Source organism: Microtus oregoni, unplaced genomic scaffold (assembly GCF_018167655.1).
Source record: "Microtus oregoni isolate MIOR12 unplaced genomic scaffold, Mior012 000003F_ref0000135, whole genome shotgun sequence".
NCBI classification, from domain to species: domain Eukaryota; kingdom Metazoa; phylum Chordata; class Mammalia; order Rodentia; family Cricetidae; genus Microtus; species Microtus oregoni.
In genome coordinates, this window is record NW_024543062.1 from 48,379,724 (window position 1) to 48,635,916 (window position 256,193).

The 256,193-nt window shown below is 46.1% G+C and overlaps 1 protein-coding gene and 1 non-coding gene across 40 annotated transcripts; one reads left to right on the forward strand and one right to left on the reverse strand.

Annotated features, from left to right (window-relative positions):
* The first annotated feature begins 21,019 nt into the window (after positions 1-21,019).
* Clasp1 (cytoplasmic linker associated protein 1) lies at positions 21,020-242,815 on the forward strand. 39 transcript variants are annotated; one of them, XM_041648577.1, is made up of 43 exons: positions 21,020-21,110; positions 54,030-54,508; positions 107,119-107,197; positions 107,687-107,790; positions 108,983-109,074; positions 111,082-111,157; positions 117,096-117,193; positions 126,115-126,182; positions 146,145-146,294; positions 148,239-148,312; positions 150,335-150,427; positions 151,880-152,025; positions 152,836-152,971; positions 153,989-154,059; positions 154,486-154,545; positions 156,001-156,078; positions 157,059-157,226; positions 157,755-157,804; positions 158,449-158,619; positions 160,335-160,382; positions 166,562-166,669; positions 168,125-168,151; positions 170,168-170,335; positions 176,178-176,285; positions 180,456-180,518; positions 183,716-183,819; positions 186,196-186,219; positions 187,605-187,849; positions 189,689-189,752; positions 191,787-191,789; positions 192,113-192,276; positions 195,877-195,955; positions 196,874-197,017; positions 204,012-204,155; positions 205,017-205,123; positions 209,119-209,235; positions 215,833-215,983; positions 218,038-218,281; positions 220,536-220,726; positions 222,523-222,651; positions 234,401-234,607; positions 236,284-236,400; positions 240,124-242,814. In XM_041648577.1, the coding sequence occupies exons 2-43, from the start codon at positions 54,314-54,316 to the stop codon at positions 240,208-240,210; spliced, it is 4,752 nt and encodes a 1,583-aa protein (XP_041504511.1). In that variant the 5' UTR covers positions 21,020-21,110; positions 54,030-54,313; the 3' UTR covers positions 240,211-242,814. The 39 variants fall into 39 exon arrangements, with proteins under 39 accessions (XP_041504511.1, XP_041504517.1, XP_041504513.1 ...); XM_041648583.1 differs by having other exon boundaries at positions 158,485-158,619; XM_041648579.1 differs by lacking the exon at positions 160,335-160,382 and adding an exon at positions 160,849-160,872 and having other exon boundaries at positions 240,124-242,813.
* LOC121446636 lies at positions 106,422-106,546 on the reverse strand. The gene has a single exon (XR_005974076.1). It is a non-coding gene; the product is annotated as a U4atac minor spliceosomal RNA (small nuclear RNA).
* Positions 242,816-256,193: the final 13,378 nt, after the last annotated feature.

Genomic DNA, 256,193 nt, shown 5'->3' on the forward strand with positions numbered 1-256,193 from the left:
GTGGAACTCACAGAGCAGCTAAAACTTCCATCCTCAGGGCTGTGGTTTGTTGTTCAGTAGATGCAGATCCAGCTCAGACACTGGAAGAGGAATGTGAGGCTCATCCCAGGAGCCTTCAGACCAACTGCTGTGGTTTCCAGCTGTCCTCACTCCAACTGTTCAAAGTGACGATGTAAGATAGCACACACCAAGTATTGCTAACTAGGGCAACTTACCTGAACCTGTCCAGGACTTCTGTAGGGCTTGGTCTTGTAGACATGGCTGACCCCGGGCTCTAGTCTCACCAAAGGAAAGCGTGAAACGCTACCTGCTTCTTTCCTCATTGTACTGACAGTCTGGCTAAAAACTAACCAAGCACTGATGTATGAGTGTATTTGTAGATTTCTCAACTCTGTCCCTCTCTCTCTACCCTTAAGCCAGCAGCATATTGTTTCAATTATGGTCTCTCTGTAGTAAGGGTTTTTATCTGTTTTGGTGCCTGAGATGGAACCCCAAGCACATACTCTACTGCTGGACTGCAGGAAGCTTGATTTAGTCTTGAAATTAGCAACTGAATCTTCTAACTTCGTTCTTACTTTTATGATTGCCATGATTTTCTTGGTGCTTTGCATTCCCATATTAATTTCTGAACAGTTTTCTTTTCTTTTTTCTTTCTTTCTTTCTTTTTTTTTTGAGACAGGGTTTTAAAGCCTATCCTGGAACTAGCTCTTGTAGACCAGACTGGCCTCGAACTCACAGAGATCCCCCTGCCTCTGCCTCTCAAGTGCTGGGATTAAAGGCATGTGCCACCACCGCCCAGCTTGAAACAGTTTTCTAATTTTATCCAAGAAGCTGGCTGGGATTTTAATGGGGATTGCTTTGACTTGTAGATAAATTCAGAGATCTTTATGACATTAAATGTGCCAGGCAACAAACGCATGATATTTTTTCATTAAGTTTTGTATTTCCTTCTTTCAGCAGTGTTTACTTCACATCTTTCTTTCTTTCTTTCTTTTTTTTTTTTTGAGACAGGGTTTCTCTGTAGCTTTGGGGCCTGTCCTGGAACTCGCTCTTGTAGACCAGGATGGCCTCGAACTAACAGAGATCCCCCTGCCTCTGCCTCCAGAGCACTGGAATTAAAGGCGTGTGTCTCCACTGCTCTGCTTTAAACATGTTCTTAAGTGTTAGTTGCTTAGATTCTATTACAAAAGAAATGTAGAGGCAGAGGAATTGGCTCAGCGAGTAAAGCGCTTGCTGCGCAGGCATGGGGACCCAAGTTTGAATCCCCAGCTCCTATGGGAGCATGCAGCTGTAGTCCCAGAGCTGGGGGAGGGGATCAGAGACAGATATTAGGGACTCACTGGCTAGTCTAGTCAAAAGGACAAGCTCCAAGTTCACTGAGAGACCCTGTCTCAAAAAATAAAATGAAGACGAAGGGATAGCTAATGTAGATTTCTGGCCTCCACATGAGCACATGCGTCACCTGCACGTACACACGTATACACAACACACACAGTACAGGAGATATTCCTATATGTCCAATTTCCTGAAAGAGAACACCACAAAGATCCAAGGTAGTTTAGAGAGTGAGCTGTTAGACTGAGTCCTGAGACCATCAGAAGACAGCCTGAAGTCTCTGGTGCTAGTTTTCAGTCTCTCACTAGCCAGGAGTAAAGACCACAGTGAATCTCTGAGCTGCTCTGGCCTTTCGCCTCCTCATAGCAAAATCAGTATGGGAGACTGCCTCAGTCGGGGTTTCTACGGCTGTGATGAAACACCACGATCAAAGGCAACTCCAGGAGGAAAGGGTTTGTTTCATCTTACATTCTAGGTAACAGTTCATCTCTGAGTGAGGTCAGGGCAGCAACCTGGAGGCAGGAACTGATACAGAGGTCATGGAGGAGTGCTGCTCACTGGCTTGCTCTCATGACTGGCTTGGCTTGGTTTCTTAAAGAACCCCGGACCACCAGCCCAGGGATGACACCACCTACAGTGAGCTGGATCCTCCTCTATCAATCAAGAAAATGCACCTCAGGTTTGCTCATAGGCCAGTCTGGGGGGGGGGGCATTTTTCACAGCTGAGGTTCCCTTTTCCAAAATGACTCTAGCTGTGTCAAACTGACATAAACTAGACAACATGGGGACTAAGTATCGTGCGCTTGTTTTCTACATGTAACTGATTTTAGCAGAATTTGACATTCTGTCAAAGAGTCCTTTTGTCCCTTTACCTGTGATTCCTATCAAACTGGTTGGACAGACAGACTGGCGATCTGTGTTTAGGATGCTAGGTTTTTCATACACTGAGGGAGATGTGCAAAGAGATTAATGAGCGCACTGACATCAGGTGGAAGTCCTGGCTGAGCATGTGGGTGTAGACTAATGCTATCTTTGTCGCTTCTATTAGTAGTTGTCTGTTGGTTATATAGTAAAGATTCTGTAATACAAAATTTTGTTTAGGGGAGGGGCTGAAGAGGCCCCACTCCTCCCTGAAAAGGTATAGGTAGTTCCTGGAGGGAAAAGAGACATTTTCTCCAGTGGTGTAGCCACTGGTAAGGTGTCACAGACTCATACACCCAAACACAGACCCCACAGTAGAGGCACTTCACTAGTTCAGAAAGAGGATGTGAACCAGCAGGAGGGGGATGGAGAGATGGCTCAGAGGTAAAGAGCTCTGGCTGCTCTTCCAGAGGTCCTGAGTTCAATTCCCAACAACCACATGGTGGCTTACGACCATCTGTAAGGAGATCGGTACCCTCTTCTGACCTGCAGACAGTCATACAGGCAGAACATTGTATACATAATAAATAAATCTTAAAAAAAAGAAACTGCAGGAGTGGGTGGAAAAAAAGGGTAATGGAAGATGAATATGAACAAAGAACATTTCATGAATAAATGAAAGTGTCATAACGAAACGTATTAGATTGTATAGTTAAATATAACTAAGATATGCTAATAAAAACTTGAGAATGTATTTCTACTTTTCTCTTTTTTTGATTTTTTTTTTTGAGACATAGTTTCTCTATGTAGCTTTGGAACTGGTCCTGGAACTAGCTCTGTAGACCAGGCTGGCCTCGAATTCACAGAAATCCATCCAACCTCCCAAGTGTTGGGGTTAAAGGTGTGTGCCACCACTGCCTTACTCTACTTTTCTCTTGGTTAGCACTAGAAGAATCTAATTTGTTTGCTGAGACTTGGAAAATATTTTTGTTTAAATTGAGATGTGTTATTGATGGACAAGGAAGAGCCCATTGATGCTAAATGCTCTGTCCTCCAGAATCAGGCTGTGGCCTCAACAACTAACTCTCTTCCGCTCCCTGGGACAGAGCGCCAAGTAGCTGCGCTGTGCTGTGGTTTCCCATCTCTTCTTCGAAGCTGCTGGAGAAATTTACAGTCTTACTACCAGGTTCCATGCATACAAGGCCAGACTAAGTCACCTGACAAAAGGCTTTCTGCCAATCTCCTCAAATTTATAAAAGTCAAATATTCCCCTTGGGGATTTCCTCAGAAGGCCCTCCATTTCCTGGTGTCCCCATCATGTTGCATAGTAGCAATGTTTCTTCATCTTTTATTTAAGCGCGCTCTCTCTCTCTGTCTCTCTCTCTCTGTCTCTCTCTCTCTCTTGTTGTTTTTAAAGACATGGTTTCTCCATGTAATAGCCCTAGCTGTCCTGGAACTAGTTCTGTAAACCAGGTTGGCCTCAAACTCACAGAGATCCGCCTGCCTCTGCCTCCCAAGTGCTGGGATTAAAGGTGTATGCCACCACATCCCAGCTAAGCTGTCTCTCTTAGTAAATGTATCCCTGGGTTTTAAAGAAAAGCCCCCCTTCCCAAGGGCCCGGTATGTTGCTTCTAGTGTGATATATGCCTCTTCATAATGCTGGCCCATCTCAAGGCCCATCATGGCCCCAATGACCACTAGGGTCAGCCTCTTAATAAAGTTTATTTTGAAAGGTAATGGTTGGCTTCCGTTCTGTCCATCTGCTTTCATAATTTGTTACAGTAGTAACATCTCACTTTTGGAAATTACAAATATAAAGTGATAAGTTCATCAGGATCAGAGATGTCAAACCTGCCCGTTTCAGGAGAGGGCTACTACCTGCTCACCTCAGAAACTGCATGTCGGAAGCCACCGGATTCAGTTTAATTCACATGGTGTTTGAATCCAAGAAACGAGGCAGGCAGTGTGGGAAGGTTAAATGTTGCAGTTAACAGTAGTGGGAGTGCCAATCGTGTGTAAGTTGGAGTAACAATGCTGTGTGATATAGCAGTGGTTCTCAGCCCCCCGAAAGCTGAGACCCTTTAATACAGTCCCTCATGTTGGTGACCCCCAACTGTAAAATTGCTTCCATTGCTACTTCATAACTGTAATTTTGCTACTGTTATGCATTGTAGTGTAAATACCTGTGTTTTCCGATGGTCTTAGGTGACCCTTCTAAAAGGATCATTTGATGCCCAAAGGGGCTGTGACCCACAGGCAAACCCAAGAGAATCTCATGGTTGATGGAGCACCTGTGCGGAAGGTAGGGTTTCTGGGAAGGCAGAGTGCATCTTCTCATTAGGAGGTGATCACTCTTCCCATCTCTTCCACGTACCGTTTCAGCTGCAGGCTGGCAGAGGGAAGGACTCCTGCTTGATATAATTAATGTGGCAGGAACTAAGAGAGAAGTACAGTGTGTAAGCATGGAAGTAGCAATAATCTCCACGCACCATGACCCCAGGCTTACAGCAGAGCGTTGGAGCTATCTCTTTTTATTATTTATTATTTTTAGTTATGTGCATGTGTGGGTGTCTATGTCAATGCATGCAGTTGCCAAAGGAGGCCAGAAGAGGGCGGTGGATTCCTTGGAACTGAAGTTTCAGGCGGTTGTGAGCTGCCTGATGTGGTTCTGGGAACTGAACTCTTGTCCTGTCCAAGAACGGTTTGTGCGGCTGACTGCCAAGCCAGGCCTGCGAGCCTGAGCCCTGAAGTTATTTTATCCTTAACACTTTGAACAAATCCAGAGAGTAAACTGTCCCCTTCAGTAATGGTTGGTCTGGACTGTCCACTCAATGCAAGGTTAGAGTCACACAGGGAGGGAGTCTTGGTAGGCATGTCTGTGGGATGCCGTCTCGACTGCATTCATAGAAATGGGAAGACCTGCCGGGCAGTGGTGGCGCATGCCTTTAATCCCAGCACTTGGGAGGCAGAGGCAGGCGGATCTCTGTGAGTTCGAGACCAGCCTGGTCTACAGAGCTAGTTCCAGGACAGGTTCCAAAGCCACAGAAGAGAAACCCTGTCTCGAAAAAACAAACAAAAAAAAAAAAAGGGAAGACCTGCCATTTGCAGGTGGCATCATTCCATGAACTTGGGTTCTAGGCTAACAAAATGAAGAAAGTAAGCTGAGCACAGGTAAGCACACATTCATCTTCTCTCTGCTCCTAACTGTCCACGTCATTGGTCGCTTCCATTTCCTGCCTTGATTTTCCCACAGTGACAGACTGGAACCTGGCATTAGAAGCTAATGAACCCTTTCTCCCTTTAGTTGCTTTTGCTACTGTATTTTTTTTAATATTTATTTATTATGTATACAATATTCTGTCTGTATGCCTGAAGGCCAGAAGAGGGCACCAGACCTCTTTACAGATGGTTGTGAGCCACCATGTGGTTGCTGGGAATTGAACTCAGGACCTTTGGAAGAGCAGGCAATGCTCTTAACCACTGAGCCATCTCTCCAGCCCCCTTGCTACTGTATTTTATCACAGCCACAGAAAACAAAACAAGGACACCCTCCATTTCCTCTGTTTGGTCTAGAATAATCAGTCCCAGGGCCTTGTGCATGCTAGGCAAAGGCATGAGGACCGAGCGCCATCCTTGTTCTGCCGCTGTTATCAGAGCAGGAATCACTTCATTTCCCTCACTTTGCTGTATGTGAGTGGCCCTGAGATATGTGTGTGTGGTGGGTCATGCGCCAGAGCATGCTGTTGTTTTGTTTTGTTTTGTTTGTTTGTTTGTTTGTTTTTGAGACAGGGTTTCTCTGTGTAACGGCCCTGTCTGGCTGTCTTGGAACTAGCTCTTGTAGACCAGGCTGACCTCGAACTCACAGAGATCCGCCTGTCTCTGCCTCGCAGTGCTGGGTTTAAAGGCGTGCACCACCACCGCCCGGCCAAAACATACTGTTTTGAGAGACACTGTTTTTACAACTCTAAGTGACGGTGTTAAAATGGGAAGAATAAGGGTACTAGGAATGTAGTAGAATAAATATCCTTCTGCCTTTCTTTCCCTCCCTCTGTTCCTCGTTCCATCCCTTCATTCCTCCCTCTTTCCCTTTCTTCCTTTGTTTCTTGCTTGCTTGCTGGAGACAGAGTCTCACTCTAGTCCTGACTGGCCTGGGACTTGCTACAGAGAGATTCACCTTCTCAGCCTCTTAAGTGCTAGGATCACAGGTGTGCTCTATCATGCCCAGCAAAATAGCATTTTTCATATAAGACTTGATCTAAATCATTTTAGTTTACATCATATTATAATGGGGAACTTGCAGAGATTTTTTTTTCTTCCCCCCCCCCCTTTGGTTTTTCAAGACACGATCTCTGTATATATCCCTGACTGTCCTGGAACTTCTCTGTAGACTAGGCTGGCCTTGAACTCACAGAAATCGCCTGCCTCTGGCTCCCAGTTGTTGGGATTAAAAGTGTGTGCCACCACTATCTGGCTAGTTTTTTCTTTTTGCCTTTTGTTGCTGTGTTCATTAATTTTGTACGTGTGCATGAGCACAGACTTGGCAGTGCGCGTGCTTGGCAGCATGCACACGCACGCAGATACTTGTGATCATGTCTATACACCTTTGGAGGTCAAAGGAAAATGTGCATGTGGGTCTCAGGGACAGAACTCCCAGGATCGGGCTTGGCAGCACTGAGCCGTCTCTCCAGCCCCCTGTTGTTCAACTTTTTACATTTAATATTTCTGTATGTGTCCATGCACATTTGTGTGTGTGCACCAGGGTGAATGCACACCAGGGCGCAAATACGAAGGTAGGAGGGCAGCTCTGTAGGACCATTTCTCTCCACTGTTTTGTACGCTTTGGAGCTCAAACTCAGGTAGTCAGGTTTGCACTGAGCCATTCTGCCAGCCCCGTTTTGTTTGTTTAAGGACATTGCCTTCTTGCTTTCTCGGCTTTTCTCTGAGACACACTTGCTAACGGCTCCTTTTGGTGTTTGTATTACATCCTCACACATGTCTCCCACTGCAGTACCTGCACAGTCTAGAAACTTGGTTTATTTCTTTCCCCCCCACTAAACACTTCCTCTAGATATAAGCCCTTTGAGCCGGGCGGTGATGGCATATGCCTTTAATACTAGCAGTTCGGAGGTAGAGGTAGGCAAATGTCGGTGAGTTCGAGGCCAACCTGGGCTACAGAACTAGTTCCAGGACAGCCAGGGCTACACGGAGAAACCCTGTCTTGAAAAACCAAAAAGAAAAAAGAAAAAAAAAAGTCTTTTGAGTTGTGCACAGCTTAAATTTTGGTAAAGGGGAAGTAGGTAATGCATAAATGGAAATACATGTTCCTTCATTTGGTTTTGAACACCTCAAATGGTTCTCTGCATTTGCAAGGTCAGGTGTGGTTTGGATGGGGTTTGTTCCCCAAAGATCTGAGTTCTGGTAGGTTGTTCTCCAATTGTCATTGCTAAGGTGGTGGGACCTTCAAGAGGCAGGGCTTAGTGGGAGGTGGCTAGGTAAGGGGAAATCTGCTCTCATTTGGGTCCCACCATGACTCCATGGGATGGAGCTGAGGGAGCACCCACCAGAGACTGAACGGATGGGACCACCTGGTCTTGAGTTTCCAGCTTTCTGTACTGTGAACTAAATGAATCTTTCTTCCTTTCTCCCATCCTTCTGTCTGTTGTGGTTTGGTTAAGAATGGCCCCCATAGACTCAAATGTTCAAATGCTTAGTGAGGGGTGTTAGAGAGGTGTGGCATTCTTAGAGAAAGTGTGTCACTGGGAGTGGGCTTTGGGGTTTCAGAAGCTCAAGCCAGGCCCGGTGTCTCTCTCTTCCTGCTGCCTGCAGGTCTGGTTGTAGAACTCTCGGCTACTCTGCAGAGCCATGTCTGTCGGAGTGCTACCATGCTGACAATGGACTAAACTTCTGAACTGTAAAGAACCCCAACTAAATGTGTTTCTTTTCTGAGAGTTTCTGTGGTCATGGTGTCTCTTCACACAATAGAACGTTGACTAAGATAAGATTCTCTCTCTCTCTCTCTCTCTCTCTCTCTCCCTCTCTCCCTTTCCCCCTCCCTTTCTCTTTCTATTTTGAGAAAGGGAAATATTTCACATATCCTAGGCTAGCGTCAAACTCACTGTGTAGCTGAAGACTTTAAACTCCTGCTTCTGCTTCTACTTCAAGAGTGCTGATATACGCCAGTACCTCTTACATCCAACTGATGCTGTACTCTGATCAACCCAGGACTTCCATCTGAGCTACATCCTTCACTTCAACCCCCACCCTTTTAAAAAAATAAATATCTACCCTCAGGTGTTTTATTATAGTAAACTGTCAAGGACCAGTGTTACCTGGGAGACATCACTGATAGCAATTCATTAGGGTTTCACCTGCATGTATGTCTGTATGAGGGAGTTGGATCCCGTGGAACTGGCATCACAGACACTTGTAAGCTGCCATGTGGGTGGTGGAAATTTATCCTGGGTCTTCTGGAAGAGCAGCCAGTGCTCTTAACCCCTGAGCCATTTCTCCATCCCCAAAAGAATTCTTATTAAGTGACTTTTTTTACTAAGATATGGGTTTTGTAATACTGGCTTCACTAGTTGTGACAGTGTAAAAAGTAGGTGAACTGGCCTTGGTGTAGTGTCTAGTCCAAATGGGGCACACTCAGTGCGCTGACATTGATGGGGGCATTTTCAAGTCTGCCAGCTCTCAGGTGTTTACTCAAGTGTTTAATGGTCTGCTGGTTGAGGAAGAGGCACCTTACTGGCTTCTTCAGCAGGTGGTACTTGCTGGGTAAGTTAAGTCCTAGAGTCATGGCTCTCCAGGGTGTGGTTACGAATGTGACTTAGCAAACTGGTTTGCAATCTCCCGTTTCATCGTTGGCAGTGCCGTGCCCCACTTCTGCTGCCAAAGACACTTTCTGTCCTGCAAGTGATGGCACAGACATTAGAAGTACATCTGTGCTGCTCTTGCAGAATTTCAATTTCTCTGAATTTTCATTGAGTCTCTAATCTAGATTATAAAGGAGAGTATGGTAAGGCTAGATAATTAGTTGTTAGTAGCTATTACTGAAGTATTCGGGCTAACCTAGTCTGGAAAAAACTGCCTCAAGGAGTCATAGGAGAAAAAGGGACATTTCTACTTACTGACCCCCTGTTAGGGTGTGGTAAAAAAAATACCAGCTGGGCGGTGGTGGCACACACCTTTAATCCCAGCACTTGGGAGGCAAACTCACTCTGTGAGTTTGAGGCTAGCCTGGTCTATGAAGCAAGTTCCCAGGACTACAAAGACTGTTACACAGTGAAACTCTGTCTTGGGAGAAGAAAAAACAATAAATAAAACAACTGGAAACATATATTTATATAATGTAACATAATGTTCAAAGCAGCAGTGTGTCCACAAAGCTCAGATGGATAAATAATCTGATGTTTTGGATCAATGAAGAGACAAACAATATGTGACATATTTACACACAGTGTTTAACTGTCAATAAAAATTAATAAATCTCTGTAGGCCAATTCCAGAGATAGAAAAGCTGACTAATGGTTTCTGAGAAGGAACAGGTTAGGAAAAATAGGGAGTGATAATAGATACAGAAATTTTTTACATTTAAATCTAGATACTACTCTTAAATAAGCTTACAATGGTGTCTTTGACAGCTTGACAGAATATAGAATTACCTGGGAAGAGGTTCTCAAGGAGGGAGTATCCAGATGCCTTTGGCTTTTGGGCATGTCTGTTGGGGATTGCTTCAGTGGTGTTAGAGCAGGAAGACATGCCCATGGTGTGTACCATTCTCTGTGTTCAGGTACTGCGATTGTTTGAATGAGAGAATGGCCACTATAAGCTCATATGTTTGAATACTGGTCCCCAGTTGGTGGAACTATTTGGGAAGGATTAGGGAGGTGTGGCTTCATAGGAGGAGGTTTGTCACTGGGGACAGAGGCTTTGAGGCTTCAAAACACTTATGCTGGCTGGGTAGTAGTGGTGCAGGCCTTTAATCCTAGCACTCAGGAGGCAGAGGCAGGCAGATCTCTGAGTTCGAGGCCAGCCTGTTTTAGTTTTCCTCTCTGTCTTGTAGTTGAGTCTCAAGATGTGAGCTCTCAGCTACTCTTACAGCAGCATGCTCTCCTGCCTGTTGCCATGCTGTCTGCCACGATGGTCATGGATTCTAACTCTGGAACTGTGAACCTCAAATAAATACTCCCGTTTATAAATTGCCTTGGTCTCAGCATAGCAATAGAAAAGTAACTAAGACAGGTTTAGAACTCTGTAACTATAGAGGGGAATCAGGTCATTTCTCTCCACTCTGGACCGTGGTGTGATGTGACTCTTTTAAGTTCCTGTCAACATCTCTGCCTTGGTGGACTATAGCTTAGAATTATTAAAGTTGTTTTGTATCAGGATGATTTATCCCAGCAACAGAAATGAATCTAGGATAAGGTTTACTATTGTTTGTTTGTTTGAGAGGGTCTCAGGTAGTCTAGGCTGGTCTTGAACTCACTGTGTAGCTGAGGACTGACCAGAACTTTTGCATGTTGTTTAAGGGACTCTATTGCTTTCATAAAGTCAATTTTTCCACTTCTTCTGTGTTAGGGTGTTCAAGTTCTTCTGTTGTAAGATCATTGGGTTCTGGTGTTTTCATGTTGTTTTTCAGATTGTTGGGTGAATTCTTGCCTTGGCGCCTGCCCATCTCCTCCTATCGATGCTATCTAATGGGTCTTTTAAAACAGGAACAGGTTTCCCTGCTGGCCAGGGGCCCCGCTTACAAAATGCCCTCGCTCTGTTTCCTGGCTCTCACCACTCAGAAGGGTCTTCAGGACCAGGACCAGGCTCCCCGTTCACCAGGGACCTCGCCAACAAAAGGCCTACCCCTCTGCAGGCCAGCCACCAAAACAGAGAAACTCCTGCTGCCCTCTGCCCCGAGCTCCCGACCCAGCACCCAAACAGGCTAAACTGGGTGATCCCGCGGCCCCGCGGAAGGGAGGGGGAGTGAAGGAGGCCCCTGGGTGCAAGCTGGGATGTGCCAGGGAGAGAGAGGTCGCAGCAGAGGAGGAGCAGCCCCAGTAGAGGGTACCAGCCCTCGCAGGCTAACGGGGGGGGGGGGGGGGTCAAAGGGGTTGGGAATGCCCCCCCCCCCACTCTGCCGCGGGCCAAGAACAGTCTCCCCACTCAGGAGGGTCTTCAGGGACAGGACCAGGCTCCCCATTCGCCCATGGACCTTGCCAATAAAAGGCCTACCACTCTGCAGGCCAGGCCTGACCAGAACTTTTGATCCAGCTGCCTTCAAGAATGTACCACTGCACCTGACAAAAAAAACCTTGATTTTTTAAAGCAGTTTTATTGAGCTATACACTCCCCTTTCTTCCTCCTTTCTAGCAGTTTTGTGCAAGAGTTATGAAAATTTCTCACATGTTCCTTGTTCTCACTGCAATCTCCCAGTTGAGTGACATATCATTACAACTTAGATAGATAGATAGATAGATAGATACCTACATAGATACTGTCATTACCGTGCACTACATAGGAGAGATTCCTCTGGGGAAGGGGTGATAGAAATGTTTTTAAAGACACATGATGACGGCTTCCCAAGTCTTTGACTGTGCACTCCTGAATCAGAAACTTCAAGTGGGTTAACAGGATGTGACAGGAATTACGTCTCAGGAAATCTGGCAGCAGAAAAACTTGATGAGACTATTAGGAACCTTTGACGATGGGCAGGATCCAGTTGATCCCTGTGTAGGATCCAGTTGATCCCTGTGCTGATTATTAGTCTTTTTGTCAACTTGACACAAACCTAGACATGGCTGGGAAGAGGGAGTCTTAATTGAGACAATGCTTCTGTAAGATTGGCCTGAAGGCAGATCTTTGGGGGCATTTTCTAAATTGATGGTTGATAGGGGAGGGCAGTGCCACCCCTGGGCAGGTTGTCCTGGGTGCTGTAAGAAAGCAAGCTGAGTAAGTCATGAGGAGCTAGCCAGTCAGCAGCACCCCTTCATGGTCTCTGCTTTGATTTATACCCTCTATGCGTTCCTCCTCCGACTTCCTTAGGTGATGGACTCTGATGGGAACTATAAGCCGAAACAACCCCTTTCTTCCTCAACTTGCTTTTAGTCACGATTTTTTTAAAATTATTTGCTTTTAATTTTATATACATTGGTGTTTTGCCTGCATGTATGTCTGTGTGACGGTGTTAGGTCCCCTGGAACTGGAGTTACAGACAGCTATAAGCTGCCATGTAGTTGCTGGAGAAAAGAGAAGCCATTGCTCTTAACTGCTGAACCATCTCTCCAGCCCAGGTCAGGATGTTTTATCACAGCAATCGAAACTCTAAGACAGTAAAGGAATATGGATGTGACACAGCCGACTGTGTGTTTTGGGAGGATTATATGAGGACTTTAGAACAGTGGTGTGTCCTGGTGACTATTGTGATGACACCATGGCCAAGGCAACTCTCTTTTTATCCATTTCATTTTTTAATGTGTATTTGTGTTTTACATGCATGTATACCTATGTAAGGATGTCAAATTCTGGAACTGGAGTCACAGACAGCTGTGAATTGCCATATGGGTGCTGGGAATTGAAGCTGGGTCCTTTGGAAGAGTGGCCAGTGCTCTTAATCACTGAGCTATCTCTCCAGCCCTAAGGCAACTTTTGTTTTGTTTTGTTTTTTCAAGACAGGGTTTCTCTGTGTAGCTTGGTAGCCTGTCCTGGATCTTGCTTTGTAGACTAGCCTGGCCTTGAACTCACAGAGATCTACCTGCCTCCCGAGTGCTGGGATCAAAGGTGTGCGCCACTACCGCCTGGCTCCCAAGGCAACTCTAGAAGAAGGCATTCAGTTGGGACTGGCTTACTGTTTCAGAGGTTTAGTCCATTATCACCATGGCAGGGAGCATGGCAGCAGGCATGGTAGGCATGGGGCTGAAGTAGTTGTTGAGGGCTACATCCTGACCAATAGGCAGAGTGAGACAGACTGGGCCTGACCTGGGCTTTTGAAACATCAAAGGACACCTCCTGTGATACACCTCCTCCAGGAAGGCCACATCTCCTGTGACTAAGCATTCAAATATATGAGCCTATGGGGACCACTCTTTTTGGAGGGGGAGGAGGTGGTGGTTTTGAGACAGAATTTCTCTGTGTAGCCTTAGCTATCCTTGACCTCATTCCATAGACCAGGCCAGCCTTGAACTCAGAGATCCACCTGCCTCTGCCTCCCGAGTGCTGGAATTAAAGGGGTGCACATCACCATCAGAATGGTAGGGACCATTCTTACTCAGACCACCACAGATGGACTAGGAAAGCCACTGGGTGCTTGGGGCTTAATGAACTGTTGTGAGAACTTAGATTATAATGTGGAGAGCAGTACAGATGATGGAGGCCTGGATTTTGAAGCTTCAGAGGACAGCAAAGACTCTACTCGGGTCTTTGTGTGATATTTTTCATTAATGATCTGTAGTGTTTAGTCTGCAGGAACTACAGATTCAGCTGTGTGCTTAAGAAGAGACCAGCATCATTAAAGACCATAAATCTGGGAGATTTTTTTTTTCTCAGAGTCAGCTCATAGAAACTGTAGTCCAAGAAGGGACCAAGATTACATCTAATACTGGTAGTCAAATTTGGCAATCTATGAGTCACCTAGGTGGTACTTGTTTTGAAAGCATGAAAGGATCATGAAGAGCAGCCAAAGCTTGGTACTGTGTGACAAGGTTGGAGTCCCTGAAGAGAGGCCAGGAGAAGCCACTGGTGAAGGTGCAGACTCTGTTGCCGTTGAAGCCCCAGAGTTGAAGGGGATCATTGAGAAAAGTTGAGGCTTGCCACCATGTGGCAGGATTAGAGTCCCTGAAGAGAGCCCAGGAGAGGCTATTGGTGAAGGTGCATCCCAGTTATAGCAGAGACTCTAGCATTTAGAAGATGCCAGTAGCATGGGTCAACCACCAAGAACAGCAGCAGCTATGGAGTAGAGCTGCCATGAGTAGATCCTGCCTTGATTTCCTTCAGTGATGGACAGCAATGCTGAAGTGTAAGCCAAACAAACCCTTTCCTCCCCAACTTGCTTTTTGGTTGTGGTGTTTCCTCGTAGCAATAGAAACCCTAACTAAGACAAATTGGTAGCACATAGGGCGGTGTTGCTGTGGCAGATCTGACCATGTTTTTGGGAGGACTGTGGAAGGACGTAACTAGAAGAGCCATTGAGTGTTAAGAGCCCTGTGGCATGTTCTGTGGGAACTTGGAGGATAAGAATGTTGAGGGCAGTGTAGAGGATAGAGGCCTGGCTTGTGAAATTTCAGAGGGAAGTTTAAAGTTTAAAGACTATCAGGGCCATTTGCTATTTTGATTTAAGATCCTGTGGTTCTGGTTAGCTGGGGCTGAAGAATCAGCTGTGATTAACAAGATACCAGAACTACAGAAGTGAAACCTCTGTATTATGGGACAAGTGATGCTGGCTGGCTGGAGCTAAGAAATTAGCAGTGATTAAGAAGAAACTGACTTAACCGAGGTGAAATCTGCCAAGTGTTTCCTGAGAGCACAGAGAAGCTATGTTCCATAGACGGCCAAGGTTGTACCTGGTGCTGGCAGCTGGATGACATGAAGGGGTCATGGAGAGCAGCTGAGGCTTGACCCTGTGAGAGGCCAGGAAAGGTCATTGGTGAAGGTGCAGCCTCAGTGGCAGTCGAAGGACCAGGACTGACAGGTTCATGGAAAGAAGTTGAGGCTTCATACCATGAAGACAGCCGATGAGAGGCTATTGGTGAAAGTACAGCCCAGTTGCAGCAAGGGACCTCACATTTTGGAGATGCCAGTACCTTGGGATAACCACCAAGAAGTGGAGCCAGCTGGAGCCTAGAAGACAAGTTGTGTTTACTGCAGTGGGCAGAGCTGGAAAAGCGACCCAAGCCATATACAGGAATCCAGAAGATTGTGAGTGAATCTCAGATAATGGGACATTGGATTATTTATACTGTTGGCATTTGGTTTTGCTTGGTTCAGATGGTGCCCATTCCCTCTTGAAGAAGATATTTAATTTTGATTTTTAAAGGAGCCCACAGATGAAAAGACTTGAACATTTTTTTCCAAATTTTTCTTTAAAGTTTATTCAGTACAATACAATCTTCCAGTCTATCATGTCCTTGACTAAAGCCACCTCTAAACTGGAGCTCAGTTGCTGAGCCAGCCTCAGATTTGTTGTCAGCCCAATCCTTCTGTAGGTGGAGAGGGGCACAGCACTCCTTCTATAGGTGGGCAGGGGGCACAGTGCTCCTTCTGTAGGTGGAGAGGGGCACAGCGCTCCTTCTATAGGTGGACAGGTGGCACAGTGCTCCTGTAGGTGGGCAGGGGGCACAGCACTCCTTCTATAGGTGGGCAGGAGGCACAGCGCTCCTATAGGTGGGCAGGGGGCACAGCACTTTTTCTATAGGTGGACAGGGGGCACAGCGCTCCTGTAGGTGGGCAGGGGGCACAGCTCTCCTGTAGGTAGGCAGGGGGCACAGCGCTTCTCCTGTAGGTGGGCAGGGGGCGCAGAGCTCCTGTAGGTGGGCAGGGGGCACAGTGCTCCTTCTGTAGGTGGGCAGGGGGCACAGCACTCCTTCTATAGGTGGACAGGGGGCGCAGCGCTCCTGTAGGTGGGCAGGGGGCACAGCTCTCCTGTAGGTAGGCAGGGGGCACAGCACTCCTGCTGTAGGTGGGCAGGGGGCACAGCGCTCCTCCTGTAGGTGGGCAGGGGGCACAGCGCTCCTTCTGTAGGTGGGCAGGGGGCACAGTGCTCCTTCTGTGTTTCTGTCTGCCTCCCTGCTTGTGAATCTTGTAGGTCACTCATCCTCTGAACCTTTGGGCTAGGGCCTGCCAGTTTTAGGATGGCTGTGGCTCAGGGTGGCAGGCATGCTCTCAAGAGATAGCTGGAGGTAATTTCAGAGATACTGGATGTCCTTGTAAGGTACAAGTAGAAATGTCTCCAGGGAAACTGCTCCTTCACAAAGCCTTGAGACTTCAGAGACCGATGGCCTTCATTACATGAAAGGTGGGCACATTCTTGTCAGCCAGCTCAGGGTATTTGGACACGTAGACATTTTCTCTTGGCAACCATCACTCCTTTCTTAAAAAGGAGTTCGTAATCTGATCCTTAAGGATCAACATCACGGCAGCTGCAGGGTCCGAGACGGAGGCTGGAAGGGAATACTTGAATTTTTAAGAGTTTGTATATTTTAAAGAGATTGAAATTTTAAAGACTGAATTTGTAAAGACTGTGGGACTTAAAAGATTATGATTTTCATGTGAGGTCGTGGGGATGAATGACAAAGAAAGGTGTGTGGCTTAATAGAGATGTTTGTGTGTCAGGTTGGCAAGGGTCAGTTGTCCTGGCTGGTCTTGTGTGTCATCTTGACACAAGCTAGAGTCATCAGAGGAAGGAGCCTCAGTTGAGAAATGCCTCAGTGAGATCCAGCTGTAAGGCATTTTCTCACTTATTGATCAATGGGGGAGGGTCCGGCCCATGGTAGGTGGTGCGACCCCTGGACTGGTGGTCCTGAGTTTTATAAGAAAGCAGGTTGAGCAAGCCATGGGAAGCAAGCCAGTAAGCAGCTCCCTTTCATGGCCTCTCCATCAGTTTCTACCTTTGGGATCCTGCCATTTGAGTTCCTGTTCTGACTTCCTTCAGTGGTGAACAGCAAGGTTGAAGAGTAAGCCAAACAAACCCTTTCCTCCCTAACTTGCTTTTTGATCATGGCGTTTCATTGCAGCAATAGAAACCCTAACTATGACACTGTCTTAGTACATCTTGGTTTCTGTGTGTGTGTCCTGGAACCAATGCCTGAGGATGTGAGGGAAGACTGTAGATATCTGTGTATGTTTACGTGTATATGCATGTTCACATAGCACATGTGCTCATGTGTGTACGTCCAGATCAGACTCTGTTGGATGTTTTTTTTTTTTGACCACATTCTGTACTTAGGCATGGTCTCTGGAGAACCTAGAGGTCACTAATTAGGGTAATCCCTTCCCAAGAATGCCATCTCCACCTCTGAAGTGCTAAGACTCTAAGTAGGCTGGCATGCCAACCTGGCATTTACTTTGGTCCTTAGCACTTTATCCACTGAGTCGTGTCTCTAGCTTTGGAATTAATTTTTAAGATATGATATTATTAAGGGAGGTCACTATTTTTCTTTTCTTTCTTTTGTTTTTGAGACCAAGCCTAACTGTGTATTCCTAGCTGGCCTGGAACTCACCTTGCTATGTACACCAGGCTGGTCCAGAATTCAGAGATCTTGGAACTGAAGGCCTACACACCTGACAGAGGTTCTTTCTTATTGGAAATTCATCTTCTCAGTGGGGTCCCCATGATGTATTTAACACGACTTTTTTCCCATCCCTGGGCACCCCTACTTCTGCTTCACTGCTTCACCTTCACCACGAATACATATCCTTCCTGTCACATCATCGAATCTACTCGTCTCCTTACTGTTTCCTCGGTGGCATCGCGAGTGTGCCCTCAGTGACTGTTTGACACTTTGTATGCAGAAGTTTCAGGGTGAGTGCTACTTATAATGCACTCACATTCTCTCTCCTGGATTTGCTGATATTAGTTCATTGGCGTTTAGGCCAGGATTCCGGAGGAAGATGAGGTAGGCTGAATAGACACGCTGTCCACTCACTGAGTATAGCACCCATCTTTCCAAGGACCAAAGCAGAGTGGGAACCCTGAGGCTCTTGATTTTCTCACCTACTAAGTAGCCTCAAAGTACTCTGGAGTACAGATGAAAGATGCAGTGCTGAGGAGTTAATTTCTCTATGATGTAAAAAGATAGGGTTTTTACCTAACAGAAGTTAAGAAACCGTATTTCTGCCTGACACCTGGTATTTGTTAAAGGCAAGACCTGAAATCAAGTCCAGGTTTGTTCTAGGGATTTGGCAGATGCAACTTTGCTGTACTGAGTCTTTATGCACACCAGTACTAAGAAGTAAGGGGGCTGGAGAGATGGCGAAGCTTCAGGGCACACACTGCTGCAGCACAGGACCCGAGTTCTGTTCCCAGCACTCACATCCATCAGCTCACAATCATCTCTAGGGATCCAAAAATTTATTCTGACTTTTACAGGCACCTGAATACTCAGCCTAGACACACATACACACTAAAAAACAAAACAAACAAAATGAGACAGGCAGTGGTGCTGCACACCTTTCATCCCAGCACTCGGGAGGCAGAGGCAGGCAGATCTGAGTTTGAAGCCAGCCTGGTCTACAGAGTGAGTTCCAGGACAGCCAGGGCTACAGAGAAAACCTCTTAAGAAAAAAACAAAACAAATAAAAAATCCAAACAACACCCCCCAATCCCGCGAACCAATCAACTAAACAAACAAACAAAAAATCCCCCAAACAAGACAGTTTTTGGTGTCAGTTTTGACTTCTCCTGGGTAATGTGATGAGCATTGCAGAGCATGCCCAAGCCCTCAGTTTGATGGCCAGCACAGGCTCTCCACCATGCAAGACACCCACCACTCATGCGTTTTCTCTCAACATCCTTGCCCTCAGCTGTGACCTGTCAGTACCAAGTGCCCAGTTCTTTCCTAACCGCTAGTGGAACACAGGGCTGTCAGGCCTTCTCTCGGTCTATCTGTAACACGACCTTGCTTAGCTCACCAGAAAATGAGGTGTCTCAGATTTATTGATGAACTCAATGACATGGATAATTTACAGAAAGCACAATCCCTGGTATTGGTACAGGCTTCCATAAATTCTTTGTATGATATATATTTAGTTTCCTGACTTGTGGGCGAGTCACTTTCTATCAAGTCCTTGAGGCTGGAGTCTAGCTCACTCTCAGAGCACTTGCTCACTCTGAGAGCACTTGCTCAACACTCTGAGAGTGTTGGCCTGTTTGTCCCTAGCATTGTAAACAGTGCAACACCCCCTTCCACTGTCTAATCATCTCCAGTTAAGGTACGGGTAACAATATGAATCACGTGTGAATTTCTTCACTTGGTTTCCAGTTTTCCTATTAAAAGTGACTTAAAACCAACGTTTGTTTATTTAATATGTGTCGAGTTTATGGGCCATAGTGCCCGTGTGGAAGTGAGGGGATAACCTGCAGGGGTGGGCTCTCCTCTTCACTATGGAGTGGTAACCAGGCTTGTAAAAAACAAGCCTTTACTCAGAGTCATCTCCCTCCTGGGCCCCTAAAAGCTGGATCCAAAAGAGAGCTCCACATTCATCTTCACAACATTGCGTACGACTGCAAATGATGAAGTAGCCCAGGTGGTAAAGACACACTGGCGAATCCTACAGCTTTAAAGAAGGCACTCTGGCACGTGCTGCAACACGCACTGACGAATCTAGGGCTTATCAGGCTGTGGGAAATGACCCAGTCACAAAAAGACCAAGACGAAGTGAAGCCACTTTCAAAGGGCTCAGTCTTCAAATTCATAGAAAGTAGAATGGCTGTTACAGAGCCGGAGGTAAAAACTTGGGGGATTAAGATTTAACCGGCGCAGGCTTGTTTTGCATGACAAAAAGAAAGGTAGAGGGAGGCTGGCCACACCGTGGTTAATTTTGTTAACAAGAAAACATTCAGAACATTCCCTTTCGTTGTACTTATTAAACTTAGGGTTTCCCTTTTCTTTCCCTCTCCCGAAGAATGCTCTTCGCACATTGTTCTCCCAACACATCACTCACTTCCGCTTGACCCGGCGGTGTTTCTTTTCTAGAATGGTCTTCACGATCCCCGCACTATCAATAAACTTGCTTGAATTTGCATCTTAAAGACGCTTCTATATCCGATCACGAGTCCCATTCAGCATAGGAATGAATCCCACTCTTCCGAACCAATCCTCTAGTCTTTCTGCACTACAGAGTCTCACTTGGCTTATTGTTTTAGCTCGTCTTTCAAACCTAACTCCCAAGTCCCGAGTACCAGTCTGCATTATCGCACATCTCCCAATACATACACATTCCCGCTCAGAAGACTCCCCGTAAACACCCAATCGCGATGGAGGAAGACAATCGACACTTTAAAGGTGATTTAAACCAGTGTGCAACTTCAACACAAAAGCTTTCAAAGCCAAATTGTTGGGGAGCACACCGGCGTAAGGCGGCAAAACCGGGCGTCCGTAGGCTCCTTGAAGGCAGCGCTGTAGTTTGCAAAGCCTGAACACTTCACAGACATTTTTGAGGGCCACGCGGGAGGGCAAGGCAACACTGACTGTAGTGAACTTGGGAAAGAAACAGACACGAGCTCTCTGGAGTCGCCGAAGCCTTCAATTCGCGGCTCGGTTTGCAAAAGCGCGAAGAAGGGTTTAAAAGCTGTGCTTCCGGTAGCGGCACTTGCCCGCATGCTCAGAAAAGCGAACCGAAGGGCACTGCCAGCTACGGGAAGTCGTGGGGGACAATTTCCTTCACCGAAATCGTCCGATGAATAGCGGGCACCCATAACCCAGAAGTGAAAGACTGTTCGCTTCACTATCAGACACCCCGACGATCAAAGGAAGTTCCGGCTGGAAGACTTGTCCACGCTCTCCTGACTCCTCTCTAGCTCTTTTATCTCACAGCCTTCTCCAAGTCTCGCTTGAGTTTTGCTTCCACTACTCGGAGGGCCTAAATATTCCTTGGTCACCTTTTCCATTAAAGCACCTATGGCTACGGGTCGCCATTAGAGTCAATCAACATCCTCCTAGCGAGGAAAGGGAGCCTGGAGCGGCCAGTGCGCCGGGCGTTACCATAGAGAGGAAGCCACCTCTCTGGGCTGAGTTTGCAGTCTCTATGGTTCAGCTGAGCTGGTGGCGGTAAGGGGAAACACAGTAAGGCCGCACTGCGCAGGCGCAGTCGGCTTCTCACTTTTTTTTTTTTTTTTTTTTTAATCCCCGCACCAAGCGCTTAACCTCATTGGGGTGGAGGAGAAGGCGGCGGCTGTCCGGTCCGCAGCCCCAACAGTTGTGAATAATAGAGCTGTAAGTACCGGGTTAAAGACGAAGAATGTTCAGACTGGAGTCCACTCGAGGGCCCTGCTCCCTTTCCGGGCGGCGGCGGGCGCAGGGTCCGGGTGGGGACGGTGTCCGGCGCTGTCAGTCGCTCTGGGGTGTACTTTTGGGGGAGGGGGCGGCCCTGGGATGGGATCGGGGTGAGAACCCAGGATGCGTGACTGCTAGGGCCAATCCTGATCGCAGGCTGCTTTGCAGAGGGGAGGTGGGGCGGCTGTGGGGTCAAGCCTGGCTTTGTGTGCCTGTCTCTTTCAGACCCCACCCCGGGGCCCCTTCTTGACCCGGAGTCTCCCCTGGCCGTCTTGGGAGACGCCAAAGCAGTCCGGGGTCTCTTTGAAAAGAACCCACATTGCACAGAGCGGGAAGGGGCTCCAGGAGAAGAAACCCCACTCCAACTAGTCATCGGCGAGTGATGGGTGTGGAGAAAGATTCATAGAGAAGAAGGGGTTGTCGGGGAGGCAGGCCGGGCGGCCGGGACTCCCAGCCCGGGCCAGACAAAAGCGGAGCAGCCGGGGCCCAGCGGGATGCAAAAGGTCCCCTTGGTCCCCAGGAGGGCCCCGCTGCGAGGGTCTTGGCTAAGCTGGAAAGAGCGGACAAGTGCTGAGTTAAGGCTGTTCAGCCTCCTCAACTTGCCTTTGTTGTTCTTTGGTTGGTATTGGCAGAGCCGCTCTGACGAAGATGAGTGTGTGATCTTGCATGTTAGTCTGGTTGGGTACAATGGAGCAGATTGAATTTTGCTTTCCATTTAATGAGCTGTTTGGATGAGTGTGGGGTTTTCCAAAGTCAAACTCATTATAAAAATATCTATAGATTTTAAAATTAGTTGTGTTTATTTCTTGAAAGAATGGAGCCTTAAAGCTTGTTGTGTCGCATCGAGTGGATTTCTGTTAGGGGATTCGTTCATGAGACACTGACCTAATGGTGGAACCTGTGAGTTCTTTAAACCTGATACTTTAATTTGTGATGTGGCGCCGAGTGCTTTGGATGCTCTAGTCCTCTGGGAGTCAGTGATGCGGGAGAGTCAAGAGTGATGCAGTTGCCTGCTACCCCGCACCTTGCACCAGATTCAGGTGCCACTGGCTAGTGTCAATTCTAGCCTTAGAAATTATTATTATTTTTATTGTTATTCATGAAATTTATGGAACTCTTGGTTTGAGGGATCCGAAACAGAGGGGTCTGGTTACTCATTCACGGAGTAGGAGGGAGAATAGCAACATTGATGCAGAGACATAGAGATAGGGAAAATAACACAGCGCCCAGAGAACTGAATATTATTTGTCTTTTTTTACTTGCTAAGAAAGATTTAAGTTTTAATGAGCTATTTGTTCATTCATCTTTGTAAAGTTGGCTAATTGCAGCCTTGTTGCAGGACTCAAATTTCAGTTTCTGTAAGTCATTGTTTATTACGGGTAACATGTAACTGCTAGTTTCTATTGTCAGCTTGACCCAACCTCCTCTCCCAGGAATTTCCCAGATCAGATTGACCTGTGGCCATGTCTATAAGAGATTGTCTTGATTGGTGGTTGATGTGGGAGTGCCTAGGCCACTGTGGGTGGCATTGTTCCTAGGCAGGTAGGTCTGGGCTGTATAAGAAAGCTAGCTGAAGTAGTCTGCTTTCTCTTTTCTCCTGCTTCTTCATCTGAAGCCATGAAACTCTCTGTCTTGCTTTGAGGACTCCTTGTGCTTTGTGTGCCAATTTATGCTAATGAAAATTTGTTTGTAGACTTCTGGCAAGATGCTACCCCAGTTTTATGAGTTGTAGGTAGGGACAGGCTTCTTTGAATTTAGTCAGATTGATTCCTGACTTTTTTGAATTTATTTGCTCTCTTACCTCTTATGAACTCGGGACACGTTTCTTACACGGAGTGCTCTCACCTCTCACTCCCCCCCCCCCCAGTAGAGAATCATAGAAATGCATGTAAATGGAAGAGCCAGCATCATTTCAAGTGCAGACTTTGGGGATCTAACTATGATGTTAATTTGGAATATTTGCCACTTTATTGGACTTTTTTCTTCTGGCTTAAGTGGAGGAATGAAGCTGTAAATTTGGGTGATTAAGGCAGCCTTGATACCAGCTGCCTCAGGATGGCACACCCCTCAAAAGTTGGATGCATGCCTATAGATAATAGTTTTTACTCTCTCAAAGTTTTAAAATGAGTTTTCTCTTCTGTATATACTTATTAACTTTTGGGGTTATGATTTTAAAAAGCCTTTTCAAACTTTAAAACTGTAGTGAAGACTTTTTTTTTACATAAAAGTTTTTTAAATATTAAGAAAAGAAAAGAAGAAGAAAGCCAGCTGAGCAGGTCAGAGAGTAGGCTAGTAGGCAGCGATTGTCATGGGTCCTGCTGGGAGTTCCTGCTCAAGTTCCTGCCTTGACTTCCATAATGGATTGTGACCTAAACGTGCAAGCCAAATGTACCCTTTTCTCCCCTAAGTTGCTTTCGTTGGTATGTTTGTCACAACAGAAGGCAAACCAGAACTATAACTGGTTTAAATCTTTAAAGTTTTAATTATTTAGCTTCCTTATTGACAGTGCTGGGAATTGACCCCAGGGTTTTGTGTGTACTAGACAAGTTCTCTGTTAATGAGCTACGTCCCAGCCTTGAAGCTTTTAATTTTTTACATGTATTGTTTATTTGTATATGTTTGTAAGCATCTGTATATGTGAGTGTGCATGTGCCGTACACAGCAGGCATGTGGCAGTTAAAGGACAATTTGTAGGAATAGGTTTTATTCCACTATGTAGGACCCTCTACTCACAGAGGCTTCTCACTGCCTCTAGCATTTCTTTTTGTATTGATAGCAAGAAAAAATCTACAGCATGAGTTTACTTGCTCCAGTAACAACTGCGGTAGACGCTGAAGTATAGCACAGACAATGGACCTGGCTTTTTATAGAGCAGGATTCAGATCCTTAAAATAGTTTGTGTGGATGGTGAGGAAGGATCGGTCAGAAGGATTAGGATTGTCTATCATTCCAATGTGTTTCATTTTGTTTGGTTTTGGATTTTGATTTTTTTCCCCCAGTGTTCTGTTACTTTTATTTTCTTGAGCAGCTCAATGTCTTGGTTTAGAAATTTGGGTAGATAATTTATGTACTTGATTGTCTTTATTCTTAGTAATCTACTTTAAATCAGTTTCTATTACATTGATCTATTGGCATATATTTATTAGTGTGTGTATGTGTGCCAGGTACATGATATGATTGAGGACAATTTTCTTTCTTTCTTTTTCTGTTTTTTTTCTTTTCTTTCTTTCTTTTTTTTTTTTTTGTTGTTTTTTGAGACAGGATTTGGCTGACCTAGAACTTGCTTTGTAGACCAGGCTGTCCTCGAACTCACAGAGTTCGCCTCCCTCTGCCTCCCAAGTGTTGCGATTAAAGGCGTGTGCCACACTATGACTGGCTCAGAGGACAGTTTTTGAGTGTCAGATCTATCCTTCCTCCCTGTGTGTTCTAGAGACTGAATTTAGGCTTGGTGTCAAGTGCCTTTACCCACTGAGCCTTTTAAGCCATTTCAAAACCAATTTTTAAATAAACAGTACTTTTAATTGTGCAGTACGATTGTAAATATAGCCATCTAAGGGTTAATATTAGTCCCAGAGTTGAGTTTCAATAGCTGTTAGTTTTGATAAGTGCCAATCTGGTTTCCAAACTAAATGGCAGTGGTAAATGGTAGATAATAGTAAAACACGTTTTAAAATCAGAACCAACTAGAGATGTTCTTGAAGGTAAGAGAAAGGTCAAATTTATTTAAAACAAAAACTACAGAGAGAAGAAATCACAGGTGATACATCTCTTGATTTGTAAAATGTAGTTGTCAAGAATGAGCCATGCTTTCTTTGCTTGGTGCCTGGCAGAGCATCGCCCATAAGGCGTGCGTACCTATGAGAGAGAGATTAACTGGTGAATGAAGCACTAGTGTTCGCTGATAGTTTCTGACTGGCTCCTCCCTTCCCAGGGCTTTACTGGTTTCTTTGCTGCCGCACCTGGTGATACTTGTCCCTAGATTTGTGCTGTGTCTTATCCCACCACCCCGGGTCCCAACAGTACTGAGATGGTGGTATTACTGACACAACGCCTTGTTGCCTTCCACTCTCTTCCTGCTGGAAGTCTCTTCAGTCCTTGCTGTTTCTGGTTTTATTCCTCAACTTCTCCGTCACACTGCTTTCCTCCTAGACATTTACTCTTCTTTAGATCCTTGGATATAGGGAGTTTGAGAACGTTCTGTGATGGCGGCTAGTGTGACCCGTGGGACTTGTCTTCTAGTGGGAGTTGTTGATTGTGTGAAAGAATAAGGAAGTGTGTTGTGCAGAGGACCTGGGTTCGATTTCTAGCCCAATATGGTGGCTTACAGCGGTTTGTTACACGAGTTTCAGGGCTGCTTCTTCTGTCTTCTGGTCTCCAAGGGCACCAGGGACTCCTGTGGTGCATAGACATATATAGGCAAATACACTCAAACATAATAAAGTAAATAAGTCCCTCCTCCCACTGCCCTAGCTTGGTAATAGGATTGGAGCTACGGAAGAGCTCCTAAAGGCTCACCTGACCTCTGCAGCATTCTGCTCTCCAGCCTCAAACTGCAGGCGAACCTCTTTGTTTCAGGACAGGCTTTGTTGACTGCATCAAATCTGGCCTCTGCTTTTACTTGATGACATTAGTTATCCCTCAAAGCAGAATGGTTTAAGTCTGTTTTTTCCCACCACCAGCTCTCTTCATATTCCCACGGGCAGACAGCAGGCTTTCCTTGGATTTAGATTAGGTTTTCCTGTTCAACTCTTTCATGAGTTGGGTACCAGCTCCCCAGAGGTCCAGTTACAGAGACCTATAAGCATGCGAGGGGCTCACAGTCTGGGAGGGGAGACGGTGGCCTGAGTCGGTGCTACATATATTAGGTGTCTGCAGACATGTTTGTGTCTTTGTCCCCTCCTAGTTTATCACTTGGTGTTCAGCATCAGACCCGTAGCCGCTTGCTCTTTACACATGAGTTCTGACACGGCACTACATCCCAACATTCCTCCTGGTTTAATGGAAGCTCACTGTGCTTTTAAAAAATATATTGTAAATTTATTTCTAGATAATTTCATATATGTTCACCATGCTTTTTAAAGGCAGCTTTTGTTTTGTTTGTTTTGCGTGTTGGCATGGATACGTTTACAGGAGCCTGTGGAGGCCACAGGTCAGCACCGGCTACCTTTTCAATACTCTCCACCTTATATTTTGAGACAGTTTCTGCTGGCCCCAGAGCTTGCTGATTTACATAGACTGGTTGGCCAGCATACCCCAGGGTTCTTCCTGCCTCCACCTCCCCAGGGTTAGATTATACCTGCTGCCTTCCTACTACTTTTCCTCCTCCTCCACCTCTTCTTTTTCTGTGGGCTTTTAGAGGGTGGAACTCAGGTTCTCATACCTGTGTAGATAGAGCCATTGCTCCAGCCCACTCTGGTTTTTTTGTTTTTGTTTTTGTTTTTTTTTTTTGGCTTTTTGAGACTGGGTTTCTCTGTGTAGCCTTGGCTGTCCTAGTACTCACTCTGTAGACCAGGCTGGCCTCAAACTCAGAGATCCTCCTGCCTCTGCCTCCCAAGTGCTGGGATTAAAGGTGTGCACCACCACTGCCCGCTATCCCTCTCTGTTTTTAAAGTGTGCTTTATTTTATTAATTTTTTAAGCATTACCTTTTTTTCCTTTTCTCTTTCCTTTTTTTTTTTTTGTGTGTGTTAGGTCAGAGGACAACTTGTGGGAATTGGTTCTCTCTTTCTACCATATGGATCAAAGCTAGGTAGTTAGACTTGGTGGCAAGTGCCCTTCTAAGTTGAGATATCTTGTCGGCCCTTAGGGCATCTTTAAATGCACTCCATCTTTCATAGGACTTTATCAGAATGCACAGCTGTTTCCTCAAGTTTGAAAACCACAGCAACAAATTTCAAACTCTGCTGTGCATTCTGGCTCTGTTTTGGGCTAGTAGTTCTTTTGTATTTTGGAGTCTTTTTCTATTAAAAAAACAATGGGGGTGCAGTGGGTTGGGGTGGGGAGGATCAGTATGTATATGGTTGTTGTAAGGATGAAATGTAAGGATGAAATGAGATCATACATGTAGAGTAGGAAGGCTGACCGATCCACATGGCAGGAAGAAGATCATACTAGAGGTGCCAAAGTGGTAAGGAGTTCACCATGCTCATTTGGGGAGCCTGTTGAATTATGATTGGCCAGGCTCCACTTTCTCTTGTCTATCCAGAGCTTTGGTCAGCTCTGTATCAATGGGACCTGGGCAGCCACTGTCCACTATCCCCTGATGATTCGGGCATGCCTTGCAGGTTGAAAGCTCTGCACTTTGTTAATGCTGCTAGTAATGACATAAAAAAGTTAAAATGTAAACACTTACCCAAGCAATAGCTGAGTAAAACAAGAAGACCTGACTCCTGCTGACATGGTGAGGTGTGGCCCCCACTCTCAAGCTCCCCTGGAGACCTGTGTTGGTGTGTTTGCAAGAAAATGGTGCCCAAAGGGAGTGGCACGATTAGGAGGTGTAGTCTTGCTGGAGGACGCATGTCCCTGAAGCTGCCCCTTGAGGTCTCTTAAGGCTTCACTCAGTGTGACAGTCAGTGGACTTCTTGGTGCCTGCAAGATGTATGGTCCTCATCTATTTGTCCAGCACCCATGCCCTCCCACATGTTCCCGTGCTTCCCGCCATGATGGTAGATAGTGGATGTAACCTCTGAAATGTAAGCGAGCACCACAGTTGAATGTTTCCTTTATGAGAGTTGCCCTTCTTGTGGAGTCTTGGCACAGCAGTAACCCTAAGGTCATGGCTCTGGAATGGGGTGGGTAAGTGCCTGTAGAGACCAGAAGGCAATCTGAACGTCTGCAGGAGCTGTCTACGTGAGTTTTTGAAACAGGCTTTCTTACTGGTGTGGGACTCGCTGATTTGGCTAGACTGGCTGGCCAGCAAGCTCCAGGACCTGCCTATCTCTGCCTCCTGAGTTGTTGGGGTTACAAATGGGAACCATCATGCCCAGCTTTCTTCATGTGGGCTCTAGGATTCAATTCAGAATCTCATGCATACAGGCCAAGCATTTTACTGGTTAAGCTGTCTTCTTAGACTGCAGACTCTTTAAAAACACATTTTTTTTTTACACCTGTTTATTTATTGTGTGTGTGTGCCTCATTTACACACATGCCGTGGTCAGGAGACAACCTGCGGGAGTCAGTTCTCCCCACCATGTGGCTTCTGAGGCTGAGCTCTGGTCATAGTATTGATAGCAGGTGCTTTTTTTACCCACTGACCCGTCTCATCAGCTCCCATCTCCCTCCTCCCCGCCCTCTTAATTAGTTTGCACTGCATCCTTCTAAATGCTTTGCCACCTTTTGTAGAGATATAAATGGATGACTTCATCATGGCAACAGCCAGCTTTTAAAAATGAAAGTGATTTTGAAAGCATTTTAATCCCTTTTGCTCCTTTCTAAGCTCCGAGGAGCAGACAGGGAGAGAGTGTGGCCATGCTGGCACTTTGCAGATGAGACACTGGGGTCCAGTGTCAGAAGTCCAGTTCTCAGAAGTAGGAGGCACAGGGCCTCATGTTGCCTGTCCTTCTGTTCTCTTCTCATAGGCATACTTTTGTTAATTTTATTGAAGTTGTGACTCATGGGACTTTCTGATCCTTTGGCTATGTGAGTGGCTGCCATACTGGATTTTCTCTTTTCCTTTAGTGCATATATACTTGCCTTAAAAACAAAACAAAAAACAAAAAAAATTGCTGGGCAGTGGTGGCGCACACCTTTAATCCCAGCACTTGGGAGGCAGAGGCAGGCAGATCTCTATGAGTTCAAGGTAGCCTGGTTTATAGAGTGAGTTCCAGGACAGGACAGGGCTACGAAGAGAAATCCTGTCTCAAAAAACAAAAAAATTTAGTTGGGTGTGATGGTGCACGCCTTTAATCCCAGCACTTGGGGGGCAGAGGCAGGTGGATCTCTGTGAGTTGGAGGACAGCCTGGTCTACAGCGTGAGTTCCAGGGCAGCCTGGACTACAGCGTGAGTTCCAGGGCAGCCTGGACTACAGCGTGAGTTCCAGGGCAGCCTGGACTACAGCGTGAGTTCCAGGGCAGCCTGGACTACAGCGTGAGTTCCAGGGCAGCCTGGTCTACAGCGCGAGTTCCAGGACAGCCTGGTCTACAGCGTGAGTTCCAGGACAGCCCGGTCTATAGTGTGAGTTCCCGGACAGCCTGGTCTACAGCGTGAGTTCCAGGGCAGCCTGGTCTACAGCGTGAGTTCCAGGGCAGCCTGGTCTACAGCGTGAGTTCCAGGGCAGCCTGGTCTACAGCGTGAGTTCCAGGGCAGCCTGGTCTACAGCGTGAGTTCCCGGACAGCCTGGTCTACAGCGTGAGTTCCAGGACAGCCTGGTCTACAGCGTGAGTTCCAGGACAGCCTGGTCTACAGCGTGAGTTCCAGGGCAGCCAGGCTCCAGTGCGACACAGAGAAACCCTGTCTCCAGAAACCAAAAACAAGCCATCAAAAAATGAAACGAAACAAAAATGTGAATTCAGCCAGTTGTTGGGATGTTATCATTTATAATCCCAAACCCAGGAGGCTTCGGCTAGCCTGGATATATGGGACATTTTAATCTCAATCCTCATCCCCCCCCCCAAAAAAAAAGCAATACAAAGTAAATTTAAAGTTTTATACTCACATCTATTTATGTCTAGGATGTATCTTTCAGGTGAAAAAAGGTCTAGAACTCGGGTCTTGACCACTTGTTACTGTGGCCTGTTTGGATATCTGTCTTTGATCAGGATAGCTGAAGTCAGTGTTTACACTTCCTGCCTGTATCTGTAATTTGTTCAAGTAAGCTTCCAGGTAGAATCTACTGAATCAATTGACAGCGGCATTGCTGTAATGTAGCAACAGTACATACAGATGAGATTAGAAGGGGTGAACCACACTTAACAGTCTTGAGTTCAGGACCTTAGGATGCTCAGCAAACACTCTTCCTTGCCCTACTCAGCCCTACACACTATTTCTTTTTTCATTTTTGAGTCAGAGTCTTTTATATCCCAGGTAGGCTTTGAAACCACAATGTAGTGGATGATGGCTTTGTACTCTTGAATGTTCTGCTTCCACCTCGCGTGCATGTGCGTTCTTGGCAAACCCTCTACCAACTGCGCATGTGTGTGCTTTCTTGGCAAATTCTCTACCAACTGCGCATGTGTGTGCGTTCTTGGCAAGCTCTCTGCCAACCGCACCTCCTTCCAAACCCCTGTCAAGTTTTCTTTGCTTTAAAAAAAAAGATATTTACTTTCTTTTAAAGAGAGAGAGAGAGAGAGAGAGAGAGAGAGAGAGAGAGAGAGTTTGCTCACTCACACACATGCATGCGACGTGTACATTTGTAGGTGTGCGTGCCACATGGTGCAGGTGTAGAAGTCAGAGGACCACTTGGAGGCATCAGTTCCTTTCTCCCACCATGTGGGCCCTGGGATGGAGCTCAACCACAGCCTTGTCAGCAGGTGTGCCCACATCTGCTGAACCGCCTCACTGGTATACATAAATAACCGTCCTGCTGTTATTTCTTAAGGCACCACCTTTGAGATTGCCCTCCTAGCGATACTAAATTATCCATAGTAAATTATTAAGGCTGGATGATCTTTGTGACTGCAATATATATTCTTTTAACTCTTAATTGGTAAACAAAGATTCGTTAGAGAAGATTTTTTTAATTGTTTTCTATACATGTTTGTGTGTATAGATGTGTGTGTGTGTGTATGTACCAAGGTGTACATGTGCAGGCCAGAAGATAACGTATGGTGATTGATTCTCTCCTTCCACCTCATGGATCTTGGGTGTCAAATTAACTCAAGTTAGTGAACCATCTCAGAGGTTTTCTTGTTGCCAATAGTATTTCCAAAGGATGGGAAGAGCCTATTGCTCTTGCCTTGGGAGAGAGATCAGTGTCTGTCCACATTAGAATGTGATCACAACATTTCTTTTTTATTTATTTATTTATTTATTTATTTATTTATTTATTATGTATACAATATTCTGTCTGTGTGTATATCTGCAGGCCAGAAGAGGTCACCAGACCTCACTACAGATGGTTGTGAGCCACCATGTGGTTGCCGGGAATTGAACTCAGGACCTTTGGAAGAGCAGGCAATGCTCTTAACCACTGAGCCATCTCTCCAGCCCCCTGATCACAACATTTCTGTGCACTACCTTCAAGTATTTCTTTAAATAGTGTGCACTGGCGTCCAGCTTAAAATATTTACTAGTCAGAATGGTTGTGGGCGGAGCCGAGGGTTCTGTTTTTTCAAACACATTCCCCAAGTGAATCCGAGGCCACTAACGTTTGAGAGCAGCCCCTGGGGACTACCTTCCGGGTAATTTCACAGATTGTGTCTTTCCTGTGAGTCCAGGCTGAGTCTGTTATGAACGGGTTCTCAGACGTGCTACACAGAGGCCTGTTGTGTCTCGAGAATGAAGTGTGTAGCAGACCTTTTCCAGTGGAGAGTGGCTGGGCTCGCTCTCGGGACAATAAGGCAGTCTTTGCAAGAGAGCTGAACTTCATTCAGCAGCTCCTTCTCGGAAGTGTCCTTGTGGTGCTGGAGCTGTTTCATTTAAGTTTTTGCTTAGCTTGGTTTTGAGACAGTGAGTGTCTCATGTAGCTGGGCTGTCTTTACCGTGGGTTCTGGAGCAGTGAGGATTGAACCCTGGGCCTCTTGTCTGTACGAGGTTGGCTCTTTACGAACTGAGCCACATCCCCAGCTCAAACTCCGTCAGTAGGTGGTCAAGGACTACCTTGAATTAACCTGCCTCTGCCCTCACGAGTGCTGGGATTAGGTGTGTCACCAGCTGGGATTTATTCAGTGTTGGGATCAAATCCAAGGCCTTGTACACACATTCTGACCCAAGCCTTTTCCTTGGGCAGTACACCCATGTATCATATTGTCACAGTTCATAGCTGTTGAAGATTAAATGCTCACCCTTTACCAAGCACTGGTCCAAGTCTTGCAGATAGACTTGTATTATACTAATTTTTATGGCACCATTTAAAAGACAGTGCTGTCCCTTATTTCCCTTGAGACAGGGTTTCTCTATATGGCCCTGGCTGACCTCGAACTCATTGAGATCTGCCTGCCTCTGTCATCTGAGTGCTCGAATAAAAAGTGAGCCACCACACCCTGCTGATTTCCTTTTATACTGAATGACAGGAAGCTGAGGTTTACAGCAGTTGAATAACCCATCGCCACAGCTGCAGAAAAGCCGTCCTTGGGGTTAGGTGCTTCATCCTCCCTTCTCCTGCGTCCGTCCGTCTCTGTCCCTCTATGCCTTCCCCTTCCCACTTCACCCAGTTCTCTCTCTTTTTTAGTCTCTGTTCACAGCTGGGTGTGTATCTGGGAGGAGCCACTGGGTGGGATGAGGTGTTCAGCCCTTTGGGGGATTTGCAGAAGAGTTCCAGCGAGGTTCTGCCACTTCCCATCTCACCGGCACTGCGAGCCTCCAGTTTCCACACAGCCTGGCCCGTGCTGTTTTCTGTTGTTAGAAAACTCTTGGTGGTTTCTGTTTATAGTGTGTGTCAAGTGTCAGCTCATCGTGTTTTGATTTGAATTTCCCTAATGACCAAGGTGCAGGGAACCTTTCCGTGTGTTTACATCTGAATACCCTTGTAGGAATGTCTGTTCATATCTTTTGCCCATTTTAAAGTAGGATTGTCTTTGTGTTGAATTTTAGAAGTTTCTTAAATTTAAAAAAAAAGTGATTTATTTGTTTCTTTGGTGTGGCCGGGTGCACACACATGCACGTACATGCTCTGGCACATATGTGGAGGTTAGAGGATAACTTCCGCGAGTTGGTTCTCTCCATCATGTGTGTTCTGGGTACTGAGCTCGGAAGTCAGGCTTGGTGGAAGTGTCTTCCCCACTGAGCCATCTCACTCTCTCCACAAGTTTCTTTCTTTCTTTCATTAATTATTTTTTTCATTATTTATTTTTTTGGCATTGTCAAGATTAATATGATAAATAATAAATTTTGGTTTCAGAAGTTTCCTGTGTGTTTAGAATGTAAGTTTCTTATATATATGATCTACAAATATTTTCTTCTACTCTGTATGTCCTTTTTAAAAATATAGATTGATAGCCAGGCAGTGGTGGTGCACACCTTTAATCTCAGCACTTGGGAGGCAGAGGCAGGTGGATCTCTGTGAGTTTGAGACCAGCCTGGTCTACAGAGCAAGTTCCTGGACATGTTCCAAAGCTACAGAGAAACCCTGTCTCGGAAAACAAACAAACAAACAAATCTATCTATCTATCTAGATTGATTTATTTTTATTTTTTGTCTTTTGCCTGTATATTTGTTTGTGCCCCACTTGTGTGTGTGCCTGGTGCCCACGGAGGTCAGGAGAGGGTGTTGGATCCCCTGGAGTTACAGGCAGTTGTAAACTGCCATGTGGATGCTGGGAACTGAACTCAGGTGTTAAATCAGTGCTCTTAACCACCAGGCCATCTCACCAGTCCCTAGGTTGTCTTTCTTTTCTCTTTCTCTTTCTCCTTCCTTCCTTCCTTCCTTCCTTCCTTTCTTTTTTTCTCCCCCAAGATAGGGCTTTTCTATATACCTGCCCTGGCTGTGCTGGAACTTGCAGAGATCCACCTGGAATTAGAGGCCACCACTGCCACCAGTTGTCTTTCTTCATGATGCTCTTCAGCACAGAGCTTTCAAATTTTGTTGTTGTTAATTACTGTCATGTAAAGAATTCGTTACCAGATTTTCAGGATAATAGAGACCTACCCATGTTTTCTTCTAAGATTTTAAAATTTCAGATCCCTCCCTCCCTCCCTCCCACACTCCCTCCTTCCCTTGTTTCTTCTTTCCTCCTTCTCTCCCATTACCCCAAAATCTGAGCTCTTGTTCTCAGGTCCTTTGAGTTATATTTGTACATGGTGTGATACAGGAGATCCGTGATGATTCTGCTACACATGGATAACCAGCCAATGAACCATGGTTTGTGGAGCACTAACTAATTTGAACTTTAATGTTCTTGTTCTCTCTCTCTTTTTCTCTCTCTCTCTAGCATTAACTAATTTGAACTTTAATGTTCTTGTCCTCCCTCCCTCCCTCCCTCCCTCCCTCTCTCCCTCCCTCCCTCTCTCTTTCTCTCTGTGTGTGTCTCTCCATAGCATTTGCATTTTGCTTTGGGTTTTTATTTCGGTGCCTCCTTACTTTCCCTCCTTCTTATTTTCTTTCCTTAAGAAAGGATACATGTAGGGCAAGAGTGCTTGCCTAGCATGTGTGAAACCCTGCTTCTATACCAGGCACCTCATAAAACTGGACCTTGTAGTAATCTCAGCAGGAGGCAGAAGAATCAGAAGTTCAAGTTCATCCTCGGCTACATAGTAAGTCTGAGACCAGCTGGAGTACATGAAACATTTTGTCAAAGAAAAAGTGAATTCCTCAATGCTTTTCTTGTTATGCTGCTAACCCCTTGTATAAAGTTCAGCAAATATGTGGGCTTTTTTCTTCTACTTAAAATGTGTGTTACTTCACAAGATTTATTAGTTTATTTACATTTTTGAGACAGGGTCTCTCGCATAGTTCTGCCAGTCCTGGAACTCACTACGTAGACCAGGCCTTGAACTCCCAGAGAATCCACCTGCCGCTCTGCCTCCTGAGTGCTGGGATAAACGCCTGGCAACTATGCAAGTTTTATTATTTTATTTTATATTCTTCTACTTTCAGCTCTGGATTGAACCCAGGGCCTTAAGCATGCGCCCTACTATTGAGCTAGGTCTCCAGTTGTCATTAACTTTTGAATGGTTGTATACCCAAAATAGGAACCTTAGTGTGTAGGACATGCTACATTCCTTGCTTCCCTGGCTTCCTTTTGCCTTGTGTCTTATGCCTAATCTGATACTTCCACTCAGAGAGACAGTCTAATACCATGTAGTGTTGTTCTTAAACTTTATTGGTTTAATTTGAAGCCAAACAGCTCTTAATGAATACATTCATAGTTGCAAGCCCTCCCCCCCAAAGATTATTGATTAGTATGTTAAGAAGTTCTTCAAGATTTTTACCTGCTCCTATTAAGTCAAACATTTCTAAATGTGGGGATCAATGACAGGTCTTAGGGATTTGTTCTTACTATTGGGTAAACATGTTAGATGACATGCTTTGGGGTTATTTTTATTCATGACCGAAAAAAGTTGCTGTGTAAGATTTGGGTGTGTAGTAATTACTTTCCTTGTTGCTGTGACAAAATACCTGACAGGAAAGAGCCTAAGGAGGAAGGGTGCCTGCATCTCAGCCCACAGCCCACCGTGACGGGTTGAGGCACATCCATAATTGCGAAGCAGGAAAAAGCCCCTGCTTAGTTGCTTTTTTACCCACCCCCCTTTGTCCAAGACTGGGTTTCTCTTTGTTGCCTTGACTATCCAGGCTGGCCTCCTGCCTCTGCCTCCCAAGTGCTAGGATTAAAGGTGTGTATCACCACCACCAGGCTTTACCTCTCATTTTTAATTAGAATTTTTATTGTGTTGCGGACAGGGTTAGCAGAATACATGTGACACAGCAGCAGCACACGTGTGTCACAGCTTACTGTGGGGCAGACCTCCTTCTCCCGTGTGGCTCCTAGCAATGGAGGCATCTCCCCAGACCGCTTTCTCCTTTTTAACCCAGCTAGACCCATGCAGTGGTGTGGACCACATTCAGGGTCGGTCTTCCCACATCAGTTAACCAAATGTAGACAGTCCCTCACAGGTGTTCCTGAGATTTTTCTCCTAGGTGATTCTAGGTCCTATCAAATTGATAATCAGTATTAATGCTCACAGGGCGATTGATATACAGTAGGCATGGTGGTTTATATCTGTAATCTCAGCAGGCAGAAGCAGAGGAGTTTGAGTTGAGGGTCAGCCTGGCTACATGATGAGACTCTAGGTCAAACATGAAAACAAACAAGAAATTCCAGTGATTGAATTTTGAGTTTGATTTATTTTAAGGTTAATTTGCATTTGATTTTTCATGTTTTTCTACCCTAAACCTTTTTCCTTTTTGATAAATGTTTAACTTCAATTTTTTTTTCAATTTTTACAATAAAGTGTGTGTTTTCTGAGCAAAATGGACTAAATAACATTAGCAGATTGTTTTGTCTGGAAATTCCAGAGCTCAGCTCGGGAAGATGTGTCTGCTCTCCCATCCAGGCCTGTCTCCGTTTTCCATCACTGCACAGTGCTCAGGAGTGTCCAGTGTTACTCGTCCTGGTGACAGGACCTCCCTTGGGAGTCCTTTTCAAGCTTACCATCCAGCTGTGGTGCAGGCCCCTAACCTGCAGCCTGGCGTTGGTGTTGGTTTCCTAGTATGTTTTATTCCAGGTAGGTTCTTAGCATATGGTTAGGTAAACACCTTTATTATCTGTTTTTGTGCCTTGGAGCCTTATTAGCAGTGGAGCAAAGACATCAAATCATTTCATCCTTTGTTTCCTACTTCTGAGCCCTGTGCCAGAGAACAGAGCAAATGCAGCATATCTGCTATGCTTTCGAGGGAACTGTCACTCAGCAAAGTGATTCATCCTCTGGACTGGGGGCTTCGTCTGCACAGTGCTGAGTTAGATCTCCAGGATTCTCTCTCACACATGCAAAAGTACAAAAAGCTGGGTATGATAGCCTGAATCTGCAATCCTGCTGAGAAGTGAAGATAAGCAGATTCCCAGAGCTTGTTGGCCAGCCAGTCCAGCCTAACTGGGAGTTTGAAGCCAGTAAGAGATCCTACCTCAAAGATAGATAGATAGATAGATGGATAGATAGATGATAGGTAGATAGATGGATAGATAGATAGATGATAGGTTGATTGATAGATTGATAGGTTGGTAAGTAGATAGATATGTAGGTAGATGAGTTGATGAGAAAGCTTAGTGGGTGAAGGCACTTGCCATGGATTCTGATGACTTCAGTGCAGTTCCTGGGTGGGAGAAGAGAAATGCCTCCCAAAAGTTGTCTTTGACCTCCAGAGGCACTCTGTGGCACGTATACTTGCAACCATATACACAATAAGTGAGTACCTCAGGGATGATAATCCACATACATGCATAAATGTGCACATGTACATGTAACACCACCCATGAGCTTGAACTTCTTAGTATCTTTAGTGGAATTGCTGCTTTATGCACGGAGTAGCAGGCACACTGCCTTCCTTATCACCCGTGTCTTCTTAGGGAGAAATTGGGCTGGCTTTATCTGGTTGAATCTGTAGCTCTAGCTACACCTTCATGTGTACATCCTTTGTTCAAAGATTGATCCAAGAAGTAGTGAGGTTTTATTTTCCTGTTTGCTTTCTGCTTATTCCAGTACACCACAGGCATGAGTTCCCACTGGAGGAGGACAGCCCTCTAAGAGAAATATGCTTCTCGGTGTGTGCGCTCTCTGTGTGTGCGCTCTAGGTGTGTGCGCTCTCGGTGTGTGCTCTCTCCGTGTGTGTGCTCTCTCGGTGTGTGTGCTCTCTCGGTGTGTGTGCTCTCTCGGTGTGTGTGCTCTCTGTGTGTGCGCTCTCTCGGTGTGCGTGCTCTCTCTGTGTGCGTGCTCTCTCGGTGTGTGTGCTCTCTCCGTGTGTGTGCTCTCGGTGTGCGCTCTCTCCGTGTGTGTGCTCTCTCCATGTGTGTGCTCTCTCGGTGTGTGTGCTCTCTCGGTGTGTGTGCTCTAGGTGTGTGCGCTTTAGGTGTACGCTCTCGGTGTGTGCGCTCTCGGTGTGTGTGCTCTCTCCGTGTGTGTGCTCTCTCTGTGTGTGCGCTCTCAGTGTGCGCTCTCTCAGTGTGTGCGCTCTCTGTGTGTGCGCTCTCTCGGTGTGCGCTCTCTCGGTGTGCGCTCTCTCGGTGTGTGTGCTCTCGGTGTGTGCGCTCTCTGTGTGTGCGCTCTCTGTGTGTGCTCTCTGTGTGTGCGCTCTCTCAGTGTGTGCGCTCTCTGTGTGTGCGCTCTCGGTGTGTGTGCTCTCTCGGTGTGTGCTCTCTCAGTGTGTGTGCTCTCGGTGTGTGTGCTCTCGGTGTGTGCGCTCTCTCGGTGTGTGTGCTCTAGGTGTGTGCGCTTTAGGTGTACGCTCTCGGTGTGTGCGCTCTCGGTGTGTGTGCTCTCTCCGTGTGTGTGCTCTCTCTGTGTGTGCGCTCTCAGTGTGCGCTCTCTCAGTGTGTGCGCTCTCTGTGTGTGCGCTCTCTCGGTGTGCGCTCTCTCGGTGTGCGCTCTCTCGGTGTGTGTGCTCTCGGTGTGTGCGCTCTCTGTGTGTGCGCTCTCTGTGTGTGCTCTCTGTGTGTGCGCTCTCTCAGTGTGTGCGCTCTCTGTGTGTGCGCTCTCGGTGTGTGTGCTCTCTCGGTGTGTGCTCTCTCAGTGTGTGTGCTCTCGGTGTGTGTGCTCTCGGTGTGTGCGCTCTGTGTGTGTGTGCTCTCGGTGTGTGCGCTCTTGGTGTGTGCTCTCTCGGTGTGTGTGCTCTCTGTGTGTGCGCTCTAGGTGTGTGCTCTCTCCGTGTGTGCTCTCTCTGTGTGTGTGTGCTCTCGGTGTGTGCGCTCTTGGTGTGTGTGTGTGTGTGTGTGTGTGTGTATCTGTGCTGCTTGAGTTACTGATGTTGATGGGCATGCCGAGCAAGTGGTTCATGGCCTAGACCCGTGTTTCTAAGTGGAAAAAGCTTTCCATTTGGTTATTTTTTTCAGAGCTGGGAGTAGATTTCCAAGCTCGCCAAAGTTTGGATATAGCAATGATGTTTTGCTGAATTGTATAATAATGATTGTATAGAAGAACCAGGGAAGAATGACTTGAGAATCTGACTGGAATTACTTGGCTAGACATCTTTTGAGACAGGTTTGGGCTAGAATGGATGCAGATACGGTGTGTTAATGAGAACTGAGCCCCCAAACAGCTTTTAATGAGAGCTGCTGCCATTAAGACTTCCAGGCCAGGCCAGGGCCGTGGTGGTGCACACCTTTAATCCCAGCACTTGGGAGGCAGAGGCAGGTGAATCCCTGTGAGTTTGAGGCCAGCCTGGTCTACAAGAGCTAGTTCCAGGACAGCTAGGACTGTTACACAGGGAAACCCATTCTCGAAAAACGAAAAAAAAAAAAAAGAAGACTTCCAGGCCAGTCTGAGACCCTGGCTCAAAACACTGCCACCACTGTTATCGTGAGTGATTAGATTGCTGAGGTCAATTCAACAGCCAGTCCTGATTCTCCAGGGTAGAGTGAAAGGCTTTCAGCCTTCTGAGGGCAGACAGGCTGCCGAGCTGGTGGATTCTGTGAGTTGGAGGGCTACTGTGGGAGACTAGAGAGGAAAGTACTTGGTCGCGGTTCAAATGTGTCTCCATTTAACCTCCAAATTCACATTGATGGCATTTGGGAGCGGAGCCTTTGGGGGTCATCAGAATTTGATGGAGCTAAGATGGTGGGGTTCCCCAGTGGCGTTGATGGCTTTCTTGAAGAGAAAGAGACACAAGCTAGAGTGTTTGTTCTGATGCTCTCTCTCACACTCTCTGGCAAGAAAGCCTTCCCCACAGACCAGTGCCGTGCTCTTCTTGGTTCAGAGGCTCCAGAACTATGAGCTCAGCAAATAGACTGTTTGCTGTAAATTATCCAGCCTGAGGTATTTTGTTTTAGCAACAGAAAACAAACTAAGACAAGCTCCTAATCTGGGGCTGAGGGAAGAGTGATCTGTGTGTGTCTGTTTCTGTCCACCTATCTTCTTTCTATCTGTCTCTCCTTCACCTTTCTGTTGTGACCTGGGAGGGTGTGAGGTCCAGACCCAGGTGCACACTCTCCTGTTGGGAGCCCAGGGCCCGCTTGTTACCTTCCATCCATGGAGAGCTTTGTTGACTGGGGGCTTGTGACTACAAAATCTGTCTGACCCCAGGTGATTATGGATGCCGTGTTCTGATTTTATAGGTGGCTGCAGATACAAGGGTCCAAAAGAATGAAATCTTCACAAAATTAAGACTTCTATTTCCAGATTTTTTTTTTTTTTCGAGACAGGGTTTCTCTGTAGCTTTGGTTCCTGTCCTGGAACTAGCTCTTGTAGACCAGGCTGTCCTCGAACTCACAGAGATCCGCCTGCCTTTGCCTCCTGAGTGCTGGGATTAAAGGCGTACGTCACCACCGCCGGGCCAATTTTCCAGATCTTTACTTGAATCAGAGAATTGGTTTTGGAATTTTGGGGTGGAATGCGACATGCCCTTTCGGAAAGCTATTGCTGCTGTGGTTGCCTGTGGGTAGTGATGGAGTTGTGTATTTTTTATTGTAGTTACAAGCCTATTACATATGCTGACTGTTCACTTCAAAGCAAATTCTTAGTAGATATACTTGTGCTCTTCTTATTATGTGAGTATACTTAATGATGCTATTTTATTTATTTACTCTGTGTGTGTGTGTGTGCTTGCATGCCATGACACATATGTGAAGGTCAGAGGACAACTTTAGGGAGTCAGTTCTCTCCCTCTATGTATTGGTCCCAGGAATTGAACCCAGTGTCAGGCTGTGCGGTAAGTACTTTCCCCACTGGTTCTGTTCTTCCTAGCTCCTAAGCGAATTCAGTCTCTAAGTTTGTAAATGAGACTCTCATGCTTGCTTCAGTTATCTGGATGTCAAGAGTGCTGCTTACATGGCTGAAAGTTTTCTATTATAAAACATTCTCTTAGGACTGGAGAGATGGCTCAGTGGTTAAGAGCACTGACTACTCTTCCAGAGGACCCAGGTTCAATTCCCAGCACCCACACAGCATCTCACAATTGTCTGTAACTACACTCCCAAGGGATCCCTCACGCAGACACGAATGTGGATAAAACTAGTGCACATAAAATAGAATAAAAATCTTTAAAAAATAATAAAACCCCATTCTCCTGTTTTGCTGCGTGTGCATATATGGTGCAGGCATGTGTTCATACAGGTATGACTGTGATATATGTATGTATGTGAATCTAGGCGCATGTGCGCATGTGTGAAGGCCGGATGGTGAATTCAGAAGTCTTTCTCAATTGTGCTTCACCTCACATATGTGTAGACAGTCTCGCACTGAGTTAGGAGCTCCCCTCTTCTGCTAAGCAGGCTGTCCCCGCCTTCCCAGAGCTGGATTGTAAGCACATGTCCCTGCTCCAGCTTTTTCCATGGGTGCTTGAGGCTCAAACTCGGGTCGTTATGCTAGCACAGTTAGCACTTTACCTACTGAGCCCTCTCCCCAGACCTGTGCATTGAAAAAATAGATAATATGCACATGATTTAAAGTTAATTTCCTCTCTGCCGTCTCATCTTCCCCAGAGACACCATTGTTTAATTATATATGTGGAACACATAAGCACACACTCCTCTTTTGTGCAGAAGGTCGTTGTCTGTTAGAAACTACTGCCTTGTGCTTCTCTAAAGCTTGTGTTTTAGAAATTGTCCTGTAGTTCATTGAGGACTTCATCTTTATTATTTAATGAATGTCTAAATAGCATGCTGTTGTCAGGTACTGTGTTTACTTATGCACTCAATTGTTGAGCTTTTTTTGTTTTTGACACAGAGTTTTTTTTTTTTAAACCTAGCTAATTTTTTGGGGTCAATGTTTTATTTATTTTTAACCATGTTTGCTGTTTGTCATTCTTAAACATGTGTGTGCGGTTTGCATGCTAGTGTACATGTGTGTTCATGTGCATGGGCACATGAGCAGGTACGTGTTTGCGCATGTGCATATGGAGGCCATAAACTGAAACCGGGTGCTTTCTTCTGTCACTTTTCTCTTTATGCACTGAGACAAGACCTCTGACCTAACTAGACCTTGCCAAGTTGCCTAGTATAGCTAGCCAGGTTGCTCTGGCAACCCTCTCTACTTTCTGAACAGCGGGGTTCTCAGTGCGCTTCTACACTCTTCTAGAACTTACATAAGTGGTGGAGATTTGAACTCAGATCCTGCTGAGTTTCACCACCCAGCCATTGTGTGTGTGTGTGTGTGTGTGTGTGTGCTTTCCCCTGAGAATTTGTACTTAGTTCTAAATTTCAATTTTCTCAATAAATTTCTATATAGCCAGTGGCCACTATATATCCAGTGACTTTTAAAGTATGCTTTTCACAGCCTTATCCTTACGTATACTTCTGTTTTTCTTCTGTTATGGAGATATTTTTGGTCAGCATTTTGTCTGTTTTGCTGTCTTTCCAGAAAGCATTGACATTCTTCTGTTGGACACTTAGGTTGGGTGAGAGAGGATGATGGCATAGGACCCACGTCAGAGAATGTGAAGGACTGCAAGGTTGAAAGAGTCTACTTAAAATGCTCTGCGATTCTGGCAGAACTGTGGAGTAAAAGTGAGGAAAGAGACTTGTAGAGTCTAAACTTTCTGTCCCCTGGTCTGAATGACTCATCTTCCTCCATTTTCTTCATATTTTCTCCAACTGGCAGAGCCACCTCCATTTATACTTTAGCCCCATCAAAGGCTGTGCCAGGTTGGATCACTGAATATATTAGGGGACTATATTGTTCTGTTGTTTAGTTTGGATGTCTGAATTAAGTCACATGAGAGAAAATGTAGAGGCTATCTAGTTCTTTCCTTAGGCAAAAATTTTCTTTTTCTTTTTTTTCAGTTTTTTAAATTGATATTTATTGAGCTCTACATTTTTCTCTGCTTCTCTCTCTGTCTTGTCCTTCCCCCCTTCAGCCCTTCCCCAAGGTCCCCATGCTCCCAATTTACCCAGGAGATCTTGTCTTTTTCTACTTTCTACTTCCCATGTAGATTAGATCTATGTTAGTCTCTCTTAGTGTCCTCATTGCTGTCTAAATTCTCTGGGATTGTGGTTTGTAGGCTGACTTTCTTTGCTTTATGTTTAAAAACCACCTCTAAGTGAGTACATGTGATAATTGTCTTTCTATGTGGATTACCTCACTCAAAATGATGTTTTCTAGCTCCATCCTTTTTCCTGCAAAATTCAAAATTCTGTTATTCTTTTCTGCTGTGTAGTACTCCACTGTGTAAATGCACCACATTTTCCTTATCCATTCTTCGGTTAAGGAGCATTTAGGTTTTTCAAGGTTCTGGCTATGACAAACAAAGCTGCTATGAACATAGTTGAGCACATATCCTTGAGGTAGATGGAGCATTCTTTGGATATATACCCAAAAGTGGTATTACTGCGTCTTGAGGAAGGTTGTTTCCTAATTTTCTGAAAAATCGCCACACTGACATCCAAAGTGGTTGTACCAGCTTGCATTCCCACCAGCAATGCAGAAGTGTTTCCTTTACCCCACAACCGCTCCAGCATAAGTTGTCATCAGTGTTTTTGATCTTGGCTATTCTTACAGGTGTAAGATGGAATCTCAGAGTTGTTTTGATTTGCATTTCTCTGATGACTAAGGATGTTGGACATTTCTTTAAGTGTCTTCAGCCATTTTAGATTCCTCTTGTTGAGAGTTCTCTGTTTAGGTCTGTACTCCATTTATTTTTATTGGCTTAGACATAGGGTTTTTTTGTGTAACAGCCCTGGCTATGCTGGAACTAGCTCTTGTAGACCAGGCTGGCCTCAAAATCACAGAGATCTGCCTGCCTCTGCCTCCTAAGTGCTGGAATTAAAGGCATGTGCCACCAATACCCGGCTATTCTTTTTTTTGTTTTTTTTAAAAATATTTATTTATTTATTATGGATACAATATTCTGTTTGCATATATGCCTACAGGCTAGAAGAGGGCACCAGACCCCATTACAGATGGTTGTGAGCCACCATGTGGTTGCTGGGAATCGAACTCAGGTCCTTTGGAAGAGCATGCAATGCTCTTAATCGCTGAGCCATCTCTCCAGCCCCCAATACCCGGCTATTCTAATATGCATTTTAAGTAATGCTACAGAGAAGAATTCGGTATTATTTTATATAAGTAAATACATTTCCAGAAGTTAGTTTTTCTCATTATTATTTTTTAGGTTTTTTTGAGACAGGGTCCTGGAACTCATGTATGTAGACCAGGCTGGTTCAGACTCACAGGAATCCATCCACCTGACTCTGCCTCCTAAGTGCTGGGATTAAAAGTGCTATCATACCAAGAGATTGATGTTGACAGTTTTTAAATACATTTTTTTTTGTCCTTTGAGCACTTCATATATGAATACAATGAATTTTGATCCATTCCCCTCTTTCCTCTCCAGGTCTTCTCTATCTCCTCAATGTTGATATATTCTTTTAAAAAATTATTATTTTTACATTATGTGTGTGTGTTTGTGAGCTTGTGTGCGTGTTAGTGCAAGTACCAGTGGAGGCCAGAAAAGAGCATTTGATCCCCTGGAGCAGGAGTTATAGATGGTTGTGAGATACCTGAGGCGGTGCTGGGAACTCAGCGTGGTCCTCTATAAGAGCAGCGTGTGCTCTGACCACTGCGCTGTCTCTCCAGCCTCACTGCTGTTCACTTGGCTTCCGAGTCTCCGAGCCTGTCTCTTTTGTCAGTATGCGTGGTAATGACACTCACATGGGTAGGGTTAGACAGGAAGACATTTATTCAGTCTTAAGCTTCCTTAAGATTAATTTATTCATTCATTAGGCTCCCAACTCAGGGAGTTACTACTTTAGATTTTCTTGTTTGCTTGGTTGTCAGTGCCGAGGATCAAACCCAGGACCTCACACATGCTGGGCACGTGGTCTGCTATGGAGTTACACACCACACCCCAAATCTGTAATGCTTAATTCATCAGTTTTGAGGCAGGGTCTGGCTATGTAGCTTTGGCTGACCTGCAGTTTGATGTGGATTCTAGGCTGGTCTTGAACTCGGAGAGAAACGTTTGCCTCTGCCTCTGGAGTGCTGTGATTAAAAGCATGTGCTACTGTGCCTGGTGGCCATGCTTTTTTTAAACTGTTGAGCTGGAAGTCAGCTTGAAAGCTGTGCTGCTCTACCTGTTTTCTGTAGCACAGGAGAGCCCCTCATGCGCTCATGCCCAGCCCTCTACACCTTCTGTCTTCACACTAATGCTCAGACCATAATAGGCTCCCTTTGTCAACTGGTGCAGCCTGTCTCCCCGGGGACGTTTGGGACTCTGTGTCAGCTGTTGCACTGTCAAACGACATATCCAGTGCTCTCCTCTTAGTCACCCAGGTGTGGGTATTTTCCAGTTCAGATACATCTGGGAGAACCTCTCGAGCTGGATGGATGTATCTTTTTTGCAGTTTGGCAAAAAAGTTTGAGTAGATTTTGCTGTAAGAAATGAACTAGTGATGTGGTGTTAGGAACTGAATATCTTATCTTTAGAGGGAATGTGTATACATTACGAAGATCTTAATAAAGTAATTGTGTGTGCTCTTTTACATATATGCCTCTGTGTATAGAATTATATAATTATAAAACGTAGGAAATAGGATGAAAACTTTAAGATTTAGATAATTGCTATGGCCTCTGTCACCCCCGAATTGGTCTAGATGGGTTTAAACTCTAAAGTATTAAAGCGACAGATATCTGTAGAATGCTCCAGTTAGTAACAGCAGGTCAAGGACATCTGAGCCTTCTATAGGATGGACCATATGTTAGATCATAAAACAAGCCTCAATACATTTAGAAGGGATGGAAGTCATGCAAAGAGGTCTTTGACCACAGTGGAATGAAATTAAATATCAATAGGATGGAATTTGGGAAATTGGCAAATATGTTCGATTTAAAGTTTGCGCTCTGCAACCATCCACCGCTGACAGAGGCTGATGGTGCTGTTTCCACTCCATGAATGACTTTCCCCACTGCATTATGTCCTCAGACGGCTGAGATGCCCGCTCTTCTATATGCTTACGACGGTCAGAGAAAACCTTGTTATCCACCTGTTCTGGTGTAAGTGTTTATTAAATCACAGCAATACTCCATGCAAAAGCCCAGCCCAAACCTAAACATGTCCCAAATTAGATAATCTGGACAGGGACAGTGCTCAGGGAAATGAATGCCAGTCAGTGTTTGGGGGAGAAGAAGCTTATTTCTTCAGTGTTGCAGCCGCTTGCAAGTGGACTAAGCCCCAGCAGTAACTCCCGCCTATGCTCATGCAAGCAACTGTGATCAAACTCAGGGGGCTGCCAAACCCAAACCCGAAACACCAGCAAAACAAAAGAGAAGAAAGTAGGAGGGGCCTGGATGTGGTATGGCACACCTTTAATCCCAGCCCTCTGGAGGCGGAGGCACGTGAATCTCTGACTTTGAGGCCAGCTTTGTCTATAGAGTGAGTCCCAGGACAGCTAAGGCTACACAGAGAAACCCTAACTCGAAAAACCAAATAAATAAGTAAGTAAGTAAATAAAAATAAATAACGAAAGGCATGGGGAGATTTGTTGGGAAGAAGGGACTTCAGCAGGAGTGGTAGGAGAAGGGTAGGGGTCAAACAACTGGCATGTTCTATATATATACACATACACCACACACACATATAATATGTATATATACAAATACATGCATATAAAGGAATAAAGAAATAAATTTAAAAAGGATCCCCAATAATAAACTAATAGCAGTATTCTCAACAATCAATAAATGAAGGTTTTTGTGTACTTAGCACCATTTTTACCTTTTGATAAATTTTTTAAAATTTTTATTTATGTATAGGTGTGTGTGTGTGTGTGTGTGTGTGTGTGTGCGCGCGCGCGCGCATGCCTGTGGGGGCCAGAAGAGACTATAAACCTCCATGTGGGTGTTGGAATCGGAGCTCTGGTTCTCTGGAAGAGCAGTAAACGGCCGTCACCTCTGAGCCCTGTCTCTAGCTAAGGATTCCTCAGTGACGCCCACGTCTGCACACACTATTCTGTCAGTCTACCCGCCTCATGCATTCCCTTCTCTTCTCCTTTCCCTGTTGATTCCTTTAGGTTAGCGTGCTGACTACCGCGTCCATCTGTTTCCTCCTGCACAGGTGTGTGACTGTTTTGTCTGTGTGTTTGCATGTGTGTACAGTTAGGAATGTGGCGGCCGCAGGCTGAAGTCAGGTATCTTTCTTGATTACTCCTTTTTTATTTATTGAGGCATACAAGCATGCATCCTTACTGGCATTTAGTACTTTTAATATTAACTCTAAGATAGAATCTTAATGTAGCTTTAATTTGCATTTTCCTGATAGCTAAAGATGTGAGCATCTTTTCTCGTGTATTCATTGGTTGCCTGTACTCCATAGTTCATTTATTGATTGGGCCATTTATTCTTTTATTAATGTTTTTAAGTTCTTAATGTACTATAGCTATTAATCATCATTACCTTCTCCTTCTCTTCTTCCTCCTGCTCCTCCTTATTTTTTCTTTTTGGTTTTGTGAGATAGGGTCTCACTGTGTATATCTGGCCTTCCTGGTACTTGCTCTGTAGACCAGGCTGGCCTCAAACTCACAGAGATCCCCCTGCCTTTACTTTCCAAAGCTGGGATTAGAGGCGCACACCACCGCTGGCTGTTGATCTTCCGTCAGATGTGTGGGTGGCCAAGCGTTTCTCCTTTAGTGTAGTCTTTGTAGTTTCCTTTGCTGTGCAGAACTGTTAAAATCTGATGCAGTTCCATTTGTCAGATTTTTCTTTTAGTTCCTGATTTACTAAGAGTCTGCCTATGCAGGACATCTTTGCTTCTGTTCATATCGTGAACTGTTTTTCTCTGTATTTTCTGTTAGTAGTTTTAACAGTCTAGGTCTTCAATCAGCCAACCAACAAAACAAAGCAACCCTCCCACAAACCTGAAAAACTCAAGATATTAGGAATAAAGATCTACTTCCTTGATGTGATGCACATCCATGAAAACCCACAGTTAGCATCTTCAGTGAGGACAGACTGAATGCTGTCCTAAGGCATGGAGTAAAACAGATGTTTACTGTGACCACATCTACTTCATCCTGTACAGATAGCCAGGAGAGAAAAAGGAGGGCAAGATTGCATTTTGGAAAGGAGGAAATGTAAAAACTGGTTTTGCAGATGACGTGATTGTGTAGGTAGGCTATCCTGAGCAATGCATTTGAAGGTGCTGGAACTAAAGAAGGACACAAGGCAGGCTTCAGGGTCACGGTCAGTACACAAGGTCAGCTCCTGTCTGCGGCCAAGAGAATGTGAAGTGAAACCCAGAGAGCAATTCCTGTGAAGTAATAAACCGAAGAAAAGAAAAAAAAACTAGGAATAAACAAGAGAAGTGTGACATTTACTCTTGGAATTATAAAATACCATCTAGAGAACTAAAGATTCTGCGTTTCTGGATTTGCAGACTTGATCTTGTTATGGTGGGACTCCCAAGTTCTCCAAGTCTAACACACTCCTGTTGAGATCTCAGATGCCTGTGATTACAAGTAACAAGTTAATTTTCAAATTCACATTGAAATACAGAGGCCTCGAAAGAGTCTTCATAAAGAATATAGTTAAGACTTAGCTTGCTACAAAGCTACAGTAATTGAAACCATGTCCTGTAGGCTGAAGGGTGGATATATGTATATAATCAGTGGAATAGAAGGAGAGTCCAGAAATAAATGCTAACACTTATGGCCCATTGGTTTTTGGTTTTTGTTTTGTTTTTGTTTTTACAAAAAGACAGGTTTTCTCTTTGGTAATAGCCCTGGCTGTCCTGGAACTTGCCTTGTAGACCAGGCTGACTTTGAACTCATAGAGATCCATCTGCCTCTGCCTCCCAAGTGCTGGGATTAAAGATGTGTGTGCACTCCCTCCCTGTTTTTTGTTTTTGTTTTTCTTTTAAACAAGGCTGTAAGAAGGACAGTTTAGTGGAGGAAAAGAACAGTCTTTTCAATAAGTAGTGGTGAGACAAATAGGTGTCCTTATGAGAAAGGAAGTATTTGGGTCCCTGCTGTACATAAATTAGAGAAGGAGGCAGGAGGATTAAAAGTTCAAGGTCACCCATGGCTGAATAGCCAGTTTGAGGCCAGCCTGGAAATTATGAGCCCCTGTCTCCAGTGAATGAACACATAAATATGATTCAATACAAGGGACTGCAATGCAGTAGGACTTGGTGAACTGCTAAAGGGTAAAGAGAGTGGCGACGTTGTGCAGTTTGTGAGTATCAGACACACTGCGGAATTTAGGACAAGTTGGTGACAGGCGGTTTTCCTGTTATCTGAAAGCCCCGTGTAGAAGTTGCTGAGGTCTGGTGATCTGGTTCTCCCCGGTGTGAGACTGAAGCTGTAGACGGAGCTCTGTGTAATAGGCGACTGAAGTCAAGGGTTGGTAAACTGGGTAGGTGATCCATTCTCTCGAGGAGCCAGTGTGTGAGCACACCCTGTCTGCCATGCTCCTTGTCACCCTAACAAGCTGGTTCTCTGCCAGGCTCTCATCTCCATGGACCCCTAAGTTGTTATTACCCTCTCCTATCCAGGGTTAAGTGCCTTCATTTTGTAACAAATTGTTGTGCTGATGTTGACATTAATCCCTTTGTATATATTTAAATGTCTTTTAAAAGAAGAAGAAAAATCAGCCTTGTTTAAAAAAGTCTTTGTTTTCAGTTGATAGTTCATTTTGGAAAAATAAGGCTGACATAAATAAACAGGGTTTCATTTGAGATTTTTTTCTGTTTAAAAAATATGAAAAGTATGGAAATATGAAGCTAGTAAGATGGTCTAGGGGGTAAAGATGCTTGCCTCCTAGCCTGCTGATCTGTTTGGACCCCAGACCCCACATGCTGGAAAGAGAGTCCCTGCAAGTTGTCCCCTGCTCTCCACATACATGCCATGGTGTGTGCACACACTCTAAGTGAAATGTTAAAGATAATACGGTAAGTAGTAAGATAACCATTCATAGAAAAGAAAGCATTCATGGTTTTAGTAATTAGACTATACTTTGATAGTTTATCTTTCTATACTTTTTGAAATAACAGGCTTTATTATATAACATAATTTAATTCCATGTATTGTGTCATTTAAATTTTTATTACCATGCTTTTCTCATTTATTTTCTTTTTACTTTCTTAAACATTTAAAAAAAATTTTGTATTTGAGGATTTTAGTCTTGCTTTGTGTCTGTGCACCACATGCATGCAGTGCCCTTGCAAACCAGAAGAGGGTGTCAGATCCCCTGGAGTTGGAGTTACAGACAGTTGTGAACTGCCTTGTGGGTCCTGGGAGCTGAACCCTGGTCCTCTGTAAAAGTGACAACAGCAGCCGGACAGTGATTGGTGCACACCTTTAATCTAGCACTCAGGAGGCAGAGGCAGGCGGATTTCTGTGAGTTCGAGGCCAGCCAGCCAGGTCTACAAGAGCTAGTTTCCAGGACAGGCTCCAAAGCTACAGTGAGAAACCCTGTCTCCCCCCCCCCCCCCCCGAGAGAGAGAGAGAGAGACAGAGACAGAGATAGAGACAGAGAGACAGAGAGAACTGTTTCTAACTGCTGAACTATCTGTTCAGCCCCTCATTCTTTTTTAAAAACATAAACTTTGCAGCCCTGTTCTGTGAGTTAGAACCCTCCCCTTCGTAATGGACAGTTTGTAGCAGGAGGAGAAGCAGAGGGGATAGTGTTGCAAGCCTCACCTCCATCATGGCAGCTGTCTGAGCACATGCCTCTTTGTGTCTTTGAGAGAGTTCTGAGGAGTAGAAAAGAGAAGTGATCCTTTTTAAACATTTTAATTTTTGTGGTGATGGGAACTGACCTGGGGTCCTCTGTAAGAGCACTGAACACTCTGTCTGCCCAGCTTCTCTGCAGCTCCTAGACAACTGCTAACCGTGTCTGTCCCCGATGGAGGCAGTGAGGGCCTGCTGAAGATGGGCGATTTAGGGGACATCTACAAGCTGCTGGTAGTGAGTGGCCAATAGAAGGGAGAGAGCATTCATCCTGGGGCAGGTGACTGGAAGGTTGAAGTCATCCCCATGGGTGTTGAAGCCAGGAGGAAAGCAGAAGACGGAGGGACGGAGCGCTCTGGAGTATGGGTGTGATGGCCAAGGAAAGCTGGAGTGGGGTGGGTGGCCCCGAGTCTGACTGAGGTGAGCTGCTCCATCTTTGGCCCTCAGCTGAAGTGTTGCTAGGTCCCCGAGTGTTTTGTCTTCTTCCTATGCTACCCATAGCTGTCTGCCTGTCTCTTCCTTGTTCTAGGCAGCAAGAGCCCTGGAGTCACCCGGCTGGGCTTCAGCAGCCAGTGTAGTTCAGAACCTGTCTTCCCATGGGCCTGCGTGGTGTTCATTGAGTAGTGTGTGTGGGGGGGGATTTACAACCCGGGGGCCATGGGTGGGAGCAGAGAGAAGGAGGAAGAGCAGAGACTCCTCTGCATGCTAAGCTCTGACTGCTACAAAACTGCAGGAGGAGATGCTGTCGAATGGATGCGTGCTGCTTTCGGCTCAGTGCGAGTGACTTCTCCCGCGTCTAGTTTTCCAGGGTTGGCTGCTTAATAATATGCCTGTCTTCCATGCATGCCTTGAGACATTTTCAGGTGGTTTTTATTTTTAATTAAATTATAGTTACACAATTCTCCCCCTTCCCTTTTCTCCTTCCAACCCTTTCCAAGTCCCCTCTGATATATATATATATACACATATATATATGTATATGTATATATTTATATATGTATATATATGTATGTATGTATGTATAGTGTGTGTGTGTGTTCATGGATATGTGTGTCTGTGGGAGTGTGTGCAGGCACAGCACATGTGTAGGTCAGAGGGCCACCTCAGGTACCTTTTGTTAGAATCTCTAGTTGGACTTAGGCCACAAACACCATCTGGTGTCCCCTCTGGGTGGAAGGCTGTGCTGTTAGCAGTACCATCTCTTCACATGAACTCTGGTGGTCTCAGGTTCTACATTGCAGGTTCCTGGCTTTGCTTTTAAAGGAAGAAAAGGTTGATCTTGGCACGGTTTCTGGGCATGTCAGACCATCTTGGCAGGGAAGGCGTGGTGGTTAGAGTTAGTAGTTCTGGCCATAGCCCTACATTTTGCTATATCAGAAAGCAGATAGGGCTGGCAACTTAATGTATTTACTGGCGTTTCTGAGAACATTGCTTCCTTGAGAGCTTCCTGAGAGCTTATGCACTGACTAGTGTTGCTGAGTCCATGGCCTGCATGCTGTAGCCGATGTTGAACAGTGAATGCTTGCTTCTTTCTGGAACCATGTGGAATGTTTTTATTTTTACACTCTATATTTTAAAAGTATATTATAAGGGTAGTTATGCATGCTGTGGCACACCTGTGGAGTCAGATGTCGGGGTCTGGTAGCAGCCCGGACCATAAATTAAGTCTCTAGACCAGACCCCAACATAAACTATCTCTGGACCAGCGTGGAGGCACGGAAATAAAGACACAACTCACATGGCTTTATCGGGAGGGAGATTCTCAGTGGTCATGAAGTCCTGAGTTCACATCCTGGAGAATTTCTCCTTGTTTAGTCTCCAAACAGTCTTTTTCCTAAAACTTAAATCAGGGGGAGGGGGAAGCACATTAGCATTCTGTCTCCGAGGTAGCCAGGTTGATGGCTTTTTGTCACTTCTGCCTCTGCCTATTTGCTCTGTGTGCTAGCTGTCAGGCAGGTTTGCATCAGCATCTCTATCAGGCATCCTCCAAATTACAAAGAAAGGAGCAACAACATCCTGACCCTCTGTTAGGGCAGTGACAGCCTGTCTGCAGGGCTACGTGACCACCTCAGTTGGGGCCTCTGGCTTCAGAGCCTGGCTGCCACACCATATAGAAATATGGGCCTTCAATCAGAGGACAACTTTGTGGAGTCGTTTTCTCCTGTCTTTAGTTGTTTGCCAGGGATTGAATTCAGGTCACCAGGTTTGTGTGGTATCTTTACCCGCTGAGCCATCTTTTTGGCCCTCATTTTAAATTACATTGTGTGTGTGTGTTATACACACCTGTGTGTTCGCGCCTTTGTTTGCACGCAGAGACCAATGGAGGTGGTTAGATGTCTTCCTCAATCACTGTCTTTCTTACTCCTTTGAGATGGAGCCTCTCCCTGAACTTGGAGCTCACGTGTTTTGGCTGGACTGCTTGCTAACAAACTTTATCCATCCTCCATGTCTGCCCTCTTCAGTGCTGGGGTTATAGGTGCATGTGAGACCCATTTCCTGCTTGTTACGTGGGTGCTGGTATCTGAACTCATATCATCATGCTCATGAAGCAAGCACTGTTACCCCCGAGTCATCTTCCAGCTCTGAGATGCTGCATCTTAAGAAAGCTGGGTTTCCTGTGTGTCTTCCTAATTTAGAATGAAAGGAACTAATTAATAGTTGGAGAGCAGTTGAATAAGAAACATATTACTCTACCGGCTATAATTAACTAGTTAACTCTTAAATCTGTCTAGCGAAAAACCATTTTATGAGAGTAAAGTGGGTCGGCTCAGTGGTAGAACCCTTGCGCAGGGTTCCTGTGTTCAAGCCTCAGCACTGCAAAAACTCCAAACTCAGTTTTAGTACTTTTCCTTTTTTATGCATTTACAGTGCCCGAACATGATTTTGAGAACTCATTTTATAACAAATAGTAGTCCCTAGTGGAGCTGCTCTCAAGAGAGAATACTGTGTCAACAGCCTATCTCCTTCCCTTTGCGTTTCTTCTCCTTTGCTCGGAAAGGAGGCTGCCCCCTTGCGAAACTGCACAGCGGGAAGGACAGTGTAGGTGCTACCTTTGCCTTTGGCTAATGTGACCAAGCTTGTTTTAAGGGTGTTTAGAGGAGCCTGTGCCCTTCTAAGACTGAGTTTATTGAGAGAGAGGTGATAGGACAGTGCCTACCATGACTCTCAGCGTGGTGCGAGGGTTTTGGTGGAAGCAGAAGATTGCTTTCCTAACTTGTGCGTTTACAGGCTAGGGAACTTTGAAAAATGCCAGCTTACCAAGCACATAGCTCTCTGGTTCGATCCTTTGGGCTTTGCCATTCTGCTAATAAAAATAATACTCATGTTTTTCTGATCCGTTCACCAAGTGTTCGTGCTTCCCACCCTGCGTGTGATCAGGAGTGTCTTTGTCTTTGATGAAATGCTTCCTGACAGTGCGTGTTCTGCCCGCCCGTGATTTGTTCTCCTCTCTTCCTTTGCAGAATGGACTGCTGAACTATGAAGGATTTCAGACCTAGTCGTGGGTCATCACTCCGCCGCTCTCGCCTTTATCGCCTACTAGTTATTTAAATTGAACTTTTAATATCCGACCAGCTGCTCTTCAGACACACATGGTGCATTGCTGCCATTCCCCGGATTGCATCTTTGAAACACACGCTCTTAGTAGCCTTCAGCGAACAAAGAGGCCACCTCCCGGTACAGCTACCGGGAGGGAGTCATCCTGACCGCCCCCCAGCCTTGGCCGGATCTGGATTTGAATCCTACCATGGAGCCTCGAATGGAGTCCTGCCTGGCCCAGGTGCTGCAGAAGGATGTGGGGAAACGGCTGCAGGTTGGCCAGGAGCTCATAGACTATTTCTCGGACAAGCAGAAGTCTGCTGACCTTGAGCATGACCAGACCATGTTAGATAAGCTTGTGGACGGACTCGCTACCTCTTGGGTGAACTCTAGCAATTACAAGGTAAGCCGTGCTCTTGGAGGTGCTCTTGAAGGTGGTAAGGCTGTCTTGGCAGATCGAAACTGGTCTGGGGAAAAAAATCATTAGGGAAGTATTAGCAGCCTAATCCCTCGACTTCAAACACAATATGCATGCAAATTATGGGAAGAGTGGGGGACACTTTTGTGTGGGGACGTTTAAAAGCATTTGCAGTCTTGACATTGGAGGTTTGGACACCTTGGTGACTGGTCTTCACTGTTGTCTCTGGGGTCAGAACGTAGAACATTTTACTTTCAAATTACTATTGAAATCTACATGGTACCTGGCCAAAACCAGTTTCGGTTGTCAAGGAGTGACTTTAACCCTTGGGTAATGGCTAGAGGATGATAGATAGCTTTTGGACTTGGTACCTGACCAGAAACAGTTTCAGTTGTCTTCGGTTGTCAAGGAGTGACTTTGACTCACGGGTAATGGCTAGAGGATAGCTTTTGGTTTTGAAGATTAGGGCTCTTCATGTGCAGTAGGTGAAGGGTGTCTGTAGGGAGGTCTGTGCACAGCCCATTTAAGTTGTGAACATGGACCATTTGCCATTCAAGGTTGAGCTTCATGAATGCAAACTACAGGGCGCTGGAAGCCCTGAAGAGGTGTTCTTCACCTGCCCCTCTTCACCTGCCTCCTCTTCACCTGCCCCCTCTTCACCTGCCCTTCTTCACCTGCCCCCTCTTCACCTGCCCCCTCTTCACCTGCCCCTCTTCACCTGCCCCTCTTCACCTGCCCCCTCTTCACCTGCCCCCTCTTCACCTGCCCCCTCTTCACCTGCCCCCTCTTCACCTGCCCCCTCTTCACCCGCCCCTCTTCACCCGCCCCTCTTCACCCACCCCCTCTTCACCCGGCCCCTCTTCACCCGGCCCCTCTTCACCTGCCCCCTCTTCACCTGCCCCCTCTTCACCTGCCCCCTCTTCACCTGCCCCTCTTCACCTGCCCCTCTTCACCTGCCCCCTCTTCACCTGCCCCCTCTTCACCTGCCCCCTCTTCACCCGGCCCCTCTTCACCCGGCCCCTCTTCACCCGGCCCCTCTTCACCTGCCCCCTCTTCACCTGCCCCCTCTTCACCTGCCCCCTCTTCACCTGCTCCTCTTCACCTGCCCCCTCTTCACCCGCCCCCTCTTCACCTGCCCCTCTTCACCCGCCCCCTCTTCACCCGCCCCCTCTTCACCCGCCCCCTCTTCACCCGCCCCCTCTTCACCCGCCCCCTCTTCACCTGCCCCCTCTTCACCTGCTCCTCTTCACCTGCCCCCTCTTCACCCGCCCCCTCTTCACCTGCCCCTCTTCACCTGCCCCCTCTTCACCTGCCCCCTCTTCACCTGCCCCCTCTTCACCTGCTCCTCTTCACCTGCCCCCTCTTCACCCACCCCCTCCTGTATCTTCGGCTCATCCCTCCCAGGGTGTGGCGTCTCTGGGTCAGGTTTGAGTGGCCGGAAGGGTAGGAAGCTTGTGCGGCTGCCGGCAGTGGGCAGTGCGGCAGACTTGGTCAGGTGGCCACAGACACTGGCTCCCTTGTGCCCCTCCTTACTGACTCAGGTGCCTGAGGCTGATTTGGACTTAGGAGCTGGTGCTTACAGGGTTCCTTTTGGTCCCCATTCCACACACATTTAAGCCCCAGTCTTAAGCAAGAGCGGTGAACTCTTATTGTTAAGACATTACCTCATATGTAACAGTCCTTCACCACTGGGTATACCTGTGGGTCCCCCATCCTTGAAACTGAGCTGAAATCCTGTCTCGGTCTATTTACTTGGCAGAAGTTAATGAGTATTGTCTCGTATGCAGGCTACCCGGCGCTCTATGGTGAGAGCATTGGCCCTGAGAGGTCAGGTAGAGTCCGCTTGTGCTTGTCAGGGTTGACCGCTTATGTGTTTGAGCCATGGCTCCGCTACTCTTGTGTGCATGGTAAGAAGCATTTGGCAGAGACGCTAGCGTGTAGGAAATTTAGCAAGACTAGTAGTAGCTGAGGTAATATGGGGGGTTGGGGGAGGAGTGCTTTCCGAGCTTGTGACAGACCTTGTGCATGTTCCTGGCCAGTCGGCCTTACTTCTTCCCATCCCTCCCTGTGGAGCCACTGGGCAGTGAGTGACACTGGGCAGTGAGGGCCCCTGGGCAGTGAGGGCCCCTGGGCAGTGAGTGACACTGGGCAGTGAGGGCCCCTGGGCAGTGAGGGCTGGCCGCTGGGCAGTGAGGGCCCCTGGGCAGTGAGGGCTGGCCGCTGGGCAGTGAGGGCCCCTGGACAGTGAGGGCCCCTGGACAGTGAGGGCCCCTGGACAGTGAGGGCCCCTGGGCAGTGAGGGCCCCTGGGCAGTGAGGGCCCCTGGACAGTGAGTGACCCTGGGCAGTGAGGGCCCCTCGGCAGTGAGAGCCCCTGGGCAGTGAGAGCCCCTGGGCAGTGAGGGCCCCTGGGCAGTGAGTGACCCTGGGCAGTGAGTGACCCTGGGCAGTGAGGGCCCCTGGGCAGTGAGTGACCCTGGGCAGTGAGGGCCCCTGGTCAGTGAGGGCTGGCCGCTGGGCAGTGAGAGCCCCTGGGCAGTGAGGGCCCCTGGGCAGTGAGGGCCCCTGGGCAGTGAGTGACCCTGGGCAGTGAGGGCCCCTGGGCAGTGAGTGACCCTGGGCAGTGAGGGCCCCTGGTCAGTGAGGGCTGGCCGCTGGGCAGTGAGAGCCCCTGGGCAGTGAGGGCCGCTGGGCAGTGCCTTTTTTGCCTGTCCAGGATCACTTCCCACCTCCTGCTTAACTGCTGGTCTCAGCAAAGGTGCTCTTCTCTCTCCTAAGGGAAGTCTGTGTTCACAGGAAGGAGGGCGGGTACTTGAGTCTGACTGTACCAGGAAGAGGAGATTGCGGCTAGGATATTACGATGTTAATTAGCAACCTGTGGGGCCTGTTTCACTGGCCTGTAATGTCTCTGAGTCTCAGGTTTCCCATTTATAATGTCAGGATAATCAGATTATTTACTAATCTTAAAAGATTTATTTATATTTATTTTATTTGTATGAGTGTTTGCCTGCATGTTAGCTTGTGCACCACATGTGTGCAGTGTCCACGGAAGCGAGAAGAGGCCATCTCCCTGAGCTGAACTGGAGTTACAGACGGTTGAGAGCCACCACGTGGGTACTGGGAACCAAACTTAGCTTCTCCGCAAGAGCAGTTGATGCCTTTAACCACTAGGCCCTCTCTCCTCTTCTCGCTTCTGTGGACACTGCACACATGTGGTGCACAAGCTAACATGCAGGCAAACACTCATACAAATAAAATAAATATAAATAAATCTTTTAAGATTAGTAAATAATAACAATCCTTAAAAGATTGTTTTGTATCCATGCATGCTTGTGTGTATGTGAATGTGTGTATGCCTTGGTGTGTGGTGTAGGTTGGAGAACCTCAGGTGTTGTGTTTTGCTGAATTGTTCTATTTCCAATAAAAACTCAAGAGGCAGTTATTGGGGTGAAAAGCCTTAGAGATCAAAGAAGCAGAGAAGAGAAGTCACCAGCTGACCTTCCCTTTCTTATTGGTTACCCAGCCAGCACCTCTTCCCATCAAAAGTCCCAGAATCCCAAGTCCCTCCCCTCTCCTTCCTGATGGACCTCCCTATCTATTCCTGGCTTCTATGGCTAATTCCAGTCAGCGAGTTGGTGGCTCTGCCCCATCCCAAGTTAGCTCTATTAACATGGTCTTGGAGAGTCACGGCGTAGCACTCAAGTGTTGATCTGAGGCAGGGTCTCTTATTGTTCACCACTGCTGTGTGTGCTCACGACTGTTGTGTGTGCCAGGCTGCAGAGCCATACACTTCTGGGAAGCTTCTGATCCCTCCTCCCCTCGCCCCACAGGAGCGCTCAGATTATGTGCACTCCCAAGGCCAGCTTTTACAGGGTTCTGTGAATCTGAACTCAGGTCCTTGTGCAAGTGCGGCAGGCACTTTACCTCCTGAGCCTTTCCCCAGACAGATAATAAAGTTTTTATGAGCACCGAATGAGGGAGTCTCGGTAATTTCCTGCCGCTGCATGCTAAGCTCCTTAGTGGTGGCTCTTGCCTTGTCTAGGAGTGGCTGGTCAAAACAGGCGATTGCATCACTGTTCAGGTGCAGCATGCCCATGCATGGAAACACATGGGATTCTGGGCAAGACAGATGTACGCAGCACCACTTCCTGGAGAGCCTTGAAGTTTCAGTCCTTTTTCAGTCACAGGAGGGAAGATTTAAGATGTTTTAACTAACACTCTGAGGAGTAATTCTTTTATCTTTGCTCCCCCAGCTCTCTCTCCTTCCCCTCCCCTTTCTTCTCCTGTCCATTTTCTTCCCTCTTCTCTTTTTGGTACAGGGTCTTCTATGTAGCCCAGGCTGGCCAGAAGTTGGGTGATCTCGAGCTCATGTTTCTCCTGTCTCCAGTTCCCAAGTCCTGGGAAGACAGCACATGTGTGCCACCGTGCCTGCTAGGGAGGAAACCAGCAAAGGCAGGCTGTTGGGAAGTTAAGTGACAAAGATTGGGACTTGTGACCAGGTTCACTAACCCATTTGTCGTGCAGATGAACTGAGTGCCATGTCACTTGGGAACCCTCAGCTCTGACATCTGCTGCTTTATTACAGAGGGTTGTGTATGCAGGCTTGTTCTGTGGACGGAGCACCCCCTCCTTTGGAAGTGTTGAGGTTCTGGCTCTGCCAGTTCTCTAACTGCAGAAACAGCCCCATTCCCAACTGAAGCCCAGAGCCTGGATCTGGTAGGGGCTCAGCAAATGCTAGATACAGGGGTGGACTTAGCATATAGATTGCTCCTCAGGTGTGATTGCTGGCTTTGGTGAAATCTGGACACTAACCTTTTAGGCTTTGCCTCCTTTATCTCTCCTAATCTTAGTCAAGAATTCTGAGAATCTGAAGTACATTTCATTAGACTTTAATTTTAAAATCGTAGGACTAGAGGAGACTAGCTTTCCAAACAGAACTCTGAAGCTGTACTTCTAGACTCTTCTACGTTAAGGACTAAAGAGATGGCAGTAGGAGAAGGTGATGTAATTTTGGCCTTGAAAGCAACAGTACTTGTGTTATTTCTTTTTCTTTTGTGTGTGGAGGGTTGTGTGTAGAGGCCAAAGGCCAGTCATAGGTGTTATTTGTCAGGAGCTACTTTTTTTTTCTTCTTGTGAGGTAGGACTTCTCACCTGGCGTGAAACTTTCCTGGCATCTAGGCTGGCTGTGGCTATTGAGCTCCTCAGAATTGAGATTATGTGGGTACTGGGGATTGAACTCGGGTCTTCGTGCATGTATGGCTAGTCTTCCTGACTAAGAGTTCTCCCAGTCCTTATTTTCCTAACAGGAAAGGTAAAGGAATGCCATGGAGACAGGTGCCACTGTGCAGTTCACACACATTTAGAAAGGGGGGCTTAAGTTAAGGACTTTTCTCTATTACATGTGGGCATGTCGGTGGGAAATGCTTTGATCAATGGTTGATGTAGGGGTCCAGTCCACTGTGGATGATCCCACCCCTGGCAGGCAGTTCCTGGTTATTTAAGACGGCAGGCTGAGCAGACCAGGGAGAGCAAGCCAGTAACCTACATTCCTCCATGGCTGCTGCTCCTGTTCCTGCCTCCAGGCTGCTGCTTTGATGTCCCTCATCAATGAACCGTGATCTGGAAGTGTAAATAAGCCCAGTATACCCTTTGCTTCCCAGATTGCTTTTGGTTAGTGCTCTTTTGTTTAAGATATATTTTTATTATGTGTAGGTGATTATAGTGCAGATATTCAAGGATCCCCTGGAGCTGGAGTTACAGGCATGCGAGCCACCTGATGTGGGAACAGAACTGGGATCCTCTGGGGGAGCAGGAAATGCTCTTAACTCTCCAGTCCCTTTTGGTCAGTGCTTTATCACAGTATCAGGAAAGCATCTTAACTTGATACATGAGGTAATTCCTGCTGGTGGTTATGGGCATGACTCTTAAGTATGGGTCCAGCTTCCATAAGATCCTAAAGGCCTGACAGATGGGTATTTTTAGGCATTGGGAACACATGGTTATCTAGCAAATATTCGGGTAATCTGGATCACAAACACAACTAAAGACAGTACGTGAGTGAACAGGCTTGGACATGTCCCAGCAAAACTTGATTCACAGAAACTTTGGCCTTGCGATCAGTAACGTTGCCCGCCTTGATCTGACTCAGATGGCCTCTTTTTCTTCAGCATGGCGCCGTTAATGATCCATCAGGTGGATAGTGGGGATCCTCATTTGCATGTAATTTGGGAATGGGGGCATTAGTTTAGATTAGAGCAGTTTACTTTTAGTATTTTATTTCAGGATTAAAAATTGCCTAGAACAGCGTTGCCTGTTATAGCTCTCTCCTTCAGACTCATTGATGCCAATTTGAATCGTTAGTTTGTCACTGCTAGCTACAGTGAACTGACTGTGGGCTTCCTTGACTGGTTGAAGGCATCTTGAGGAGGCTGGAGAGCTCAGTCAGTAGAGTGCCTCCCTGTGAAGCATAGAGTCCAATTTGGATCCCCAGCTCCCCCTGGATGCAGTGGCACAGGGTTGTCACCCAGTGCATGGGCTGAGGGGAGCAGAGACCAGTTAGCCTTGCTAAATCCATGAGCTCCAGGGTTAGTGAGACACTGTCTCAAAGAAGGTGGGAAGCAATAGAGGAGGGAGAACCAGTGTTGACCTCTGCCCTCTCTGCATGTAGATGTATACACCTATGTAAACACATAACACACACACACTGATAGCAAGTCATTTAAAAATAACTCTTTATTTTGTGTTTAAGTGTCTTGTCTTCATGAATGGATGTGCACCACATGCTTCCCTGGTGTCCTCATCAGGTCCCCTGGGACTGGAGTTACAGACGGTGTGAGCCACCCTGTGGTGCTGGGAACTGAACTGAGGTCCTCTGTAAGAACAAGCATTCTTAACCAGTGAGGCATCTCTCTAGACCAACATGTCAAGTCATTTAAGGGTTCAGTAACTGGCTATTTAAATAGTGGTGCAGGGCTGTCACAGTGACTCAGTGGGTAGGGGCACTTGTGCACAGGCCAAGTGACCCGAGCTCAACTGCTCGGTCCCATAGGCGGAAGGAGAGAACTCTGACGTCACATGTGCACTATGGCACACCTGTGCCTGTGTTTGTCCCTTCCTCTTACATATGTGCACAGGTGCACACGCACCCACAGAGGCACATACTGTGTAATTGAAAATTTAAATACTCATACATCCAGGGCACATCATGGGGGTGCTGTTTAATATGGAAGACCTTGTGAAGTGTTTCATTCTGTGAAGGGACCGTGGGAGACTGGAGGCCCTTCTCACCCATGAGGTTTCTCTTTAGATTACCCATATATCAGAAATAAAATGAAACCCTCAAATTCTGAACATGGTTGTTTTCAGCGATCTGGTCTTCCCTTTTTTTCCCCCCCTTTTTTCATCTTCTTCCTTTCTTTTCTTTTTTTTTTTAATTTGCAGACAGGGTCTCACTATGTAGCCCTTACTGACCTAGAACTCTATATATCAGTCTGGCCTTAAACTCACAGAGATCCTCCTGCTCTTACCTCCTGAGTACAGGGATTATAGGCTTGCACGACTATCTCCAACCCTTGGTATTTCCTTTCTGGTTTCTTTGATTACAGCCTGAAGGAAAGGAAATATGCTGGGCTCCATTTCTACATGTGTGTAGAGCCATCATGTTCCTGCTCACCCAAGGAGGGATGCTGGGGTCCATTCCTACATGTGTGTAGAGCCATCACACTCCTGCTCACCCAAGGAGGGATGCTGGGGTCCATTCCTACATGTGTGTAGAGCCATCACACTCCTGCTCACCCAAGGAGGGATGCTGGGGTCCATTCCTACATGTGTGTAGAGCCATCACACTCCTGCTCACCCAAGGAGAGATGCTGGGCTCCATTCCTGCAAGTACGCAGAGCCGTCGCGCTCCCACCCATCATCTTGTTCCAAAAGAATGAGCTCCCTGAGAGGCTGGTGGGTGTGGCAGCCTGAGGCAACGAGAGGGACTTGGGCTGTGCAGTTTTCTCAGCTAATCTTGCCACCTTTACACCGCCTGCAGAGCGGTTCCATAGCCTCTCATCCTCAACAGCGCATGTACCTTTGGTGAACTCTGTGGACACTCAGCATCCTAGAGGAGGGCAGTTTCTGTGAATACAGCCTTACAGCCTTTCTCCCAGCATTGTAGATGAGCACAGTAGCTTCTGTGAACACACTGCCACAGGCCTTCACGGCAGTTCTCATAGCCACAAAGCAGCTCTCGTAGCCTAAGAACCCTGTTTCCCATGGCTTACTTGCCGTTGGAACTGCCAGGAAGCGTCACAGTCTTTCTTTACCAGCTGCTGAGGACATGTTCTGCTGCAGAAGGGGTTGACAGTTGCTATCACAGAGAATATTCAGTATTAAATAGCATGGTTTACATTCATAAAACCCCCCAAAGTCTGTGTCCCAGAACACACCTGAATTCAAGTTCTGGCTAAGCAATTGCGGACCAATGGACGGCACTCTGGGATAGTAATGGGAGCCTGTGGCTCAGACAGCCACTGCGCCAGATGACGATGAGAGGAGTTACTTTTTACCATATGAGATACTTAGTGTCATTTCCGTTTTGTAGATGAGAAAATTGATGCTCGGAGAAACCAGGTGACTTTTTTGGAGTGATGACCTAGTAATTACGGTTTCTGGGATTTGGCAGATGTTTGCTGTGGAGTCCCACTGTGTGGAGAGGATGGGAGGCATCTCTGTTTGCACACTATACGGCTGGTGTCTAGGCAGGGTAGGTTTGTTTAATCCAGTATTTGTGAACTTTGCCTCCGTCCACAGTTGTCTCAAGGCCTGTACCACACTGCTGGGCATTTGAATTTGGAGCTTCCTAATTCCTTATAGATTACCCTGCTGTCAAGGCTGATACGGTCTGACTGGAGGGGAGCTCGGGCGTATGGGAGGGCAGGGGCGTACTGTACAGTGTGAGATGGTAAACAGTCCCTTATGAATTGTCCCATGGGAATGTGTATGAGTGCTTTTAGTGGAAAGACAAGAAAAAGGTTAATAGGGAATTCTCGGTTTGAAAGCCGTGATGGAAAAGTGGATTGAGAGCAGCCGTGAAGAAGACGTTAAGTCAGTAGCAGCCTTTTTTGGGCCCTCTCTGGCAGCACTATGTCTGTGGCCTGTAGAAAGGTTAGTCTAGGCCACTTCTTCTGAGAAGTGAACCCATGAATTTATGGGCAGCGATGGATGTATGGACAGATAGGGAGGTGCTTCTCCCGTTGCTTATCTCCTAGCCTTGGCTCCTTTCCTGAGGCTCCTGTTTCCCTCCTGTGTCCTTGAGAGGAGAGCCAGAAAAGATTATTGGGTTCCGATTAAGTGGCTTCTGTTTCTTTTCTGGCTGGTTGCTTGGTTCCGCCAAGTGGTGCATCCTTTAGCAGGCTGGGAAAGAGGCTCTTCTCGACTTTGCGGTGCTGGCAAGTGAATTTCTCTGGTGCAGATAAAATAGATGCCTCTCTTGTAAGTAGAAAGCTACAGGGAGCAGTTTGAGGCTAAAGCAGACAGCCTCGGGACACGTCATTTCATCTGTGTGACTGCCAAGGGTGTGTGTGTGTGTGTGTGTGTGTGTGTGTGTGTGTGTGCACATGTGACAGACAACAAACTCTACTGGAAATAATTCAGATATCCTGGCTTTGCCATTTTGACCTTTGTGCTGCCTTCTGCGGACTCTGCCAGCCAGTGTGTGTGTGGACCACAGTGCTGTGCAGGTAGTGTGTGGTCAATAAAAGAAGTCAATGAGGATATGTAACTGGGGTCAAATAATACAGGAGCTGTTCAAAGTCAACTTTTGTGGAGTTGATATTGCATGCCTTCCTGTAGCCCTGCATGTTAGCCTGTGTCCTGGGACAGGAGACTCAGGTCTTCTGTAATAAGATAAAGCCCAGAGTTGTTTAGTGTTGCTGATAAAGTCGCTGAGCAGAGCAGCAGCTGGCTGGGGATCCTGTCATGAGTGCGTAAAGGCTACTGGAGCAAATGAATCCATTGAACGAGGATACTGGTTTTTGGGAGATTTTGCTTGTTCTTTTTATTTTTTTTTTAATACAACTCTTATACTTTGCCTTGTTTTCAAAAGTTAAAATTTAAATAAGGCTACAGATAAGAGATCATTAATTGAATGCCAAGAGGAAACAAAGAGAACCGTCTTCGGTGAGCGCTCGCAGCCAACAGTGAGGCTGATGAGGCCTGAAAGCTGGTGTTTACAATAACTAGCATTTATTAAGTACTCATTGACTGCCAGGCACCCTAAGAGCCTTGAATGCAACTTGCTGTGATCTTCAGGGAAGTGTTTGGTGGTAAGCCTGTGATTATTCAGTCTCCATCCCAGGAAGCCTCTTAAGAGAAGTCTGGAAGAAACCTCTCTGAGATTTTGTGACGAGGCATGCCAGAGGCAGGTTTTATTTTATTTTTAAAATATTGCTTATCCTTGGCAATTTCATACAGTGTATATATTCTATATTGATTCTTTATCTTGAGCATATATCGGTTCCAATGTCCCCCTCGCCCCACAACATATCTCCTTCCCACTTCGATCTCTCCCCTCACTTTTTTAAGTAACCCCGAGTCTGGTTAGTGCTGTGGCTGAATGTTGACTGATCTCGTGTAGGCTAACAAGCACACAGCCAAGTCCTGTGTAGAACTCAGTATTCAGAGCACTCTTCTCCATCCCCTGGCTCTTCCATTCTTCCTGTGATGTTCCCTGAGCCGTCTGAGGGTGGGTTGATATAAACCCCCTCAGGGCTGAGCACTCAGTAGTCCCTTATTCTCGGTACCAGCCATTAGCCTCTGTAGGTGGTGCAGGCTTCCCAGTGTGGAAGCAGCTTCTGTGGCCAAGGCTGAGAGCAGCACTGTCCGTGGGCAGGAATATAAACACTTAGAGGGCAGTTTGACAGCATGGATAACAGTAATAGTCTTACCTTACAGACATGACTTCATGGACGTCTAAGACATGAATTCCTTCCTGTGGAACAGGCCTCAAATCCAACAGAAAGGGGACAGTTGCCTTTCTGCACAAGGCAGGGGATCAGCCTGAATATTCTGACTTGGAGGCTGCCTCTGAAGCAGCCGCAATGCCTGATGATTTCCACTGTTTTAGTAGGTACATAAAGAAAATGTCACAGTTAGTGACTACTTCAACAGATAAAGAGAAAAAATGCTTTTTTTGTATACACGTGGTATGTGTACACATGCGTCCATGTATTTGTGCATGCATGTTTATGTCTGGGTACATGTCTGAGTATATAAAGTAGTGGAATTAATTAGGAGTTATTAAGAATTTCAGGCTTCAGGGCTGGAGAGATGGCTCAGAAGTTAAGAGCACTAACTGCTCTTCAAGTCCTGAGTTCAATTCTCAGCAACCACATGATGGCTCACACCCATCTATAGTGAGATCTGCTGCCCTAGAACACTGTATATATAATAAATAAATCTTAAAAAAAAAGAATTTCAGGATTCAGGATATAGTTTATTGTGTATTGACTGTGAACAGCCTATGTGATAAATTTGATTTTGGATTCATAGAAGATATTCTTGAGAAAATAAACCCCATGAGATAATTTTGATGAACATTTAGAAATGTAGATATGAAGATTTTTTATGTTTAAAATTTTTGTTGTGTAATGTTAAATCATAATCTGTTTTCTGTCAGTTTTACTTACTGTTGTGTATGTGCACAATTCCAGGTAGTGGCCCTATGTCATGGTTTGCATGTCGAGGTCAGGGAGAACGCCATAGGGTCAGTTTTCTCCTCCATCTTTATGTGGGTTCTGTGGATGAAATTCAGGTCACGGGCCTTTGCTCACTTGTTTATTTATTTATCTGTTGTTCGAGACAGAGTCTCTCATGAAGCTTGCCATTAAAGCAACATTGTCTGGCCAGCAACACTGGGAGCTGCCTGTCCTGGGACTCTAGACGCTGCTGCAAGGCCTAAGTCTATGCTAGGAACTCACACTCAGGTCCGCATGCTTGTGCAATGGGCTCTTCACCCACTGAGCATCTCCCAGCCTGAAAGCCACCGATAGTCTGTGTCTGAAATCACTATTTTAGAGGAAAGATGGAGAGAGTGTTTCCTGGATCTTCCAGGGGGCTGACAGCCCTGAGGTGTAGCCAAGCGTTCCATGGTTGCCATGGCGTGCCTCTGTTTGAACTCCATTTCCTTCTGTCTGTGTCTTTTATTATTTAAGACTTTTGCATCATCAAGGGAGACGTTGCCCTTTTTTTCCAACTCCTTTTGACTCAAGAACTTCTCTTTGGTGATGATTATGCTTTGTTTTTAGGTCTATGTCATTCCTTTTGCATACTAAAATTGTGAGGTATGAATTACCTATATACTGAGCTTCATAAAGGGTTGTGGGCAGGCGAGATGGCTCATGGGTAAAAGCACTTGCTGCTTCCGCCTGAGGACCTGAGTTGCGGTCCTAGAACCGGCGTGGAAAGTCGTTCTCTGACACGCACTTGAGTGCTGTGGAGCAGATGCACCTGCACTCACAAATACATCACACACCACACACTACGGTATTCTAAAATTAAAACAAGAGTTGTGTAATACTTTACCATTTCAGCTGAGCCCTCCCCACACGCCTGGGTATGTAAACCATCCCAGGGTATCTTATAAGTGGGAATGTAAACTGAGCCAGGTGACTTCAGGCCTCGGTGGGCAGGGGAGCTACAGGTAGGGAGCTAGGCAGCTGGCCTGAGGACTCATTTCTAGCTCTCCCCGGTCTGGCTGTACCCTTTTCTCAAGGACTCAGTTCCCTGCCCATCTGAGATGTTTATTGCCTTGAGAAAAAATGGGCTCAGAGCCGGTGGGCAAAGCCAGTGCTCTTTCCTGTGAGGGGTGTGCTGGGGCTGGCCTTCTGCTGCCAACCTCGTCCCCAGGAGTGGCTTGCAGCAGGCTTTTGGGACCCTGCTGTTTCAATGTATAGTGTTAGATCTTCTTGTAAAATGAAGAAGGAGGAATGAGACTACCATGGATGAGGACAACGGAAGCTCACGAAGTGCACGGAGGGCAACTGTTGATGGGTGGACTCAGAAAACTCTCCTGTTGAATTTAGCTGAATTCAGAAAACACTTAGTCTATCTGTACACACGGGAATGTCTGGGATGACATATGCCAGGCTCTCAATGGAGTCAGGACAGTTTAGGGGTTCATGTATTGTTGAAGTTTATTTTGGGGTGGAGTCCAAGATGGTCTAGTATTTAGGGGCTTCTACCTTTTTTGCCTTCAGATTACAAGTATATGACGTGTATGCCATATAAATTTTGCCTTTTAGAATTTAAAAATGTTGTAAAGCTTTTACTTAAAAACGCACACTATTAGTTTTGAGCACAGGCTGGCTTTGCTTGCGTTGGGTGTGATGGTTTCCTTTCTGCTCAGCTCTGTTATCTGCTAGGAGAGCAAGTGGAGGGGGCAGGCTAAGTGGCATTGCCGCCTTCCCTCAGGCAGCTTGGTAGTAAAGTGTATCTGAGATCTTGATCCCTTTGCTTAAAGGGGAAAATGCATTTTTTCTTTTGCTATTTCCCAAGGTAGATGCATCCTGTTTAGGGCAGGGAATGCATACCTGGAAATGGGGACACCATCAGGGGAGGGGACAGTTACTGTACCTAGTCTCTGGGGAGCTGTGCTCTAAATCTCATCTTAGCGATTGCTTCTTCATCTTCAAAGTCTCTGAAATCATGACCTGCCTTTGGTTGGTCCAGCTTCCTATTCTGCCATGTGCTGGCAGATGCTCCAAAGCTGCAGAGATGCTTAGAAAGGACTTTCCATATCAGGGCTCCCACTCGTCGGCTCTGTGGCTCCAGTCCTGTGAAGTGGGCAGTTTATAATGGAGAAACGAGGAGCCTTGGAATCTGGAGTGAGACTGTGTTGTGTGGGGAGACACAACACACACATCTACTCACCCTGGATAGGGAGCCTGTGGCCAACCTAATATGGACACCACCAATGTCTAATCTGGGGAACCAGTGAGTTTTATTGGGGTTACTAATGGGAGTATGGGTGAGGGGTTACTTATAGGAGCAGAAATGACTCAAAGACAGCTGCATCACCAAGGCCCACCCCAGCATGGGTGGCAGCTCACAAAGCTGGGAACCTGGAGCTCACTGCACAGCCTGCAGGCAGCTCAACAGGAGAGTGTCCTTTTCCTGCGCCTCAGTTGGTCTAGACCTCTCCCAGGCAGCTGGGCTGCCTCCAGCTTTTACATGGGTGCTGGGATCTGAACACAGGTTTTTACAGGAGACGCTTTATTAACCAGGCCGTCTTATCACATTGACTATCTTTGGATAGGGGAAAAACGTCCTCTAGAGTACAAGGGCTTTTCTGTGGGTCAGCTCTCTGCTCTAAACAGTTACTTTAAGACTAACTTAGGAGGAAGACAGGTATTTATCTTCTTCCTGGGAACAAAGGGCCTGTTGGGAGGAAGGGAGGGAGGGAGGGAGGAAGGGAGGGAGGAAGGGAGGGAGGGGATGCTGGGGCTACATTTCACTGCACCCTGAGATTTTCTCTGAGGTCACTTCTGTGAAGAGAGCCTAAATTGGAAATTCAAGGTTATCCGTCTGATAGCCATTAATAAAAGGACGCAGGGTAAACAAGGTGACTCTTCTCTAGAGGTCAGGAGAGGGATTGGATTGTAAGTTAAGGCTGGAGAGAGGGCCTTTTGACTGATTGAGGGCACGGCCTTTCATTTCTAAGTGGTTAGAAGAGTTGACTGTTCCTCGTTATGACGTGGACGGTGTTTCCCTCAGACTGGAATGTGGCTTTTGGCAGTGACTCTGCAGCACAGTAGCTCGAGAGTAACAGAGTCTGCAGGCATCAAACGCACGTTTTCCATGCATGCACCATGTCCGTGCATCCAGGAAAGAAGGGTGTGAGTGAAAGTTAAAAAAAAAAACACTTGAAAGGAGAAGTGGTGGCTTTCAAGTTGGACCAATGCTTTGTTAGGTGGATCCAGTTCTTAAGCTTCGCTTCTCCACCTCCCCACCCCCGTGGGTTTTCATCTGGGTGCTGTTAACTTTGCACTTACATAGCTATAGAAATTCTGTATTTAGTATATGAACTGTTTTGATGAGTTTTGCTGGCTAAATGAGCAAACACTGGTGTGAATTTATGTATTTTAATTACTCATTTACTACATTTTAGCATTTAGCTTAGTGTGTGTGTGTGGGGGGAATGATTGCTGTAGTTTTTTTTTTTTTTTTTTTTTGCTTTTCGCTTCAGAATTTTGAGATAGAAGATGGTAAAATATGCTGTGGCCAAATGTTCAGAATAGATTAGCAATGCAAAAAAGCAAGCCGAATGTGACTGTTGGTTTGGATTTTACTGTACAGTGCAGGTAGTAATTCCAGAGAAGCAAGCATCCTTGTTTTCCTCAGCACACAATGGCTGCGTGGCAGACAAGCCGGTTCTTGTGGATCCTGTGACTTAGGAGTGAATGCCCTGTATCCCTCCCACCCCCACCCCCTCAGTGACAGAGTAGCCTGAGGATGGATTACAATTGTATTGGGGTTTGCCAGGAACTGGGGAGGTGATGGGGTGTGGCTATTGGTGGGATAAGTTTCTTTTTTAAATGCCGAAGTGTAACATGGAGGGCCAGGCCTGCTTGTTGTTGGGGTTTTTTGTCCCTCCCAGTGCCCCACAATTGTTTAACCCCAAAGAAAATCACACATAGGTCTCCATAAATTATAAGCTGATTGGCCCATTAGCTCTAGCCTCTCACTGGCTAACTCTCATATCTTGATTAACCCATTTTTCTGATCTATGTTAGCCATATGGCTCAGTACCTTTTTTCAGTGGGGCAGGTCACATCCTGCTGCTTTGGTGGTCTGGACAGGAATGAGAGGAAATCAACTTCCTCCTTCCCAGAATTTTCCTGTTCTCATTACATCATTTCTATTGCCTGTCTGGTTTTCCCACCTATAGTTCCTGCCTGGCCAATCAGCATTTGTTTATAACATGATTGACAGAATACAGACAATTCTTCCACGCCACTGAAGTATTCTAGAATTAGCAAGTGGCAGCTACACAACCGAGGCCTGAAATCTAAATTACTTGCTTAGTGGGTGGATCTTATGGCTTACGTTTTGTTCTTTTAAAGGAAATGTTTGAAGAGGTGTGATGATTACTTTGAGGCAAAGTCTTTCTGTGTACCTGTGACTGGCCTGGAACTTACTCTGCAGACCAGACTAACCTCAAACTCACAGGATCTGCCTGCCTCTGCCTCCCAGATGCTGGGACTAGAGAGTACACCAGCTGATGGTTAGTTTTCAGATCGGCAGTTTGGTGCAACCTCGAATTACCAGAGCTGAGGAATTGCCTGGGTTTGGTTGGCCTGTGAGCATGTCTATAGGAGATTGTCTACATTGTTTATTGATGTCTGAGGGCCTATGGGCACCATTCCCTGGACAGATCCTGAACTATGTGAGACAGGAGAAAGCTGGATGAAAACAAAGAAACAAAGCAAAGACATGCATGCTCCATCTCCTCATGCTCTGACTTGATGTGATGTTGTAAGTTTCTGCCTTGATTTCCCCTTAATGATGGACTGTCACCTGGAACTGCAAGCCAAATGTCTACCTGTAGTAGGAGCAGTGGGCTGTGTTCCCGCCCAGCTCCTGCACGGCTAGTTTAGCCCCGGAAATAATAACACGGAAACTGTATTCTTTTAAACAGTGCTTGGCCCATTAGCTCTAGCCTCTTACTGGCTAACTCTCACATCTTGATTAACTCATTTCTAATAATCTGTGTAGCACCACGAGGTGGTGGCTTACCGGGAAAGATTCAGCATGTCTGACCTGGTGCTGGCTCCATAGTGTCTCTCTGACTCTGCTTTCTTCCTCCCAGAATTCTGTTCTGTCTACTCCACCCACCTATGTTCTGACCTATCAGGCCAAGCAGTTTCTTTATTAATTAACCACTGAAAGCAACAGACAGATGATCCTCCTCCATCATTTCCCCTTTTTCTGTTTTAAACAAAAAAAAGAAAGGCTTTCACTTTAACATAGTAAAATTACATATAACAAAACAGTTATCAAGCAAGAATTACAATTACAATATTTATATCTACTTTATCTTTTATCATAACTAAGGAAAACTATAACTATCTAGCCATTCTTCAACTCCATCAAAGACTCCAGAAGGATATAATATTACCTAAGCAAACAAGAAGTAAGCAACTTCCAAAACTCTAGAAATGACAGAGACATCTCGCTGCCTGGACAGTCACACAAAGTTCCTCTGTACCATTGGGGCATTCATCTTCAGCTTTCAGGCCCATAGTTTCCAGCATACATTTCCATGAAGCAGGAAATTTCAAAGGCAGTTCAGTCACTTTCTTCTGTGTCCTGCAGAATGTCTTGCAGACTCTTTCATGAATCAGGAACTCCGAAAGACCATCTCACCTTTAGGCAAGTTCAGCAGTCGTCTCTCTGCGGGTTCTCTGTGCCCAGTTTATGCACCAGTCCAGGCAAGAGCAGTTTCTTGCCCAAATGGCTATCAAACTCCATAAGGAGCCTCTTCGATGCCCATCTTCCTCTTGAAGTGGATTGGTGCTGCCAGGAGCAGACGTGTCTCATTGTCATGAAAAGCCCTAAGTTATTAAAACATTAAATTCTATATTCTGTAGTCTTTGAAAGATATGAAGAATGCCTATCTGAAATGTATCTATGCACATCTAGAAAATCTAACTAACATGACTACAAGCTTGACTATTATTGATTATCCATTAACAACCTATATTTCCTAATTATACATTACATTTTTAAATGAACTACACAATCACAATACCTTAATCAAGATCGGAAATACATATACATATAACAAAATTGACCTTAAAATCCATACCAATGCAAATTATTCATATCTATATCATCTACCCTTTCCCCTTGAAGTTGCTTTTGTCAGAGCTGTGGGAATCTTTCTGGGATAAACACTCTGACACCAATGGGAGTGAAAGACGGGAGCAGGACAGTGCCCGGGCGCCTTCTGTCCCAGGTACACACCCTAAAACCGCAGGTGTGAGCACGCAAGAAAGATTTTACTGATGTGTGTGTGGCAATCAGCAGGTTAAGGGCAACAACCAGTGTTTTAGCCATTTCTCCAGGTCATTCTATTAAATAATTCTCTTGTAAAATTTAACTATTGTTTCAGGTAACAAGTGAAGTTATGCTTGTCCAAAAGCCAATACAGGCAGTGTTTTAAGTAAACCACTAAATGAATAAGTAAATCAGCCAGGGATGGTAGTGTATGCCTTTAATCCCAACATTTGGGAGACGGAGACAGGCGGGTCTCTGAGTTTGGGGCCAGTCTGGTCTACAGAGTGAGTTCCAGGACAGCTAGGACTACACAGAGAAACCTGTCCCAAAAAACCAAATGAGTTTTCCTGCTTTATTCTACTTCATCAGTGTGTTTTGTCACAGTGATGGAGAAGGAGCTGGACGAGATGATAAAAGCCCTCTCTGGGAAGAGATTCAAGTGTAGTAGAAAGCATGGTTCAGGGTCTCCCAGCTCCTTAGTCCTCTTCAGAATAACTCATAGTGAAGTCTAGTTCTTTGAGAATGCTGAACTTCATGGGCATTTATCAAAACAAATGTATTCGTTCTCTGAAGGAGAGCAGAATAGAGTATATGTAATTAGATGCCCTTTGGATAGTCTGCAAAATAGAATATACATAATAATTTTAAGGAGAGTTTATTAGATTTGCTTACATGACTCAAGGCTGAATAACCCCACAATGGTTGTCTGTGGACTGGAGAGCTGGAGGAACAATAGCTGTGCAGTCTAAAAAGTTGGACACCTCAGAATAAGAGGGCCAGTGATGCAGCCTCAGTCCAGCGCCAATGGCCTGGAAGTGATGTGGCCTCAGTCCAGCACCAATAACCTGCAGCTCCCTATAGGATTTCGGATACATTCCCCGCCATGGCATCAGCAGAAAATGTACCCACCCAAGAAGGCTCAGCGCGTGTGTGCTTCTGCACCTTTACATCTGTGCACCAACTTTGGTGGCACTGCTCACATCAAGGTTTTCTTCTTCAGAGAGCTGGCTCATATGCCAGGCATCTGGAAATACTGTCATAGACTGTACGTGCGCTTTGCTGCTTTTCTAACATCTGTCAAGAAAGTCCTGCCTGAAGCCAAGATTCTCCATCACTGGATAAAACCATGTAGTTTGTCATTCTCACATCTGGAATGTCCTTAGGAATTTATCATCTAAGGACCCTGGTAAATTGTATTTTCCAAAGTCAGTTTGCAGAGTCTGGAGAGATGGCCCAGCAGGGAAGAACAGGTGGACATTGGTCATCGGTGACCTGTCCCACCTACCTGCAGGAATCATTTGAGTTTTCTTTCCTTTGCCCTTGTGGTCTCTGAGGTTCAGAACCAGACACATTTCTCTGCTTGTTCTCTAAACAGTTGGGTCTGAAGCATCCATCAAAAATCCTCAAACAAAACGAAAACACCAAGCATGCGCAAATGTAGAATATGTTTTTGGGAGAAAAGGCCTTTAGGTAGGCGGTGGAGACAGCCCAGTGGGTAAGAGTTCTTGCTGTGCAAGTATTAGGACCCGAGTTAGAATCTCCTGTATTCCTAGCCCCAGGATTGGGAGGGTAGAGACAGGTGAGTCCCAAGAGCTTGGCGGTCAGTTAGCCTAGTTGAATGGTGAGTCTCCGGTTCAAGGTGATGGCTGATGGCGATGTGGTGAAGTGTGAGGCAGGGAAGACACCTGATGAGTCCTGCTGTGGCCTCTGCGTGTGCATGCACACCTACACACTCAGGTATAATACACACACACACACAGTCTTCTTTTAAATGAACATATGAGATGATGTTTCTCATGAGCAATATATTCAAATATGTATATGCTGTAGATTGGCTAACGGAGCAATGATATGCACATTGCTATGCATAACTTTTTTTCATTTTCCTTTTTTGGTGGTAAAACAATGAATCTCTTAACAATTTTTTTTACTTCTTTTATTTTTTTGAGATTATAATTATATCATTCCCTTCCCTTTCTTCCCTCCAGACCTTCCCATGTACTCTTCTTTGTTCTCTTTCATTAATTGGTGTAGCATGCATATGTGTATGTACACACACACACACATATATTGCTGACTGTAGTAAGCTCAGTGTGTGTAATTGTTTGGATGTATGTCTTCAGACTGATCATTTGTTATTGGATAACTGATTGGCTTGCTGTGCCCTGGAGAAGACTGTACCTCTTCCTCTCAGTACTCTTCAGTTGCTTGTAGCTCTTTGTGTAAGGCTGTTGCTTTGTGGGCTTTCTCCCATCCAGTCTAGTAGTATTATTACAATATTGTTGCTGCCCCTGGTCTGCTCATGTTCAGGCAGTTATGCTGGTGAGACTTTATGGTGTAGCTTCTGACAGTCCTGGGAGACACAATCTCCCAGCAAATTCCCTGGTCCTCTGGCCCTTAAAGTGTTTCCAGCCCCTCTTCTGCCATGCTCCCTGAGCCTTTGGTGCAGGAAAGTTTGGTCGACATGTCTGTTGGGACTGGGTTTACAGTTCTGTATTTTGATTGGCTGTGGTTTTTGTAATGGTCTCCGTCTGTTGCAAAAAGAAGTTTCCTTGTTGAGGGCTGAGAACTAACTTATGTGTGGGTATGAGGACAAATGTTTAGAATGCAGTTAGAATTACGCTGGTTTAGTAAGGGGGTGGTTGTAGGTTCTCCTTCAAGATTCATGACCTCACTAGCCCTGAGCAGTTGGCTAGGTTTCAAACATCAGGCCTGATTTCCCTCTTTTCTTAGCGGTTTTTGGGAGTACAGAACATTGCTGTAATTGTAGTCCCTATGTTCACTTCTGACTTTTTAGACAGGGGTTCTTTGTAACCCTGGCTGTCCTGGAACTTGGTCTGTAGACCAGGTTAGTGTCAAGCTCAGAGATGTGCTAGCCTCTGCCTCCTGAGTGCTGGGATTAAAGGTGTGTGCCACCACGCCCAGTTGCTGTTGTTTATCTTGACCATATTCCCTCATTGTGATTAAATATCTGCAAGAATCAGTGTTTACTGTGGCTCACAACTCAAAGGATACATAGTCCGTTGTGTGGGGCATGGCGGCGGTAGTACAGTGTGGTCTATTAGAGGAGGAGGCCACTTGTTCATCCTGGTCACCCAGAACCAAAATAATCACACAGAAATTAAAACTCTGCTTGGCCCCTTAGCTCTAGCTTCATATTGCCTAACTCTTACATATTAATTTAACCCATTTCTATTAATCTGTGTATTGCCACGTGGCTGTGGCTTGCCGGCTAAAGTTCCCAGCCTCTATCTCCAGCGGTTCCATGGCTTCTCTCTGACTCCGCCTTCTTTCTCCCAGCATACAGCCCTGCCTAGTTCTGTTATTCCCTGCTATAGGCTCAAAGCAGTTCTTATTCATTAACCCATAAAAGCAACACACAGACAGAAGGGCCTCCCACACTAGTGGTTTGCTTATATTTCAGTGAACTAGGAAGGAGGAGGAGAAGGGAGACGGACTAGAAAGAGAGGCAAGGCCCTAGCATTTAAGGCCCGCCTATCAGAAACCCATTTCCTCTAGCTAGGCCTCCCTCCTAAAGGCTCTGCACCCTCCACACAGCCCCACCAGGTGGGGACCAAGTGTTGAACGCTTGTGGAGACATTTTTACATCCCAATCATAACATCTTTCTACTAAAAAACAGTTTTACGAGAGTTGTTTTTATTTTGTGCATATGAGTTTTTGCCTGCATGTGTGTGCACCACATGTGTACCTGGTGCCCTTGGAGGTCAGAAGAGGTCATTGGATCGCCAGGAATGGGGTTATGGATGATTGTGAACTGCGTGTGAATGTTGAGGATCAAACCCAGGTTTCTTGCAAGAGCAGTAGGTGCTGTTAACCCCGAACCATCATCTCTGCTACTGAAATTCAGGGTCCTTTCTTCCTGCCTGTCAACACCCCTCGCTGCCGGGGACCCCATGCTGCTCTGTGAAGTCTCACTGTTTGGTGGCCTGCTCTGTGGCCACAGTGACAGTGACTCATGGGACCGATGCTCGAGGCTTTGTGTTTCTGTATTTGTCTGCTAAATCTGTTACATTAGATTCGTCTGTACTTACAGGAGTGCAAATTATCATGTATAGGTATAAGTTATAATACAGAGGGTTCTTTGTAGAAATGATTACACATAATAGGAGAAAATGAATATATACGTGAAGAAAAAATATGATTGCTTTTGTTTCAACTTTAGTGACTGTAAAGCGACTGTAATGCTTTGGGCCGAACAGTGCAATAGCATCATCTAGCAGATGCCTGAAAGAGCAGAGACCTGGTGGTTCAGCACACAATCCTGGTATTCCTAGGGTACTCTCAATTGTCGTTAAGTTCCCTGAAGGCTGGGTGTGTCCCCTTTACTCACCGTCACTTTGTTTGCACAGTCCAGGATTGGAGATGTAGCTCAGTGCTTGCTTGTCAAGCCGGTGCAAAGCTTAGGTTCTGTCCCAAGATTTGGGTAGGGGAGAGGTAGGGGAAGTGAGCTCTGCAGAGGGATTGCAGTCATTTCTGGGTAAGAGGACAACTTTCTGGTTCTTTCTTTTCATTATGTGGTTCCCTGGGATTGAACTCAGGTTATTAGGCTTGGCAGCAAGCTCCTATATTTGCTGAGCCATCTTCCCATCCCTGGCCTCTTTTCTTTTCTTTTTCTTTCTCTTTTTCTTTAAACAAACACATAAGGACTCTTTTATTGCCACTAATCTCATTATCCTTTGGGTTTTTTTTAAAGATTTATTTATTTATTATGTATACAACATTCTGCCTCCATGTATGCCTGCATGCCAGAGGAGGGTGCCAAATCTCACTACAGATGGTTGTGAGCCACCATGTGGTTGCTGGGAATTGAACTCAGAACCTCTGGAAGAGCAACCAATGCCCTTAACCACTGAGCCATCTCTCCAGCCCTCTTTTTTATTTTCCAATGGGTGGAATGAAGATGGTGAGATGACGTCATCTCTTTGGTCATGATTAGCCTTAAGGCATAACCACCCATAGTAAAATTCTCCTGTTAATTTCTATGTCTCACGTGGTCTTTCCCCTCAACATACACAGCCCGATTAGCAATATGCTCCTTTTTCTGAGGAATCTGTAGTCTCTTGCTGTTTTAGGAGTGTGTACCTATTTGAAGATAGCGGAAGAACATAAAGAAAATGCGACCTGTTAATCCCTTCAAGCCTCCCTGCCTTTCTGTCCAGCCTGTCTCTCACACAGCACTCCTGTCTTGGCTTGGTAAAGAGTTTCCAGCTAGTCTCGCACTAGGCCAAGTAGGCTCTTCAGTGCACTTGGCCATGCATCCCCTGGAGTCGCAGGAGCCTCAAGGGCTCTGCTGTCTAGAGACCAATACCCAAATACCCAACGCCTCTTCAGGTTTCCTCCCAGGGTTCCTCCCACACTTGCCGTTCCTTGCTCTGTCCCCACATCCCCTTCATGCTGGGACAGACTCAGCAGACTCCTTTCCCAGCAGTTGCTCTTTTGGCCGTGGGGACTGGAACTTCCTTAGCTCTGTCGAACTCTTTCTTGTGTCTAACAGTGGTTATGTGCTCTGGCTCCTGAGGAGTCTGGGCTCTCCCTTGTTGAAGGAGCTGACTGAGGAGCCGGTCCTTCTTCCCCTTAGCCACAGTTCACTTCGTCAGACCATGCTTGTCTTAAATTATGGCCTCTTGTGTATTTGTTTCAACTATATTGCCCATGGCTCTGCAGATGAAGACTTCCTTTTTATTCGTTCTTGGGTTTCTGAACCCCTTTCCTGTCCAGAAGGATCCAGTGCTTTTATAACTGCAGTTATGTTTGGCTGGTTATTAAGTGTCTCTTGCTTGCTTTTGTTTGAGGTGGCTATTTTTCTCTCTTTCTTTAATTTGCTTTTTTCTAGAAAAACAAAAACAAAAGCAAGAAATGGTGGCACACACCTTTAATCCCAGGACTCAGGAGGCAGAGGCAGGCCAGTCTCTGTGAGTTTGCAGCCAGCCTCTTCTACAGAGTGAGTTCCAGGATACCCAGGTTACAAAGAGAAACACTGTCTCAAAAAATAAAACAAACGAAAAAACAGCAACAACCCTCTATACCAAGATTCCCTTTTAAGTTAAAAACACTCTCCCCTTTGAATGTGCCCTAAAGCCCTGTACTGGTATGAACAGGACGGCTGTGCCCTAAAGCCCTGTAGTGGTTTGAACAGGACTGCTGTGAAATGAATTGGTAGAAATGCTGCCTGCTGGAAATTGGCTGACTTTTCATCTTTCTTGGTGATGAAGCTGGATGAGGGTCTGACCATGAACATCATCCTGTCTAACAGATCTGGAAGATAGGAACTGGTTGGCTGATAACACTACCTTGACACCCATAGAATAGGTGCTTTGCATTCCTGTGATAAAGACACCAAAAGCAACTTGGGGGGAGAGGGTTCTTTTAATTTATATATCCCAAGTCACAGTTCATTGAGATAGGCCAAAGCAGGAACTCAGGCAGGCTTGTAGCTGTCACGTTCAGCCTCAACCCACAAGGATGACGCGACACCGGGAGCTCTTCTCACTGCAGTTTATTCCAGGACTTTATTCACTTTCTCTCTCTCCTTCTCTTCCCCTCCCCCCCTTCCTACTCTCTGGGCAAACCTCTCCCAGCCCTTAAGTAGGCATGGGATGCCAATCCCGGATTGCCAGGTGGGCACTGCCCATAGGCCCACGCATATGCAAGCAGCTGATGATCATTGCGTGATCAGGCATAAGTCAGACTTCAGCCATAGGAGTTGATTATACATCTCTATCAGGTGTGGCTCTATGCTGCTCGCTACATGTAGCGAAAGCCATGAGGAATGTTTCTTACTGGCTTGCTCAGTTTGCTTTCTCATACACCCCAGGATCACCTGCCCAGAGATGGCACTGCCTACAGTAGAGGCTGGGTCCTCCTACACCAGCCAATCAAGAAAATATCCTATAGGCTCGTCTGCAGGCCAGACTGATGGGGGCGTTTTCTCAGTAGGGATTCCTCCTCCTTGAATGACCCCACCTTGTGTCAAATTGACAAAAAAACTAACCAGAGTAACACCCATCCTAAACGTTGTTAAGAATTGAAGATTAATTAATTAATTGTTGCAAATGTGGTATCTAGTTTGATTGTCAACCTGATAGAGTAGAATCACCCAGGAAGGGATCAGGAGACAGCAGTGAACCTGTTACTTGGCTAGCACCAAAGAATCTCTGCTAAAGTTGTATTATGACTATTCAAGAATGCTTTGTTATTTTGTTTGTTTAGAATCCAGCCTGCTCCTTTTTGGAAATTAAAGATATTTGAGTTTTCGAAGGAAATTTCTCTTGATAGTGTTATCCCAGAGTATGGCAGGAGGCTCTGAAGGCCACCTGCCACCCTTCTTAGCTGCTCTGGTCCTGATTGTCTCCAGGGATACAGGAGGAAGGAGCTTGGCTCTCTTGACCTCTCAGCTCAGGGCTGACATTCTGAATTGCGAGGAGCCATAGCTAATGGGCTGTGTGAGCTACCGTTTTTTTTTTTGGGGGGGGGGAAGGGGTACTGCACACCAGTACAAGTCCTCTGGACATGCAGTTAAATCCTGCTGTTCTGTGCTGAGCCTTTTACCCTCTTGACTTGCCCCCAAATTGTTATTAGTCAGAAAAAGTTTCTAAACTGCATTAGATAGATGAGACACTTAAAGTCCTTCCTTCCCTTTGGGTTACTCCCTTCGGGTGTTAAAGTATGCAAGTCTTACAAATTGGGCACTCAGCCCAGACTTTACGAGCTGTGCATCATCCTCTGGAAGAACAGAAGTGGCCGCATGGGGGCGCGGGGTGGGGGCGAGACTGCTGTGGGACAGTCTTTCTGTATGCTGTGAATATGTGTTGCTCTCATTGGTTGATAAATAAAGCTGTTTTGGCCTATGGCAAGGCAGGATAGAGCCAGGCGGGAAATCCAAGTAGAGATACAGGAGAAGGGTCTGTGATATGCCAGCCAACTGCTGAGGAAGCAAGACATGGAGAAAATGAGGCAACAAGCCATGAACTACATGGCAAAGCATAGATAAGAAATATGGGTTCATTTAAATGTAAAAGCTAGCTAGTAGTAAGCCTGAGCCACCAGCCAAACATTTATAAGTAATATTAAGCCTCTGAATGGTTATTCGGGAACTGGAGGGTGGGAGAGAAACCTCTGATTACAAAAGATAGCTTCCTGGCCAAGTTACACCTCTAAACCCTAGCATGTATGGGACTTGAAAGTTATTTCTGTTCTTTCTTTACACTTCTCCTTCCTGCTTTCTCCTGGATTTCTCTAGAGATCTAAGATGGATATAGGTGAGGTGAGTTAAGATGTATTCACCCATCTTAAAAATTTTGTTTTTTGAAAAAAGGCATTTAGGCCGGGTGGTGGTGGCGCACGCCTTTAATCCCAGCACTTGGGAGGCAGAGGCAGGCGGATCTCTGTGAGTTTGAGACCAGCCTGGTCTACAAGAGCTAGTTCCAGGACAGGCTCCAAAACCACAGAGAAACCCTGTCTCAAAAAACCAAAAAAAAAAAAAAAAAATGAAAAAAGGCATTTAGATGGTTTAGGAAAGAAAAAACTATTTCTTGTTTTGAGAACAGATGCGACTTACATACATCTCTCTGTGTTAAATATTATAGCTAAGTAGTTAGAGTGTGGCAGGAACAGAATGCCTGGGCCCAGAACTTTCTGGCATTGATGGAGCTGGAACTGGACCTTAAAGGAAGGCAAGCTTTTGGAAGGAGAAAGTGGGCATTTCAGAGGCCCGAGCAAAGCATGGCAGTTAGACTGGGCTGGGAAGGCCAAGGTTCCTGGAGGAGAGTGGAACCCAGGGCTTCGTTTTGCCCAGGGTGAGAGGAGTGCTGAGTTAGGAGAGTGCTCCCACGCTGTAGTGCTCAGATACTTACTCCGTGAGTGCAGGGAATGCTCATCAAATGGTTCTTAGGTGCCAGGCTGTGCTCCGGTTTCCTACAAGTTATTTAACTTCACTGTCAGCTGACTGGCTAGTTTTTATTGCATTCCCTTTTAATGCATGAGTGGGAGAGTTGATATGTGAAATGGGACTATTTGGGATCAAAACCCAAAATGCTCTCTGAGCTTTTCTTCCTAGAAAGATAGGTGGTGCTGGATCCAGAGGACATGAGTGCCACACATAGTGCAGCTAAGCTAGGTCTCAAGCAGGCTGCGAGGGTCCTTGGCGACACTGTAGCAGTTTCTAGGGTGTTTCAAGTTGTCCTTTGAAAGTTAAGGAACTATGTGGTCTCCAGCATGACATCAGGTGTTTCAGAAAACATTCGAGTAAGGTGAAATATGGTTCTCATCATCAATATGGCCATCGCCATTTAAAACCAGACTTAAACAGTCTGTGCATATGGGTACAGATGTAGTTTTCCATCTTAGGCTGGGCTGTGTCTGAGTGTGGTGGGCTCTTGGGGGCTTTGGATTTGCTTGACCGAAATCATCCTTAACTTCAGACAGCTGAAGTGCTAGGCCAGTACGTGAGGTATTCTTAGTTCTCAGTTCTAGATCTACCCAAACCAGCTTTACAGGGCGCCATCTCCACCATGTGCTTCCATTTTACAAACTGGTGGTATTTGTTTGGTTTTCATGGCGGGGGACAGAGGTCCACTTTAGTGGTTTCATTTTGCTTTTTTTTTTTTTTTTTTTTGAGACAGGGTTTCTTTGTGTAGCCCTGGCCAACCTGGAACTCACTCTGTGTACACCAGGTTGACCTTGAATACAGAGATCTGCCTGCCTCTGCCTCCTGAGTGCTGGAATTAAAGGTGTGTGCCACCACCTGACTTTTATTAAATTGTATGTGCTTTATCTAAGTGTATGCTTATGTCCCATGTACAGGCCTGGTGCTCATGGTGTTGGAGCCACTGGAACTGAAGTTAAGGATGGTTGTGAGCCAGTATGTGCTTGTTGGGAACTGAACCTGTGTGCTCTGCAGGTGCCAACAGGTGCTCTTAGCTGAGCCATGTCTTCAGCCCTTTGCTTGGCTTTTTTGTTTTATTATTATGGGCACCCAAACTCAGATCTTCACACTTGTGTGGTGAGCACTGTACTGACCGAATTGTCTTCTGAACATTAATGATTTTAAACCTGAGCATACTCAGCCCGCCATACCTGCAGGTCCCACATTTTCAGAGGCAGCCCAGCCTGAGATGGAAAACTATATCTGTACCCACATGTACAGACTTGTTTCTTTGTTACAGTTCCCTAACCTGTATAACTTACATAACATGCACATTGTAGCAGGTATTATAAGTAAGATAGTTGTAGGTAGAAGTTTCTTGTTCTGATTACCTGTTCCCAAATTACCACTCTGAGGCTTATATTAATTGTAAATACTTGGTCAATAGCTCAGGTTTATTACTAACTAGCTCTTAGATTTTAAGTTAACCCATATTCCTATTTACACTCTCTTTTGTGGTACCTTTATTAGCATGGTACATTCATGCCCTGCTTCCTCTGCATCTGGCTGGAGACTCCTGACTCCGCCCTTTTCCTTCCCATCATCTTTAGTTTGGTTACCCCACCTATACTTCCTGCTTGGCTACTGGCCAATGATTGTTTTATTAAACCAATTCCAGTGACAGATCTTTACAGTGTACAAGAGGATTGTTCCACAGCAGACAAGTGGTTAAAGTATGTGAGAGGCAGTGACCAGGTTATATGCAGATGCTATTGTGTTTTGGTTTTTCATTTCTTTTACAACTATTTTTATTGGAGGCTGGAGAGTTGCTTTAGTGGTTAAGAACACTCGTTGCTCTTGCTGAGGACCCACATGGTGGCCCATAGCTCCAGTTCCAGGTAACCAGATGTGGCTTCTGATTTCCACAGCCACTGAGACTGCATGTGTGGCACAAGTGTACACGCAGGTGAAACACTCAATACACATAACATAAACAAACCTCACTATGACTGCAATCATCTTTATTCAGGTAAAACACTCAATACACATAACATAAACAAACCTCACTATGACTGCAATCATCTTTATTCATTTTATGCATGTGTGTGCATGCGTGGTCTACACCATGGAATGACACACATGTGAAAATTGGAGGGCACCTTGTGAGAGTTGGTTCTCTCCTTCTACTACATAGGTCTTGGGGATCAAATTTGGATTGTCATTCTTGATGGCAAGGCCATTTTTTGTTTTTCTGAGACAAAGTTTTATCCTATAACCAGGATGGCCTGGAAATGGCTGTATGGCCCAAACTGATCTGGAGTTCTGCTTCAGCCTATGGAGTTGGGCCAGGCTGTTGTGACATTTTATCCCAGGGACCTGAGTCTGTGTGTACTGAGGAGTTCTCATGGATGCAGAAGGATGTCTGTATAGAGCACCAGGAAGCTTACAGTGGGAAATAATTGTGTTGTTATGAAGCCGTGCCGAGTTAAAAAGTGAGTATTCGTGCTGTGCACCAGTCACGTGACTTCATAATGGACCCAGACGCCCCTGAGGCCCCACCAGCAATCCTGCACCCACTTCATTTCCTTCTTGCACACTACAGTCTCCACTCCCCAGCCCCGCCCTTAAGGTTTATTGACTGCTCTCATTAAAGCTTTCTGGTAGCTTGGATTACACCCATGGAATGTAAGAAGGGCGCTGGAGGTCCATTAATAGGATCAGCAGCTGTCAATCTCAGAGGGAGTCTGGGTCAGAGCCCAGAGCCCGCCGTCCCTTCCTTGTTGTAAGCCTTCTTTGAGATAGCCTCCATGTGCTTTTTGAGCATTTTCTCCTCAGAAAAGAACAGATTCCAAATTTTTGGTTGGTGACTGCACTGAGGGTGACTTTGGACAGACAAACTGACCCAAACCAGGGTAGGACTTAGAGGAAGTTGTGGACTCTTGTTCCTGAGTCTCAGAGTTGCATTGGCCTCTAGACTGGGCTGCAGATACGGTCATGCCTAGTGATCTTTGTTTGAGTTATTGTACCAGTAATGGTCAGAGTTGGAGCATCCTGCTGAGAAAAGCCCTGGGCTCACAGCGTGGAGTGTCAGCTGCTGCTGCCTCTCTCAGTGCGGTGACAGCCTTCCTCTGCCAAGGGAGGGATGGGCATGGAAGGTCACAGCAAGTTCAATGGGAAAGTAGCTTCAGGCAGGGCTATGGCTTACTGTGCACATGAAGGCGCTTATTCAAAGCTTGTTTAGAGACAGCTCATTTTTTTTTAAAGTGTATTTTCTAGGGGACATAGCTGCTGCAGAGGGTTGTTAATTACCTCCTGGAGTAGCAAGGCAGGCACCCTGGTAGGAACAGCAGGCAGGTTGCAAGGACTGAAGAACCTAGTCACAGCAACTGCTCATCCTCCCTCTATCATCGCTTGGGAATATGGAGCAGAGTAAGACATATGGTTTAGTCCTAGAGACTCATGTCTAGTGAGACTGTGCTCACCTTGCTCATGGAAGTCTTTATGCATTCTTCTTATCTTGGTATGACCGAGCTCTCTCTTGATCTGCAGACCTGCAGGTGTGGACGCTAAGTTCTTTGTGATGGAGGCAAACTTGTGAGTCCTCACCACAGATGATCCTGAAGTCTAGAGCTGCCCACCTGGCTTCTTCATGACCATAGGCTTCCTCTTCTGCCTTCCCCACCTGTTAGATCAGAAGACAGCTTGCAAGAGTATAATCGGACATTTCCTGTGCCTACTACCTGGTCCCCAGTAACCGACTCAGAGGCTGAATGTGATTTATAAATGCTCGGCCGATAGCTCAGGCTTGTTACTAGCTAACTCTTACATTTAAAATAACCCATATTTCTATTTATCCTTTGCCACATGGATTGGTACCTTCATTAGCATGGTGCATCCATCTCCTGCTCCCTCTGGATCTGGCTGGTGCCCTTCTCCTTCCCATCATCCTCAGTTTTGTCATCCTACTACCTCCTGCCTGGCTATTGACCAGTAAGCGTTTTATTACATCAATTCATGTGACAAATCTTTACAGGGTACAAGAGATTTATTCCACAGCACAAGAGTCAGCGCTGTCTTTCCACTGTGTGGGTTTCTGGGTTTGAACTCAAATTGTCAGACTTGGCAGCAAGTGCTTTTACTCCGGAGCCTTCTAGTCAGCCCATCATACAGTTTCTGTGCTTTGCAGCCTCTCTGTCTGCATTCTCTCACTTATCATGGCCTGCCTGTCCTTGTCCCGAGGGGGCCTGCTGAAGCCTGGAGGGTATTTTTAGCACCTAGAGTATCAGATTCTGACTTGTATCTTCCCTCACTTCTTTTCTGGGGCTGAGTCTAGGGAAGGAGTAGTCATTGCTGGCTACCTGCTGGTGACCTCCCTGCCTCCCCAGTCCTCCAGGATGTTTGCAGGGGATCTAAGGTGCCACTGTCCCTTTAATGACCACCGGGAAAAGGGCTGATAAAAACGTCTTCTAGACTTCTTGGTTTAGTTTTGCCACCCTGGTTACAGTGTCATGGAAAGCGCTGGACTTTGGATCCTTGCTCAGATGTGGAGCAGGTGGCAAAGCTGTCGCCAAAACAGGGAAATGTCCAAAACCCTCCTGCCTTTCAGAACTGCGGCCCACAGGCTGTGCGTGGTGTGTTTTGCTGAGGACAGCCGCGAGCATGGCCCAACATAAAACTATAAACTTACAGCATCGTGAGATCTTCATGTGTGTGTGTTTCTGTTTCTCAAACATGAACTTTGTAAATGATAACATTATCTTGTGGTGCCAAGAGGTTGTTCTTGCCTGGCCCTGAGGCCTCAGTAATCCTCCTGTGGTTCTGAATTAGGTCGCAGCAGCTATGGAAATCAAGCCCGTGTGCATTCATACACGAGATCGATTGCCAGTCCTGGGCCAGAGTCTCAGGCAGGATACACTCTTCTCTAAAGCCACGCTTTATCAAACAGGATGAGTAAATGTTAAATGTTCTCTTGAATTTGCTTTTCATCGCTGCTTTTTTTTAAATATTTTTTATGGTTTATTTATTTTCATCGCTGCTTAGGCTGCAGTTATTTCATTTAAAGTAATTATATTATGACTCTTTAAGCATTTAATCAATTGTGTATGTGGTGTGTATGTACATACCTAAACATGGCAAAGGGCATGATTGAAAGTGAGAGGCAAGCCTCTGGGATCAGCTCTCCATCCACCACGTGGGTCCTGGGTGTTGAGCTCAAGTTCTCAAGCTTGGTAGCAGTCCCTCTCTTGCTGAGACATACCACCTGCCAGTGAACTCAGCTCTCCACCTCTTACCCACTCTTTGCTCATCTTTCCTAAAGGTGGTCCCACTTGGCAGTACTTTTTACATTTGAAATCATGGCCAGATAAGAGTAGGAGCAAGCAGAAAAGAAGCTGGCTGGCACTAGACAGATTACCCTGAGGACACCATGGGGCAGTCAGGTGGCAGCTTACGCGATCTTGGGGTATGATGATTGCAGGTCAGGGAAGCCAGGGAGAAGGGAAGACCAAGCCCTGATGGTGGAGAAGAACCACTTGTACTTGGTCCTGGAAGGGATTGGTTGGTTGATTGAGTGGAGGAGGCACTCAGGGGAAGTGGGAAGCCAAGTGGGGAAGGGGCAGTGCTGTGGGGGAGTAGCTCGGCCTGGCCTGAGACTGCAGTGGGAGCTTAGAAAATTAGCTCAGGGCTGGTTTGCTGGCGCAGCAGCTAAGGTGCTTGCTGCCAGCCCGACAACCTGAGTTCCGATCCCTGGCCCCACACTGTGGAGGGAGAGAACCAGCTCCTCACAAATTGTCCTCTGAACTTAACACCTGCTTGTGCCCCTTGCAATAAATGTATAAATGTAATAAAATTAAGAAAGCAAAGTTCTGCCAATGTATTGACATTTCACAGGTAGAAGAGATGTGAAATTAATCTAGAACTACTTGGCTGAGAGAAAAAGGATCTGAGGCCTAAAGAGACAGGTAACTTCCTTTCCAAATGCTATAGCACAAAGCCGAACAAAGGAGGGGATTTTCTGAACCCGCACTGATACTGGCATTGACAGAGAAGACTTAGAAACCAACACTGTGTGAACCAGACCCCAGGGTAAAGTGCAGTGTAAGTGAAATTTGTCCAGTGTGGTTCTTTGCTTAGCTTGATCCACATAAATAATAGAAGAGTTTGGGACAGCTCCAATGTAGAAAACTTTCCACATTATATTGATCAGAAAATGTTCAGGAGAATGTTCCACTAGGCTTGTTAATAATTCTCCTCCTCCTCCTATTCTTACCTTTTTTTTTTTTTTAATTTTTAATTCTGAGACAGGGTTTCTCTGTGTAGCCCTAGCTGTTCTAGAACTCACTCTGTAGACCAGGCTGGCCTTGAACACAGAGATCCTCCTGCCTCCGCTGCCTGAATGATTAAAGGTGTGCACTACCACACCCAGCTTCTTCTGTTTTTAATGGAGTCAAGAATCCATCAGTGTTGGAGCAACTGTCTAGTCTCGTGTGTTGTTGGGATTGTTCTTGCTGAATGAGTGTGTGTGTGTGTGTGTGTGTGTGTGTGTGTGTATTCGTGACAAGTAGAATATAGGAAAAGGTGTGGGAGCTTGAATTGGTGAAGGATCAGACCTTCTGGGCTGTGTGTACTTAATTTCAAAATCACTCCCTTTGGGAAGAACTTTTACCTTTCAGCACATGAGCTGGTAGGCGTTGTCAGCCCTGAGCCGCCTGCCCGCCCTGCTCCTGAGCTGAGTCCAGCCCTTTGCTGTAAGAGCTTACAGAGAAGGCGGGGACCCTAGTCTTAGGATGACCTGATGTCTGGACCAGAGGCTGTCTCTCTTTCACTGTGGATGTTCAGTTTATGTGAGGGGCAAACATCTCATCCTGAAATAGACCACAGAACACGTCTGGTGTTAAGCTCTGTTTCTCGAAAGTTGTAGGCTTCCTAATGAAAGCAGCCTGATCTTTGGCTTTGTGCCCGATACCTGCAGACTGTTGGAGATGGGCTAGTTGGAAGACTGATGGTCTTTCATAGGAGGGAGAGTGAGCATGTCGTCTAGATCTCATTGTTGTTTTTGTTTGTTTCCCTTCACCCATGGCATAGAACCGGGCATGGTGTCGGAACCTGTAGTCTCGGTTGTTCAAGAGTCTGAGGTGGGAGGTGTGCCACTGTCAATTAATTTTTAATTGTCAACTAGTCAGTGATGAATAAATTCACACCCTCTTTCCAAGTCCTGGCACTTGCCCTGTTGGGCCGAGTGTTCCCGTGGCAGGAGTTGTATGAGATCTGCACTCTGTGCTGTAGTACACAGGAAGGGAAGGCGGGTCTGGAGAGAGGTGTGCAGTCAGTTAATCCTTTTCCTCCCTGGATCCTAATCCTGATTTCTGAGTGATCAAGGAAGATGGATTCTAGAGGTCAAATACAGAGTGCACCATTATTGTTTTTCTTTAACTTGTATCGCGAAAAATTCGAAATATACTCTAAGTGGAGAGAATGTCATAATCTGCATATAGTTATCACCTGGTTTCATGTTAGTTTTCTTAGGATACCTGCTAGGGAAAGGTCTGCCCTGTTGTGGTAGCGATAACCATGGACCTGAGGCCCTCTCAGGTGAGGATTCCCTCTTCACCCTGCGGAGAAAACCAGACAGTCTGCCTTTCTCCCTGGTAGCAGCTCCTAGAGGAGCTGAATCGATGTGTTTCAGGTTTAATACATTAAGGGCTTGGGAGAGAGCTCATTTGATCAAGCATGAGGATCCAAGCTTGGTCCCCCAGACGCACATATACAATCCGGGTGTGGGGGTACACACGTGTGATCTCAGTGCTGGGGAGCAGGAGGCAGGCGGGTGGCTGTGGTTCAATGGCCAGCTGGCCTAACCTACTCCATCAGCCCAGCCCAGTGAGAGCCCTTTGTCTTTAGGGAAGTGGACAACACTTGTCTTAGTCAGCGTTCTGTTGCTAAGAGACACCATGATCCCAGCAACTCTTATGAAGGAAAGTATTTAATTGGGGCTGACTCACAGTTCAGAGGTTTGTCATCCCGGTGGACATGTGCTGGAGAAGGAGCTGAGAGTTCTACATCTGTGTCAGAGGCAACAGGAAGAGAGAGGTGCTGGGCCTGGCTTGAGTATTTGAAACCTCAAAGCCCACTCCAGTGATATAATTCCTCCAACAAGGTCACAGCTATTCCCAACAAGGCTACACCTCCTAACAGTGCCGCTCCCTAGTGACCAAGTATTCAAATATGTGAGTCTGTGGGGCCATTCCTATTCAGACCACCACAGCGGCACACACCGAGTCTTTTCAGATACTAGGAGTCCCAGTACAATCTTTCCTTCACTTTGGAAAGCTTGTGTGTACGTGCGTGTCTGTGATGTGTGGTGTATGCATGTGAGTGTGGGGTGGGTGCAAATGCAGAGACAGAGCAAGGCATTTGGTGTCCTTATCACGTTCGCCTTCCTGTTGTGTCAAATTGCACAGTTATATATGCGTGTAAGTTTCATAGTACAGACATGTGTGATGTCCAGGACGAAAAGTTGCTTTCACACTGCACACAGCCCGTGTATGGGAGGTTTGTAGAGTCTTTCTCTCTGCCGTGTTCTTCAGCTTCACCTCCTGCTCAGGCTTCTTTCCACGTTAAGTGTCTGCCGCTCTAGAGTGGTTCTTCAGTAGCTGCATCATAGCTTTGATAGTGAGGTGATGTTATCTGTTCTGTTCGACATATGCATGTGTGTATATATATTTATTTTATTTTATTTGTTTTGTGTGTGCATACACACATGAGTGCATATATCTGTGTCGGCACAAGTATTGTGGTCAGAGGACAGCTTGTGGAAGTCACATTTCCTCCTTCCACTGTGTGGGTCCTAGGGATGGAACTCAGGTTCCCATACTTGTCATCAGGCGCCATTACCAGCTGAGTCATCTCTCTGGTACTTGTCCAGTTATATTTTAATTAACCCCTTCCTTTAAAATGATTAAAAATTACTGTATATATTTAATCGAGCATCTAACGTGGGCAGAATACATTTGTGATAATAAAAACCACAAAGGACTTGATACAGCACTGCTGATTGTCTGCTGGCTTTATTGTGCTGCTTCTGTGTTTTGTTGATAACTGTCTTCTCTTGAATCCACTCAGGAATAGCAGGTCAGTAAATTATTAGTGGTGATGATGATTCTAACTGCCTCACTGAAACAAATGCGCTGTTAGAAAACTCACTCTTTTCTGTAGCATGCAGCTCATTGACATTTGAATATTAACAGTTCTAGAAGCAACACTGTCTAACTAAAAATTACTAACTTTATTTATTTTGTGAGTGTGGATGTGCACACATGCCACGGCATAACTTGCGGAAATTCATTCTTTCTCTCTACCTTGTAGGTCCTGAGGAATTGACAGCTCGTCAGGCCCGACTCTAAGTGCCTTTACCTGCTGGGCCACCATTATCTAACCTTAAAAATCTTCATTTTCCGAGAAAGGAACTCCCTAGTCATGAGCAGCCACGAGTGCCTGGCAGTGGCGCCCGTCAGCCAGCCACATTTCGTCCCTGAGCGTTTTCTGTCGCTGTCCCAAATATTTCATGAGCGCCATATAGCAGGTGCCCTTTTGTGCTTAGTTCATGTCACTGGCAGGTACTGCTCTCAGGCTGTTTTATTCATGTTGTGATATGAATTCAGCTTATTGCATTTCATTATTCCCAATACTCACCGTGGAGACGTGCTGTGTTTTGTTACTCACTGTACTCGTGGGCTGACTGCTGACTGCTGTGAACAGCCCTGTTTCAAGCACTTGTGTGTTGTCTTGCAGACAAACTTTTCTCTTCTCTTGAGTGTTTCTTTAGGAGTGGAATGGCTAGGACAAAATTTCCCTGATGTTTAATGCTGGCAGATTACGAGACTGCGCCTGTCACAGTCCCACCAGCGGTCTCTATGGGTTCCCGTTTTCCCATGTGCTTGCCCACGGCTGCCATCATCTCTGAGTTTTATCATCTGGATTTCCTGAGATTGTGCATTCTACTCTTTTGTCTTGGCCCACTCATGTGGGTTACAAATCTCACAAGAGATACCTAGCCCACCTCTACCAGGGTGACCTGGATCTAAAATCTTTGAGTTAACTAAGGCACAGCATTTTAGTGCCGCCTGCAGTGAAACTAGGTTGCTGATGCCTGCAGTTCAATGGATGGATTAATTTTTCTATAAAAAATTTTTAGGGTGCACAGGCCAAATTGCAAACTTCAGTTTCTAAAGTTCAGGTCTTAGGACATCTTTGGGGGTCTATCTTGTCTTCTACCTTGTTTGAGTTTCATCATCTGAGAACTCCAGATTGCTTGGCTCCTCAGATTCTGGGAATTTTCCAGTCTTTGCCTCCCTCCTGTCTTGCTGTAGGAACGCTGGGATTAACATCACATAATACTGTACCCAGCTTTACCTGGGCTCCTAGGGATCTGAACTCTGGCCCTTGTGCTTGCACAGCAAGCATCTTTCCCATTGAGCATCTCCCCAGCCCTGGACGCTGTTGTTAGGAAGCAGTATGAGCATAGTCCTGGGAGGACCTGTGAAGGCGTAAGTCACAAACAATCCCACACCAGTTTGGAATTATGACCAATAGAGAAGCTATTTATTTAAAGGGGAAAAACTTACAGATCACCATCCCAGACAACAGCCCTCTATGCAATCAGGAATGGAGCCTACTCGCCGGTAGCGGAGTCGGAAGCCAGAGAGAGCGCAGAGGGAAGTGGCCGCTTTTTTAAAGGGAGAGAGACCACGCCCCAGTGGGCTGGTATCTCAGCGGCTGTTGGCTGAAGGAGTGGAAGGAGCTCCCGCAACAGACCTGTCTGTCTCTGAGATTTTTCATAGTTTAACCTGTGAGAGCCCCAGGAGTGTGTCACCACGACTGTCTCTTTCTTCTGGTCAGAGTGAGATGCTCCCTGGGACTTCTGGAGAACTTCCTTGACTTTCTATAAGGTGGTGCAACAGTGCTGTCTGCTTGATGGGGCCTTTACCAGCTCAGTGGGGTCGCTGGAATAGGGAACTGGGTTGTATGTGCTTTTTAATCTCTTTTTTTAAGTTACTCTATCTTGTACATTTGCACAGCAGTAGGTCATATGTTTCATGAGTACGTGTTAGGAGTTCTAAGGACATGTGACCAGAAGTGTTAGAGGCTGCTGATTTAAACTGTTAACCACATTGAGACATGAGTAGAACGTCGTAGGTCCGTTATAAACTCTGAGGAGGCCATAGGTGGAAGCCCAAGGCTGCTATTGCCAGTTCAGTGTAGACCACAGAATGGGATGAACAGGGGAGCTCCAGCCAGAGAGCTCATAGAGCCCTGACGGCCACTGTAGCTCTGTAGTCAGGGGACCGAAGGTGGCTTACCTGTCATCATTTGCCAGCAGAACTAGAGTCGGGATGTAGATCTAGTGCCGGTTTCTCACACAAGAGCCCGGCTCATCATGCCTTGGTCCTTTAAAGGAGTGCAGAAGCCGTGGGAGAGATGCTTAAAATGGTGAAGACATGGTGCTCAGGCCTGGGCTCTGAGTTCAGTTTTGTAACCCCACAGAGACAGAAGGAGAGGACTGAGTCCACAAAGTTGTCCTTTGTCCTCCGTGCCTGTGCCCCTCCCCCATCGTGCATAATGGAGGGAGGGGCCATGGGAGGAGTTGGAGGAAGGACGGGGAAGTGATGAAATTATACTTTGATGAATGAAATATGGACAGAAGGATATATACATCAGAAAGAATTCATATTTAACTTGACTTCAGATTCAAGAGAGAGAGGTTTTTCCAAGGGGACAACAAGCGAATTCATTCATCTCTTGAGTGGATTAGGTTCTAGACAATGAGTAACTAGGTGCAAATTTCTATGTTCGTGGAGTTTGTGTTCTGTTTGGAGGGAGAATCAATTTGCAAGTCACCTGAATACATTTTGCAGAACTTTGGAACACTGTGTTTACCATAAGAGAGCAGAGCACTGTGGGAGTCTAGAAGCCAGCTTTCTGTCTAGGGTGGTGTCTGTGCAGCCTCTCAGGATTGGGTCTGTACATAGGTCTTGCTCTTCACCCCTAGTTCACTTCCTGACCCCTGAACCCGCTGCTTTCTTCAGCAGCCAGAGTCATTCCCTGGTCCATTGCCAGAAAGGCTGGAGAATTCTTTTAAGCCTAGTAATAGCTTTCACCTTAAAAAAATATTGAGATACCTAAAATTTAGCACATGTATAGTTCATTTATTCTTACAGATTTGTAGAGCTAGCACCACAATCCTGGTTTAGGACAGTCTCCGTCTCCCCTAAGATCCTTTATGCCTGTTTATGGTTATTCTCCGTCTGAACCACAGCCCCAGGAAACCATTTGTCTCCTTTCTGTTTCTGGAAGTTTCTCGTGAGCAGACTCATCCAGCATGCAGTCCTTGGCATTGTTTTTTTTCGCTGAACCTCATATTTCTAAGTGCCCCCGCGCAGTTTTGTTTATCTCGTTAGTGCTGTAACTCTTAGAACAGATTAGTGTTTTAAATCTGCCTCCATTCCTGCATGGTGATGGGGGACCAGCTCTTAAGCGCTGCCCTGCTGTTATGGCTGCCCCATGCCCCTTCCATGGCCTGCCTTGTTTCTCCTTGCTCACTTAAGTTTGTAGCCTGTAACGGCGTAAACGAATGCAGACAGAGTGTAAATATATATATATATATATATATATATAGCTTTAATGTAGAAATAGACTTACAGAACCACCGTTCCCGCGGAGACCAGGAAAGCAGAAGCAAGCGCTCGGAGCTTGCTCGCCAAATTTATAGGCAGACATTAGCCCGAGGCGAACACGCCCCCTAAGGCGTGTTCTTATCCCTACATCTCCCCTTTTTGTCTAAATAAGACAGAACTAAACCAAATACAACTACATACAATAACAACAAATAATAAATATAACAAACAATATTGAGAACAAAAGCTTTGCTAAACATTCTATCTCAAGGAATCCAAATAATGTAAAGAGTAACTACAATTATATAATCTTCAACTCAGTCAAAGATCTGAGAAGGGAATAAACACTACTCAACAAACGAGATATATCCAAAATGTGCAACAATTGACAGAGACAACTGACTACCTGGGCAATCACCCAAAGTCTCGTTTGCAACGTTGAGTCAACCAATTTTGGCTAAGGCCTAACATAACTGACATACCATTATTAAAGGCAAGGAACTTTTCAAAACTATCTTACCCTGTCTTGGCAGGATATGACAGTCCTGTTTTATCCATTGATGCACGCTCTGTATCTGTGTCAGTGGTTGAGGTATGGGCATTTCTTTGCCCAAAGGCCAGTTCTGCCAAAATAGAAAGGCTCCAGGTGGAGTGTTTTTGGTGCTCAACATTCTCTCGGGAATAGAGCGGTGTTGCCAGGAGCAATTGTGTCTCACTATCACGAAACTCTGAGTTAGATTAAAGGCCATATTCTACAGCTCTTTGAAGAGGTTGAAGATTATCTATCTATACTGAGTATAATCTCTATATATCTAAAGAACCTGATTAGTCTAATTATAAATGACAAACTTAGATGACAATTAGTCTATATAATTCTCAATATCTATCTAACTTAAAGACTAAGACAATAAACGACTGTGAAACAAATGAGGACAATGACCTCCAAATATAAACAATGTACAAATATACATTGCAGTAGGTAAATATATATCAATACACAAATATTATATAAGTATCTTAATCAGAGGTAGAAATGTACACTGCAATATGGTAAATATATACAATATATATATCAATACAATATATGTCAATACATAAAAATGTTTTAAACAGAGGTAGAAACATGCATGCGTACAATAGTCCATATAATTTAACTTTGTTTCATTATACAAGAATTGATACCAATATATTTGTCTAAAAGCAGTAACTCACAATTATAAATCTATTATCCCATCATTCCCTCTTTTTTTTTTTTTCAAAATGATCCTTGAGCTTATAAAATTCCTCTCCCAACCCTCAATCATATACTAATTATAATCAACCCCTAAATGATGTCCCTAAACCCAAGGGCAAACTTTACTGGGAGAGGGGACGTCGTTCTCTAGAATTACTTCCTGCTGTCATAGGGGCGACGTTCTTTCTGGGGGATCCTGTGAAAGTAAAATGATGGTTAAATTTCAAGATAATGTCTTTTAAAATTGCAAATAGTCTCTGAGTATTTTCGTGCAGGTCTGGCCAAAATGTTGTATAAGATGTGCACCATTTCAGCTAACCAAGTTGGAACTGTCTTGTGCAGCTGGTATCAAAAGCAGGTCTTGTAGTAGCGCTATCAGTATCATGACGTCATATCAACCAGGTGGAGTTGTTGTTATGGGGCCCCATCTTCTTCCTGGAAACTTCAAATGTCACTTCAGGAAAAACTCATTGTTCATTATGAAAAACTTAAACATTAATCATATAGACATATATATATATATTCAATGAAAGACATGATAGATATATTCAATGAAAAGTATGATAGATATGAAGAGAAGCAAAGATGTTTTCTAAACTCATATTTCTTTCTGTCCCATATCATGGCTCTTGACATGAGACAGAAACTCCAGAAACTCTGGGTTTTTCTCTTACTAACAGGCTTGGAATTGGAGAGGGACTGAGCCAGAGTCCAACTTCAAAACCAGCTTTATAAATTTAGAAATATGGTTTAATATTACTTACACAACCCATTCAGTTGTCTTGATATTTCCTATTGGGCAGGTATTTTTCCATCTGTCAGTATCCAAACATCCAGGGTCCCTTGAATTTCTCAAAGATGAGTGTTTTCCTGTGGAAATAAGAACAGAACCCTGCCCCCATTCTATATGTTTTTCTTACCACCTGTATGAATATCATCGTTGTGGATGAGTTGTCATTTCTCCTTTCCAAGAGGTTTCTCCTCTTCAAATCGAAACTTTATTAATTTTGATGGTATCCACAATTTTTCTTCTCCTGTGGAAACAAGAGCAAAACCCCTTCCCCAACGTAGCACATCTCCTGGCTTCCACTGAGAGGTCAGCACATCTTTGAAATAAATCGGTTGATTTAGTTCAGCAGACTTTTCCATTATCCAATGTCTTTCTGCTGCTGTCGTTCCTTTCTCATTAGCGTTAAGAAAATTCAAGGTTAATAAAGCATTATGTAATCTATTTCTGGGGGTATTTTCGGTCCCTTTCTGTTTGTTCAGCATATCCTTTATAGTACGATTTGATCTTTCTATAACTGCCTGACCTGTAGGATTATTTGGTATACCTGTAATGTGTTTTATATTATAATATTCAAAAAAGCATTTCATTTTCTTAGATACATATGCTGGACCATTATCTGTCTTTATTTGCGCAGGTATACCCATGATGGCCATAACTTCCAATAAATGTGTGATTACTGAATCAGCCTTTTCTGAGCTCAGGGCAGTAGCCCATTGAAAACCTGAATACGTGTCTATGGTGTGGTGTACATATTTTAATTTGCCAAATTCTGCAAAGTGGAACACATCCATCTGCCAGATTTCATTCCTTTGGGTGCCCTTTGGATTAGCCCCTGCAGGCAGTGGCGTTTGGTTATAGAAAGAGCAAGTAGGGCATTTCTTTACAATCTCCTTAGCTTGTTGCCATGTAATTGAAAACTCTTTCTTCAAACCTTTGCTATTAACATGATGTTTTTTATGAAATTCAGAGGCTTGTAGCACACTACCAATCAATAATTGATCAATTTCTGCATTACCTTGTGCTAGAGGACCTGGCAGACCCGTATGGGAACGGATGTGTGTTATGTACATAGGGCAAAGCCTGTTCCTGATCAAATCTTGAACCTGGAGGAACAATGAGGTTAGTTCAGTATCATCAGGTATAAATTCAGCAGTTTCAATATGTAAAATAACTCTTTCTGCGTATTGTGAATCTGTAACTATATTAATAGGTTCTTTAAAATCCCTTAGCACCATAAGAATGGCATATAATTCCGCCTTCTGGACAGAATTATACGGACTTTGTTCCACCTTATCCAAGTCTTCTGATTTGTAACCTGCCTTCCCTGATTTATTGGCATCAGTATAGAATGTACGGGCTCCAGTTATTGGAGCATCACGGACGATTCGAGGAAGAATCCAAGAGGTTCTCTTTATGAAGTTAAGCCGCTTGCTTTTTGGATAGTTGTTATTAATGTCTCCCAAAAAATTAGCACAAGCTCTTTGCCATGGTTCATTATCTTCCCATAATTTCTTTAGTTCATCAGCAGTGAAAGGCACTATAATTTCTGCTGGGTCTATGCCTGCTAGTTGACGAAGTCTCAGCTTGCCTTTTATAATTAACTCAGAGACTTTTTCCACATAAGTTTTCAGTTTCTTACTTGGTTTATGTGGTAAAAAGATCCATTCCAAAATAATATCATCTCTCTGCATTAAAATTCCTGTAGGAGAAATTTTTGATGGTAGTATGACGAGAATACAATCGAGCTCTGGATTCACCCTGTCCACATGTGCCTGTTGTAATTTTTCCTCAATCATTGTCAGTTCCTTTTCTGCTTCAGCTGTTAATTCTCTGGGACTGTTTAAATCCTTATCACCATCCAAGGTTTTGTTCAAATGAATTATTAGATCAGGTGTTATTCCAATAGCTGGTCGTAGACTGGAAATGTCTCCTAACAGTCTTTGAAAGTCATTAAGAGTCCGTAGGCGATCTCTCCTAATTTGTGCTTTTTGTGTCTTAATTTTTTGCAAACCTATTTTATAACCTAAATAATTAACAGAGTCTCCCTTCTGAATCTTTTCAGGAGCTATTTGCAATCCCCATTTAGGTAAAAGTATCTTTATTTCTTCAAACAGTCTGTTCAAGGTATCCATGTTTGAATCGGATAACAAGATGTCGTCCATGTAATGGTATACTATAGATTTGGGAAATTTCTTGCGTATTATTTGCAATGGTTGGTTCACAAAATATTGGCACAGGGAGGGGCTATTTAACATACCCTGGGGGAGAACGGTCCAGTGGTACCTCCTCGAAGGTTGAGAATTGTTATAACTAGGCACTGTGAAGGCAAATTTTTCTCTATCTTCTTTTTGCAAAGGTATAGTGAAAAAACAATCCTTTAAATCAATAACTATGAGAGGCCATCCTTTTGGTAATAAAGAGGGCAAAGGAATTCCAGATTGCAGAGGGCCCATAGGTTGAATAACCTTGTTGATGGCCCTGAGATCTGTCACCATTCTCCATTTACCTGATTTTTTCTTAACCACAAATACAGGAGAATTCCAAGGGCTGGTAGATTCTTCTATATGTCCAGCATCTAATTGTTCTTGTACCAGCTGTTCTAAAGCCTGTAACTTTTCCTCAGCTAAAGGCCATTGCTTTGTCCATATTGGTTTCTCAGTCAACCATTTTAGAGGCAAGGCTGTTGGTATCTCTGAAGGGACATCAATTGCTTGTTCTTGTACAGCCCGAATGGCCGGTTTTCTCTGTTTGTAATATCTTTTAATATTATTCTCAGAAATATAGGCTCTAGATTTAGCAGGAATGTTAATTTCGGTATTCCATTGTTGTAATAGGTCACGACCCCATAAATTCATTGCGATATTGGCTACATATGGCTTTAATTTTCCTATTTGTCCCTCTGGCCCTATGCATTCAACCCATCTCGTGCTCTGCCTTACTCGAGATAGGGTTCCAATTCCCAGGAGCTGAACATTTACATTTTGAAGAGGCCAATACGGATGCCAAGATTCTGGGGTAATGATACTTACATCAGCACCTGTGTCCAGCAGGCCAGTAATAAAAATGCCATTTACACACACTCTCAGTTTAGGTCTTTGATCATTTATCGAAGTTTGCCAAAACACATGTAACTTATCTTTCTGATCATTATTGCTTGTAACAGTAGGCATGGGGCTTCCTAATTGTCCTGATGAGGCACGTTCTCTGCAGAAACTGGATATGACTGAACCATGTTTGCCATGGGGGCCTGTGAGGCCCCCCCTCTCACGTTTCCCGGCTGTATCAGGTTGCCTTGTCTATCTCTTGTAGACCTGCATTCATTCGTCCAATGTCTGCCCTTTCCACATCTTCTACATAAACCTGAAGGCTGAGTCCTCCTATTTATGTTATTTCTAGAAGATGCATTATTATTATTATTTCTGAAAGATGCATTATTATTATTATTATTTCTGAAAATCCGTTGTTTACAATTCCTTTTAATATGACCCATTTTTCCACAATTAAAACATTTGGTATTCTGGTGTCTCCTTTTACCATTGGAAATTGCTTCTTCTACCCATGCTTCAGTGCCATAATCAAATGTATCAACATTGAGTGTATGCAAGACCCATTCTTCCAACGGTGCTGATCTGAGCTTTAAAGGACCCAAAATCCTTTTGCATTCCACATTTGCATTTTCATAAGCCAAAGACTCAATCATTATACGTCTTGCTTCTGGGTCAGATATTCCTATTTGTACAGCCTTAGTTAATCTTTGTAAAAAGTCACTAAAGGGTTCTCTCTGACCCTGTTTAACTCTGACAAATGATTCCATTCTCTGTCCTGGGTCTTGTACCCTGTCCCAAGCCCTTAAGGCTGCTGTAGTACACATGGAGAGTGTGTTTTCATCCAAATTAGCTTGTTCCTGAGGATCAGAAAAGAGCCCTTCACCTAGAATTTGATCTAGGGAAATGTCAATTCCCTTCGCTTTTTCCTGCTGTTCTAAGAGTCTAGCCTCTTGCCTGAATAAGCATTTCCATTTCAATTGCGGTCCACTCTCGAGTACCGCAGAGCTCAGCTGGAGCCAGTCTGAGGGGGTTGCTCTGCTTGTCGTGGCCCAAGATCTTAGCATCTCTTTAACAAAAGAGGCTTGCATCCCAAAAGTCATGACAGCCTGTTTTATTTCCTTGAGATCATTCATACGCACAGGCTCCCATGTATCCTCCTTGATGACCCTAGGGTTTTTGGAACCAATCACCTTCTCTGTTGTTATTACTGGAAAGGCAGGTAGAGCTGTAGGTAGAGCTTTGTGGAAATTGTCCCGGAGAGACTTACCCACAGATGTAGTTAAAATTTGCCTTTCTACCCTTTGCTCTTCTTCATCAGAATTTAGAAATTCCTCAATCTTTTCAATTCTGTTCACCATTGCCTTCTGCAATGTCTGAAACTCCTGTCCAGAATTATGTTCCAAAGCCTTCATTGAGGATTCTAATGTATGAAGTTTGTCCGTTAGAGATAACATCTCATCTTTGGACATAATTTTTATGGCATAAACCGTGCCTTCTTGTATTGACAATCTTTCCGTCAATCTGTCATAAGCTTTAGACAAAATCCGATTGTCACATTCAGCAGTTTTGATTCTCTCAGTTAATGTTTCCTTTCCAACAGAAAGGGACTGAATCTTATGGTCCAGATCAGCTGTTCCCTCTTCCATACTAATGAATTTCTCCTTAACATCAGCCTGAAGAACTTCAACCTGATTCTTGAGAAGATTGTTATCAGCCTGGAGAACTTCAAACTGATTCTTGATAAGATTGTTATCAGCCTGGAGAACTTCAAACTGATTCTTGAGAAGATTGTTGTCATTCTCAATTGTTTTTAAGCGTTCAATCTCTACCTTAAGAATCCTGGATTCGTCTCGTAAAGACTTTATCATATTTCTATTATCAAACCATTTGGTGCCAATGAAAACTACGACTCCCAGAAGGATCCATATATGTGGGGTGATAGACACCTCTTGTAAAATCTCCCACATGGTACAATTAAAAAAATCATTAAATTCTTGAACAGTAATGTGTTCAGACATTTTATTTATAAAAGAAAATTTTTTTACCTGCAAAGATCGGTTCCTGACAGTGGTGGTCTCTGTGTTTTTGGAGCCTGTCCTAGAACTAGCTCTTGTAGACCAGGCTGGCCTTGAACTCACAGAGATCCGCCTGTCTCTGCCTCCCAAGTGCTGGGATTGAAGGCGTGCACTACCAAGGCCTGGCAGGCCTCAAACTCACAGAGATCTGCCTGCCTCTGCTTCCCAAGTGCTGGGATTAAAGGCGTGCTCTACCACTGCCTGGCCGGCCTCAAACTTGTGATCCTCCTGCCTCTGCCTCCTTCAGCAAATCCTACCGGCGTGCGCCACCACAACCGGCCAAGTCACTTTGTAACAGACCAAATCTGACACTGTGGCAGCTTTTGTTGCAAAACCGCAAGTACTTGAGCTTCTGCTAATTCAGGCAGTGGGGTTCCGCTGCAAAACTTAGCCAAGGCAGGCAGAATGGGCCTGTGTCGCCGAGTGTGTCTCGGACTCGGCACTGGGGCCGGAGTCACGAACTGAAAAACAGCACCGGGGAGGGTGCTGTGTTAGCTAGCGGGCTACCCGCTTGAGTCGGGGGCAAAATAGCCCGACGTTGGACGCCAAAATGTAACGGCGTAAACGAATGCAGACAGAGTGTAAATATATATATATATATATATAGCTTTAATGTAGAAATAGACTTACAGAACCACCGTTCCCGCGGAGACCAGGAAAGCAGAAGCAAGCGCTCGGAGCTTGCTCGCCAAATTTATAGGCAGACATTAGCCCGAGGCGAACACGCCCCCTAAGGCGTGTTCTTATCCCTACAGTAGCCAGCTGTGCTGCTGGGTAGCCAGAGCCTTCGATGGCCATTGAAAGTTACATTAAGCAACATTTACGAAATAAAAACTTCTGGTTCCCGTTTGCACAATTTATTGTGTGTGTGTACGTGCGTGCATGTATGTGTATGAGTGTGTGCACATATGCATATGGCAGCCAAATATCAACCCTCAGGTATCATCCCTCAGAATCTGGACACCTTGTCTACCTTGTTCCTTTTTTTGGGGGCAGGGTCTCTCACTGGGACCGGGTCTCACCAATGAGGCTAGGCTGACTGACCAAGGGCCCCAGTTATCTGCCTGTCTCCACCTCTCCTGCACTAGGATAGCAAAGCTGTGCCAGCAAACCGCAGCCAGAGGGCGCTGGTGAGCAGAGACCATCGTCCTTGTGTGACAGCAGCGGCAGCTGTCACTTCAGCCTCTGCTTGTGGCCACCATTACTGCACTGAACTAGGTTGTCTCAGAATACTTGATGTTATTGATGCGCTGTACTGGGCAGGTCTGACTTCTAAATACAGCTTCTGACGTCTGCTTCACAGTACAGTTTCACCTTTTGTGACTGTTGCCTCCTGGAAAAAGAGGGGGTTCTACGGTGCAGTGTCCTAAGTCCCTTTCTAATAGTTACATCTCTGTGTGGGGCAGTACCTGGCAATAAGCATCTCCAGATGGTATCCAGACAAAGATTCAAGAGTCAGCACAGTGGTGTGGCCATGAATGTCCAGGAGCTCCTTAGGTGACCGCTCTGTAGGACAGCTCTGCCGGACCAGTGCTCACAGCGTGCCTGCATGGAGCTGACTCCTGATGCTTCCAGACTCAGTCTTTCCTCCTGCATTTGTATTGTGCTCTTAATCTTGGAATCGGAAGTGAGTGCAGTAGAGAGTGCTAATTAGTTTCTCTTTAGCTGATATCAGGCTCCAGCTGAACAATGGAAGCAACAACTAAACAGCGTGGAGATATCAGCAGCATGTACCCTGACTCTCAAGGATTACCACTGCGTTCTGTGGCAGCGCCAGTGTAGAAGGGAGAGCATTTTTATACCTATAGATATCCTAATAGACATTGGTGCTGAGACATATAGCACACTTGTGGACATGTGTGTCCTAGGAGATAGCAGCACACGTGTGTGTGTCTGTGTGTCTGTGTGTGCATGTGCTCCAATGCATGTGGAAGCCAGAGGTCAGATGTCTTCATCAGTCCTTCTCTACTTTTATTTTTATTACTTAATTTTATTTATGAATTTAATTTACTTGTTTATTTTCGAGGTAGTGCCTCTCTGTGTAGTCCTGGCTGTTCTGGAACTCGCTATGTAGACCAAGCTGTCCTCAAACTCAATAGATCACCTGCCTCTGCTGGGGTTAAGGGCGTGTACAGTCACCATGCCTAGCTTGATTTGCTGTCTCACTGATAACATAGTCTGCTAGACTACATGGTCAGCAAGACCTGGGGATCCCCCTGTCCCTGCCTCCCCAGCATGAGGATTACAGGCACCACATCTGATACTTCTTTGGGTTCTGGGGATGGACATTGGGTCCTCACACTTGATTGCAAGCACTTTACGAACCCAGCCCTCTTCCTGGCCCTGATGAAGGGGCGGTATCCTTATGGGTACCTACTGTGTACTAGGCATATTGATAAAGCTTGTTAGCCCTTCTGTGTGCTCTGTAGAGTGGATGTATAGTTAGTTGGTGCTTTTCACACTTGGAAATGGGATTCCTGGCAGTGGGCAGTGAATGAAGCCTGGTGTACCCTGTCCCTCATAAGTCTAGGCTTAGGGAGCCTGTGTACTTTTTCAGGACCTGGCGTTATCAGGGCACCAAAGAGATTCACATGACTTTGGAGGTCACCTGGTGTTGGCTGGGAGGTGTTGTGACTTGCCCAAACCTGAAAGCACTGGGCCTGTGTAGAATGTGGTGGAGCTGCACTGAAAACAGTCTTGGCAGAGTTTGTAAACATCATGGCCTTGATGATCCATGGGTTTGCCCTGCTTTGCTTCTCTCGCAGTGCCTTATGATGAGAGTCAAGTAGGTCCAGTTCACAGCCTAGGCCTGTGAAGTCTGTGGTTATCTGGCTCAGAAAATCTCCTACCCCAGGATCATGGGGTTGTTGCTGACATGTGTTACTTGTGCTTGGCGGGTCGCAGGAGCCATTCTCTTTTTATCCCTTCTAGGTACCGCACTGACCCAAGGGCGTTTATGTAAAACAGCACCGATCCCACTGCTCTTCCGTGGTGCCCCAAATGCTTGTGCCCTTTCCTGGCTGTTGGTGAATTCTGTTTGTTATCAACCAGTCTGTGTGTGAACCAGTGGCTCCTGCCTTTGTTCCTCCTGTTCTGCTTCCCAGTAGGTGTACTGAGTGTCTTGCCATTTGTATTTCTACATATATTCCCCAGGCTGTGAAGTCCTTGCTGAAGGGGATGCCAGGTGTGGAGCTATGGCCCTGTAACCCCAATTCTTTTCTCTTGGGCATATCCGAATTATCAGTGTCACTCATGTGCTTTGGGAGCAGTTTTCAGTAACTATGGGCTTCCTTAGCACGCTCATACCTGCCAGCTGACCAGCTGGTATGAACGCCCAGTGAGTCATAGAGGGCGTCATTGGATACTGGATGCCAGAGGGGTGATTCGCATTGCTGATTCTCAGCAGTGTAGTGTGAGGTTTTATTGTGCTGCTCAGAACGGCGCACAATTTAAATTGTATAAATTCTTTATTTGGGGAATTTATTATGGCATAAGGAGGGTGGAAGACGAGTGTGGCTGACTTTGCTCCCGCGTTAGGACTGCAATCTTGGTATAAGACCACGTGTGAGCACCCACTCACCAGCTATCGTGCCTGGAGAAACGATGCCATGGATGCTGACCCTCACCCGTCATTACCTCCTTCGCGTTTATGTCCAGGAGTAGAATTGCTGGATCATATAGTTAAGTTTTATTTAATGTTTTGAAGACAGTTCCCACACTGACACTCAGTTACACTCCCACCAGCAGTGTAGAGTCATTATTGGCACGGTCCCTTCTTCCCTTCCCTCCTCATTCCTCTCTCCCCCTTCCTTTGTAGTAGCCGCCTAGTGAGTCAGCTGTTGCTTTCCCTGCTGGGGCTCCGCTGTCTGAGCATCTGTGTGTTCTGTGCGCCTCTGCTGTGCACCTGCGTGTGCTTCAGACTCCTCTAACCCATTGCCTCCTTAGGCTGTATTTTGGATCTATCCCCGACTTCCCTCCTGTTTCTCTTGCTCTGTGTACAGTGCATTTTAAACAGAGCCATTCATTGACTCTTAATTTGGTCTCTTCGTTATTTGGTTCTTTCAAACAAACAAACAAACAAAAAAAACCCAAAACAAACAAAAAAAAAACCCCCAACAACTTTAGAATGCCATATCCCAGGCAAATAAAGATGCTATAAAAAGTTATTCTCAGTGTCTGGGTGCCCTTTCCCAGGGGATGATAGCCCTACGAGAAGGGGGACCAGTTGGTACAGGTTATCTGTACATTTTCATCTCCTAACCTGGTGGTCAAATTAGATCTTTAGCTTTTCCTTAGGGAAAATTGTTGCTTCCCCTCCCTGGAATTCTATCCCTCCCCCGCCCCACTTGGGAATTCTATCAGGATACTTATTATATTTCATTTCCCTCTCTCTTCCCTGTGCAATTTCTCAGATAGCCTTGGTTTTGATCTTAACAGTGGAGCACTGGTGGTGTTTTGACTTTCCCTCATGTTTTCCTTGGGACCTCTCCTGGCTCATAGGCTTTGGAGAGACTGGAGGTGAAGTGTGTATTCCATTATATTACGTTTACATTACCAGCATGACTTAGCGTTGTTCATGCTGACCTTGGTCACCTGGATGACGTGGTTTATCAGGTTTGTATACTATTCTCCTTACTGTGCTCTTTAGTAGGGAAACTTAATGTCGTGGCCCAAAAGTAAGACTAATATTTTGAACTAAAATTTTTTTTAAAAAGAAAATGCTCGTAAATAAAGCTATTTTAAAAGTGTGGGGGAGGTGTGGTGGCACACGCCCTTATTCCAGTGGCCGGGAGTTTGAGACTGTGAGCATGAGCAACACATTAAGTTCCAGGTCAGTCCGGGGCAGTTATAGATGGAAAAGTACATTTTTCTTTACACTCCCAAGTCTAATTTCCTTCCCGGCCTGGTTTATTTAGTATTTGAGCTAAGTGGGTTTGTGTGGAAACTGGACGTGAACTAGGGTCCTGAAGCCTGTGAGAACGAAGCGCTCTGCATCCATGGCAGTTTCATGGCTACAACAGGCAAAGTTCGGAAGCCAGTCTTGCAGTAGCAGCGTCACGGCTGCCCTCTAGCAGGCACCTAGGGAAGCGCGGGAAGCAATCAATCTCGCAATTCTTTTTGAACTCTCAGGCGTGGAAAAGAGGTTTTGTGGTTTTCCAAAAATTGCACCAAGGTAAAGCAGAGCTCTAACCGATGCAGGTGTGTTGTCAGGCGTTAGCAGTACTGCCCTCACTATGCGTTCATTGGACAGTAGCGCAACCCCAAGAAAAGGATGGTTGCCTGCAACCACGCGCTCCCCGCAGCCAGAAAATTCCAAACCCGGGTTGGGTTGCGGTGACTACCGCGTGCGGCCTTCCCTAGCCCGCGCGGTGGCCAGTATTTTCTACAAGTGCAGCTTCTGATGCCGATTACTCTCTCTGCTTTCCTGAAAGTCCCGAGGGGCTTCAGACGCCTGCTCTGTTTTACCCAGAAGGCCGAGCGACACACGTCTGAAAATTTGCATACACGCCTCTCTAGGCGGGGCCAGAGGAAGGCGCAGTACTGCAGCTGGTTAATTTGCATACGCTACTCTGGGGCGGGGCGGGGCGGGGCGGGGCGGGCCAGACCGGGCCGGGATGGGCGGTGATGGGGTTTCTGTGGGTTAGGCTGCTTCTTCTATTCAGTGGAGCTTCGCCCAGGCGACTTTTTCTTCCAAACTGTAACCGGTTTTTCCGTGCCGAGCATCCTTTCCTGAGCAGCCAGCTCAGCCTTCCCAGTCATTAGGCCCCCCGGGCTCTGGGACCGTGAGGACCTGATGTGCCAGCGCTACCTCGCAGCACCGCTGATGCTGTGCCTGTTTCCCTTTGCAGGTGGTTCTACTAGGCATGGACATCCTGTCTGCACTGGTGACAAGGCTGCAGGACCGGTTCAAGGCGCAAATTGGCACAGGTAAGCCGCGACCAGCAGGACTCACCCACATCACACCTTCACTGCCTCTGAACTGGCACCTTTCCCTCTAATCCCGAAATATTCCTTCCTGCTCTGACCTCGAACATGAAATATTACCAATTAAGGACTTTATGCAAGATTAGCCATCAGACTTAACGCCAGCCAGTACGTGTCCCCAGCCCCTCCTCTGAGAGTCGTGTTTTTTTTTTTTTTGAAAAGTCCTACAAAAAAGGAGCCAGTTGGATTTTCTCACAGATTAAATGTCACTAAATCAAGGTATTTCGTGGTGGCAGTGTAAACACTAAGCTTATATGACTGTATCTGTAGAAAAGCTCCCCATTCCTTTTTCTTTTTCTTCTGTTTTGTGTGGGCAGTGCGTATAACCCATGGGCTCGGTGTACCTGTCCAGCATGCTAACCACTGAGCCACAGGGTTAACTGGTATTTCCCAGATCTGTTTTCATTTAATCGTTTCCGTTTTGTTTTCCAGTGTTGCCAAGTCTAATAGACAGACTGGGAGATGCTAAGGACTCCGTGAGGGAGCAAGACCAAGCCCTGCTGCTAAAGATCATGGACCAAGCTGCTAACCCCCAGGTAGGACAAGAGAAGCACACCTGTGTGCACAAACAGTGTTTGTGCAACTCCCTGGGCTTAATTTCTTTTAAACTGATGGGTTGGAGATTGTCTTAGGGTTTTTGTTACTTTGACAAAACACCATAACCAAAAAGCAAGTCAGGGAAGAAAGGGTTTATTCTGCTTCCGCTTCCACTGTGCTATTATTCATCATGGAAGGATGTCAGGACAGAACTCAAACAGGACAGGCAGGATCCTGGAAGAGGAGCTGATGCGGGGACCACGGATAGGTGTTGGCTACTGGCTTGCTTCTCATAGCTTGCTCAGCCCACCTTCTTATAGAGCCCAGAACCACCAGCCAGGGCACTGCCCACCGTGGGCTGGGCCCTCACGATTGATCACTAATTAAGAAAATGCCCTTCAGCTGGATCTCATGGCAGCGTTTTCTCTACTGAGACTCCTTCCTCTCTGATGACTCTGGCTTGTGTCAAGTTCACATAAACTAGCCAGTACAGTGATGAACATTCTGATGGCCCACAGTCTCACCTTATGAGAGATTTAAATATATAACTACCAAAATGTATCATTTGAATAAATTAGTGGGTTTGACATGGGTATTGAGTGTTTGATTAATCTTTTGTGCCCTTCAGGTCGTTGAAGAGACTGGCCCCTGTTTTCTTTGGAGAGGGGCAGCTGGTGGTATCTGAGGAGCCAGTGGGCCTGGCTGGGCCCCTGGTTTCTATATGACAGTTAGCTGGGCTTGCTAGAATGGATGGACCCAGCCCTGTCTTCCAGGGTCCTACTGACCGTTGTTGGGGGATGCAGCTGGAGCAGCCAGCAGCGGTTTCCCAGGGGAGATAAAACAAAGATTAGGGTGAGCCTCAGTGAGGAGCTGTTCCCAACAGAAGGTGTGCGAGCCTGCTGTCGTTTGGGCTGCACTGTTTTCAGTCATGATGTGGGGTAGTTACACCTCCTTGGGGTGCGGGGAGGATCCGGTAGTGTACATCAGTGCACTTGCTTTTCACACTTTAACTGGAAGTGGTTGATAAAATAATTCGCTGTCTACTGCAGTGGGATTGGGAGAGGACCCTGAGAATGGAACCAGTTTGGTTCCTGTTCGACTCCTTCCTTACCACGAAGGGCTGCAGCATCCTGACCCTCTTCCTTACTGCGAAGCATCCTTACCCTCTCTCTTGTTTCTTGTCACTTGCAGTACGTGTGGGACAGGATGCTCGGAGGTTTCAAACACAAGAACTTCCGCACGAGAGAGGGCATCTGCCTCTGCCTTATTGCAACACTCAATGCGTAAGTCTGGGGTGAACCTGCTAACTGTGCTTGGCCAAAGCTTCTTTTGTTTGTTTGATTTTTCAAGACAAGGTTTCTGTGTGTAACAGCTCTACAGTTTTGGCTGTCTTGGATCTTACTCTGTAGACCAGGCTGGCTTCGAACTCACAGAGATCCACTTGCTTCTTCCTCCCACATGTGCACTGATACTGTCCGGCTTTTTTTTATTTCTTTTCTTTTCTTTCCTTTCCCTTTCTTTCTTTCTTTCTTTCTTTCTTCCTTTCTTCTTCAAGATAGGGTCTCGTGTATGTCTTGAACTTCTCATCCTCCTGCCTCCACTCTTCAAGAACTAGTATCACTAGCATAGGCCAAGATGTGTCCTGCTTATTTGGCTCTGGGGATGCTGAGTAACCATTTTAAAGTCTAAATTACATTTCCAGCTCCTTAAAGCTTTAAAAACAAACCAAACCAAACCCACCACCACCCTCCACTCTTTCTTCTGAAGTAATTAGATCTACAGGTAGTTGTGAAGAAACGTACTGGGAAGTAGCTCCTTCCCTCCACCTGCCCAGTGTAGGATGCCATATAGGACAGCGTAGCCTTCAGCAGGATGTATGGGTGCTGCCCACAGAGCTTGCCCACATTGCCACAGCTGCACACAGGCCCCCACCTATTGCCATTTTACCACACACGATAGCCTGTGGCAGCCACTGATTTGGACTTTTATCTCTATGACCTTGTCACTTCAAACTGTTACACGAGGGGAATGCATTCTCATATACCCTGTCAGGGCTGCAGTCTAGATCTCCATGTAAAGTTCCCTAGAGCTTGCACTGTATGCCACTGATGGACATGATTCATTTTGTTTCAGTGCTGGGCACAGTCCTTTGGTATAGAATCTATCCTGTGGTATAGATTATATTGTATAGAATATATACTGCAGATGTAATCCAGTTTTAATTAGCTATTTATCAATTAACTAAAATGTGGTGGCTTCAAGTTTGGGCCTCCTAGGAGTAAAATTGCTGCACATATGTATACAACTTTCTGCACAAGTGTAAATTTCAGTTCTCTGAAGTAGAGTACAATGGAAGGGCCATTTCCTAAGCCCGTTTTTTGTTTATTTTTTATTTATTATGTTTGGGAGTTTTGCCTGCATGTACGTCTGTGCACCACGTGATTGCCTGGTGTCCTTGGAGGCCAGAAGAGAGTGTTAGATCCTCTGGAACTGGAGTACAGATGGTTGTGAGCAGCCGTGCGGGTGCTCGAGCCTTCTGGAAGAGTAGCCAGTGCTCTTAACCATTGAGCCATACCTCCACTCCCCAGCCCATTTCTAATTTTTAGAAGAAACTGCTGGAATTATTTCCGGAGCTGTCTGTGCTGTTTTGTAGCATGTATTCACAGAGCAGGTCTGGGGCATCGGCATCGGAGTGGCGAAATGGCTGGCAAGATGTTTCGTGATTAAGAGTGCTTCTTTCCAGGGGACCTGAGTTTGGTTCCCTGAACCCACATCAGGCGGCTCACAACTGCCTATGGATTTTGTTTCAGGGGACCTGACATCTTCTTCTGGCACACAGACAGATAGACATGTGCATAAATTAAAGTAAAGATGGAACTCAAGGAAAAGTGACAAACTCAAAGTTCCCCAGTAGAGCAGTGCCTATTCAGATGCCCTGCAGCCATCTTGTCACTGTCTTGTTACCAGCAGCAATCACAGAATGTCTGAAAGCACCCCCGCCTCCAGATGACCCTGAAGAGTTTGGTTGGCAGAACAGGAAGTATGAGCTGCACAGTAGAGCGAGGGTCTGAGGCAAGCGCAATGGCAAGGTGCGGGCCTGGTGTAGTCTCCAAGGCCAGGCCATGGAAGAGCGAAGAGCGTGGGCTCAGCCGTGGGCTCTGGGGTGCTTTGGAGCCATTCTGAGTAGAATGGAGGGAACCTTGGTGTGTGGGGCTAGTTCTGGGGGTGGAGAAGGGCAGGTGTGGGCAGGACATCTTCCCTTTGTTCTCACTCTTGCCTTTTCTTTCCAGCTCTGGGGCACAGACTCTAACACTAAGCAAGATTGTGCCACATATATGTAACTTACTGGGAGACCCCAACAGCCAGGTGAGTGGAAAGAAAACCTGCAGCCTGTGAAGGTGCATTGTGGTATCTGTGTGTGCCGCAGGTGGGCAGACTTACCTCTGGGGAGCTCTGACTCTGATGTAAGAGATTAGCTATCCACTAGCATGTGTAAAACATCTCAGCTAATGTAGTGGCCACTCTACCCTCTCCTGTACTGAGAAATCACAGGCATTGCTGGGCACCAAGTCATACTGTATAGTCTACCAGTTATAATGACCACAGAGGCTGGAGAGAAGGCTAAGAGTGTGTGTTGTTCTTGCAGTGGGTTCAATTCCTAGTCCCTCGTGGTGGCTCACAACCACTCGTTACACTGTGGTGCCCAGATATGCATAGGAACAAAACACTTATACATAAAATAAAACCTATAAAATGAAACAAAGCAAAACCTAAAATGGCCTCAACAGTTTCAGAATAATTTTGGTGCTTTTGCCTTTCCTTCTCACCAGTGGGCCTTTAGCTTTGTTTCTGCAGAACTCCCTTATAGAAGTCCCATTTGGAGATGTCAGTGCCATTACATGGCACCTACTTGAGGTTGTCTGTCATTAAGCTGGCAGGTGATAGGGAATTGATGGTAGACCTGTGGGTGGCCTTGTATCTGTGTGCACTGAGGTTGAGAGACGGAACAGGCTAGACACACCGTCCAGCACGACAGCACTCATCGCTCACTGCCTGCTATCTGTTTGTGGAGAAACCCAAACAGCTACTCCAATAAGGCATGCACACAGAATAAGACAATTTCACAGGACTAGGTCCATAGAACTAAGGCTGCTCACAGGGAAGGGAAGATAGCAGGGAAGGGAAGCTCACAGGGAAGGCAGGCTCACAGGGAAGGGAAGCTCACAGGGAAGGGAAGCTCATAGGACTAGGCAGACTCACAGGACTAAGCAGGCTCATGGGGAAGGCAGACTCACAGGTCTAGGTGGGGAAAATGCTAGGGGAAGCTCAGTTGGCAGGCACATAGCACACAATGTATTTCTCTAACTGGAGTGGGCATCATCTTCCAGATGATAGGAGAGACATCCCACACTGGCTGTACCATGTGCGGCACAGTGATACCCAGCAGGACTCTGCAGAGCACCGTCCTTCTTCACAGCGGATGCTGAGGCATCGCTGTGCGTTGGTCCTGGATGGTGTTTAGAGGAGAAATATGGAAGGACCACCTCACCCGCTCGGGACCCTCTGCTGTGTGCTGTGGGTCTTGCTCAGAAGCTCAGATCCCAGTTTAGAGATTTGAAAGTGATGTTTTTGTTCCCTGTGAAGCTATTCAGATGAGCCTCAAAGTTCTTCCAGCAGGGGAAGCTCAGTTAGCAAGCACAGCTCACAGGACCCAGAACTGCCCTGAACTGTGACAAGGTTGGGGGCCGTCTTTTCTCACGTGGCACTGCTCCTTGACTCTATGTCCCTTGTTCAGGTCAGAGCTGATGCTCATATGGGAATCTCTCTACGGTTTTGGCAAGGTCAGCACAGTCCCACATTCTAAACACATTAACTCAGTTGTTTTCATGTTTGATGTTAGAGATGACATTGAGTATCAGTTTGAAGAGGCTGTATCAGACTTTGAGCTACCTGGGCCAGCATAAAAAGCCTAGAGTAAAGACATGTCCTGGCCTTGCACAGCTGACCCTGTATACACCTTGCTCTTGAGCCTGCCTCCCTGTTAGGACAGTAGTGTGTTTGCTTCTGAATCTTTCTGGAAGTGCTTTTGAGAAGGATTGTTCTTAGTCTCTGGTATCACTGTTGGGCCCAGCTTATTAAGAGTCTGCTTAGCCTGAGATGGGCATTGCATTTGCAGAAATCTCACACCTGCCACATCCACTGGGTTTTTGAGATACCCTAACTTTATTGTTTGCTTTGTTTTTCAAGACAGGGTTTCTCTGTGTAGCCTTGACTGTCCTGGAACTCATTCTGTAGTCCAGGCTGCCCTCAAACTCAGAGATCCACCTGCCGCTGCGTCCTAAGTGCTGGGATTAAAGGCGTGCATCACCACTGTCCAGCATGTATTGTTTTAAATATGTGAAATACTTTATTGTACTGGTGTCTTAGTGTCTTCACAGTATGGATGTACTTTGCACATAGCTAGTTAGAGAACACAGTGCTTCCACGTACGAAAAGATGGTTCTTCACACTGAAGCCAGGTACTCCTGGCTGGTTCTCAGTAGTAGCAGCGATGCAGCCTAAACGTGAAGGAAAGTCCTTTAACGGGAGTTAGAAAGACTTGTACAAGTTTAAACAAAACTAGGAGGTGCCAGATGTAATGGCACATTCCCAGAGTCTCAGCTCTTGGGAGGCAGAGACATGTGGATCTCAGAGTTTAAGGACAGCCTGGTCTACATAGTGAGTTCCAGGTCAACCAAACTGCACAGTGAGACTCTGTCTCAAAACCAAAAATTCGGAACACTTTCTGCCCTTACAGAAAACCCGAGCTTGGTTCTGGGCACTCATGTGGCATGGCAGCTCACAACTGTCCATGAATCCAGTTCTGGGTGATCAGTGCCTTATTGTGACCTCCAAGGGATCCAGGCACACACAAAATGCATATACATACATGCAAGCAAAGCATGAATACATATAAACTTTAAAAATTAAAAATAAAACAAGTGAGTTAAACTTTTTTTTTTTTTTTAAAAAAGATGGGCTAGTTCCAGGACAGGCTCCAAAACCACAGAGAAACCCTGTCTCGAAAAACAAAACAAAACAAAACAAAACAAAAAAAGATGGGAAGTGTGAAGTTGTCTTAACAAACTAAACCTCAAATTACCTCTTTCTGCCCCAAATCTGATCAGTACTTGTACTATATGGCTCTCAGGTATAGCCTGTTACAGTGGTTTGGTCTATAGGCCTTTAATAAGAAAATGATTATTACTTCTTTATTTTCATTTATCTCCGTTTCCTATCATGTGGAAAATGAGGCTGGTGCTTCAGGGCGACTTGCATTCCCTGTAGTAGACAGGATTTATCGGCTGAGGATTCTCTACTAAACACTGAAAACAATCCTCAGGGCTGTACCAGCCTTCACAGTCCTTTCTTTGGCAGTGCTAGAGATTAAGACTGGGGCCTCACACATAGAGACAAACCTTCGAACCTTGATCTCCAGCCCCTGCCCCTACATCTGCCTTTGAAGTAATAGCACCTGCGCTTTGCATGCAGACTGCATCTTACAGGAATATATGCGCCTCACTCCTGCCAGTCAGTTCAGCCACCCACTGTTCCACCACTGACCTCCATGCCTAGCACTTTACAAAAGATTAACTTTTATTTTGTGCATGTGTGTTTGTCTATGTGTGGGTCTGTGCATGCGTGAGTGCAGGTGCCGGAGAAGTCAAGTGAGACTGTTGGTTGTGTGGAGCTGAGATTACAGGCAGTTGTGAGCTTCTGGCATGGTGTTGGGAACTGAACTCAGGTCCTCTGCAAGGGCGGTACAGGTTCTCAGCCATCTCTATAGCCCTCGCTCCAAACCTTACCTTCTTAGAGGTCCTGTCCCTGTCTTGGGACTTAGGGATTCAGCACTTGCCTTTTGGTGAATGTGGTGTGTGATTTAAAAGACAAGATGTATTAGAACGAGAGGGTTTATGGCTCTCGTTACCTGTCATGGGAGACGAGGTCAGACAGGCCTAGAAACTGTCGCCTATGTCCCCCTTCCTTCCTCCTTTATGTAGTAAGCTTTCTTGTGGGCCTTTCCTTCCCAGTAATGACATGGAGACTTATCAATTACAAAAGCTTGGCCTTAGCTCAGGCTTGTCCCTAACTAGCTCTTCTAACTTAAATAATCTGCTTTTGTTAATCTGTGTTTTGCCACCTGGTTCAGTTAGCTCTCCTCTGTACCATGTCTGACTTGTTCTACACCTCACTGGTGTCTCCCCGTTTCTAGATTCATCTTCTTTCTTTCTGTCCCCGGAAATCCTGCCTATCCTTTCCTGCCTAGTCAGTCACCATCTGGCTCTTTGTTAAACCAGTCACAATGACATATCTTCACACAGTGTAAACAAATGTCCCATAACACTGCAGATTTTGGTTTCATTTCTGCAGACCAAATCTGAAACCCTGTTGCCTCCCTGTCACTTCCTACCTGGCCTTTATGCCATTCTGTATTACAAATTATTATTTTCTTTTTGTGTGCAAAATTGTACACTCACAGAAAAGCCAGAAGAGCAGTTGAGTGAGCACTTGTATCTGTCAGCTAGCCCTGGCAGATCTATTTTACATCTGCCTGTGCACCATGTACTTGAAAACATGTATTTCTTCTCTGAACCTTTTGGAAATAACATGCAGACATAATATTTTTACTCCAGAAAGTTTAGTGTTTCATATAATAGCAAAAGTATCTTCTCATATAGCTACACGTTTTTGAAAATAAACATGTATATCTATAAAGAGGCATATATGGGGGTCAAAGGGCAACTTGTGGAGGTGGATCCTTGTGCCTCAAATCTGGGGATCAAACTCAGGTTGTCATGCTTGGTTGGTGCCAAGCAACTTCACCTGCTGAGACATCTCAGTGACCTTACATGCATTTTTATACTAAAGAAATTTAGCATCAAATTGGTATTTAATGTTTGCTCCATAATGAGGCTTCCTAAGAAAACACATCCATCCTTATCTCCTGATTTCACTGCCTGTGCTGCAGGTCTTTGTGTCTGGCCAGATGATGTACCTGCAGCTCGTGAGGGCCACAGTGCCTCCTGCCTTTGAGCAGCAGGGTCTTACTTGGACCCACGCTTCTGGCTGCACCTGGCAATATCTCACTCTTCTGAGCACTGACACGACTCCTCTCTTCCTCCTCTTCACCTTCTCTTTTTGTAGGTGTGTGTGTGTGCGCATGCGCGCACACTTACTCATATGCTTGTGGAAGCCAGAGGACAACTTTGATATCATTCTTCAGGCCTTGTCCAACTTGTTTTTTGAGAGAGTCTCTTGCCTTAGAATTCAGCATATAGGCTCTGCTAGATGATCATTGAGCCCCAGGATCCTTCTGTCCCTGCTTTTCCGGTGCTGAGATTTTAAGTATAACAACCTGGCTTTTTAACATGAGTTCTAGGGTTCACTGGGTCCTCGTGCCCACAGGGCCAGCTTTTTACCCAGCAGCCCTGATCCTACCTTTCTATGATCTTTGGTTTTGAACATTGACCACATCCTGACTTCTATTTAAAGTAGCATTTGTATTTCGTGTTAGCTTGTTTTAGTATTGTAAATCCCTTGGATGTGGGCCCTTACAGTACATTATTTCTCAGTTACTCTTCTTACACATGAAGCTAATGCTGTATGTGATCTACGTAGACACTGTCTTAGTTACCATGACCAAGGCAACTTATAAAAGAGTCTGTGTATGTAGAGATTACAGGTCCAAAAGGTTAGAATCCATGACCATCATGGCAGGGAGCGTGGCAGCATCAGGCATGGTGCTAGAGCTGAGACTCACATCTTGATCCACAAGGCAGAGAGAGAGTTACCTGGGACTGGTATAGGCTTTTGAAACCTCAGCCTACCCACAAGGGCACACCTCCTCCAACAAGGCCACATCCCTAAATCCTTCCTAGACTGTTCAACCAGCCCGTGGCGGGGGGGCATGCTCTTCACACCACCTCACATCTGATGCTTTACTTGTAGCCTAGTTTAATGTGGTTTTTTGTTTGTTTGTTTGTTTTTTGTTTTTTAAATTCTGTTTTCCTGATCACAATGTTAAAGAATAGGGAGGACTTGGGAGTCTGTATAAAAAGCTGGGGTCTTTTTCTACAATTTGGGTTTCTATGATTTGGGATTGTTTTATGAGCAATATGTGCCCTTGCTCAGTCCTGCTTGTCTGGGGATTGTATGTGCTGGTAGGCTGGTATAAATTGGGGCGGCATGTAGACTGTTCAGCTTCTGTTTGGAGGAACTGGGGAGTGACATGAAGCACCTATAAGATCTCTTCTTTTACGTCTAGGTTAGAGATGCAGCAATAAACAGTCTGGTGGAGATTTACAGACATGTAGGCGAACGTGTGCGGGCAGACCTCAGTAAGAAAGGGTTGCCACAGTCCCGGTGAGTGCTTGCTTTCTCTTGTTTCCACTTAAATTTTCTTAAATGTATTTATTTGTGTCTCTGTGTATGGGGGTCCTTGTGCCATGTTGTCAGAGGACAACTTGCAGGAATAGTTCTGTGTGAGCACTGGGGATTGAACTCAAGTTATCAGTACTGACAGCAAGTGTCTTTCCCTGCTGGCCCTTAGAAATTTTATTTAAACTAGTATTTATTCTGTATATGTTTGTTGGTAGTACTTTTTCTCCACCCCTTTCCCTGCTCATTTTCAGGTTTACTGTTGGTTCATGCTCCTATTTTTGATGTGGTAATTTTATTCAAAGAATGCATAGTTATGAGGCTGGTGGCTAGAAGTCTTCTCTACACCAGACGTCAGTGGAAGCCTTTTATCTTATTCCCTCAAAAATAAGAGTTGGGGCTGGGAAGACGGCTCAGGAAAGTACTTGCCTTGAAAGCGTGAGTGCTTAGGTTTGAGCCTCAAACCTCACTTTAAAAAGTTGGATGTGGTAGCACGTGCTTGTAGTCTCAGCACTGGGGCAATGGAGACAGAAAGATCCTAGAGCTCCCTAATCAGCCAGCCTAGCTGAACTGAAGAACTCTAGGCCAATGAGACTCTGGCTCAGAAAAAAAAAGCAGTTGGCACCCAAGGAATGGCACCCAAGGTTGATCTCGGGCTCTCACAGCTCCCTCCCTTGTCACCCCCAACCCTGTGACTCACCTCAGATGACTCATGCCAACATCTGGCCTCGTTCTGTACCTGTCTAAGTTACTGTTCTGTTGCTATAACCAAGCAGTATCACCAAGGCAGTTTATAAAAAAAAGCGTTGATTGGGGCTCATGGATCCAGGGGGTTAGAGTCCATGATAATCACATTGGGGAACATGATGCGGGAGTATTAATTAAGAGATTACATCTGATCCACAAACCAGGCACACACACACAGAGAATGGAGTCTTTGGAAAGGTCCAAACCTATCCCCAGTGACAACACATCCTCCAAGGCCACACCTAAACAACTGGGAACCAAGCATTCAAATAAGAGCCTCTAGAGGGCATTCTCATTCAAACAGCTACATTGCATTCTCTGTCCCCTGTAGGCGGGTAGCCATATCATAATGCAAAACGCATTTAATCCAACTTCAAACATCCACATAGTCTTTCATGGGCCAAGTGCAGTTTAAAAGTCCAAAGCCTTTTCTAAGATTGAAGACAATCTCTCGATTGTAAACCCCTGTAAAACAAAGAGCTAGTTATATGCTTCTATCACATAATGGCCCAGCATATTTGTTACGATTCCAAAAAGGAGGGAAGGGGACATAGTGAGGAAATGCTGGACCAAAGCAAGAGAGAAAACCAGGAGAGCAAGCTCTAAGTCTTGCAGGCTTACTTCTAATGTCAGAAGGCTTCGATGTCTCTTCCCTTCCAGCTTGTCTGACTGCAGCACACCTCTTTCTTGGGTTGGTTCTACTCCCTGTTGGCTGCTCTTGGCAGATACCGCGTGGCTCTGGCATCTTCAGGTCTCCAGTGCAATCTCTGCTTCACTTTCACAGAGTCACACAGTGGCCTCTCTAGGCCTCCATGTAGGGACTCTGTTGCCACAGGCCTGGCCTCAGTGGCTTTCATTAATCCCGGAGGAAGACTCCATTACTACCTTACTCCTGAAGCCTTCATGACTCTAACACCGCATCCTCGTGGCCAAAGCTGTGGAGTTCTGCTGCCTTTTTGGGATTGTTGTCCCCTCCTTGAATTAATTTGTTGTTGCTCTTTAGCAGATGCTTCTTTAGGCCCTTTCCCCGTTAGCTAGGTGGGCATCTCACCTCGAGGACTTCATTCCCTTATCTCTTTCAGCACCAGTCAAGGCTTTAACATTAAATTTCCTGGTGCTCTTTTTCTCTTCAAACTGTGTATTTTGCATTTTTCTTTCTTTTTCTTTTTCTTTTTTTTTTTTTTTTTTGCCCACTTGGTCTTTTTCATTGTAGATCTGTGTAAGAGTGATCACTGATAACCACATGACAGAATCAACACTAGGTAAGAGTGATCACTGATAACCACACGACACAGTCAACACTAGGTAAGAGTGATCACTGATAACCACACGACAGAATCAACACTAGGTAAGAGTGATCACTGATAACCACATGACACAGTCAACACTAGGTAAGAGTGATCACTGATAACCACATGACACAGTCAACACTAGGTAAGAGTGATCACTGATAACCACATGAAAGAGTCAACACTGGGCTGGATCGAAATTTTCTCTGCCAACGAATTACTCCAAAACTCTTCATTTAAGCCTCGGGCATATTTTTAGGATGGGGGAAAAAGCACATTCTTTGTATATCAGAAGAATTGTGTCTAGTTAACGCTATTACATGAAATACCTTGAGCCAGGCTTCCCTAGTCCACATTGCTCTCGGCATTACTGTCTTCCAAGCTCTTACTAGAATGAGCCACTAAGGTCTGCTAACAGCATTCAACCACTTTCCTAGTCCAAAGTCCCACAGTCTTCTACATCCCCACTCCCCCCCCCCAAAAAAAAAACCCACTAACAAACCCAGCATGGTCAGGCCTGTCACAGTATTGGCCCACTCCCTGGATCAACTTCTGTCTTAGTTAATTTTCAATTGCTGTGACAAAACACCATGAGTGCCTCAGTTAGGGTCTCTACTGCTGTGAAGAGAACCATGACCATGCCAGCTCTTGTCTCTTATAAAGAAAAACATTCAGTTGGGGCTGGCTTACAGTTCAGAGGTTTACTCTGTTATCATCGTGGCAGGAAGCATGGTGGTACACAGGCAGACATGGTGCTGGAGAAGGAGCTGAGAGTTCTACATCTGGATCAGCAGGTAGAAGGGAGAGAGAGTGACACTGGGTCCGGCTTGAGCAACCTACCCCCAGTGACACACTTTTTCTAACAAGGCTGCACCTATTCCTACAAGGCCACACCTCCTAGTTGTGCCACTTCCTATAAGCCTATGGGTGCCATTTTCTTTTGGACCACCACAATGAGCAAAGCAACTTACAGAAGAAAGCATTTAATTGGGGCGTGTGGGTCCAGAGGGTTACTTTGATGGCCATCATAGCTGGGCAGCATGGCAGCAGGCAGGAAAGCATGGAGCGGAGCAGCAGCTGAGAGCCCACATTTGCAGAGTTGACTGGGAATGACATGGGCTTTTGAAATCTCAAGTCCATCCCATTGACACTCCTCCTCCAAGGCCACACCTTCTAATACAGTGTTTCTCAACCTATTTGTTGCAACCACTTTGAGGGGGGCGTCAAATGACCCTTTCACAGGGGTCATCTAAGACCATCAGAGGACTTAGATATTTACATTATATTCATAGCAGCAGCAAAATTACAGTTATGAAGCAGCAATGAAAATAATGGTATGGTTGGGGGTCACCACAACAGGAGGAACTGCATTAAAGGGTTGTAGCATTAGGAAGGTTGAGGTTGAGAACCACTGCTCTAATCCTTTCCAAACACTTCTGTCAACTGAGGAACAAGTATTCAAATATGAGTCTATAGGGGCAGTTCTTACTAAAACACTACACCTTTCAGAGGTGCTGGTATCGAGGCATTCGGCACTCGTCATTTTGTGGTTTGGTTTAGTGAATGAAGCTGTCTAATGCATGCCCACCTCTAAACAGCACAAAATACCTGGGACTACATCCTCAAAAGGAGCGTGTTCTGTTCAGCAGTGTCCTTCAGGGTATGAACTGATGCAAGAGAAACAGCACCTTATAGGCCAAGAAACGAGCTGGAAATGGCTCATTAGAGACAGAATTAAAAAATACACTGTAACAACTGATTTTCTATTATTTTGATGATCCTGGTGGGCACAACTCTCTAAGCCTATCCCTATGTCCCAAGAAACTGCAGGGGTCCAGATTCTCAAACTGACTTGACCTCTTCATTTTCTCTGCTGTTTCATGGAAGAGTTTCTGAAGTCCTGGGTACTAGGGATGTGGCATGGTGTACTGAAATAGAGTATAGGAGTCATTTGCCTTGGTGTGACCTTAATACAGGCCTGCTGTAAACAGGTGGGTGGAGCCTACTCCAGAACCCTGGGGTGTATGTGAACTAATCAGATGGGAATGAAAGTGCTTTAATTTTTCAATCACATTTATTTTGTATGTATGGTGGTAGGTGTATGCCATGGCACACATGTAGAGGCCAGAGGGCAATCCTAGAAGATGTCCTTCTACTTTATGTGGGTTCTGGGAAATCCAGCTAAGGCTGTGGCTGATGACTTACACTGTGAGTGTGTATGTATGGGTTCATATGCGTGTAAGTGTACATTTTTTTTGCCCGTGTATGGGTTCACATGTGTGTGGGCACATGTGTGTATGTATACATGTTGTCTTAGTTACTTTTGCTATTGCTTGATGAAACACCATAACCAAAATACCTTGAGGGAGGAAAGGGCTTATTTGGCTTATACTTTCTCATCACTGTTCATCACTGAAGGGAGTCAGGACAAGAACTCAAGCAGGGAAAGAATCTGGAGGCAGGAGCTGATGCAAGGCCACCGACGAGGGCTGTTTACTAGCTTGCTCTTCATGGCTTGCTCAGCCTGCTTTCATATAGAACCTTTGACCATCAGCCCAGGGATGGCACTACCAACCGTGGGCCGGGCCCTCCCCCTCCCCCATCAGCTGGATCTTATGGAGCTAGTTTCTCAGTTGAGGTTCCCTCCTTTCAGATGACTGTAACTTGTGTCTGGTTGGTATAAAACCAGCCAGCATCCATGTGGAGGCCCAAGGTTGTCTGGATCCATCGTCTGCTACTTTCCCACCTTATTTATTGAGTTAAAGTCTCTCAAACTCAGAGCTTGCTCTAGGGATCCCGTCTCTGCTCTCTGAGACTGGGGTTACAGAAGAGCCATCTCACCTGCACAGCGTGTTCATGAGTACTGGGGATCCCAACTCTGGGCCTCATGTTCAGGGGCAACCCCTGTAACTATGGAGTCATCGCCTCAGTCATGGCACAACTTTTACATTCCATCCTTCAGGTTTGGGGTTTTATATCTTTATGTGTTGGTTTGTGCTGTTCTGACTGGCCTGGAACTCATCATGTAGACTAGGCTGGCCTATGCTTCTGTAGTGCTGGGATTAAAGGCCTGCATCTGCCTAACTGAGGTTGAGGTTTTGAATACATGCTTCTTTTACACACACACACACACACACACACACACACACACACACACTCACATACACTTATTTACTTGTGTGTATGAGAGAAGGGGGAATGGCAGAGATAGGCTGGTAGATACTGTGGAAGATGAGGAATGGCAGAGATAGGCTGGTAGATACTGTGGAAGATGAGGAAAGGCAGAGATAGGCTGGTAGATACTGTGGAAGATGAGGAAAGGCAGAGATAGGCTGGTAGATACTGTGGAAGATGAGGAAAGGCAGAGATAGGCTGGTAGATACTGTGGAAGATGTGCACACATAGTATGCATGGCGTGTGCAGAGGACAGATTGCGGGAGTTGGTTCTCTTCTTCACCTTTCTGGTGGTCAAACTCAGGCTGTCAGACTTGCTAGCAATCTCTATTATTGCCTGAGCATCTCACCAGCCCCAATTAGAAACTTTGGTACCCTTGTTCAGGATGGAAGACTTAAGCTGAGCAAGAAAAGCTTTTGGTGTTTGGATGAAGTTTGTTGATTGAGATTCTCAGGGTTTGTTTCTTGGAAATGACTTAAAATTTATATTTTACATTATTAAAAATGTCTAGCCAAGATTTAAACATAAATCTTATAGTACAATAAACTGGGTTAAATTTAATGTAAATATTTAAATTCAGTAAAACTAGGGCAAAATGATAGTGGTGATTTGTCAAACTAGTAAAGAAATTATTTTCTCCTTTCTTGAGGGTAGTTTAATCAAGGCTACAGGTATGGTAATCTGTACTTTACCACCAAGGCATACCACAAACCACAAGATGTTAAATTGAAATCTAAAGATTAGAAAAATAAAATCATTTGATAGCTTCCAAGGTGAGGTCAGTGTGATTTGTCAACTTGACCCAGCCTGGAACCATCTGGGGACAGGTGTCTGCATTGGCTTGGCCTGTGAGATATTTTTTTTTTTTATAAGTTTACTTTTTGTGGGACAACCCACCCCACCCTGGGTGTCGCTGTTCCTTATGCCTGGGGATCCTGAGCTGTGTAAGTGTGGAGCAATCCAGCTGAGCACAAGCGAGCACACAGTCATGGCTTCTCTCTGGCCTTGACTGGATGGGACTGAGACCCTGATGCCCTCAAGTCCCTGCTGTAAGGAGCAATACCTGGAGCTGTGAGCTAGAATAAAGCCTTTCTATCCTGAGCTGCTTCTCGTCAGGGTGTTTTATCTCCACAACAGAAGTGGGGCTAGGATAAACCTGGAACTCTCCTGTCTGTATTTGTGCCCGTTGATGTTTTCCACGAGAGGCTTCTTCAGTTGCTGTGTTTGAAGCTCACGGATGTAGTCAGTACTTCATGCCCGAGGTGGGCTCTGTTGGTGTCAGCTGCCCACAGCCAGGTTGCAGGTCTCTAAGGTGTAACCATAGGAGCCATGATGAGGCACTGCTGAGCAAAGAGTGAGGGTGTTAGTTAACTCGGAATGTGACAGTGATGGGGAGGGCATCCTGCCCGGGAGCATTCCAAGTGAAGACAGGTACCAGGAATGGTGGTGTTTCTGTGGATGTTGTCCTACATGGTTGTTAAGGCCACCACAGTGTGTAGACCTCACCCCTTGGAGAGATCTTAAAGTACTGTTTTCACAAGTTCCTGGGACTGTCCCAGGAACGTAATACTCGCTCTCCTTCAGAAACTTCAGAGACAACTAGATGAAAGGGATACATCTGCCCTAACTTGTAAACCTGCTGGCATGTTCCTGTCATGGCAGAGGGTGTGGTTGTGACACAATAAAGTGGTACCCAAGTCAGGGCACACCCTGGCAACCTGCGCAGTGAGCCTATTTATGGGCTTGTCCATCCACTCAAGATCTTTGTTGCTTTAAAAGGGAAGGTGATGGAAACATCTTGCGAACTGACATTAAGCCATCTTTCCAGATTTTTGGTAGCCACTGGATTTGAATGTGAGTTACAGTGCTACTCATGTCTGACCCCGAGTTGGCAACTGGGCTTTTATTTCCATCTCTACTTTGATTTGTGGGTAGTGGTGGTTGGGAGTAAATTTGGAAAAGATTCTGAAGCTGTATCTGGCCCTGGGAGCCTTGAAAAGATTATCGATCTTCCATGTGCGATGGGAGGGGTGAGGCACTGTAAAAGGCAGGTTCTCCCCTTCGTTTGCCAGTGGTGTTCTTGGCTTGCCTGTTGCTTCAGCTTTAAGCGTTAGAGGGAAGCAGCCTTCCCGTTCATCGTCCAGTCAGCTCCGAGCGAGGCATGGGATGGGCCTGCGGTCGCCTGTTGCGTGACTGAGTAAGTGAATGAACTAAGTCCAGAAGCTGAGACACATTCAGTGCTGCAGAGAAGGCAGAAGCCTGCCTCTGTGATACCATGATGTGACTCTCACAGGTGACCTCTGCCTTGTCGCCAAAAGAACATGATTTCCATCTTAGCCTCCAAGGAGTTTGCATTCTGGTTAAGAAAAGATGTGCGTGTGAAATGGCTGCTCTCAAAGGAAGGGTGGGAGGGCAGGAGAGCACTGTGACTAGCCTGTCCCAGAAGTGGGTGGCGTCTGTGTGAATACAAAGGGTGCTGCTTTGAAGCGTCAGTGTTCGCCTCACAGCTGAGAGTGAGCGAGCGCTTTTGCTTGGGAAGCCTCTGCGCTTTGCTTAGAGGTGATGCCACATCACTGATCTTTTCTCATGGTTTTGGTGCCAGCTAGGGTAGAGGGTTTTGACGCACCAGCAGTTTTGCTTACATTTAAATGCCAAGGTATGATGTTGTGTTATTAGAAGTGCCATGTAGATCTCTTAGGCTGAAGCGGGTTCAGTCGCATGTTTTTAGGAGTTATTTATAACATTCGGAATCAAGTACAAGTTGGAGAAAGCCTGTAGTGTGAAAAACTTTATCCAGAGTAACTGGCAGTCTGCTTCAAAAGAAGGAGGAGAAATATGAACTTTTAAAACAAACTAAAAAAAGTTTTCCTGTGTGTGTGTGTGTGTATGTGTGTGTGTGTGTGTGTGTGTGTGTGTGTGTGTGTGTAGCACATCAGGTGTCCTGCTCTGCCACTGCCACTCACCTTATTCCCTTTGAGATAGGCTTTCTCACTGAATCCGAAGCTAGGCTGGTGGCTGTGAGACCCAGTGATCCTCCTGTTTCTCACCCCTCACAGTGTTGTGGTTACAGGTGTGTGCATGGTCGCAGTCAGTTTTTAACATTGGTCCTGGGGATTTGAACTCAGGTTCTCATGCTGTGCAGCAAGTTCTGTTACCCATAGAGTCCCAAGTGCGATCTTTTAGACTGAGCCTTAAACCAGTGATGGAGCCATTCTAGGTGTTGAATTTTTGCTGGATATTATCTGTTACTGAGGGAGCTATTATTCTTACTTTTTTTTTTAATAATTGATTATTTTGGTTGTGGGGGCTGATGGTTTGTTTTAATTGTCAACTTGATACAACATGCCATGTAGGCTTGTCCTCACTATGTTAGTGAGAAACCTGCCCATTGTGGCGGCCCAGCTCCCTTGTGTAGGCTCCATATGAGTGTGAGCTGATTGGAAACATGTGTGCGTTCATTCTCCTCTTGACTGTGGGTGACAACCGCTTCAGGTTGACTTCTCCAGAGGGGTGGACTGTAACCTGGAGTTGTGGGCTGAAATCCACCCTTTCTCTCCTCGCTTGCTTTCCTTAGGGTATTTGATCACAGCAGCAGAAATGAAACTAAGGTGTCGGAGCAGTCAACTTAATAGTGTTTGTTAATCATAAATGGTGATGATTGATATTCCATATATATATTTTTTGTTTTCAAACAGGTTGAATGTCATTTTTACAAAATTTGATGAAGTCCAAAAGTCTGGAACTATGATACAGTCTGCAAATGGTGAGTGGGGAACCAGTCTCCATTTCTGCATCTTCAGTTGCTTGGCGATAATGCTTTTGCTGTTTCTGAACGGATACTAGATGTTTCAATATGGTTTTACAGGTCTTAAAAGTTAGGTTTCCTCTATCTACTTTGTCAGGCCAGTGGGCTTACCGCTGGCTCTGTTTCAGACCCCCATTGACTCCATTAGATGGTCCGTTCTCCTCCTCATTCCACTGACTTGCTGGAGCAGACCTGGTGATGCTTTGCCTGGGCTGTCCTGAGCGCATCAGGGCGTTTGTCCCCTCTTCCTCCCCCATGTCTGTCGTCTGTGTTCATTTAGCATCAATGCAAATAAGGTGTTATTGAACACCCATTCTTACTCATAACCAGACTGCAGTTTTGTGGTCCCCAGGCCTGGTAATGTGGCCTAGACCCCTATTCTGACGTCATTCTTTCTTTTTGAAAGTTCTCTCTGCTCCTGCCATGCTGGCCACTGCTCGATTAGAACATTCTGAGCATTTCTGTGCTTACGGCTTCCACTTCCTGAAATACGGGTCCCCGCTATCACTGTGGCCTCTTCTTCTGATGTGTATGGTATGGAGATGATCTACAATAGGAGCTCTATTGTCTGTTCTAAATGTTCTTCTTAAAGGTACAGCAGCCAAGGAAAAGAATAAATAGTTAAACATCCTAAAGCAGGTCCTGAGAACATCCAGCTAAAGAAAGCTTGGTAAGGAGGCCCCTTTGTGACAGCCACCTGAAGAGAGAATCCCAGGCAGAGAGAGGTCCTCTTGGGTGAGATTTCCAAGTAACAGACAAATAGCAACAGATAGAGCTGGCATCATCACATTGGGTGCTCACAGTGTTTGTAGAACCTGACTGGGGAGGTCGAGGCAGTCAGCTGGACTTTCCAATAGAACTGCTGTCCGTGGCTGAGCTTCCCGTGGCTGAACTTCCTTCTGCTGCAGGCGCTCTGTATCATGGGATAAGCAGTACCCTCTGGTGCAAACAGCTTACCTTCTGTTTTCAGGGGTGCAGTGTTTTACTTTTGGGCTATTTCATTCTCTTCCTGCCCTGTCACAGTGCCAGTGGAGCCAGCCGAGCCCTAGAAAGGGGGTCTGGGAAGACAGTTGGCATAAACATGCTTGGGCCTGAAGTTGGGGTGCCAGCCTTACTTGCAGTGCCAGCTTCTCAGTAAACTCAAATAGCACAGGACAATTTAACAACGGGATGTACAGTTCCCCTTCACCCATCCTGATCTTACAGCAGAGGCCCCCTGGAGCACTGTGGTCTGGGACTTTCTGAGGCCTCTGCCCCACTCTGGTTGATACACTCGTCAGCTTTCTTTCTCCACAGAACCAACTAGGACGGACGGACACACTCACACTCACTCACACTCACACACACACTCACACACACTCACACACACATACACACTCACACACACTCACACACACATATACACTCACACACTCGCACACACTCACACACACTCACACACACACTCTCACACACTCACACACACTCATACACACTCACACACACATACACACTCACACACATACACACTCACACACACACTCACACACACACACACTCACACACACACTCTCACACACACTCACACACACACTCATACACACACTCTCACACACACTCACATACACACTCACACACACACTCACACACACATACACACTCACACACACATACACACACTCACACACACATACACACACACTCACACACACATATACTCTCACACACACACACACTACTCTGCTGGCAGTTCATTCCTGGATGGCTTTCATTCGTACGGTAATTTTCTTTTCCCTCTCTTGGGAAAGCTGACCAGTGTAAATAGCAATGTGGAAAGGAATAATAAACTTACTTTCAAGACATTTGCAGGTACTCTTGTGAGAAAGAGAAGCCTGGCTCCCGAGCCCCTTGCTGACTCAGAAAATAAACTTCAAGCAGGAAAGAACACATGGCTCCTAACTGCTAACGGACTATCATCTGCCTTGCTTGTGTGTTCCATCATCCCTACTAGAGTGCGGAGACCCTAACAGCCAGTGAAGCTTTCACTCCGTCTGTCTCTGGTTTCGCTGTCGTGGCTGTTCTGTACAAATGGAATAATGCACTGTCAGGCTTTCTGTTGCCCTTCTTGCCCAGCACAGCCGGTTCAGAGTTTACCCAATAGGTACCATCTATCATGCTAGATTCTGGCTTGTGGTTTGTTTCTGTGAGATGGACTACTGCTGTGTAGCACCGTCCTGGAACTCTACTGGACAGGCTTGAGCTCACAGGAATTCCCCTTACCTCTGCTTCCCAGTGCTGGGTTAAAGGCGTGCACTGTCCTTCTTTTACCGTGGCCTGACTACCTCAGCTGACTCTAAGAGTCTTTCCAGTGATCGGTGCCATTTCCGTTCCTGATGTGAAAACTTCCCGTCTGGTAGTCAGTGTGAGGACTTGGCAAGTGCTCTCCTGTCAGTGTGACTGGAACACGAGTGCCCATGTCCCCAGAAGGAAGTGCAGCCAGTGTTGAGGGACGTCCAGCAGGTAGCTGAGATGTGTAAATATCCTTTCTGTGTGTCCTCTCGCCCACTCTTTAGCTTTGAAGCCTGGGCAAGCAACTAAACTCTTGAAACTGTTTGCTTATTTACAAAATGAAGCACCCTGTGAAGATTTGCAGAATAGTGAGATAATGTGTAGAACCCTTAGCACGGTGCCCAGATGGAGCTGGTGCAGCCCACAGTGATCCCCCATCTCTTCTCTCTCTCTCTCTCTCTCTCTCTCTCTCTCTTTCCTTCCTTCCTTCCTTCCTTCCTTCCAACATAAAAAGAATACCACTAGAAAGTAAATTCACATGTGTGATTTTTTAAAAAAAGTTTTCAAGTTATTGGAATGTGCGTTAAATTTCCCCCCAAAAGCACTGCTCTTGTTTATATGGAGCTCTAGCCTGTTCAGTGCTAGGAGGAGCAGGAGAGGCTCCCTTTCCAGTCCAGGCCCTCTGTAGTGTCGTAGGTGGTGTCATGGATTCCATATACTAGTGATAATGTTTAGTCTTTCTCTGCTAAAGCAGCAAAGTAAATCATTCTCAGCTTCTGCAAGAATCCAGAATTTGGGATTTCATCTGTTGCTGCTCCAGCTCCTGTTCGTGAAGGGTTGAAATCACGTGATAGAACAGTAGACAGACACGGAAGTGCTGAAGTGCCTGTCACCTGAGGACATTGTTCTTTATCTGTGCTAACTGCAGTCACCCAGTGGTGGCCTCTCACCCTTCAGGGTATAGCTAGCAATTCTTCTACACAGCGCCCATAGGAATCTCACAGGAGCTGTCTCTGTTTCTAATCAGCTGCCTCGTAGTTGCCCTCTACCTGGGATCTGCTGCCAGCTGCCATTCCAGCCATTGCACAGCCAGTGTTTTCCTTATCTTGAACAAGTGAGTCACCGTGCTGGAATCCAGTGGTGTGGCCGGCACTTTACCCTGTGTGATCTCTACTGATGTAAGGTGACCCCTGTCAGTCGCCTTACAGTGTGTCTGTGTGGGAGAGTCAGCTCTCTGGCCGTGGTAACGTGGCAGTCAGAACTGGCGCTGGGGTCACGGGGCATGTGCTGCACCTTTCTCTCCGAGCACCTGCCACACTGAAGGACACACACCAGGCGCTCGGCTGGAGGTCGGTACTGCCCTGGAGCCAGTGCTCTCCTCTCACTGGAGCTCCAGTTTCTAGGCTTGGCAGCAAACACCTGCTGAGCCACCTCACTCACCCCTTGGTCATTTTTAAACACTGTATGTCTTCATGATTGAGCTGTGTGAATTTTTTCTATACTTCTGGATCATAAGAGCCATAGCTCATAAATAATTTGCAGCTATTCCTCTCCATTCTGTGGGTTGTCCCTTCTTTCTTATGTCTTGGTATCTAAAAGTTTAAAATTTGGTGAAGTGATTCATCTATTTCTTTTCCTTTTGTTACATGTGAACAACGGTGCTATTTCAGTCAGAAAATGAAGCTCTAAATTAGCACTCACTTGGACAAACTTTTCTTTTAAAAGCATTAATTATGTAACTTTTAGACAATTTTATGCGTGTAGATGGTCCATTGTGGTCTTATTCGCCCCATTGACCTCTTTTACCCTTCTTTCTGCTGGACCTTTCTTCTTCCTGTCTAGCCCCCTCCTACTTTAATGTCTCTTTTTCATTAATACTTACTTTTACCAAACCTACAAATGTTAAGGGCAATACCTCTAAGGAAGAGAGAATGCTCATCTTAGATTGTTTCTTGATGTGCTTAAAATTGTACCCTTTTGAGCCAGTGGGCTTCATTCTCTGTGAGTGTGACATGATTGTGACTGAATTTAGCAGTAGAGAAATAGCCAAGGAACAATGTAAAACAGACTTGCTGTCTGAAGTAGAATGCTTCATCTGTATAGGATTCCTCCTTGTTGCTAGGCTACCCAAGGGCTTTCAGCTTTGTCTGGCAAAAAAATATGGGCGTTAAAAATATGCTGTTGTATAGATGCTTCTTTTTCTTTTCTCCATCTCCATATAATTAGCAAACCCCTTGAAGAACAAATTACAGTTTTCCCTTCTATGGTTTTCAAAAAGCAAATTATTTTCTGTGTAAGTTTTTCTTTTTAATCAAGCAGATGTGCTATGGTTATAGGAGATTTGACTCGGCGTGAAGGAGCGTTAATTATGGACTAAGCAGTGTCCTTTATCTACAGCTCTTAACAGTCTTCAATTACATTTGATTGACATGAGGCCATTTGCTTAGAAAGTTCAGGTGGTGTTGTTTCCTAAGAAATGCTAACACGTCAATGAGGGCATCTGGAAAGCGTCGTGTTGATTAAATGCCTGGAAATGCCATAATCTGTAGCTAAAGGAAAGGACAAAGTATTTGGAGGTAAAGCCACACACTAAGTTACAGATAGTGATAAAACTTACTTGTTTCACACACAACGCACCTCGGGTATCGTTCTGCTGCCTTCCTTACATTTTTACAGTTGAAAGTAACTTGCAGAATGTTACCTAATTCAGCTTTGTTGGAGGTGAGAACTCTCATGAGCCTGAAAACAGACACTGCTGAGCTCGTTAGGCGAGGGTGTTGCCAGGTGTGGCGAGGACAAGGCTCCATTTAAAGGCGGGCCTTGATTAGGCAGCCAGCCCTCCTGTCAGCTCGGCTCCAGTGGCAGTGGCGCGGCCCGGGTGGCTCAGCTGGATAATGGTCCCATTCTGCCCTGCCGTTTCTTAGACTGTGCACCTCGCAGGTTTGGAGAGGTCAGAGTCGCAGGAAAGTGTTTCCACACTCACACGTGCGAGTAATGTGCTAGCTGACTGGCAAGTGTGTTGAACTGTGCTGAGGAGAAGCCCGCTCAAAAAGCCCTGAAGAGATGCCTGAGCAGCTTCAGCAGAGTGAGTGGCGGGGCTGCGTATGTCTGTGTCCCCGTCTCCATGTAGGACTGAAATTGCTTCTGCTTTTAAGGTGTATAGTAGATGGGGAAAGGGAGGGAGTAGGGAGTTCCTCCGTAAAGCCAAACAAGCTGCAAAGAAGACTCTTATTATCTTGAGTCAAGACAGAGACAGTCCCCTCCCCTACTGTTGTGAAAAAACACAGGGGGAGAATCTAGGCTTTTATTTTGGAGTGAGGTGGCAGTTGTCACAGCACTGGCTTTCCTGAAGAAGGTGTGGGAGGAGCTTCTGTGGATGCCTAGCCTGCTGTGGGAAGGACTCAGGGCAATTCTGCCTGGTACCAGACCCCCGACAACATGACCACTGGGAGAGGTAGGCACTCGATGTATGCTGCAAAGTGTAATTACTGCCGATGGATTGGGAAGCCAAGAAAAGATGCAGGGCATTTTATAATCTCCTTGTTAACTTATACCTGTGGCTAGAAAGTGAAGAACTTGTTGCTGCGGGTGCAGCTAGGTGGGGGAGATGACAAAGCCTGCAGATTATCACAGTAGTAAAGGTGACGACCTTTAAAGACTACAAGGACACAGAAACAAAGGTTGGCCAGGTGTCCCCAGCGGCTCTCTGGTGCACGCTTAGTTTTTCTCTGCTCTTTTATGTTCTTGGGATGTTGGTTATGGGGATAAATCTGTTTTTACCTTCTCAAAGCATTCGTTAATGTGCCTAACCTGTCTTCAGAAAAAGTCTACTGGTTGGGAATGTCTGAGTTTCTCCAGTTGCAGCTAGAAGGAAAACAAGGCAGGTGCTGTTCCTGCCTTCCAGTTGCGGTGTTTCCCCCTTCAAAGGGAAGATTCTGTACTGACAGAAGTTGGAGAGGGGACCACTCAGCACACATTGCTCACACACTCCTATTGCCCATCCAAATTCCATGGAGGATTTGCCAGGTTCAGGCAGTGTTGAGTGGACTGGGAAAGCTCCCACAGAAAGCCAGACTGTGTTTACCGGCTGAGTGCGGCGGGTGGTCTAGGAGCAACCTGTTCACCGTCCTTCCGAGGGTAGTGCTCCTGGCAGACTTAGTGTCTTGTCTCTGGCACAGTCCCGGACCTTAGCTGGAGCAGATGCGCCTTAGAGCAACTGTTCACAGTAACTCTGTTCATTCTCTTCCACTGCGAGGAAGTAGGCGCCTCTCCTGGGCTTTGGGCCCCATGCTAGCATTGTAGGAATCCCAAAGGGCATGCGTCTCTATCTCAATTGCTTTTTGTATTTGTTTATTTGTATGTGCCTGGGTGTGCATGTGGAGGTCAGGAGATGACTTGCTGGAGTTGTGCTCTTTTATTACATGGGTCCTGGGCTTGGCTCCTCCCATTAGGCTTGGCAGGAAGAGCCATCTTGGCCTGAGATCTGCTTAAACTAAGCCTGGTTTAGCTGAAACTGAACAGCAGTTGTATTTTGGGTGAAAATAGTCCTATTGGAAGATGCCATATCTCTGCTTATATTTTCATGTTGGTAATTTGCTGTGTGTGGAGATGGTATTTTTTTTTCTTCTCTCATAATTGCCTGTTGTCAGGGTTACTGACCATTTAGGAAATGAATACCTAGGTGGGAACATTGAATAATTAATGTTCCAAAGAGTCTTTCATTTGAGACTTTGAAAACATGTAAGTGATAATGGCATGACTTGAGTTGTTGTATTTGAGGGCTATTTTCTAAACATCAGGACAAAATGACTTGGAAGTCAGAGGTCAGTGTTGAAGGCCTGGGAGGAACATGAAGACCACACATCTGCTTTGGAGCTCTTTCTTAGTCACCTGTAGCTTTTGGGATGCAGCGTAAGCTGCCTGTGTGGTAGGAAACAGGAACCTCAGACCACTCTATCTGAGTCTCTCTCAGTCTATGGCTCATAAACGGAGGCTGACAGTCGGTACAGGCCAGCTACATGTGCATTCAGTGTTTGCCGTTCTCAGAGCACACCCCCAAACTCTGTTGTTTATTGTTTCTGTTTTATTATCCTCATGAGGTACCCTGCAGAGTAGGCCTGAGGTTTCAGGTGTCCAGTAATTGGGTTAGTTTCAGGACACAGGAGAATGGTGCGCTCTGCTGTCTCGGATCAGTTACCCTGCTGTCTGCATGCCCTCCTGCCGTCACCTTTACTGCTGTTACTGAAGCTGGAGTTACCTTAACTTCTGTGGTTCTGAAACTGCCATGTTAGTAACTGCTGCAGAGAAAAATTCAAAATAACAGATGCACGGAAAGAGACATTAAGACAGGCATTGGAGTCAGCTGTGGTATCCTCTGCTTGTAATATTAGTACCTGGGAGCCTGAGGCAGGAGGATAGCAAGTTCAAGGCATTGCACCCCATCTTTGAGGGGTGCCCCGCAGGTGCGGTACTGAGGAGGTTTGGGCGTGGTGCAGGATTCTGGCAAAGGAAACTGTAATATGGACTCATGAGTTTGGTTTTAGTGGCAGCTTCTGTTGTTGAAGGGAGCACGTGGGGAGGAGGACAGGGCTCTGTGTACCATGCACAGAGACTGACCCCTTTATTGAACCCATTACTATGGTATGACCCTTTTATTGAACCCATTACTATGGTATGACCCTTTTATTGAACCCATTACTATGGTATGGACACCAAAGCCACCGAGACTGTGGGTGAGGGAGATGGGCACAGAGAGGCCACTTGAATTTGATCAAGTGCAGTTTGTCTGCCATAACCGTTTCATAAACCCAGGGGCATGGGCACCAATGGGAAGCAAAGAAAGACACCATTTCAGAAAGGAAAATAGGCCTTTGAGTGAAACAAATTTAGCTTTGTGAGGAATGCACCAGTTTTATTTATCTTCAAAAAAAGTATTTTATTTCTAATTGTGTGTGTGTGTGTGAGAGAGAGAGAGAGAATGCATGTGTGGGTGCTTGTGCCCTCCCAGTCCAGAAGAGGGTGTTGAGTCTACTGGAGCTGGAGTTAGAGGTAGTTGTGAGCTGTGGGTGTTGGGAACTGAACTCAGACCCTCTTAAGGAGTAGCAAGTGCTCTTACCCACTGAGCTCCAGCCTCAGTTTTCGTATTCTTCTCAGTTTGATGTAAACTAATGTAAATCATCTTTAAAATATACTGCCAGCCCTTCAGGTACTGGGCAACTGTGTTGTAAGTAGGGAAGGGACTTTGGAGCTAGAGTAAACAACGTGTAGAGTATCCTCTACAGGAACAGGATGTGACGTGGGCTGCTGGCCTTTCTGTCAGCCTCAGTTTCCTACCCACTGCAGACTGGAGGTTGTAAGTCCCAGGCTGCTGCGGAAAGTAGATGTAGTAATGCATGGTGGCATCACCTGACACTAGGTGCCATCCTGTGTGTTACAGGTGCACAGGAGCCAACAGGAGCTGGAAGTTAGACCTTGGTTTTCAGGACCTGTAATTTTTTTTAATGTGTATATAGTGTATGTGTGTATATGCACGAGTGTATCTGTGTAAGTTTGCACACAGAGGAGCTGAAGTTACCGATGATTGTGTGCTGGGAACTGAACTCAGGTATTTTGTTAGAACAAGTGCTCTGAACTGCTGAGACATTCCTCTAGCCCCCGAGCCTTGGCTTTAAATGATATTTAATGATGTTTGATATTCTCTGTAGATATAGAAAGCAGAATCAGATGTACAAGAAGACCTCTAACCAGCTGGGCATAGTGGTACAGGCCTTTAATCCTAGCACTCAGGAGGCAAAGGTAGGTGGATCTCTGTGAGTTCAAGGCTAGCCTGGTCTGCAAAGCAAGTTCCAGGAGCCAGGGCTACATAAAAAGACCTGTCTCAAAAATTGAAACAAAACAAGAAGAGGAAGAGGAGGAGGGCCTGAAAAGAGTCTGCCATCTCGTTGCCACAAGACTCTGGAGAAGAGGTGGCTTTTAGAGCTGAGGCAGGGAGCAGGTACAGGCAGCCAGGGAAATGCTGCTGAGCCAAGAAACATGCAGCACTCCAAGACAAAGGAGTGTAGCAGCGAGGCTGTGTGGGAGACTAGTAGGCCTCCCTGTGGCCCACGGTGGGGTGCTTTATTAGACGGTGATGGCACTTGAGTGTGGGTGGCTTGCAGTGGGCTCCTCTGCAGAGTGTGATGTGGAGTGGGCTGGGAGGCAATAGGGTTTGTTTAGCGCTCTGGCGTACCGAAGAGCAGGCCCTAACAGTGAGGCCGACCGAAGCCTTCCGCAATAGCCAACTTTGTTCAGAGCTTCCGACCATTCATGCTCTGAGGGTTAGGAAGAGTCGCCTGAGTGTAGCACACAGTCACCAGGACAGGACACACATGGCACAAACATGTTCCCACAGAGGCACATGAGCAACAACAGCTGAGGTAAACTCACTCCTACCGGCTACCCCTGGGAGGAACACGGAGACATGTTCTAAAAAAAAGTCACAAGATTCTTGTCTTGTTTTCTTGGAGTTTTCTCACAAGTCCTCAGAATTCTCATATGATTCAGTGCCTGCACTCTGTTCTGACTGGTATGTCTGTGCATCTTAGTGTCTAGAAAGGGCTTAGGAGAGCAGTAGAGCATGTACGTAGGGGTGTATGGAAGGAAGGCTCAGGGGGGATTAGGGAAGGAAGATGTGCCCTGAATGTGAGGCACCACCCTGTAGCCTTCGGGGTCCAGATGTTAGGCTAGTGTAGGCATTTGCTCTCAGCTTCCTGGCTCCTGGGATGTGAGCTTTGCCCTATGGACTGATAGTGGTAGGTAAGAGACAGCTTTCTTCTGTGTTTTCTGCTGTGGTTTTTGTTTGTTTTATGGCTACTGAATAACACTAACAGATGATAAACATGACATTCTACCTGTGTGATCCTCCTCTTCCAACCCAGAAACCACTAGAAAAAGCACATTGAAGTGTCTTATCCATAACTAGCTAACCCTGATCCTCAGAATAGTTACTGTAGGCGTTGTGGTGGTGAAACTGATGTGGTGTGTGCGGCAGCTCCGACTTTTAGTAACTCTGCAAATAACAATACTTTCCCCAAAGTTTATATTAAGTGTGTAAGTACTGGAAAGTAAGGTTGGGAAGAAGCTTTTGATTTGGTTTGTCTTCCCATAATAATCTATGTAACCACATTGTATTAACTGCATGAATTGATTTTATTTTTGCAAACAACTTGATCTGGGTTTTGGATGGTATGCTTATATTTTTTTTAAATGTTTTCTTTATTTGAAACATACATTGCCATTTACTTTGTAAGGCTAAAACTAGAGTCATGGAAGCCGGCAGGGTTATTTTCAGTGATAGGAACTCCTAAGATGCCCACGTGTAAGACAAGAAAGGCCTGATCTATGGGGCTTTGGTTGAACTGGAGATTGGAAGGTAGTGAGAGAATTCTAAGTAGCTTTGCCTGCTGCCAGTGAGTATTAGGGTGGGTAAATCAGGTTGTGGGGAGAGAGAGAAGAAATCTGAAGAGCTAAGAGCCATGTTTTGGCTTGGGTAAGTGGGGCCAAGTGAGTCAGGAGCCGGGAGGTTGGGTTGATTGTAGCTGATGATGGCTTTGGGATCCCACCGTGGAATTTGTCTGATTCAGGTAGTCTGTGTTTTGGAGTAGAGATGGGGCTGCTGTGGAAGACTGAGATATCTATTAGACCGTTGTTCTTTATCTGAATTGCCATTTTATTTCCCTTTCTCTTTTCATGGAGAAGTGTGGTTCTTTGCTACTCCTAAGGGTACCTGAGGACTGAGGTTATTGAAGCCCAGATGGGGAATCTGAAGGTTTATTTGCATAAAGAGGAAGTATCTCCTGGTGTACTCACTGCTAAGTACCATTGACATTTTGTTAGGAAGCCGTTTCCAAATTTGGCTCTGAGCTTTCCAGCTCTCTTGTCCTTGTGCCTCCTAGGGGCTGTCATGAAGACTTAGGTCAGTGTATGGCCACACTGATCATTAGAGTGGCATTCCCGAAGACTGTCCGTCTGATGGGCTCTGATAGTGCCTGGTACAGTACTCCTTCAAGGTCAAAGGTAAAATAAGTACTGTGGTATAAAAGAGGATGAATATTTAATCAGTGAAAGAATATGCACTGAGTGGTTCTTGTTAATATGGCATCTTACAGACTGTCTTAGGTTTTGATGTTTTTATTGTTTAAAACTTCATTTTACACTCAGAGTTTTTCGTCATCCATATAGAACTCTGCTTTTGTCTTGTTATGTTATGTACACTCTCCTTTCCATGAATTATTAAACTGTAGGTCCCATGCTCCTTTAGAGATGCACTGTCAGGTTGCAGAAACCGTTCAGTGGGTCTGGTGCTTGCCGCACACGCGTGAGGACAAGAATTTGGATCCTAGAGCCCGTTCACCAGCAGCTACCGCAGCCTGAAGGTCTATGGAGTGACAGAGGGTGGGAACTTGGTTTGGTTGCTTTTCTATTTTTGTGATAAAAACACCTTGATCAAGGCAGTTTACAAAAGAAAGCATTTAACTTATCTTCTGGTTTCAGAGGGTCAGAGTCCGTGGTGGTAGATAAAAGGAACAGTTGAGAGCTCACATCTTGATTGATCTACAACCACTAGGGGAGAGAGAGAGGAAAGAGAGAAAGAGAAAAAAAGGAGAGGGAAAGAGATCACAAGAGAGATTGTGATCACTTACTTGCCCTGAGAATTGCATGTGTCTTTTGAGAACCTCAAAGCCTGTGCTACACTTTTTAATCCTTCTCAAACAGTTCCTCCAACTAGGGAGCGAGTATTCAAATGCTTGAGCCTACAGGGGCCATTCTCATTCAAGCTACCACAAAACTTTGTTGTTTGGAGGTCCAGTTCTGGAGATGTGATTATTTGAAGATAAGGTCTTCAGGGTAGATTCCTATGTTTGAAATGTGGCGATTTTGTCTGGAATACAGCTTTGATAGTAGAGCACTTAGCTAGCATGCACAAAGCAAACAGCACAGTACTTTGTTCTGGAAGCTCCATTTGTGCAGTTAGTATGATTTTCTCACACATATATCCAGGACCTACCAAAATGCCTGAAAATGCAACAGATCCTCATGGAGTTTAAACGAGCATACAAAGGAAGAAAGTAGCTTTCCACATCAGTAACACTGTCTCCCATTCCTTGTCTAAGCTACCCTGACTGTTCTTTTGCTTTGTTCATTAACGTGGAGCTGATAAGAGAGAATCTATTCCAGTCTTGCTAGGTTCTCTGCCCAGCTAGAACGTTAGCCTTTGACAGTGGAACAGAAGGTTCTGGACAGAGGATCTGAGGTGTGCTTTCTGCATGAAACAAAGCTGACTTCTGTAGGAGGGATAGAAGGAAATTTGGTTTTGTGTGAATCCAGTTTATTAGTCTAGTACTGTGTAACCTAAGCGGTACTAAAATTACAGCCATGCATTGCCTCTGGCTTTAGAGGGAAGCTGGGGTGCTTTATAGATGGGTGTGAACTTTCTTACACACTGTCCTCTGTCATAGTTGGACAATGAGATTATTATTTGGAGAATTAGAATTGGCTTAGAAGCTGTGGGATACTGTGGAAAGCCGAATGCCGAATGCAGTGATGAGTGTGCCGGTGTCTGGCCGGGATGGTGGAGGTGTGGACTGTGGACCGTCACTTGATTTGTTTAGGCCAGGTAATACACAAATGATCCTGTGTGAGGACAGGTATCCCATAAGCTATTTCGGTAACCTGTTAACTGTAATTCACAAAGCTCTTACAGAATCTCCTTTACTGGGTGTAGGGCAATCACACACACACCCATACATATGCTCTCAGTCTCCCACTACTTGACCCCCCCCCCCTTAAACTTCCCTTTGCTCACTTCCTGGTTTTAGCCTGTAGTTGTGTGGCCCATGCTTGCGCCACGCATCAGGATCTCTGGACAATTCTTTAAACAAAAGACAACAAGAAACCCAGTTTGACTTGCTCTGGTACCTGGATGCAATCAAAAGAATTTTAGAAAGCCAATTTTATGCAGTATGAACCAAGTTATTCTTGGTCTGTTACTGTTTGCTCTGTAATTATGGAAATAATTGGAACAGCGTCAATCCATCCAGCTGTTGGAGTACTCCAAGCTGATGCTGAGGAGCCGGGACTCTTGCAGTGAGTACATGTCTTTTCTGACCACCAAGAACCATCACTTGAATGCACAACGTTTCAAATGCTTAGACTTGGAATTACTCAGATTTGAATGAACATTGTTGTGAAGACACAGACTCATTAATTGGTGGGTAAATAAAACAAACCCAAACTCTTACACCCTCACACAGAGCAGTTTATTAGAGAAACATCTAGATTCTTAAGCAGTAACTTACATCTTTACAGGGTATGTAGATGCACCTTTGGTCCCAGCATCTGGGGAGGTGGAGGTGGGACTCGGGAATTGAAAGTCATTCTTGACTGCATGCTGAGTTCAAGGCTGCTCTGGGCTATTGCTCACAGCACAAAATTCAAGATAGAAAAGACAATTCAGTGAGGGAAGGCTTTGCTGCACAAGCCTGGCTACTTATTCCACCCATGGACCTAACATAAACCTACTCAATGAAGTTGCTCTTTGAACTCCACACAGGTTCTGTGGCATGTGCTTGCCCACACATGTGTGCGTAGACACACACACACACACACACACACACACCTAAAAAAAGAGAGTGGAGTCTTTTTTTTTTTCCTCTTACAGCTTTGGCTAAGTCTCCTTGTTCTTCCCTGTGCGCATTTTGAACTATGGGTGATTGTAAGCCTATATAATGGTCATGTTTCCCTGGGAGGGGCTTAAAAGTAGCTGAAAGTTCATATCTAGGGAGTGCAAGATTGGTGTGAAAAGGTTTGCACTCCCTTTCTGTGTCCTTGTGCAGGTGTGAGGAACATTTTTTGTCCCTAACAGGCCTCTGTCCATATGTGTGCGTGCATGTGCACATACTCATGCACACACGCACACACAGACACATACCAATTAACTAAATGTTTTTTAAAATTTTAGAAATTGACTCAAGAATGGCCCAGAACAATATGGAACTAAAACCTTAGGGCAGTAGGACCTTAGAATCAGGACAGAGTTACATGGACAGAATGTAGACTGAGGAATGCTGACCATGAGATCACAGCCCGGGGCTGCAGCAGGGGAACCTAAAGCACATGGGTGTCCAGTCGAGACACACATCACACCTGTCATCTCCCAGAGCCTTACAGATCCCTCTCCACTGGTCAGTCAGGGAGATTGGTGCAGTTGCCATGATGGGTGGGATGGAGCCTTGCCTCTCTGCCAGGACTGGCGTCTGTCCAGATAAGAAGGGGCGGACCTGGGAGGAGGTGAATAGCTGGTTAGGTGAGGTACCTGAGTACTGTCAGGGCAGAGCAGGGATTGGCATGGTGCAGCCATGCGCTGGATGCAAACAGACAAGTGTACTTCTTGTCTGTTTCAGACAAGGAAACAGAAGTTTGCCTGTTTGCATTATTTTTAAAGATTTATTTTATGTGTAGTAGTAGAGTTTTGTTTGCATGTATATATGTGTCCTACGTGGTGCCTGTGCCAATTAGAAGCTAGCAGCAGTCTCCTGTTTCCCAGGATGCACTGGGAATGTGCTAGATAGAGTATGCGACTTAAATTGTGCAAGAGCAGACTTTGGGAGGGCTCGATCTGTGTAAGATGGAGAAAGAAGGGGTGCTGGAGTATGTGTGGAAGAGCAGCCCATCTCTGGGCTTTCTCTGCCTCAGGAGTGCTGAGTGTGCTCTAGTTACTAGGCTACCCTGCTGTTTCTTCCTGTCTCGAGGACGGCGAGGAGAAGGCTGCTGGGATCCCACCACTGGTACAGATCGGCTTCAGAGAGCCAGACATTTCCTTCTGTGGGCTTCCCCCATCAAAGCCTGCCCTAAGAGAGGACAAGACCACTTCATTTAGGTCCTGGTCCTCCTGAAGATGAGCATTGAACACACATTTCGATGTTTTGTTTCTTCTGAATAAAAATGTTGAAGCTCTCCAGAAGAACCCAGATCTTACAGTTCTGACTTGATTTCTGTGTCAGACTGACATTTCCGCTGACCTCTAGGCCCGGGATGGTCTTTCTGACTATTCTCTTAGGAGTTGATTGTGTGTGTGTGCACATATGCACATGGAGAAGTCAGAGGACAGCTTTCTGAAACTGATTCTGCCCTCCTTTGAATGGGTTCCTGGGATCAAACTCAGGACTTGCTCAGCAACCACCCTGAGCTGCTAAGACATCTTGCTGACCCTTGTTCGTTATTTTTGCTGCACGACATTTGTGTGGGACTTGGTGCACCACACTTCCTGGTTAAGATCCAGTTCTCAAGAGGCCATGCTGAACTGGTAGCTCTCATTCTGCTGGTTTGGCTCTAAGTTCCCAGATGACTGTGTACCTTGGCCTTTTCTTTTTCCTGTGTTGTCTTAGACTCATCTTCTCTCCAAGAGGCACACTGGTTTGCTGCTGTTTCTCACCAACAGACCTTTCCGTTTGAGCTCAGGTTTATCTTGAATGGACTTTCCAGGAGGGAGTTACTGAGGGTTAGGCGAGAGCTTCACTGCCTTTCTGTGGAAACCTCACAAGCCTTTGGAATGTCTTGTCCCAGTGCTGTGGGAGGAGCGATGAGGCTCAAGTGACTTTGAAGAATTGAAGGTGGCTTCAGTTAGTTTACTCCTGTTCCTATCCTGAGATCAAGACAGCGGGAGTAGCTGTGGGAAAGTCGTGTGCCCACTGGTGGCTGAAGATAGAATGGGTTCTTTCTTCTGGCCAGGAGAATGTATATTTCTGGAAGGCCATTTTCTGTGGGTAGCATCCAGTGTGTGAAAACCTGAACCTAGCGTGATAGCAAAGCTTGCACAGTTGGAAATACTCCTTTCCACACGTTCACTCCAAGAGCGTCTGCTTAGCTGACACCCTGAAGAAGCTGGGCACTCCCGGTGTAGTGGAAGAGGCCTTTGATCCCAGCACTCAGGAGGCAGGGGCAGAGACTGCCAGATCTCTGAGTTCCAGGCCAACCTGGTCTATACAGTGAGTTCCAGGACAGCCAGAGCTACATAATGAGATCCTATCTTGTAAAACAAAAACAAAGTAGTTGCTAACAGGTAGCAGTGTGCATTGTGATTTAGTTGAGCAATACTGAAATATGTCAAGAACCCAGGACTACCTCTCTGCATCTGGGACATCTCTGGAGCCTCTCTGTCGCCAGTCACTTATGTAAATGGCCCATTTGCCTTTTAAGGAATGATCCTTTCTACAGATGAGAATTTTCCAGTTTACTGAAACTGGGCTCCTTTCTGATTGTCCAAACTCACTCCCTCTTTCCCTCCTTCCTCCTCCTTCTCCTTTGGAAAAAATTAATATTTTATTTACTTAGAAATTCATACACTATACTTAGATGACATTCACCCCAGCTCCTCGTTAAACCCTCCCAGGTGCACCGCCATCTCTTTGCTCCCCCAACTTTGTGTCTTTTTTTTTTTTTTAATTTAATAACCCTCCAATTTCAGTTTCTGCTGCCAGTATACTTGTGGTGATGGGCCATCCACTGGAGCCTCTCCTCTGGAGAACTGGTTCCCTCCCTGCAGAAGCCAGCTCCTCAGTTGCAGTGGGACTCCATGCTGGAGTGCTGGCTGGCTTGATCTTGTGTGGGTCTTGTGCAGTGGTCCTGTTACTTGCAGTAGATGCGGCTTTGCTCCAGTCTAATCTCAGTTCGGGACACTCTCCAGTCATTTAGTCTTTGTGCTTTGGTGAGTTGCACATTTCTGTGTTAACCATCACCCACTGCACAAAGAAATTTCTTTGTTGAGATCTGAGAACTGCACTAATCCATCAGTAGAAAGATAAGAATTTAGACAACAGATTGATACTGTATTCATTTAACAAAATAATAGCTATAGGTCCACCCCCTGAGGCCTGTGAGCTAGGGCCCAGCCTTCGGTTCTTGGGCAGATTTGCAATACCAGGCATGCATCTCCTCCTGTGGAGCAGGCCTGATATCTAATTAGAAAGTACTTGGTAACTCCATAACATTCATGCCACTATTGTACCCATGGGCTATCTTGTGACGCTGGTCATTATTATAGTCACTTGGTTCATAGCCCAGTAAGACTCTTTCTGACCCCCTGCCAACTCCAGCAGCCTCCACAGCACTTTCTAGTACTAGCCACTAGGGAGGAAGCTTCCTGTCAGTACAAAGTGATATCTCCATGCCATATGTCTGCAGTGAGAGGGTTTACCATCAAGTTCTCGTAGACAGTCAAGAGAATGACTATAGTCTTTATTGCTTTGGGGGTCTGTGGGACACCTCTGACCATCAGTTCCAGAGGAATTAGCCCACATAACTTGGAAAAGGGATAACCAACTGTAAGAGTGTCTGAAAAACCCACTATTTTATAAACTTGCTAAATAAATGTGTGTGTGCATGTAAATGTAAAGGAATTTAATTGGGCATTGCCTCCTTTTAATTTGTGCATGTATTTATGGAGGCCAATGATCAGTTTTTATTAGGTGCCACTCATTGTGTTGTAACTTTTTTTGGTGTGTGTGTATACACCCATGCACATAGGCAGTGCTGTGGAACACATGTGAAGGTTAGAAGACAACTTGTGATGACCAGTTCCATGTGTGTTCCATGATTGACTCAGACTGTTAGGCTTGGCAGCCAGTGTCTACCTGCTGAGCCCTTGCCTGCCCTCTGCCATGTGTTACTCTATCTTCTGTCTCGGCAGCCATTGTTAGCTGACTGATGTTAGTCTTCCTTTTCCTTCTTATTCTCTCCAAGTTCATGTTAGCATCCTGAATGACGCACAAGCCCTTGGGATTTGGTTCATAAACTTTAATTTGTATAATTAAAGTATTTATAAATAGGGCTGGCGAGGCAGTTCAGTATAAAGTGCTTGCTCTAAGCCTGACACCCTGAATTCATCCCCCAGCCCACAGTGGAACAGAGAACTATTTCCCAAAAGTTGTCCTCTGACCACGTGTGTACCATGGCACGTGCATGGCCACCCACATACAATAATAATAATAATATAATAATAATAAAACAAATCTAAAATGAGTATAAATAGACTGCATTTTGAGAACCACAGATATGTTTTCTTTTGAATTTTGAATGCGGCAGAGGAGGTAATAAGCCTTGCTGGTGTGGAGGTTTGAACAGAACAGTGTAGTGAAAACATACTCTGCTCCATAAAAGGAAACGCAGCCCAGAAAGCATGCTTTTCCTCCATCTAACTGGCATGCTTGTGAACGGTAACCGGTGATGATAGAGGTGGGGCAGGATGGCACTTCCTTGACTTTCCAGGCAAACGAGCACTTCTCTGGCTTTTAGAGGATAAACGTAGCCGTACCAGTAAGCACTTTCATGCGGTTTGACCCAGTAATAAAATTGGTTAAAATTCCAACAAAAAACTAGTTATTGGAAGGTGTTTGTTCCAGTCATATTTTCTTCTCTGTTTTTACATTTTTGTTTATTTACTTATTTTTTGTGTGTGCACACGCGCATACTCATGAGTATGGGTGCCATGGTGCTTCTGTGGAGGTCAGAGGACAGTTTGTGTGTGTTAGTTCTGTCCCCTCAACATATGGATATTGGGGATCCAATTCAGGTCACTGGGCACGGTGGCAGGTGGCTCTACCCACCGAGTCATCTTGGCCAGTTTACAACCCTGTCTCTCTAATGGTGAGGTATTATGTAGCTAAACTACCTGACAGGAGCTGTTTTAGTGAGACATTTCCACCCACAATACTTTACAGCCGTTAAAAATAGCTTTGTCACAAGAAAAAAATTGAAATAAATTAGTATTTTAAGGAGGTGTATTGTCCAGCTATAATTTTTTTAAAAATGCATGTGCTCTAAGGCGTGATGGCACACACCAGTAATCCTGACTTTCAGGATCATGAATTTGAGGCCAGCTTGGGCTATAGAGCAAGACCCTGTATTTGTGTGGTGGTGATGGGGTTAGGGAGATGTCTCAGTGCATAAAGCACTTGGAGTTCAAGTATGAGAACTTGAGTTCAAATCCCCAGAACCCACATAAAAGCTGAACAAATAGCACAAACCTTTGTAATCCAGCACTCCTGTGAGGAGATGGGAGCCAGAGGTTCATGGGACAGCAGTGGAAAAACACAGAAGACCATCCCTGTCAAACAAGGTGGGAGGTGAGCAGACATTTGAGACTGTCCTCATATGCACTGTGTGTCTGCATTTGTGCATGTGCATGCACACACACACACACACACACACACACACACTAAAACCTACAAATGGGAAAAAATGTGTAGAGAAAGGATCGGAGTGGGTGAGCATTCTAGCTCCCTGAAGGTAAACACCATCTTCGCGGTTGCATTCTAGGCTTTCCCAGGACCTTACATACCAGTCAGTCATGCAAACCTGTGTTTTTAAAACTGATGATTGTTCTACGTATAGGTGAAAACATAGAATTTTGTTTTGATTTTTTGGTTTTTTGAGACAAGGTTTCTCAGTATAACAGCCCTGACTATCCTGGAACTTGATTTGTAGAACAGGCTGACCTTGAATTCACAGAGCTCCACCTGCCTGTGCCTCTCGAGTGCTGGGGTTAAAGGCGTGCGCCACCATCATCACCCAGTGAAAACATAGTTTTTAACTGTGGCTTCTGTGCTTCTGTTTTAGATAAGAATTTTGACGATGAGGATTCTGTGGATGGAAACAGGCCTTCTTCTGCCAGCTCCTCCTCATCCAAGGCTCCATCTAGTTCCCGAAGGAATGTTAGCATGGGGACCCGTCGGCTGGTGTCATCCAGTCTTGGATCTAAGTCTTCAGGTAAGACCACATCCTGTGTGACATCCTGTGTGGTGTTCTGGGATCTTTTGTCATCGTACTTGCCTACCATGCCCCTAGGCATGAACTCGCCCCGCGGGCACATTCTTGCTTGCAGTCTTTGATTGGCCTGGTACTTCTGTTGATGCCGATGAGCTGCTATGCAGTTTAGATGCCACAGCTGTGAAAGCCAGAGTAGGCTCAGTGAAAGCCTGAGGGAGGAGGCGCAGGAGTGCTGCCCTCTGGTGGTCTGTCCTGGAATGACAGTATCCTGACTGGATCCACAAGGTGCTGCTGTGCCTCTCCAGCCCAAGCATCCTGCCCTGGAAGCCGTGTTGGCCACAGGAAGAACAGCGTTACTTTGCTTCATATGTTGGTTATTCTTGCTAGTTGTTTTTACTTTTGAGTTTATTTAACATAAAATTCACATTTTAAAAGATTGATTTACTTTGGTTTTATGTGCATGAATGTTTGCTAGTATGTATGCGTGCCACTGTGTACATATCTTGTTCCTGCTGCATAAGGTCCCCTGGAACTGGAGTTACAGATGATTGTAAACCAGTCTGGGTTCTGTGCAAGAGCAGTAAATGCTCTTGACCTCTGAACCATCTCTTCAGCTATTATGAAGGGGAATATTGTCAGTGTCTCATTCACCTCCCTTGAAGCTGTATCAAGACCGTGTGTGTGTGTGTGTGTGTGTGTGTGTGTGTGTGTGTGTGTGCACGTATGTACATACACACATCTGTATGCCTGGGCATGATTGCAGAGGTCAGAGGACAACTTTGGGGCATCAGTTCTTTGCTTCTGTGATGTGGGTTTCAGGGAGCAATTCAGATCGTCAGCCTTGGTGGCAAGTTCCTCTGTCTGCTAAGCCATCTCACCTGCCCTTCTGCTTTCCCCTAATGCCCCTCCCCACCGAAGCCTCCACTGCTTTGCCCTCAGCTGTGCCCTCATCCTTTGCTTAGCACCATGACCCCGAGTGCATTCAAGTTCCTGGTCTGTGGTTCTGTGGGCTCAGAGGCCATAGCTCCTCCCACGCACACGCTCTCGCTGCTCCAGCCATGGCAAAGCACGAGGAGCATGGCTCTGCATCGCTGCTTGTCGTGCGAGCACGTTTACTGCCACCTGGCTGGCCGTTTGTTGTCGTATTTTCTCTAGTGGGTCCAGCAGAGCCCTAACAGCAAGTCACATGTCTGATAAGAGAGCAGACATGGTAATCTATGTATGTCACTGTTGGCACTTCAAGGATGAGCACAGGGAATAAAACAACAGAGTTGTCACGTATGGGGTTCACTCCCATGCCTGGCATTTCTTCCTGTGGCTACATGGAGTGGTCAGACAGTCTCAATGTGATCCAAATACGTTTTCCTCACCAGTCCTTCCGGAAGCCCCCATGGGGCCAGATTTGCCTTTGTTTTAAGTGTACAAGGATTTTTTTTTCTTCCAGTTTTTTGAGGCAGGGTTTTTCTATGTAACAGCCCTAACTATCCTGGAACTCACTCTTTAGCCCAGGCTGGCCTCAAACTCACAGAGATTCTTCTGACTGCCTTCTGATTGTTGGGATTAAAGACGTGCACCACCACCTCCCGGCTACAAGGCATTTTAACTCAGCTTTGTGGGAGAAACTTGAACTGATAGCTAAAGATGTGAGGGACCAGAGAGATGGCTCAGCGGTGAATGTACTGGCTGTTCTTGCAGAGGACCAGAGTTGGCATCTGGTACTCACATCAGGCGGTCCACAACTGCTTGTGAGCAGCTCAGAGGCTCCAGTGCCCTCTGGCCTCTGTGTGCACCCATGCACAGTGCACACAACTACACGCAAGCTCATGCACATAAGTGAAATCAATCTGTTTTATGCGTTCCAGAATTCAGTTTCGGTTGTGTATATGTGCAGTTCTGTAGTATGTTTTTTACAGTGTCAAGTTCATGCTATCTTTGTTTTAACAGCTGCAAAAGAAGGTGCTGGCGCTGTGGATGAAGAGGACTTCATTAAAGCCTTTGATGATGTGCCCGTAGTGCAGGTCAGTGTGTCTGAGCTGCTGTTGAAGGCAGAGGAGTGACTCGAGAAATGGCTCACCATTGCCCGTAACCCCAGCTCCAGCATATATAACACCCTCTTCTGTCTTCCGCAGGAGCCTATAAATATGACACACACACAACACATACACACACACACAAGAAAAATAGATAATTTGTTTTTTGGAGACCAAGTTAGAAAGTCTTTGGATTTCATTTTTCACAACCCGGTACCCATATCAGTTAGCTCTGTGTTGCAGCAGTGAAATGCCTGAGGCAGCTAGGTTTTTAAAGTGAGAAGATCCATTCAGCTCATAACTTTGGAGCCCCAAAGTACAGAGTACAGAGCAGGCTGGAGAACCACGCTCGACAGCAATGCTTCATGGCGTCGGGTAGATGGCCATGGGACAGCAGGCAACTTCTGTCAGACCAGCAGAGAGCGGCCTGGGTGGAGTCATCTCAGGCTCTCATAACAACCTTCTCAGAATTGCTCCTCCACGGATCAAAGGCCTTAAAGGGCCACCGCCTGTCAGTCACACCCCCGGCTCCTCACTGTTCCGCACAGTGGGCCTTGGGGCTCACTCATTTCCAGAGCGTGATACCACTGCAGAGTCCTTTACCTTGCGGTGTGAAACCTCAGGGACAGACTAGAGAGTGTGGGAGCCCTGTAAGTGTCCGACAAGAACAGAAGGCCTGGTCCTGTTTGATATCTCCAGAAGAACAGGAAAGATGTCTCTGTGCAGGAAGTTAGTTTATCGGGTCACAGAAAAGAGGCATTGGTCATTGCTTAGAGAGGAAAGACATATTTAAGATTTTTTTTCTTGGAAATGTGAACTAAGTTTTGACACCTAAAACACCGAAGAGTGTGGTTCGTAGAAGCCTGGTTTACACTATCTTGGATGCTCCACTTAACAAACGAAGGACTGGGGCCTGCCCTCTGCCTGTTTCTCTGTTCTGACTGGGACTGGTTCTCTGTGCGGTGCTGTGACGTCCTGCAGCACTTGCTAGGTCGCCTCCTGCCGCTCTCCTTGCCACCTGGGGGCCCTAGTGTCCGTCAGGTGGCAGGCTCCGCGGGCTTGGGTTCATCCTTGGCCTCTTGATTGAAGTCTCGCGGTAGGATTGAGGACCGGTGAGTGAGTAGATTTGAAAGTGTTAGTGAGAGTTGAAGAGCTTGCTCTGCAAGCTGGTGCAGTGGTTTCCCTTACATTGACCACAGCAGTAGCGAAGGAGGGAATCTATTTGGCTCATTCCAGATCACATCCCGTCATTGCGGGAGGTTAAGGCAGGAATTAAATGGCGAGCCTGCGCGTTGTTTACACAAGTGTACCTACCTAGGAAATTCACTCACAACCAGTGAAATCCAGCAGGAGTGATGGAGGATACTGCTTGCTGGCTTTCTCTCAGGCCCATGCTTAGCTAGCTTTCTTAGCCAGTCCAGGAGCCTCTGCTCTGCTGCTGATACAGTGGGCTGGGCCCCTCTGCATCAATCAACCATCAAGACAATTCCACACCAGCATTCCCACGGGCCAGTCTAGCTTAGGCAGTCCCTCAATTGATGCTTCCCTCTCAGATGATTGCAGGCTGGCTCAGGACAATAGTTAGAACCTGTGAGATGATGCTCCAGACACCTGATGACCTGAATCTGATTCCTGAATCTCGGGAGAAGTGGAGTGGTTGCTTGAAGTTGCAGTGCACCTCTTGTCCCCCCCCATACGTATTCAGTAATAAGTTTTTTAAAAAAATGAAAAATGATTAATGAAGGCATCTCTGTTGCCTTCTTTCTCTGTACACAAATCCCCTTGCTACATGTCTAGTAGAGATGTCCAGAATAAGGCTGTGTACGCGTGGCAGCAAGTCTAGAGGTCCCGTTGACTGTGGGTGTGGGCTCACTAAGATGAGCATGCCCAGAGAATTCCTCACCTGGAGTGAGCGTTTCTTTTATTCTGCTTCCTTGACGTCATGTATTTAAAATTCATCTTAATTCTGTACATTGTCTTTTGTCAAGTATAAATTAATTTTGCTTCCAGATTTACTCCAGCCGAGACCTCGAGGAATCGATAAACAAAATCAGAGAAATCCTGTCGGATGACAAGCATGACTGGGAACAGAGGGTCAATGCTGTAAGTGCCGCTGTCCTGGCTTCCATTACACGTTTGCGTGCTTACCTATTCCCGTGCACGTCAGTTACCATCTGTACATTTTACTTTTGTGGTAAATTACCTCATTTGGTTTTATTGTTTGCTGTGAGTTTTGGTTTTTGAGTTTATTTCAAGGTAGTCTCACTACATCTTAGTTTGCTTTCTGTTGCTGCGTAGACCCCATGATGAAGAGCAGCTTGGAAAAGAAGGATTTCTTTGTCTCATGGGTTACAGTCCACTGCTAAAGGAGGCTAGGGCAGGACTGGACGCTGGAACCTGGAGGGAGATCTGAAGCAGAGACTGGAGGGCTGCTGCTGGTCTCATGCCTTGCTCAGCCTGCTTTCTTAGAGAACCCAGGACCTCCTGCCCAGGGGCATTACCGCCTGCAGTGGACTAGGCCCTCACACATCAATCGTCAGTTAAGAAAATGTCCAAAGACATACCCACAGGCCAATCTGATGAAGGCAGTTGAGATTCCCTCTTTCCAGATGACTCTAGTTTATGTCAAGTTGACAAGAATTAATGATAAAAATTACATGCTTTGTAACCCATGCTGGCTTTGAACTTGGTATTTCCTGCTTTAGCGTGTGGAATGGTGGACTTAATGGTCATGCGGTCCCACACCCAGCCCTACTTTTGTTTTTAAAACACACCAAGTTGCTGGGAGTGGTGACACATGCCACTTGGGAGGCAGAGACAGGCATGTAGACAGACAGATCTCCATGAGTTTAAAGCCAGCCTGGTGTTCATAGAGAGTTCTAGGACAACCAGAGCTACATAGAGAGATGTGGTCTACAAAGCAAGCAAACAAATAAAAAACAAGAACAAGACAAACTCAGCAGCTTAAAGGCTCGAGAGCTGGCTTGGCTCAGCAGTTGGAGCAGAGCTGCTCGTCCTCCTGTTCTGGCCTCCATAGGCCCCTGTGTGCTTGTACTGCACATAGACTCACCAGGCGCACGCACACACCTAAAATGTTTGTAAGGAAATCATTTATTACGGGTACTGCATTTTTAAATGGAGTCTTAGTTGTGATTTAGTTTGTTCATTGTACATTAGGTAATAATTAGCTGTCCAGTTGCCTTTGCAAAGATAGTTTCTAAGGGCTAGAGATATAAATTCAGCAATTAAGCTTACAGAGGACCCTAGCTTGGTTCCCAGCATTCATATCAGTGGCTTATAACCACCTGTAACTCCAGTTCCAGGGCCTCTAACACCCTCTTGGGCCTCAGCAGACACCTGCATAAATGTGTCATATGCACACATAGACAAAACTACACACACACACACACACTACACACACAAATCTTTTCTTTAAAAAAAGATTGTTCCTATCATCAGTTAACTTTTCTTTATGTTCTATTGATGGCTTCTTTGTTATGTAGATTCAGTGTTTAGCAATGTTTCCCATACCTCTGACTTTTCTCATCCTATTAGCTAAAAAAGATGAGGTCGTTACTCTTGGCTGGGGCTGCCGAGTACGATAACTTCTTTCAACACTTGCGTCTTCTGGATGGAGCCTTCAAACTCTCTGCTAAGGACCTGCGGTCTCAGGTCGTGCGGGAAGCTTGCATCACATTGGGGTAAGGACTGCGTGCGATGCGCTCTGTTCACCCGCACTGTTCTTAGAGATAACTGCTCAGGCATGTCAGCGGGGTCACCTCTCACTGGTCTGCAAGACCCTAGCCTGTTAACACTTCTGTTAGAGTAGCTGCTTCCCAGTTATGTACAGCATTGGATTTTAAATTATACTCACTGGCATATCTCTGATGCCTCTATTGTACTACTAATAGAGAAATGAAATCCTATGGAATTCTGTATGTGAGATTGTTTCATGACTTTAGCCTGCAGGGTATATGTGTGTTAGGCCTCGTGTTTGTTTGAAGAGTGCTATAGAATGAAGTAAGTGCAGGCCTGTGGGTGCCGGTGGTGCTGGAGCACACGCCTGTCATGCAGAGCCCTGCAGTACTCGGGACTGGAAAGAGAGAGAGAGAGTGAACAACAGGACTGCAATACTGTCTAAGCCAAACTTAAGTGCTGTGTTTGCATGCTTCAGAATATTAAAGCAGTAGTCACAGCGGCTGGCAAGCATTGTAACTGTATAAAGTTTTAGGGCAGGCAGATCCTGGCATCATGTTTTATATGCAAAACAAAAATAAAATCAGACGGGGCAAGCATTGGGTTCATGCTCCATGTTTATTAGTACATCTTTGGTCTTGGCGGGGTTGATTTTGCTCTTGTAATACTTATTTGGAAATTGTTAAGAAACATTTGTTGGTTGATGGCTTCACCGGGTTCTTTGCTTGACCTTTTATCTCAAAGAGAACTGTGAAGGAGGGCTGTCAACTGTGGAGAGTCTGGACGAGACTACAGCTGCTCCTTTCTTGTTGCAGGCATCTGTCGTCAGTTCTGGGAAACAAGTTTGATCATGGAGCTGAAGCCATTATGCCAACTATCTTTAATTTAATCCCAAACAGTGCCAAAATTATGGCTACTTCTGGTGTTGTAGCTGTCAGGCTAATCATTCGGGTAAGTATGTCATGGGGCCACCTATGAAGGACTAGAGTGGTAGATCCCGCTGGCTGGTGAGATATAGCAGGCCCTCCCCCCCGAGGGTGTGTCTGTGCCATCGCCATCTGTTTGCCCCTGCAGCAGTGTCTCTCTCCCACGATGGGGGCGGCCACACTAAAGGATTTGTGTTGTGTCTTGTGGGCTGGTGCAGCCGCTGACAGGCACGCCTTTGTCAACCTGCCGTTGGTTCTAAGTACTTGACTCTCCCCTCCATCACTTCTGTTCTTCCATGTTAGCTACTTGTGATTATGGCTTCTGCTTACCTGAAACTCATTTTACTAATTGCAGCATGCAAGGAACTGGAACTCTTTCTTTGCTTGAGTTTTCTAGCACTTACTTTGATGTGAGCAGCGGCCAGGTATTGATAATCCTCATGTGTGCTTTCAGGAAGAGTAGTTTATCCTCCTCTCTGCCACCCTCGGCAGCTGCCTACCACCAAGCCCGAGAACCCAAGTTCAATCCTCAACACCCACGCGGTAGAGGGAGACCCAACTCCCACAAGTTGCCGCTGACTTCTGCACATGTGCCCTCACACACAAGCACACGCACACACTCACACACTTACGCACATACACAGAGTAAATAAATATAATTTTAAAAAACTGAAACTCTGCAGGATGTGCTCTATCCCCAAAGGATGTTACTGTTTGTGTTTGCTCTTACTTGTAATATTAAAACCAGAGCCATTGTATTTTTCCATTGAGACAGTGCCAGGATGGCGCAGCGCGATGAGGCCCTCTGAATGCACGCTGTCTCAGCTGCTAGCGTGCTCTAGGCCTCCTTCCTCAGACTGCGGTGACTCCCGACTCATTCATATGGCATCCTATCGTCTGTCCTGGCTCTGCCAGTTCTCTAATGGCTTGTTCCCTTCGCCAGCAGACATTTTAGACCCAGCTTCCACGTGCCGTGAGGTCATCTGTTGCGTCTTGTCCGGTCTGTGTTCCAGTGCTCACCTGTTTTCACCTCTCTCCGCAGCACACGCACATCCCTCGGCTAATTCCTGTCATAACAAGCAACTGTACCTCGAAGTCTGTCGCAGTTAGAAGGTACGTGTTGAAAGTTCCTCCTGATTGTCTTGTCAGTGTCTGAAAAACAAGATGATCCCCAGATCGCCTTCCATGGATAAAGTTTTGAATCTGAAGTTGTTATTATTTAAGTAACAGCTGCTTCTTGGTCCAAAATCAGTAAAATGTTCTGTGACTGGCAAGATGGTCAGTGGGTAAGGTGCCGAGTTCATCCCCAGGACTCTCAGAAGTTGTCCTCTGCTGCGCGTGCATGCGTGCGTGTGACCCTCAAAACCACCTTGTTGGCCTAGTCTTTATTTATTTCTGATTCTTCTTTACTCCTCCTTTTCCTCTTCTCCCTCTTAAACGAAATTTACTCACAGGATAGACTGACTGGCGGAAGCGGAAAGCTGTTTAGTTTCTCCAGCAGACACCTTACTAAGTTCTGTGTTTCTTGCCACGTTTCAGGCGCTGTTTTGAATTTTTAGATTTGCTTTTACAAGAATGGCAGACACATTCACTGGAAAGGTAAGCCCCTGTGATTCACAGCCGTCCTCTGGCCTGAGAGTTTTGGGAGTGAGCGCCCCAGCAAGCCGTCCACCCTGTCTTGTGTAAGGAAGGAGTGAATCACGTGTCACTAAGGGACTATTGTTTCTACTGATGTGAGCCACTTCATAGTGGAGAAGCTTTAGGGATGTCATCCTTCCAGACACTAGTATGATACAGCTTGTGTGGCTTAGTTGGTAGCGTGCTTACCTAGCATATAAGAAACCCTGAGTTCATCCCCACTCTTAAATAAACTGCCTATAATCCCGAGTGAGAGAAGATGGAGGAGGTGAGAAGGGAAGAGGGAGAGAGAGAAGCGGGGGGGGGGGGGAGCACAGGAGGGAGGGAAGGTCAAAAGTTCAAGGTCATCCTCAGAGACGTTGGGAGTTGAACACCAGCCTGGGCTAAGGGCCACGTCTTAGGGAAAATGAAACAAAACTTGTATGTCTCCAGCTGGCAGTGTGCATTACCATTATTACACAGTAGAGGGCAGTAGTGGTGCAGGTTCTGTTTGCAGCTTAGTGAGGGTTGAGCGCTGTTGCCCTCTTTTGATGCCTTGCAGAACGATTCACCCTGTTGTGGTCAGTGCTGTTTTTATGGCAGGCTGTAGCTGACTGCTTTCACATATCAGAATTTAAAAGTAGCGCTGTGTCAGGGTCCCTAAACAACCACGTGCTGTTCTTTTTTGTTTGATATTTTTAGCTCCTGTCTGTTTCAGGTACCTGTGCTCTGAGTTAGGAGACAGCAGGTGGGAGAAGTATGCCACAGTTTTGAGTGGGCATCACAGTTTGTCAGTTGGTTTCATCATAGTGATAACAGACGCAAGGAAATCCATCCCAGTGATGATAGAAATCAAAACTAAGACTCAGCCCAAACTCCTAAGCAACTAATCGGAAGCCCTGGTTTTGAGAAACTGAGGCTGCCCGCCAACTGAGAAAAGAGCAGAGGTGTGGTGTTTGGTGTCATGAAGACAGCATTTTGGGGGAAATCTTGTCTTTATTGTTTAAGGAGATTTTCCCATTCTAATGTGCACATCGCTGGCCACTTTTGTTCCAGACATCTTTGTGTCATCCTGCCCAAGATTTTTTTTCTCTTAAGAAGGCAGAGGGTAAGAGACAGGCATGCCACATTAGCTGAGGTGCTGGCCACGAATGACGGGATCGTGGATGGAGAGTGTGGAACTTCTTTGCTTCCCAAAGCTAAATACGTATGGTTCGCAAAGGAGTCGTTGTGACTTGAGAGTAGGATGGGATGCAGAGAGGGCGCTGGCGAGAGGGTGGGGCATGCTCTTAGCCTCTCAGCTGTGTTACTTGACTGACTCAGGCACGAAGCCACCAGACCCTCGTTGTTATTTTGAACTTGATTCCACAAGCCTGTGTTCACCCACTAAAGTTGTCTGCTTAGTGACTACCACTGCTCTCTTTCCGAAATATCTAGGCACATATCAGTATTAGCGGAAACGATAAAGAAAGGAATCCACGATGCCGATTCTGAAGCAAGAATAGAAGCCAGAAAGTAAGTTGCTATTGGCCCATATTGGCCCTCAGACCCAGCCCACTGTACGGTTTGCCTTACTCAATCATCTTGGTTCATCAGGCATATGTTGTTAGTTGTAACTGTTAAATGTGACTCCAGAAGTCCATGTTAGCGTGTTTCTCTAAGTTTCTGTGGATGTTTTGCTCTTTAGGTGGGTGCCTAAGTGGAACGGAATATAAATAGGGCTGAGGTTGACAGTAGGATGCTTGTTTTCAGACTTAACAGAAATGGTCAGTAGTACTCTGTGTTCATTTACTGAGCTGTTGAGAGCCGTACAACTTGGTGTTCCTGACCATGGTACCACGGGAGATGACAGCCACAGAGTATCCTCTTCTTGGGCATCCTGTTTGAAAACTTGAATTATGGGAGGGGGATTTGGGTTGACTGATGCCAGGATTGTCATGGTGATGATGTCCAGTTTTAGACTCCCAGTGGAACTGAAAATGCTTCAGTTGTGTGGTTATGGCCTTCAATCCAGTACCTTCCCAGAGGTCATAGGGCCTACTGACTTCCAAGTTAGAACCTTTAATTCCCATTTTGTAAATGAGACAACAGCTCAGAGAAGTTAAGTTACTTCTCCAGCATCAAAAGCTGGCAAGGAACAGGATGGCTCAACCTGTAAAGGCGCTTGCCCCCAAGCCTGCTGACCTGACTTCAGTCCCTAGAGCCTACATAGTGGAAGGAGAGAACTAACTCCCACAGTTGTCCTCGCGTCCCCACGTGTGCTGTGGCCTCTCCACCCCACCACCACATCAGTGAAGAAGTAAAAGGGCCTTTTAGATTTAAGCTGAACGTTGTAAAGCCAGGATTTGTCCGAGGCCTCCTTTGCTAGCTCTCTGGCCTTGTGCCCCGTTGCTCCTCCTAGCAGATCAAGGGGCCCTCGAACCCCAGAAATGCTGCGAGAGGCACGCTTGCGCTCAGCGGGGTCCTGACCAGCCCGGGGCTCGTCTTTTTCCTAGATGCTACTGGGGTTTCCACAGTCACTTCAGCCGAGAAGCAGAGCACTTGTACCACACGCTGGAGTCCTCCTACCAGAAGGCCCTGCAGTCCCACCTGAAGAACTCGGACAGCATCGTGTCTCTGCCTCAGTCAGACCGATCCTCGTCCAGCTCTCAGGAGAGTCTCAAGTAAGGGCTTTGGCTTTGCTGCCCACAGTGCAGTCTGCTCTATTAAAAGTTGGCTACACAGAAGCGCACACTGTTTTCACCTGGGTACCTGCTAAAGCGTCCCAGCTGTCAAGGTAGATTCCGGTTCTAGGTCAGATACTGCCGGGGCGGTGAGAAACGTGGCCTTGGACTCTGCCACAGACTCATTCCCCTCTGCCACAGCATAGCGAGCTATAGAGCATCGTGAACTGTACGCATAAGGAGTCCTCCAAGATGATGTGAACGTGCCCAGAGACAGGCCTGGAAAGACACGGAACTGCACCTGCATGTCTGCCCTGCACTTGACCTCTGTCCCTGTTATTGTTTTGTTCTGTTTGAAAGGTCATTCATCCCAAACGTAATGGTAGCACTCTGTCAGATGTGAGGTTGGTAAAGTAATGCCTGAAAAGTTCTGAAGACCCTGGCCGTTCTCCACGGGCACACTTTGCTGTATTGTATCACTGCAGATAAAGTACACTTTGGTAACACACATGTGTGTGCATTTTGCAGCCGGCCCCTTTCTGCCAAGAGAAGTCCCACCGGCAGCACCACATCCAGAGGTAAGAGATCAGCCACAGAACCACAGAGTCACTGAACAGCATCATTGGGAGGCCTGTTTCTGCCCTGAGGCTGTGTTCAGTGACAGGAAGCTGGGGCCTGCCCTTATCCCCACTCAGCTGGGCTCACATACCCTGCCATCTCGGGCTCCGAGGCAGGGCTCTACTACACCAGACCGGTTGTTGACATTGTTGGGATGGCTAGGCAGACAGAGGTCAGGCTCTGTGACCTCTCTTCCCCCACCCCCTGCAGCCACCAGTCCTTTTGCTCCTAGGCTCACATAAAGGGAGAGTGAGGGCAGCAGTTTGTTGGCTTAGAAGCTAGGAAAGGGTGTGTTTCCAGAGAGGGCATAGCTGGATGGGAACACCTAACTTTATTTCATATGTAGCCATAACTTCAGACCTATAGTTTTCTGTTCCTAGGACTGGAACAGTAGTAGGCACCCCACAGGCATGCTTACTGTGTCTTTCCTTGCATTGCATGAACCCGTCTTGGGGACAGTGAGGTATTTCCTTCCGCCCATGGACACCAACATGTTACAACTTAGTGTTTGTCTCTAAGCTAAGCAGAGAGCAGCATGTAACAGGATGTGTTTGAACTTCCACGTGGTCAGTCCTTCCTGACTTCTCTTCCTTTACCACTAAAGCCTCTACAGTTAGTACCAAATCTGTGTCAACGACAGGATCCCTCCAGCGATCTCGAAGCGATATTGACGTGAACGCAGCAGCCAGTGCCAAATCCAAAGTCTCCTCATCCTCGGGCTCCACCGCCTTCAGCTCTGCAGCAGCGTTGCCTCCAGGGTCCTATGCATCTTTAGGTAACCAGGCTCCCTCCTGTCCCCCTGCCCCAGTGATTACAGGCCTCTGGCTGAGAGGAGCCTCACTGTTGCAGGGTGGTCTAAAGTCTAAGCAATGGCACTAAGGGATATTTCCCAGCCACCCTCTGCCCAGTGTCCTATCCGGTGTCCCCTTTCTCTAGAACATCAGCCTGTTCTGTAAGGCATGTGTGCTTTCAGGCTGTGCGGTCCTCGTGTCCATACCCAAGCCAGCACTGGCTTTCCCCTTCCCACTGGTGGGGACAGAGCCAGATGGTCAATGAGGACTCACGTGTCCTGTAGTTGAGTATCTCTTAGTGGGGGAGGGGTAACAGGGTTCTGAAGGAATGTAATGAACCTTTAGCTAACTTAAGCACAGTTGTGCAAGTGTTCCGACTACATGTTTCCTGAGGCGAGTACACCCATACTCCAGTGATGCTCCAAAGGATTGTTTCTGATTATTTCCCAAATTTCTGGTATCTAACATAATGGTAGATGCTTTCTTCCCTGCCAGCTGACAATGAACACCCTCTCTGTTCTGGGCTGGTGGTGTTTTCATTATATTTTTGTAAATGCCAAGATGGTCATTCAGTTCCCAAACCTGAGGACTTAGCTTAAGTTTAACACCAGAACCAAGTTGCTCACGTGGCCCATTAGGAATTTCAAGGTCACTGCCAGTTCTAAAGTGCTTAAGACTGGAAGCATGGGGACAGAACGGTAGCCAAAGAAGGTGCCCCTTGTTCTCTCTCTGTCCCAGGGAGCAGGCTGTGGAAGCTTTGAGTCTGTTTCTGTGCCAATGACCTCATGGTGATGGTAGCCATCTGGCTCGGGCACATGTTGAGGGTGGGTAGAATTGCCTGAAGATCCTTTGTAAATGATTGCCCTTCAAGGCAGAAGAAAGGAGAATTGAAATAAGAACCCTACCAACCCGAGACAGTGTATGTCCTGGAACCGTGTGTCCAGGCACATTCTCTTGAAAAGAGACCCAGGATGGGCAATCTTCTTCCCCATAGTAACTACTACACCAATAATGTATACATATTAAGGTATTGTTTTGTAATACTGGGTGAAGGGAGAAGCCAGGGCTGTTCCCTCCCATGGTGAATGAGCTGTAATCTAGGTATTACCAGGGTGTTAATACTTTTGATTTACTTTTACTTTTGTTTCTGTTTTTGTTTTTGAGACAGGGCCCTACTGTATCGCCCCAGCTAGCCTGGAACTCACTGTGTAGACCAGGCTGGCATCCAGCTCACAGAGATCATCTTGCCTCTGCCTCCCACAGTAATGGTCCCACCGTTAGTATTTTTAGTTAGCATTTGCTTGACTGAGTTCATGCCAACCTTTAGTGGCATATCCGGATCACTGCTGACTTGTACACATCTGGGGTATTTGGTTGAAGCCTGGTTAGATTTCCTCAGTGCTGCTGGAATCTCAGAGTTGGGTCTGGTGACAGACAACTGAGCCTTCAGCAGCCCTGAGGACATTCTCAGTGCAGGGCGTCCTCTCCAGGCAAGACTGCAGCTTCACTGTTCGCCCCTTTCCCCTTAAGAATTGCACCTCCAGTGTCCTTGATTTTGCCCCTCCTCCACCGGCTACTTGACCCCAAAGTGAAGTAGTACACAGTAGAGACTGTGCCCAGGCCCCACGTAGGTTTGACTGCAGCACTTGACTGGTCACAGTGGAGCATTAAAGCTGATAACCGTTTTCCAAACTTCTAGAGTCCAGACACGTGAGGGAAGACTTGGAGTACGTAGGCCTGGATGCAGGTACTGAAGGGACAGCTGTGCTGGGCGTGTAGTCGGGATAGGCCTTGCTACAGCCTCTCAGCTTCTCACTCGACTCTGCTCTGGGGTGACCGTAGAACCTCAGCTAGTCTCTGCTCTACGCCCTTGTGCTAGAACTTTCAGGGAGTGGGAACTTGCGAGGATGGTGCAGTTGACAGAACGGAGGTCCCGAGTTAGCTTGCCGACTGTGGCACAACTCTGGGCCACTGTTCTGTTTTGCTTTCCAAAGGCAAATTGTGTTACTGCAGACTGAGCTAACTCCTGGTGGTGAGGGCACACTGCGCTGGCTTCCAGCTCTGCTCTGCCTTTGAATGTGTTTCCCTTTTGGCTTTGTTTTAAAGTGTACATTTTGCTTTTTTAGTAGCTAATAACATTCTGCTTTTTAATTTCCTGAATGTTACTAACTGTTCCCTGTTGTCCCCTCCCTTGTTTTTTAATTGGCTTAAAGACGGTACTACCAGTAAAGCGGAGGGTAAGCGGTTTGTTTCTGTGATTGAGGTGTGTGTCTCTCTGGTCCTTTGTTCCCACCGAGTGCTTCCTGGTGCCCACGTGTCCTCACTGAGGTCCCTGCATGATGTGTTGCACGATGTCCCCACCCTCTTCTTCATTCTGTCTCCAGCGGCTCCTAGCCCTCCCTCCACCTCAGTTCTTTCCCTTTCTTGTTTAATCTCTGTTCTGATGAACCGGGGCACTGAAGTGCGCTGGAGGCGGCGATTGTGCCGCGCCCACACTGGGGAGGATATCGGACGCCACCTTGTGTGCCGCTGCCCTGGGGTTTATTGCTCATGAAGCCTCGACCATGAGCTCCACTTTCTTCTCTGTGCTTTCTGGGCCTCTCGGGTTCATCTTTCCAGTTTTGAAAGTAATGTCTGGGCCAAGTACTTGGGTTCAATGCTGGTGAAATTTTTCTACTAAGCTATAAAGACATTTTTTTAATGGTGTGTTTTCTCCTATGAAGAACACTGCTGAATTATGGGATATTGTTTTTATTTGTGAAAATGTCATGTGCCCCTGTTTGTTCATCTGTGCACACCGATCCTTTTGCCAGTCACATGATAAGAGCCTTCTCTGCCAAGCTCTGCAGTCCACACCACGGAGAGAAACAGGCATGTCCACTTCCCCATGACCCACATTTTAGGCCAAGAAGCTCTTGCTGAGTTCTTGCCTTGTTCTTTGTCCTTGAGACCCAGCCGGTGCACTGCGCTAACAGTGCCTTACATTATCGGCAGGTAGACCCTGTACCTTTCCCAGGGTTTCTGGGGAGAAAGCAGGATACTACTTCCACAGTTGCGTGTGAAGTGCTGCCTGTCGGAGGAAGTGCTCAGCCCCAGACCTCCAGACACTGCCTGCAGCAGTGGGGAGCAGTCTCTTCAGTTGTAGTTGTGAGGTGGCTCCCATGTAAAGGAGCCTAGGTTTGAGCAGGGCAACTCTCTGTAGTTTGTAAAGTTTCCTTATTAATGTGTGTATAGTGTGTGTGTGAGTGCAGGTTTGTGTGCTGTGGGGCAGGTGGTGGGCAGTTCACAAGGGAGTCAGTTCTGTCCTTCCATCATGTGGAATCTCTGGGGCCTGAGCTCAGGTTGGCACATTTATACGGCAAGTGCTTAACCACTGAGCTCTCTCCCCAGCCCAGCAGAGTATTCTTATGTATACTTTCATTTTGTTTGGAGATAGGGTCTCATGTCGCCCACACAGGCCTCAAACTCTCTATCTAGCCAAAGCTGACCTGATGGTCTGATCCTCCTCCCAAGCGAGGCTGGGGTTTCGGTTGTGCACCACTGTGTCCGCATTCATCAGTGCTGGAAATCAAGGCAGGCTTTTGAGCGTGCTGAGCCAGTATTTTGCCAGCTGAGCTACATTCTCAGTTTTACTGTTCCTGAGGCCGTAGTCTAGGTTCTCAGGAGTCAAAAAGGAAAATAGAGAAATAGGCTTAAAATGGTTTTGAGTTACACTTATTTATTGGTACGTTTGCACACCCTAGTGTATGTGTGAGCACAGAAGCAGCTACTTTACCGCTGAGCTAGGTTTCAGCTGTGAGCCTTTAAATATAGTAAATATTTTACAATCTCTAATGCCCGAGACAGAAAAAAAAGCCAAACTGGGTATGGTGGCACAATCCTATATTTAGTACTTGAGAGGCTGAGCAAAGAGGATTGTAGCAAGTTCAAGTCCAACCCATGCTACAGAGAGAGAAACCTGTGTCAAAACAACTACCAAGAAAGTCAGATTAATAAGTGTGGTGGCCAAAGGACATATGAGGGCACGGAGGGATAGCTCAGTGTGGACAAAGCGGTTACTGCGCAGGTGTGAGGACCAGAGTTAAGATCCTCAGCACACATACACAAGTCAGCCGGACCCGGCCAGCTGTCTGCCTGCAATCCCAGCTCTTGGGAGACAGATGGGCTGCCTAGATCTAGTTGGCAGCTACACTAGCGGAATCAGCAAGCTCTGGCTTCAGTTGAGAGACCTTGTCTCAATTGAGGAAGACACTGTGTCAACTCAGACTTCCACCTGCTTGTGCACACACACTCACATGCACCTGACACACACACACACACACACACACACACACACACACACACGGTCAGGTTAGCTTAACTTTTGCTGAATTAAGATTGTACTAAAAAATTACTTAGGAAAAAGAGCTTAAATTTTAGTTTGGTTTGATGGGGAAAGAAGCCCACTTGTATACAAATGAGGCAAATGGACTTGTTTAGTTTTCTGTAAAGAATGAAACCATGCCTGATAACTGCAGTGCAGAACAGAGACCACTGTCAGCACTTTTCTGAGCTGATTGATCGTTGCATAGGTCACCACTTACCACTGGACAAGATGGCACAAGTATGTCTGGAGCCATTGTAGAAATGATCACAAATTCTCTCCCAACTCCAGGTGGAGATTCATTGGGCAAGACTTTAGCTGACTCAGTCAGCAAGTTCAGCAGTCATCTTTAGAATCAGACACAGAAGCTTTGGGCTGAATTGACTGTTGAGAACCATGCCTGTAAGGTCGACTTAGAACACAACTTTGGGCTTCCATGTTTTAGGGTCTTTTCCAGAAGAATGAAAACACGATTGAATGAGAATTCTTAGCAGTGTTAAAATGCTGTGAAATTGGAATGTTCTTCCTTGGCTCCATGGAAGCTGAAGACTTAACTCTTCCTAAATTCCTTGCTTTTCCCAGTGTCTGCTCTTCTCTCTATATATATAGCTGGTGCATTCTTGGCTCCTCCAACTCTACGATTTTTTCTTCATTCTTATGCAGTTATTTCATTTTATTATTCTAGGCTGGCTCTGCCCCCTTCCACACTTGTTTTGTCTCTGTCACTCGTGGTACACAATTGAAGTGTGTTCTCGTGGTTCTCTGTCACTTACTTGTGGTACACAATCGAAGTATTTTCTCATGGTTTTCTGTCATTTACTCATAGTACACAATTGTAGTATTTTCTTGTGGTTTGCTGTGTTTGTGCAGTAGCTGTGATTCTCTTGAAGACCACAAAATATTTAACACATCCAGGCACTTGTAATTGCCAACTAATTAGAGTAGAAACCAGTTCCTCTACCTGTGAAGGAGGCACCCATATCTGAACACAGCACAACAGAGACCCTTCAAACTATGTAGCTACTTCCCAAAAAAGTAAAAAGTTCAAAAACAACAAGAGGCCTTTTCAGGCTGCCCCTACAGCATAGCAGTGGGAGGCCAAAGCACACAGAAAACCAGACCTTGAATTCACGCAAGATGCAAGACATTGGCCCGAAGCCAACCAGCATTGACAATGGCCATGAGAAGGTCGAGGCAGAAAGACTCTCTTCAGATCATCTTGCTGTCTTCAGTGTCTTTTCTGATTGATTGTCACCAAGCTCTGTACATACAGTAGGCGGAAGGAAGGTCCCATCTCTGTTGTGGGGTTGGAGACACCCCTTGCTGTAGAACTAGGTGATTTGCGTTTGCAGTTCCTATGAGGACTCTTGAATTTTCACAGGAGGAGCCGCTCTTGGCTCTGTCCACTGGGCTTTCCATGTATTCTGTCAGCCAGGTAGGAGACTACAGGCCGAAGGCGCTGCGCGGATAAGCACTCTAGGTCATTAGAGCCAGTGGTGGGATATGAAATACCTACTCTAGCTGTTCAAAAGAAATACGAAATTTGCATCTTTCTATTGAGTGAAAAACATAGAATTTAGTGGCCAAAATGATCCTTGTGGTTGAGAACACCCTGCCAATCCAGAGTAAGCAATGCCATCACCCACTTCAGACACCATGAATACAGGGTCCAGGTGGAATTAGCAAAACCCTGGGGCCTGTGGGCATTCACCGGCATGAATCTGCCGTACAGACAGGATTCATATGCCTTCCATCACTGGTCAGCAAAAGGCAACTTTACTGGAAAAAGACGAGGGCATTTTGTGGGCATGTGTGTCAGGGGGAGGTGACTGAACCCCCACACCTTGCCTGTATAGTCTGTCAATAAGTTGTACCCCTAAATCCAGCATTTTGAAAAAAAATCTCTTTTGAGTCAATAGTACTTCATTGCTTCTATTTTGCTTTGTGTTACATGAATAAGGCAACACAATGAAGGCAGATAGGTAAAAATGTGTAATTGAAAAAAATTGATAGCTGCCTTATTTTGTAACCCCAGCTCTACATACAAATTAATCCATCTAGCAGAAGTCCTAAACTTAAAGTCATAATGTCATGATTAAAAGCCATGTGTGGTAGCATATGACTGTAAATCCCAGGACTCAGGAGTTTGAGGCAGGAGAATTGCCGTGAGTTTGAGGTCAGTCTGGACTATATAACAAATACCAGGTCAACTTGGACTATCTAACAAGGCCCTGTCTCGAGAAACAGTATGTGTGTGTGTGTGCATGTGTGTTTGTGTATGTACATATACATATATGTGAATGACACATTATATGTTAACAAAATAAAATCTAAAAGTACCTTTTGTAATTAAAGTATCTTTGCCTGAGTATGAAACTGAAGCAGAACTTTGAGAAAGGGAGACATTGTAGATTAGTAAGAAAAGAGTTGTGAAGACTTATTTGAGAATTAGTCATCTGGAAAAGGTAAACTCTCTCCTTGGTCCATATGGAAAATCCATTACACGAGTGTACTCACAAATAAGTTGTTGAGTAAAGCAATGTATTTTAAAATCCCACTATAATTTAATGTTACATATGCAAAACTGGCATATTTTTTCTTGGTCATGCAAGTATATTTATCTTAAAAGAAAGAAAGAAAGAAATCTGAGATTCCTGAAAACTGGCCTTAGGGTCATATTACCAATGCCGGGGAGTGAGAATCCTCAAGAGGGATTTAATTCCTCCAGCTTTGTGGGTGTAGGTATTCATTTTTTTTAAAAAAATTATATATGTGCCCTGAGTATTCTGCTTGTAATAACTTTAAAATAGATTGTTTTTCCATATTCATTTTGCCTGATCACCTTGGTTTTGCTGGGTGCCTACAGAAAGCCGAGGTTCTTGGGGGCTCGACAGCTGGCCCTCGGACAGACACCTATGCCAGGCTGGTGGCACTGCGTGTGCTTCTCCCCTGGTTGCCCTTTCTTGTCTATACATTGCTGTGTACTTGACAGAGATAGTCACAGTTCTCAGTAGAATAAATAATGCAGCCTTTTAGTAAACATCCAGTAGTAAATGTAGTCCCGACTGGCCTCAGATTTACTGTGTGACCAAGAGTGGCCTGAACTCCTCCTTATCCTCCTGTCTCACCTCCCAGGTGCTGGAATCACAGGTGTGTGCCACCATACCCAGCTTTTATGTCTTAAAACTTTACCGAAGGTCACTGGCTCTCGTCTCCTTTCCACCTCAATGCTGCACTTTCTTAAACCTTCTTCAAACCTCAGGACTTGTTTCTGCATTCTTCCTCTGATGCTGGGGAGGTGCCAGTCACATCCAGTTCTAGCTGGCTTATGGAGAAAGGCATTTCGTGCTTCCTTGAGTGTAGAGAAGCCTCGTGGAGAATTCAAAACCACATTCATCCCTGCTTATCCTACTGGTGTCTAACTCCCATGGGGGCCTGGCTGACAGAAGCCCCTGCTTCCTGCGTGGTCAGCCACGTCAGTGCCCTGTGTTCGTGGCGTGGGTTCTTACAGAGATCACACTAGCTGAAGATGTTGTGAAAACACTGTTTTTCCTATCCTCCAGGTCGGATCCGTACCAGACGGCAAAGCTCCGGGAGTGCCACCAATGTCGCCTCCACACCCTCGGATACTCGGGGCCGCAGTCGTGCCAAAGTGGTTTCACAGTCTCAGCGTAAGCAGTGTGTTTGATGCTTTGGTCACTTTAGCTTCCCCTAGTAGCACAGCCCATAGCTGCACAGACTTGCAGCGGCTCTGAGACGCTGTGTGACCACATTGCTAGGCAGGCTTACAGAGTGAGCATTCCAGGCATGCTTTGGTCTCCTTCTCAAGGGCTTCCTATTTCATGGGCTAGTGGATGACTCTGTCTCCAGTGCTTGAGGACCTGAGTTTGGATTTCCAGTCCTCACATAAACATCTGGCTGTGCTGTCACACACCTGTAATCCCAGCACTGGGGAGATGGAGACAGCTGGGTCCCTGGGGCTTGCTGGTCAACCAGTCTGGTCTAATTGGTGAGCCTCAGATCCCAGTGAGAGACCCTGTCTGAAAACAAAAGGTAGTGGCTGAAGAAGGCATCCAGCATCCTTTTCTGGCCTCCACACACTTGCATATGCAGGAACATATAACACACGTACGCGCGAACGCGCGCGCGCACACACACACACACACACACACACACATTGATAGCATTAGAAATTAAAATAGATTTTACTCCCTGAAATCTCTCAAGTCAAAATTTGCCTGTTATGAATTCATTTTGCAATATGATTTTCTGTGGGGAATGGGGGTTGAGGGAAATATTACGTTTCTTTTTTGTTAGCTCTTGGCTGTGTCCTCTACCAGGTTCCTCACCCCAATTGCATTAGTGCTGTGTCTCTCTGGTTTTAGAAATCCAAATGTCACCTGATTTTAGAAGGAGGTTGAAAATTGCTTCTCTAGGGGATTTAGGAGAGATGAAGATGCTTAAGTCTTAAAGCTCAGGAATATACTGACCTGGACCTTGAGACTACTCAGGTCCACTTCAGCCAGATTGTACTCACAGGAACAGTAGCCACTAAATAGTAGCACATAATTGAACCTACACCCCAGACTTAAACATACAGATTCATTATTTTAATAACGATTTGAATGAGGTAAATATATTTATATTGTAAACGTGGGCATGCAACATTTATAGTCCTGGTTTGATAATGAAGTAGGTTTGTTAATTCTAGATTTAAGACCCTTAACGATTGAAATACTTTACATATTTGAAGATAAGGAATGTCATAGCCAGTTAAGAGTGAAAACAGTTCATGGCAGTGTTCTTCCGGCCACTGGCATCTTGTTAAAGATGGAGGTGGGCACAGGTAACCAGGTTCTGCTTGTATCCCTTGCTGAAAGCTGAGGAGGTGTGCTCTGGGAGATCTCTTAAGCTGGACATGTTATAGATGGGTGTTTCATGAACAGACCTGGGGCAGATGCTAAAACTGTGTGCTGTGTAAAACAAAGCGCCCTTGGAACAGTGGCGGTTTTGCACTGTGCTTGGGAACAAACCGTTCGTGCTGTGTCGCATGCTGACTTTCTGTATTGTGTTATTGTCTTTTAATCCACTTTTTGCCTGTCCCTTGGTCTGCTCTCCTAACGAAGGATCCAGATCTGCTAACCCCGCTGGTGGTAAGCTACTCTCTTCTTGCCCTTCTGTTGTCGTCACTGGCACTCTCCCTCAGCCGTGCTCTTTGTGCAATATTAATTTCTCTGTTTATGCTTAATCTCTCTGCATTTTTATATATGTCTAAATACTAGAGTTTGAAATGCATTTCTTTTTGCCTTTGACATAGCTGAATAGTTCATCTTATGTTCAAGTCTTGGGGTAGTTCTTCATAATATGTGCGTCACTGACTTTTACAATGGTTTTCCTTCCAAATTGTATATAATTTAGTCATTAGTAGGTGTTAATTTTCCTGTGTAGCCAACCAAGTGACTTATTTGAATGATGATATTCTGTAAGAAACAGTAATTTGTGGGTAAGTATTGTTTCAAAAGGGTTTTGTTTGCTTTAATTTTTTTCCTGAAGGTAATTCTACTCTGCCTCATGATACTTTAGATTTCATGTTTTAAAATTTTACTGCCTTCTCTACTTAGGGAGAGATCTGTTAAGTGGCAATCATTTTGTGTATATTAATATTTGGAATGTTGATCTTTTCTATGAGAGTTCTGTCCCATATTAAATGCTTATAAGCATATCTGGATATGTAGCTATTAATAAAGATTAGCAGTTCCATTGTTTATTTCTGATTTCTGGCTTTTACTGCATATTTCTCAGACATTGTGGCCCATGTAGTTTCCTCTTTTTCATGTTTTCTGAGATTTGTTTTGAGGTTTAGTATACAGCTAGTATTTATAAAATATGGGTGTTAAACTGAAGAGAAGTGTTTGGGATATCCACATATGTAAAGGGAGTCTGCCTGTGAAATCACACACTGTGAACTATTAGGCCGTTGAGTGTAGTTCCACAGACTGTTGGCCACAGCCTTACCAGGGAATACAGGTGATCCGCTGCTAACAGAGGCGTTTTGTTGTATGTCCTGGTTATATGCCTCCTATACGTGTTTGCTGTCAACCACTCTGCACACAAAAGTTTGATTCCTGGCCCCACCTATTTCTCTGAGACTTATTAGGCTTTCTATAGGTTCTTTTGTGTGTGTGGGGGGGTCTTTTAATAATTAGGGCTTTCCCTATATTCTTTTTCTTGGTGAGTATCTCAAAGCTATGTTGTTTGGAGTTTGTTTTTATCTTCGTGGTCAGTTATCCTTTTACCGGTGTTTGTGCTTTTTGTTTTGTTGCTTGCTTTTAAGTGTGTTATTTGATTCTTATTAGCAGTGTATAGCTTGAGGCTTGGGGGTGTAACTCAGTAATAGAGCACTTGGCTAGCACAGCAAGACTCAATCTCCAGTGTGGAAAAAATAAGTAGATTGAAAACTTGCTGTTTTTAATAAATGAGCGGTGTCCAGCCACATTCCTTACAGCACTGATGTTTATTTGTACCATCTTACGCTATGATTTTTAAAAACCATTTCTAGTCATTTTAAGCCCACATCTTTCTTCCATTTGTTAGATTAATTAAGTTTTCTCAACCATTTTCCCTAAGTTAATGTCTTTTTTTTTTTTTTTTTTTTTTTTGGTTTTTCGAGACAGGGTTTCTCTGTGGTTTTGGAGCCTGTCCTGGAACTAGCTCTTGTAGACCAGGCTGGTCTCGAACTCACAGAGATCCACCTGCCTCTGCTTCCCGAGTGCTGGGATTAAAGGCATGCGCCACCACCGCCCGGCTCCTAAGTTAATGTCTTAAAAGTCTGTTTCTCCAGTGATTATACTTAATTTTTAGGCAGTCAGCTCTTGGGGTGAGTGTGGTTAGTGGGAGAGCCTTGCGGATGTCTCTGGCCATGTGTAGAGCTCTGCTTTGTGATCCTGTCTTCATCAACTTCTTAGAGAGTTGCTCGTGGGTCTTCTAAGCTATGTCTGACAGTGATCCTACGTCCTCTATTTAAAAAGCAGTATTACTGACCAAAATGCTGTTTTGTATGTTGCTTTCTCAATGTCTCTTGCAGATCCATATGTGAAAGCTTGTGTCTTTAGTTTCTGACTTGTCGCCTGATTTAGATTCGTCTCACCATCATTCTGTTTCATTTCTAGCTGGCAGCCGGTCAAGTTCCCCAGGGAAGCTGTTGGGAAGCGGCTATGGTGGACTTGCTGGGGGTTCCTCAAGAGGCCCACCTGTAACACTGTCTTCAGAAAAACGAAGCAAGATCCCCAGGAGTCAGGGATGTAGCCGAGAAACAAGTCCTAACCGGATTGGATTAGGTAAGGATTCTCCAAGACTTGAAACCTCATTCCAGCATGGCTGTCATGTGGTTATGACCTAATCACTGTTTGATACAGAATGCAGAGCTCTGTCTTTGAACTCAAGGAGCCACCTCAGCTGTACTCAAAAGCGGGCATTTGCTTTGTGTGCCATGCTATTCAGATTACACTGAGATTTCACCAGACCCCAAAATGTGTGGGGTGTATGCCTCCTGCAGTTGGGGTGGGACTCCATCGTCTGCAAAGGACGGGAGCTGGGGCGACTTCTTTCTCGTTCAGAAGCTCTGCCACTCTTCACTGTCCTCTCTCTGAATTCATTCTCCTCACGGCATACATTAATTCTCAAAAGCATTTCAAGGCCCTTATTTTTATTTTTATCTCTATCCTAATTGGTTAAACTTACAGCAAAAGAATATGTATATTTACTTTGGACATAATTTTGTGGAAACATGGAAGCTAGAGATTGGTGAACTCTGAAAAGCACTCACTTGAGTGTTGCTTAGTTCCCTTGTAACACAGCTGATTCTCGGTGTCTCTAGACCGATACACTCTAACTCACACATTCCTTGTTAATGTAAAAAATCTTTCAAGATATAATACCAAAAAGTTATCTATTGACACACCTACTTTTATTGTATATCTATCTGCTTCCTTATGTACAAATTTATTGCTGTTGAATGAGAGGATTGTAGGTTTAACTTTTCTTGTTGGCTCAATATTGATTTTTCTTAATTTTTTTTTTTTACTGGAATGTATACCAGGCTCTTTTTTAGACCCAAGAATTAGAAGATAAATGAATATATTTTCCTCATTTCCAAACCCTTCTAATCCCTTGAAAAGGGTGGAGGTGAAAAACCGTATGGGATGCGGTAACAGGTGCTCAGGGACCAACAGAAAGGAGGGTCTTCCCTTTGTCTGCGAGACCCTCGAGATTGTCTAACAACAGTGTCCTGGAATAAATAGGTCCTGCTTTGAAGTCCAAGGAAAAGACACTTTCAGGAGGAGAGCAGCAAATGCAGAAGCAGCTAGTCAAGAAGGACTCGTCAGCCATGGAGGTGGCTGGCAGTTAAGGGCAGCGACTGTTAGGGCTCAGCCAGGAGCAGGTGTTAAGACGTGGGTAAGATTTGATTTGAATCAGATTTCCAGGATGAATGTCTGAATTGTCTCACCCGCTACGAAACCCATCTGCATCTGGCTCAGGCCTCCGTTTGGAATACATTTTATTTTGAATCTAGGCGTGACTCTTGGGTGTCTGTTCCATCACTGACTGCTGATGTCTCTGTAAGATGTATATAAGCGACGCAGTCTGCTGTGATGTCTCTAACAGGCTCTTCTGTTGGGACGTTGACGTGTTCTTTGGAGCACTGCTTGTTTCCGGTGCTTTTCTTGCCATGACAGAACACCTGACTGGCAGCCTACGGGAGGAAGAGCTCTTTTCGGGTCACAGTTCTAGGGTCCAGCCCTTCTTGTTGGGGAAGGCTTGTGGCAGGAGTGGGAGGCAGCTGGTCATGTGGCATCCACAGTGAGAACCAAAGACAAGGATGATGATTCTGAGGATCCCAGCCCATGGGATGGGTCTCTCCGTCTCACTCCACACTGTCTAGAAACGCCCTTACAGACATGCCCAGCGATGTGTCTTCTTGGTGGCAGGTCCTATCCAGCTGACAGTGAGTTAGCCACCAGACAGCCTCTTAACACTCTTGACATTAGGGAATAACTCAGTTTTAGTAATCTAGTATAACTCCAGGACCTGCTATTCCAGTCTTTACTCCAGTGGTCCGTTGTGTATGGTACAAGAGCTTGGAAGGCCAGTGTCACGAAACATCAGTAAAGGAGTTGGTTTCCTTCCAAAGAGCTCATATTTGAGGTGATATTTTTTTTTTTTTGAGATAGGGTCTTATATAGCCCACGCTAGCCTAGACAGAACTCAGAGACCTGCCTACCTCTGTCTCCCAGGTGCTGGGATTGTGTCACCATGTCTGTCTAAAGAATTATTGGTGCTCATGAAGGGAGTTACTAGTATTTTAAGGTCATGCATGAAGTTCTGATCAAAGGTGTTTTATTTCTGCACATTATGAGAATACACACATAATACACATGAACAAATGTACCTCTATACTTACCGTTTATAAGGTAGTAGGTGCCTAGTATTTTTCAGTAATGGATTGCTTGTGATCATTGAGTTTATACTAGAATATATTTGTACGTCTAACCATTTGGTTTATGGCTTAACAGTTTTAAATACAAATATTCAGAAGAAGGGTAACATGTTTATAGAATGTTTCCTTAAAATCCTTAAGCAGTTTTAATGACTGCTAGCCTAGTTTAAGGCTTAGAATTTACGTTAAAAACTAAAATAAGGCCAGAGAGATGGTTCTGTAGGTAAAGCTGCTAGCTTCACAAGTCCAATGACACAAGGTGGATGACTGGAGCTCACTGAAAAAGCCAGATGTGGTAGCGCACCTTTGTGATCCTACCACTCCTGCTGCAAGGTGCGCATTCCAAAGGGGAGCCTGCCTGCAAGCTCCCAGGGGCATGACTGGGGACAGCGTGGGGACGGACCTCCGCACATGTCTGCACATAGGTCAGGGTGGCCTAGCTGCAGGAGCTGGGATTTCAGGTGCCATCTGCCACACTCAGCTGCCATTTAAAACTCACTAAGTAGAAAGCCTGCGACTGGACAGTCCAGAAGCAGCCCTGCTTGCTCTTGCACACAGTGCCCCCGCACCTCTCTCCCTCTCCAGAGACTGACTGACTCTCTTTCTCCTCTCTCACTCTCTTGCTCTCTTTCTCTTTCCCTCCCCCCATCCCCCCATAAGCTACCCAAACAATCAGGAAAGCACATTCATGAACTGTCTCACTTTGGTGTCTCAAAGATTTGCAGACGTGAAGCCACGCAAATACCCAGCGTCACTAGCGATTGTTAGCAGTTGCTGCCAGTTCGCTTCTCCTATTCATCCATCAAAAAGACTAGAAAATCTGGTTTTTAACAGTTTTGCAACCTACACTGCATGGTATATATTTTAAATGTCTTATGACTTTCTGGTTCAAAAAGATTTTTGGAAGATTGAAGTTAACTAAATTATTTAACTATAAAAGTAGATTTGCTGGGACATGAAAACATCTAAAGAAGCATTTTATGCCTTTAGCTTCTAGGCGTTTTCATTAATTCTGTTGCACTTTTGCCTTGCTGTGCAGTCTGATTGGGTCATTCCCTAAAAGGCAAAAGTAGGGTTGGAGAGATGGCTCATCAGTTAAGAGCATAAACTCTTGCAGAAGACTTCAGTTGCCTGGACCCACCTCCAACTCCAGCCCAAGTGGGTCTGATGCCCTCTTCTGGCCCCTGTAGGCATTGCACTCATGTGGACTGCACTACTGTAGGCATATACAAATACATGTTAAGTAAAAATGAAAATCCTGTTTTTAAGACAAAAGTAAGGATTACCTTTAAACACTATGATGTAGGGTAGAGTCTCTCAAGAAATGCAAACCAAACCAGTGGTTTTTGAATACCTGGCAGCTTTTCCTGTAGACAAAGGTCCAGAGCTTTCTAGTGTGAGTGCCGTTGGGAGACCAAGTGTGTCCTGCCTGCTCCTCTTGCTCCTCCTCCATGCCCTCCACTCACCTAGGGTGTTTGTTGGGCACTTCCTAACAAGACAAGCTGGTTTTATACTCTAGGTAGTTAAGTGAATGGGTAGATGGATGGAGATTATATGAATGAATTTTGACTGCTGATTCTATAAAAATAATTTTCTGTGCTTATTCTAGATCTTTCTGTAGGTTAATCTTTGTGTCTGTTTTTTTCCATGGGTTAAATTACCTAACATTTGAAATACCACTCTTAACCACAAAATGTATTTGAATGAGATTTGGGGCAATTGTGGACAGATTTCTGACAAAACATTGGACAGAATTCTTTTTTCTATGTGTCACATTGTAGAGGAGCCCATGAGCATGGAGGGTGAGTGCATTCTTGGGGAAATACTCGGGGGAGGCCTATCAAGAAGTTTGTGTGGGCATTATTTTATATCGCAGCTGTTTGTTCTTATTAGTGGTCTTTATTGTCTTCATGAAGCGGGCCTACTCCAGAGAGAACATATATTTCCATTTCTTTAGCATCTCTGTGAACTTGAAAAGGCATGGGTTCTGGATAAAGTTACATAGCAGTCAGCTGAGCATGCACTTCTGTGAAAAGCCATGAGAACGTTTGTTTTAGCTGTCTGCTTTGGAAAAGACAGTAGAAAAGTTCAGGATTTCCAGGAATGATGTTTGGCTACATTTCTGATGTGTGTATGTGTGCATTGTCCCCATGTCAATGAGATGATAATCTTTTCATTGCTTACTTTCTGTGGGAGGATGAGAACCGGGGAGATCAAGTAGCTGGACTAGTAGTGCAGCTGGGAGCTGTATGGGTCACTTTGTGGCTCAGGTACAGCAGTCTCTAAAGATAAGCAGCCCTGCTGTGTCCACTTGAGGAAGCTCCCGTGTGTCGGTGGGGTCAGCGTGGCGCCTGTTACTCGTGCTGTCCTCATGTGGCCTACTTACAGTGTCACCAGGAATTGCTGATTAACCAGTCCCCAGTGCTGTGAGTGCAAACTTCAGTGTTCCCTGTCATTCTGTCCAAACTAAGAAACTTCTAGTGAGGCCCTTGAGGTCTATCATTCAGATTATATTCCTGCCTCACCCTTCCCTTCCTACAGATTGACAGTGTCTGGACATCACTTACAAGCTCTTGGGGTCGGGTTCCACGTCAGCACAGAGCTGTTGAGCACACTCTAAGCTGGCTTCACTTCTCACACTTTCTTCTTTATTGGAGAGTTTTATGATTCTGGTTATAGTTTAGCTGTAAATCTTTGCTCTGAAATATTAGGCTGTGTTCATGGTGACATAGACGATATGCTTGTTTTTACATCAGAGAATCGACGACTCAAGAGTCACTCCCACCCGGTCTAGCAGCTCTAGACCTCTGAGGATGAGATGTCCCCTCCAGCTGTGACGTTAGGCGTTCCTCTGCACGTCCCACATGCTCAGTGTTTCTGCAGAGTGTTTGGCCACTAATTTATTTCTGCTTCATCAGACTGATAAGCACGGGTATCGTGGTCTGTCTGGGTTCCATAGTCAAAATATTATTAGACTTGACTATTGTATGATTTTGTCTTACATGTTTCATGTATGGGAATAATAAACTGTCCAGAGACAACTATAAAATACTATTCCGAGGTCAGTAGAGGAATCTTCTTGCCCAAATACTGACAATGTCCACTTTCTTGCTGTAGAGATCATGAAACAGTAAGCAGTCAGTCCTGACTCCAATTTGCTGCTTAGATGGTTGCCCTTGTGTGTGATATCTCCATCTTGACGAGCATGTCAGGACCATCTTCTTTTCGGTAGGGAAGTTCGTAGACTTCAAGACTAGAGCCTTTACTTCTATTATTCAGCCAGATTGAATGGTCTTTCGGGGGAACCAAGTGCCGTGAAGTTAGCTTTGGACTCTCGAGCTCTCATTGAGATGTCTGCTAAAGCCACAGACATTCATTGTTCCTGACATGCTTTAGCTCTTACTATATTTGATGCCAGACTGACCTTTGGGAAGTCTTCATTTCTCACAGCTAAGTATAATTTCTCTTCAGTGTTTAAATCCACAGCCTTCCAAGGGCCAGAGCACACTCGAGTTTATCCAGACCCTCCTGTCAGTGAGACCTCATCATGGGCAGGTTGTCCATACTTCCCAGCATAGACAATGTCATAATTACATTTAAGCAAATGTGACTGATGCTTGTGAGTTTTTCTGTCTTCATTAAATTTGTTCACCTTCTCTGAAACCCCTCATGCTGCACGCTAGCACGGAGCAGCCGTATCCCCCGACCCAGCATGAGTCAGGGGTGCAGCCGCGATACCAGCCGTGAGAGCAGCCGCGATACAAGCCCTGCTCGGGGCTTCACTCCACTCGGTGAGTACCCATAGGCGCTGCTTGTGCAGACACTGCTGGGTGGAATGGCCGCTTCCCTCTGCTGCCCTGTGAGCCTCTCTTCTCTCTTTCCTCTTCCTTAGTCGCCCTTGTGGTCCCCTCTGCATGCATAAACTTCAGCAACTACCAGTTTTCACACATTAGAGGAAACAAATACCATTCAAGCTGCCGTGGCCATTGTGGCCACTTGTCACTGAGTAAGCCCAATCGTGTGGCCACTTGTCACTGAGTAAGCCCATTCATGTGGCCACTTGTCACTGAGTAAGCCCATTCGTGTGGCAGTTTCTAACATAGGGCAAAACTTAGCAGAAGTGAACGACTTCACGTGAATTCACGGGAGGTGAATTCAGAATTGAAATGTAGTCATCAAATTTTTGGCTTACCTTTATTTTTCCTAAAGAGGATGGAACCATGGCCTCAAGCTTCCAGGGCTTCCAGGGTGCTCGACTCTGAGCCACGCACCCAAGCCCAGTATATATAATTCAAAGGAAGGACAAGAGTATAATCATACAACATTTCAACAGCGAAATGAATTTTAGTTTTAATAGCCATGCCATCCTTTAAAAGGGTCACAGTACATTTATTTAATATGGATTATCAGTTCCCAAAGGATTTTTATCCTCCGACCTGTGTGGCATGTGGTGCCCTCCGGGTGTAGGTTTACTGTTGATGAACATGAGAGCAGAAGTAATTTTGTTGGTTTAGACCTGAAATGATCCCATTCCTAATGAAGCGGGGGCTTCAGCAGTCTGTGAATTTTTCCTTTTGGCTGTGTGATTACTCAGCTGATCTTTTCGCACTGTACACGTTGCTCTGAGAGAGACAGTAGTAGATCAAGTGAGAGCTCTCTCTCTCTCCTGCTCATGCCCTACACCTCTTCTGATGCCTTGATTTTCTCCAGGGTCAGTGATCCAAGTCAGGATGTAGCGAACAGATACCAACATCCTTCTAGAGGGTCCTCTTCCTCCAGTGGCTCCTTCCCTCAGATTCAGCCATTCTATCCCTCAGCCAGGCGGCTTTGCATGCAGGGACATTGCAGCATCCTCGTGATAGCAGCAGGGGTACTCCTCATGGTGATTTTCCCTTTTGAATGCAGGCTATACACCTGTGTGCCTTGGCTTACTCGCTGGCCTTCCAACAGCCTTGTTAGATGAGTGAGCCGTTCCGTCTGTGGATGACTTTGTCTGTTAGAAGCAGGTCAGCCTTTTTCTTGTGGCTGACATTTTACACTGTGTGGATCCAGCCTTGAAGTCTGACATACAATTTGTGGATGGACAGAGAGGGCTGAATTCCTGGTATTTAGACTGAACCCTGAGCACCTGATGGACCTCATCAGTTTTTGCTCCTTGGGTAAACAGGTCTGCTTAACTGTCTCGGTGACGTCCTAAAATAGTACAGTGTATAGTTGCTGTGGCCAGGACAGAAGCTGCAGCTCTGGCTTCATCAGCTGCTTTCTTCTGTTGGAGCCAGGGCAGTAGGAAATACTTCTAGCTGAATTTTTAGACCATGCCTTTTACCTCCTTGGGTTAAATCTGGGCCCCAAACTTGTGTGCAGAGGAATAACAAGAGGGCCATTTGAAGCATCAGCTGGCACAAGTGCTTTCAGTCCCTGTTCACACTGAGTGACAAGCACCCTTATCATCAGCCTCCGAGCCTGATTGTAACAGTCTTACATTGAATAGCCAGGTGCTGTTTTGACTCCCAGCCTGCCTTCTTCAAAAGCAGTTCTGATGAGTCTCTCACATTGCTCAACCATGTGGTCGATGCTTTGTAGTGAAGTCTCTTCTGGGTTAGACACAGAGAAAAGGGCTAAGAGATTTTACTGAAGCGTTGGTTTCCAGTCTTGGAGTTAGGACCCATGGATTCAGAGAGACCTCCCAGAAAGCGGCTGTCCTGTGCGAGCTTGCTCCATATCCCTGAGTGCCTTCTTTTTCTTTTTTGTCTCCACAATCACTTCCCATTAGTTACAGGCCAGACTTCATTAGGAAAAAGAAAGGAAGAAAGAAGGAGGGAGGGAGGGCAAAAGGAAGGAGAGAAACAGAGAGAGAGAGAGAGAGAGAGAGAGAGAGAGAGAGAGAGAGATGGGAGAGGAGAAAGGTAATGTATCTCAGTGAATGCAGACCTCTCTCTGCCTTTACAGGGGGTTGGTTGCAGGGCTGCCTGTAGATGCTCAAGTCTATTTTATAAAATGCTGGAGATTAAACACAGGCTATGTTCCCCATGCCTCCCTGCCCATACACTTAAATCATCATTGAATTATTTATAATATTAAGCACAATGTAAATGCTATGTAAGTGGTTGTTGTACTGTATTCTTTAGGTACTAATGACAGAAAGCATATTCAGAATCTCCAGGCGTGGAAGCTGTGGACAGTTTGCCACTGTACCTGCCGTTTTTAAGTTTGTAACACTGTGTTTAAGCCTCTCAGTAATCTTAATGCTAAGTGAAATTACAGCTTCTGGAACTCTGCTGCCAATCAAGTCAGGCTTTGATAGAAGTGAGTCCTCTGTGTATTCTATTGCTGGCTGTTCACTTGGGAATTCAACAGAGAGTCGTTACAGAGCAGACATTCTGTAGAGTATTGTGTCCAAACCAAAGAAATACATTTTAAGAAACCTACAGACAGATCAAGTATTGCTTAAATCCATTTTCAATGTAAGCATCAAGATAGAGCTCTAATGTGATAGCTAAGAACTGTGCAGGTCTCTCTGGTCTCAAGGAACCGGTACCCTGTAGCTTCCTTACCTAGGAAAGTGGTAAGTCTTGTTTTAGACACATCATCTCAATGCTTTGTGTGTTGATCTTCCAAAAAGAGGATTTTCCCTTCTCTTGTTTCAGGCCTCTAAAATTTTTATTGCTTGACCAGGTAATGTGTTCTCTTTATATCAATCTACCACAGGGTGTATGTTTTTTAAAGTGGCATGAGCTTAGAAATAAACTTACGCTGGAGGTTAGAGGTTTTGACGCTTTGTCAATAAATGTGTGAATTTTAATGTGTGCCGAACAATGGAGGAGGTAAAGGATTTCACCTCTCAGTGATTTGTTAAACGTGTGAGCATTCTGTGATATAACACCTTGGCTTTTCCAGAGCAGTGAAAGGCAGCAGGCATCGTCTGTTGTTTTCACTAAATGAGTAGCTGAATATTATCTGGGCCTGTGACATCTGAACATCAGACCAGTTTCTTATTCCATATTTACTTCTCTAAGTTACTGTTTACAAGGAAGGAACTTAAGATCCATTTCCTCAGGTTGATGAATTCATAAACATATTACAAATACTCATAAAATATTATCCTACATGTAAGTTTCCCTGACATTCACTGCTCCCTCTAGTGCTGATGCTGTCACCAGCACTGCTGTGTCCTGGCAGTGGTGTGTGGTCCCCTTTAACACTCTCCATGACCAGCAAGAGGTAGGTACTGTGACTGACACCACTTTAGAGATGAAGAACCCGAGAGAAACCGACGGTTAGTATATTACCAAGGGCCACAGCCGGCTGTGGCCAAGCCAGGCAGGCCTGCCATTTGTGTTTCTGAAATGGTGCTCAGACTCCCGCTCTGCATCTCCAAGGGCCTCTACACTCACTGCCGGTGGATACCCAGCAGTGAGACAGGTACATTGATAACTAGGGTAGCTCTGCAGAAAACACCAAGCCTTTCCACTGGTCAGATGCAGGTGTTGAGCCCCCATGGTCCATGAATTCCTGTTGAGATAACATTACGAACCTCTCGCTTTTGTTTTTGGTGCATGGTGGCATATGCATCACATACCAGTGACATCTTGTGAGCTGAGTTAGTGATCCATCCGTCGCTGTCCACCCTGGGCTCAGATGGCGCTGGCGCCTGATGCTCTTCATGTGGCTTATTTCCATCATGGCTGGTGGAAGCTTCGTGGTGTGAATCTAAACCTGGAGTCTGAGTTCGTCAGTGCGTCCTTAGTACGAAGCACTGTGACGAGTGCCTCTGTCATGCCTGTGTGTGTAAGAGCTGTGTGAGGCCAGCGACCACCATGCAGGGTGGGGGCCAGTCCTGCTGTCCATTCATATCCAGCACCATTTCTTCATGAGAAGCGCGGCCGTGTGGTAGCAGCCCCGCATTTCCTTTGGTACTTGTGTGTTAACCCTGTGGGTGTTGCCGTTCCTTTTACCTGCAGCCTCTCGACGTCATTCCAGGTCCACTAGTGCTCTCTCCACTGCTGAATCTGTTGGGCAGTCAGGTGAACAAGTGCTAACTGCATGATCAGCTTCTCCATCCGTCCTCCCACCCCCATGTCAGCCTCTGTTGTCATTGTGTTGGCTAGCACTTGGCATGTGTGTACCTCATGTTCGCCCTCCTGTGTTTTCTTTTTTTGAGTTGTTGAATGTTTATGATTCTGTTCATAGGCTTGATGCTCGGTCGCCTGTTTGGCATTGTTTCTCTAGCATTCATATTTACATTGAAACAAAAATCAAGGAAGTACTCCTTCCTTCCTCACACCTCCTTCCCAGGAAAAGACCAGCCCTAAGTGGTGTCACTAGGCCGGCCTCCCCGTGGGGAGGGGGATTGCTACCACCCTGCAGTCTTTCGTCTCCACAGTCCTTACTCCAGTGTTCTGTCAGGTGCTAAGGTGTTAGCGTCAGCTACCAGTTCCACACACCTAGATCACAGCATACGTCATTCACACATAGGAAAATATAATACCCTGAAAGCTTTGGGAAAGCAAGGTCAGGATCCAGGCCCTGAAGGTGCAAGAGGTTAGTCTCATTGTCTGTGAACTCCAAACCTGTCTCAGCTTCACTTAACAGAACCCACTGGCTACAGGAGTAGAGAGTGAGTGTCTAAAGATGCATCCATATGCCACCATAAATTAACTGGGTCATTTTCACACACTAACACCCCTAATGGCTCGTTTCTCAATGGAGTCAGCATGCTCTACTAATTCACACACTGTTGATGGTGCCGATGCTCACCCATTTATCCAGCGAATATCGTGCCCTTTCGTTCTTCCGAACGGAACCAGCTGCATGTTTTCACCATGTGGGCTCTGACTAAACGTCTCCTTAAGAACTAGGGCCAGGCTGAGGGTCCAGGCCTCTGTATCCATCCCTTGGAAAACCGCTTTATCATAATGTTGGAACAGTGAGTATGGACTGCAGGGTTTTGCCTGGTGATCTAGACAAGCATGTCCCCTTCAGATCCACAGGTCACAGTGTCCACTTTATCAGATGGCCGACAGTTGCTGTGTGTGGCAAAGCTGTAAGCATCTGGGAAGCACTGAGTCCTTGCTTTATTCTTAGAAAGTTTTAATTTTCTGTCTGAAAAGATCCAATATTATCCCTGGAATAAGAGTTGCTGGCATGAAATCTACTTGTGTTTTTTTGTTTTGTTTTGTTTTATTTTTTATTTTTTTGTTTGTTTTTAAGGCTTTATGTTTATGCTGGGTAACTTTTAAATGGCTTTAACTGAATTACTCATTTGTTCCTCATAAATCCCCTGCTATCTACCCTTTTTTAATGGAAAAAAAGACTTGAACCAAAATTACTTACAAAACAGCATGCCCAGACCTCTCAATTCTGTCCCTGTTCACTTTCTAACAAATGAGCATACGGATGACTGTCCGTGGTCTTCGTGGTTCACGGAGCCCAGCGACTCATCCCCAAAATCTGATGAGAAGATGATGTTTGCAATCATCAGCAAGTGCATTAAAAAAGGGGATAGTATGACATATGGTTTCTGTTTTTCTATTAAAAAATTTGTGACTGTGTATGAGTCTTTTGATTAGCAGTGTGTAAATTATTTTCCCTGCCTGTGGTAGTAGAAGGGTAAAATATTTTGAAAGTGATCTTTTAACAAAAGCTAACTAAACTTCACTAATTTTGTAGATGATGTCTTATTCCCTGTCCAAATGCTTAAATATATCATTTCAAAAAAAAGCCAGTTCCTTGGGCCCAGCAAGGTGGTTCAGCAAGTAAGGGCTTGCCAGCCTGAATGGGGTATCTGGGACCTACACAGTGGCAAAGGAGAAGTGGCTCCTGCAAGCTGTCCTCTGACTTCCACATGAGTGCCATAGCACCTCCCCACATAATAGTGAATAAATTAAGATGCAATTTCAAAAGAAAGATCAATTCCTGTAGAAATAAATATAATATCTTATTCTAAATGCTGTATTGCTAAAAGTGTGACTAAGGCAGAGGTTTGTTTTTTCCTTGTCCAAATAGTGTTTTCTGTATAACTCTGGGAAAACATATTTTTTATCTTAACACATTTTGATGACTAGACCTCTCATCCGTGGAGAGTGAGCCATGTTGGAATGTATAACTTCCACGGGCATCCCCCCGTCACAGTGTCGGGCTCTAGCACTTTCTCAGGAAAGCTGCTAGGCTGACTCAGTGGGTCCCGAGGAGCAGCTCTGGGATGGCAGAGAGGCGGGTCGGTGGATAAGAGCACCCAGCACCCAGTACCCATGTTCTGCAGTTCCCCAGTGCCTTTATTCCAGCTCCAAGGCATCTGGCACCCTTTTCTGTCCTCTTAGCACATATGTGGCATACACGCACTCACTCACTCACTCACACACACAAATAAATAGATAAATATAACTTTTAAAAAAAACTTTAGAATAATTATTTAAATTTCTAACATTTATCTTAAGTTTTTCTGCCTTATCTATATATAATAATATAAATAATATAATAAATAATAAAATATAACATAAATAATAATAAAATATATAATAAATAATATAATAGAAATAAATAATGTAATAAAATAACAGAATTCTTCTGCCTTATCTATATAAAGTTCATCATTCAGAAATCCTTCAAGGGACTCATGTGAAAGTTAAACTGATGATCTCTAAATGACTGTTCTTGAAAAGAAGGCATTAGATTTTTATGGTGATTATTAAATAATTTTAGTAAGTTGATCTTTTAATAATAACACTAGGGAAAATTTGTACCAAGATCAATTAATAATTTATTTCAAGTTTTAACTTTTTCCATCACTTTGCCTTACATCTTATTTCCCAAACCATGAAGTGTACTTGAGCTGAACAAACTACAAGGGTACTTGCCTCTAGAAGGAAAGCTGAGTAGAATATAAGATTCAACCCAGAGCCCTGCTCCCTGCTGTACGGTCCCTATCTTCTGCCTAAGCCTTTTCAGTAACAAAATGTCCAAAACAGGCTCCATTTGAAAAAGAAAAAAAAAGAAAAAAGAGGGGAAAGCACTTGCCTGTGGCTCCTCTGTGTTAGATACGAGCACCTTAGCCTACCACTGGCAGGCATACCCAGTGCAGGTCGCAGCGCCAGACCCGGTGCAGGTCGCAGCGGCTGGGAGTTTTCCTGTCGCTCTCTTTCGTGGGAGGAGGCAGGAACCCTTGCCGAGAACTGCGAAGCTACGCGTGGCTGACACATGTCCTGCTTTTGTTTTCACATAGATCGGTTTGGGCTGGGCCAGTCAGGAAGAATCCCTGGTTCCGTGAATGCCATGCGAGTATTGAGCACCAGCACAGACCTAGAAGCTGCCGTGGCTGATGCGCTGGTAAGAGGCACAGAAAGAATGGAGTCACAGTTGCTCAAACATAGTTTCCTGTCTTAACACAAAATTGCCCTCAAATCAGGTGACTAAGTCATCTTTTACACTCTTCAAAAGGGGTGTGAATAGGGCTGGGGTGGTGGCTCACCCGTCAAAGCACAAGCAAAGGTGAGGACCAGACCCACATGGATTACCATGCTCAGGGCTGGCCTGCTAGGTTATACATTGGCAATCTACGCGTTTGAGAGACAGAGATCAAGGAAGACCCTTGAAATCTCTCAGTCCAGCGTGCATATATGCGTGCGTGTACACACACACACACACACACACACACACACACTGACATGCTCACACACCACACATACATACGCAGGAGAGAAGGGAAAAGGTTAGGTAAAGTTAGCTATTTTTTTCTCTCACACGCTTACAGCACACAGTGAAATCAGCCTTCCCGGAGCGAGCAGTATCAAGAACCTCACCCATGCATGCTTCTTGGCACTCAGGAAATTTTGATGACATTGGGCTTCGCACATGTCATCAAGCTTTCTCTTTTGTTTTCTGTATACCATAGCTTCTTTTCCCACAGCATTTCCTATTTTCCATCCTGTTGCCTCCGTTGCTGTAGGGGCTTCGACAGCACAGTCTACACGCATCATTATAACAACGGACAGTAGAGTTTGAGACCTGAAAGTTACGTTTATGCTGCTGTGTGATTCTGAGCTAGGGAATTTCCCCCACCTCTAAAAATGGATCAATAAAGTAAATAGAGTACTTGTCATGCAAGCACATGGACATGAATTTAATCCCCAGAATCCATAGATAAAGCCGTGTGTGGTGGGGGCCTTATCATTGCTGCCCCAGAGAAATGGAGACAGGCTGATGTTTTGGGCTTGCTGTCCCGCCAGCCAAGCCGAGTCCATGAGCTCAGCTGTAAGTAAGACCCTGTCTCAGAAGCAAGGTAAACAGCATCTTGAGGAATGGTACCTCAGGTTGACATACCCCCCCAGCTCCGTTTCTCTTTCACTGTCTCTCTCTTGCACATGCACACACACATGCACACATGGACATACATGAAAATTTTCTGAAAAGTTAAGGTTTGGTCTCTAAGTATCTAAAGTCCTAGTGGAGGAATTTTCACTTACTACATTTTAGTACTGGGATGGGGGGATGCTCATGGTTCCTCCAGTCTGTGGTACAGCAGACACTCTGTAGGATCAGCTTTGGTGAGCTTGCCTCCCAGCTGGTAGGAGCAGCCTCCCACGCCCGCTTCACATGGTCAGCATTTGAAATAGGTGCTCTTCAGAATGGTCTCACAGGCGCCCTGCCCTCTGCTGCTGCGCTAAGATTACTCTCCTTTTAGGAGAGGAGCACACACGTAACTCGTTCTTACTGGAAAGTCTTCCAGTCTTTCCAGTCTGAGGTTTTGAATATGGCCTGTGCCACCTGACCATGGCTTTCTGGCTGGTACTACTGTGAATCCCGCTTCCATCCCTCTGCCTTGTTTGTTCTTGCTCAGTCAGATGTTTTCTTTAATGTGTTTCTCTGAGCAAGCTGTTGGCCACCTCAGAAGGCTTTCCTGGTAGGCAGCCAGCCTGGCCAGCTCTATTCATCAGCCTAAGCACAGAAGGAACTTTTTCTGGCAGGTATTGGAGTGCCCAGTATTGCTCAAACCGTGGTTTTAGCCTAAGAGTCAAGAGCTGGAACAGAATCCAGTGAGGCTTTCTTTTTCCAAGTCAAAGCATTCTGAATCTGCCTTTTATACAGTCAGAGACTTGAGAAAGTAGTGGTCAGGGGACTGGGAAACAATGGAGCTGCAGCCTTGGCTAAGATGGCCTTGCAGTTCAGGCAGATGATTTTTTAGTTGTTTAAATCCCACATAAGGGACTGTGTACACATTTCTAGGAGGCAAAGTGGAGCTGGAGACTCCGGCCCTTTGCTTTGACTCGAGCCTTCCTCTGAGCCCCAGCCCAGTCTGTCCATGCTGCCCTTGCTCCTTTGTCCACTCTGTCTGGCCTCTCTGAGCGGCCTGCTTCTGAAGGGGAAAGTGCCGGAATGGTAGGGAATCCTTGCCTACACAATGGACGCCCCGGGGTAGGAACAAATAATGGATGGACAGTGACTTAGAGAGGTGCCTCTGGGTGTGGGACATCTGGTCGAGAATTCTGCCCTAAGTCAGGAGCCTGGGGAGAGGGCAGGATGAGGAAATGCCATCCGGAGAGCGTCTGCTACAATCTCCCCAGACAAACCGCTTGCTGACCTGTGTTTTTGGTTTGCTAAGAGATGTTTGCTGTACACTTTTGTTGCCAGAACAATCCCCACCTGTGCTTCTGACATAATTCTCTATGCTTTTTCCCCCGTCCTCCAAAACTTCCCTGCCTACAGCTGTTAGGAGACGCCAGGAGCAAGGTACCCGTGCTTTCACTTTTGTTTACAACCTTGTTTTTCTGTTGCAAGTATATTTCTTTAGAATTTAGTTGAAAGCGGCACAAAATGTAGTAGCTGTAGTTAGAAATTCTGGTCTCGCGTGTTTCTGGTAAGCATTCTGGTTTGCTGTCTGTGATAGAGCCCGTCACCTTTCACATGCTTCGGGTACTTTTTTGTGTTTGTTTTAATGTCACTCTCTACTCCCTCTCCTTTTGTGTCTCATTTTATTAACTCAGTTTCTGTCTATTTTATCATAATTCCATGAATAGATCTGTCAACCACCTTTTTTCTTATTTTAGGCATCTGGCTTATGTAAGTGTAAATCATATGGTTTGTTATCTAAATCAAAGCTGTTTTCAAAGGTAAAAAGAGGACGCTATGAATAATTTTGTTGGGACAGGAGGCAGTACAGTCTTGAGTAAGCTGATTTTCAAAGTAATTAACATTATTTGAAGATTAAAACTATCTGTGTGGCTAGAGTCAGTGACTGCACTTAGGAAACATTGTATGTGCCAACCTTACCATACTGTTGTCCTGTGTATGGATTTAACACACTGTCTTATATTCAGGGTGTGAGAGAAGAAGGAATAGCCTGCTGTACTCTACTTTAAAAAGAAACCTATTGTGCTGGAAACATGGCTCAGAGTTTAAGAGCTCTTCCAAATATCCTGAGTTCAATTCCCAGCAAGCACTTGGTGGCTCACAGCCATCTATAATGGGATTTGGTGCCCTCTTCTGGCATGCAGGCATACATGCAGGCAAAGAAAAAAAAAGAAAAAGCCTATTTGCATTATAAAACTAACCAATGTTGTTGGCTAAAGTGGCTCACGCAGTATGGGACCCTTCTGCATAGACTACTTCCACCACAGACATGTCAACTGCACACTTCTTAAAAGCAAGCATGATTGTTGAAGCCAAGGGCATCCATAGCCTGCGCTTAAGCTCTGGGCTCTGAAGAGGTGAGCTTGTGCACGTGTCTGCAGTGTGTCCGTTCCTCATCCTTCAGAGTTCCACTGAATCCTCCCCCCCTCCCGCCCCCCGTAGTCTGGAGAGTGGGATTGTTGCCTTCCTCGAGAGGAATCACTGAGGCAGAAAATGACAGTTTGCTCAGCAGTGATACCTGGATCGGAACCCAAGACCATCTTGCTAGAAATCTCCCTTGCCACCGATACACATATCCACACTTTCTACAAAACAACAGATTCTCCCACACCAAGATACTGCCACCTTGACACTTCCCTCATCTGCAGGCATAGGAATGTGTGTGTTTTTACTTGTCATTCTGCACTGTTGTAGTTGTCAGTAAATGACTCATGAACATTCCCCTTCCCACTTCTTCCTTACCCCGCCCCCATGGGACATTTCAGAAGAAGCCTGTGAGGAGGAGGTACGAGCCCTATGGAATGTACTCTGACGATGATGCCAACAGCGACGCCTCCAGCGTGTGCTCTGAGCGCTCGTATGGCTCCAGGAATGGTGGCATTCCTCATTATCTGCGGCAGACTGAGGACGTAGCAGAAGTTCTCAACCACTGTGCTAGTTCCAACTGGTCCGAAAGGAAAGAGGGGCTCCTGGGCCTGCAGAACTTACTGAAGAGCCAAAGAACACTGAGGTAAGGAAAAGACACTCTGCCATGATCTACATCCTGTCCCATTAGACTCGTCAGGGGCTTTGAGGGAGTCTGCCATTACAGAGTCCTTGCAAAGTTCTTTCTAACGATTGGAAGACATAGTGCCTGCCACACACATGCTTGGAAACATCTAGAAAATTCTCTGCAATCTGTTAGGTGGCTACTAGACATTTGGTTCCTGTTAGGTGTATGTCTGTCCACTAGGTGATACTCCTGAGGAGTCGGGCACAGAAAGCAGCTTCGCATTGGTAACGCTGAGTCCACTCCAGGCTCAGGGTAAAGCGCAGTGTGTAAGCTCACACCACTTGTGTGCACAGCCTAGACGTGTGCCCAGCGAGCCTGGGATGAAATAGACACTCAGCAGCAGCAGCAGCAGCAGCAGCGCAGCTTTACAGCTTCTCTTGTGCCGTCCTTTGATATCTCATGCAGTTTTTAGATAACCAAGTATTACACATACCAAAGGAATATGCATTTATATAACGTTTCATCATATCTAAGCTGCCATCAGCATGCCATTATTTTATTCACAAAATGATGAAAATAATATTATTCACAAAATAATAGAAAGACCGCTCAGTGTGGCTAGTCTGCTCCTGTACTCTCAGCACTTGCAAATCAGAAGCAGGGGGATCCCTGGTATTTTTGGGTCTGTCTGAACTGCAGGGTGAGATCCTGTCTCCACCCCTCCCAAAATAAGTAAAAAAGGATGAGGGGATGGGGAGAGGAAGATAAATTTTGTTCACTAATCCAGCCTGTTAATTTGTTCTTGGTTTAAAGACCAATCTTAAGTAGATGTGAGTGACGTGTGGACACCAGTGAAATACGCTGTGACAGCCTTTGAGCATTGCTACAGAGAAGGCAATTTTTTGGTTTTTTAAAGAAAAAATCGTGACCCTGAATAGGTTTGCAGCTCTGGGTGGAAGACCCTTCTGGGCCCTGTGTGGTTCCTGAGCTGTTTGGTGTCCAGTCTGCCTCTGCACACCACATTCACCCTTGCTCCTGTTAACCCATTCTGTCCATGAAGCTGATAGAGGTTCTGCCACATCCTTTTGAAGCACAGACACCCTTGTGAGTGTGCTTTGTCAGGGTTGATCTGAAGCTCTGGTCTTGTTGACTAGTCCACTTTCTGGATTCCCAGTGTTTACCAGCTACACCTGAATTGTCCGTGCAAACCTGCTAGCACTATCATGTCTAGGTTACTGAAGGATCATTGAGGCATCTGTGTCTCAGACACATGAAGAAGGTGGATTGTCCCAGGGGGACAGGAAGGAAGAACTCTTCTTCCCAACCTTGATGTGAAAAGGGGACTTAGGAGACGCAGGTGTGCACTGAGGCTTTTCTTGGTCTCAGTGTTAACTGTGTCTTTGACTCTTCTCAGTCCCATGGCAGAGTTCCCAGCCAAAGACAGGGCAAAAGGTGCTAAGAGTGAGTCTCAGGAAGATGGTGGCCCAACAACCTGAGTTCAGTCCTTGGGCCACGTGGCAGGAGGAGAGAACTCACTGCCACAGGTTTTCCTGTGACCTTCACACACACACATACACACACACAGTTAGCTTGGCAGGTGGAAAACAGACGTAGGCTGAAGTAAGGGGACTTGCCTTGCATCTGTCCCCTTCTAGGAGGCAATTAAATCTGTTTCCTCATCTTAAAATGAATTGAAGATTGTAGCTTAAATTTCATCATGAATTAGATAAGATGATTAGTTTGATATAGGCATTGTTGTTATATAACTAAAGATTAGTTAAAGGGTTTCTAAAGCCATAACTAGTTACACTGGTGATACTACATCTTAAACTCATTTGTTTCCATTTTTTCCTCTAGTCGAGTAGAATTGAAGAGATTGTGTGAGATTTTCACCCGAATGTTCGCTGACCCTCACAGCAAGGTAACCAGGCCTTATGTAAAGTCCATCTGCATGCCTGTGCGAACTGTGTAATACACCCCGGATTGAGAGAGAGCTCCCCAGTATCTTCATTAACATCTTCCTAAGTACAGTTCTCGGGACTTAGGTGGCTGTCAACTTCCAATTAGGTGTGCCTCAAATAAGGAGTGTCCTGAAAGTAATCAGATGGAATCTTTCATCCAGTCAGCAAGCATCTTTGTCTGTCTCCTTTTAGCCAAACAGGGTGCTAGGTTCTAGGATATAATCTAGTACATTTTAGCAATGTTACAGTAGTGGGAAGATGTATATGATTACTTTGGTATCTCACATAGAATTTGTATTCATAGAATAAGATAGAAAAATGGAAGTATTTATTTATTGCCTTTATTGGAAAACCAAGTTCAGTTATTTCCCTGATGAAATCTGGCTGTTCCCGAGAGCTTGCTGGATAGAGTTCTCCTAGGTGGTACCCTGCCGTTGGGAAGGACTGTTGAGGAGAAACCATACAAAGAGTGGAACAAAGTCCTTTCCAGAAGTAGTGCTGAAAGGGACCTCTTTACAAAAGCACCTTGATTAACAGTATTTTAAGTAAATGCTGTTGTTTAGGAAGATGCTAGTAAGGGCTGTTGATGTCATGAAGAGATGGTGACAAGAGGGGGCTAACGGGTGAACACGAGATAGGCGCTAGAGTGTGGGAATGAATAGGAACTAAATTCATTGTGGACATGCTGGCACTAAAGTTTCGATGCTGGGAGGAAAAAAGCCTGTGGTGGTCAAAGAGTCCAGCAACTTGCTCTCTTTCCTCTTTCCTATCCTTGCTTCCTCATAGGAATTGTCCTTGAAGTAGTAAATAGTAAATATCCACCCACCCACCTGTTCACCCGCCCACCAGCTCATGCATTCACCCTTCTATCCACCCATCCACCATGCATCCCCTACCATCTGTCTACCCACCCACCCACCTTTTCATCTCTTCATCCATGTACTTACTCACTGCCCACCCATTTACCCATCTACCCAGTCATTCCACATTCCTTGAATTCCTGCCATGAGCTAGGGATATGGAAAATCCAAGCCCTTGCCTTGGAGGCACTCACATAAGCACTGGGACCAAGCACAGGGCCCCTCTCCTCCTGCTTGTTCCCGCGGCAGCCCTCACTAAATCATCATGCAGGCCTTCCAGAAAGCACATTTCAAAGCATTCATTTTTAAATTCCCAAAAGACTGAGTTTAATGGCCACCTAGATAACCAAAGATCTGATTATCAAGATTGTTCTCTATGGAGGTATTAGAGCAATAGGATTTAAAGCGTAAGCATGCTATAGCTGGTAAGTTATACCATAAGGGATGCTATGTTAGATGGTTTCACATTGATGCACTTTCTGTTACCCGTTACCTCTAGATTGCTGATTCAGAAGCAGAATGTGAGGATAAAGAAGGAAATTTGTTTCCATCAGAAGGCTCTTGTCCAGTGAGTTGGAGGTCTCAGTTTAGTTCATGTTTCTTAGCTACCTGAGCCAAGCTAGGAATCCCACCTCTCAGAGCTCACTGACTTTTTTCCTGAGCTGTCGCTGGAGACTCCTGGTGGTGAATGGTGGCTGTGATAGACCTGACGACCTGTGGGGTGGGTGTCCCAGCACAGCACCACACCTGGGGAGTCCCGTGCCACTTCCTTCCCTGAGACAGGCATAGAGATACGCTACTGTGCGCTGCTTTACCTCGGAAGCAGAGTAACTACATAGTGGCATGAGAATTAACAGGAATTTTTAGTAGCTCCCCTGATAACCCCTCCATAACATCTGAAATTAGCACATGCCAAATTACTTGACAAAAGTTAGTGGTTACAGAAACCTGAGTAGGCTTCTGCCCCTTTATGTCCTATAATAATATGTGTTGAATGCAAGGGAATGAACCAGACTAGTATCAAATCAGAACAAAACACCACCACCCCCGTCTCTCTGTCTTTCTCTCTCAGAAAATCCTCCAAGATTAAACTTCTCTTTGTACTGACAGTTACAGGTTTATATTGAGGTGAAGAGAGTGTTCTATCAGTTTGTAGCTTTTTCAGAATTCTTAAAAGAAACTGCATGAAACTGGTATTCCTTTGCTGTGCACTAACATGGAATTTGTTTTGTTGCATGCCCTGGTGTGCCGTGGAATTCACAACAGAGAGTAAGTGTCAACCACTCCCATCCTCCACCCCCACCCCCACCCCTGTGTTCTGATGTGCACTGTCTCTGACTATGAGAGCAGCCAGCATTGTTAACTCAAGTGACAAGACTGGGCTAGGCACTTGCGCTGTTCTCGGGCTGTGGAGGGATCCTGAATGCAGGCTGTGATGGGCTTGGTTTCTCTTCGTGCAGGTTTTCAGTATGTTTCTGGAGACCCTTGTGGATTTTATAATCATTCATAAGGATGACTTGCAAGACTGGCTTTTCGTCCTTCTCACACAATTACTGAAGAAAATGGGCGCAGACTTACTTGGATCTGTGCAAGCAAAAGTTCAGAAGGCACTGGATGTCACCAGGTGGGCACTCAGGGTCTTGGCTGTGGTGCTGGAGGAGTCCGTGTTCATCTCCCGTGCTCTGGGCTGACATGTCTCACCAGTCTAGGAGGGAGAGGACCGTGTCATCTCTGAGTAGGCAATACTTTATAAATGCCTGCAGAATATAGGCAGCTTTTCTAAAATATTTAGAGAGATTATTTAGGATATTCGTTTATACGTTTCTGAAGTTCTTTATTTTTAATACTTTGTTTATTAATATTTTGCCTCAGGAATTTAATATCAATATGTAATGTAGAAATCTTGTTGGACCATAACTGCCTCTAAATTAGCAGTTCTGGAGCTAGAAAGGTGGCTCAGTTGGTGCCAAAGTCTTGTATGAGCATTAGGTTCCAGAATCCTTTTTTCACCTATAATCTATAATCCTGGCATGGGAGTGGGGGTGGGGTCATGGAAAGGAGGGTGCTCCAGGTTCAGTGAGAGATCCTGTCTCAAAAAAAAGATGAGGAGTGGCTGAGGGCGGCACCTGATGTTGACTTTTGGCCTCCGCAAGTGTGTGTGTCCCCAGAAATAAACTAGTAACAGTAAGAAATAAATAATGCACACACCCACACTTCTCAGTTTAGAGTTTGAAAACATAGCCCTTCTGGCTGTTACAGAGGCTCAGGAACGTTTATGGGCTGTGCTGCTCTTCAGAAGAATGCCTGGGCTAGAAGTGAATGATCTCAGAAGATAATGGCCGTGAGCTGACTGATTTAGTATAAACAAAAGGAAGACTCACAGATCTTTGAAAAGAACAAGCAAGTGACTCCCAGGCACTTACATTATTGTCAGGGCAGTAACTTTCATAGAACCCAAATCTCACATAGGATAGACCCCAGGTATCATGGGATTTTCACAGCAAAGGAGCTCAGAGGTGAAATGGGATTTTCTCAGTGAGAAACAGAAGCTACCCTGACTTGCCTAAGGTCACAGTTAGTATTGGTGCTAGGATTTCTGCCTTTGCTTTTTTTTTTTTTTTTTTTTTTTTTTGTCTGCCACTATGATTCAGACTGCCCTGTAGGGTTGTGTCCTGCCCTCCTGCACCGTTTTGCTCAGTTGGCATATGCCACTCCAGCAACACATCTGTGCTTGCAGCTGCTGTATGGCATTTGTGACTCTGCACTCTGCTAGCAACGGGTGTTTCAGCCTGCTGACTTGTGTAATTTGCACAGATTTTGCACACATTTTCTTTTGAGTAGCATACATTGTGATAAGGCTTCCAAGGTCCTCTTCCACTGGATGGTTCATTTTAGCAAAATTGGAGACCAGTGCTGTACACCGGTGCCTTGGGGCCTCAGAGCGGCTGGCCAGCTGTAGCTGTGCAGACAGCTGTGCAGGTAGGAAGGAGGGTCCCTGGCAGCCTGACAGCTGTAGCTGTGCAGGTAGGAAGGAGGGTCCTGGCAGCCTGACAGCTGTAGCTGTGCAGGTAGGAAGGAGGGTCCCTGGCAGCCTGACAGCTGCCTCCACTTGTGGTCTTTCTAAAATATGGATCTAGTGTTCCTAGACTTTATAAAAAGTCAAAAACATAGATTTTGGTAATATATTTAAAGATGTTTTATGACACTGTAAAGACCAAATAAAGCACGAGTTAGTCCAGGGTGTCACAGCTTGAGTCAGTTTATGAATAAAATAGTCGTTACAATTTTTTGAAAGGTGGGACTATTAAGATTACAGTTCTAAATTTTGGTGATACAGTTAGTTGTAGCTCAGTGAATTTTTTCTCTCTCCTCTCTACCTCTGTCCAATTCACTCATTCACACACACACACACACACACACACACACACACACACACACACAATGAGAGGAAAATAGAATTGTGAGCTCTTATTAGTTATTTTTCCTTGACACCCTGTCTTGTAAGAGTCCTAATTTTAGGCTGAGGAGATGGCTCAGCACTTTCCCCACAAGCATGAGGACCGAAGAGATTGCCAGAATCCATGTACAACCCAAGCCAGCATGGTGGTCACCTGTAATCCCAGAACTTGGGGAGCAGAGGTGGGAGATCTCCAGGGCAACCTTAGCCAGACTGGCCAGCATTGGTGAGCTCTCTGTTCAAGATCCAGTCTCCGTAAACTGAGTAATCAAGGCAGATACTCAGCGTCTTCACAGGCACACACATGCACAAGTGAGAGCAGAAAACTCGAGTAAATTTGTGCATGGTTAAGACATTTGTTCCACCCCAACTCACTCAACTGCGGTGCAGAGCTGTTGTAGGAAAGGTCAGATAGGTGCAGAAGCTGCTGGAAAGATGGCCTAGCTGCTAATCCTGGAGGACACTGAATCTTATCAGTGATTCTTCACCAGGAGCAACTTGCTCCACTTTTCGACTCTTCCCTGGCCCCCTTGCCTCTAGCTGTGCCTGAAACAGGCTCATTTCCTGCCTAAGCTTACCCACCTGTCTCCATCTGCTGGAGGCAGAAGCAGGGAAGACTCATCTGTGGCTTGTTGACTACTTAAACAGCGCCACTAAAGTGCACTTTGTCTCAGAAGTAGCCCACTGTAGCTTCCAGCCTATAAATAGGCGAGCAAATAAGGTTGCTCTAGGGGCGGTTTTATCACTTTCCAGGGCAGGGGGACCCCAAGACTTTGCACATGTTAAGCAGGTGCTCTTCCACTTAGCTTAAGTTTACTCTTTATTAGTGATTACTATTAAAACACTGGTTTGTAGTGTGCTCTCCTTTATAAAACTTTATAGGTTTCTTGTATTGGTTCTTCAGTTTCCACTTCAGTCTAGGAATACTTGATAACATTTCTTCCTGCAATGGAGATTCAAGCCTGCATTCTCAGCCACTGTCCCACACCTCTGTAGGAAGTCTCTTAGGAGAGTCCAAAGAAAACAGTCTTATCACCCAGCCCCAGGGACTCAGCGGCCTCACCTTCCCTGTGTTGAGGATGACATCACATCTGAGTGGCCCCGTCAGGCAATTTTAAACCAGCAGTAGTGATTGCCACAGCTAAGGATGAAAGGATTGATGTTCCCTAGCCAGAAGCCCCCAGGGTTGCTTGATTGGATCAGACAGCACAGTGACTGTTAGGCATGGGCTTAGTCACAGGCTTGAGGCAAGAGGAGGGGCATCTGTAGAGCCAGAGCTGTGTAGAAAATTCCCAGCACTGAGAAGAATGGACATTCTTCTGTAGTGACTGCAGGAGGACCGCCTGCATGTACAGGACTAGAAAGACATCTGCTTGGCCTCTGCACAGTGGGGGCAAGCAACCTAGAGCAGAAGGAAAGTGGGATCTGGGGCCCGCAGTCTTCCAGGAAGCAGTGTTCAGAAAGCAGGGAGGAGCAGGAGGCTGCCTGCTTCCCCGCATTCTCTGCCTAGTCTTCAGTTTTAAAGTAGCTACTCAAAGTGACCTATATTCCTTTCCATGAATTTTCTATATGTAAATATAGTTTAATACTTACCTAAAATGAAAAGCACCATCCATAAAAATGTGAATGTACTTGTGTGTGTGTGTGTGTGTGTGTTTCAGGATATATTGTACAGTTTTATATTCTTTTATGTAATCAATTTCTTTAAAAATAAGAGCTGCTTTTTAGTTTTGATTTTTTTTTCTATTTTTTTTTTTTTTGTCCTAGGGATTCTTTTCCATTTGATCAACAATTCAACATTTTAATGAGATTTATTGTGGATCAGACTCAAACTCCAAACCTCAAGGTCAGTGGATACTCATCTTGTTTTTCTTGTTCCCTTTTCCCTGTGTGGCTTGTGATGTGTCAGATTCTGCATAACTGGGAGCATCTCTGTTTAGCTCTCTGTGGACATGCTCTTGTTTCTCTTGGTCCCAAATGACTAGTTCCTTGCGTAGGCAGATGCCTAACTCTTGTGCCATATTCTGTTCTTGTCAACAGTGTCGTCACCATCAATTGTGCGTCAGCCTTTACACAGTTGATGCTGTGACTAGGGGATCAGTGCCTTGTTAGAATACCTTCAATAGAACTTTCTCTGAGCCGCGTAGAAAGTCACACCTGTAACAGCTTACTTTCGTTACTATAAAAAGGAAGGGGTGTGTCTCTTCCTCGACTGCTGACTTTTCTTAAGGCTCTAGGATGGGTCCCTTTCTCCTGAGATCAAAAACTAATGAAGAAACTGGGTCAGAGTATGAGCTGGAGAGGTGGGAATTGCCTCCCAGGACCTGGCCGAGAATGCTTCACAGAACTGGCTTAAGAACTGGCTTGGCCTCCCAGCCAGTGGGAGAAATACTCTCTTTAAAACTCTAGGAATGGGGCTGGAGAGATGGCTGCTCCTTCAGAGGACCTGAGTTCAATTCCCAGCACCCACATGGTGGCTCACAGCTGTGTGTAACTCCAGTTCCAGGGAATCTGGCTCCCTCACACAGACATACATGCAGGCAAAATACCAATGTACATAAAATAAAAATAAATAAATCTTTAAAAAAAAGGATCTGAGCATATATAGCATCTAAAGGATATAGATGAGGCTGTCAGTTCATGCGGAAACTTAGCATGGGGAAGCGGGAGGTTCTGCCCTTGTGGTGTGCACTGCTGACCACCAGCTGAGACTTCTGTTCAGTTTGTAACATGTTCTTAACATTCATAACCCTTGGTCTCTCAGGTCAAAGTCGCAATCCTGAAATACATCGAGTCTCTGGCCAGGCAGATGGATCCCACAGATTTTGTAAACTCCAGCGAAACAAGGCTTGCTGTTTCTAGAATCATAACGTGGACTACAGAACCAAAGAGTTCAGACGTGAGAAAGGTATGTTCACAGAGCTGCAGCAAGACTGCAGACTCTCCTGCCTCATACGCCCGCGTCACCAAAGCTGTGCTGTTTCTGCTTCTCTGTCCTCTACCCATCCTGGTCTGATGGATCAACCGTGGCGATAACGAAGCACTGATGGTTCTGTGTCTGCTGGTAGGTGCTCTGATGAGGGACCGCGATCTGGGCTCACTGGCTGCAAAGGAGCCTGGGAGGGAATGTAACTGAAACATTTAAAAGACACAGCAGACTCCTGACTTTAAAATAGCCAAATCCTTCATTTATATGCCACCCTAGAGCATACCCTCTTTGATTTGGAAGTAGAATGGGATTCAGGTAGAATTTAGATTATGTGTGAGCACATGCATGTTATAATGAGACCGATAGTTTGTTTCCGGGCCGCCCAGCTGCTAAGCCCCAAAATAATCACACAGAAACCATATTATTTAAATCACTGCTTGGCCCATTAGGTCTAGATTATTGTTGGCTAAATTTTATATCTTAATTTAACCCATTTTCATTAATCTGTGTATCGCCACGTGGCTGTGGCTTACTGGCTAAAATTCTGGTGTCTTTCTCTGGCAGCAGGGCTACATGGCATCTCCATCTCCTCCTTCTTTCTCCCAGCATTCAGTTTAGTTTTCCCCACCTACCGCTATTCCTTGTGCAAGCCCAAGACAGTTTCTTTATTAACCAATGGTATTCACAGCACACAGAGGGGAATCCCACATCCATGCACATGTGTTGTGCATTGTTTGTGGCCAGAGGTCAACATCAGGTATCTTCCTCTGTCTGTCTGTCTGTCCGTCTGTCTCTCTCCCTCTCTTTCCACCTTAATTTTCAACCTGAAGCTAGTCAATTTAAGTATGGTGACTGACCAGTGAGCTCCCAGATCCTCCTTTCCCTTCCTGCTAGTGCTGGGCTGATTCACATAGACCACCATGTTTTTCCCCAGGTGCTGGGGATCTGCACTCAGGCCCGTATACTTGTATAGCGGCACTTTACTGACCGAGGCATCACCCTAGCCTCAGTATTATGGGTTTTTTTTTTTTTTTCGAGACACCTAACACCAAGCTATTACTTATTGCTTTTCTGGCTCACAGGACTATTTCCTGCTTTCTTCCAAATCCCCATATGGAGCATATCCAGCAGTGGAGCACAGGCTGCTGATCTCTTGCTAGGTAGTACTCTGCTTCCCAGAAATGTTACTCATAGATACCCGCAGAACATTGTCACCCCACAAACTGCAGTGAGTCACACTGGGTCGCTGTAGCTGTCCCCTTTCTACCAGTATCGCAGCCTCTGCTTGGGTTCCACATGTGGCATGTGCTGTCGTTGCCTTTTGCTTTATGTAAAAGCTTTGTGAGTTAGGGAGATGCATCGTTCAGTAAAATGTTTGCCTCGAAAGCATGAGGACAGCTCCCCAGAACCCACGTAAAAAAAACTAGGCTAGTGTGTGCTCATCCTGACAGCTCCCCAGCAGGGTTCATCTCTCTGCCCTCCAGCCTCTTGTTCGCCTCACAACCTGAAGGTCACATCTGCTTGGCCAGCCGGGTACTTTACCCATGCTAGGAGGCTTTTGGAAACAGACTTCAGCTGCTGCCACTCCAGGGAGTTCAGACTCTTCCCTGAAGAGCACTGTCTTAGGGGTCTGATGCTGTGAAGAGACACCATGACCACGGCAGCTCCATTGGGGCCACCTTATGGTTTCAGAGGTTTAGTTCATTATCATCATGGCGAGAAGCATGGTGGTGTGCAGGCAGACATTGTGCTGGAGGGGCTGAGAGCTCTACATCTGGTTGTATCACGTGACAAAAGAAGGGTATTTTAATATTTAAGGCATTTTTCAAAACCCAAACCAAACTCACAGCATGCAAAGGGTATTGGCTGCCAGACTGGTGGGTTGAAGGCTGCCGGAGACACCCAGCAGTTTACCTGGACTGGCTACTTTAACATTAACCTTTTCTTTGTGCAAGTGTGTTAGGCAGACTCTAGGAGTCACTACCCCTTTCCCAGTACACTGTGAGTGGAACGTAGTGGAGCGTATTACCATAGAAACTATTTGCCGTTTGGCCTCCTTTTGGCTTCTGCCTGTGCAGCTGAGCAACTCATTTACTCTCCCGAGTCCTTGTTTGTTATCTGCAAGGGGCTGATAATACTTGTCCGGGGCATCTAGGGCAGGCTTGATCACAATAAGAAACAGATCCTATAGCCTCATTTGCTATTGTATAAGGGTTGTTCAGGATTTGCTGCTGCTGTTTAGGAAACAAACTGAAGACCCAGCTCTTTCCAGCACTTAAGAAGTCATGTGATCTATGAAAGGCCGTCTAGTTAGAGTCCATAGAATCTTTACCACAAAATGTATTGGCTTGTTTCTTTCTTGTGTGTGTGAGTTTATGCATATATGGTGCTGGAACTCAACCCGGGCCCTTGGAACACTAGGCAATGTATTCTACCACTGTGCTGCACCACCAGCCCTTAGATTTTTCTTGAGACAGGGTTTCATGAAGCTCAAGCTGGCCTGGGGTTTGTGATCTCCAGCCTCAGCTTTCTCAGGGCTGGGGTTAGACGCATGCACCCCTATGCTCAGCCCGGGTATTTAATTGCATCTTCCTACTTTAGGATTCAAATGCTGAGTCAATGCATTGTGTCACTTGTCAGTGGTCTAGCAGGGACCTTTCACAGTTGCTTGGTAATTCCTTGGCTTCCAAATGTTTTGAGAAATGTTAGAGATGAAGACATAGCAGAGAAACTTAGGAATTATAAAGATGCCATTGGCTGCGTCAGGAAAAGTATATAAATGGTCTTTGAAGGGTGAAATTCCTAAATGATTATGAGCAAAATAGTCCAGAAGGTAAAGACTCTTGTCACCAATACTGATGACCTGAGTTTGATTCTTGGAATCCACATGATGGAAATGGAGAACCAACTCTTACCGGTTTCCTTACAAGTTTCCCAGTCCCCACATGCATGCTGTAGTATACGTGCACGCCCCCACCACACACACAGAGAAATAAATGTAAATTGTGTGTGTGTGTGTGAATATAGAAGCAGCATAGCCTCATCTGAAAAGGAAGAGTTGACTCTGAACTTGACCATGACTGTGACTCCCTCCCAGTCTCACTTTGACCTCTGATCACCCTTCATGTCACAGGGAACAAGAATTCTCCTCCCCACAGGGAGGATTGTGGTTAAATGGGGAACCCAGCAAGCCTCTGAGTGCTGAGATCTCACTGTCCCTGACTTCTGGCTCACGGGCCCCAGTGATGAAGCTTCACTGTCTCTGAGCCAGCAAAGAGCCCTGAGTGACCCCTCCCACTTTCTAATGCACCCTGTCCTCTTCTACTCGCCAGTCCCAGCGTCAGCGTCAGCGTAGTCGAGCAGGGGAGGATGCCCCTACTAGGTCAGTTCCTACCTGCTCTGGGCCTGGAGAAGGAAACTGGGAAGAAGGTTGTAAACAGGTAGATGGAGCCCATGTACTAATTCCAAGCTCACCCTCCTGTCTGCCTTTACATTGTCCATACCAGTCACTCTTGTGAGGCCACTGAAAATAATGGAATGATGTGTGTGCCTGCGTGTGCCTGTGTTTAACCACCTTCCCAGTGAAATGGTTTTCGAGTGTAGCTCACTGCCGTATTTAATAGAATTGCAAGGGAAAAGAAAGACAAAATCATAAATATCCAGGACTTAGGGAGGTACCTTCATCTGAGCTAGGACCCAGTTAGATTGTTCCCTGGATTATGGTGTTTGCTGCCATGCAGAGGAGGTGAGACAAGAAGCTTTCCTAGACAGCCAACCTAACCTGCTTGGTAAACTCCAGTTCACTGAGTGACCCTGTCCAAAAAGCAAGGTAGACAGCACCTGCAAAACCTGATGGTAGTCCTCTGGCCTTCACATGGCACACAACACACGCACGCACACACACGTACACACATGTACACACACGCACACACACAAAAATTGAAGATTTCACAATACCTTGTCTTGAGTTGTTTTGTAAAAGCACGTTTACTGTTCTCAGTAAATGAGAAAACTCTGTGTCCTTCTCTCCCCGTCTGAAGTTTTACAACCAAGCATCAACACTGAACATTTGCCAAGGTTTAATTTGTGTCTGCCAGCTTGGCAGAATTCCTTTCTCTGTGAGGTGTACAGCTATAACAGCCTTATGATAAAACTTAGATTTGAAATCTTTTTAAAAGCATATACTTAAGTTATATTTTTAATTTCTGCAGTTTTGTTCTGGTTGTAAGAAGACTGTACTTTGTAAGCATCTTTAAGCCAAAGTTTGACTTTTGAGCCCCGGAGATGTGGCTTGGTAGCTGAGAGCACTCGCCGCTCTTGCAGAGGACCAGAGTTCAGTTTCCAAGTACAGCATCAGGTGGTTTACAATACCTGTAACTCCAGCTCCAGGAGACACAGCATCCCACACCATACCAATGCCTTCTTCTGATTTCTGCAGACATACGCACACTTGTGCACATGTGTATACACAAACACACACAGATAAATAATAAAAATAAATTTATTCTTAAAAGTAAAGGGGGCTGGAGAAATGACTCAGCAGTTAAGAGCACTTACTCTTCTTGCAGAGGACCCCACTTTAGATCCCAGCACCTACATTAGGTGGATCACAACTACTTATAATTCTATGAATACAATAATAGGAATCTAACACCCTATTCTGGCCTCTGTAAGTACACACACATACATTTGTACACTCACCAACTAAATCTGTACGTGTACATATAGTTTTAATTTATATGATATATATAAAATTTAGCATTGGGATTATTTGGAAAAAGAGGCTAATGGGTTAGAACTTAAATTATTGTGTACTTTCTTTCCTCAGATAAATATATTCATATTACAAAGCCAAGGATTTTCACATTGTCTAGGGCTGCAGGCCTGTTGTTCTTAAAAGTGCTGCTTTTTAATCAGCATCATGAAGAACTCATTCATTGGTGGTGTTATGTGACATCATCCCAGGAGGAAATATGCTCTCTTAAAGACAGTGGCGCATTTCACACGAAGATAGACAGTTCAGGGATAGTAGGGCTGGGGCTGTAGCGCAGCCAGTAAGTCTCAGAGTGCTTGCCTAGCATGCACAAGGCCTGTGCCTTGTGTGGTTCCATCCACAGCTCCTCAAGGTCTGGGCATGGTAGTGCACAGCTGTTCCCTTGCTATCCTGGCACTCGGGAGACGGAGGCAGGGAAAGCAGAAGTTCATAGTCGTTGTTGAGTGCATGTGGCAGGCTCAGAGCAGACTTGAGGCCGACTCCAGAACCAAGAGTGGGATGCAGCAGTAGATCCGTGCAGTTCCCGCACGTGAAACCCCCATCTGTGCCTTCTTGCTGCCGTGCCACGCTGTGTTTGCTTGCTGAAATCCCCATCTCCTGCCTGCTTTGCACCTTTTTCTGCATGTGTGTTTTTCCCTAACACCTCATTAAAGGTTTTTAACAGTACAAGTTAATTTGTACACTATTTGAAGTTGGTTTTGTTATACGAATCGCCTTAACAGTGCCTTCATTTGTTGGGAAACAGATAATTTTGAATGATGCTTAAATCGTATGTGTTACTGTAGGGCAATCAGTAATGATGTTTCTCATGCGTAGCTACAATACAGTGGCCACTGTGGTCTGGATAGAAAGGCTGACTGATTTCAAGATCAGGAGAGGAAATGCTGCCCGGTTATATTTCTAGAAAGTTGGAAAATATTTTTTTTTTTGTCTCACAAAGAATATCATTCTACTTAGTTTTTATTTGAAAAATAAAAATATAGTCTCTGAAAAACTGTCATATAGTTAGTTAGAATGAAGTAGAAATCATTTCCCAAAAGCTTAAACAAACTGTTGTATCTTTAGAAACAGTTTTGCATAATATCTTTTCCTTTCTCTTGACTCTTAGAAATTAATAAGAAATGACCATTGGCATTTACCAGAAGTATCATTCCACTTAGTTGTGGGTTTTTGTTTGGTTGTTGTACTTTAATACAAAGTCTCTTACTTTACCCTTGACTGGCCCGGAATTCACTATGGTAGACCAGGCTGCCCCGAACTCAGAGATCTGCCTCTGCCTCTGCCTGGAGTCTTGGGATTAAAGGTGTGGCCACCATGTCCGCGTTAGCAGTTATAAGTCAGCCTCCTCATTGGTTCCTGAGTCTTTAGGTTTTAAGTTCAATTGCACAAGGCTCACTTCCGTAGGAGCACTTTGCTTCTGGGGAAGCCCCTGTCTCTTGTTCTAGCTCATTGCTTTCCCATGTGCCACCATCATTGTAAATGTCCCTGCATTGTTACCTCAGTTAATAAAACCCTTCCCCAAAGGTAATAGCGACTGCTTTTGTCTACCATCAGTATCCCATTGGTTTCCCCAAAGTCTGTGTTCTTGGCTCTTTATTTGGGGGGTTGGGGTTTTTTGTTTTGTTTTGTTGGGGTTTTTGTTGGTTTGTTTGGTTTGGTTTTTTTTCAGACAAGGTTTTTCTGTGCAGCATTGGAGCCTATTTTGGAACTCACTCGTAGACCAGGCTGGCCTCGAACTCAGAGATCCACCTGCCTCTGCCTTCTGAGAGCTGGGATTAAAAGCGTGTGCCACGACTGTATTCATATGTATTTCATGTGTATTTAAAATGTGTAGTTTCTTAGTCAGGTATAGTGGGTGAAGTGTCCCAAGATAAACCCTCTTTCCAGGGTGCACCGCCGGGCATTGCTAGGCTGTCCAGCTCTCCCTATAGTGAGAGCAATCTTAAGTATTTAGTGTGTTTTTATTGTTCTTTTTGCTGGCTTCCTTCCTAGTACTAGACAACCAAAGAAATGTGTTGGGCCAGGGCATTAAAACAGAAGCAGGGAATGTTCCAGATTAAAACTGGGCTCTCTGTGGCTGGTGCTGCCATTTTCTCCAGATTTCAGTTAAACAGAAGCGCTCTCCTTGAGAAAGAATGTCAGGGAACTCTCTGTTGAGACATGGTAACAGACGTTTCTGAGCTGTGCTTCTCTTTCCAGGCAGCACAGATTGTGCTCATCTCTCTGTTTGAATTGAACACTCCTGAATTTACCATGTTACTTGGTGCCTTGCCAAAAACATTCCAGGATGGTGCCACCAAACTCCTGCATAACCACCTCAAGAACTCCAGTAACACTGGTGTGGTAAGTGCCCTGGTTGTGGTTTGGTCATGACCTGCCAAGTGACCCTCACAGCTGCAAAGCTGATGGACAACAGCTTTGGTTAATAGCCTGTGAGCCTATGAAGGCTGGGGTCCTTTCTGATGCTGGCATACGCCCTGGAGGGGAATGGACTTGGTGCTCATCTGTGGCCTTTTTTTTAGGGTGAGGTCATTGAGTCAGTGCAGTGTTTACAGGTTGTCTTCCTATTTCATTCGTTCTTTGGATCTGTCTCAGATATTTTAACTCTGTAAAAAGAGAAATGCTTAATTCTGTATATAACTCTAGCCCAGCTCTATTAGCCCCTTTTTCGTTGCTCTGACGAGAGGAACTGAAGGAAGGGAGGATTTGTTTTGGCTCACATTTCCAGGGTGGCGCAGTCATCGTAACAAGGATGGCAAAAGCGGCAGGCCTGAGGGGCAGCTGATCACACTGTGTCTGTAGTTGAGGAGCAGAAAGTGGTGACTGCTGCTGATGCTCAGCTCACTGTCCTGGTGATGCTCAGCTCACTGTCCTGCTTTTGTCCAGCCTGGCAACCCAACCTGTGGGATGATACTGCCGGCCCTCGGGGTGGATCTTTTCACCTCAGTTAATCCAGTCTTGAAAGTTTCTCACATGTCTAGTGATTTGTCTTCTACGTGGTTCTAGATCTGGTCACTTTGGCAGTCAGTGTTGGCTGCCGTAAGCTGACAAGTGTCAGTGAGCTTCAGGGATTCCTACAGAACAATTATCCATCCATGCAACTAATAATCTGTGGAGGTGGCAGCTTAAGAGACAACAAGCGGGGTTGGATTTGAATTTTTAAGAAAGCCTTCGGACAATGATGCCTACACTCCTTTGCTCTAGGGATCCCCAAGCAATACAATTGGCCGGACGCCTTCCCGACACCCCAGCAGCAGGACCAGCCCCCTGACCTCACCCACCAATTGTTCCCATGGGGGACTATCTCCAAGGTAAGGTCATTCCACAAGTGAAGAATGAAGATGCCCTGCTTTCTGTGCAGCCTGGCTCAGACTTAAGCTTGATAGCAGAGTGCCAGGAGTCAGGGGGAGGTTCCGCCCCTCCCTCTGCCTGTGACTGTGTGGTCTTCGGCAGTTAACACCTGTCCTACAGTGGACAGCTGTGTTCCGTGTTCTCTGAACACTGAACCTGGTACCTCATAGATTGTAAGACTGAGGTCGTATGAGTTCCCGAGGAAACCTGTCAGCTGTCCTCCAAGAGACAGAAAACCCTAATGGTTTTTATGGAGTTATTGATAAACTTTTTAGAGTCTGCACCAAGTCTGGTGTAGTTTCCAGTCAGGAAGCCGCTCCAGGCCTGCCTGTGTCCTGTTTAAAGCAGATGCTGCTCTGATAGACAGTACCTGGGGACCTGAGCATCACAAGGTCCAGCATGTGCAGATTCCTTTTAGGACCGTGCACAATGGCCTTACAGAGTCAGGGGCCTAATCTCTTACTTATTTGTTTGTATTTTTGTTTTTGAGACAGGGTCTACTAGATGGTCCTGGTTGGCCAGGAACTTTCCATATATATATCTTGTCTCAGCCTCCAGGTTTGCTGAGATTACAGTCATCCACCACCATGCCCAACAGTGGGGTATGACTTCAAAGGAGAGCATGTTCTGTCTCAGGCTTTGTTAGACTCCCTCACGTGGGTTGGCATTACCTGGCCCCAGAGTGGTGCCTCTATGAGGCCACAAATTTTCTAGCCCAGCAAGGGCCACAGTTGCTGAGTTTTACCTGTGAGAAGTCAAGATCTTTAGGCTCTGAGAATCTCGAAGACTTTTCCTGAAGGTACTGTCACAAGATCTTAAAACGCAATGCGAGTGTGCCAGATGGGCCCCTCCTTCCTGGTAAAGGTCTCCATCTGCTGGAAAGATGGCCAAGTTTATTTTTGTTTGCAACTTTTGTCTTGGTTTTCATTTTGAGACAGTGTCTCAGCCAGGTTGTCTACTTGAACTTGCCTTGAACTCATGATCCTGTGCCTTTACTTCCCCTGATGCTGGGTTACAGGCATGTGAGACCAAGCCTGGCACATTAGTGCTTTTAAATGTAACTTTTTATGAATTCCTTTCTCACCACTAGAGTTCTCTTCAGGCCCCAGTTATGCAGCAGTATTATGGAACAAAAGAAGTCTTTTCTCTTGGGGAGAGCATGTGGTTTTTGTTTGTTTGTTTTTTGAAAGCATGTGTGAGTTGTTTTAGCACCTTGCTGGTTTTGGACTGCTTTGTATGTACTCCCTGACCTGTAGTATCTAGTCTGATGTCACATCTCCAGATTCGATCTGTGTTGTCAGGTTCTCAGTGTGTTGTTAGACAGTTGTGACAGAAGCTGATGCCAGGATGTCTGCCCCTCCTAGTGTGATTGAATACTAAGATCTCTGAAGTCTATGTTTTGTCCTGAGTGACCAGGGTTCAATCCAGACAGTGAAAATGCAAACTGCATGTTCTCTCCAAGTTTTTGTTTATCTAGACACGATGCTCTGCACTGTAGTTAGGACACCTGCTCTTCTACAGTGCGCAGTTCATATGTATCTTTTAGCTATTGTATATTAGCTAATATTTTATTACTTTATTAAATGCCTAAGTTTAAAAAACGGGTGGGAAAAATTTAAAAAAAAAAACAAACGGGTGGGTGGGTGTCCTAGTGTATCTGTCAAAGAGCTGGCTGGAAATTAATCTTCGCAGATCTATTAATTCATAACCATAGCTCTTTTTTTAACTCCTAGGTAAAAGAAGTGAAGAGATTTTTTTTTTTCAGTACCAAAAGGTCTGGCTGTGGCAGACATATTTTCCTGTGGCCAAATCTTCTTTAGGGAATACTTAGTGTAGTTTCTTTCTTTCAAAAAAAAAAAAGTGTGGAAAAATTAAAACCCAGGATTGGGTTCTAAAAGTCTTGATCCAGTCTAACAAAAACTGCCCCTGTTTAGTGCTCAGCTAGCTGACCAGCCTGAGCCCACGAGTAGAGAGGGTTTGTCCCCTGGTGAAAACTGCCCTGCCTGGGAAGCCTGTCTTCTACTGGGGAAATTATAAAGGAAGTGCAGTGTTCACCTAAGCGGCTGAGTTCCACAGCTGCCCCACCCCCACCCCCCACCGTCTCGGGAAGTGATAGGCAGCACAGCGCAGCCTCCCACGTTGCCAGGTGCTGCCCTTCGAGCATGACCTTGACTATAAAGTGTTAGCTTTTCATTCTGGAGACGGAAAAAGTGAGATGATCTAGGACTTTTAAAAATTTTTTATCCAAAAGTTCATGGCAATACTAAGGGTCAGTTTAGAAGTGGCGACAGCTCTGACACGATGGTGGCTTTAGGTCTGTCCAGTGAGGAGGCTCTTTCCATCAACCCAGTGGGGTCAGAGATGCCAGCAGACTAACACTTTGTGAGAGTGGGATGGTTGACAGCTATTCCCAACTGATGAACACGTGCAGCTATATTTGAGCAGAGATTTATGACCTATGTTTTTTTCCATCGTTTAACACTTATATTTTAGTTCATTTTACCCATTATGATTTTGTGGCAGAGAATGAACTGCAGTTCCAAGTGTCTGGGGTGTTGCTGCAGTCTGGTGGGTGCTCCTGATGAGCGACTCGTAGAGCAGAAAGGAACTGCATGGTCACCTCTGGTGCCATGGCAAAGTCGCCCTGCAGATGGTGCTTGTGTTTCTCCTATCAGAGTGAAGCAGCACCTATAGAATATTGCAAGCCCAGTCCCACCCGGACCCAGCCTTGAGTATCACCTCTATTCCTTTACCCCTTCCCCTAGCCCCAAATGTGGCTTGAAGAAAGTCTTTAGACCCTGTACCACGATGCCCTCTCATCTCCAAGATGTATTTTCCCTACAGAATGGATTCTGTGACCCTCCTCACGGGCACTAACACCTAGGGACACCTACTGTGAAAGCTGTGTTGGTGGGCGCTGAAGGTCAACCTTGTGCTTTTTAAGCATGAGGACTTGAGTTCAGAACCTGTTCTTAAACTTTCCTAAAAAGGCCAGGCACATGGCGCACACATGTACTCCCAGCAATAATGAGATGAGGGTAAAGACGAATTCCCAGCACGTGCATGCCAGCTAGCTTACCTAGCCTGCTTGGTGAGGCTCCAGACTAGGGGGAGGTCTTGTCTCATATAAAAAAATAGAAGTCATCTAAGTACTGGTGCCCCCTGAGGCTGTGCTCTGACCCCGTACATACACACATGTTCAGACTGCAGCAGCAGCAGGATGCTGCAAACTCTGCCTCATGTTCTCACTCCATCCTCTGCTCTTGTAGCACAAGTTAGAACTTTCCCTGAGGACCTCCGCAAGCCCAGGCCAGGTAGTGACACTGTGGCAAGCAAGTGGACGCCTGTGTTCCCAGATGTATTTTAGTTTCCTTTAGATGGTATAAAAGCAGAGGAAGCCATTTCATTCCTTTATTCTATTTTCTCCCCTGGGACTTACTGCTCCCGTGTACCACCCTCCAGCGGTCCTCTGCCCTCTGAACTCTCACCAGATCCCCGGCCCAGGAGCACGGTCTGTCTCTGGAGTGCTGATGCTCTTGGAGCATCTCCTCGCTTCTGTCCCACTTGAATTAAGTCTTGAGAACGCCACCTCTGGTCCTTTCTGAAATAACCTCTAGGGTGGTAAGCCTGAGCTCCCTTAGTTTCTCCCCAGTCTTCCAGTTGCATGTCCAGCCCAGGCAGGCAGGTGCGCCCTCTCACAGGTATGTACACAGCTAAACTTGGGATCTCAGTCGACTCCTGGTGACGTCAGCTTAGCCCATGGTTGGGAAAGAAAAGAATAAAGCCAGTCTTACTGAGGAGCAAAGTGTAAAATGAACCTGTTCTTTTCCTCTATGTATGAAGCACTACATGTTGCTCCAGCTAATTTGATGGGCTCTATGGAGTGTCTTCCTCTTCCCCTCCCCTTTGCTTCTGTGTTTCTCTCTCTCTGATTTTCCTCTTCTGATCACTGCAGTCGGTTGTGGGGTTGGAGTGCCGATGGGCTATCGAAGCCCCCACCTCCCTTTTCTCAGCCTAACTCCATTCCCACCGCTCCCTCCCACAAGACTCTCAGGCGCTCTTACTCTCCCAGGTAACATGCTACCTGTTAAATTTGTTCAAAATGTCACAATATTATTGTGTTTCCAAGGTTGCCCTGGGTCTTTTGAAAAGCCTCTGAGCTCCTCTGGTGTAATTCCTGCTTCCGTTTAGCCTTGCAGGATTGGAGCCAGGGTGAGCTGTGTGAGCAGAAACAGGCTCGGGAGCCAGACTGCTGCTCTGTCTAAGGACAGTAACTTCTTTAACCACCCAGCCAGACCCATCACCATTTACCCTCATGGGCTGTTTGGCCTGGTGTGGCATTCAGAACTCGTCATGATGTCCAGATAGCAGTGGAGATTGCAGTTCCCCTCATAGGAGTGCCAGGTGCAGAAGAGCTGGCGTCTTAGCGTACTTTTCACCGCTGTGATAAAGCGCCATGGCCGAAAGCAGCTTGGGGAGGAAAGGTGTTGTTTCCGCTTATAGCTTGTAATCCATCTTCCAGAGAAATCAGGGCAGGAGCTCCAGGCAGGAGCCTGGTGATGGGAACTGCAGCAGAAGTCATAGAGGATGCTGCTTACTGGCTGTTCTCATGGCTTGCTCAGCCTGCTCTCTTATACCCCTAAGGACCCCCTGCCGAGGACATGACAGTGGTGGGGGGCCATAGTGGGGGACCCTCCTACATTGATCACTGGTCAAGAAAATGCCCTACAGAGCTGCCTACAGGCATGTGATGGAAGCATTTTCTCAGTTGAGCTTCCTCTTCTCAGATAATTCTAGCTTAAGTCAAGTTGACAAAAACAAACAAAACTACCAGAATAGGTAACTTCATTGTCCCATCTCCCTACAGATGCCCTACCTAGGGCTGAAATGAAAGTTTCGTGGTGAACCTAGCATGCCTGAGGCCTTGGGTGCAGTCTCCAGTACTGCTAAACAGACAAATGCATTAGTTGGGAAAAATGCTCTCCCTTCAGACCGGGCATTATTTGTCCCTAGCAAGCATCATCTGTTGGTGGGAAATGCTGCTCAGCACTGTGACCTTGTACAAGTCTAGAAGGACATGGTTTCCATCAGGTTTTAAAGGTTACGCTTGTGAGCCCAAGAAAGTTCTATGTATTCCTCCAGACACCTGTTCCAGGCCTCTTAGACACTGTCGTAAAGATCCGAAGCTAAGAGCATGCTTTTCCTAGAAGCCTGTCATCTCAAGGGCAGAACATGGGAGGTCCAGCTGTCACTGGGCTCTGTAAGAGGAGTGTGTAGCCAACTGTGTAGAAGAATTAAGAGATTTTAAAAAGAAGAGAAAGAAAACCCGAGGGCCTGCAAGGTGATGTGCCCCTGCCTGACTACCTGAGCTCGGTCCCTGAAACCCACATGAAGGTGAAGATGAAACCCACTTCATAAAGTTTTCCTCCGACCTCCACGCGTGCATAATGGTGCCTGTACACACACTCATGATAAAACATTTTAAGAATTTAAAAAACGAGCCTGGAAAACAAGGCGGCGGCAGCCATGGGTTCCTGTGACAGCTGAGGCACAGACTTGTGTGGTCATGTTAGCCTTGTCAGCAGTGTAAATCTGCGTCATCCACTGTCCCCCAGAATGCTGGCCTGTGTGCCTCATTCCAGCCATCTTCCAGCCGGCCACCAAGATTGCCATCCAGAAGATTCCCTCTCCAGAATCCTCTTTCCCACAGCACATTCTAACTCACCCACTGACAACAGTTAATACACACTTAGACTGTGGGGTGGAGCTTCCCTCTGCTGCACCAGGCCCTGGGTTCAATGTCCAGTATGGGGGTGCACATAAGGAGAATCCCTGGTAAGCAGCCGAGGAGAGAAAGCTGAGTGAAAACGGGCCTCTTTCTCTATATGGTATTCATCTCCCAAAACAACAGAAAAATAGTTTCAGAGAGCAGGCTTTCTCTCTCCGTTTGGTTTCTTCTTGGCATCCTGACCCCGTGTCCCTTCCCACCCACCACCTGGTTCTCCGCAGACCAGTCACTGAGGAGTGGCTGCAGTGGACTGTTGACTGACGGAGTTACTCTTCGTAGACTCTCAGGAAGCCCTCCTGGTGTAATCCGAATGTTTACAGGTGATCAAGGCCTGGCCTTTAACCCGGAAGATTTGTCCTAGGATTGTCTCCAATCTAAAACAACGCATTATGGGTCACAGCCTCTTCACGGTCTACTTCTAGGCGCTCCCCCTAGTCCCACTGTGCCATCCTTCAAGTCTCAGGGTTGGGGGCTCTATCAGTTTGAATCCTAGTGCCTACTTCAAGTGGCTCACAAATGCCTGTAACTTTAGCTCTAAGGAGCCGACACTACTTCTGGCCTCTGTGAGTACCTGTGCAAGCATGTATATACACACATATGCATATATACATACTCAAATTTTTTTTAAAAAGTCTTTTTAAGGGACTGGAGAGGTGGCTCAATGGTTAAGAGCATTGCTCTTCCAAAGATCCTGAATTCAATTCCCAGCAACCACATGGTGGCTCACAACCATCTGTAAAGAGGTCTGGTGCCCTCTTCTGGCCTGCAGACATGCACACAGACAGACTATTGTATATATAATAAATAAGTAAATATTTTTTTTTAAAAAAAAGTCTTTTAAAAAAATAGTTCTAGGGTTGTTTGTCCAACCTACTTCCTGATGACAGCCTTCCTGGGAAATTCTATTTCCCCTAAGAAGTGAAGGCTTAAGGGGTATTGATCTTAAAAAGGACTGAGCCATAGAGATCCTGGAAAAAGCAAACGGGAAAGCGTGGTCTCTCACACCTCGCACTCATGATGCCGGCTTCACTCTGAGGGCACCTGAACAGGTGACCTTCGGGGATGGCCGCAGTGGGTATGGACACGCGCTGCTCCCAGTTGGCAGCTGGAGTCAGGGAGAAGGGAGAGCAACAGCTGGCAGAGCCTTCATTTTCTTATCTTCAAAAGAGGCCATTGTGATGGCGCAGTCGTTTGAACTGAAATGAAAAACTTTAAGGGTGTTTGGGTAGAAAATCATGGGGTGAATTTATCTGAAAGCCAACATTCTCTGAAGCAACACATGGAACATAATATTGTGACATACCGTAAAAGATTGAACATCCCTCCAGACCACCTCTTGTCCATCCATCACTCTTTCAATCCGTTGGTTTTTTTTTCTTTTGCATGGGCTATGCTATTATCTTTGGTTGTTGTGATTAAAAGTATTTAAGGCATTCTTTTACATCTTGTATATATATTTATTTGAGTCATAATACTCAGTCTTTCTATATAAAAACAGTGTACTGGTCAGATGTATAAACACTTATGAAGGTAAGCTGGAGTTGCAGAGTGCCGAGGAAAGAGTCATGGACTCCCTCTCCAGTCGTGCTTTCAACACTTCCGGAGAGTTGCCTTGGGGACAGCCTATGAACTGAGGATGTTCTAAATTAACCTCTCTCAAAAAAAAAAAAAAAAAATTGGTCGGTGGTGGTGCATGCCCTTAAATTCCAGCATTCGGGAGGCAGAGACAGGCAAATCTCTGTGAGTTCGAGGCCAACCTGGTCTACAAGAGCTAGTTCCAGGACAGGTTCCAAAGCTACAGAGAAACCCTGTCCTGAAAAACAAAAAACAAAAAAATATTCTCATGGGTGCAGACATTGGGTTTCAGCTGCAGATGTGTTCAGGGTTCATGTTTCTTTTCACTGAGTACCAAGGCCAGTCTTTTGAGTTGGCGTGTGTTGTCTGAACTCTCCTAACACGGCTGATGTGTGTGTGCTTTCTTCCATTTATCAGGAAAGAAGGATTCTGTCTGGACCAGTGCAGTGCTAGGCTAGTAGCTTCCACCCATGGGAGTGAACTCAGGACTGTTGCTGTAGCCGGCCTTAGAAAATACCCTCCAGCAGGCAGACACCTGCCCACTCTGTGACAGGCCCTAGGGGAGGAGCTTAGTCAATTCTGATTGTGTTTAACTTAAGGAAATTTACTTCTTGTGCCGGGCATGGCTTGGCGGTATTGTCATTGGAACGGATCTCACCAGGGGAAGAACTGACAATGCTGCTTGCTTGTTCCTGCACAGCCAAGGGTTGCCAAGTACACCAGCTCCTCAGCTTGCTCAGAACTTTCTGTATGTGAAATTAGCTCACAGCATCTCATCCTTTCTTGATACTGTGTTAGTTGCCTTTTAATTGCTGTGATAAAATATCATAACCGAGACACTTAGAGAATGAAGAGTTAATCCAAATTAACTTTGTGGTTCCAAAGGGATCGTGGCAGAGGAAACATGGAAGCAAGTAGCAGTCATGATGGCAGGAAGCTGAGAGCTCACATCTTCAAACCATAAGCATGAAGCAGACTAACTTCACGACTAGTGCAAGACCCCCTAGTGATGTGCTTTTTTCAAGAAGAACACAACTTCTAAACCTCCAAGCAGTGCTACTAACTGGGGATCAAGTGTCCAAATAGCAGAGCTGATGAGGGACATTCTCATTTAAACTACTAAATTCCACTCCTGGCCCTATGGTGATACAAAATGTATTTAGTCCAACTTCAAAAGTTCTCGTAGTCTTTCATAAAGAGCCCAATGTCTCTTCAGAGACTGTAGGCAATCTCTTCATGGTAGCCCCCTGTAAAACCAAGACAAGGTACATATTTCTAATATATAATGGCACAGAAGAGATACTACAATTCCAGGAGAAAGGAACAGTTAAAAAATACTGAACCAAAACGAGACTGAAACCATTAGAGCAAATGCTGAATCCTCTAATTCTTATGTCCGTGTTTGGGGTTTTCATTTCAAAGGACTTGGATGGCTTTGCTGCCTGTGATGTATGTCTCTTCCTTAGGCTGATTCTGGCCCCTGTGTGCAGTGCAGCTTTACAACTTCCCGGAGCGGCATCTCAGAGCCCCTTGCCCTCTCGAGGCATCCATGTAGGGACTGCCTGCCACATTCCGTCTTCGGTGGCTCTCTGAGACTGCAGGAAGACTCTCCAGCCCTTTCCCTCTCGCCTCCTTCATCCAGTACCACATGGACATGCTTACCTAGTTCAGCACAGCCACCTTTTATTCAGTTGCTTTGTAGAAGCAGAAAACTCCTTAGACTTCGTTTCACTCCCTGGACGCTGATGGGGGGGGGGGGGGTTGACTGAGGGCATCCTTCTCGTTGTCTCTGTGCGGAGCAGGGGCTCTCCTTACCTGCTACAGCCCCCCCCTCCCCCCCGTAGCACGAGTCTCAACACAGCATGACGGCAGTAGTCCAGCTCTGGCACCAACTTCTGTTTTAGTTACTTTCTGTTGCTGTGATGAAATGCCATGACCAAGAGAGCTAGAAGAAGTTTCTGTGGGTTTACAGCTCCAGAGGGAGAGGAGTCCGTCCCAGCAGGGAAGCATGGTGGCAGGAGCAGGAGACTGAGGGAGAGGAGTCCGTCCCAGCAGGGAAGCATGGTGGCAGGAGCAGGAGACTGAGGGAGAGGAGTCCGTCCCAGCAGGGAAGCATGGTGGCAGGAGCAGGAGACTGAGGGAGAGGAGCCCGTCCCAGCAGGGAAGCATGGTGGCAGGAGCAGGAGACTGAGTACACATGTGCAGAGGCAGGCCTGCTGCAGAGGGCAAACTAGAAGGTAGGAGGGCTTTGATTCTCAAGGTCTGTAGCCAGTGATACCGTTCGCCCAGTAAGGCCACACCTCCTGACAAACTGTGGGCCATTTATTGAAATACCAGAGCTTCTGGGAGACAGTCTTGTTTAAGCTCCTACAAATTCTGTTCAAGCAAGCAGTGTTTAAACTGTCCTTAGTCGATTGTCCCACCATGCTTTGCTCTCACTGTTGTCTGCCCATCCTGTGCTTCGTGGTCTCTCTAACTCTCAGTAAGGAGGGGTGTGACCCTCTGGTCAGCCTCTTCTCACACATCTAAAGAGCATTTGCCGACAAACTACAGGACACCAAAAGGCTTTCTCTTTTTCTTTTTTTCAAACCATCTCTGTTTCGTGTTTTATTATTAGTGTCTCAGAGGATCGCAGTTGACATCACTTTCCCGTGAAGGACAAGTATTGTTTCTACAAGTGTTTTTACATGCTCATCCAGGAAGGTGGCTCATCTCTTTAAAAAAGAAGTTCATATTCCCAGCAAGCTCCTGGGCTAGACCAGTGGGAAATGGAGCCCCAGGAGCCTGGTGAGGGTAGATCCGACTCTGACTCCCAAGCTGGTGTCTTATGTTTTTTGAGGGAGAGTGTTAATTATTTCTCTGGATTGGATTCTGGGGTGCATAGCCAGTCTTGTAAAGTCTCTCTGTAATCCGAGCTTATTTCCATGTGCCTATTCCTCTAGAGTTTGTACATTTGAGACCAGTAACAACCAAACTACCTTTTCCATCTCCAGGATGAGAACGTTACTTTTCCACCATCATCACCTGTGCGGTCCGTCACCAGTGTCACTCCTGAGTTCTCCCATTCTTGTGCTTTTGTCGTCCCTCACTGGCTCTCGGTGCTGTGTGATGTGTCTGGGGCAGCTCTGACTGGAAGGTGGACAGTGGCCGTGCCCTGACAGTAGCTGTCCCATTCCTGTCCCAACTAACCAAAGACCCCAAGTACAATTAGTCTTACTCTAAATTACTAAATCATTTAGGCCTGTGTCTTGGTTTTATGCACACCTCAGTTTTTCAAAAACTGCTTTTTTTTCTTTTAAATCATAGCATGCTGGACTATGATACAGAAAACCTGAACTCTGAAGAAATCTACAGCTCTTTGCGTGGAGTTACAGAAGCCATCGAAAAGTTCAGCTTCCGAAGCCAAGAGGACCTAAACGAGCCGATTAAGCGAGATGGCAAGAAGGACTGTGATATCGTGAGTATCTTGGGCCAGCGGACAACTATGTCAGCAGACTTGAGTCTCTCCCACACTGAACTCCCTGGTGACAGCGTCTTCTACTCTGGTGTTAAAATAATAGTACTTGCAGGGGCGAACACAACCCCAGTGTGGATCAGCAGGTGCAGGGGTGAAGATGTGACAGGCAGCCTTCCAAAGGGCAGAAGTCTGACCCATGCTAGACCCTAGAAGAACTTTAAGTGCATAATGCCAGGTGAAACAAGCCAGCTGCAGAGGGGCTAGTCTGCTTTTATTTCCTTGCCTGAGATGCCCAGCATAGGCAGATTAGTAGAAAATAGAATCAAGGTTTGTGTGGGCAGGGGGAGTGTTGTTTATTGTGTGTGGGTTTGGGGGGAGAAGGGATAATGTGAAAGACTGGAGTATACATGATGTTGGTGGTTACACAAAATAGTGAATGTATATAATGTCACTGAACCATATGATTATGGATGGTTGAAATGATAGGATATGTGTATTTACCACAACTTTTAAAACCATATAAACATAGAGTAAGAGTTGTATCCTGTTAGCAGCACAAAACATCACCAGTATGTTCCAGATTCCTGAGACTCATGTCCAGGTGAGGAAACAGGCCGCCCAGGCTAATATGGCCAAGGTGAAGGTCTAATACTGGGTCTGGCTGCATTTCTATTGCTCTGATAGGACAGAAGTAGCTCGAGGAGGAAAAGGTTTGTTTCTGCTCGCAGTTCATGTCACAGTCCGTCCCCAAGGGAAGTCAGGGAAGCCAGCTGATGCAGAGGCCATGGCGGAATGCTGCTTACTGACTTACTTCTCATGGCTGGCTCTGCCTGCCTTCTTATAATACTCAGGGCCACCAGCGCAGAGGTGGCACCACCTGCGATGGGCTGGGCCCTCCCATATTAATTAAGAAAATTTACCGCAGGCCAGTCTTCTAGGGGTACTTTTGTTTTCAGTTGAGGTTTCCTCTTTCCAAATGACTCTAGATTGTGTCAAGTTGACATAAAACTAGCCAGCAGTGCAAAACTATCGAAACCTGCTCGAGACCATTGAAAGACCACTGTGAAGACAGACGTAGGAGAAAAAAGTTCAGTACTAGGTATCCAAAGAATGGAGAGTGGTTGTGGCCTGGGAGACACTTACTATGTCTCTCAAGGTTAGAGGTAATTTTAGGATAATCTGGCTAAACCTCATTATTATCTCAAAAAAAAAAAATCAAGGGGCTGATTTGTGGATATTTAGACTGTTTTAGGCTCTGAGCAGTACTTGAGCTTTCTCCATAGAGGTGTTTATTATTAAGGTGTCATTGAGAAGTCCCTGCTATTGGCATTAGAGCCAGAGGCCACAGTGGTCTGAAGCAGGCTTCTCAAGCATGGGGACAATGAAGGACATACTCCTCCATTTCCAAGGAGCTCTTGAGACTGCATGGTAGTGATCCTTCAGAAACCTTGTGAGTACAGTGAATCACCAAATAACAAAGAAAAATAGGCTAAATATATACGCAGATGTAGGAACGTTCTATTCAGATGGAAAACCAATAGCCTGGAGCTGGACAGATGGCTCCATGCTTAAGAGCACTTGCTGTGCTCCCAGAGTTCAGTTCCCAACACCTCTATCGGGCAGCTCACAACTACTTGTAACTTCAAGAAGAGCACCCTGATGAGGCTTCTGTGCGTACAGACAGACAGACACACATATACACTTTTTTTTAGTAAAATTAAATCTCAATAGCTGTTGTTCGGTCAGTGGCCAGCTTGCAAATGGAAACCCCTGACCCCTCTAAGAAATTCCTAAACATCAAAGAAAAAGTGTGGCCGAGTGTGGTAGCACATGCCTTTAATCCTAGCACTGGGAAGACAGCCTGCTATGTGGGTTTCTGAGTTCAAGGCCAGACTGGTCTATGTAGTGAACTCCGGACTAGCCAGAACTACATAGTGAGACCCTGTGACAAAAAGAGGCAAAGGGAGGGAAAGAGGAGGGGAATGAAGGAGGGATGGAAGACAGACAAATGAGCATGTTTCAGGAGGTCCCTGAGTGACTGTGCTGTGTTCCAGGTGTCCCGAGATGGGGGAGCAGCCTCACCTGCCACCGAGGGCCGGGGAGGTGGTGAGGTGGAAGGAGGCAGGATGGCTTTGGACAACAAGACCTCCCTGCTCAACACACAGCCTCCACGTGCCTTCCCGGGGCCACGAGCACGGGAGTATAACCCGTATCCCTACTCGGACACCATCAACACCTATGACAAGACGGCGCTGAAGGAGGCGGTGTTTGACGATGACATGGAGCAGCTCCGAGACGGTCTGTCTGCCTGCCCACCTCTTTATGTCCCCTACACCTTCCCTCAGTCACCCTGCCTGTGGTCCATGGACACAAACAGAAACATGGGGTCTCCTGGTCCATCATTTGCTCGGAACTGCCTATTGAGTCCCTGCTTTGTGCTTAGGCCTGAGAAGCCCCCTGTGAGTAGAAGCCTATTTGTTTTTACCCTCTGAGAGCCTGCAGTCTGTCCGTGAAGTCTCTGCTACTGGGGCTTCCTGGAGTGCTCCCTGAGGGGAGTGGTTGACCAGGACGTGCAGCAGGGCTCAGGCACTAATAGTTGCTGTCTGTGAAGACCTTGGCCCACACTGCCCCAGCTCTCTTAGCCGTGAAGGTGAGGTCCCAAAGCCATGCGCTCTTAAGCAGTGTGGCACCCGGGGTCTTCTCAGGCTGTGCTCTGCTGTGCCAGAGGAAGGAGGCAGGGCATCTGATGGTAGCTACTTGCCTATCTCATGCTTGGGGCTTTGCTGAGACGCATATGCCCATTAGCTCCTGAAATTAGAGTTAGCAAATAGATTCAGAAAGATTAAGATACTTGCCCCAAAGAATAACTTAGGGATGTGTCTGGGGATTTCTTCTGAGTCACGTCAAGACCAGTATCCAGAGCCTGTGAATGTGGCTCAGGGATTGAGTTGTACTTAGCACATGTGAGGCCTGGAGTCAATCTGCACGACCAAAGCAAAATCCAAGCCCAGTGTCCACTAGCAGGTGGCCAGTGAGTGACGCTGCATGGCTTTGACGGTGTTCGGAACAGCAGCTTAAGTTTTTCTTTTCCCGCCTCACTGCTCACATCCACCTGCTTTGTTCTATCGCAATTTCGTGTGACTTTGCAGCTTATAGTAGATCCGTTTTGTTTAAATAGAGTTAGAGTGGAGAATTGTGTAAATTGTAATCTAAATAATTAATGACTGCTTGAGTACTTTCTGTAGTCATGGAATAATCAGCTTGTCCTGCTGGAAGGAAAGGAAGGCACACTTCCTGGCATGAATGCTCCAGCCTGTGGGTTACAGACTCAGAATGAGCACACTTTGGAGGGGGCTGCCACATGAGGCAGGGGGCTGATGCATGAGGCAGGGGCAGGTTCAAGGCACAGAAGGCAGAAGGGCCTGGCGCTGTGCAGTGCTGTGACAGAAGACAGTTCTGCAGGTGTTCAGCACAGAGGGGGCATCAGTGGTCAGAAAAGAGCCCTGGAACTGTTGTTCCCCTGGATTTGCTGAGTGCCAGTCCTGCTGCCAGCCTGGGGTGGCCGGTGTTTGCTGTGACCCAGGCTTTCTGGAGAAGTGGGTGATTTTTCCCTTGCATGTGGAGTTGTTTCACCACTTCCCCTTTATTACTCGTGCCCAGAGATTGGAGTGTCAGTTCTTTCTTATCCACTGCCTGTGCACTGAAAGCTTATGGAGAAAGGAGGGATGGCAAGGGGAAATGGCAAGTGTGCAGGGTCTTGAGCTTCCTGTGTGCTCACCCCCTGATCTCAGAAGCTAAAGAAGTTTGCAAATGTGCCTCAGGAGAGTGCTGGTCATGGCTTGTCTCCACAGCTGGTTCCCATGCTCCCTGTTGAGAGCAGAGTTTTCAGGGTTGAGGGTTCTCAGTGAGCATGGACAGGGCGAGAGGGACCTTCAGGCCATCTGATGTATTTCAGACCCTGCTGGTACCCATGCGAGTAGAGGTGAGCAAGCTTTCCAGTCTTTGGATGGCATCCATTCCAGTCACTTTGATTGGCATCAGTACTGTGTTGGTTCCCAAGCCCTGCACATCCAAGAATGGACCAGATACTAGTCAGTGTGATAGTCTTGAGGGAATGTTTGCGGTTGGAATGGAACAGATGTTTAGTAAGAGGATGGGAGTGCCTTGGGGAAATCCAATTTGTGCACGGAGTGGGTGTCCTACCGGCAGGAGGCTGTCCAGTAGAAAGCCTGGCTCAAGACTGTGAAAGTAGAAGAGAGTTTGGGAAAAGATGGGGCTTAAGCACTTGGATGTTTTTTAACCTCTGTATAAAAATAGAAAGGGGAGGATGGTAAGAAGGGAGGCACATGGCACACTGCCGTTGTGCAGCTGGCCTGGCGCTCTGTTCTCACAGCATGGTAAGAACGTCAGGAGTACACAGGGGAGGCTGGCAGCCAGGCAGGGCAGAGGACGAGGGGAACGCATAGCACCCATCACTCAGAGTTGTGGTAGGAAAGAACGTGGCAGGAACCTATGGCCCTCGCCTCCTGAGGTTGCACGTGTGTCTCCCCAGTGCCCATTGACCACTCGGACCTGGTGGCTGACTTGCTGAAAGAGCTATCCAACCACAACGAGCGTGTGGAGGAGCGGAAGGGTGCGCTGCTGGAGCTGCTCAAGATCACCAGGGAGGACAGCCTGGGCGTGTGGGAGGAGCACTTTAAGACCATCCTGCTGCTGCTGCTGGAAACTCTAGGGGACAAGGACGTAAGCACTCTCACGGCCCTTCTGCATGATGCCTTTCCTGAGCAGGGCTGAGAGCTCTCCTTTGTGGCATCTGCGCCTGACTTATGTGCAGACCCCGGTCTCCCTGTCACTGTGTGTACCCTTCCTGAGCCTAGATACTTTACACAGGAGTTGCCCAAACCCATTAGTGTAGACGATAGCCTGCCAGGCTTCATCTCCGCATGAGTTCCACTTTTATCTCGTGTGAAATAAGGTAATAGAAAAATTTATTTCCACATTTTTTAACTAATTTGCCAGGTGATGGTAGTGCACACCTTTAATCCTACTTGGGAGGCAGAGGCAAGTGGATCTCTGTGAGTTTGAGGCCGGCCTGGTCTATAGAGAGTTCCAGGACACTAAGGGCTACACAGAGAAACTCTGTCTCAGAAAACAAAACAAAAACAAAAAACAAAACAAAACAAAAAAAAACTAATTCATGTGGTCACACAGTACATGCGTGGAGGTCAGAGGACACCTTTCAGGGGTCACTTTTTTCCTGCCTCCATGTGAGTTTTTGGGATATTCCATCTTGATTCACCCTGTGCCTGTGTTAGAGCTAATGTTAGCATGGCAGACAACAGGTTCCATGGTGTATTTGTGGTTGGAAAACAAAACCTTCATGCTGGCACATTTGAATGTGACAGACCAGGCTTTGCAGCATGCATGGGCTGTGACTACCCCTGATATGCTTAGTTGCTAACATCGGTGGAGGTGAGTACAGTTGGGGGAGGTGATCCAATCCCAATCTTGCCTCCAACCTACCGAGCAGGCCCGCAACACAGAATTGGGAGGGAACAGCTGGGATTAAGTTTCCTAAGTAATGCTCCATCTTTCCACATTGGTTTTGCATGACCTAGCAGACACAGTTGAGAGGAGTTTCAAGAAGCTAGCACAGTGTGAGGTCACAGGCCAGACCCAGGGTCACAGAGGTGGTGACTGATGGCAGCAGGAAGTGGGGGAAGGAGAAGCAGTAAATGCTGCCCTAGAATTGTTTTCTGACTCTCGGGATCAAAGTCTGGTTTAGGGGTAAGTAAAGATTAGGAATGTTAACGAAAGGCCCACACTAACTTTTCTTCAAAGTCCTGTGCCTATGGAGGCAGTTACACTTGGCTGAGCTCTGCGGGGAGATGGGGTGATGTCACACGGAGGGCAGGTGCTTTCTGTGTGCGTTTGCACAGTGCACAGTTGAGTGACAAGGAATCAGGATGTGCTTCTTGGCTCTGTTTGCAGTAAACTCTGCTCTCTCTTCTTGAGATTAGGCGTCTGTTTGGAATGGCTTTTCTCCAGACACATGACTTGGGCTTTAACAGCTTGAGGCCTGTTGCATGGTGACCTCATCACCCAGAAGGTCAGGAACAGACGCAGGTCTCCAGCAGACCTCAGAGAGTTCACAGCCTGGCAGGCCTCTGTCCATGACAGGGTCCCTGTGCGTGTCTCACAGAAAGGTGACTCAGGAACCCAAGCTTCCATTAAGTCTAGAACATCTAGAGAACTGACCTTGAACTTAGGTCTGCAGTACAGGGTTCATTCTAGAAGCCTTTGCCAACCTCTCCATGTGGTGGGTCCTGAAGATGACACCGTGCATCAGTGCCTACCCTCTTGAGGTTGACTGTCTAGGAAACATGTGTTGAGTAGACTTGTTATCCATGGAGAGGGGCCCAAAAGAGGCCAGGCCACCCGGAACATGTTTAGCCTGTGGGCCCATGCACGCTGTAGGCATGAACAATAGTATGTAGGCACATACTATTCGGTGACATTTCTTTTCCCCTCACACCTAGCATTCCATTCGAGCTCTGGCACTGAGAGTTTTACGGGAGATTCTGAGAAACCAACCAGCAAGATTCAAAAACTACGCAGAACTGACGATCATGAAGACCCTGGAAGCCCACAAAGACTCCCACAAAGAGGTTGGTTAGCCCTGTGACCATGCACAACAGAACTGGGTGGAGGAGGGCAGAACCCAAAGTGAATGTTGAAGCTTATGAGTCTCCCTTGTGAACTGGCCTGGGTTGTATGGAGTAAGATTCCTACTGCTGACATCAAAGCTAAGGAACTGCATGTCTAAAATGCTTACAAAGTGCATCTGTGGTTGCCAGGTCCCAGCATCTCCACTGTCCTCAAGTGAGCAGGCAGGCTATATCTCTGTGCGTCGTACATGTGGTATAGATGATGGGCTCTCAGCAGTCACTGGCCAGTTTCTTGGTGGTGTGTTGAGCCCCTGTGATTTCTACTCTATGGATAGGCTAGAGACCTCCAGAGTCTAGTCCAGGGCTGGGTACATGGCCTAATGACTTGGGAAAGTGTCTGTTATACAAGGATGAGTACCTAGGCCATCTCCAGAATCCACATTAAAAGCAGATAACCCAGTACTGGGTAGGAGACAGGTATATCCATGGCATTGCTAGCCTACTCAGAAAGCTGGAGCAAACGAGACCCTGTCTTGGGAAAGAGGGAGGAGAGGAGAAAAGATGGACAGCTCATGAGGATTGACAGCGGAGATGGCCCTCTGGCCTGTGTGCACTCGCACACAGCAACAACCTCCGTCAACACACATGTGGAAACCAGAATGGCAGACTTAGAACTGGAGCAAACTCAAGATGACAAAGAGTAGGTATGAGCCCACCAAGCCATGACCGCTTTTCCAGTGCAGCCTCTTGGTTCTGCATAACTATTGTGAGAATGCTCTGGATGAGGACTAAAGTAGGACAGTTCTTATACCAGCAAGGGAATGAGACCCTGAGGGTAGTTTTCCTCCTGACCATGGATTGGCTGCTTGGGCCGTTGCTGCTTTGACCTCCTCAGATCGTCATCTGGAGGAGGGGGTCTCTGTCTCTCTCTGCATATAGGATCTAGGAATATTTCCAACAGGGGACTGAGTCTCTAAAACCTGGCTCAGTGGCATGATGGTGACACTCATGTTTGAACAGAAGGTGCTCCGCTTACAATAGCTCACTTGAGCGTGTAAAGCAGACAGGCTCATATGGTCAACTTCATTGTTCCCAGATGAAGAAGAAAGGGCCCAAAAAGCCTGCCCAGTAGTTCAGAGCAGAACAAGTATGGACCAGGCCTTGGCTCTCTTCGGAGGGACAAACTATCTTGCAACAACTTTGTTTTTTTAATAGCTTGTCCTTAAAATCAATGATGAAAAATTGAAGTGAACTAGGATTCAGGTGTGTCCAACCAGCAGTTTGGATTCCAGACTAGCTATAAATGCAGTGTAATTCACACAAAATTGTAAGCTTACTTAAAAGACTGGAAGAGGCACACACGCGTGCGTGCATGTGTGTGTGTGTGTGTGTGTGTGTGTGTGTGTGTGTGTGATGTTTTTCTTTAGTTATACTATGTTCTGTGTATACATGTGTGTATGATGCACATATTGGAGACAGAGGACAGTTCATTGGAAATTAGTTCCTTTCCTTCTCTCATGTTGAATCCAGTGGTTCAAATTCAGACCATCAAGCTTCAGCAAGCACCTCTACCTGCTGGACCTCACTCTTTTTTAAAACTCAACTGTGCCATTCTCAAGCATGTGCTTTGTAGATAGCAGTGTTAAATATGGCAATGTCAAAAAGTTAGCCACACCTGACAGGTGGTAGTGGCTATTTGGTGACAAAGGACAGGCTTGAAATGAGATTAAAGTGAACTAAAGGGGCTGGAAAGATAGCTCTGTGGTTAAGAGACTTGGCTGCTCTTCCATATGACACAGGTTAGACTATATATCTATATGACAGCTCTCAACCAAATCTGCAATTTCTGTGCCAGGGGATCTGTGACCCTCTTCTGGCCTGTGGAGCCCTAGGCATGGCGTGGTACACATGCATATGTGCAGGCAAAATACCATACACGTATTTATTTATTATTGAACATTTAATTAACTAAGTTAATATGATGTTTGAGTACTTATTATCCAGCTAGAAGCTATCTCTTTAAACTGAGCATCCAGTTTAAATATTGAAAACCTTTACAGTGGACTCTTAAATATAAGTTAAAAATTCACTATTTTATTTTTCTTTTCCTTGAACATGGTTTAGTAAGTATGAGGTTCTCTTAAATTGCCCAGGAAAAGCGTGAAAAGATCTCCTGTTTCAGATACATTTCCCAGTATTCTGTCGGCATGGGAGTCCTGTCACCAGAAGGTGCCACACTGCCATCACAGTGACCTGAGGGTGCCAGCGGGACATAGTGTTCTAAGGTCTGTTGGCAGGCTTTCTCTGCTTTGCATGTCTGGGCTCACCTTGACTCTATGCCCTTGCCACTTCCTCCTGCAGCTCAGACTGCCACATGCCCAGGAGCGGCTCGGGAGCATCTGTATGTTTAGGTTTGGGGTTTGGTTTTTATTTTTCTTGAAAATTCTTCATCTCTCTCTCTCTCTCTCTCTCTCTCTCTCTCTCTCTCTTGCCCTCTCTCCCTCTCTCTGACACTTACGTATGTGCACATATAATTGTGTAGGCAAATCAGCCTTAGGTGTCCTCAAGTACACCTTTGATTTTGAGGCAGAATCTCTCACTGGCCTGGAACTTGACCGGTAGTCTATGCTGGCTGACAAGATGCCTGCCAGCATCTCCCTAGTCCTGTGACTGAAAGAGCCACTGCACCTGGTTTTTATTATTATTGTTGTTGCTGTTGTTATTTTATTTTCAATGAGTGTGTATGGGTGTGAGTGTGCTCATGCCTCTGGGTATATGCGGGTGGAGGTCTAGGACAGTGTCAGAGGTCACCTCTCTCCTTTCACTCTGGGCTCCAGGCGTCAAATCCAGGTTATCGAGGTTGTACAGCAAGTGCTTTTACTTGTTGGAGCCATCTTGCCAGCCTGGCTTTTATGTGGGTTCTGGAGATTGAAGTTAAGTCCTGCGTGAGGTGTTATCAACTGAGAACCCCCCACCCCACCCCAGACACACACACACACACACACTTGTTTTAACCAACTTGTCTCCATCCCTGGTCTCTGGTTCTCAGGATTCTTCGAGATAGTTAGCTGAACATGCAGTTGCTGTGGTGGCCATGCTGGTGGCTTCATTTTGTCTATTGTATTTTCTTACATTTAGTACTTAGGACTCCAGCCATGCTTAGATGGGATCAGTGGTGCTTTTAGGTTTCTGTGTCCATCATCCAAAGGCAGAGTCTGTTTTCCTGTCTGTTCAACACTTCCAAAGTGTGCCCATCCCAGGGGGCCTCTCTTAGAACTACTCTCTCCTAAAATGGAAGTGATTTTACCTTCCCCAACAAAGCCCAGGCCTTAGTAGGAGATGAACACGCATCCTGGCTGGCTCACACAGAACTGCTCCAAGAGATGGAACACCAGCCATCTTCCCTGTCACCTGTGGATGTAAGGCAGAGACCGGAGAATCTCTGTAAGCTCACAAGCCAGTTAGGCTAGCTCACACAACAGCAAGCTTAAGAGAAACCCTGGTGGGAACAAGGTGGGACGTGGGCATGATGTCTGGAAGTTGTCCTCAAGCTCCCCGTGATCACTGTGACACACACACACAAGTGGGGGATGGACACAGAGAGAAGCAGAGCAACACGCACAGTGCTTATGTATTAGTGTTTAAGGTGGAGGATGCTGGAGAGATGGCTCAGCAGTCAAGAATACTTGCTGCTCTCGCTGTAGAGGACCGAGTTTCTTTCTCAGCATCCATACCACCATCAGTAGCCCCAGTTCCCGGGGACCCAATGGCTTCTTCTGCTAAGGATACTGCATACATATGGTGCACATATATTCCTGCAGGCAAAATGTTCATACACATACTTTCTTTAAGATTAAAGAAAAGGCTGCTATTCAACATTAGAAAGGTAGGGCTGGCGGCAAGACGGCTGGTTTCCTTATCCATGAGCTGAAGTCAGCTGTCGTAGGTTCCTAGAAGAGCTGTAAGAGCCGAGCATGGTTCTGACACACACACTGGAAATGCAGGTAGCAACTTCTCTGAAAGCCACCATCCACAGCAAATGACAAACTACAGAGACAAGACAGGTGGGTTCAGAGCCTAGCTTACAGCTGTATTTTAAAGGCTGGTGTTGGTCATCTTAGACATAGTCCTTTCATAGTCCTATCTGAGTAAGGCATTCTCTGCCAGGATCTTGGCTTTGTAGTAGACACTGCTGAGTTTTTGTCCCTGTAACATTCGTGGAGTTCCTGAGTGCTGTGTTGGTGTTTGCATTCAGCAAACATCTTAAATGGCCGAGCTTGATGCAGCGGGCTCTATGATAATTTCACTCATGTGAACACTCTTCTCCTTTACATCTTTAATCTGTTTGTGGGAGCTGACTGTGAATCTCTTCTTCGACAGTCAGTGAGGGTTTGATAAGAGAACTAACAGCCAGGCATGCTTCTGAGGCCTGCGTCTCAGTAGAACCCGCTGCACCCTGCTCCAAGGATAGGTAGGACCCATTCCTTCCTATACAACCTGCATATACAGGACCATATGAAGTCAGAGTAGTCTGTCTGTCTGGATGTTTTATTTTGTTTTGAGCACCTTCTGTTCAAACATGAGTGTCACCATCATGCCACCAAGCCAGGTTTTAGAGACTCAGTCCCTTGTTGAAAATGTTCCTAGAGCCTATATGCTGTGTACTATATGGCTCCAGCACAGAGAGACAGAGACTCCTCCTCCAGATGAAGAAAAGCAAAATCAGACCAAAGTCACTTGAAAATAGAAGGTAAAAAAAAGCTCCCCAGCTGCCTGGCCTTCCCCAGAAGTAGGGTGTACTTGATCAGTCCTTTGAACAGATAACTGTGGCAGAGGAAGCTTGTCCTGAGGGGTCCTCCTTGAGGTACCTATTAAAATTCCCAACCAGCCCGGGCCGTCTGCAACCTCCAGGGTAGCAGAGCCTAGAAGTCACTACCCCTCTGTGGACCTTGCTTTGTCTTAGCTGGTAGCCCCAGGCCCAATCAGAGGGTTATCTCTGTCTCTTCCAGTTCCAGGATATCAATAACATCAATAACAGCAGCGGCTGTTGAGTAACAAACTGAAATCCTCACAGATTCTAAATCCCTTACGTTTTCCATGAGCCCAATGTTGGGATTTGACCAGAAGCCCCATTTCTTTTGGATATTCTTGCTTTTTAATGAACAGACAGAGTCAGAAACCTAGATAGCATCATTGTGCGGTCCCTAGTTGCCAAGCCAGCAGTCTCCTCAGTGACACCCACCCCTTTAGGCACCTAGCCAGGGCCGGGGTGGGGGTGGGGGCAGTACAGCCTTCAAGTCTGTGGTTAGTCTTAGTTTTTACAGCAGAGAGCATTCTGTGGTCACTAGCAAGGGACCCTGGGGATGGAGCTGACTAGCAAGGTCAGGGTGGACAGCCTGGACAGCAAGAAGGACAAGGAGAGAGAAAACTAGAGCTGGGAGCACGGTCTGGGATGTACACCCAGGCCAAATCCCACTTATGGGGACTGCAGGAGTGCTCCCCATCAGGGAGTCAGTGCAGTTTCCGTGGGGACGTAACCTTTTCCACCTCCAGGACTGTCAGAATGGGCCAGGCCTAGGTGGCACGGCTTCTGAAGGCCGCTGCTGTCGAGGACAGAGTAAGTCTTCACTGGCCCCTCGAGAGCCGTGCCACCTGCCCTTGAGCTGCACGGCTGCTGAAGGCCGCTGCTGTTGGGCGATAGATGGCTTGGCACACTGCTCGGGGGCTGTGCCTAGACAAGTCACCAAGGCTCTGACATCCAGGGTATGACATGGGGAGAAGCTGCCTTGGGCCCCTCCCTGTGGTGAGGTGAGGTGACTGGCCCAAGCCCCCCACCCCCATCTTCTGTTGAAGAAAGTATTCTCATTTAAAAGAAAATAAAAGAAAGGTTATTACATTTGTTTATTTTCTTATTTTTTGTGTGTGACACACACAATAAAGTAAAATATAATTTACCTCATTTCATTGACTAGATCCAAGAGGACATTTAAATTCAACTTCAACAAAGCCTCTATTTAAATCACAGTAAAAATGACTTAGTCCCTGAGGGGCTTCCCGCTTTCAGTCTGTTCTGCTATGCCAGCCTTGCCAGGCCAGCGTCAGGGCTGGCACTGTAGACTTTTAGAGATGGACAGTGGAGTTAGGGATGCAAAGAGGGGTTCGCTTCTCAGTCACTTCCCTGTGCAGCAACTTTGGGGTGGTCCTGTACCTCGCCAGTCCCCACTCTACCCTCCCATTCCACAGCATTGCTCCTGATGACCCCAGGCTACCCAATGAGTAGGTAGCTCTCTTGTTTATTATTAGTGAGAATGTGAGCGTGGGGGGAGGGGCATGTGCACACAGCACTGACTACGTAGAGGTCAAAGGACAAAGGGTAGGAGTCATTTCTCTCCACCAAGTGGGCCTCAGGAGCAAACTCAGGTCCTCAAGTTTAGCAGTAAGTGCTGTTACCCACTGAGCCGCCTTCCTGGTTGTGAGTACACTGCCCTTGGTTTCCTCCCCTCGGAGGGTTTTGAAGCCCTTACTTGTCTGTGTACCTATTTTTCAAGGAGAAGCACCCATCAGGTTGTGGTGAGTGATAAGATTATATAGTCGCAGATAATTTAACGATGTTCCAGTCAGTCCTTCCGATAGCTTTCCTGAGGAGAGAACAGGCATGGACATGGGAAGGGTTCCACCTCAGCCTCTATTAGCTGCTGGGTAACAGAATTCACTCCAACTGGAGCCTCCAGAGCCTGAGCTTGCTTTCTCTCTCCCTCTTGATCTTGGCTTGTCTAGATGACACCATGTCAGGGTGGACCCATAGTTACACTCCACTCTTGGTTGCGCTAAGTCCCAGCTCCTAGCTGTGCCATTTTGCCTCATTGTTATTAGTAGTAGTATTAGTATTAGCATTAGTATTAGTATTCGTAGGGTGTCTCTATGTAGCTCTGAACTGGAGCTCCATATGTAGAGCTGGCTGGCCTCAAATGCACAGAGATTTGTCTGCCTCTGCCTTGAGTGCTGGGATTAAAGACATATGTGACCACGCCCAGCTCTTACCATATGTCTAATGGACACCAAGACGCCATGTCGGCTGTGTTTGTTGTGAGGCTTTCTGACCAGTCCCAGAAGGTGGCGTCAGCATCTCTTTAGCTTCTAAATGCTCCAGGAGCTAAACTCCGAGTGCCCTGGGGAAGAGCTCTTGGATTCTTGCCATCGTTGTTTTTGGATGTCTGCTTTTTTTTTTTCTTTTCTTTTTTGTTAAACCGCTCTCAGTTGTTCCCATGCATCTGAGACAGGGCCAACTCAAACTTGGTGCACTCCAAACCCGCAGTCCAAATGTCGAGAACTTCTGTGCCTTAGAATTAAGAAACCTAATCCTTAAGCAAACATTCATCAGTATTTCGAGTCATGATCCCATTTCCTTAAAAAGCTAGGAGCACAGGAGGATGAAGAGATCGAGGCCAGCCTGGGCCTGGAGCTAGACCTCACTGCGCAAACCAACTACTGTGGCAGCCTTTCCCTAGCCAGACACTTATATCCTTAACAATGGACAGGACGAGTTCCTGTGTTTCTACAGACAGAAGCGAAATCAAAATACAGATGTGAGCTTCCTCCTGCTGTGAGCTTGCTCCTGCTGACGTGCATGTCTTCCCCCCACACCCTTTTTAAAGCACCCTCAGCACTGGTAGCCACCTCGGCTGCTGAGCATGCTGCCTCCTTTCCTTCTGTTCCTTGTGTTTACTTTTGTTCTCTATTTGCTTACATTATAATCTCACGTCTTATGTTACAGAGAACATAGGGCAGAACCTACAGTTCACCCAGATACAGGCAGCCTGCCAAAGCCAGGGTTTGGCATATGGAGGGAAGTCAGAACACTACCTTCTCTGCCAAAACCAGTGTCTGTCTTGAGGAACTTGCTCTCACCCTGGGGGAAGAGAGGGCCTTCAAAGCGGCTCATCTTGATGTGCAGTCCCTGGCAGTGGCTTTCCAGATGGTCTCCAGAAACCCAGTGCACATGATGTGTTTGTTGAAGTGCTTTATGCCTGCACCCTCTAGAGCCCCTGATGTCCCTAGAGGACACACTGCTGGAATGGGCTCCCTGCAGCTTCATGCCGACACCCTCTAGAGCCCCTGATGTCCCTAGAGGACACACTGCTGGAGTGGGTTCCCTGCAGCTTCATGCCTGCACCCTCTAGAGCCCCTGATGTCCCTAGAGGACACACTGCTGGAGTGGGCTCCCTGCAGCTTCATGCCTGTGCCCTCTAGAGCCCCTGATGTCCCTAGAGGACACACTGCTGGAGTGGGCTCCCTGCAGCAGACCTGACAGGGTGTCTTCCCAGCAGCGCACTGTATGGCAGCTCACTTGAATCTCATAGCAACAGCCTGAGAGATGGTCTTCCCGCTGGAGGCACTAGAGGCTGGCGTCTTTGGGCCTGACTGGCAGAGACTGGGACCTGACTTTCTCTCTGTCTACAAGTCTCTGTTTATTCTGCTCTCTACTCCTGGTGAGGTCTTCAGTTCTGCTCACCACACGGCAGTGTTTCTTAGAGAACAAAAGTAAACACAAGTAACAGGATCAAAAGCGTGCTCTAGTGTGGCGTGGGAGGGTCAAGGAGGGGCAGGACACCCATGTGAGCCCTGTATGAGGGATAGGGCATGTCCTGGATCAGCCAGTCTAGGGTAGTGGGCAGGAACAGTGGTGACCATTGCAGTAACTATAGCAGTATTAGCACTGCACAGCATTCCACCCCATGCCAGGGCCACTGCTCAGGTGTGACTCTTCTGCACGCTCCCTTCCAGGGGCTGTTACTTCTGACCTCACAAGACACTTAGGTAAATTTTATCAATGTCTCCTTGCCAGGAAGGTTAATGTTAATGGCAACTTTTCAAGGTAAAAAGCATAAAGAAGAAAAAGATCCCATAATCTGATCACTCTGAGGGGTATGAGCCATTTTATACACTGTCACTGAGATTTTTGTGTGCATGTATTTGTGTGTGTGGACTCTAGAGGTCAGCTTCCAGTGTTGGTCCTCAGATGCCATCTCCTTTTCCTTCAAGATGAGATCTCACTGGCATAGAGCTCACCAGTTCAGCAAGGCTTGTCACCTGCCAACTACCCCAACAGTCCCCTTGTTCCCAAGTCCCAGCACTGAGATTACAGTGTGTGCCGCCCTACCTGGCTTTTCACGTGGGTGCCGGGAGTCAAACCCGGGTCCTCATGCTTCCAGAACATGCACTTTAGCATCTGAGCCATCACGCACCCCACCTGAGATTTTCAGAGTGAGGGATGTCACATGATGGTGTGAGTAGCTGACTCTCCTGGGAACTGCATGATGAAAATCCCGCCACTAACATGGCCAGTCCTGAGTGTGTTAAATGAAGTGGCCATGGCTGTGACTATGGTAGCTCTGTGGACTGATGAGGTATGTCCCCCAGCAGAGCAGTGTTTGCAGAGAAGGGCAAACCCCAGCCACTGACAGATGGAGGAACAGAGGTCTGGTCCTGCCCCCTACAGAGACGACTGTGGGGATCAGGTGGTAGGCAGCATCTAATTCAAGTTCCCAAGTGACAAAACCTGTGTGGCCTCAGAGCCCAAATATGGCCTGGCCCAAGTGGCCGGTCTGGGCGCGGCTACCCCACACCCCACCCTGGTCTACCATGTGACTTCACAAGTGGTTCAGATGCTGTTTCCAGGACTCGTCACTTGTAAGGATGATGGGCCAGCAAGATGGTTCAGTGGGCAAAAGAACTTCTGAGCTGAAAAGAAAGGCAGCAGGATAGGCTGGAGAGATGCTCTGAGGCTAAGAGTACTTCCTGCTCTTGCAAAGAACCATGCATCACAGCTCACAACTGCCTGTCACTGTAGTTTTAGGGCCTCTGGGGGCATTCTTGTGACTATAACCACACAGACATGCATAATTAAAAGTAATTTGTTTGTTTGTTTTTTGTTTTGTTTTTTAAGGCAAGGTTTCTCTGTAGCTTTGGAGTTTGTCCTGGAACTCTTTCTGTAGACCAGGCTGGCCTCTGCCTCTTGAGTGCTGGGATTAAAGGTGCACCACCACTGCCTGGCTAAAAGTAACTTTTAAAATATATTTTTATTTTTTTATTTTTTTTTTTATTTTTATTTTTTTTTTTTTGGTTTTTCGAGACAGGGTTTCTCTGTGGTTTTGGAGCCTGTCCTGGAACTAGCTCTTGTAGACCAGGCTGGTCTCGAACTCACAGAGATCCGCCTGCCTCTGCCTCCCGAGTGCTGGGATTAAAGTAAAATATATTTTTAAAGGCTATATATTTTCTCACTGGGTAGGGTAGAGCACTTGGGAGGCAGAGGCAGGCAGATATCTATAGGTTCAAGGCCAGCCTGGTCTGCAGAGGGAGTTCTAGGACAGGCTCCATAGAAAGACTCTATCTCAACAAACAAAAATTCATGGTTGGCAGGATAGTTTAGCAGGTAAAAGGGCCTACTGACCTGAGTTGTCCTGTGGCCTTTATACACATAGCATGTCCATGCCCACTGCCCCAAAAATATGTGTGTGTGCACATGAGTGCGTGCACGTGTGTGTGTGTGTGTGTGTGTGTGTGTGTGTGTGTGTGAGATCATCACAAGGGTGAAGATGATCCAAGCTTCGGGGTGTCGGCTTGTCTTGTTACTGTGTGAAGATTGGACTGAAGAATTAGTTGCAGAGGAGGGTTGAAGATGAATGTGCAGTCCAGGACTGGTTCAGGGGAGAGCAGTAGATTCTCACTGTACTCCCTAGGAGAGCCCTTGCCTGTGTGCAGCCTGCTATCTTTGTTTACATAGCATTTACCTAAGGTGCTTCCTTGCTGTGAGTCATCCCATTTTACAGATGAGGAAGTAGAATACTAGTTTTTACAAGGGGCGTACAGCACCCTAAGAGCTTTCCAGAAGTCAGAGCTGCTCCCTCAGCCATGTGGCAGTCATCTATGCACTTCCTAAAAAGTGCACAGAGGGAGCTGAGAATGTGGTCACTCAGTTGGGATGTTTGCCTGATGCAGTCCTGGGCTCCATCTCCAGCACTGTGCAAACTGGGCTGGTGGTACCTGCGTGAAATCCCAGCACTTGGGAGGTAGACGCGGGGATCAGAAGTTCAAGGTCATTCTCAGCTATATAATGTGTTAAAGCCCAATCTGGGAGACAGACTTTTTCTTAAATAGGTGGATGGATATAATTAATTAGTTAATTAAAAATTAAAAATTCAAGGTAAAGAGCATCATGAGCGCAGATTCCTGGTCACCAGCTTCCACAAGAGATTCCCTAGGAAGACAGCCTTCTCCCAGATCCAGCCCCTCCCAGGGACACCAGTCTAGAAGACTAATTTTCTCCAGGCTTTGTGTCAGAGGGTCCCATTGGCCCTTGGAAAGTATTGACTTTCAGATCCTAATCTTCCAGGGTAGAGATTCTCTACTGCTATGGTAAAAATTGTCCAAGGGGTCCTTCTCTGAGACAGCACCCTGGGGAGGGCTGAGAAGCCACGTTGCTAAGGAGATGTCAAGGTGGTGGGGCAGCTGTGAATACATATGCAGTTGCTGCTACGTGAGTGGGGACACATTTGGAAACTACCTTGCTGAAGTTTTGACCCCAACCCCTAGGCCTGTACTTCCTTTTTCCACACAACAACCCAGGTTGTTTTTAATTTTCCTTAGCAGTATTAGAGGAAGTGGGTCATTGTATCTGACTTCTGGAGTGGTGTTGGTCTTTTTCAAAACTCTCGAGGCAGGCCCCACTCACTCTGTGGTCCCCTTTCAGGTGGTGAGGGCTGCCGAGGAGGCTGCATCCACACTAGCCAGCTCCATCCACCCTGAGCAGTGCATCAAAGTGCTGTGTCCAATCATCCAGACGGCCGACTACCCCATCAACCTGGCTGCCATCAAGATGCAGACAAAAGTGGTGGAGAGGATCACCAAGGAGTCCTTGCTGCAGCTCCTTGTCGACATCATCCCAGGCCTGCTGCAGGTACGCATCCCAGTGAGGTCCAAGTCAGGCTGTTCAGCATGAAGAGGGGCAGACGGAAGCCCCAAGTGATGACACTGTCCTTGGGACCTGCATCGGTTCTATTTGCAAAGGGTTTTGTTTGCATATTTTTAATAATGAGTTTCATTGTGGCCTTTTCATGCTGTGCATTTTATCATGTGTCCCCTATGTCCTTCTCCTGTCTCTCCTGAGGATCCCTTCCCTCTTCTGCTCCCGTGTCCTTCTCCTGTCTCTCCTGAGGATCCCTTCCCTCTTCTGCTCGTATGTCTTTATTTACTTTTTTGCTAGTTTGTTTGATTTTAAAAACTCAGGTTTTACACAAGAGAATATTCTCTAGTTGATGCTTATTCTAACTTATTGAAATCAAGCAAAGCCCATTTAGATGTAGTGTCCTTTGGTAACGAGGCAGAGGGTCTCAAGAGCACACGTCCACTGACGACTAGACTAGAAATCTTCCTAGTCCTTGACAGCCTGGTGCGTTTCCTACGGGTTTCTTCCAGGAGTGTGGATGAGTCCCTCCCAGTGCTGCACCGATGGAAAAGATGTCTCTCCCTTCTCCTACCCCCATGACAGGATGTTGACAGGCCCAGTTTTGCACAAACACATCTTTGCCCACATGCTCCTCCATGCAGCAGAGGAGAACTGACAGTCCACATCACCCTGTAGCTCCAGGAATGAGCCTTCTGTTTAGTGTAAACATGCGCTGTGCATGGCTTCTACAAATGCCTTTTGCATACCTTGTGTGGCTCAGCCCTGGGCCAAAGGGTCGCAGGGAGTATACATCATGCATGCTTTGCTGTCCTGTGTCTGTGTTTGATGGAGCTCTCCTGCTCCAGAGGCTTCCTAGCCTTCCATGAGACATGGCGGGACCACACAGCAGCTGAAGCAACCGTGTCACATACAGAGCAGGCATTAGTGGGAAAGATAGAGAAGCCAGCTTCCCGTTTCGTGCATGCTGCTGTCTGCAAGGGTTTGCTTGGACTTAGTGTTACAGACTAGATAGTCCCAGGAGGAGGGAAGACACAAAGGCTGTGCAGGGCTATCTGCAGCAAAGCACATGGCTCCTGTTTTAGGTGGGACATGAGGGACACAGGAAGTCCCTGCAGTCCCTGGACAGTAGAGAAATACTGCTTTTAGGTAGTATTTTTTAAAGTGTGTGTGTGTGTGTGTGTGCGCGCGCGCATGTGCGCACACACGTGTTGGTTGGTCAGAGAACAGCTTGAGGGTACTCTGTTTTCCCCTTCCACCCTGCGAGTCCTGGCACCAGGCTTGGCAGTACATGCCTTTGCCTCCTGGGCTGTACCCCCAGCCCTCTCTTTTCTTTAAGCCATTTCCTCAGGCAGTTTGCTCCACTACCAGGAGGAATCTGGATGAGATATTTGTTTCTCCACCGCTCCCTGGGGGTTTTCTCTTTCCATTCCTCCTCCCTCTTGCCATCTGTAATGTCAGCACCTTGTAACAAAGCAGCCAAGCTGGCACCCACGTCCCCTGCCCCTGCGTGCCACTCCTACAGCCAGTCACTTTGACCCTGCATGGCCAGAGCTCTCTGGATTCACGCGCAGGTCTGACAAGTTCAGGGTTGCACTGAGGGCGTCTGGATGCTGAAGCACTGATGGGGGGCGCAGCTTTGATCTTACTCTGTCCCCTCCACTCCCTAGGGTTACGACAACACTGAGAGCAGTGTACGGAAGGCCAGCGTGTTTTGCTTAGTGGCAATCTATTCCGTAATCGGAGAAGATCTGAAACCTCACCTTGCACAGCTCACAGGGAGCAAGGTATGTATAGTATTACCTACTGTTGCCTGCACCTGGGCCACCAGCTCATCGTGAGCCCCTTGGTGGCAGCTCTTTTCATCGGGTGTGTTTAGCTGTCTGACTTCTCTGAGGTGAAAAGGACTGGCTATGAGGTAAAGCCATGGGAAGGTGGTGCTGAATGACATACCACAGGCCTTTCTAACCGATTTTAAAAAGACAACCTAACTTTCAATGTATTTACTGAAGGAAGACAACCTTGCTCAGAAACAGGTTTCCCCCATCTCTTTCCCCCATGGAATTATTAAAGAAATTTACCTCAGGGTGGGCAAGTCATTTCAGTGGGTAAAAGTGTTTGCCATGAAGCCTGATCCCAGGAACTCACATAAAGGTGGAAGACCCTATCCAGCTTCCACACACATTCTGTGGCATGCACATGTGACGCTGTAATAAATTATTTTAAGATTACCTCATCCTTGAACAAATTGCTGAACCGGAGTTGAGTGCCTTGTGGTCATCAGCGGCAAGAATGGCAGCCTTGCCCTGGGCCTGCTGCTCCTCAGACCCTGCTCCATACACTTGGCATGCCAGTGGAGAGCAGAATCCAGGGGCACAGGGCCTTGCTCCTTCTCAGAGGAAATCTTCTAGTGAGATGCCTTTAGAGTTGGGCTGCCACTTTGACACAGCTGGGGAGCACCATAGCCAGAGCCTCACTTCCCCAGAATGTGGACAGCTCTAAGCCCTACTACAAGACAGGATTCCCTCAGGGGCAAGAATAGTTGTTCAGTCCCTCCAGCCTGCCTGAGGGTGCACACTACTGCCTGAGAAGAAATATGTGGGCAGTGGTTTCTTCCAGTTCACTGCTGACATGCATCATAGCCAGGTCTCTTCCCACCACCCCGGGGCCTTGCTTATGGAACTCACCTGTACAGTGTCAGAAGTTCCATGGCTAGCAGCCCCAGCCACCATCTGCATGCCAGTAGCTCTCCCTCTGATTGTAAGGTCATTACCCTTAGTGGCTCTACACATGGTCAGATGTCCCCCGAGAGCAAAACTAGCTGAAGTTGAAAACCACTAGTCCAGAGGACATACTTGAAGACAGATGGAAAGAGGCAACAGAGCACGTGGGGTAAGTTAGGATGAAGCTGGGGAGTGTTGCCTAGCGACACAAAGCCCTGGGTTCCACCCTACATTGCACAAACTGGATTTGGTGGTTTTCATCTGTAATCCCAGTGCTCAGGTGGGAGGCAGAAGGATCAGAAATTCAAGATCATGTTCAGCTACATGATTAAAGGCTAGCCAGAGTTACATTAGACTGGATGGATGGATGGATGGACGGATGGATGGATGGATGGAGTTAAAGGCTAGTCTGAGCTATATGAGAAAGATAGATAGATAGATAGATAGATAGATAGATAGATAGATAGATAGATAGATGATGTGGGAGTGATTTCTTATTAATAAAGAAACTGCCTAGACCCATTTGATAGGCCAACCCTTAGGTAGGCGGAGTAAACAAAACAGAATGCTGGGAGAAAGAAGCTGAGTCAAGGAGTCGCCATGATTCTCCCACTCCAGGCAGACGCAGGTTAAGATCATTCCTGGTAAGCCAGCTCGTGGGCTACACAGATTATAAGAAATGGGCTAGTCCAGGTGCGAGAGTTAGCCAAGAAGAGGGTAGATAGAAATGGGCCAAGCAGTGTTTAAAAGAATACAGTTTCCATGTAATTATTTTGGGGAATAAGCTAAGCTAGCCATGTGGGCGGCCGGGTGCCAGGGACGCAGCCCCGCCACTCGTACTACTACAGATAGATAGATAGATAGATAGATAGATAGATAGATAGATAGATAGATAGATCTGCCTTACCTGACCCAGTCTCTATGTCTTCCACCTTCTTTCTGTTCTGCCAAGACTCTGATCAGATCACTTTTTTCCCCCAAGACAGGATCTCTCTGTATAACCCTGGCTTTCCTGAAACTCACTCTGTAGACCAGGCTAGCCTGGAACCACCTCTGTAGACCAGGCTAGATCTCAAACTCAGAGTTGCCCCTGCCTTCCAAGTGCTGGAATTAAAGGTGTGCAACACAACACCTTGCTCCGATTGCTTTTTTCACTGTTAATGAAATGGGTAGCCGTAGTCACACAGCTTTCCCTTCCTTCTCTCCTCCTCTGCCTCCTCCACAGGGATACAGTGGCCACCATCAAGCCCCGATTTATAAAGTGGATTGGACTTACAAATAAATTAATCTAAAAATACTCCTAAGCCTTTTCTGATATATATGATTTATGCATGTCTCTTCCCTCGTTTGGGTTAGATTCTTGCTCTGTTAATTGTACCTTGGTGCACACAATTTTAATTTTAAGGAATAAATTTGTCTATTTTTTTTTTTTGTTTCCTGGACCTTGGGAGTCCATTCGAGAAATCATTGCCACATCCACTGTCACGAAGCTGTTATCCAGTCCGTGCAAGTGTCAGGTTTTACGCTCTTACATCTCTTAGGTTCAGGTTTGTCATTCGCTTGGGTTGTGTTTTCCTCTGCCCCTTTCCATCCTGTTTGTCTGTTTGTCCTCCCTCCCTGGCAGCTTTGCTTCTGCCTCACTGTCATGCCATGGGCACATGATTTCATACTCCCATGTAAGGTCCAGGAACCACATATGAGAGAGAAGTGTTTGTCTTTCTGAGGCGGGCTTAATTCCCTTAATATGATTATCTCCAGTTGCATCCATTTTCCTGCAAATGACATAACTTTGTTATTCTTTATGGCTGAAAAAATTCCATTGTGTATGTGAACCACATTTTCTTTATGATTCCTCTGCTATTGGCTACTTAGTTGGCTCCATTTGGGTTAATTTTTGTCTGTGGTGTTAGGTAAGATTAAACTTGATTCTGTTGCAGATAGCTGTCCATCTCCCAGGATCATCAGTTTGCTGTAAAGATAATCTTTCTATCACAGTCTTGATACCATTGTCAAAATATCTGTGGGAAGGGTTCCTTCTGCAGGATCTGTGCCGTTCCACCATGTACATATGCATAAGTCCTTAGGCTCGGCCCACATGCTTGGCTTTGCCATTCTTTGTGTAGGTTTTGTTCTGTGTGTGTATGTGTGTGAGAGAGAGAGAGCTGTCCTGCATGTGACCTGGTACCTGTGTAAAAATCAGGACAACTTGCCACTTGGTTCTCTCCTTCCACCATATGGGCCCTAAAAACCAAACTCAGCTCATCCAGCTCGGGAAAAGTGCTTTTTCCACTGCGCCATCTCACTGGCCCCGGTGTTTTGGGATGCTTGCGATAAGGTCTGACTCTGCAGCCCAGACTGGCTTCAAACTGGTCCTTCTGCCACAGGCATGAGCCACCATACAAAACTTAATTTTCCCTTTTTTTTCTTTTTCTTTTTGCAGTTCTGGGGAAAATCAAAACCAAGGACAGCATAGGTTTCATGGGGCCAAGCACACTAATCTCAGATGTGGCTGACATCAGCAGGTGTCTGTAGGGGCCTGGGGAAGGAGCAGCTACAGCACAGGGGCAGAGGCATCCATCTGGGTCTTTGTCTGGGCTGTGTTGGCCCTGCCCCTATGCACCTTCCTCAGCAGCTCTGACAGCCCAAGCTTCTGGTCACTTGTTCTCTGAGCTAGTCAAAGGCAGAGCATCTGGAAACCAACTGTCTTTAAGCACCGGCCTGCTGACCTCTTCCCTGCTTCTTGCCCATCTCCCCTGCTCACTCGTCTCTGTTTTCTTCTCTCTGCAGATGAAGCTACTCAACCTTTATATCAAGAGGGCCCAGACCACCAACAGCAACAGCAGCTCCTCCTCCGATGTGTCCACACACAGCTAGTGGCCGTGCCGGTCTGTGCAGACCCACATGGTGGCGCCTCTGAGAAGCCCATCAGCCGTCTAGTCCTTCAGGGGGCCGCACATAATTTATTACAATCAGTATTTTGGTCCCTTCCAGCTTTTGTGTAGATTTCGCTGGTATTGAATGTAACGGGAGCGAGGCCTGTTATGCAATCTCCCTAGAAACAAAAGGACTGAGAACAGAGCCACACTCACACGTGTCTTGCACCGCCTGCTGACATCACCAAACCATGGAGGACACAGTTCTTAGAACCCAGAGCTCTCCAGCCCGTGCTTGGTACACAGTAGCGTATTTTTTTCAGCCCACACAGACCTGGGGTGGTTTGGGGTGTTGCTGTGTTCTTTATGCCTATGTTCCTAGAGCGTGGTCAGATGGGACAAGACCCCCCCATCTGTGGTCCACCTGACCCCGAGAGAGGCTGTGTGTGTCTTTAGGTTTTGTCTTAAGAGAACTTGTCAGAGTGGGACTGCAGTCTGGGCACAGAGAGGACAACAGCCTGGAGCTGGCCTCGTGACAAACAAGTCTGCCTTTGGGGACAGAATCAGTAATGCCACCAACATTTTCATGGTTGCATTAAATACAAGGTGACTGCAGATGGCAAGATTCCTGCCCAGGGAATCACTGGCCTAACCTCTTGAAGGTCTTTTGACCCAGCAACTAATGTAGAGTCTGGCTAAATATATTTTGATTAAAATCCTTAAGCCAAATAACAATTCTTAATGCAATCATGCAAACTTTTTTAGGCTGGTCTTGGATTTGGTATCCTCCAGCCTCTAGCCTCCCAAATACTGGGTTTATAGACATGGGCCACATGCCCAGCAAAAGATTCTTTGGGGGTGTTAATTCTAGCAGAGCGTGCGCCCCTCCAGTGCAGAGCCCACTTCAGCTACCAGAGATGAAAGGAGAGGTTGGGTACTTGAGTTCTCAGCCCTGATTCCAGCCCTGCTCTCTGACCCGCCAAATGACTTGGTTGGCCATGGCGGTGCACACCTTTAATCCCAGCACTTGGAAGGCAGAGGCAGGTGGATTTCTGTGAATTCTAGTCCAGCCTGGTCTAGAGTCAGTTCCAGGACAGCTGGGGCTATATAGACTGTCTCAAGAAACAATCAAAAAAGAGGTAGGGAGGTTGAGAAAGACCTATGCTGTATTTAGAAATACACTGAAAATTAGGGCCGTGTGTGTGTGTGTGTGTGTGTGTGTGTGTGTGTGTGTAGTGGCTCACACATGTAACTGCCCCCACTGCTGCTGTCCGGAGAACTCAGGGGTGCATTTTAAGGATTTACTATTATTGACTGGTCTGAAATCAAAATATAGCCAGACCAGACCTTCGTTTTAGTTAAAAACAAAAAACAAACAAAAAAAAAAATCCTGTCTGTTAAGAGTTTATTAATGAAATTCCTCTCACCCTCCACCAGGGTCCCTGTGTTGTAGCCACTGCCTTGTAGAATTGTGCATCTCGGCCCGGTTACTTAGGAGTTCTCTTATGTCTGATGCAGTTAGAAGGGCTCTTCTCTGGAGTTCTCTGCCCCACAGATGGTCTCCATGTCCCCACCGTAACTGGACAGTTCCAGAATATTGCCTGATTTCCTCACGGCACTCACGAAGGGCTAGCCTCCAATGTCATGTGCCCTCTTCCACCTGAGTAGAAAGAATACAGTCATTTCCCAGGTCTCTTGGGCTCAATCTGAAGACTGCTGCCCGCAATGCTGAGGAGACTCGCATGCCGCCACCACCTCACGGAGGGCGATAGCGCCACTCCAGAACCCTGACAGCTACTGCTGCCTTGCCTTGCCTCCACCTCCCCAAAGGACTCTGCTGGAAGCACCTAGACCCTGAAGGACTCTTGACTGCTCCCAGAACTGTGTTTGCCTCCCCATCTATCTTGACTATCCAGGGCCTTGAAACCCCCTACCCTGTATCCAGGGGGACTGCTCATCTGACTTCCTGCTTCCTGGCAAGCTGCCCCTCCCTTACTGGACAGGCTCTCTCCAGGTGTGCTCGTGTGCTGTGCGGCCCTGGTGCCCACAGATGGCCTGGGCCCGCCCGCCGTATCTATGGCTCACAATAGCTTTTCACCACCTGTGCAGCTCACGCAGCAGGTTTGTCTCAGACATCTTCTGTTTCTTTCTCTGCCACCCTTACGGAAACTCACACTTTAAAAGACAACAGATTAGAACTTCGTAGACCCCCAACCAGGACTCTGCTAACAATGTTTGGAAGAAATAAATGCTCTGAAAACAATCAGCCACCAAAATAGCTCACACGCATGGTCCCTGCGCCCCCAGATTGGGTGTTGTTTGTTTTGGGTTTTTGGGGGGCTTTTTCATGTTACATCCATAATCTGTATTTATATCTTATTTGTTTCACCTTCCAAGTGTATCATGGCAAATGTACAGATTTTTTGTTGTTGTTGTTAATAATGTGCTAGGATTTGCTAAAAAAGAAAATTAAAAAAAAAAAAAAAAGACCTCGAGTTTGCCCTGGAATATGCGACAATCCAGTTAAAACTGTGTGTGTGGTGCTGTGAGAACCCTCGGGTGACCTGCAGTTTCTTGTCAGATTGTCATCATCCTGCTGTGTTCACAGAGACACTGAGAGCACACGTCTTTGTGACAGTAAAGGGTCAAACTGAGTAGTGCAGCCAGTAATGGCACTTGCTTTGTGTCCTGACAACCTGAGTTTGATCCCCCAAACCCATGTAAATGTAGGAGAGCGCCGGCTCCATCCAGCTGCCCTCCAGTCTGCACATGATGGCCACAGTGTGAATCTCCTCCTCACATAATCATACAATAATAATAGATTTAAAAAGAAAAAAAGGTCAGGCATGCCTTAATCTCAGCACTCTCTGAGGTTTTCTCTCTGCATGAGTTCAAGGCCATCCTGAGCCAAGTAGTGAGTTCCAGGAGAGCCACAAGCTGTCAACAAAACAAAAGACCAAGTATTGGCTTGATGGTGCACAACTTTAATCCCAGCACTCAGGGGCAGATGGATCTCTGTGAACGACCATGTGGGTCTACAGCTTGGTCTACATAGCAAGTTCTATGCTAGCCAGAGCTACATAGGCAGACCCCCTATCTCAAAAAAAAAAAGGAAAGAAAGAAAAGAAAAAGCCAGGCAGGGGGCTGGAGAGATGGCTCAGTGGTTAAGAGCATTGCCTGCTCTTCCAAAGGTCCTGAGTTCAATTCCCAGCAACCACATGGTGGCTCACAATCATCTGTAAAGAGGTCTGGCGCCCTCTTCCGGCCTTCAGGCATACAGACAGAATATTGTATACATAATAAATAAATAAATATTTAAAAAAAAAAAAGAAAGAAAAAAAAGAAAAAGCCAGGCAATGGTGGTGCGTGCCTTTGATCCCAGAATTTGGGATGCAGAGCCAGGTAGATCTCTGAGTTCAAGGCTAGCTTGGTCTACAAAGGAGTTCTAGGACAGCCGGGGCTACACAGACCCTGTCTCAAAATTAAGAGAAGTCCAACTGTCCGGAAACCCCCCCCTCCATCCAGTGTCCCATCAGCCCCTGCTGTGTGATGAGACAGGAAACTGGGGGCACATGAGGTATGAGTCCCCAGCCCTTCTCCAGAACAGCTGCCTGAGTGAGTTCCTGTCTGAACCCCATTTTCCCAGCCAAGCAACAGCACTCTTCTAGAAGTGCTCAAAGCAGGGAGGAAACTGACCCTGGCTCCGAGACTGGACCAGACCTGGTGAGAGCGAGTGCTAGTCTGTGCTGCTCTGCTCTGCAGCCCCTGGACCTCTGTAGGCCTGGCACTGACTGCTGGGTGCCAGCAGTAGTGTGGCCCTAGAAGTGGGCGCAGTGGAGTGACTCCACAGCCTCCTCGAAGCCTGGTAATGTAACATTTGCCGTATTGGCACCCACTACCACTGAGCACTTCCCATCCCTGCTCTCCCTGAGGGCCGTTTGTGTGCGGTATGCATGCAGGCCAATGGACAGCCACAGGTAGTCGTCCTCGAGGGCTGGCCATTTCATTGTTTGAGAGAGGGTCTCTCACTGGTTGGATTTCACCAAGTAGGCTAGGCTAGCTGGTCATTTGCCTGTCCCCACTTCCCGTGCACTCGGATTACAAGTACACAGTTCTGTGTTTGACTTTTTAATGTGCGTTCTGGGAACAAACGCAGGTACTTAGGCTTGCAAGGCAAGAACTTTATCACCTAAGTGGTGAGTCCACCCTGACTCTGAATGTAGCTTCTACATTATATGTAACTCTGAGAAATAGTCAAACATAGAATTCCACCTTTTTATAATGACCCTAATTTGTTTGATGGGTCACGATGTCCTCACAGTTCTTCCATGATATAGCAAGTGTCACAATTCCCTTTTATAAGGCTGAATAACACCTGGATAGACCCCCAATCTTGGGGTCTCACAGAGGATTTTGAGGGCCCAGTTTTGAGAAGCTGGGGTAGAATTGTGAGCTCAAGTCCAGTCTAGGCTATGTAGTAGGGCACCCATCTCAAAGAACAAGACAGAAAGGAACTGCTTGGCAGAAGTGCTGTGTGAATTTAGAGGTGATGTCAAGCAATTCTTGGCTGCTGGTCACCTGCTCTGCTCCCTCCATGGCCTGGAGAATACAGGGTGGAGACATCGCCCACACCCCTCCGCACTTACTCAGGTTCAAGCATGGAAAACCCTGAGAGAAGAAGGACGGACTCAATGTCCTCTGTTTGGTTCTCTAAGCCCAGCGCCATTGCTGCTCCTTTTCCAGTGGGCAGCCAGGCAGTGCTTACTGTTCCAGGAAGATGGCAGGCTGGCAACAGGCCCAGAATCTCCAGCCGTTCCTGGTTCTGTGAGTTAAACTTGCTGTCTGCTCGGCTTTGAAGGAAGTCATAGAAGGGATCTGAACCCCGTGAAACTGCTGAGGGTCTCAAGATGAGAATCTCTGGTATGAAGTCCCTTCGTGCTTATGACAGTCTCCCAGTAGCAGGAAGGGTGACTGAGAACTCAACATCCTTTGTGAGGTGTTCGGTGCTTTTCAAAAGGATTAAATTAGGGCCGATGAGATAACTCGGCCAATGAAGGGGTTTTCCACAAATCCTGGGACCCCCAAGGTGGAAGGCGACGACTGACTCAAATGTTATCATTTCACACACACACACTCGAGAGACGGACAGACAGACAGACACAGAGAAGACACAGAGAGTGACAAACACACAATTTTTTTTTTTTTTTTGGTTTTTTTAAGACAGGGTTTCTCTGTGGTTTTGGAGTCTGTCCTGGACGAGCTCTTGTAGACCAGGCTGGTCTCAAACTCACAAAGATCCACCTGCCTCTGCCACCCAAGTGCTGGGATTAAAGGCGTGTGCCACCACCGCCTGGCCTCACACACAAATTTTTAAATGTAAGCAAGGGACTGGAGAAATGGCTATTGGCAGTTAAGAACACTGGCTGCTCTTTCAGAAAACCCGAATTCAATTCCCAGCATCCACACTGCAGCTCACAGCCATCTCTAACTCCAGTTCCAGGGGATCAGATGCCCTCTTCTGACTGTCAGGCTACCAACCACTCATGTGGTGCTACATATATGCATGCAAACACTTATGCACATAAAATATAAATCTAAAAAAAAAACTTTACAAAATAGAGATGGAAATAAGGCCCCTTTTGTTTCTGTCATTGAATGGCACAAGCAAGTTCCCAGCCAGGTGTCCTGCCTCTGGCTCCCATCTTGCCATAGGAGTGCTGGGATGAAAGGCTACCACACTGACTTTTTACTTGGATCCAGGAGTTGAACTCAGGCCGTCTGGCTTTTGCAGCAAGTATGTTTTACCAGCTGAGCCATCTCACCAATCCATACAATGTTTTTGAAGAATTCTCTTCTGTGACTTATTACAGATGTGCAGATACTAGAACTGCTGTCCTTTTCCAGTTCCAAATGAGGAAACTGAGGCACAGGAAAAACCCCAGTTAGAGAGTGACAAATGGAGCCAGGACCGGCCCCAGGCTCCTCCCTACCAGCTTAGCGGCTTCCTTTACTCCTCACTGGGCCATTCACTTTCCCTGCAGTTGTGGAGATATCTGGGTTCTTGCATACATCAGAACCCTACGGAGCTCCAGCCCCCTAGAGCAGTGGTGAGCTTGAGAATGGATTCCTAGCAAGTGCCCAGGTGATGCTGAGTCTGCTGGCCTGTTTCTCAATGAACCTTCATGAACGTTCTAGAGTCTAGAATCTAGACTGTGGCAGAAAATAGCATGAGGCCTCAGGAAACTTAGCCTAGAGGGCTGCCTTGCCTGATGCTATGGGTAACTATAGCAACAGCCAACAACACCATAACTAGGACCACGGAAAGTGAAATAGACTAGGCTGGGGAGAGATAGCTCAGCTGGTAAAGTGCTTGTCAAGTTCAATGCCCAGAACCTAGACATGTAAAATGTCAGGTGTGGTGGCACACCCTTGCAACGCCATCACTGGAGAGGATGCCTCGGGCTTGCTGGGCAGCCAGCCTTACCTAATGTGTTAGCTCCAGACCAATAAGAGACCCTGTCCCAAAAGCATGGTGGGGAACAATCCTGAGGTCTTCACAAATGTGCACACATGCATGTACACACACACGCACAAATTTTAACTGAAAGAGGTACATGTTAGAGCCCAGGCAGACGTGTCCAGGCATGCTGGGCACAAAGCTCTCTGTTCATGGATGGACTTCCTCCATGAGCTCAGCCCAAACCTCCCTGACCCCTCTGGTTCCTCCTGTATTTATTAACTCACACTTTGGAGGCTCCAGGCAAGAGCGGACAAAGGTCATGGGAATGGGGATCTAATGCTGGGTTACGTATTGAGAGGCTCTGAAAGGCAGCCCCTCCACGTCCTCTTCTGATGAGTCCAGAGGGACTAGTCAGGGAGGTGTGGGATGGAGCACGAAGGCATCTGGTTCAGGCTCTGAACCTCTTCGGCATCTCCCCTAGAAGAGCCTAAAGAGCTCCTGAACCTGTCTGATGCCTACCTAGTCAGTGCCTATTGGTCCTCCATTCCTGGCCTATGCCTATGCCTGGACACCTCAGGCTGCAGTCTCAGTGATGAGAGTTTGCTGTCTGTCAGGCTTTGGTCCAGAGAACCATCTGTAATCAGGAGCCTGATCACTCCTATTTCATAGACTGGAAACAGGCACAGCAAGGTCAGGTAGCCTGCTTGGGGTCACATAGCTAGTGAGAAACAGAGCTGGGATTCAAATGCAGGAAGTTAGGCCAGTGAGCAAGGGTTCTTGCTGCCAAACCTCACCTCATGGCCTGTGTTCTATCTATCCCTGGAACCCATAGTGGGAGACAACTCCTGCTAATTGTCCTCTGGCCTCCAGATGTGTACTGTGGCATGCACACACACATACACACACACGTGCGCACACACAGAGGCCTCCTCTCACTTTCTCTGACATACCAGTCCATTTCATCCCTGACTCTTGTTAGCAAATTCTTGGGCCCTGGCTGGTCACAGATGAGCTCAGTTGGTCAGGCCACCAAACTCACAACCTCCTGCAGAACCTCTTAGGAATCTCTAGCAGCCAGGGCCTGGCTGGAAAGGGGGAGCACTCACTAGTTTGGAAGAGGATGGGGGTGGAGAGAAGGAAAGGGCAATTGATTTCACTGATTGCTTTAAGCCTGGGTGTAGAAGGAACAGCAGGCTGCATTCCTGCCACCTGGCTCCCAGCCGCCTGCCTAGCTTATGCCCTGAAATAACAACACACAAATTGTATTCTTTTAAACACTGCCTGGCCCGTTAGTTCTAGCCTCTTATTGGCTAATTCTCACATCTTTATTAACCTATTTCTAATAATCTGTGTAGCACCACGAGGTGATGGCTTACTAGGAAAGATCCCAACCTGTGTTAGTCTCGGGTTGGAGAATCATGGCATCTGACCTCACTTCCTTCTACCCAGCATCCTGTTCTGTTTACTCCGCCTACCTAATTTTCTGTCCTATCAAAGGGCCAAGGCAGTTTCTTTATTAACTAATGAAAGTAACACATAGACAGATGACCCTCCTCCATCACCTGGGTCTCTTGTATCTCAGGAGTCTAGAACTCAATACCTAGAGTAAGATGACCTTGAACCTCTGGGTCTCTTTCTTCTACCTCAAGTGCTTTGATTACAGGTGTGTTGTGCCACATCCTGTTTATTTGTGTTGGGCTGGAACCTAGGGCCTTATGCATCCTAGGCAAACACTCTACACAGTTTTAACTCTAGCTGCAATTTCACTGATGTTGATGGGCAGCTTCCTAATTTGATTTCAACAGGTATTTATTTATTTACCTACTTATTTATTTATTTATTTTGAGGCAGGGTTTCTCTGTGTAACAGTCCTAGCTGTCTTGGAACTCACTCTGTAGACCAGGCTGACCTTGAACTCACAGAGATCCACTTGCCTCTGCCTCCCAAGTGCTGGGATTAAAGGTGTGCACCACCATCGCCCAGCGGTACTTTTTTTATTATTATGTATACAGTGTTCTGCCTGCATGTATGCCTGCAAGCCAGAAGAGGGCACCATATCTCATTATAGATGGCTTTGAGCCACCATGTGAGTGCTAAGAACTGAACTCAGGCCGTCTGGAAGAGCAGTCAGTGCTCTTATCCTCGGGAGCCATCTCTCCAACACGGCTCATGAGTATTTTATGACTGCCTGTAACAAATGTATCCTTTTCTTTTGCATATTATAATTTTTTATAATTTAGTCATCATAAATTATTATTAGTGTGTGGTGTATGTACATACATGGGGGTGCCCCCATCCATGACATCTTCCACAAGAAGTCATTGGGTGTTGTGCCTTATCATCCTCTCCCCTCCCTTATTCCCTTGAGACAAGGTCTCACACTTAACCTTGAGCTAGGCTAGCAACCGTCAGGCTCCAGCATCTCGGGCACCTCGAGAGTGGGCTCCTGGGCGGGAGGGATAGCTCAGTGGTCAAGAGCTCTTATACTACTCTTGCAGAGAGCCCTGGCTTGGTTCCCAACGCCAACATGGTGACTTACAAACACCTGTAGTTCCAGTTCCAGGGGACCTAAAGCTCATTCCACCTCCTCCACACATGTGGCACACATAAACTCATGCAGGCACGCACACATACACATAAATAAATAATAAATCATCTTAAAGAATGGGATCCTGGGAAGAGGGTGGAAGCCTCTTGCTTCCAGCTTGCTGTCTGGTGCAGCTTGCCATGTAGCATCTCCACATGTTATGACACAGCTGTCTCCCGCCAGAGCAGATACCATGTTCTTGACTCCCCAGCCTCCAGAACTAAATCTCTATTTGCTATAGGATGTACACACACACAAGTGCATGTGGTTAGAGGCTAGAGGTCAACTTCTGGTGTCGTTCCTCAGGATACTATCTACCTGGTTTGGGTTTGCTTTTGGAACAGGGTCTCTTAATGACCTGGATCCCACCAAGTAGGTTAGGCTGGCTGGTCAGGGAATCCCAGGAATCTGCCTGTCTCCATCTCCCCAGTGCTAGGATTACAAGTACATATGCACAACACCTGGCTTTAAAAAAATAATAATTATTTTTCACTATGCATGTATATCTCTGTGTTGGTGAGTGTCCAAGGAGGCCAGAAGAGGGCTTTGGAGACCGTGGAGCTGCCAGTCCCGGGTGCTGGGAACTGAGCTCAGGACTCTGTAAGAGTGTTATGCACTCCTAACCGCTGAGCCACCTCTCCAGTCCTGTGTAGAGAAAGCCAGGCCATGGGGAAACAGTCCCGTTGTCCAAGCTGTTACCAATCACAGAGGCTTTTCCAGCCAAGTCTGAGGTAGAGGAAAGAGGACCCACGAGAGACCCACTGAAACAGAAACTCACCAGCTCTTGGAAGTAACCAGAAGCACAGGGAGGGACTGAGGAGATGCAGCTTGCTCGATGTCCTTCCCAGTCAGGCTGCTTCCCTACCACTCAGCCTAGTCAGCTAAGCTAGTGGCGCGTTTGAAAAGAAAGCCACTTTCATAACTACAGCTATCCCTACCTAAACTCTACTCCTGACCCACTGCCTTAACTCTTAAGTGTTTCCTAACTGAGGTCTGAGGAGGCTCAGTGGTAGACTCTTGCCTAGCCCACACCTGAGTTCAATCTCCAACACCACCGAGGGGCAGGTAGGGCAGCGGCAGGGGAATCCAATGCCAGGGCCAGTGGAATATCAGGGCACCACATCCAGTGTGTAACAAGCACCCGTTCACCGAAACAGCACTGGCACAGAGGTGACCTGCCTGTGTGTTTATTTACTTACTTAGTTTGCAGTACTGGGGATGTAACCTGGGACCTTGTGCACCTGGGCACGTGTTCCATCACTGAGAAGTCGCACGCACCTGCAGTCAAAGCAAACAGTAAAGGGACAGAAGAGGTGAGGACTGATTCCCAGGACCCACAAGAGGTAGCTCCAGGGGATCCGACACCCTCTTCTGCCTCTGTAGGCACCTGCACTCACTCCTACATGCTCATGGCCACACATATCCACACGTAGTTACAGTAAAATATAGCCTTTTTAAATGTTTAAAAAAGGAGTTATTGAAAGCTTCCTGGGGTAATATTATTCTGAATTTTATTAATTTATTTACTTACTGTGTGTGTGCACGCATTTGGGTGTACACACTATGGGATGTTTGTAGAGGTTGGAATACAACTTGCTAAAGTTGGTTCTTTTCTTCTACCCTGAGGGTCCCCGCTTCAAAGTCTGGTCATTGGGGCTGGTGGCACTTTTACCTGCTGAGCCATCTGGCAAGCCCTGATGCTCCATCTTAAGGCACTGCAACAGGGCCACTTTGAAAGGCAAGTCCAACTTTTGAGGAGATCTAGAGGACCAGGGACCACCATAACAAATGTTGTCACTTGTTAAGTTATGAACACAAGTTTGCTATAAGGTCAATGCCAATTCTTGAAAGTATAAAGCTAGTTATGATGGTTTCCACCTATGATCTTAGTTCTTGGGAGGCTGAGGCAGGAGGATCTCTAGTTTAAGGACAGCCTGAGCTACACAATAAGACTGAGTCAAAAAAAAAATAAAGGGGCTGGAGAGAGGTCTTGGTGGTAAAAAGCACTTGCTGCTCTTGCATAGGACCCAAACTTGGTTCCCAGACCCACGTCTGGTGGTTCACAACATGGTTATCCAGCTCCGGGCGCTGACACTGTATTCTGGCCTGTGTCGGCTCCTACATGAACATGTGCACATATACTCACACAGACATACACACATAATATAACAATAACAACATAATGATGATGATGTTAGTGATAAATATTTTTTAAAAAGAAAGAAAATGTAAAGTAAAACTCCAGTCAATGATCATGTCTTTCAGATTTTCCCTCCTAAAGAGCAGAACAACAGCTATGAGGGTCATCTTGAGCTATTTTCAGCCCTAACCTCTGCAGAGGCACTGAGCGCTCAGACCACTGGCCCTGCAGAGAGTAGGGTCTTCTTCAGGACCCAGAGCAGAGCCAAGGGCTGCTTCATGCCCTGAAAACAGTTCACATGCTGCATGGAGGCTAAGGGTTCCTACAGTTGTGCCCACTAGCTCCAAATTTCTGTTTCAGGGTGATTGTGTGTATTTCAGGCGTGATTGTGTGTATTTCAGGCGTGATTGTGTGTATTTCAGGCATGATTGTGTGTATTTCAGGTGTGATTGTAAATATTTCAGGTGTGATTGTGTGTATTTCAGGCGTTATTGTGTGTATTTCAGGTGTGATTGTGTGTATTTCAGGTGAGATTGTGAATATTTCAGGTGTGATTGTGTGTATTCCAGGTGTGATTCTTGTGTATTTGAGGTGTGATTGTGTGTATTTCAGGCATGATTGTGTATATTTCAGGTGTGATTCTTGTGTATTTCAGGTGAGATTGTGAATATTTCAGGTGTGATTGTATGTATTTCAGGTGTGATTCTTGTGTATTTTAGGTGTGATTGTGTGTATTTCAGGTGTAATTCTTGTGTATTTCAGGTGTTATTGTGTTAGTTCAGATGTGATTCTTGTATATTTCAGGTGTGATTGTGTGTATTTCAGGCATGATTGTGTGTATTTCAGGTGTTATTGTGTGTATTCCAGGTGTGATTCTTGTGTATTTCAGGTGAGATTGTGAATATTTCAGGTGAGATTGTGAATATTTCAGGTGTGATTGTATGTATTTCAGGTGTAATTCTTGTGTATTTCAGCTGTTATTGTGTTAGTTCAGATGTGATTCTTGTATATTTCAGGTGTGATTGTGTGTATTTCAGGCATGATTGTGTGTATTTCAGGTGTTATTGTGTGTATTCCAGGTGTGATTCTTGTGTATTTCAGGTGAGATTGTGAATATTTCAGGTGAGATTGTGAATATTTCAGGTGTGATTGTATGTATTTCAGGTGTGATTCTTGTGTATTTTAGGTGTAATTTTTTTGTATTTCAGGTGTGATCGTGTGTATTTCAGGTGCAAATCTTGTGTATTTCAGGTGTTATTGTGTTAGTTCAGATGTGATTCTTGTATATTTCAGGTGTGATTGTGTGTATTTCAGGTGTGATTGTGTGTATTTCAGGTATGATTGTGTGTATTTCAGGTGTGATTGTGTGTATTTCAGGTGTGATTGTGTGTATTCCAGGTGTGATTCTTGTGTATTTCAAGTGTGATTGTGTGTATTTCAGGTGTGATTCTTGTGTATTTCAGGTGAGATTGTGAATATTTCAGGTGTGATTGTGTGTATTTCAGGTGTGATTGTGTGTATTTCACGTGTGATTCTTGTGTATTTCAGGTGAGATTGTGAATAATTCAGGTGTGATTGTATGTATTTCAGGTGTGATTCTTGTGTATTTTAGGTGTAATTTTTTTGTATTTCAGGTGTTATTGTGTGTATTCCAGGTGTGATTCTTGTGTATTTCAGGTGTGATTGTGTATATTTCAGGTGTGATTCTTGTGTATTTCAGGTGAGATTGTGAATATTTCAGGTGAGATTGTGTGCATTTTGGGTGTGAGTTTTTTTTTAAAGCTCCTTCCCTGAATAAATGCCTCCTGGGTACAGTGAACAAGAATACGTTGAAATTCTAGCTGTGGGAAGTAGTCCACACAATGCCCGCCCATGAGAGGCCTCGCTTTGGAGGACACACTGAGTCATCTCACCTTCAGTGGGATTCTCCCATAACCTCCACCATCTATGACACGGAGGTCAGAATTGCCTTATATACTTGTTCTGAGTGGGTCCGGTGAATGTAGTTTTGGTTTTTTAATTTATTTTTTAATCTAGGTAAATATTGCTTACACATCAAGATCAGGATTCTCAACTGGGGATGCAGCTCTGTGGTAGAGAGCTTGCTTAGCAAGGGCTGGGCCTTGGACTCTGGGAGCTCTATCCACGTGGCAGGAATTGCTTCTGGGAAGACATGATGTCTACACCCACCCCATAAGGTCATAAAGACAAACGAAAGTACAATCCCACCACAGTCACCCTGGGGAACTGATGCATTTATTGGCCGTCCTCACGAGCACAGGTGGGTACTATCGTGAGTGTGGGGGTCCCCAGAGCAGGGCCAATGGAAAGTTTTCACTCAGCATGGATGCTGGCTTCCCCACAGTTACACAGGGGATTCAACCTTCCTGTCCTACCTGCCCTAACACCTCCCAAGACCTCCGGGCTAATCAGTCAAAACTGCATACAAATGGCTGGGAAGAGTGACAGAATCTCAGGTGAAAGCCCAACAACCGTCCTGGCCCCACCCCCTTCATCCAGAAAATGTAAACAAGTTCCTCGAGCCTGATTAGGATGGACTCTTTGGGGCAGCACTGGTGAATGAGGAGGGTTTTTCAGAGAGGTCCTTGCTATATAACAACACCCCAAAGAAAAATCAAATGACACAGAAAATGGGCAAAAAAAAAAAAAAAAGAGAGACGTCTTCTGGGGACCTCTAACCTCCCCAAAAGACTTTTATCTCCTACAGAATTTCTAGAAAGAAAAAGATGGTCCATCATGGAAGCCAGGGTGCTTCCCTCAGCAAAGCAGAATGGGAAATGTAGCGGGTTTTGGTTTTTGTTTGTTTTGGTTTTTGGTTTTTGCTTGGTTCTTGTAGCTTTGGCTTCTTCTTCATCATCGTCTTCCTCCTCCTCCTCCTTCTCCTTTTTTTTCATTTATTTTTAAATTCAGGTTGAGCACCAAGGCGTACAAAGCCCTGGGTTCAGTCCCCAGTGTCATATAGTCAGACATGGTGATGAACCCCTCCAGTCCCAGTGCTTGGGAGATGGAGACGGGAGGATCCTGAGCCCAAGGTTGTTGTCAGCCTGAGTGTGAGGCCAGCCTGAGTTCCATGAAACCCATAAACCAGATTCTAAGGGGGCAATCTGCCCCACCTCATCCCCACCCCCGATACACACACAATTGAGTCAGTATAGCTCATTGATTCTCAGACGTGAGGTTTTTTCCCCCCGCATTTCCTATTTCCACAGTCAGATGTTGCAGCTGACATCTGGCAAAACTTTGTTGGTGGGTTGTTTTGTGATTTGCTTGGGTGTTGTCTGCAAACTCATAAAATTTCCTTGGAGGACTGAGGGAGTCCATCCTCAGTCCTGAGGAGAAAGGATGGTATTAACAACTTCAAAGAAACTGCCAACCTTAACCAAAGCCAACAGTGAAGCTCTGTCTGTGTGTGATAGCCACACAGTGCTTGCTCTTCTGGAGGGTTTGCAGTTAAGATGCCAGGTAAGGACCTGAACTAGAGATCCTTCTGCCTCAGCTTACTGAATGCCTACCTGTGTTGGCATCTTATCCCGTGATTTAATTTAGAAGAAAAAGGGTTTTTTTTTTTTAGAATATCTTTTTATTTATTAGTTGTATACAGTTTCACACCTGTATACAATGCACATGGACCCTACCACCCCAATTCCCCTTCCACTCCCAGGCTCCCCCAGCACCCCCGCTTCAGAACCTCTCCTTTTTTGCTGCTAACCTACTGTGTTCAGCAAGTGCTGCCTGCTGGAATGTTGATTGATCTCACTGGCTGGGTCTAGTGCCGGGAATAACAGCTGCTGTGAGGTCATGGGCACAATGGCCACGCTGCGTCCAGAAGACGGCATTTCCCAGCCTTCCTGCCATCCTCTGGTTCTTACGTCCTTTCTGTCCCCTCCTCCATAGTGTTCTCCTCTCTGAGACTGGGAGAGGGTATTGATACAGATGACGCATTTAGGGTTGAGCATGTGACAGTTATTTGTTCTTAGCACTTTGGCCAATTAGGAGTCTCCATATTAGTGCTGTTCGCTGTACCTCTTGCGTTTTGGTTTTGTTGTTTTGTTTTTCGAGGGGGTCTTATTTAGCCCATGGTGACCTCTATCTTAATTCACTGTGCTGTAGCCACAACTAGCCCTAGACTTCTGATTCTTCCATCTCTCCGGTGCTGGGATCACAGGAATGTGTTATCGTGTCTCTGTCTCTTCTCTCTTTTTCCTCTTTCTCATTCTTTCTTTCTGTGCTGAGATACAGGTCTCATTCTGTAGCCCAGGCTAGGCTGAACCCACAGTGAGCTCCATGGCTCAGCAGCTTCCTAAATGCTGAGATTACAAGAGTGAGCCGCCACACTTGGCTCCCCCATGCTCTTGGTGGCCCAAAGCAGAGCCCAATTTCCAAAACCAGCAACATGCACAAACTGCATTAACATTGGGAAGAGCCGGGCACTGATCTGGGACCTCTGGAATTGCTACAAATGCCATTAACCACTGAGCTATCTCTGTAGCCCATAAGTGATATCTTTTAAAAATTTATTTATTAATTTATTAAATATACAGTGTTCTGCCTGCATGCAAGCCTGCAGGCCAGAAGAGGGCACCAGTTCTCATCACAGATGGTTGTGAGCCATCATGTGATTGCTGGGAATTGAATTCAAGACCTTTGGAAGACCAAGCAGTGCTCTTAAACTCTGAGCCATCTTCCAGCCCCCATCCATGATATCTCTTAATACGAACAAGATGCTGGGCCAGGCAAGTCTCCCAGTGGGCGGAGTGCTTGCTAAGTCTGCCCTAA

What these genes read in the sequence shown, in the direction of transcription:
- Clasp1 (XM_041648577.1), top strand. Translation starts at nt 54,314, where the DNA reads ATGGAGCCTCGAATGGAGTCCTGCCTGGCCCAGGTGCTGCAGAAGGAT. An exon ending in TATGATACAGTCTGCAAATG is followed by an intron (nt 126,183 to 146,144) that starts GTGAGTGGGGAA and finishes CTTCTGTTTTAG; the next exon opens with ATAAGAATTTTGACGATGAG. An exon ending in ATGATGTGCCCGTAGTGCAG is followed by an intron (nt 148,313 to 150,334) that starts GTCAGTGTGTCT and finishes TTTTGCTTCCAG; the next exon opens with ATTTACTCCAGCCGAGACCT.